This window comes from Lissotriton helveticus, chromosome 9 (assembly GCF_964261635.1).
Source record: "Lissotriton helveticus chromosome 9, aLisHel1.1, whole genome shotgun sequence".
NCBI classification, from domain to species: Eukaryota; Metazoa; Chordata; class Amphibia; order Caudata; family Salamandridae; genus Lissotriton; species Lissotriton helveticus.
Window position 1 is genome coordinate 596258748 of NC_136070.1, and position 266708 is coordinate 596525455.

At 45.5% G+C, this 266708-nt stretch overlaps 1 protein-coding gene across 2 annotated transcripts; it reads left to right on the forward strand.

The window, feature by feature from the left end:
- The first annotated feature begins 16433 nt into the window (after positions 1–16433).
- LOC144781642 (uncharacterized) lies at positions 16434–230055 on the forward strand. Of its 2 annotated transcripts, XM_078660598.1 has the most exons (13): positions 16434–16569; positions 70325–71288; positions 71743–71888; positions 114388–114543; positions 140287–140512; positions 159901–159955; positions 160544–160686; positions 164515–164618; positions 215699–215774; positions 215961–216049; positions 216549–216674; positions 217304–217410; positions 229653–230055. In XM_078660598.1, exons 2-13 carry the CDS (start codon positions 70370–70372, stop codon positions 229912–229914), a joined length of 2409 nt encoding a protein of 802 aa, XP_078516724.1. In that variant the 5' UTR covers positions 16434–16569; positions 70325–70369; the 3' UTR covers positions 229915–230055. The 2 variants fall into 2 exon arrangements, with proteins under 2 accessions (XP_078516724.1, XP_078516725.1); XM_078660599.1 differs by lacking the exon at positions 114388–114543 and having other exon boundaries at positions 16451–16569.
- Positions 230056–266708: the final 36653 nt, after the last annotated feature.

The following is a 266708-nucleotide window of genomic DNA, read 5'->3' on the forward strand; positions in this document are numbered from 1 at the left end:
AATCTGCTTGGCCCAGTTCAGCCAAATAGGTCGGCAGTTTGCGGTGTGATGTCCGGAAGATCTTCAGTGTGTTGGGAATCCGGTAAGCCATAGATCGCCTCATCATCGCTCAGGAGGGGTGCCGGGCTGGTGTTCGGGGCAGGGGACTGAGCCGGAGAACTGCTGATTTCTGCTACTCTGCGGAGAGCATCTTGTTGTTCCTGTAGCATCACATTTGTGGATGGAGAGTGATCTGGCGACTCCCGAGCGTGGGGAGGTGTGGGAGCTCTGCGTCGGCGGTGTCTCCGTGGTCCGCGCACAAGTTCCGTGGTAGTAGTCCCCTGTGCCCGCCTAGGTATGTCAGGCATGTTCTCATCAAGCCTCGTCAGGGTTCATGAAGAAGTGTGTCCTATCTTTAGCCACTACCCATAGCTTGGCGGGGAAGAGCAATGAGTATTTAAGACCGGCTTGTCGCAGTCGTCTTTTCACTGCCAGGAAGGAGTGCCTTTGTCTTTGCACTTGCACAGTGTAGTCTGGAAAGAACATCACTGTGGCATTGTCAATCCGGATCTCGCCCAGCTTCCTGGCTTCCCGCAAGATCGCATTGCGGTCTCTGTAGTTTAGGACCCGTAGGATGAAAGGCCTGGGGTTGGAGCCAGCGGAGAGGGGTTTCGTGGGCACTCGGTGGGCACGCTCCACCACGAAGTGGGGCGACAGCGTGTTGACTGGCAGTAGGTCTCTTAGCCAGTCTTCCACTCTCTGCGTGGGGTCCATCCCTTCGCATTTTTCCGGAATGCCCACCAGGCGGATATTTTTCCTCCGTGCCCGCCCTTCTGCGTCCTCAGCGCGGTCCTCCAAGAATTCTACCCGGTTAAGGAGGTCTTGTATGTGTTTGTCCGACTGGGTCACTTTTGGTTCTAGTGTTGCCATCGTGCTCTCCAGAGTTGTGGTGCGATCTTGCAGCTTTTTGTGGTCAGCTCTGAGGTGGGTTAGGTCTATTGCCACGCTGTCAATCCTGGTTTCCAGGGAGGTGCGTGTCTGTTGAAGGGATTCCTCCATCCTTTCCATGGCTGCCAGGACAGAGTCTAATTTCGACGCCACGTGGTCAGCATCCATCTTGGATGTCGCTTTCGCCGCCTTCCCTTTCACCGATGCACTCCCCGTTCCGGTACGTGTCATCACCCCTCCGGACATGGGGCAGGTGGTGTGTGCAGGTAATTACAGTATCAAGGTCTGTGTCTTTCCGAGAAAGCACAGGGGAGCAGGCGAACTGTAGGATCACGTCTGTGGTGTGTCAGGCGGTACGAAATGTCAGTGCGCCATGTGGCACCCGCGGTACCGTTCTCCCAGTACTGCGGCTCCGGCCTGGGGTACTCCGCCTCCGTCCCCCGTGAGGTTGGTCCCACCGTTCGTGGCGTTTCCTCTGCTCTCAGCCTTCACCTTCAGGGGGTCGCAAGGTATCGCCCCGCGTCGGAGGGAGGTCTTCCCACCTGCGGCGTGTGTCAGAGCAGTCCCTACTGTGAGTTTTGGTGTGATGCAAGGGTAGGATTTGCTCCAGTAAGTCTCAGGCCCCCTCCGGGGGGGGGGTCCCTCATTCAAATATCCGGATGCCACCTTGGCGCACTCCTGGGCGGCATGCGATTGGTGTCTGTCCGCCGCAGCGCCAGCCGTGCCAGTCAGTAAAAGGGTAGTGCCACTCGGGTATGAGGTGGGCGCGCTCCGCTAGCCCCCGTGGTCCCTCCGACACCCTCAGTTCCCACGAGGTAGCCCCGCGACGTATGTGGCAATCAGGTGCGCAGGCCAGGCGATGCAGTGGCCCGCAAGATGCAGCAGGCTGTGGCGTTAGTCCTACTTAGGGGGCAGGGGGTCCCAAACCATCCCCGATGGTATTCCAGGTCCCGCTGGGGCTGTCGTCACTGCCAAGGCTTCTCCCGGGGTAGCGCTGTTGCAGGCGTGTGGAGGTGTGGACGGCCACAGTGTCTCTGTGGTCGTCTAGGTCCCGCAGGCCTTGGTCCGCGGCCCCCGGTGCGTAGCTCCCTCTATGGGGGGGGGGATGTCTCTGGGCCCAACAACTCACTGTGCCATCGCGGGGTCCCCCAGGTTCCAGCGTCTCCATGGGCAGGCCACGCCTCCCGGCTCAGGTCTCCGGCTGGCGATGTCAGCGGGAGACAGCGTGCAGTGGGGGAGGGGGGAAGGAAGAAGGCACCGTTCGCTCCCTGGCATCGCTGCACCGCTCCTGTGTCCCGGCTTGGGTAGTGTCTCTGTGGGTTAGGTGCTCGCCCTCTCGCCTTCGTGTCTCTCCAGGCCCGCTCCCGTCGCTCCCGATCGACACTGGATCTCGGCCGCCTCCGGCCCGTCGTCGCTCCCACCGGCGCTCTCCAGGGCCAGGGACACAGTCACGTCAGCCAGGGCAGCAGGTAGGGCCGATTCAGGCTCCTCTGGGGGCGATCCAGTCGCCACCGCCGATCTCCGCCAGTCCCAGAGGTATCTCGTGTAGGCCACGGTGCGAGGCCTGGCAGCCCACCATAAGCCTCGGCATCGCGTGGTCGTGTCCCCCAGCAGCGCCGCAGTCAGGCCGGCCTCAATGTCGCCGCAGGCCCCGGTGCGGGGCTCCGCGACCGATCGTCGCGAGAATCGGCCTGTGTGTGGGCAAGGGTTGCGGGTAGGTCCGCCAGCAGTTTCGGGCCGAAGAGGATGTTTGTAATCGGAGAAATGACCCGGGGTAGGGGAGCTCAGGCAGGAGCTCTACCCAGGCACGTCTTTCTCCATTGCGTGTTAAGCCACGCCCCCTTTATTACAAAGGCTATTGACGTTCCAAGTCAATACCGTGAGGGGCAAATCCTCTAGCTGTCCGGATTGGGTCATCTCAAGTGTGGTCCTAATGTGGTCTATGTGCCTAATAAGTGGAATTTGTCCTTGTGTCCTTCCACTGTCAACAAGGCGAACAATAATAAGAATTGCAAAACTTAACATTTCTCCCCTCCAACCTAAACTACCCCCCCAGTATTTCCTCATTTGCCTGAACCACATTCTCTTCATGCAAGCCTTGCATGAAGAGAATGTGAGAGGTCTGTAGCCCACCACCCGCCGTAGCTCAGGAACTGCAAATAACTTCTAGTAAACCAAACTGATACCTAAAGAAAATGAAGAACATACTCCCAAAGTTAATACTGAGAGTCTCTTGATGGGGGGGGGGTGAAAATCAGGTAATTTCCCACAGCTCTGCCATGGCTCGACATCTCAGTTCAACTGCCCTGGCCATTTTGTACCATATTCATGCCTGGTTCCGGGGATTTCTTTCCCATAGAGTCTTTTTCCATATTTGCAATTTCCACCATCAGTCAGTGGCCTCCATCAATCTGATGACTCATTCCTCTCTGACAAGTCAGATGTAACGCCCCTCTGTGTCCTGTTTGTGCTTAGTCTTTTTCGGTATCCAATTCATTTAACCCTCATTGTCTGATGAGAGTACTGATCTTTGTCCTTGAGTTGACAGAGGTGTCCTGCTGTGTCTTGTGCCCATGGCGCCATTTTGTCATCTCCCCTCCAGTCTTTGGTGGCGCGGTGGCTCACGTGTCCCCCTCTTTTCACCCTCCAGCACGTGCACTCCTTCAGCCAGGCCCAGGCCTCTTCAGGTGACTGAAAGAGGAGTGCCCTAACATCGCAGAGGACCTTGAGCTTTGCCGGGAATAATAACACATATTGTAGTTAGAGAGCCCACAGCTTCTTTTTGACAGGGTCACAGGTGCCCCTCTGCCTCTGAACCTCATGGGAAAAGTCTGGTGACACCATCATTTTGGAACGTTTGTGGCGGATTTCTCCCATACAGCGCACTTCCCTCAGTATCATGTGTCTATCTTGAAAATTCAGAAAGTGGGCGATCACCGGCCGTCGAGGTGTCCCTGGAGGAGGTTTTGCGCTCAGCGCTCTGTGGGCTCTCTCTATGACAAAGCAGGATGACAGTTGTTCTAGGAGGAGTGGAGCTCTCAGCTATCCATTCAGAAAGGCACCATCTTAGATACTTTGACCTCCCTCCGGAAAGCCCAAAAAGCTCAAATTGTTTCTCCTCACACGTTTTTCCGCATCATCCACTCTCCAGACCATTTCCTTTATTGTGGTGCTGAACTCTATCACTTTTCTGAGCAGGGCGACTTCAGAGCACACTTCCCCAAATCTCCCTTCCAGGGCCACCATTGAAGATAGGATTGTCAGCATGTGTTGTCCGGCATACTGGGTGCACAGTCCTCAGGCCCCCCTGTTAGGCCAATACCATTGTAAAGCGGTCAATTTTCCCGTGTTTGGAAGGGGTTTGGGATCTTTATCCTTGGCTATGTTTTGGGCAATGTGGATGCTGAGCAAGAAAGGGAAGAAGAAGAGGGGTGAGGTAAGGGGGAGATTGTAGCACAACAAAGATCCCCCGATGTGGGTCACTGCCTCAGGGACGGAGCACTGTGAGGATTGCTGCCTCAGAGCACCGGCGAGCCTGCCGTCGTGCAGGTAGGGTTATCGTCGGTGGTGCCACCAGCTCCCTGCCTCTGGTTTTTAGAGTTTTTTTGTTGGATTCCATTGACCATGTTTCTGCAGAGGAATCACCAGGAGGTCGTTTGCCATGGGTGTACCAAGATTTTGCTCCTAGGGGCCTCACAATCCCCCACTCACCTCCTCATCCTCAAATGGCAGCACCAACTCGCTGCTGCACGGCTCGAAGTTCAGTCTGGAACCAAGCACCACTCCAGGCCAGTAGGTATGTGTGGAAAGTAGGATCTGTTTTCATGATCACCTCACTTTTTTCTCGTGTCATATTGTTTTACTGACTAGTCTGACTGAGATCCTGCTAATCAGGACCCCAGTCTCTGTGCTTCTTCCCTAAATTGGACATGGTGAGTACCTAGGTACACCCCAGATTGGCTACTGATGTAACCTTGTAAGTCCCTCGTACATGGTACCAAGGTACCCAGGGCATAGGTACACCTGGGGTACCCCATGGGCTACAAATGTATTATCTCACCCATGAGAGGCCACTCAAATTGTGACTACAGGCCTACCATTGCAGCATGTGTAAGCTGGTGTTAGCATCACTTACGACAGATATGTTTCCCTATATCTGAGGTCACTACACTTAAAACCTATAAGTTACCCCTAAGGCAGGCCTTTTAATCCTGAAGGCATGGTGCTCAGGTATAAGTGTGAGGGTGCCCCTGCATGAGCAAGACACCCCTACAACCTTCGGAGTCCATTCTCCCGGGTTGTAAGTCCATTAGCCATTACGATACATAGAGTGGCCATGCATCATTACACAATGGCTATCTCTAAACTGGCTGTAACAAACTCAGCCGTGTTTGGTATCAAACATGTTGGAATCATACTTAGAAAACGGTGTTGGAGGTATGCTTCCATGCACTATAAAGCTCCTCCGGGAGGCCCTCAGTGCTTCCTGCACCAGTCTTCTAGACCCGGAATGCAAACTACTGCTGCTGACCAGAGACACGATTCTGCCCTCCTGCTGCTAAGCCAAGTTTGAGTAGGGGATTGCAGGACAATAGGTTTCCTGTCAAAGGGAGGTGTGACCACCTCACAGACAGGATTTAGTGTTTTGGGACAGGGAGGGGGCGCTTGCCAGTGCCACTTGACTGCTTCTAAGGTCATATTTGGTGCTCTCCTTGCATACTCCAGTTGAAACTAGTTCAGCGAGCTGTTGGGTCCCGCTCTGGCATGAAACAGGACAAAGGACATGGGAGTATCCTCCCCACTGTCCAGCACCTCCTCTGAAAGCTACCCCTGAATCGTCTCAACCCTTTCTTTAGGGTACTTAAAGGCTTACTTGTGGGTGGGTCCCTAGATACGTCCTGGGACAAGATTCTGATCTGAAACCGCTTCAACCGTCTGGGCACTTTGGACTTCACTTTGGGAACCTGAGACTGCAACTGGGAAGACTCCTGCTGCTACTGGTCTCGTCCTGATGCAGGTCTGCTGCTACGTCTGTGCCTCTGCTCCATACAGGTTCTTCAGAAAGCCTGTGGACATCCAAGATACCCAAAGGAATCTCCCTTGGAGTGACAGAGTCACTCCAGTGCATCTGCAGGCATGCAACAAAGCTGACCGGTCTGCTGATCCTGGGCTCCAACGGACTCCGAAAGTCTTAGCATCACAGGTAGTAGTTCTGCAACTCCCTTGAGGCCTGCACTGTCTTCTCACTGATTTTGAGGCCAGTATCCCAAGTCGGAACCGCTGGAACAAAACCCCTGTGCACCGTGTTGACTTGCAGTTGATAAGGCTTGTTGACTCTCTCCTCCAGAGATCTTTGGGCTCCAAGAAGCTCCTGCCTCAAGCATCTCCTGCAACCAAGATCTTTGCCTGCTCCGCATCCTTTGCACCATCGGCCTTCATCCTTTGGTGAGCTTCTTGAGGTCATCTTGTTACTCCTGTGCCTCCGGCCTGTGGGTCCTCTCGAGGGTCTTCTTTGGCTCCAGTGGGCTCCCCTGCTTGTTCGGGCCTAGTCTGACTTACCTGCTCGTGGTGAGTCACTTGGACCTTGCTGGTCCAGACACTGCACATTTTTCTATGACTACTTTGGTTGCTGTTGCCAAGGCTTGTTGGTACCCCTGCCGGACTCTGACCCCTTGGCTCTTGACATCCGACGTGGGACAGCTCGTGAACGACTCCTCGTCTTCCACAGTGTCGCCTGGTCCACACAGCTGCAACTTCAAGGACACCGTCAACACTCCAGCATCTCCGACATCGGTGGGCATTCGTCTTCCGTGCCTCCTGGTCACTCCTGAGTGGCATAGACTCTCTCCCCTCTGTTTGCAGGTATCTCTCATCTTGAATCCACCTTCTGGGACTGAGGACCGATTTGCGGGCGTCCCTACCTTGTTGCTGCAGACTCCTGTGCCGGACCCACGCCTCGCGGCCCCCGCTCCGCGGGAGCCGCTCGAGTGACACAGTCTGCCCTTCTGCGAGGATCCTGTCGGCCAGGGAGTGAGGCCTGTATTCATCTGAAGGCTTGCTGCGGGACTGCGAGGACCAGCGGGCAGTGCGCTAATCTGCCACAGCTGGTCCTCTTCCCGCCGCTTCCTCCCTGCCCTTGAAATTAGGGGCTGGACTTCGGCTCTGCGTGGCCCTTCTGGGACTGAGGACCGATTTGCGGGCGTCCCTACCTTGTTGCTGCAGACTCCTGTGCCGGACCCACGCCTCGCGGCCCCCGCTCCGCGGGTGCCGCTCGAGTGACACAGTCTGCCCTTCTGCGAGGATCCTGTCGGCCAGGGAGTGAGGCCAGTATTCATCTGAAGGCTTGCTGCGGGACTGCGAGGACCAGCGGGCAGTGCGCTAATCTGCCACAGCTGGTCCTCTTCCCGCCGCTTCCTCCCTGCCCTTGAAATTAGGGGCTGGACTTCGGCTCTGCGTGGCCCTTCTAGGGCGTGGCGTTACTAGGAAGCATTTATCACTGGACGACTACTCCCGGCCCGCGGGACGCGCGTGGACGCGCACGGGAGAAGACCGGGCCAAGAGCGGGCCCGTTTGTGCCCGTTCGTGAACGGCAGTGACCGGACCGGGCTACCCCCTTAAGTCCTCCTGTCGTCTAACATCGTTTGGACTATGGTCGGACGGGAAACCAGGAGTAAATCCCTGTTGGCCGGAGGACCTCATTCTGCTGCGGGAGGTATGGAGAAGTTTCTTACTAGGGCTAACAACATTATTGATAAAGAAATTGTCACCCTGGAGAAACGGCTATCCAAAGAACTAATGACTCTTAAACGTTCTAGTATGGGCTCCCTAGCTAACGCTAAAACACCAGAAAGACTAACTGACTGTTCGCCTGCGGAGGATGCCCTACTCTTACCTTCTGAGTCAGTCCCCCCGCTAAGAGTAGATTCTGTTGCTATACCAAATACCTCTATTATTGTAGCTGATTCTAGCCTTGTATCTGTTTGTGATAATGTTTCCCTTTCCTCTGTAATTGATGAAAGCACTACCCGCCTTACCACTCAGGGGGAGAAAGAAGGTGCTATTAGGAAACGGAAAAGACAATATAACAGAAAGGGTAAAAACACTGGGAAGGCCTCTAAAACAGCTAAATTAGATGGAGAATCTATATTGTTGAAAACTAACCATGAAGGGTGTCCCCCCAGTAATGATATCTCTATGGATAAAATTGCTACCCTACTCAAATCAATTATCTTTCCACTGGAGGCTAAGTTAGACAGGCTGGATTTCAGAATGTTAAATATAGAGAAATCGACTGCTATTCTTCTAGCCAACTCCACCAAGCCTAATAGTCCCTGTCCTCCTAGTATGCCCATTCCCCAAGTTATTCATCCAACTACTGTGTCCCAAACCCCTGTCTCAATGGCCGTAAGTTCCCAACCTGTTCCCCAAGTTTCTAATACAGTTAACCCAGCTGCCCCACAGCATATTTTAGGCCCCCAACCAGGTTTGCACATCCCACCTAGACTTATGTCCAATGAAACCCAAGGGCCCTCATCTATGGATTCTAAAACCCCAAGAACTAGACGGCCTGATCTCCCACCGGAAGCCAACCGGTTTATGGTAATCCTGGCAGGAGCACCTCCATTAGAAAGGGGTGAAACTGAAACTTTTAGTTCCCTCAAAAACCAAGTTATTAAATGGCTCAATTGGAACCGACCATTACCGGCACACCTGCATAATGAAGTCATTATGGTGAGGAGGGTACCATGGATTGGTAAGACTCCAAAATCCATTAATGGAGACTGTATCACCGTCAGCTTTAGAGATCCCCGTACTGTGTCCCACATATGTGCGGGTTCTAACAGGTCATCAGATTCAACCATCCAGACTCTCCCGGTTTCTTTCTTTTTTCCACCTAATAATCCCACGTATTACGATGGAAGTAATGATTGGACTAGGGTCGAACGTAGGGGCAGGTCAAGATCATATCATCCAAGACCCCCCAGATTGTACCAATTTCAGACTCCGCAGAACACCTTCTGGAATTATAACCGATATAGCTGTCTAGATGGGCTTGAAGGAGTCGACTGACTACCTAGAGCGTATACCACTGCCCCCCTCCCTTTCAAACAGGCTAACTTGTTTGATAACGGGGATACTGCGGAACATATTACTTTGCCGGTAGTGGGAGGCAAGACAACTCCTGATTTATCCGATCTGACTCCCCTAATTCCAGCTAAACTAATTGATGCCCATCCCTCACCGCTAGTCGGGGTTACTGTTGATAGGGGGTGTATAAGTACATTGCCTTCCCCTAAGTTAATTCCTTTAGAAATGATGCCTACTCCTAGTGACCAAGGTTATTCCATGGCAAGCTGGAATATAGCCGGGTGGCGCCAGAGAGCTTCAGCTCTGGGGTGGAGGGAACTTATTCTTGGGTTTGATATTTTATGTTTACAGGAAACATGGTCTACTACAGACATTCATTTTGATGGTTTTGTTTCTTTTAATTGTTATGCTCAAGAATCTGTTATGGGGAGGGCAAAAGGGGGCTTGCTTGTTCTAATATCGTAGATTTTCCGCTAACTGTAAAATCCTGCTCCACTGTTGGTTCACATTCACAAATTTTGGAATTGCAAGCTAAAAAGGGTAGGAACACTTTATTGATTAATCATTACAATAATACCTTTGATCCTACCAGCACCCTAGTTGTGGATGAATTGGAAGCCACCCTGAACAAAATTTGTAATAAATCTCACAAATCTTATGACATCATATGGGGGGGTGATTTTAATATCAGAACGTGCCCGCACTCTCACACCCCAGTTTGTGGGTTTGATGGGGTTTCGGGGGAGAACTTAGCACACTTTCAACACTCCCCATACAGGGCCTCCCTTAACAGTCTTCTGTTACAATTTGATTTAGTTATCCACCAACCAGCTCTTGATAAGATGGGCAATATTGTCCCAACTTTTAAAGGGAGGGATACAGAGTCTGTTATTGATCACTTGGTGATCTCAACCCCTATGGTGCCGCTTTGTACAGTGCCAATTATCAAGGACTACTGTTTGAGCGACCACAATGCTCTAACTATGTCCATCCTTACATGGGGCCCCAGAAACACGCCTACAGGTAGGGTCGTTGATGATATTATACCTAGTAGGCCTAATGGAACACGGATAAAGTGGTGTACGGAGAAATCAGAGAAATTACATAGTACAGCCGTGGTAGCCGGTTCCAGACAGATACTTCGCTGTTTGGAAATCAATGTTCCCCCTGTGGGTATTATAGCGGATTTCGAGGAACTTGGTATTATTATTAGTAAAGTCTTTACTAATAATAAGATTAATATCAGACGGGATAATGTCGGCTGGTTTGACCAAGCCTGCACAATGGCGCTAAAAACCCTCAAGAAGGCGTTGTCCAATCTCCCAAGAGACAGGGAAGTGGTCAAAATTTTGAGGTCCAATTACAATATAGAATTAAAACGCAGGAAAAACGAACTTCGAGAAAAAGCCTGGGACAATTTGGATAGTGCCGCAGCTCTCCGGGACTGTAAATTGTTTTGGAATACAATTAACGCCCCATTCCTCCAGAAAGAAGACTTCCCAGTACTCACCGCTCTAGTAAGCGAAGATAGTTGGGTCCGATACTTTACCGGAATTTTTGATCCCCATGGGGAGTCTTATGATAACACTTGTATTAATCCTTTTTTGACACCGCAGCCTTTGGGAATTACCATCTGAGAAGTAGTCATGGCAATTAATTCCAGTAAAGGTGGTAAAGCTCCAGGACCCGATGGGGTCCCGATAGATCTCTACAAACATGATCTGGCCCTCTGGAGCCCATTATTGACCCAGGTCTTTAATGCTGCCGCTGATTTCTCTACCCCGGCAACCTGGAGTGAATCAATCATTATTCCCATTTATAAGAAGGGAGATAGAGGTGAGGCTAAAAACTACCGCCCTATCTCCCTCTTAGATTCCTCCCTCAAAATCATGAGCCGGGTTCTACTGTTACGCCTGGAGGAGTGGGCGGCTGACAATAACATTCTGGCACAATCCCAATATGGTTTTAGAAAGGGCCTGGGCACAATTGACCAGTGCATTAACCTTAACCTTTTAATAGGGAAATATACCAAGGTTAAATCTGGTTCCTTGTTCCTTTGTTTTGCAGACCTCTCTAGTGCCTTTGACCTGGTGAACCATTCCCTGTTGTGGACAACCCTTCTCGACATGGGTGCACCCTCAGCTATCATCCACTTCTTAGCTAGGTTATATTCCAATCTTTCAGCCCAGATCAGATATGGCCCAGCAGGAGAGTGCACCAAAAAGATTATGGTCAAATCAGGTATTAGGCAGGGGTGCGTTCTGGCTCCTTTGCTTTTTTCTCTTTTTATCAATTCTATGGAACAGGAACTAAAACACATCCAAGCAGATGTACCGCAAGCAGGAGGTCTACCTATTCCAGTGTTGTTATATGCGGACGACACTGTTTTACTATCCAGAACCCCAATCGGCCTCCAGAGGTTGATGAACTGTTTTTATGATTTCATACAGGGTAAGAAACTTAAAGTTAACAACTCTAAAACATTCATAATGGTTTGCGGCAAAAAGGTAAACCATCTCAAGCCTTTTTATTTTAAAGAAAACCGAATTGAGGTTGTGGATAATTTTTGTTATCTGGGCATTACTTTTAATAATCGGGGTTCATGGACCCCCGAACAAATTAACATAAAAGCTAGGATGGGGAAGGCTTCCCTAGGTGTTTTCCGTTTTGCCAATAAACTGGGCAGTCGACGGATCCCAGCAATGCTAAATATTTATAGACACAGATGCACATCAATAGCGCTCTACGGTTCAGGGGTATGGTGGCACTGGCCTAGCAGAGAACTGCAAACTATGGAAAACCTGTTTTTGAAACGGTTACTTTGTTTACCTCCATCGGCATCTACCTACCTGGTTCATGAGGAACTAAGGTTGGATTATATAGCCGACTTAATCGAACTGAGACCTCTCCTTGCATGGAGATCTATATGGTTGAAGGACGAAACAAGTTTTACTAAGGGTATTATCAAGGATTGTCTGCATTTGGAAAAATTCCATAATATACCCTGGATAAAGTATGTGACTACTACTTATAAAGAACTCTTTGATTTGGATGTATGTAATGACCCCGCAATTGTAACTACTTTATCCAAAAAGGAGGTGAAAGAAGAATTTTTGAGGGCAAAATTTGATAAACGTAAAGTTGACACAAGCCATTACTCAACTCATGCTTTCTATTCCTCCAATGTAAATGAGGGTTCAGGGCTACCTACTTATCTTAAAATAATCTGCAGACAATCCCACCAATTTGTCTTATCCAGATTTAGACTAGGTATCGTCCACAATCTTGTGGCCTTTCCAAAGATGAAAAATTATTCTACCTCTGCATGTCCATGTGATGGATTAACCAAACAAAGTACCTTGCATTTTATGTTAATTTGTCCCCTGTATAAATCCCTACGTATTTTTTACTTGAAACCGTTATTTAAAAAATATTCTGTGTCTTCTACATCAAATGCCATGAAACTTTTATTTTCACTTGCTAGTCCGGATCTGTGTTTTTTTATCGCAACCTTTATTCTGAAATCTGTTGCTGCAAGAAAAAGTATGGTTTTTTAGTTACTATTTCTTTTTCTATTGGTTGGCAGTTGTGTGTCCCGACACCAAACCACGATATGATATGTATTTTCCCTGTGTAATGTCATATGATTGTTTTAACCTGTGTACTTTTATGATGTTTTTTTTAAACTATCGAATAAAGTTTATAAATGAATGAATCCACCTTTGGGTTCCACCAGACTCTTTTGCCTCCTTCGCCAGTGGCATCTTCACTAAAGTCCTCCATTGTGGTCTACAGCGGTTTCTGACGTCACTTCGCACCTATGCACCCTGCTACCCTGGTGTAGGTATTCTGGTTCCCGGGGTATCCACGGGTGGGTTGACTCTCTAACCTTCCATCTTCCACAGGGTTTCTTCAGGGTCCGCTGGGAAGGTTCCTTTTTCTTTAAAACTGCAACTGCGACTTACCTATGGACTTAAATTAAGCATGCGTTTTGTTCCCACTCTGCACACAACTACCGTGAGGTTCCTAGATAAACACCTTGTGTCCCCGGCTTTTCTACGTCTCCTGGGTCCATTCTCGACTTAGGTCGTGGTTCGCATCCCAATATTTTAGTATATTGGTTGGTCTCCTCCGGAGACCACTGTGTATTTGTGCTACTTACGTGTTCTATTCACAAAGTATTTGTGTGTATTGTGTTTATATCTCCATGTGTTAGTGAGTGTCTGTAATAAATACACATGTGTGGTTCTTTTTTTTTTCACTTAACCTATACCATAAGATTAAGTACTGGTAAAACAAGCTGCTTTCCATTCCTCCAGGACTGAACCCGAAGGCTGCTCTCCACAGCTACCACTTAGAGAGCTTTTCAAGGTGTTTAAGGCCACTAAAACCACCATACCCCGAATGCTTTTTTGGTAACAACGCCCCATACCACTCTTTCACTTTAATGGCGACTGCGTCTCTTTCTTTAGACACAGCTCGTCTAAAGGCGTGGCCTCTATTCATGTGCAAGCTCGGCATGGGGCTCGTACATGTGAGATGTATTGCATTGCTCATGCTTGTTTACTTAGGACACCTGCTCTGTGTCTCCTCGATGCTTCGGGCACGGTTCTCAAGGTCGGATGGCAGGGAGATGACAGGATTCAATCAGGGTTACAAACGAACTGGCAGAGCTTGTAGAAAACGCAGTCAGTTGGCCGTCTTGCTGGCCACATCCCCTTTCCTTGTGTTGAAAGTGTTGTGTTGAACACGTGGCTAGAGTCCATTGAAACAAAAGGCCACTCACATCATAACAAGGTGGTTGCTGTAATATATTCTTTTGGTGATGCTCCTCTGTTTCATTGATTGAGACTGTTGGTAAACTTTGCATTAAAACTGAAGATAACTTTAGTCCCCTGATTTGAATGGTGAAGCCCCAGATTTACCATTGCATCTCCCAACGTTGAAGAAAACCTAGCGCCTAGTGCAAGCTTGATAAAAACATTCGAGGTCATACCCAAGTCCCAGAAGGTGCTAGCATCCTTCAGCTTTTTGATATGTGTTATAGTTTGTGTTTTTTTCCTTATCTGTGTATAACAGCACTGTTCATCTTTAAAGTTAAGAGCACTAGTCGGGCATTGAGTTGATTTTAATTTGCTGTGTCCTGCTGCACATGTATTTCTCTCCCCTAACACATCATAGAATACCCCTTGACTGCTTCACTTCCCTATACCTTGCAAGTCAAGAACCTAAATGGACTAAAATAGTTATCTAATTGGAGGGTAATAGTAAGGATGGTCCTGATAAAATCAGTGGCAAACAGCAGAACACACAGAAGATACTACCACATAACTATCGATAACCACAGGAACCTAACAAGAGTAAGAAGCAGGGCCTTTGACGAACATTTGTGAATAACTACAAACCTGAGAGCAAAACTTCATGGCATCCATACCTACTTAGGAGCTCACACTGTATGGCGTGTGATCGACCTCTATTAGGAGAGCACTAGACCTCAAAGATGCTGGGCAGGACTGGATGGTATTGTAAATTAATTCATATAGCACTTTATATACATGACCAAGTACCAGTGCTGGGCTGGGGTAGGAGATGGGCCGTTGCACCAAAATAAAAGTGTCCCCCATTAGTGAATCAGAGAGCCAAAAATGTGGCCCACGTTTGCAAATAAGGGCTGTTTTGAACTGGTAAAGACACGCTATAGGTGTTTAGCAATGTATGGGCGACTACATGCGTTTGGGTTTGCAGTCGTCAATGTTTATGGTAATATCAGGGAAATCAATACTCAAAACCGGCCCACCAGACCATTAAAAAGGCCCACAAACAGCCAAAAAACGGCCCACACGCTGACCTGTCAGACAGGACTCTCGGTACTGCCAGATTGCCCCACAGTCTAGTCTCACCTTGCCAGGTACTAAAGCACATTAGCAAATGGGCAACCTCAATACACCATGAGGGTTGTCTTGGTTGGAAGAGTGTTGCTTTGCAGTTTGGCATTTGTGGGAAGAGTTTGGTATTGTGATAGAGTGACCAGAGTCCACTACTCTTCCCCTATCCTCATTGTGGTACTGGCAGTATGGGGTAAACGGCTGACTTCTCCAGTGGTGATAAATAATAGGTTGCAGTGAATTCGATTCCACTCGCCAAAGAAAATACCACCTTTGTGCCTTATCGGGGACTGTCCCATTTGGCCAAACGCCCCAATACATACCTCTCTATCCATCCATTAGATCCGTTCATTAAAATAGCCAAATGTATGTGCAAATAATGTCATTCCATACTGATACGGATCGTGACAGGCAGTCCACTGAGCGCAGGGTGTGGCCTTTCAGGAGTGTTTTCCATTCGGCCATTTTGAGGCACCAGCTGCATTGATGTGCCGTGTTGTCCTGGGGGGTGAGCAGTGCTTAGTTAGAGCCGGTGTAGGGCACCGGCATTCGCTATTGGGCAAAGGCACTTATTTTTCTGCATCAGAGATTTACAGAGAGCAAGAGAAGGAAAAACACACACAGCAGAAAGATGGAGGACGAGGAAGACGGGAAAACCGTCATAATGGGGGAAAGCAGGGAGCTGCAAGAGTAAAGAATAAAGGGAGGTGGAGTGTATGGCAGTGAATTAAAGAGGCATGAGGTACATTTAAGGTTATGCAGCCTTGGTGCACCAACAGATAATTACACCAGCCGCACACCTCTCAGCAGAGCTTTGGGCACCAGCCCTCATTCTTTTACAAATTAAGCACTGTAGTGTCTGAAGCATAGATGTGAAAAGACCTGGCTTTCAAAGTCTTGTGCAATTCCTTATTCCTCTTCACCGACAGAGTATTCAGTAATTATTTAACTTCTCACTTAAAACACCCATTTTGGGGTGGCAATATGCAAACCAGTAGGAGGAATTTTGAGAGGAACTTACACATGGAGGATGTCAGAGCAATAAACCGTACACTCCTTCAGTGCCCCTTTTAGAGAAAAATCAATCCATGATTTGAATTTTCAACAAACTGGATGGCCCAGACTTGGCCATGTTAACATATGAAGAGACCATTTTAACACTTTTGTGCTGTCTTGCATGTGAGCAGTTACACACGCAAGCTGCCTTGCCCACCACTTTAAAGTTATCTGTGCACCTGTGGCATCAATGATGGCTGCGCAACCAAGGCCACAGCGCAGCTCGTCGGAACCTAACCACTAGAGCACCGGGGAGTAGCTCAAAGCAGACAACGATACGACATGCCCCATCTCTGAAGCGAAAGGAAATTGTGAGCCCTCATCTACCACTCATAACTGCCGCAGCTTGGCGATTGAGCCCAGGTGTGGTGGTGTCAAATCGCCACTTCAAGGAGCGCACAAGTTCTCTTTGAAAAACACAAACACACCTCCCCTTCCGTGCATTGTGGGCCGAGGCGCCGACATGTAGCTCTGAGTAATTTCAGAGAAGGAGAGGCGGGAGCCCAGTCATCTCGCCCATCTCTGTCGCCTGTTGGGTGTCACTTTATGGTTATAGGCACGACACAGCGAGTGTGGTGTGCAGAGGACTCCTGGACCACTATATGCAGCGCAGGTAGGCAAAGCACCTATGTAGAAGAGGCTTAAATTAAGCAAATGCTGTGGGGAAAGTATTTTGTAGCTGACTGACGTAGGGCATTCAGATAGATGGAGCAGTGTGGCTGGGACAGGTTGTGCAACTGGAACAGGGTGGATGTGGCAGGTTCCAAAATTAAAGCTAGGGTTCTGGGACAGGTTCTGTATCAGGAACTGGGTGAATGGACTATTTTCTACAGCCAGAGCGAGGTATAGATTCTATAACTGGAGGATGGTGGGCTGGACTTGTTTTACTACTCGAAAAAGGTTGGTGCGACAGTTTTTACAACTGGAACACAGTGGGTGCAACAAGTTCTATGACTAGAGCAATGTGGTTGGAGCTAGTTCTATAGCTGTAACAGGGTGAATATGGCAGGTTATTTAACTGGAGCAAAATGAGTGAAAAAGTCTGATGGGATAGTTTTTAAATAGGAAAACTGGTACAGTTGTTATTACTGTACTAGCAGAGCTGGAACAGATCCAGGCCAGAGAAGAGGGGTTTGGACAGCTTCTATTGCTTAAATAGGATTGTTACAGGGCAAAAGTGGACCACGTTCTGTAATGAGCATGGTGGTTGGGTCAATTTTGACAACTGGACAAAGCATCTGGATGTGAGGTAACCAGAGCCGGGAGTTTATGTACATTTTCCCAGCAGAGTAGAGAGGGTTTGAAACTTTATTCATGTTATACATTTGGATTAAAGCAGCTGGGCTTGATCCCATCCTGATTAGGGCTGATGGGATATGTTCTAAAACAAATGTTTTCTTGTTATTAATGAGTGGTCTTCAGCTTCCAAAATTGGCTCAGTGTGGGTCACCGGATTCCAGTAATGATTCAGTGGGCGTCCACAGAAGTCAAAGGTTAAGTACCACAGACTTAGAGTGATTCAGGAAATTTTAATTTGTTTGCCAAAAACTAGGTTGGAGCAAAATCTTAGAGGAGGAAGCAGCCATGGAGGTGTCCTACTGATAGAGGCGATCTTCATGGATTGTCAATTTGGTTAGATGTGAGGGGGTAGCTTTTATTGGACACAGATAAAGGGGAAGCTTCACTATTTAGTGATTTTGGATGTATAGGCAGCGGGAAACATCCTTTACAACGCAACTTTTACCACGCAGTGCCTTTACGACGCAACTTTTACAACGCAAACCATTACAACGCATTGCGCTGGGGGGCGCTCTAGGATAGGGAATAGGTTTAATTTACTATCCAACACCTTCCCTACTATCCACGGGGACTGGAGTTGGAATAGTAAATTAAACTATTCACTATCCAGCGCCCCAAAGCAATATGCGTTGTAAAGGCATGCGTTGTAAAAACAGCGTTGTAAAGGCATGCGATGTAAAAGCATGCGTTGTAATGTCATACATCCATTGGCAGCACTAGACGCTGTTGATCTCAATATTTTGATGCATTGTTTCCAGCAGGTTGTGGAGGCCTCCAAGCATACCCTGTATTGGTTTTGTTTATGTCAGTATGTGGTAGTGCTTAATTTGTGTAATATATATAGATATATGATATATATATATATATATATATATATATATATATATATATATATATATGTAGAACACACCCGATGTGTTCTACATATATTTACCCGTGAACAAGAAGTTCTACTTCGAAAAGCATAGGGTTTGTTCGTGTGCCTAATAAAATACAACATTAAGCACTATTTGGGCCCCGGTACTGTTTTTTTGTGAAAAAACACGATGATATACCAGGAGAGGTATAATATATATATATATGTATATATATATATATAAACAAACAATTGTCCTGTCGCAACGGGAGCTCTGTTTCGATGGGTGCACGCGAAGAGACCAGGGCAGTGTCTCTGATTAATTTTATACAAAAAGAATCTCGCGGCACACTTCTTGGGTGATCGCAGTTATTTATTCAAACGTGGCACAACACCTACGCGTTTCGAACCGTAGTTCCTGGTCACGGTAGTGATTGTGATTAGTCCCTTTTCACTTGTATTTATAACATTACATGTACCATTGGTTTGCTGGGGCATGCTGGTATTTGTAGTTAAAGACAATTTCACTTTGCATTACTTCATGCACTTTAATGCTTTCTACGCACAACAAAGGGGAGGATGTTAGTTACTGCATGTGGAAGCGTGCCTATTTTTACAGGGTCTCTCGCTTCCAAAACGCTCGTGGAGTTCACGTGCGTGTTAAATCCTGCCTACTGTGTACCTGTAGGCTGAATTTAATGCGTAACTTTAGACTTAATGTCTGGTACAATTCCGGGCTGAGTGCCCTACGTCCCCGTTGTTGTCCTGTGTCAAGCATTATGAATTAAATTATATTAGTGAATTACCATCTTTGAAATATACAAAATATTCGGTCTGTCACTACCATTAACTGATTATTATTGTTCATGGATTTAGAGAGTCTGATTATTATAGATGGACATGAAGTTCTTCATCGCCGTTGAGACCAGCCGGCTGCTTGGTTTTAAACCTGATTATTAATTTTGATTCGAGACGTCTCAATGTTTGCTTTCGGTTCCCACCTCTTTCATGTTGTGGAACGCTTGCCAGTCCAAAGAATTTCACATCAAGCCATGTTTTTGATTCGTGGCTGGCCATGTGTTTTGCTATTGCATAGGCAAAGTCTCTGTTTTGAATAGCACGGATGTGTTGCAGTATTCTGGTTTTTAATGGACATGTCGTGCTACCTATGTATGCTTTGCCACAGAAACATTGTATCATATACACCACATACGACGACTCACAGGTAATGCTGGTCCTAATGATAAAGGTTTTTCCTTCTGGATCTCTTAAGTTCTTAGTGTTCTTTCCTATCTTGCAAGCCTTGCAATTTGGACATTTACTGGATCCTTTTTTCCTTTGGTCTAGCCAAGATTCTGGTTTGTTCATTATAAAATGACTCTGTGTTAATTGATCAGCAAGGTTGGGAGCTCTTTTGTATGCTATCAAGGGATGATCTCCAATGGTCATTCCGATGTCAGGATCTTTGCGCAGAACATGCCAATATTTCATCAATATTTTTTGTATTTTAGAGCTCTCCTTGCTATATGTTATTATCAGCCGTGGCTGATCCTCCTTTTGTGCTGCTTGTTGTTGATCAATGTTTGTCGATTGATTTCTTTGTTGATCTTTATTCACAAGGGTATCTGCTCTGGTTTTGGTACGTGCTCTTGTTTCACATCTTTCCAGATCTGTTTTTTTGTATCCTCTTTGTAAGAATCGTTCCTTTGTTTCTTTGAATTTCTTCTTCATTTCGTGGTCCTCCGAGCAATTCCTTCTCATCCTTAAAAGTTCTCCATACGGAATGCTCTTTTTTAACTGATGTGGGTGGAAGCTCAAGCCATGTAAGAGACTGTTTGTTGCAGTTTTCTTTCTATGAACATATATATATACACACACACACACACACACATATATATATATATATATATATATATATATATATATATATATATATATATATATATATATGTATATATATATATATATATATATATATATATATATATATGTATGATCTATATGTATATATTTATTTATTTATTTAAAGGGATGGTATTGTTAGGTGAAAATGTAAGTTAAAACATACCGTTTTAAACGAAACCACTGAAATTCACCAGTTATAGTAATCGCAAGTAACTATAACTCGTGCCCTAAGGTAGCTATAACTCGCTCTCCCACCATACAGTTTTGTCAGCAATAATTTCACTGCAAATGTTGCGTTCATATTATCAATAATGTCATGTAACACTTGAGATAACAATAACTGGTGAATTTTCAAGGGACAATAAACTTGCAGATGATTTTAAGGCATGAGGGGCAGTGTTCTCCGGACTGTTAGACCCCCACCCAGATGCATTACACCCCGAGCCGGATTGTGGTATAGAGTTGGGGAACACACATTGCCCAACGGCAGATGGGACTAATGTAAGCATCATATGTAAAAAATGTTATGTAGAATGTATCCGTATCATGCCCATGGTACTGTATACGACGCAACAGATGCTGTTTATTAATACAAGAAGACGGGGGAACACACCTCTGGGATAGGGATGTGAGATCTCCTCTGTCTTTGTAATTCGGTACATAATTCTGTATACTTATATAAGTATGACATTATTGATTTAATGTTTGGTACAAATACCAATAAAAACCTAAACCCCACGAAAAAAAGTATACATTTTCAGTGGTTTTGTTAGTATAAAACAGTAAGTTTTACCTGATATTTTCACCTAACTATAATGTCCATTTTTGTCAGCGAATTCCTAGTTTTTTGGTGTAAAACACCCCTCCCATGCCATACACGGCCAAAGCCTGTGCGCTGTGTTAATTTGGGTGCAGGACCTGGTCTGTGGCTAGCCCCATCATCCATCTCACAGGCAGTCATCCCCAAGCTCAGACACCTTTTGTCCGTTTCAGGGTAGTGTTGTACGCAGTACCTGGCAACAACGAACCGCAAGGATCACGGGGTAACCCAGGTCCACCATGGCCTAACTCGCTCCACTGCCAGCACCCCTCCTGGGTGCCAGCATGAGCCGGCAACTTTTTATATTTTTATTTGTTTAGTTTGGGAGGGTGGCCCCCTCCCCAAGCCATTACAGACCCAGAGGATGGCATTCCAGGGGCCTATTTCTTGTTAAGGGGAGGAGGGGTGCACGGTCTCTGCCAGAGCCACAACAGGCCCCAGGGATCCCATAATCCGGGGCTTTCTTATTTATTAAAAGGAGCGGTTGCGCAGGCCCCTCGTTGAGCCAGCAGTGGCCTCGGGAACCCCATCCCCCAGGGCCTTTCTTTTTTGAAAGGCAAGGTGCAAGCAGCCCCCTGCCCCAAGCTAGTAGTGGCCCTGGGGACCTCATCTCCTGGGGCCTGAGGTGGGTCTCCTGGCACCCACCTAGGGAACCCATAAAACAGTATGATGGGGGCCGTGTGGGAAGCACCAGGTTCCAACAGCCCTGCCAGCTCCCCATAAGCACTCATCCTGGGTGCTTCAGAAGCCAGTATTACTCCCACAAGGCAGGAGCAGCAATTTTTTCATGCGCCCACTGGCCAGGAGCAATCTGAGTTTTCCTGCTGCAAGAGCGCGGGCATGAAAACATGTCTGCTCACATCTGGGGTTGGATTTTTAACGCTACTGCCAGGTGGGAGCAGGAATGTGTTTCCTTGCCCGCGATCTCGCGTGCGGGGAAACTCCGATTGCTCCTGCCCGGCAGGAGCATGAAAAAACTGCTGCTCCTGTCCCCCCCCCCCCCTGTCATATGGAAGCAATGTTCTCACAGGCAGGGAAAAAACTGTGTCCTGGGGTGGGCTCACTGGGACACAGTCAGTAAGCGGGCCCCAGGAGATGGAATCTTCAGGTGACTATTGAGGCTTGGGAAGGAGGGCCATGTGCCCCCTCCACTTTATTTTTAAATTGGCTCCGAGGGATGGGGTCCTTGTTGCGTTTTCAGGCTCCGGCCTGGCTTAGTAACCACTCCACTTTAATTGACATCTATCTTGAAGGATGGAGTCCCCAGAGCCTTCGTGAGGCCCCCTCCTTTAAATATGTTTTTCAGATGTCACCAGGCCACGCCTCACCCTGGGAGTGGGGGTATTGTTTTTCAATAGTTTTTCTTTTTGCAATTTTGCCACGGATTCCAGTATCCTCTGTGAATTTGAGACAATTTTTTTTTTTAAATAAAGGTTTTGACCTCTAATACCCCTCCCCCCACACCCCTAACAGGCCTAAGGGATCAGGGGATCCAAACCCTACCCCATTATACCTTTAAAAAAAACTTGTTTCGAGTCCTAAGAGATCTGTCTGGTAGCAAATCCCCAAATATGCATATATTTTTTTTGTAGCATCAATTGCTCAGAAGCTACTGAGCGAATTTACACAAAATCACAAAAAGCAGACTTTCTGAAGCCAACATCTGGCTTTCTGACGAATTTGGTGTAAATCCGTCAGCAATTTTTGTGGCATCACTGTTCATTTTTCCTATGGAAAAATGAATGGGGAAGACACGTTTTGGGACCCCCTTTTCTTCGGCCCCAACTTGACGGATCACCATAAATCTTTCAAGTAAGGAGCTGAGGCACATGAGACTTTTTTCTGGAAAGTTTTGTGAACGTTCTTAAAATGTCACCAAACTTATAAGGAGAACAAAAAAAATTTTCCTATGGAAACACGATCCTAACAACACCTACTCAACTATATGTATGAATATGAAATAAGTGACTCAAACAGATGGATTCACCTAAGAACAAAAATATGTTTTCACTACAACGTTTCACCTTCTGCCTTCCTCAGGAAGTACAAGATGGTTTGCTCAGTGGCTGCACAGATGACACTGCTGAAATTAAAAAAATCACTTCTATCTTGGATATTTAATTTCTTTGTGACTCATTGTATCCTTTGGGATCCAGATTTTTGCCCTGGTAGCTGTTGTTTTCTTGTGATCCTTCACCTTGTAGTATTATGTTTGTGTATGTGTGTGTGTTAATATATATATATATATGTATATATATATATATATATATCGGCAAACAATCATCCAACGCATATGGAAGAGCCGACAGATGCAACGGACTTCAGTAGTAAGCTGTCCAAAAATGTTGAAGTTTATTTTGTGCTCATGCTGCCCATGACGCATTTCGGCCAAACAATGGCCCTGATCACATGATCACATTGCGTCTTTTGCGATTATTTAAGACCAACAGTTGCCTCACATGGTCATTGACGTCATCATGAAAAAGGAAAACATACTATGTGGCGATATACACAATGTACATAAATCAAGTTGATTTGTAAACAAATAATTTGTACAGTTGATAATGTAGGTGATTTTAAAAACACATAGCATAGATGTCACACTGGAATACCACATTATTTTGAGTATAATGGAAGATGTGGGGGTACCTTTCACAGGGGATTATGCACACCACAAATGAGAGGAGTTCCCACAGTTATTCATAACGCCAGACCACATAAATCAATTATAGTCTATATAGGCAAAAAACAGTCCTGTTACAATTAATTTGGATGTGCAAATGCACAGAAAATACAGTACTAAATATGTAATTGTGTGCAAATCCACTAGTATTCCCAAAATCCTTTGTGACTAACATCAGCATCCTATATATGTGCAAATACGCAAATTGATACAGTACTATGGTATTTTGTATTTATGTGCAAAAATGCTTTCAACAATACAGCTGTGCAAATGCGCTAATACTACAGTACTCAGTATTACATAGTGTACAAGTTCTAAAAAATGGCTGTGCAAATACGCAAACATTACAGTACTTTATTGTTTAGTGCAAACATATTTTGATGAAAATGGACACTATGCAAAAAAAGTAGTTGTACCCCTAAAAATTATTGATACATCACATATAAGAAGCCAAAAGTCACAGAATAATGCTAAAAAAACAGAACAAACCAATTACGACCTACAACTAGGGAAATGGGAACCCATGTGAGTGTACTTCTAGTATAGTTATTTTAAATCTCCTAACATTCAAATATTGATCGATACTCAAGTTGTGTTTTTAAGGAATAAAATCACCTAAAAACCACCATATTCATAAGGGGTTTAATTAGGACCGTATATAAATATATCTTCCCAATCCTCATTCATGATTAATAAAAACCACCAGTGAATACTGGTGAGATGAAATAAGTGAGATCAACAAAAATCTTACACCCTACTGTGAAAATAAAAATGAATTAAATCTATACCTTGAACTGTTAGTGAAACTTATTTGTACCTAAAAAGAGTAAAAACATCTCACGCCTCTTCATAATGATGCAGGTGACAAATAACTCTAGGTCACTCCTGTGACCCTTAGCCGAAAATAGGCCCAGTATTCTGCTCTAACAGCTTATCATAAATAAGAGAGACATTAAAGGTAATTTTATAGGTCCTCCCCTGTGTTATGGCCTGAGGGGGCCTTAGTGTCCAGAAACATGATATATTTGGATTCTAGTTTACGTAACTGCTTCTCCCGATTCCCTCCTCTGGGGTTGGCCTGCACAGAGCAATGACATAGTATTGTAGACAGTTTAGAATGTTGTCATGTACAGATTTAAAGTGTCTGGCTCATGTATATATATATATATATATATATATATATATATATATATATATATATATATATATATATATATATATATATATATATATAGATATATATAGATATATATATATATATGTCAAAACACCTCCGGGTTAGCGAAAGTAATGGGCGCACTCGTGCTGTCTCTCCACAATGATTTTATTGTATTATTTCAGCATGGAAACAAAAATTAAATGATCAACGCGTTTCAGTGCTGCTGGCACCTTGCTCACGATCACCTTATTTACATTTTTTCATCGCTTTTAAATTAACCAATGACGATGGATGTTACCTCACATCCTGTGTTACTCTAGGCATTGTGGTATTTGTAGTTTTTAAAGAGTTTTTAATAAAAAGAGTCTGTAAGGTGAAGTTAGACCACTGGTTGCATCAGTATTCACTTCGTCACATTTTCATATATCCATTGCATCATGAATAATTTATTTGATTGTTTTTCGTTTTTAGGTGTTTTATTTTGTCCGTTTTTCCGCCCCTCTAGTGGGGATATTTATCAACCAGATTGGACATGTCAATTTTTATTGCCCAAACCAATTATTGTGTCCCCCTGGTGGGATTTGTCATGTTAATCTTTGCTGCTTATAAGGATGCTCTACACATCCTTGTCCTTCTGTCTTTATCCTTCACCTGCTCATTCTAATTGAATCTTATAAGAGGTGGATGTACAACTCCTCTGATTGGTTCAGGCCATGCGGGTGCAAGGTTCTAAAGTTCAGAATGTGGCGCGATTCTTTTTTGCGCATGGTTTTCTCACGATCTCCACCACGTATGTTCTTCGGTATGGTTTCTATTCCGAAGAATCTTAGTTTTAGCCAATCCGCATTGTGCTTCAGTTCCATGTGTTTAGCCACCGCATTTGTTCTATCCTTGTGTGTCGTTGCTCTCGCATGTTCCATTATTCTTTTCTTCAGTTCGCCCTTGGTGCTTCCCACATACATCAAAGGGCATGGACATACGACACCATAAATTGTAAATTCTGTCGTGCAGGTTATTAGTTGTTGTATCCGCCATTGTTTGTTGTGTGGTAATGATATTTCTTTGGTAGGTTTGGCGATTTGGCACATTTTACAATTGTAACATTTGACAAAACCCGTGGTTTTCAACCACTCTTTCTTTTTGGTCGTGATGCAGTGGCTATGGATCAGCTGATCTTTCAAGTTTGGTGCTCTTCTATAGGTAACCACTGGATGTGAGCCGACTATTTTACCTACAGTGTCATCCAAATGGAGTATTTTCCAATTCTTTCTCATTATTTTTACAAGTTCATTGCTGTTTTCGGAAAAATCCATAATGAGCCGGATTGGTTCACGTGTAGTTTTCTCTTTTTCTTCAATTGGTTTTGTCAGACACTCCTGTCTTGTTTTTTCATTTGCCTTATGCCAACACTTTTCAATATTTCCCAGATTATATTTCCGGTTTTTGAATCTTTGTTTGGCCTTGGTGCTGTGCTCCAGCCATTCCGTGTCTTCACTACATATCCTTCTGATTCGGAGGAACTCCCCGTATGGTATACTTGATATGAGAGAAGCTTGGTGACAGCTGGTTGCTTCCAGTGTTGAATTAGTGGCCGTTGCCTTTCTGTGAAGTGTCGTTTGGATGTGATTCTCCTTGATATAGATCCGAGTATCCAGAAAGATGATCTCAGTGTTACTGATTTCATAAGTAAATGTTAGTCCGGCCGTGCTGGCATTGATGATGTTAAAATATTCCTGGAAATCATCCTTCGTTCCGTCCCAGACAATCAGCAGATCGTCTATAAATCTGATCCAACACATGATCTTTCCTGTGAATTTGTCATGTTCTGCTGCCCAAGCTATCTCCTTTTCCCAATACCCCATCGTGAGACAGGCGTAATTGGGACTGAATGAAAAACCCATCGCGGTTCCATTGCGTTGTCTGTATAGTTCTTCCCCGAATAAGAAGATATTTTGGGTGAGGCATAGTTCCATCATGTCTGACAACATTTGGTTATGGTTTTTAAACCGAATATCTCTCTGCTGTAGGAAATAATTGCATGCTTTCAGGCCCAAGTTGTTCTGGATGTTTGTATACAATGATACAACATCCATGGAAATTAGTTGATAATTTTCATGCCATGGGATGTTTTCCAGTCGTCTCAACAGGTCGTTGGTATCCTGGATATATGAACTGAGTTGTATTACATGTGGTTTGAGAAAATGATCGATATAATTCGAGATTGGTTCCAGCAAAGAGCCCTTTGCAGATAATATTGGTCTGCCTGGTGGTTTGTTGCGATCTTTGTGCACCTTAGGCAGGAAGTATATTGTGGCTGTGATTGGGTGACTCGTTGTTAGGTATTTTTCTTCATCACTGTCAATGAGGTTATTCAATTTCCATTGTCTTAGTTTTTCATCCAGCTTGATCTTGATTTCCGGAGTTGGATTTGTTCTTAATCTTTCATAATATTTGATATCCTTCAATTGACGGTGAGCCTCGATAATATATGCGCTCTTGTCCCAAATCACAATGTTTCCGCCCTTGTCGGCCATCTTTATTTCAATTTGATCATCTTTACAAAGGTTTTCTAACCCCTTTCGTTCTTCTGGGGTCAGATTGTCCTGATAATTAGTTCCTTTGATTTTGTTTAAGTCTTGGATTACTGCTTCCTGGAAGGCATCCACCTTGTTACCAGGTGGTAATTGTGGATAAAATTTCGACTTGGGCTTTAGTTTGCTGATGCCTGCTCCCTTCTGGGTAATTACTTGACTCACTGTTATTTCATCCTCATCCGGAGTGTCAAGATTCAGGAGGGTTGTAAAGGCTTCCGCCTCTCTGACGCATAAGTCAGGAGTTTCTTGGCTTATCATTGGTGTACTGCTGATATTTTTGCGTTTGTTTTCCTCAAAGAATTTTGCTAGTTTGATTTTTCTCACGTAGAGATATAGATCAATACTTGCTTGGACGATGTTCATTTTCTTTTTAGGACAAAAGTTAATTCCTCGTTTGAGAAGCTTCATTTCTGCTTCAGTGATTGTTCTTTTTGAGAGATTTATGATTTGTAGTTCTTCCATTACTTCCCCCTCTTCTGGCGCATGCTCCTCGTTTCCACACCTATTTTTTCGGTTGGTTGTTCTGTTCCGGTTGCCCCTTCTTGTCTTCTTCTGTTTGTTGTCCAGCGACGACCTCTTCCTCTTCCTCTTTGTTGATTTTGCGCGCCCCGGCTCTGTTCCCATTGCCTTTGCTGCAGCACGAGGCGCATATCCCCTAAAAAAGGCATCCTTTCTTTATTCATTGATGCTTCAGGTTGTTCCTCATTTCCCTCAGTTGATACCAATGAACAGGAGGATGAGGCACTGCTGGAAAGGTTTGCGCTGCGTTTTTGTGGGGAAAGTTGTTTGAAAAAATCATATTTTCTGGAGAATGTGAATATGCATCCCTCCTCGTAATCCACAGTGTCCCTGATGAACTTGTTGTGTTTACGCTCTCGCACAGTTTCCTCATGTTTCGCAATTTGACTTTCCAGTTCCTCCTTGAACTTCGTCATTTCACTATTTAATTTCAAAGAGGCAATCTCCTTCTCCATTTCTTTGAGTTCCTCTTGTATTTTATTTAAGCTAATTTCAATGTGTTTCACTAAAATTGCTACTAAGCCCAGAGATGAGTGAAGGATGAATTCACCCCATTCCTCCAAATGCCTATCCCCCAGGAAAGAACAGGCTCTGGCACGCTCTGTGTCACAATACCGTTGTGTATTGCCGCAACAACAGACTCACAGGTAACTCGTTTCGGCTGAGAACAGCATTTTCCAACATATGAATATAATATAATATAGCTTCCTTGTTTTGATTCCACCTCATACCTCTTTCATTCAACACCCTACAGTTTCTCTTAATTTCACCTATAATTCCTTTTCATCCCTTCTCTTTTTCTTTGATCACTGGTTCCTATCTTTCTTGCCCTCTTTCTTTCTCCCTCTCCTGCCTTTCTCTCTCTGTCTTGCTCTGGGTAAAAGTCTGATTTTGAAAAGTAAATCCTGATAACGAAGAATGAGTGCTGGGGCTCACCACCTGTACACATCAAGCACTAATTTGTGGTTACTCACAACCATTTTCATGATCACATGGTTTACTCCTGTCAAGAACATGGGGTGGTAGCATCCCCAAAATGGATGGGGTTGTGGGGTAGTTTGTTTTTTGCCAAAATAATAAGTTTCCAGTTGAGGGAAACACCAATCCCCAGGTCACTTTTGCTGAGAATTTACGTAAATTTGCATGAATGTACATCATGTATACGTGCACCTGTATAAAGGTTTATGTGAATGTTAGTACTCTTGGAAGCTGAGACAGTCAGAGCTTTCCTGAAGTAGGCCTGAAATTGATTGGAAATTCCAAAAAATGTGGGAATCAACTGTATACATAGGAAGAATGTTTGGCTATTCTTTTTTTTGTTTACTACAAGTTGTAGTGTGAAACCCATAGCACTCCCAGACCTCCCCATGCCCGGCGAATTCACCGGTATTACAGATTCCTATCTCATGCATAGCTGCTTGAGTCAGTGAAGCTGCTTCAGCGATTTGTGTGTATTAAGAAGGTCGCTGCTTTAATTGATAACGTTGAGGAGGTTAACGTGCCTGCTGTGGAGTTCTTTATTGCTGCCACCAACAGTAGGGTCTAATTCCAGTAAAATAGCTCTATGAATTATTGCAGTTTCTGCAGAGATCTGTGCTCAACTGCAGTTAAGGTTTCAATTGCAGTAACCTAGCTGAGGGGGATAAAACACTGGATATAGAGGTAAACCTTTAATTTACAGATCTCACCAGCTCAGCAACAAGAACTCAGCCTTTTATCCTTTTGTTCAGGAACGCCCCACAACTGGGTATTAGTAATGTAAGTGCCATGAGACAATGGAGTTTGTGGTGTGCGCTATATAAATAGCGAACGTTATTTCTGCTGTAAAGTCCCAGCGACTTCCTGAGTGACAAAATAGCGGGAGAGACTGACAGATTATGACAATGGCGAGTGAAGGTGGCTAACAAAAGCAGAAATTGGGTTTTGGTTTCATTGTTTTTATGAAAAAAAATTCCGCTGCTGCTGTCACTCAGATTATCCATAAATAACCAGGAACACCTTTCAGAAGTCCTTAGGGTGGGTCTCTGGGAGATAAGTTGTTATAGCCATGGTGGGAGTGTGTTGTGATTGTGAGCTGTCCCTTCTGTTCTTGATAGTAGACCTGATGGAAAAAACCTGTCTTGATGGACTGCTGCCAGGAGTCTATGGCCTTGTTGCTACACCTGCTGGCCATTGTTATGTTACCCTGTGCTATGTTACAGTATTTGTTGGTCATTGATATTGTTAATTAAAGTGCAGCACCAACCATATGGGCATAGGAGAATCAGCCAACTGAGATTCTTTATGTTAAGGAAAGAAGGCTTGCGACAGAGCTTTTTACAGGGCCTTTTTAATGGTGAATCGATATGCATGGACCAGGGGGTGTGATGTAGGCTGTCACAAGGAAGTAGTTTGCCCCAGGCCTTAATCTTTTCAGGGCCCTGCCCTTCCACTGCTAAATGTATTTATATATCTCAAAAAGAGGCATTGTTTGATTTTTGTTCTATACTCAGATAATGTCAAACACTCCGAGGTGACACCATAGGCGTGAGATGCCTCGATATGTATAAAAAGGACATTGTTTTTTATTTGGGATGAGGCATTCATGCTACCAGAAAGTCAGAGGGAGTCCCACAAGACATTTGTGACCCGGGACCTATAAAAGCTTCTGTTTTGCTTGGAGAGGTAAAGTACACTCAGGAGTTTCAGACCAAAGAAACAACAGTGATCGCCCTCCTGCAAACCCTAAACATCTTAGTCACTAAAAGAGCCAAGCCGCTGCCAAGCCTCTGTCTTGAACCCAGCTATATCAGCAGATGTGTGTTGTTATCATACACGAAGAACCAATTCTGTAATTATATGAAACTCTCACCAAAAATATAGGTATGAGAAAGTAGTGGCGAGAGCAATGATCCCTCTCATTCCACCCACCTCAGAGCAGATTCCGCCTAACCATATATAATGTACGCCAATTGTAACCCCAACGGCGTTATAACATGACCAGTATTGCCTTCTTTCTTTCTGTACTTACTATGCTAAAAAACTTTTCCTAATAAAATCATTTGAAATTTTAAAAAAATGTTAAAAAGAGGTGGACAAAACCACATCATGGGCAGTCCTGTGATGCAGCAGTAGTGGTTGATTGAGGGTGTTGAGGCTATAGAAAGGCCTACGACAACAAGTGCCCCCAACACCCCTGTCCATTCTGACTTTGCAAAGAGCTGCAAGCACTACAAGTTCTATATTCAGGCTCTGGCTGTTATCGAAGATAGATTCTTCACTTCAGAGTAGCCTACAGCGGACAGATAATCGTGATTGTGTGTCAGAGTATCATATACACAAATATCATACAAATATCTTATTATAAATATCATTTACAAAAATATTGTCCGATTGGGTGTATATTTGCTATTATCTCCAATTGGGCAATATTTTTGTAAACAATATTTAGGACAGTTATATTAATTTCAAGATTATATTCTGACTATGATATTCTGGTACCATACCATAGCAGCAGATCTAAAGGCTACATCAACAAATGGTGGCTCCGAGATGAGATCCCTGTAAGATAAGATGTATTAACAATTTCTATTATCAGAGAGCCATAAAGCTAAGGTTTGTAGTACTTAAAGTGGAACGTTTGCAATTTCTCTTTTTTCTCCAGTTTGTATCTCTTCCCTGAGTGACTTTACAACTTGTAAATTTGCAATTTTTTCTGTTTGTATCTCTTCTGTAACTCATGTAATCCAAAGTCCTTATTTAATGTGACTGGTTCTTTTGTAAAGCGCTCTGACACCTTCGGGTAATGTTCACGCTCTATAAAATCACATTAAATAAATAAATAAATAAGAATCCTGGGATGAAAATCTAGTTCAGAAATGCAGCAAATTCGAACACCAGACTTTGAAAGAATGATGGCAAAATGGTCAATCGTAGATTCCACTATGAACCTATGGGGTAAATCACTTCTAATAGAACATCGTGGATCAGCACCGTCTTCCTATGTTTTTGTTTGGATATTAGAACATTTATAGTTAAAGAGCTGGGCCAGGTTGTCACAGAGGCTTGGGAGACTGGGATGACCACCCTTTTTGCAACAGGCGAATTAATGTGATTCATGATGTTAACAAGTTGTTTTGATTGACAAATACACTTCTTGTAATAAACTGTGTCCTTCTTTTATTCAGAGGAGTATAGCTATATTTTATTTTGTGCCTCAAACATCTGGGTGGGCCACTTTCCACCAAAAACAGCCCTGCATAACAGTATTGTGTATTGCATATTTAGTTTAGTTTCTCATTGGGAGTGACTTTATAATTACAAAAAGAGATTCAAAATGTTTTGAAATTCGTCTAAATTCTGCACTCTTAAAATAGCAGCTATCTTTGGAACACTGAGAGATAAATATAAGTTGTCATAAAAATTTGAACGATCAATTGCCATGACGAATATTAAATCAATATTCCACCTCATCTGAAATATTTTAAAATATGTCTGGCTTTTGTTGCCTTCTGACTATAAAACAAAATGTTATCCTCCAGCTCATGCGGAGCTTGACCAGACTGAGAAACAGTGTCACCTCTTCAATTAATGAATACAGCAATCAACCAGCGAATTCTGACAAGTTAGCTTTAGCAGTATCTGGAGATAAGGGTGCATTCCTTATGCAGCTTTATTAGTAACTTTTGATTTGTTTGAGCTAGAACACCTTTGTAATGCATATGTTGGATTATCTCTAGCAAATGCAACAAACTTGCAAATATGCAGAAAACTCTAAGGCCATAACATTCCATAATTACAGTTGTCCTGAATTAAAACACATAAAGCATAGCAGAAATAATGCCCCATGCAAAAGAGTTTTCATCATAAATAGTATGTTGATCCTTGCCACAAAGACAATTTCCCCATACACTGATCAAAGTATGTACTGGTTCCTTAATCCAATCTCTCATTCAAGTACCAAAACAAGTTTGAAGTTGGTTAGAAGATAGGTCAGTGAAATTTCCAATTTTAGTGTTGTGCAAACTTAATGAAACTTCACATGGCATTTTCATCTACAGGAGATTAGTTTGTACAGAAAAGGACTTGCTGAGAGACATTTTCTGTTGAACCTGTCTCCTGATGGCTTCTTGCATGCTTTGCTTACGCTAGGTTAGCCCTTGCAAAAAAGTCACACAAGATACCAGCAAACCATTTACTCTTTAAAAGAATAATTTCTCATTATTTCATGATATTTTCATTAACGTGTGTGGAAAAAAATATGAAATTTCGCACACCCTCTATTTTGAAGTGAATGTATTAAATATTAAGGGTGTGTTTCTATAGTGCTCTGAAAGTTCTCCTGTTTGTTATAAAAACAGGCCTTAAATCTGATGTGGGTGGCAGTTTGATCTACATTTCTCTGAATTTAAGCCCAGCTGGCATATCATCAATATAGGAGATACCCCTGTACACGAGTCTGGGTTTGTGAGAATCATTTCTTAGCTGTTGCACACATTTATTTTGTGCTCTTCTAATTCTCTTCCTCTACACTTGCCAGGAGGTTTGTGGTGTATGCTACCATAGGCATCAGGCAAATAAATAGTCATATCCCTGCACTTCCTTGAAATATTTTATTAGATTATTGTTGAAATGATTTAATTACATCTGTAAAATGTCTTTATTGTATTTGCAAGATTAGGTTGACACCAAAGAATGAATGTAATACATTCCTTGTAATATCCGGTATTGAAAACTTATTAGGGCTTATACACAAAAAAAAGTCAGAAAAGTGCGGGGGGAGACCTCCACCTCCACCTGAACGTACTTTCCCGAATATTTACTTTTCACCAACAGTCTCAGGAGAGGAGTGCACCTGTAAAGCTGCGCCTGTCGTAAGTTTCCAGGCATACTCCTGGGAAGGTCAGTATACTTTTTCAGCAGGATCCTTTTCCAGTTGTGCATAGTACTTTACAGTGGAGAAGTCCACACAGGGAGATAGGATCTCATGTGCAAACACACACTTATTTCCTGCTCAGAGGTGATCTGTTCCTTGTCTCACTCGAAAGGGGTGTAACACCAGCCCTTGACTAAAATAATATGTTCAATGCCTGTTTGACACTAATAATAATATGCTCCATAAATTTAGAGTAGTACCTGGCACCTGTGTGATGTCCATTCAAAATATTGATACGATGTTTTGGGCTAAACATACCCGGCGGTATTATCCATTCTGCTTCTAAGATTTGGGGCCACCCCTCTTCCCTGATTATCACTTAATTTCGAAATGCCCCAGTCTGAATGACTACGGTCTTGGATTTCCTATATTTAATTTATTTGTTTGCTCACCGGAACCTATGATTATTTATGTATGTGACATTTAAGTCTGTATCATTTCTCGAGCGGCCAACTTCACATGTGTTTTCATATACTCATTTTCTAATTATACCCTTCTTTGGTGGTGCTTTTTTATATCTTACAAAACTCCTATTTAGGATTTATATCACAAGTGACCGGAGATTTACAGATTCATTAGAATTCTTCTTTACTAAAGTTATGAATACATTTCGATTTAAAGTCACAGACTTTGCCACTGCTAGGTCATCTACTTAATCATATTTCTACTAGGGTAATATATTTTGGTATTTCAAAAATTATTTTCTTATTTTTAAATTTTAGTTAAACACAAATGGGTCTTTTTCTTTTCTTTTCTATACTCTTTCATTACGCTGCACTTTAGCACAGCCTTAATTAACTACAAATTGACGTGGGATTCTAGCACCATTTAGATTTATTATTCTGAACATATAGTTATTGTTGGTATACTTGCTTTTATTTTTTCATTTAGCCTTGAAAAAGCCCTTGGCTTGCACACCTATATAGGCCGAAAGACGTGTTTCCAATTCTGAAGACATCTTTTTTGGTTAATACCTTCTTCTGATATACAAAAAATAGAAGAAATATATAGCATTATATTGTGAAAGCAATCGTAATGGAATCTATTTATTTCTAACTGCACCTTATTATACTGGAATCTCTGCTGTGTTTAATTTATTTGGAGTAACTTTGTGAATCTGTGATAGGGCACACTTATTGACATTTAAAATACATTTGCCACTCTTTCCAGGGTGGACTAGAGAAGAATCTGAGTTTAGGAATGTCGACAAACATCCATGTTTGTGGGCTTTCCAGACTTCAAAGGGTAACCATGGCTTGGAGCGCCCACTTTACACCCCTTGAGAGGGGTTTACAAGCGTGGAGATCTACACCTGTGGCAGAGCCATTGTGAATGGGTTTTTGTCTACTACGTATTTCCTTATGAATTCCTGGTAGGCGTAAGAAAGGAAAATTCAGTTATAGACGTATGTTTACAATCAAATGTACTTTTGGGAATTGGCCCCTTGGTATTACGTGTCGCAGGTGATTCTTTTGAAACCAAAGCCATTAGGCCACGGGCTCTGCCCCCATTAGGCACTGTTCCCTTTAACAGGCAGGCTCTGGCCCGCTTGGGGGAGGGGTAAATGTAGTCTACTCCCTCTTTGAAGGTGTTGGGGTGGGCGGAGGCCCTGTCTGGGCTGAGCCACATCCTCTGGGCTCTGGACGTGGACAGTTGTGTACTCACACTGAATGTTGCTGCTTGAAGGAGAGTGAGTGAAGGTTGGGTAATAAGATTCTAGACGGCATAGCCTGATTGGGGGAGAAATGTATGCTCCCCCATGCTGCGGCAGGGGTTTGGTAGGGACAAGGCTGTGCTCCAGCCTACAGCCACTGCCTCTGTCCATGCAGAAATTACCCTGGATATTTATCTGCACCCAATAAAAGTGGGCATTGTATCTCCAGGCCCAGAAATACTGTGAGTGGTCAGGCCTAGAAAAATCATAACAATGTTACCAGACCTGCATGTCTAGTGACTTAAATAATCTACTCGACCTAACTGTAATGCTCTTGATCCATAAATGGTTTCAAATTATGTGATCCTGGGCAAATATTTGAATTCACTGAGCCGCCCTTTTCTTCATTATCACATTTGAGATCACCTTCAAATATGTGAGTTCAGCATGCCTGCTGTATAAAAAAAACTCTTTAGTGTGATTTAATAAAATTAACTTTTTCTCTATATATAATACAAATCTAGCCAAATACAGGATACTCATGACCTCTGACTTGTCTCTTAGTTCATTAACAGCATTGTCATCAGGGCAGGAGCAGGATTGTTTCTCAAATCATGTTTAAAAACTATCACTTTTAATAAATATATAACTAAAGCATGAAGTGGTAGCACACTGTCAATTGCAGTTAACACATTTCTCATTGAAATCCACAGAAGTTTCCACTGACATGCGGTGTTACTGATAAAACTATATGGTGTACAAACAATGTTTGGAAATTGAGTTTCTGCAAATATTTGCATTTGCACATCATCAAGTAAAGTTTTCTGATTTGTTTTGTTCCTATTTAAAAAAAAATTGCATCACACTTCTGAATTATAGAAAAAAATGCTTTTGTAATTCCTGACATATTTTGAAATATTTGTACTATTCATTTAGAAGCTATTTAAATGTTTTTTGTTAAAAACAAAATTGACTTCCTACAGCCTTTTGTTTCACAGCGATTGTCAGACAGCTCTTTACAAAATCCTCTTACTATAGTAAGGGAAAGAAAAGTAAACCCCAATTTACAGAATAAGCATCAATTAGTGCAGTTATGGGTCGTAAAACCCTTCAAAGGAATAGCGACTCTGTCAATCCGAAAATGGAAGGACGGCGGATGCCTTACAATGGTAAACCTTTATAGTAATGGGCAGCTTCGATGAAGAGAGGAAGCTGGGACCACCTTTGACCTGGAAACTGGGCAGTTTGTCCAATATGGGAAGATATCGGCCGTTGCCCAAGAGTTATGGTGCTCATTTCCAGAGGAGCCTCCCAGTACAGCGGTGCAAACTGTAATGTTATATATGTCAGGGGGACGACAACTAATTTCCCACATTTATAGTGCACTTCGCAATGATCTCTCCACCTGAGTCCTCCTGGTGCAGAGAAGATGGAAGGAGGTGCTAGAAGAGCCCATATCAAGCCGGGAATGGGCGAAGATACATGAAGGAGTACGGAGGGTGAGCTCTAACGCGCAATTTAAGTTAATACAATACAAAATTGTGCACCAAGTATATCTAACACTGCAGACCCTAAATAAAATATACACTGGACTCTCAGACACATGCCCTAGTTGCGGTGAACCAGAAGCTCACCTTATACATATGATGTAGGCATGCTGTACATTAACCCAATACTGGGAGGGTATACTAGAAAGACTACATGTAGCCACGGGTTTGACAATTTCTAAGAAAATACGAGTTGTGCTGTTGGGCTTACTGCCCATTCCTAAGAAGAAAAAAATTAAGCAGGAGGTTTGTGATCCTAGGATTGGTATTGGCGAAAAGACGAGTGGCAATCTCGTGGTTGAGTCCAGTCCCACCCACCGCTCATGGACAGATGGCTGAGAGATATGGGTGAATGGGCAGAACAAATCCGTATGAACCAGGCTAGGGATGATGAAAAACCCGATGACGATGTACAAGCATGGCCAGCTATGATTGCGGATTTATGAGATCCACAAGCCTCAGATGCAGGGGAGGATGAAGGTAGCAAAGGGAATGCTAGTTGATTTCTGATGGGGAAAGATCAGTGGAAACAATGTCAGGGGCAATATTTTACTGCTGAGTTTTTTTGCCCCTATGTCACGAACACAGACTATCGAGACCACGACACGGACATGGTGGAAGGGAGGAGAGGAGTCATCACTGTTATGATTGGCATGGAACTTATAGTATAAATATGAAAGTGCAGATGGCAATATTAATAAATGTAGTAACATACTTAGGCAGACAGCAAATGTGTCAAGATAAAAACAAGATTTAAAGGCATCTTTATTGATCTTTCACTTCCTGAATGAACAGTACACATGTTCCTTTCTAGCTTAAGTACACTCACCAGAACTGAGCAGTAAGTCTTAACAATAGCTCCACCCGATAAAATCTGACTCTTCATAGAGAGTGGGCGAGTACAATTTAAGGCTTGGTGGTATTTGCAGACCTAGTAATCCTTGCACAGAAACAACAGGCTACTTGGAATGACTAGGGGTGGCATCCTCTCTCAGAGTTAAATCGCTGGGTTGAATACCGACATTCATAATAAAGACCTTAGTTTCTAATATATGCATGATTAACCTATGCAGAATCAGAAAATGTCTTTATTGGCTACACTTCTGTAGCATAAAAGCACAAATAAAACGACAATACGTTCGGTAATCATCTCAACAATATGAGTTAAAAAGGGAGACCATTTCAGCTAAGAGCATCAATAGAATAAAATTCACTAAAGTGCAGTGCAATACAATTTCATTTGAAATACAGTGCCTTCATACCAGCTATCAACTTATTTCACATCATCATACGTTAAAAAAACACGTTGAAACGTAATGGATTAACCTAGGCAAACAAACAGGTAATATTGGTACCTAACATAAACAATTGTGATATAATTACAGGCAATAAATAACGCACCTACTAAGCAGGAAATTATAGTAAATACTAAGCAGGAAATTATAGTTAATCCAATAACGCAAACACACGCAAAATGCAATAGAGATGGGAGCCACTGAGTGGAAAGAATAAGACCAAGATTAAGGTGGTCTCCGTTTCTTACAAATTTTGCCTGATGAAGAAATGTGTTTTAGAATGAGGTGTTTTCTTAAATCTTTTCTTTTTATCAGAAATGTATCAATTTATAGGTGTATGTATATAGTATAATATTATTGTATATGTATGCATTTATGAGTCTCTCTGACTGTTGAATAAACATTAATTCAATTGAATTGAACACCAAAATTGAATAGAAGGAGATGAAGAGGAAGTGGAATACATCTGGATAACGCTGGAGAGGTTAATGAGCTAAATCCGTTGAACATAGTCCACTGGGAAAAGTAGACCACTAGATGTTTAAATGTGAACATTTGCACAAAATACATAATTTTCACGTCAGCTCAGCTGTAGAGTATCAACATAAGTATGTGGTTTGGAGGTATTGGAGCGGGAATCTAAAAGTTTAATAGGCAGATAAGTGGTAGGTGGAAATGAAAGACAATATAATTAGATATTAAAGCATGCACCCAGGTAACAATTGAGGTTGTATTATAGTTTTGAAAACCAGTAAACCTAGATTTACCCAGACAATTAACATGTAGGGTGTCATTTAAGCTACAGGGGAAAAGCGCCCCGAGGCACGCTAGGGCAGGATTGGCTATGGCCCTACAGTTCCATGTAAAGGACAATCCACCATATTCAGAGCAGTGAAGTTTGGCTGAGTCTTAGACAGGTTTTGAGGCGCCCGCTCTGCAAAGGTCTTTGTTTTCCGAAAGCAAACTATTTCAATATTTGAGCATTTGATTGGTGTATACTTGTTTTTGTATTTTTGTGTATTGTTTTGAGGTCCAAAACATAGAAATTGCTTGTGCTGGGGCTCGAAGTGTTGGTCCCCGGATTCTAGTAATGATTTTATGGGTGGGGGGGGGTCCACAGACCTTAAAAGTTTAACAACCGCTATTCTGAAGCATGTCTTTAACATGAAATGGACTTATTTTGCTTATCCATACCGTGTTTGCTGCATGAAATTGGGGAAGGGGATTGGCTACCCTCAGCTAATTCAGCCATTCTTACCAAGAGGGCTCCCTTGAAGTTGATCAGAAATATGCAGCTGAAGTCCACCACAGTACCATTTTGCCATGTAGACGAGGGGATGGCAGGTCACAGATACTGCCATAAGTCCTCAGTGTAGATCTTCCAGGATAGTAGTATGTAACCTGTGGTGCATGCCAATTTTATTGCAACGGTAACACAGACAAAGCTGATCCAATTAATTGTATTGATTGTGATCACATTAAATTTCTCTCATGCAAGAGAATTGTTATGTGTCAACACCTGTATTTGAAGTAGCATTAAGAATCACTGTAATGTAATAAGGGTAAAGGCCACTTAAGGTAACCAGGCAAGGGCAGTTTATTAGAAGCTTTCATCATTATGCTGGTAAGTTAGCTCACTGTACCGAGTGCCTGTCTAACAGCCTGCAGGTCACTAGTTTGAATCCCAGCATAACTGACTTAGCCTTTCATCCTTCTCAAGGCGCTAAATTGAATATCATAGAGTTGGGTAGTAATGCCACTTGTTCAGGCGCCCAGAGACCACTCAGTTCGACATATAAGCATCAGTATTTTTCACCATGTTAAAGGACATACCACAAATAAATTAGACATTTGTATTGGACTAATGAGGCAAAGCTTCTGATTTTCTAAAAATCTTGCAACAATTTCAAAGGCCACTTCTTTGTTTAGGGTCTTACATAAAAACCCTTTTTGCATGAAATCTCCTACATTCGCACTTGTATCTGACCTTGTTTCTATCAGCGGCTCCAAGATCAGGATGAGCCTGAATTACAACAAGGGGAACACAAATTCCCCAACATCAATCTGTTTGTGATTCTAGAGAGTGCAAGGTCTGCATCCCCAAGCAGAAAGAGATTCATGAAATCCAAGACTTTAGACTTCTACATGTTGGAAAGCCTTGTTTATATTAAGAGAGACAGCTGTGGAAGGTTTCTGAAATATATTGATTTTGTGTATTGCCAGATGGTTACCAATCCTTAAACGAATCCTGCCTGATTCATTTGAATCTGTAATTGATTACTTTCCCTTTGCCAGTAGTGAATAAATGATCAGGAGTAGTAGAATTTGTGTTAATGATTGAGATAGTTCTTAAGCTTCTACATCTTAGTGGAGAGAAATCACTGTACTTTTCACCAGTGCCTGCAATGTCTTGTCTTCACAATCGTTCCTATTTATTTGACATTTTTTAAAGCGTTGACCAGACGCTGAGGTGTCAGAGCACCTTTCAGGCGTTATTATTGAAGGAGGGGTTCAATATGAATATTTGCAGTGTAAATAATGAAGAAGCGCATGATAATATATTTACACATAGAGAGGCTGATTCATAAAGGCATTTATGAGAATGGGATGTAATACTGCAGGAGAACTCTAATACGTAGTCTTAAGTACTTTTGGGATTCAGCCCCAAAACGTCCAACTTCCTATTAGTAAAAGTGCAAAAAAGGCACAGTTCTTTTTATTTATACTAACTGTATATGCATTTTCTCTGAACATTCCAATTTTAGATGTTATGGGGCTAGTTGACAAAGGTATTTGAGAGTGCATAAAAGACCTTCAGGGTGTACTACTTTTTTTACTCCAAATTAGCTTTGTGAATACGTCCAAAAATGTGTAGATTTGATGTATTCATGAAGAGCCATAGGGCAGGGAGAGAGAGGGAGGAGGTGGACACTATTTTAAAGAGTAGTAGTAAAGCATTTTGTTGTTTAGAAAAGACGAGTGAGTACTAGGTGAACACAATTTGCAGCATACTTTACAAAGTGTGGAAGGACTAAGCTAGAAGGTAGAATGGAGGTAGGGGTACCAACAAACATCACTAAACTGATATATGTTTTAAATTGGTAACATCCCTGTTCAAGGATATGTATCTGAACGTAAGTTAGAATTTATAATTGAGACAATAAAATCACCCCTTCTGTTACCTTTACTTGCTACTTGCTCCTCTAAGATCTAATGTGTTTTGGTTATTTAAATAACTTTTTCGGAATCTTTTTTTTTGCATTCTTAATTATAAAGATGTATTTAGGATAACTGGAATAAAGCGATTTAGAAGCTGTGACATTTAATGCAGAATTATTGCTTTAACATATTTGCCATATAATCTACCATCTGCTGCATAATTTTTTGATTTCAATAATTGTTTCTAGCTCAAATGTATCAAAAGTTACAAAACAAAGTGGTTTTGTGCAGTAGCTGGGCCTTTACAAACGTTAACTGGTCATCTCTCAGTTGCTGATTGCTGTAGTTAGCTGTTAAATTGGTACTAATGAGGTACTACTACCTTTGCACAGATACTATTAATGTGTGATAAAATTACAGTATTGCAAAAATAATACTGCCATACATAGTGGCGCATTATGCGGGCTAATGTGCCCTTTCCCCCCTGCATACTTTAATCACCATGCCACATAATTTGGTCCTCCATTGATACATTATTTCTGTGCCTCTGGATATAATTAGAGTGTATATATATATATATATATATATATATGTCCCCATGATGCCCAAAGCTTCAAGGACGCTACTCCACAGAAGACGGTTTACAGAAGACGGTTTAACCAAACCTTATATTTCAAACAGATGCTGACATCTCCAATTAATCCCATTCCCAACGCGTTTCGAAGCAAACATGCTCCTTCATCATAGGGGGAAGACTGGCAAAACCGGAAAGCACACAACTAGAATTTCCGTTATTTGCAAGTGCTCCCAGGTGAGCAGCATGCCGGTAGTTGTAGTGTCCATTGAATCCCCACAGTGGGGTCTGTAATTTTGTCACGTAAATTCATGCTTCAATTTCGTTACAATATTTAAACCCTCCAGTGGGCTTCAGAAATTCAGCATCGGTTTCACATTCGAAGTCCTCTGTGCTGCCATTCAGCTCGGGAATTTTCCCAAACACGCAGGCCTGTATCATTGTCTGTACAGGTGGTGCAATCCTCACACGGTTAGGCTGCCGTGTTTAAACATGTCCCCATGATGCCCAAAGCTTCAAGGACGCTACTCCACAGAAGACGGTTTAACCAAACCTTATATTTCAAACAGATGCTGACATCTCCAATTAATCCCATTCCCAACGCGTTTCGAAGCAAACGTGCTCCTTCATCATGGGGGGAAGACTGGCAAAACCGGAAAGCACACAACTAGAATTTCCGCTATTTGCAAGTGCTCCCAGGTGAGCATATATATCAGCAAGGTCCAGAAACCACTACTAGGATTTCCAAAGATGAATCGCACACCACAGCTTCAATTCCCAGAATTTATTTGGAAACATGTTTCTCCCCTCAGGGGCTTCATCATGGCCTGATTACCAATATATGTATATAAAAGTGTGTGTGTGTGTGTGTGTGTGTATATATATATATATATATATATATATATATATATATATATATATATTCTTTTAAGAAAAAATCTATTCTCTGCAGACTGTGAGTAAAAGATGTATGACTACAGGTATGTATAGCTTATAAACGAATGAAATGAGAACATTGTTTTTGTGTTTGTGTAGTAGACACAGAGTGCCCAGCTGAGAGAGGTAAATATACAGGAAGAAGTTTCCTCACAAGTAGATTTACGCCAAATCCTGAGTGCAAATCTATTCCTAGATGCAATTCAGCAACTCCGGGTGGAAATGTATGCTCAGGAGTTTGTGTCCGTGCCCTATTACATGAGGGAGTGGAACCATGTACACTCACAATGTGACTTGGCCTAGGCAAAATATGCATAATTTGTTTTACTGGAATTTTTAACATTAGAAACTATGCAAAGTTATGTGTTATTACGTGAGATGCCGGATTCTGCATTTTGCATACTTGTTGGTTCAAAATTAACCCTCGCCCATTTTCGCCCCCCAAAAATGTGAAAATCAACAGCCACTCGCTTTCGGTTTATTTGCATTCTTCCCGTGCTCGTGCAATAGGATTTTTACTCAATGGCGTTATCTCATTAACAATTGTAACACAAAATGCTGTAGAAGATTATATTCTGTTATGATGTGTCTGAATGTGTGTAGGGGGCGTGGCTTGGACGCCGATCGGGATGGCGGCGTGAGCTCGTAGCTCCGCGCAGGATCCCGCTATTTCTCCTGTTTTCAGAACCCTAGGCGACCCGGAGACGATCCTCCTGCCCTCTGAAGTGCGAGGGGACAGCTGGGTGCACTTGGTGAACTGCTGGGGGACTGCCGCCCCCGAGGAGACCGTGTCGAAGCAACGGCTGAGGTGTTGCCGAGGGTGCGAAGAAAATGGCGGCGGGGAGATTGGAAGGCCCCGGACTTCGGCCCTGAGCCGAGCTGTCGCCGACTGGCGAGGGATCCTGCCGGGAGATCCTGCATTCCGCTGACTGGGGCGCTAGGGTCGGCGGGGCTGTGCTCTGCGGCCACGGTATGCAACCTTGGCTCGTCCGGAGCTTGGGGACCCTAGCTGGACACCGCCCTGGGACTTCTCCTCTCCCCTCAGGCTCCCGAGGGGAGCGGCCGAGTGGAGTGTGCATCGCAGGCCGTGGCTTTTGTGCCTGTGAGTGTCGGTGGAGACATTGCATTGCCGGCGACCGGCGCTGCCCACGGGCGCTGACGATAACCGAGCTCTTGGACTTGTGACGCAGCACTCTGGAATGGCGGCGACGAGTGGGTCGATGGCCGAGGGACGCACTGAGGGGGACTCGGCGATTTCCACCCAGCTGGGCGAGAGTCCCTCCCCGGAGCTCGATCGAGACCTACGGCTGAACCAGCGACTAGATGCCATACTTGATGCGATCGCCTCGACTAAGGACGTGTTGCACCAAGACATCGCCCAAGTGGCCGTGGGTCTGGGGCTGCTGCGCGCAGATCATGCGAAGCTAGCGGACAAGGTTAAGGACCATGACCAACTATTGCTGGACCTGAAACCATCGGTGGTGGCCGCGGAACATAAGATCACTGATATGTTGGCCCGGTTGGACTCGTTGGAACGGAGGGCAGAGGATGCAGAAGGCCGCAATAGGCGGAACAACGTGCGGGTCGTAGGCCTTCCGGAACGGATTGAGGGGGAGGATGCAGTGGCCTATATGGAGAACTGGTTCCGCACTGTGGTGGCGCCGGAGGGGCTCACTCCTTTCTTTACGCTGGAGAGGGCCCACCGGGTACCTGCTCGCCCGCCGGGGCTTGGTCGCCCCCCCCGCCCGATGGTGGTGAGACTCCTCCATTACAAGGACCGGGATCTTCTCATTCAGCGGGCCAGGATGTCGGGCCCCTATGACGTGGAGAATAGTAGGGTTACGATCTTCCCGGACTACACCCAAGCGGTCCAGAAAAACCGGGCATCGTTCCTGGCAGTGAAAAAGGAGCTCAGGGAGGAAAGCATTCAGTACTCCTTGCTCTACCCGGCTAAGTTGCGGATCATGTTGGATGGGACTACGCACTTTTTCCAGACTCCGGACGAGGTTTGGCACTGGCTGGAGTTGTACAGAGCGGGTACGGATAGATCGCATAAAAGCAGGCGAGATGAACCCAAGCAGCCCCGGGTGAGGCAATCGCAACGCATCCGATCCCGCAACAGGCGCCAGCGGGAGAGGCGGGAGGCTCAAATGGCGGCGGAAAAGAGGGATGCACTCGCAGCGACGGCGGCCATTACAGGGTCGCAACAGAACAGTGAACGTGCGGAGACTGACTCGGGAGGAGAAGGCGGCAGGTCGGGAGAGGAACTCTCGGAAGCGGACAGTTCGAAGGGGCCGGAGGTGACCCCACAGACCTCGGATGGTATCTTTTGTGGCTGACATTGGATTGGATTAAGCTAGATCGGGACTTCATGGTGGGGTGGTATCCTGTTGATAGGGGCCGGGATGCCGGGAGGGGGAGATCTGTGCTTCAGGAGGGATGGAGGCGCGGGGCGTGGGCTCCGTTCGCTGGGGTCGGCGGTGACTCACCCCCCTTGGGCCCTTAAGGCCGCCTGTGGTGGAGACCACAGGGTAAGTGTGTGAGGAGTTGTTTCAAGGTTTGGATGGGGGCGGACATTGGGTTCGTGTGCTCTGTCCTGGGGAGAGGGGTTTGGGAAGTTTTTCTGTTTTGGGTGTGTTCGGGGAGGGGCAACTGCACTGGGGGGGTTATAAACATTCGTTATTTGATTCGGACTGTACGAAGTTGGAATGGGGACATTACCTAATCTGAAATGCCTAACGTGGAATGTCCGGGGGCTGCGAACTATGGTGAAACGTCATAAAGTCCACGCATATCTTGTACGCAGGGGGGTTCAGATTGCTATGCTTCAGGAGACTCATCTCACTAAGAAGGAATGTACTGCCTTGCAGAAAAGGTGGCGGGGCCAGGTGTTTGGCACCACCTACTCAGCGTATGCCAGGGGGGTGCTGATCTGGGTGAGGGCGGGGATACCCTTTCAATTGCTGAATCAAGTCGTGGATCCGGATGGCCGGTTTGTGGCGGTGGAGGGGAAGTTATATGGACGGGATGTGGTTTTCTGCTGTGTGTATGCACCAAACACTGATCAGGCTCGATACCTTGATAGCCTCTCAGGGGCGTTAGCCTCCTTCCTGGCGGGCCCGATAGTGCTAGGGGGGGACTTTAACTCGATTACAGATGTGGCTCTGGATAGGTCCCATCCCCCTCTGGTGGACTCCCCGGTGCGCAGGCTGACCGCGCACAGGAAGGACTGGCAGGATAGGTGGGGGCTGCTGGATGTCTGGAGGGAGCGGCACAGGGAGGCCAGGGATTACTCCTTTTACTCTGCACTTCATGACCTGCATGTCAGGATTGATTCGGTGCTCTGCGGTGGATCCCTAGCTCCGTTGGTCTCCCATGCGGAGTACTTGGCTAGGACTATCTCAGATCATAATCCCCTATTGGTGCACATTCAGTGGCAGAGGGAGCGCTCAGTTATTCCAACGTGGCGGCTTCGGCCGGAGACACTTGAGGATCCTGTCTTCCAAGACATGGTTCGGCAAGGCATTGATAGCTATTTCGGAGTGAATGCGGGCTCGGCCACGAGTAGGTCCATTGAATGGGATGCAATGAAAGTGGTGGTGAGAGGAGTGTGTCTGGGCAGGTTCTCGAATGCTCGCACGGCTGTGTTGAATGACCTTGTGACAGCGGAAGATAGGTTGAGGGACTTGGAGCGCCGCAGGCCGGCTAGACCGGACTTACAAGCCCAGCTATTAGAAGCGAAGGAGGTGGTCGCCACTGAGACGGAACGTTTGCGATGCTATGACTACAAGCAGTATATCATCAGGGCGCATGCGGAAAGGGACAAGGTGGGTACCCTCTTGGCCAGACTGGCCAACCCGGTACTTGGGGGCTCCCCGATCCTCTGCATTCGCACTGCGCAGGGTGAGATGGTGTACACCCAGGCAGCGATATTGGAGTGCTTTAGGGGGTACTATGAGGAACTGTACCGGAGTCAGCTGGAGGTGGGGGTCCAGGATATTGTGGAATACTTGGGGGAGCGGCAGATCCCGGTCCTTGCTGAGGAGGACGCGAAGGAACTGGGCGGCCCGGTAACGCTCACGGAAATACGAGCGGCCATAAAGCATATGGCCCGCAACAAAACGCCCGGGGTGGACGGCCTACCGATTGAATTTTATCAGCTGTATGCGGATAGTTTGACACCCAGGTTGCTGACGGTGTATGCTGAAGCTTTCGAGGCTGGGGCACTGCCCGGATCTATGCAGGAGGCCTTGATTGTGCCGCTCCTGAAGCCTGGCCGGGATGCAGCAGACGTGCGGTCTTACCGCCCACTGTCCATGCTGACGGTGGATTATAAGATTCTGAGCCGGATACTGGCCACCAGGCTGGCCCCGTATATGACGGGCCTGGTACATAGGGACCAGGCCGGGTTCATACCCACGAGGAGCACGGCGCTGAATGTTCGCCGACTGGTGGGGATAATGGACGCCATCTTGGATGGGGAGGGTGCCCCGGCGGTCCTGTCTGTGGACATCGAGAAAGCCTTTGATAGCTTGGAATGGCCGTTCCTAGACGGAGTTTTGGAGAGGTTTGGAATGGGCGAGGGGTTCCGCAGATGGACAAGGGTCTTGTATGCATCGGCGACGGCGAGAGTACGTTTGGGCGGCCTGGTGTCTGCGGCGTACCCGGTGGGCAGGGGCACGCGGCAGGGGTGCTCTCTGTCTCCCCTGTTGTTTGCTCTGGCAATGGAACCTTTAGCGGTCCATGCGAGGTCGGGTGTCGAGTACATGGGGATAGCCGGGGGCGAGCAGTGGCATTATATATCGCTTTATGCGGATGACTTGCTCCTGTACCTGGCTGACACCTCCCGGGCGTTGGCCGGTGCTATGGAGCTGCTGTCGGAGTTCGGCCGGCTGTCGGGTCTTAAGGTCAATTGGGCGAAGACTTGCGTGTTCCCCCTGCGAGCGGGATCACCTGCTCCTGAAGGCGACTTGGCCGTGGTGTGGGAACCATCTTGTTTCACCTATCTGGGTGTTCGCATTTACCACGCTACCGCGGACCTATTGGAGGGTAACATTGGTCGCTGTATCCGGGCACTGCGGGGCAGCCTGTCTTTCTGGTCGACCCTCCCGCTGACGGTTCTGGGCAGAATTGCCCTTTTGAAGATGGTGGCACTCCCCCGCTTTCTCTATTATTTCCGGACGCTGCCCATATGGATTCCCCAAGGGATCTTCAGAGACCTGAGGTCGATGATTATTGGCTTTCTGTGGGGGCATGGTCGCCGTAGAGTGGCCCTGAACACGCTCCTCCGCCCTAAGATGGAAGGAGGTATGGCTGTGCCTGACTTCGAGCTGTATTATCTAGCGGCACAGCTGCAGGTTCTTACGCAGAATGTGGCTAGGGTGTTCAGGGGTCCGGAGGTGGACCGGGATCGAGGGATACGACGCCATGTGTTATCCTATATTATCATGCAGCAGAGGCTTGAGTTGCGGGCCCTCACCGTGGAGGAAAGGACGCTCCGCTTGTGTTGGCAGAGGAGCCTTCGGAGAGCGAGGGCTTCGCGGCCTTATGCACCGGAGATTCCGATCGGCATGCTGACGGCCTTGCCGCACGGGGGTGATTGGTCCCCGTTGCTGGCTTGGGAAGAGATGGGATTACAGGTGGTTGGCGATTTGTACATAGATGGGGCGTTAGCACCGTTTGAGGTACTCCGGGATCAGTTTGGGCTGCCTGACGGGGGGTTCCTCCTACACGCGGCGGTGGTGGCTGCCGTACAGAAGCACTGGAAAGGGGGGCTCGTAGAACCAACGACGACTATGGCGTGCCAATATGTGGTGATGGCAGCTGGTACGGTTAAAGCTGTGACGTGCCTCCATAATAGGATGCTGCATGAGGGTCTGGAGCCACTCCTAGGGCTCAAGACTAAATGGGAGGAGAGCGTGGGCCGCCCCATACCGGATACGGCATGGGGACACATCCTGCGGCGTACGTGGAAGGGCACGAGAAATGCGCGCTTTCAACAAGTACATTTCTATGTGCTTCATAGGGCCTATTTAACCCCGGAGAAATTGCAGAGGTACTTCCGGGTGCCGGATGCCCGCTGCCCACGGTGTTCGTCTTTGGGTGCGGACATGGATCATTTGTTTTGGGGTTGCCCGCAATTGGGGACCTACTGGGCAGAGGTAGGGGAACTCCTGAATGCAGTGTCTGCCAGGGAGGTGGACTTCGATATGGCGGCGTGCCTGTTGCTCTGGTTCCCGCACACCAAACGCACCAAGGTGACGAGCAAATTTATTGACCTGGGTTTGATATTGGCGCAGAGGGAGATATCGTGGCACTGGAAGTCCAGGGGGGGGCCCTCGCTGCGTAGGTGGAAGAATGAACTGCTGCGGTGGTCTGCTTGCGAGAGTGTGCTCCGGATGAAACAGGCTGTTAAGTTGGGGAATGAGAGGGTTTTGGACGCGGCGCGTGCATGGGAGCAGGTGGTGCAGGCCTTGCGTGACTCGATGGTGGATGACGGGGATGGGGAGAACTGAGCCGGTGGACACCGCGGGGCACACACGGAAGAGTTAATTTCCGCGCTGTGGTGGATCCATCTAATTCGACAGGGCGAGGGGTACTCCTTGCAGTTGCCAGGGGGGGGGGGCTTTGGGGGGGACTGGTTTATGGGACTTAGGGTGGGACGGAAGCCATTAGGGGGTGGCTCACCTGGGTGCCTAGGCTCTATTAGGGAGGCTGCGTGATGTGGAAGTAGGGGAGGGCTGGGGGAGCGTCTAGGCGGGTTGGGACGGGGGCGCTTAGGGGTGGCCCCGAAGCGCGGGATGTCACTGTATTAGTTTTGGGATGGCTGACGGAGATTTTGTTGTGGGGGGGGGGGTAAAAGCAGATACGTACGATGACTTTTCGACCATGGTCCCTGTGGGACTTGCACTGTGATTTTCTCCTATTGCTTGGAACAACATGCCGCCCGGCCCCTGGGATGCGGGCTGAATGGCTGTGTACAGTTTGGATTTATTATTGGACGGTGGGGTGTCACGAGGGCACTGGTTGATTGTTTGTCTCCTGTGGTTTCTAACTCTGCAATAAAAATATGTTTAAAAAAAAAAAAAAAAAAAATGTGTCTGAATGTGTGTAGAATAATGTTAGATGTGCGAGTGGTCATTTTCTTTTTATAATTCATTAACAATTTACATATGTGAAATATTCTGTGTATGTGCACCTGTTTCGTTCACATTTTCAATATACGGACTGGTTAAATGTCTGCAATGTATACGGTTATATGACCATTTTAACGTAATGTAATTTACTTTTCAATTAGATTTTTTTTTTAATTTGTAAAAAGTGAGTATGTAATAGCATGTTATATAACCATGACCATTTTTTAACCTTACTTTTTTGTTTCTTATATTATACTTTTATTGTACTACTTCTATTTTTTAACAGCGTTATAGTGTAATTGGTATGGGTATAGTTATGCGCAATGTGTAAATTGACTCGACTGTTTTTTTTCTTTTTTATATGCTTTGTTTTGTGTTTGTGGTGTTAATCCCAGCCCCCACTGATTTTTTTTTATTCCCTTGCAGTACCTATATGTGGCCATGCGCAATGTGTGACTTACTTGAAGGCGTGGCTGGGCTAGATTTGAGCATGTTTGGGCTGTAGTACTTCTGGAGTAGATATGGGTGTATCTTTAGTAAAGTGCGGCTGATTTAGCCTTTTGTTGGTGTGTTTTTGCATGCCCCTTCCTGCACCCCTCTTTCATTTTCAGTTTCCTCCTCTCGCTTTGTAGTAGGTTATTCTCCACCTTTCAGCCACACCCACATTTTCTCCTACGGCGTAGAACTGCATGTTAAGGCTTATACACACCTATCGCAGAGAACTCCGCACATTGAAGATTGGTTAGGCGTAGAGGGAGATTCCTGCTCATACCTTTGTGAATGTAATTTATGAGTATGTGAAGTAGTACATACTTAAAGAAAGTAATTTACTTCGATGAGTTGTCACAGATGTCACTGTATATGTACAACTTAATTTAACAAGATTTTGGTCGGCAGTGTTCTGGTCACAACATTTTTGTAGGGCAATCTATAGTCCATGATATTTGTGCTATATACCAGTGGTGAAGTTGTTGACTTTGGAACGAGGATATCGGAGTTCCACTTTGGGTTTCCGTGACTTAACCACACTTAGTGATCCTGTGCAAATTACTGTTTCTCTGTTGCTGTTTACCTTTTGCCTAAATTGAGAGATTGGACATCATTTAGTGGTCTCCAGGAGTCACAGCCGCAATCCCTGGCACGGCCTTTGCTTTCCTTGGTCTAAGAAGTGGCAAAATCATGCCAAGAACAGAATTTAAACAGCGTTCTAATGAGCACTGTTTAAGTTCTGCAGCTTCTGCTGGATCTCAGTACATTCCTTTTTCAGTTCTGTAAAATACATAAATTGAGTAGTGCAATGCCTACTATTTTGGTTAACAAAATAAAGACAAAGGTAAAAAAAGAAATACACCTTGCAGCAACTTTTTGCCACGTTTAATATTTTGAATTCTTGAGAACTTGAAAAATTACTGAGGCTTCTCTAAGAAGATTCAATCCACTATCACTTTATCTCATCTTATTGTAATTGCAATTCTATAGCGCTTACTGCCCCTGACGATGGGTCGAAGCACTTTTTCGGCGAGTAGCAGGCTTCGCCGGAACCCAAAGAGGATTAGTGGTGAATTAGTATAGGAAAATATAAAAATTAATTTGAGTGGTGGACATGTAAGTTTGTTATTTGGATTAAAAAATGATGGTGGAGGGATAGAAGAGGAAAAGGTTTGCATCTATACAGTGCTTGCTACCCCTGATGAGGTACTTTAGCGCTTTTCTGCGGGCAGGACACTACTATGGAATCCAAACAGGATTAGTGGGGAATTAGTATATGGAAATATGAAATTAATTTGAGCGATGGACATGTTAGTTGGATTCAAAAGGATAGTGGAGGAACAGAAGAGGGAAGGGTCTAGAAAGTGCTTTCTTCGGAGGTAATAGTAGTAGGAGGACGTTTGGGTGCATAAAGGGGAGCTGGAGCGGGAAGAGTCAGAGGGAAGGGTTTAGAAAGGCTTGTTTGGGAGACATTGGATAGTAAAAGAGGTATGAGATGATGCAAGGAGGGGTAGAGGAGGTAAGAGTCTAGAAAGGGTTATTTTTGATTATCATAGTAGTAGATTGGGTTTGGGATGAGTCAGAGAGTGGAGGTAGAGGATATATAGAGAGAGGTATAGGGTGAGAAATAGGGTGGTGCATTGGGGAGAGTAGTAGGATGTGGATTCGGATGAGTCAAATAGTGGAGGTTGAGGATATATTTAGAGAGTTATAGGGTGAGATATAGGGTAGTGCATTGGAGATGCTGAATTAAAAGTAAAGTAATAAATATAAAGATACATAAGTACATGGAAGGTATATATGTATAAGGAAACTAATATATGTAGATTTAAGTTCTATTTAATAAACTCAGACTTTCAAGTGTTGCTGTACTTTAAGCTAATTTATTTGTTTTTATAGTTTTTTCTGTAGTTCAGTAGTGAAGCAATTGTAGATAAATATTTATGATAAAGATTTACTTATTTATGCAGTGACCTATATACACGTTAAACATAGAATAATATAACCATAATTAATATGTACATTTGTTAAGCAGAAATAACGAATATCTATATATTTATAAACATAATTATTATACAAGTTTATACAAAGCAATACACATATGCGGGTAGACATATATAGTCCAAAAAAGTGGTTACATACACAGGGATATGCTGTATATTTATGTTTGAGTAATTGTAATTGCATTTATATAGCGCTCACTACCCCATACGAGGCGTCTAGGAACTTTTTCGGTGAGTAGCACGTTACTCTGGAACCCATAAAGGATTAGTGTTGAATTAGTATAGTGAAATATGAAAGTAATTAAAGTGGTAGATAGGTTAGTCAGCTATTTCAATTTAAAAGGATAACGGAGGGATAGAGAGGGAAAAAGGTTTGCATTTATATAACGCCTGATGGGGTGTTGAAGCACTTTTTTGGCGAGTAGCACACTACTCCTGAACCCATAAAGGATTAGTGGTGAATTAGTATAGTGAAATATGAAAGTAATTTCAGTGGTGGATATTAGTCAGTCATTTGGATTGAGAAGGATAGCCGAGGGATAGAAGAGGGAGAAAGGTTTGCATTTATATAGTGCTTGTTACCCCTGATAGGGTGTTGAAGTGCTTTTTTGGCGAGTAGCACACTACTCTGGAACCCATAAAGGATTAGTGTTGAATTAGTAGGGTGAAACATGCAAGTAATTTGAGTGGTGCATATGGTAGTCAGTTATTTGGATTGAGAAGGGTAGGGGAGGGATAGAAGGGGGGAAAAGGTTTGCATTTATATAGCACTTGTTACCCCTGATGGGGTGTTGGAGCGCTTTTATGGGGAGTAGCATGCTACTCCAGAACCCATATAGGATTAGTGTTGAAAATTAGTATAGTGAAATATGAAAGTAATTTGAATGGTGGATATGTTTTTCAGTTATTTGGATAGAGAAGGGTAGCGGCGAGATAGAAGAGGGAAAAGGTTTGTATTTATATGGTGCTTGCTACCCCTGATGAGGTGTTGAAGCTCCTTTTCTGCGAGTAGCACACTACCCTGGAACCCATAAAGGATGTGTGGTTAATTAGTATAGTGAAATATGAAATTTTAGAAGTGGACAGTACGATGGTTATGTGGGCAAGAGCCAACTCTTGAGTAGTCTTCTGAAGGAAAGGTAGTTATCTGTGGATTTTATGTTTGGGTGTAAAGAGTTCCATAGTTTGGCTGCTTGAACAGAGAAGGATGTGCTACTTATGTTTTTTTTCTTGTATGGAGGGATTTTGAGGCGAGGTGCCAATGTAGAGCGAAGGTTCCTTTGTTGAATGTATTTGGTGAATTTATTCCTGATGAAGAGCGGTCCTGTTCCATGTATCGCTTTGTGTGTGATACAAAGCAGCTTGAATGTGGATCTTCTGGCAACTAACAACCAATGTAGGGCCTTCAAGGCATGGTAGATGTTTGCTTGTGGCTTTATATGTAGGAGTAGTTTGGCAGCAGACTTCCGAATCCTTTGTAGTCTCTTCATAGTTGTTAAAGATGATCCATAGTAGAGGCTATTGGCGTAATCGAGTTTAGACAGAAGTAGAGAGATAGTAGCCTGAACCTTGTGTGGAAATCCCAGGTGGGGGAAGATGCACCACAGAGTTTTTATAGTAACAATCTTGCTGGTATGTTAATTGCTTCTTGCATGAGTACCAATGGACGACAACTTAGAACAACTTTCTTTCTACATCACAAATTAGAGAGAATCCAGAACCAGAAAGCAGCTGCCAGACAGTTTCTTAACCCACCAATGTAGACTCTTATGTAGCCTGTACCAGTGGCAAACCATCTTACATTTAAACCAGTGTCCATCACACTTCAAGATATTTACGGCACTGGACCACTTCCCCTTCAACATAAAATCCACTTTTGGTATGTACTAGGATAGCTCAGGTTTGGCTATCCCTCTCTTCTAAATGTATACAATTGGCCACTACAACTACTTTGTTTAGACGGCTAAGCACTAGATTACGATGTCTTCTTGAACCAGGGGAATTCACAATAATCACTGTGAACTTCAAAGAGCACTAGAAACCCAGCATGTCTCATCCATAAACTGCAAGTTATAGAGCGTTAAAAAACAAAACTTGCCACCAAATCCTCAATTCCATAATATCTACACAACACATCTTGCTATGCATAGCTGTTTGTTCAGCGTGCCATGACATCGCTAAGCCTCCAGCACCTCACCCAACAGCGTATGTAGGCTAAACTGCAACCGTGCACTCAAAAGACCACAAAAATCCAATTTGCTTTGTTGCTTCATTGTGGATAAGAATTGCTGTATAATTTTCTACAGTTACAACACAGTCGTAACAACTCTATAGCGAAGACCTTACATGAATGATCAGTAGGAAGGAAGTAGAGCTATGTTTCAGGTTTGAGATACACCCCATCTGACAGGCAGTTAGTAGGTCACCCATCCCTCCCAAGGTTGTGCAGCTTCTTGTGGCTTCCGCTCTTCTTTCTGCGGGTATTACTTGACCAAGGGTTACACAATAACAGCAGTGAAGTGTGCGTAGGTCATGCAGGTGTCAGTCTGGGTACCCTCAAGGAGACAGTTGTAGGGACGGCAGTGCCAGGATACCCTCGCAGGTGATAGTGCCCTTTACAAATACAAATAACATGCTAGACAGAGGTTGTAGGAAACGATGAGGAGATATGAAGTGCATCGCAGACAAAGGTTGAGAAACTGCTGAGGACAGCTCATAGGAAGCTCAAAGGAGACGGATGAACAGGAAGTGCGCGAGAGAGAGAAGAGCCGTGAGCTGCTGAGGAGAGGAAGGGCTAAGGGCTGCTAAAGATAGTGAGAGACAGAGGGGCAATATGAGCCTCTGAGGAAGGGTAAAGGAAATGCAGAGGAGAGAAAGGTGCAGGGACAGGGGCCCTCCAAAAAATGGGCCCTCAGTGACTTTTCCTCTGAGGGAGATCCTGGCCGGAAGGTCTCACAATAGTGGGCTACATCAAGAGGAACTACTGTGGGGGAAGACTAGGGTGGGGGTGACAAGCTGCACCTGCTTGTCAGACTTGGTGATAAGCAGGCAGCCGAAGCGCTGACAGGATGTGGGTGCAGCTAGTGGTTATCAGGGCTGCGCTAGTGAACCGCAGTGAGCACGCAAGGTACTAAAACCTTTACTGATGGAGCGGGCAGCCAATATGTTCATGACTCACTGCCAGATAAAAGATACGAGGTATGTTACTACAATTGCACCCTATTCCACTGATGTCCTATGTGAAGGCAGCTACTGAGGAAGCAGCCAATGTCCTCATGCAAGGGTAATGTAGTTAGAGAATTCATGCCACACACAGTGTTGTCTAATTGTCATTAAACCGCAAAACCCAAGTAAAAGCAGTTATATGTATGCAGTAAGATAAAATGTAATTGTGCCTGTAAGTCCTGTGACAGCAAATGGCTTCTGGCAGTATCCGTGATGGGTATTAATATTTACCATTGAGGCCCCAGGTCCTAAAACTCCAAGTGGAAGCCAAGACATTCATTTTCTACACTTCACTCTTTAGAAGTAATGGGTCGAGCAATAAAGGTGTACTCCATGAACCTGTTGCTTGCCTTGTGGCAAATGAAAATAAGCAGTCTTTTTCTACAGACTTAGGGGGTCATATAAGGTACACCTGGCCAGCTGTCTAATTGCTGTGGTGTCGGAAGGACCATCTCCTCTGGCCCAGCCGGTGAGAGCTTGCCATATTTTAAGATCCCCATTGGTAAGGTGGTAGTGATTTGATTAAACTTATTCCACTACAGTGTTTAATTTGAGCTGATGGTTTCCAGTGGGAAACAACCTTTACAACGCAACTTTTACAACGCACTACCATTACAACACATTCATTATAACGCAACATCCCTTACAACGCATGCCATTACAATGCAACCATTACCACGCATGGCACTACAACACATACAATTACAACTCATGTCATTACAACGCATACCATTACAACGCATACCATTACAACGCATAGTACCCTTACACTATCCAACACTTACCCTACTGTTACACCCCCTGGAGTTAGAATAGTAATTTTTACCCCTGCACTATCCAACACTTACCCTACTGTTGCACCCCCTGGAGTTAGAATAGTAATTTTTATCCCTACACTATCCAACTCTTACCCTACTGTTGCACCCCCCTGGAGTTAGAATAGTACTTTTTACCCCTACACTATCCAATACTTACCATACATGCAAGGTCGTTTTTAAAAATTAGTTGTAATGGCATGCGTTGTAATGGAATGCGTTGTAATGGATGTTGCGTTGTAAAAAATGCGTTGTGAAGGTATGCGTTGTAAAAGTATGCGTTGTAACGTCATACATCCGTTTCCAGTGGCCTTCCAGCACTTATTTTTGGGGACCAGTGCTTACTTTTTCTGCATCAAACATTTAGCAAGAGAGGGAAAAACATACAAAGTTCAATAATGGGGAAAGATGGAAAAACCACCACAAAGGGAGAAAGCAGTAGCATGCATGGGTGAGATAAATGGACAAGGAGTGTCTAGTAGTGAATTAAAGAGGCATGAGCTGGAAATAAGACTACAAAGCCGCAGGATTCAACCTGCCGACATTTAATAGCACCGGTCACAGGCTTCTGAGAAGAGCTTTGGGCACCAGCACTCATTCTTTTACAAATTAAACACTGCTATGCAGGAGGTGCTTCAAGATTGACAGCATTACCAGCCGGATGTATGACTTTACAACGCATGCTATTACAACGCATGCCTTTACGACGCAAGTTTTACAACGCAACATTTACAACGACTTGCGTTGGGGGGTGCTGGATAGTGAATAGTTTAATTTACTATTCCAACTCCAGTCCCCGTGGATAGTAGGGAAGGTGTTGGAAACTATTCCCTATCCTAGAGCGCCCCCCAGCACAAGCCGTTGTAAAAGTTGCGGTGTAATGGTTGCGTTGAAAAGGTACTTTGTTGTAAAAGTTGCGTTGTAAAGGATGTTCCCCTTACCAGCCAGTCCACCATGACACGGACTGAGGACGCAGGGTGAACAGGATATCCTCTATTTATGGCGTATATCCTGTTACAGCCCAACTCTAAATGACCCCTGTAGTCTCCATCGGCAAATCAAGTGAAGTATTACCACTGGCTGGATATGGCCAGTAATTATCCTGCTTCCGAGGCACTGCTTGGAAAGATCCCGATTTATTTTCAAAGTTTAAACGCTTCTCCAGTCAGGGAAGAGTTCAACTTGTCAAAGTTCCTGGGCAGTCAGAGAGAGGGTTGGCAAAAACTGGTGAATTAACTCTGATAAAATACAAATTATGTCCATCAAGTTCAGCTTGTTGCTAGATAACGCCCAGCGCAACAAAAGTAGAGAAGGTGTGCTCATCGACAGTAGCAGGTAGAAACAGACAGGAAGGGAAGCATTTGTATATCTCCCTTAACAAAAGGGATCTGAGAGCGAGAGAGCCCCTGAAACAGCAGCATGCAGTATGCCATGTTCACCAGCAAGGAGCCACCGTTTTGTGGACTGAACAACATTGATCCTGCTTACAATCTCATAGCAACAGTACATGTTTAATATGCGGCATATCCGGAGCGCACTGTGAGAACAACTTGGGGAAAGGTAAGGACCCTACTTAGGAGGGCTTCGACAGATTTGAAAAGAGAGGGTTACCTCTCCACCCAGTTTACAGATATAGAAATGTTATCCACTAAACCATTGTCCGCTAACACCACCAGCCTTTTCCTAGCTTTCTATGAGGAGACAGATGGCATCCTCATCTGTGGGTTACGGTACACTTTGGGTGCAATCAATTGCCAGACGAGCTTATGGCATTTGCTAACAAACATCAGCAAGAATCAAGGGCCACCTCCAGGACGTGCACAGACTGACAAATCCACTGGTGAAAAACAAAGGACACTCCAGGCAAAGCAGAACAGAGACTGGGTGCCACAGCTTTCCCGGCTACAAAGTGACATGTTAACATAGGCTCAATGAGTTTGTTGTTGTCCTTGAGCCAAAAACATGTCAAGTAGAAAATGCTGCATATTGCTGGCTAATTAGAGGTCTACAATGTTGGATAGTCTCTACCGGGGCCCACGGTAATGCAAACTTTAGAGTGATGACAGTTTCCAGGTGAGAACGGCCACCTTTACAGAGCCAATGGATGATTCTGTAGGTGTGGGCCTTTTCCCAGCAACCTGAGAGTGCAAATACTTTTATTGGCATAGAGATGGTGTAAAAACTCAAAAAATTTGAATGGAGCACTTTTGTACGAACACAAGCTTGTTAATATGAACATCTACAAGGCCCCACTTGCCGCCATCATCTGTCAACATTTACATGGGCCCGCTTGCAGCTATCGTCAGAAGCCACAGACTCAATATCGTCTCCTACGCCGACGACACCCAATTGATTCTCTCCCTCACAGACGACCCCACAGCCGCCAAGAGTAACTTCCACAACAGGATGAAGGCAGTTGCCCCATGGATGGACAGCGGCCTCAAGCTCAAATCAGTCAAGACCAAAGTCCTCATCCTAGGTTCCACCCCCTCCGCCTTGGATGATTCCTGGTGGCCCGCAGGGCTCATAACTCCTCACACACAAAGACCATGCACGAAACCTCTGCATCATTCTGCACTCCTCACTTTCAGTGAACCATCAAATAAATGGCATCTCACCTTCCTTCTTCCACACGCTCCGCCTGCTTCGGAAGATTTTTATGTGGATCCCCACCGAGTTTAGGAAAATGGTCAACCAAGTGTTTGCAGCAGCAGACGCGACTACAGCAATGTATTCTATGCGGGCACTACCCAATAAGTCCTTAAGAAACTGCAGAACATCCAGAACCCGCCAGACTCATCCTGAACATCTTCCACAGCAGCCACATCACCGGTCACCTGAGAGACCTGCACTGGCTCCTGATCAACAAAAGAATCATCTTCAAGCTCCTCATGCACGCCTACAAAGCCCTCCACTACGCCGGACCTGCATACCTCAACCACCCTCTCTCCTACACACCCACCAGACCTCTCTGCTCCGCCCAACTTGCCCTAACCACCATCCCACAGATTCCCAAGACTATGGCTGGAGGAAGATCCTTCTCCTACCTGGCTGCGAAGACTTGGAACTTCCTACCTTTACATCTCAGGCAATCACCATCGCTGCCTCAATTCAGGAATGACTTCAAGAACTGGCTCTGCGACTGAACCGCAGATCTCTCCACAAATCCCTCCCCCCACCCCCAGCGCATTGAGACCCGAACAGGTGAGAAGTCACACTTTACAAGAAACCTGATTGATTTAACATCAGCAAGTGTGTGTGACCAGTAGCAGTCCTAATACAAATATAGTTCCTTCTAATGGAAACATATGGTCTATACAATATATTGCACACCGTTTCTATGACAAAACAGTACATGGTTCGGTGTGCCCATTTATGCGTTGCTGTAATCTCCAAAAAAGAAGCTATCGTTTTAAACACCTTTGTATAGTGACCTAACAAATGGCCAAGATGGCAGCCTGCTGTTGTGAGAAGTTATCAGTTGTTCTATCACAACTTTTACAGACTCTCTGTTCAATCACGCATAACTCTTCACTTTTGTTAGCATTGTGTGTCATAGTGGGCAGTGTAACGTCATGTTTAAAGGGAAGTGGGCACTTGTAATGTGCATCGCCTCCGTTGGACATCGATAATGAACGTGTCGACACCATTTTGGGGTCAACCGCACTGGTCACTGGGCAACAACCAAGGTGGTTGAGGCCTTTTAACACAGATATCCTGGGGAGCGTCCTACTCTGGCTAATGAAAATTGAGCACCAGGTACACACTTTCAGCACTTGAGTTTCAGGGTACCGAGGAGAACAGTCCAAGGGTAGTGTGGGGGTAGACACAAAGAACTCGCCAATCAAGACAAAAGAACTTAATACACTGGCGTAACGAAAAGTGAGGGGCCTCCCTGCACGGTACTTAGGGGGGGCCCCCTCCGGGCTCAATCAGGAGCTCTCCCGGCCAGAGTTTAGTGCCGAAGGGGCCCCTTGGAGCTAGGGGCCCCCTCGCACCGCGTGGGCTGCGGGGGCCTGTGTTACGCCCCTGACTTAATAATCACTGCCTATCTGGATGTTTTAGTGTAATAAGGAAAAGTACTTTAATATACCAAGTACTTGATAACATGCAGATTATGTGAGGGAACGTAGGGTTCTAATGAGGTGTTACAGGTAAGGCAATAGTGCTCTATGAATGGAAATTACAGGTGCAAGCAGGTTACTGTCACGCTTCTCTTTATCAGCACAGAGCATCTGGTTCATAGGGGGAAGGCTGAGAGACCAGAGTGTCAGCCCTTTCATGTCCCTCCTGGTTGAAGGGGACCAAGGGCAGTAGTCACATTTGTGACCTTTGGTGGTATAGCTGGTTCTCATATAAGAAGAAGTTATTCTCCAATAAAAAATGTGTCAAATTTCATAACATTCTTGTATGATGTAAGTAACTTGATGATTTCAACAAAAGACAAATCCTCATGTCTCTAGTCTTTCATCTTGTTTCATATTATTGTTCATACTTGATACATACATTGTGGCTAAATACTGTAGCCTGATTAAGCAAATCTTTAGTATCTCTACTGTATGATGGCAAGGTGTTAACAGTTGGTGACATGGATATCTATGTACTCAGACATTCTCTCTCTGTGATAGCCAATCCCTGAAATTATTGATCTCCCACAGAAAATAGATAGCTGCTGTTTGTGATGTGCAGACATCAAGATATCCATATTCTTCTTCTGTCAGTAATTTCATGTAATGCATTTAAAAATTTTCTCTAAGGAGCCTTTTTGAATCATGTAAGCTACTTGCTTCCACGCAGCTATAATCCTCAGCTATACCCAAATCGCATTCCTAATAATTCCGTACAATACCATTACAGCCTTTAAAGACTTGTCTGATATTTATGGACGTATCACCCTTCAAGACATCAATTGCATCTATTTTATCTTTAATTCCATTTTGTACATCTCTGTTTTCAGAAAATGAATCAAGGTCTTTAGGTACGAAATTATGATAGACACCAATCAAAAAATCTCTGTTCATATTAGGCATACATTTTGATTACGATTTGAGACCACTTTCATCAAGTGCTACCTCCGTAATTCCCAACTGTTTTGCAAAATCCTCTATATTCATGTTGAAAGAAATTGGGTTCCTGGTTGAGGGGGGTTGAAACCCTTTTCACGTAGCGACCACAATTCTTCTCAGGGTGAAGTCACAAACAAACCCTAAATTCACCTGTGGTCAACCCTCAGGTAGCTTTGCACAAAGCCGCCAGGCTTAACTCAGAGGCAATATGTAAAATATGTGTGCAACACTTCAAACTGAGAAAAAACATCACAAAAGAATCCCTCACCAGTTTAGAAAAACAGAGTAATTTTTAAGAAATAAAACAAGACCGTAACTACAAAAATCCAATCAGTAGAACTGGGAATATGCAGGTTTAAAGATTTCAGTGAAATTAGCACCAGATATCACAAAGCACCAACTATGTGGATATCTGGTCACTGACTGCGATGGAGTGTGTATCAGCAGCAGGGACCCAGTTAGGTCCGCTGAACAAAGTACCTGAAATCCTAGTTTGCACAGCGTTGCAAGGATCCATGTCAAAGATCCATCGCGCAGCCGAAGCAATGAATCTGTACCGAGATGCGACTAGGCCACGGTGCAAGGTCCTGCTTAGTCGACACAGGCTTGCGATGCAAAGTCCAGCATTGAGGAGGCATTGCGCAGTTGGGGAGATTCGTCGGTTCCAAGGAGCTGTGATGCGGAGTCCAGGGTCATCATCAAGGCTGCTGTTGATGAGGGATGTGAGGGCCTGCACAGAGGGTACGTCGCAAAGTGGAGGTTAAGATGAGGCAACAGAATGCGATGCAGTGCGGGGCTTTGTGAAAGTTCCAACCCATGCAGCAGCGGCGATGATTTTGCTTGGGGTTGCGCCACACACCAGAGGAGATGCAGCAGTTCCGCTGGATTCACAGAGGCTGGCAAAGCACCTTAGGCCCACTTCCAAGAGTCCAGGACTGGGATGGCAGGCACACAGATGACAGAGTCCAGGTGCTGGGTTCAAGGTGGCAGGAGCCTTCTGTCCCTTAGGCTGTAGTAAGGAGGTCATCCAACTAGCCCTTGGAGTTATTTTGGGGTCCTGCGGTTCAACTGGTGCATGGCCAGTCCTTCTCATCTAGGCAAGAGGACTGAAGGCAGCAGGTCAACACAGTAGGGAAGCAATACCTTCAGAGCAGCAATCGAGCAGTGTGGCAAGGCTTTCAGCAGTACATCAGCCCTTCCTGGCAGAGTATCCACAGGTCCAGAGGTGTACTGAAGAATTGGTGTCTGAGGTCAAATATTTATATCCAGTTGTATCTTTGAATTGGGGGGAAAGCCTTCTCTGTCCTAGCTGCAGACTAATTACAGGGAGTATGCAGCCCTTTGGGTAGAGCTAGCACACAGCCTATACAAGTGTAAGCAGAGATGTACCCAGCTCTGCCCTCCCACCCTTCCAGTGATGTCCCATACAGGCACGCCTAAGCTCTATTTTTTGTGTGGCTGTATAGGAGGAACACAGAGCCCTACTGGCAGCTATACCTAGTCATGTGACCCAGAGACAGGCTGCAGGCACTAAATGGCTGAGGCAGGGAAATGCCAACTTTCTAAAAGTGGCATTGTAATTTAAAATCATACTTTACCATGCAAGAGGATTTTTCATTACAATTCCAAAGACACCAAACACGAACTGGTGACTTGATCCAATTGGGAATAGCTTATTAAATGTAATAGGGTAACTCCAATGTTATCCTAGGGGAGAGGCAGGCCTTGCAGTAGCAAAGAATAAGAGTTTATCACTACCAGGGCATGTAAACCTAGCACATACATGTCCACATTTTAAATACACTGCACCCTGACCTCTGGGCTGTCCAGGGCCTACCCTAGGGGTGACTTATTTGTATTAAAAAGGAAGGGTTGGGCCAGGCAAAAGTCTTATTTCATCAATCACAAGTTAGTAACAGTAATGTCAGCAACCCATTTGCTTACCTGGGATGTGGTTTTCCAACCTCTGTCTTGTGTCATGCTTTACCAGAAGAAATCCAAAATGGCTCTCGTAGGTCTCATAACTACACACTTGCATGCCACACAGATTCATCATACTCGTCACCTGATGCTCCTTTCACAAATGCCATACACACTGGATGCCAGCAAAGGCCCTAGGCTTGCACTACGTGCTAGACCTATGTGCACATTCATGATTGTCACTGGTGCTGGGCACTACAAATAAAACTAATACCATGGATACTTGCAAGTGGATATGTCAGCAAAGGGGTGCACGTTTGCAAATGTATGCCCTGGACATTCTTGCCCAACACTGGCCATTTTACATGATTCATAGAGCTCAACTCTGTTGGTCTACCTGCATACTTCTAATTAGATCTATCTGTAATTACTGCCTCTTTTGCTCTGCCTGGCTTTACCGCAGTCATTTACTCTTTACTCTTCTCTTTGTCTCAGTTTCTCAGTCTCCCACTCTACTCTCGCTGTCTCTTCTCATAGCCTCTGTTTCTTCCCTCTATTTTCTAAGTCTCTCTCTCTCTAGCTTCCGTTTTCATTTGGTTGCATTTTTCCCCATCTACCACCCCTGCCACATCCTTGGTTACTTTTCTCTTCTCTTCTTCATTCATTGAGCAACAGGTTACTTTTTTCATTCACCAGGTTGATGGAAGAGGTGAGTGGGCATCACGAAGCCCTGGCACAGTCATCTGCATGTCTAGTTCATGTGCCTATACATAGGAGTCTCCCTTTGGGGAGAATAAGACAGAACAGACCGGCCGTTCACCAAGTGACAATCATTTAGGGTCAAATCATGTGTAACATTATTTTACTTAAAAATTACACCTTCTTTAGAATTGTTCATCCTATCTTGTCAATACATTTTAATGAAAAGTTTGAGTTGGACCAGCATTTCATCATCATGAAGCTTGCAAACTCTGGTATGTATAGATGTAACAGCCCCAAACAATCCTGGCATTGGATATTAAGTGGCACATACAATGATCTAGTTTTGCTAGGAAAACTTCCACAACTTTTTACTAAACAAACAAAAATTACAGGCTTTGGATGTGGTTGTTTTTCAAGTTTTTGTTTTATTTCCCAGGTGCGGCTCATGTCTGCCCCTCATTCACCCACTCCAGACATGTCAAGACGTGTATGTCTTTGTATGTCATTTGGCGAGTGAAGAGTTTGAATACAAAATCTGGCACTGCAATGGGAGTTATCATAATGTGGGCCAGGTTGTCATTTGTCACTTCTTCAGTTGGACGTCGTATACATTCAGTACTTAATTTGAGCCGTGGTTGAAGGTGAGCCCACCAGCACTCATTTTTGGGGATCAGCACTTATTTTCCTCAAAAGAGTTTGATCCAGAACAAGAGAGAGAAAAACACAAAAGGGGAAAGGATACGGAAGAGAAAGATGGAAAAACAGTAACAAAGGGAGAAAACAGAGAAGAAAGAGAACCTGCTAGAGTGAGATAAACTTGCAGGTAGTGTCTGGCAATGGAAGAAAGAGGCATGAGTTGGAATTAAGTGTATGCAGCTTGGTGAATTCCACCCCAAACTTCAATAGTTCCCGCTGCAGGCATCTGTACTGGTGTGTCCTGTGTTTGTGTGTACGAGGCCCCAAGTGGTCCTCAGCAGACTCTTTACAAGTATTACGTGATCTGGTGGGTGTAGCTGGGTCCGGTTAATCAAATTCTTGACGCAGTGCGTTTAGTTATCAGTTGCGTGCTGGAGAACAAAGACGAAAAGAACAATTGATGGACGGAATGCCCAAGGACAGAGATCTGGGTCTAAATCCATCATTGTTTTGCTCACCACGCCGCCCGTTTGAACCCAGCCATATGCAAATCAGTCTTGTCCCTGCTCCCCATGGGAATAGTCCAGCCCAAACTGCGAGGTCAGGTCCTGCCTGGACTGGTAACAAGCATCCTGGGATCTGTTTCGGGGCACAGTCATTAATCCTGCCAAAATTCAACTGGTAAGGCCAAAGAAGAGATACTGTGCCACAGCATAACACAGAGCAAACACAAATACAAAGCAGAAACACTAAAGACATTGACAACCAGGTACGAAAAAAAGCTAAAGACAGCAAAAGTCAGGTGCAGGAAAGCACTAAAGGCAAATACATCCTGGCACAGAGAAATGCTAAATGCAGTGTCATCCAGGTGCAAGAAAATGCTAAAGACAGAGACAGCCAGGTACAGAAAGTTCAACTGTACTGTCCGGAGTGAACAGGAAAAGCACCACTCCACCTCTAATTGAGACTTGGCCGGGGGCCGGTGTGCTCAAAGTAGCACGTGGCATCTTCAAAAACCCAAGCATAAACACAGGGGTTGTGCTTATGAAGCTGTTGGTTCCCAAAGAAGCGAATACAGAGGCAGCTGGTGACTCTTAGCACAAATCGCAAAGTCTTCAAGCTTTGAAGCTGTCCTATGGCTGTTGAAAAAAGCACCAAATATGGCGCTGCCGTGTTCCTGAAAAAACCACCTCCATTCAATACCGCCAAAAAGCATGATATTGGCCCCAGATGGACTGTCTCGATCTAAATGTTCGATGACTTCATAGATCCTATAGAAGAAGCAGATGGCAAAAAGATCATCAAATACTTAAAGAACCTTGCAGGTGACGGGATAGAAGAAGTGATAAAGGAGATATCTCAAACTGATGAAATATACCGTCAAATCAAAAAGACGTTGGAAGCCAAGTTCAATCCAATGGCGAATGTCGACTATGAAAGGTACTTCTTCAGCCAAACAAGACAGCAACCTGGTGAGACGATGGATGAGTTTGTTAAGAGACTTGATTCGCTCATAAAGCACTGCAAGTTCAGTGAACTCAATGTTGAAGAAGCCATGTGTCTTTGAATTATCAATGGTTGCCTCTCTGATTCATTCCAATGGCGCATGCTGAGAGAAGCACTCAGTTTGGAGCAAGTACTCATGGCTTCAAGAGCAGAGGAGCATGCTGATCGACAGGCTGCTGATATGGAAGCTGGAATAACCCAAAATTAGTAAGTCGCAGTAGTGATAAAGAAGCTGTGCAGCAAATGCAGGGTTCCCTCTGAAGAGGGCATCCCTTTGACTTTGGTCCTTCCTCTGCAATCCTGTGTATTCTCTTCAGCTCGGAGCACCGGTGAATGACCCACTTTTGCAATGAAAGTTCCTCCTACCTACTCCAACCTCATTGACTCACCAGGCAAAAATGCTTTGTTGTATCTCCAACCGCCCACTTCAAATGCTGTGTTACCCTCTTGCAATGTGTTTATGTGATGGGATATGACGGAATGCAAAGAGCAATGGCGGCATTCATCTAAGTGTTAGTTTTCTGGACTGCCGGTCACTGAAGGCAAAACCATGACTACGCATATGCTGAGTGCACTCTCAGACCATGAGGACACAGCTGGCAGGCACATGCCTGGGTTGGCCTTTTGCAGGCCTGGCTCGCGCTGTGTGAACCCAGCATTCATTGCATGAAGTGATGTAGGATTTAACACAGATTTAACTCGGATTATACACATCAGATTGCTAGGATTTTGCCCAGCTACTGATTATTGTGAATAACATGCATGAGGACTAATGAAGATTGTCCACCTATACTGAGTATTTGTTGTTTTGCTGCCAGGAGATGGCCACATAAGCAGCACCCCATTAATTGAATCTTGTTTGAGGCTTTCCTGTGGCTCCATCTAGGGTGGAGGAGGTCCTTGGAATTTATTTACGTTTTGGCTGTCTGCAGTTATATATAGACCAGTTATAAAGAAGACCCGCCGTGATGTATACATATTAGCGCATAAACTTGGGGTCTAAATATCAACGCTATTCTGCTCAGTCCATGTCCTTTGTCACGTCACTCTCAAATTCAAAGGGCACTATTCTGCTCAATCCACGTCCTTAGTCACGTCACTCTAAAAATTCGAAGTCAATGTCAATGAATATAAAGGGTGTTTGTTGAACTTATTGTACATGAAAAGGATGGACATTTGTCTTGATGAATTGTTATATTATTTTGTATAAAACACTGTTGCACTTTATGTCACGTAGTTCACCAAGTCACATATTTAATTGTTTTTTTTTTTATATATGACAGCCATATACAAAAGAAAAGATGTGATACAAAAGAAATGTTTACTCAAAAAATATGAAATTGAATATACAAATAGAGGGGCAGATTAGGATGGCGGACGGACCTGCGTCCGTCCGCCACCCCAGAGTTGGAGGGACCGTCCGCAGGGGCAGCGGCGGTCCCTCCATGCAAATTACGATGTGACCACCACCCTGGCGGTCACATCCTGTATGAATAACATTGCGGCGGGTGCTGCTTCAAGCAGCACCCACCGCAATGTCAAAAATGCATGTATTACATTTACATGCACAAAGCGGCAGGCACCGCGCGGTGCCTGCCGCTTTGTGCATGTAAATGTTGGGGGGTACCATAGGTACCCCCCATGTGCACCCCCCACCCCGACACCCTGGGGGCCCGCAACGGGCCCCCAAAAGCCAAAGTCCACATGCTTTTCCACGGCGGAAAAGCCGCCGCGGAAAAGCATGTGTCTGTGCAATTCCTAATTTGGCTGACGGTGTCTTGCAGACACCGTCACCAAATAGCCCTCCCCACCTCGCGGATCAGCGGCGGACGGACCTGCCGTCTGCCGCTGGACCAACCGCACTCCCACCGCCATCCTAATCTGGCGGTGGGTCTTCTATTTCACTGCGGCGGATAATCCGCATACTCCGGGCCGGCGGTGGCTTCCGCCGGCCCGGAGTATGCGGATTATCCGCAATCATAATGAGGCCCATAATCTTGTGTGGTGTGTTGACTCACATTTAATGTCAAATTAAGTACCAAGTATTGATTACTTTAAATATATTATTGTGATGTGATTTTGTTAGATCAATTCGTGTTTTACTAAGCAAGTGGATCACCCAACAGAACAAATTGTAGGTCATACTTTTTCAGGAGACAGGCAGAGCATGGATGCTTCTTTCTCACTCAAGAGCACCAGAACAATCGTTTGACCTTCCATTTTACAAGGATGGTCTGTCAGCTACCTCAAGATGGAGTCCTGACCCCAGGCCATCCTGTGAACAACTGATGATTTTAGGTTTTCCTAAGTACTTGACTAATGGAATTAAACATATGGTCAGTGCCCTGGGAGGGATCAGGTTTGGAGCTTTCCTCCCAGGGGCCGAGTCACACCATCAGCAGTAGAACTCTGCGGTTCTCCCAACCACAGGCTCTGGCACAATCAATCTGGCCTCATATAACAAAGTTCAGCTTTACCATAGAGATAACACTGGAGCAATCTGTTTTAGCTCTGTATTAGTAGAACCTGAGGAATTGACCTGGTTCAGCTACCTTTTGGGGTCAATACGTATCCTGTAAATGTGTGTATGTAGTAAAAAACGAATATTAACTGAAAGTTCTAGAACACACTTGTGAAGGCAGTAGTTATACCAGACTTCATAATTGATTACTGTTGCATTTCTACATCTATAAGGGAATCTCAAGTCATTTTAAAAATTTGGCAATATCATCTCTGGATTATACATTTCAGAAATGGATGTAAAGAATGGTTTGGAAAGAAGTGGAAGCAATACATTAACTGGTAACTGCAGAATTCCTAGATAATTTTTTAATTCAGGTGTGGAAATATCATGTTGGACTGGGATTTGACAACCTATTTCATCATAGATCAATTGTATAGGATGATTTGCCAAAGAAGTAGCCTCATTCCTGGGCCATTGCTATTCTACAGTGTTTACCTAAATCTGATATTTTGAAAGCGATATAGTGGGTTTTGCATGATATCTTTAGGAATGCTGGAGTGCTATATTTTTCACTGATATTCAAAGCAAAATACCTCTGACACCATAGATCTAAATCTTCTTCTGCACCAGTTGGATTTTTATTTATCCCTGGGTTGGAACTGAATACAAAAGACGTTTTTTGTTTTACACCAAGGCGTGTTGTCCCTATGCAGGACTTGCTAGACAATTAACCTCTTGCCTTATTTTGTATATAAGGTATATACAGGAAAACATACTCAAAACATATAAACCATATTTACAATGGACTCACATTTGTACAATTTACATTAGACAAACAACTGCAATTTGCAAACATAAAACAAAATGATGCTACCAAGCACCAACAACTCTGCGATTCTACAAGCAAATGATAGTCCTACTCCTTTCATAGATAGCAGTACGGGGACTCTTATCCTTGATGTCCTCGCAGTACAGTAGTTTTTTTGTGCCAGTGGGAGGTCGCCCCAATGTAAAGAACCCAGTCTAGGGCCGTACACTGTGGGCTCTATAGTGTCCAAGTTCGGGACAATGGTTTGTACTAGGTTCTGTAGGATGGGCTCTCAAAAAAATATGACCAACGCGTTTCGACCTTCTAATTGGTGCTTCTTATAACAAAGGTCTTCATCAGGGTAAGTCTTTATCAAGGAGGACTTGTGGTACCTGTGTGATTTAAGATGGGAACTAGTGAGAATCTATTACTATGGGTGATATTTACAGGTAAGCATGAAACATCAACGAGAACATTATATACCAGATCTGATCTTTGGGAGATTTTGAACTTCTTTTAGTACAGAATCTGAAGGGTGCCTAGGCTGGGAAAAATAGGGCTTGGATGCATGTAAGATTTACCCTAGCGTTATTAATCCCAGTTGCATACTGTATCACCCTCCTAATGTAAACAATATTATAATTTACTTTGCTCTGATTTCTTTCTGCTTTATTCCTCTTTCAGAAATGCTTAGGGAGATTTAGGAGACACTGCTTGGATCAACTCAGTATGTATGGGGAGCAGGGTGGAATGATGCATCAGGGATCGACAAATCCCATCCACAAGACCTTTCAGACCGATTTCCCGAATGGTGCTCCAGAAAGCTCCTCCTCGGATATGGGAAGGTATGCCGCACTATCCAGCAATAATGTGACACACAGCTGTGGAGAATGTTGTAATACTTCTAGGCCTAGCTGGTGCCGGCTGCGGATGGAACTCCAGAACCAACAGAATGAGATAGCTGCAGACCAGAGCTTCACTGGCCAGAATTGCACATATAGATTCACCCCTATTCAAAATAAGAGTGATAGTTCTTCAGGGTTAAGTCCCAAAAAAAACAGCCTGGACTCTTTCTCTGAGGCCTTTCCCAACAGGATTTCTGGTGGGCACAGCCAAGAGGAGCAATGCTGGGATGCTCAGAACTGTCAAATCCAATTAGTCTGTTCCCAGAGGATGATGCCAGCTGTTGAAATGGTGCAGGAAAAGCAGGTGGCAATGTATGGGGGAAGGACTGAGCTGCACGCCACCCACACAGGAACTTGGGAGCAGCACCAGCAGTCTCCATATTTTGATGACACAAGTCAGGATCCACAACATGGACTTCCATCATCATCAGACACTCAAGAAATTGTTCAGCAACAGAGAGCCCACCAGAGGCTTAATTTTCAGCACTGTCAGTCTTCACTACACATGACACAGGAAACTCCAGACAACATTCAAATGCCATATACCAGTCTTCCTACCAATAGTGCCTTTAGGAATGGAAATGCTGCAGAGCAGGATCTGGGTACCATTCTGTTGTTGAGAAGTGCTGGACTCATGGAGGAACCAGCACAATGCTTTTACCAGGATTTCCAGCGGTTCACACATCCTGCACAGGGCTTGAGCCCAGAAGCGAATGCAGAGCAGGATGAATACCTTGGGAAGGGTGAGTTTTGCTTTACTTTCATGCCCCACATCACTGTCACTCATGAGACTGGGATGAATCAAGTGATAAATCAGGTATCAAATAAGTAAAACAATAGATAGCAAGGTCAGGGAACCCAGAAGTGAATATAAGGAAACTCAGACATCATAAAATGAGTGAGGTCCACATCCCTAGCGGTCTTGAGTTAGAGATCAGGATTCCTGGGAGTCAGGGAGACCAAAATAAGTTAGAGGTAAGGGAATGATCAGCAAGGATCGATATGCTGAAGCAAGATGAAGAAACTGAGGCCATAAGATGCGCATTAGTGTCAGGAGACTTTGAGGTAATGAGTGAGATGGTGATTTTATCAGACCTCGAGGTCATAGTGAAGACCTGCCAATTTCTATGTTTTTTCTGCTGTAGAGCCTAAAATTATTAGGCTCTAAATCAACACCTTTGTCCTTCCTGATTTCAGATTCACTGGCCCTGGATACTGTGAGTGATGCCTCACTTGACTCAGCATTCAGACGATCGCTAAAAATTGGGCTTGGGTTGATGAACAATGTTCAGAAGTCTTCTGAAGAGGGATGGACAGGAACCAATGGTGTTCTCTGGCACAGGGTGAGTGACCATTACAGTATCACCTTCATTTTATCTATGGTTGTTCTCCCCAGTGCATCTTCCTTTTAGAAAATACAGCCTTCTGTCAGCACCCATCGACTTTCCCCGGCAGCCACCACCAGCCCCAGCATTTAAAGTCTTACCTCAGTGACTGTGGTCTCCAATAATCACTAACAACCAATCCTTCTCTGAGGCAGTACCCATGGTAAATATCTGGCAACCACAGCCTCACTCCCATCAGCCTCCTTCCCTCTTGTGAGAATATCTCCCTTTTTCAGCATCCATATCTGCTGCTTGCTGCCTGCCTATCTCCTGCTATCTCAGCCTCCTCCCCCTAAGTCTAATTCCCTTATCTGCTCTGTGGCACCCTCCACAGTCCGGGTACATGAAGATGATCATGCCACAAATAGAGATTGGTATTACATGTCTTTATTCCTCAGTGGGTAATCGTTAACTGAACATTCTACATAAGGAATTCCATCACTCACACCCGCACACTTACATCACTGTGATACAGAGTCAGTAGGGAAACAAAGGGATCCATCATCTCTAACTCACAAGACACTACATGACCCCTTTTGTTAAATAAAAAGTACCAATAATACATATATACATTATGACTCTTCAATAAGTCCTTTTGGTGCTCAAATCAATCGCCCAGATCTGGTTATGTGAGGCTGCAGAGATATCAGAGAAGTGCCCATGACTAGTATTGTGACAAAGACATTGGTATAGTCATTGACCTCTCTTGATTCACAGGTGGATAAGTCTCACTCCTGACATCTGGAGTTGGCGAAGGTCAAGGCAGGTGCTTGTAATGTGAGGAGTCTCACGTAATGGACTTTCTAGGAAGGTGAGCAGTCATAGTGTGTCCTTATCTAGTCACAACCCTCAGTGGGTCAGCATCAAAAGGAGCATCAGACTTGCATTTCCGTTTCTGCCTGACGATAACTTGGTCTCCTCTGTTCAACACAGCGCGCCAAGTACAGCTGCGTCTGTCCACATAGGTCTTCAATTTGCTTTTGTGAGATGTATCAGTGGTTCAAAGTTTATCAATGTCAATAAATCTCTCAGTGGTCCATTGTGGCAATTTGTTCCTATGTCCCTCCAAAATATTAAGGTGGCAGGGCTCTCACCCGTGATAGGATGGGGAGTTGACCTGTATGTACAAAGCCAAGATTGAAGAACTGATTTGAGTTCAAGCTTTTCCAGCGCAACTCGCTGAGTGGTCTTCTTGAGGGTGCCTATAAATCTCTCAACCACACTATTCCCCTGTTGACAGTGGGGTGTGCTTTTCTGATGCTTGGCATTTAAATATGTGAGAAAATCTATAAATTCTCAACCACTGAAAGGCAGCCCATTGTCAGATTTCACATTTGAAGGAACACCCCATGTTGAAAACAACGTTCTAGTCTCTCAATGACTGTCATGAGTAGTTGACATCAGATGTTCTATCAGGGGAAAACTGGAAAAATTCATCAACAATTATTAGTAAATGATGTCCATTGTCAAAGTGTCCAAAGAAATCAATTGCAATCTTCTCTCATGCATGCTTTGGGAGATCAGGCATGTTTAACAGATGTGGGGTCGTCTTAGATGACAAAGAGTTGCACCGTACTCTTGATAGTGTCTTCATCATCCATGCATTGATATCTTTCCGTAAAGCCTTGCCTGTGGCCTGGACAGACCACATAGCTGTATTCTTCGAGCTAACTATCCCAGGAGAGATTTCTAAAACACACAATACCAATAACTTTACTACAAGTCGCCCATGGCACAAGATTAACACCCTGGAATTAGACCAGGCCCTATGCTCCTTTACTCCCTGTCTAAATACTGTCTAAAAATTGTACGGAGGAGTCAGACTTTAGACATAATCTGGTAGATATGTCATCTAGATTTCTTAAGAGGGGTTATGATCAAAGAGTGATTAAGAAAGCTGTAACCAGAGCGAATAGTCTTAGGCGTACAGATACATTGAAAATTGAGACATCTGATACCAAGAAACGACAAGAGGGTACAGTGCATATGATTACTAACTATAGCTCTGATAGTGGTAAACTGTACTCAGTTTTGAATAGACATTGGCACTTGTTAAGAACAGCTTCTTTGAAGAAAAATGTGCCTTACATGAAACACAGTCAGGTTTTAGGGCCGGTTTTAGCACCGAGACGGCCCTCATTGAGGTTGCTGAGTCGATCAGGTGGTCCTTAGATTCAGGAGCATCAGCTATGCTGGTGCTCCTGGATCTATCAGCTGCATTTGATACGGTGGATCACGGCAGATTGCTGTTACGGCTGAAGGACATAGGCCTGGAAGACAAGGCACTGAGCTGGCTCCACTCTTACCTCACAGATCGGTCCCAGAAAGTGGCGCTGGGTACCTTCTCCTCTAAGCCAAAACGCCTCTGGTGTGGTGTCCCGCAGGGGTCGGCACTCAGCCCGCTGCTGTTTAATGTCTATTTGGCCCCACTTTTTACTTTGATTGCCAAATGGGGGGTCAGGGCAATTTCGTATGCAGATGATACGCAATTAGTCTTCCCCTATGTAGAGGCGTCGGAGGCAGCTTTTAGCAAAATTAGGGGCTGTCTTCGAGATGTGGCTAGCTGGATGAATGCAAACAAATTAAAATTGAATGCTAGCAAAACGGAGGTGCTATTTGTTGGAAAAAATACACATCCCCCCCGACCTGTGGTGGCCTCCTGAAATGGGTCCAGCACCATCTCCCGGAACCTATGCAAAGAATTTGGGAGTAAGGTGGGACGAGAATCTCTCTTTTTCCCCTCACATACAGCAGGTTACCACCGGATGTCTGCACAAACTCAGAAACCTCCGAAAATTTCTGTCTTTTCTACCAGTTGAGTGTCGCAAAATGGTAGTTCATGCGACAGTTACATCCCGACTAGACTACGCAAACGGCCTCTACCTTGGTCTGCCCAAATATCTGGTGCAACGCCTGCAGATCGTGCAGAATGCGGCTGCGAGACTGATAAAACACATTCCCTTCAGGCATCATGTCTCTCCGCATCTGCACGAGCTACATTGGCTCCCAGTGGCGAGCAGAATAAAATTCAAAGTTCTCACCCTGGCGTTCAGAGCACTAAAAGGGACCTGTCCTAACTATTTAAAACTCAGACTTCCCCGTTACCATCAGGAGCGACAGCTGCGATCTAACTCTCTGCTTCAGTTAATTGTCCCACGAGTTAGAAAAGCTAGACTTGGGGGCAGGTCCTTCTCTGCTGGCACGGCGAAACTCTGGAACACCTTGCCCTCTGCCATCCAATCTGCTACGACAGAAGCTAGCTTTAAGAAGCTCCTAAAGACCTGGCTCTTTATGCACAAAACCTAAGAATTTCTTCATGGCTCTTGCTTACTGCTGAAGTACTCTTTTAGCGCCGGGACACCTCGTCGAGAGGTAGCTGTTCGCGCTTTACAAGCATCAGTATTATTATTATTATTATTAAGAACAGATAATGATTTACTGCCGTTTATTACCAAGAAACCGGGTTTGACATTCAGGAGGGGTATGACATTGGCTAACATAGTCAGCCCTAGCTACCCGGAACAACAATAACAAGTGACGTGGTTGCCGAATAAATTGAAAGGCTTCTACAAGTGTGGGAGGTGTAGCTCTTGTAGATGGTCAATGAACAAAGTTACTGTCTTTAATTACAATGATACTGGCACACACACTATTAATATGTTTATTAATTGTGATGCGGCAAACGTAATTTATGTGATAGTGTGTTCCTGCGGAATGATTTATGTAGGAAGCACTATCAGGAGGTTGAAAGAGAGAATGATGGAACACTTCAGAGCCCTCAAAAATGGGGATACACGGTACCCTATTGCGTGCCATGCAGTATGAAACCATGAGAACATGAAAGATCATGTTTTCAGCTTCCATGGTATTGAACATGTGAAGAATGATCCCAGGGGTGGGACTAGACAACTGAAATTGAGGAGACGGGAAGTTCTTTGGCTCATGAAACTCAGGGCTGTGGAGCAGGGTATGAACACTGACAATGAATAACAATACTACCTGGGGCAGGACTCGGTATTTAATGTGATTGTACTATTTCTCATATATATAATGAACATATACTGGCTTTTTGATAATTATTGTATTTATGAGTGTATGTCATCTATGAAATACCTTGGAATGGATCAGCAACTCGATGATATATCATGTACAGTAATATTGGGAATTTGTTTATGTACATTGTTACTTTATAGAAGATTTGATATTGGACATTAATTACGAGTTGTACATGTTAGAACTAGGACTGTATATAAGTAAGGAAATGACTTATTGTAACTAATGGTTGTAACTGGTTTTCGTAACAATGTGTATAGATAGATGGTTAATATTTTCTCTCTCTTGGTCTGATACCTTTTACTCACTCTACCTTTCTTGTGCAATTCTCTGTTCTTCATCTACTGTATTTACAACATTATTTCTAATAATCTCCTTATACCTGATTTAATATGTGATTTTTTTACTTAGTTTTTTTAACTCCGCCGGATTTAACCAGGTTACTACTTCAGTGCCATGGTGTTACTTAGACAATACAGATGACTATGTGACAACGGTTTTGTACTCAAGGATGGTTGTGTAATTATTTGGCGACTCCCATACTAGCGCAATTTGACGGTACTGGCGTTTTCTCTGCGGGGATGGGTGCGTGCATTATGAATTACTTGGTGACTTTAGGACAATTACGATGGCTCGCAATTGCGAAAAACTGTTTCGTTTTTTGTACTTGTAGTCCTTTTACGATTATGCATATGTTTACACGGTAGCTGTACGTACTACAGGACGTGAGTTTAATAAGGCATCGCAATACTACGCGTATTTACTTTCATCTATTTAGATTATAAATCTTGGCTTTTCTTTGTTAATATAATTGATATAAGCATTATTGTTGGTTGTATTTAGGTGAGTTCGCTATACCGTATCAGAATAATAGGCATTACTTTGTTGAATAGAGCAACTGTATGGTTGACTAGCTTAAGATGGCGCTTATGGATGAACAGTACTTAAGACCTATCTAAGATGGCGCCCAAGTAGCACGCGACGTTACTTGCGGGAGAGTTGCCGTTTCCTTTTGGTGAGTTACCGATGTCGGGAGTGACGATCCTGAGGTTGGGGGTTGACTGTATGAATAGAATATACTTACTTTAATGTTTAACTTACAGAATTCGTACACGTGGATGATTATTGTGGATACTAGCGTTATTCATGAAATTTGGAGTCCTCGAGACATGGACTATCTTGAGGTGAGATGGGAGTGCTAAGTTGGGCAAACACGCTAGTACACGTTTGGTGGCAGCGTGTAGTGTTTTTAATTACTGTGTTATTGATCCAATATAGGAATTGTGAATTACTTGTGGGTGAGACTTGTAATATCCGTATTTGCAAGTTTGTTCAGACAATGAACGATATCCTGACATGAGATTGGGATATTAAACTGGTTATTAGCTTGGTGGGAATTGGTTAGTGGATAAGATAGTATTGAAATTTACGCACACACTGGATGGAATGTTAGCATGATGTTGTGGTGAATTATACTTAATTACATTTAGTTGAATGTTTTAAGTCTGGTATAATGATTGGATTAGTAATTTAGAGAAATGACTGTTTTCGTTATAAGAACTGGAAGATTGACTTGGAATATCCAAACTTAATTGATGGTTATTAATGAGGAATATTTCACTGACAATTAAGTGGAATATAAGGTTGGTAGACTTTGTGGAACTGTAACTGTAATTCGTATATATTTTTAGAGCACATACTTTGGGTGATGAGTTTTCTTGGAACTTGGTTCTTTCCCTAAAATTTCCTATCTGACACGGGTTGTGGCTATGGGTGTGGAACTTTATTAATATCTTTAGTATTTTAATTGGAGAAGTTGAGGACTATTCTGCTCCAGTTAAACATCCTAGCTATACACTTATATATTGTTATTTGGGTTGCAGCCCTGAAGAAGTCGACTGCTATATTTAGCAAGACGAAACACGTGTTGGCTGTTATTTGGAGCTGTTTTGCGTTGGATTGTGGAACATTAACTTGTAAATAAACCTATTTGGAAGATTACATATCGGAATGCTCTAACTGAACCACCACATATATGAAGACGGATTAGAGTGGACACTCGTCAAAGACTTTTAGTGTGCTCGGAAGGGCTCTTTTTATTGCTTTTTTCACCAAGTGGATTATTGGGGCTGTGGTAACAGGCCTCGCATTATCCTCCTGGAGCACCACATTGTATTGTTACTTTAAATTTTTACTTTCCCAGGATTAGCTGAGCGCCCTAGTTCCTTACTGGTTTCCATACAGTAGACCATCACTACTTAACCCCTTCCACGCTCATGACGAGCTGGGCTCGTCATGAGGTAGCCTCCTCGCACGCTCATGACGAGCCCAGCTCGTCATGTAACATGCGTTTTTAAAAAACTCAGCGTGCGAGCGGAAATCCGCCGCACGCATGCGGTTAAAATACCCAAATTTACCTCGGTGTCCAAAGGGATCCGAGAGCTGCATTGGTTGCCGGTCCAGGCAAGGGTTCAATCTAAGTCCTTGTGCATTGTTCACAAGGCCCTTTATGGGACAGGACCTGCCTATTTCAATAATCAATTAGCACTTCCCACAACGCAACCTCAGATCATCGACTGCCGCCTTGTTGGTCATCCCCAGGGCGAAGACCGTAAAATGGGGTGGAAGAAGCTTCTTTCATCTGGCCCCCAAACTTTGGAACACTCTGCCTTTTCCCCTAAGATGCCAAACCAACAGACAATTGTTCGGAAAGGAGCAGAGAACATGGTTGTTCATGCCCAACTTCTAACCTCTGTTGACTTCTGCTCAGGTTATGACTGCTCCAGCGCTAAGACGCCTCAGCACACATGCGCTTTACAGAACCTTTATTTCATTTAATTTAATTTCACAAATGACATACCTTTATCTCCTTTTCAACTCTTTCCTCAAGGCAAGGGAACCATGCTCACTCCCATAAAGCTTGTTTCGTAGCAACAACTCCAAGGTGTCCCTCATGGTCCAGTTCAATAACTTGTTGTCTCAGACTCTTGGGTATCACAATTCTTGACCCTTGTAAGATAATGCTTAATGGGGTAAATGAAAGCTCTTTTTCCACTTTTTTAAATTTCTGGTGTTCAAGTTCATCATGCAGAGGTCAAGTATGTTTTCACCACAATTGGTGCATAATAATGTCTTTCAGTATTAGCAAATCCTTGTCAGTACTCGTGGCAGCAATGATTGGTTCTACTGATATGGCAGCAGGGGTACTGGATTTTGCAATGAGGGTAAAATAAGCAGCAGCTGCTTTACAAATACAGGGTTTTGATCTTTTCCTGGACAATGCATAATCGTATAATCATACCCTTTTAGTCGCAAACCTCACCTCTCAATGCGAGGGGGCATCTTGGCTCTAGGATTGCCGAAAATGGTGAGCAATGCTTGGGGGTCAGTTACAATTGTTACATGTTTTCCATACAAGAACACATGGAAATGTTCACAACCCTACACTGCAACCAGGTTTCTTTTTCAGGTAGTGAATAGGCACGTTCTGTCATTGACAAACTTCGGCTAGCATAAGCTACAATGTGTCCTGAGGCATTGGGATGTCCAGTGTGCTGGGCAAGGATGGCACCCAACCCCACTGGGCTTGCATCAACAGCAACCTCCGTCTGAAATTTTGGATCAAAGTATGCCATTTCAGTTGCGTTCTCAATTGCATGCTTGATTTTCTTGAAGCTTTGTTCACATTCACTGGACTACTCTAATGGGACATATTTTATTTCATTAAAGTCTTTCAATGGGGCACCTACAGTAGCAAAATCATATATATACCTTGACTAGTAACTGGCCATACCAATGAAGAATCGCTGCATCCATCGACAGGATCTTCGACAGAGAAGCAGTGCCCAGATACGACTAGGGGTGACAGTGCTGCGCTTTACAAATGCTGATTGATTGAGCATAGTTGCATCTTGTGGGGGAGAGGTGGCTGAAAAGTCCTGTACTTTATTTGGATTGGGAGTCAGATCCCCTTCAGAAAATATATGACCAAAGAACTTGAGTTTGATATTATGAAACTTACACTTTTCTGCATTTAAAGACCTGCATCAGCAAGTGTACGACACACTTGTGTAAGATCTTTATCATTTCCTTTTCAAAAAGCTTTATTTGGCTTTTGCAGCCATAAAAGCAATGTGCAAATCAGCAAACACAATTAAATATAGAAATCACGGGTATAAAAGACAATAAATCATTAAAATGAAACTACGTCGCATCCCCATGAATACAAATACAAGTGATAAATTGGTTCAAAAGCAGCAGGTTAAAAAAGATAAAATAATTTGAGCATGTGCACATTACAACATTATGAAAAAATCAATATTTTTTGTTCAAATACTCTGAGCAATTAGGCAAGCCCTCAGAATACATACCCAGCCTAAAAATGTTGCCATAGCTAGGGCAATAGGTAATGATGTATCGGTACGCAGGATGCCTTCAGCTTCCGCAGCCACCCTTGTGCCCAGGAGCCTGCAGATTGGTAACAGCCAGGCCCAGCGAGGAGCTACATAGGCATCACAAACAAAAAGAATATGAGCCGTAGACTTGTTAAAAGATCTACATCCCGGACACCTAGTAGAAGGTTGGGCTGACCATTTAATGGTAAACAATCTCACCGGGAGCGTTCCCACCCTGAACGAAAAATACAATTTGCGGTCCATGGGTTTAGTAATCGCATCCCAGTAAGATTCCATCCTCGGGGCAACTTTATGGTCCAAAAAAAGGCTGGTAAGGGAAGTCGACGCTTGTTGTGTTGCGTTTCATTCCTGAAACCATTCCAAGTATTTATTCTTTAGCACACCTTTTGATGGGAAGTTGGAGTTTACAGGATAAATCCACAGCGAGATCAAACCTAGCTCTAGGAAGTTTCGAACTACCCATAACCATTTCATACGATGTAATGTATCACCCCTGAATATTTCTAAGAAGCCCTGCGCATAGCTTGCAAGCTCGGGTGTAGACCCTAGTCTCCTCCAATAGAGAAGGGGACGCAATTTAGCTATTGCTGCAATAGGTTTCTTACCCAGATTAATTAACAACGGGCACATAGGGGTACTCTGGGGTAGTCTAGTGATATTTCTTCTTATTATTATTATGCTGTTTTGTTACGCGCTCAATTACTGCCGGAGTATCCTGGCGCGAAGATGAGAGAGAAGAAACAGAATAAAAACAAAACTATAAGACAAAGGCAGCTAAAAGGCCAACCTGAACAAATGTGTTTTCAACGCTTTTTTAAATGAGCCGAAGTTCAAGGTAGCTCGCAGGAATAATGGAAGATCATTCCAGGCCGCAGTGGCCTTCACCGCCACTGATTGCCCTCCCAACCGGAAACGCCGGAAACGTGGGACCTGCAGCAGATGTTGAGCAGCCGAGCGCAAAGGTCTGTTGGGAGAGTAACGACTAAATCGTTTAATCAAATATGCAGGACCTTGTCCATTTATGGCCTATTGAGCCAATGTAAGAATTTTAAAAATATTGGCATAGTCGTGACGCGAGAGAATTAAAGCTTTCGCTACTGACTCTCTTGCTGAGGAAGGAAGATAAGGAAAAAACTTCCAAAGCGCTTTAAGGGTCCCAAAGCAGCCCCCGTCAGTTTCTTAATGTGCGCCTCGAACCGGAAGTCTTCTCCGAACCAGACCCCAAGTTCTTAGCGAGGACATTGACTGAACAGGGCATCGGAAAGCCAACTGGCCAAAGTAATTCTCTAAAACTAGGGGGAAAATGACCATACAGCAAAATTTCCGTCTTGTCCTCATTACACTTCAATTGTGAGGAAGCTAACCAATTGCAAACCGAGGATAGACAGGACTGAATCAGCCCTGTGTCCAAGACATCGCTGGGCCACGTAAATAACAGCTGCGTGTCATCCGCATAGGCAATAATTTTGGCCCCCAGTTGTTTGGCCAGCTTTATCAGGGTGGTCAGATAAACATTAAAAAGCAAAGGGCTCAGTGTGGAGCCCTGCGGGACCCCTGTCGAAAGAGGCTTAGCCATAGATGAAAAGGGGGGAAGCCAGACCTGCTGGGATCTGGACGAGAGGAAAGAGCTCAGCCAGTCCAAAGCTAAGCCTGTGACACCAATATCAGCCAGCCGAGCGAGAAGGCGCTGGTGTGGCACCGTGTCAAACGCGGCAGAGAGGTCCAATAAAATTAGAGCCGCTCTGCCGCCACTGTCCAGACACTCCCTAACCGCTTCAGAGATCTCCACCAATGCTGACTCCGTGCTGTGAGCACGGAACCCCGATTGTGCCGGGTGGAGAGCCCCAGACGATTCAACAAACTCGTTCAGCTGCCGGAATGCCATTTTTTCACCAATTTTAGCCATAGTCGGGAGCAGGGAAATTGGCCGATAATTGGCCAGCACAGCAGGATCAGCACCCGCCTTTTTAAGCAAAGGCAGCAGCTTAGCCTGTTTCCAAACTGCAGGCACTATGGCCAACTTGAATGAGAGGCCAACGATGTGCGCAACTTCCTGCACCACCACTTCAGCTATACCGGCAAGCACTCGCGCCGGACAGGGGTCAGTTGGAGACCCTGATTTCAAGGATTTAATCACGGCCAGAGTGTCAGCTGCTGAAGGAGGCACAAACTCCACCATCCTGGACAAGGATGACCCTGAGAGAGGGGAGAGGTCAGGAATACCATCCAAGATGTTACTGGTGCTAAAACTGGACTGAATAGCAGCAATTTTTTGCTCAAAGAACAAGGAAAGATTCTCACACCACGCCCCTGAGGCCGGGACCATCCGTAGCTCTGCACAGGGGGAGAGAAAGCTTTTAACAATCGCAAAGATCTCGCGGCTGCTTTTGTTGGCCTTATCGATCCGGCTAGCAAAGTATTCGCCTTTAGCTGTTTTAATGCAGGCGTAGTACTTCCTCTGAGCCCCACGCAGAGCTGCCTTAGCCAGGGGGCAGTAGAATTGACGCCAGGCCCGTTCTAGCTTTTTGCAGGCCAGCTTATGTGTGCGCAACTCGGGGGAAAACCAAGGTTTAGAAGGGGTAGAGCGAACTCTACCAGTACTACCACCTTTGGATGAATAGGCCACACCCGCTGCAACCCATTCATTGAAAGTCAGCACCGCCTTGACAAGCTCATCGCACAGCACAGGCCTACTCTCATTCAGGGCAGCAGCCAGAGTGCACATATTAATTTTTTGGGCGCACACAGTTTTAACAGCTGTAGTGGTAATTTTCTGGGCTGACCACGCAAATCTGACCAGCCGATGATCCGACCACGTGAGGGCTTGCGGGGTTCCACCCTAAGGGGAAAATTCGAACAGATCACATCAAGAGTATGACCCGGCGAGAGTGGGTTGGTGGCAGCTCCCATGCTGACCCGCTTTGCTTTGTGGCCATATTCCTGCAAATTTTTAAATTTTAACTTGCTGATTGACCTATGTTATACTTTTGAATCGCTCTGCATTATTTTGCACATTTTAAGACTCGCCTCTCGAGTCTGTGTATTTTCTGCTGCTGTCATTTTAAAACCTGATTTAAACATTTGGGGGGTGCTACGACCTACCTGATCTCTTCTGTAGTGTGAGGTGAGCCTTGCCTGCCCCATTCCACTGCGGCTGCTGTGCCGTTTGTGTGGAGGGCGGGCAGCCATCTTCCTAGTAGTCCTGCACCCCGGCTGAACCTGTGGCAGCGGTCTAGCTGGGGGAGGGAGGTGCGTCTATAAAAACAGCTGTGGGCAGAGATCTTTGCGGCGAGAGTGGGTTGGTGGCAGCTCCCATGCTGACCCGCTTTGCTTTGTGGCCATATTCCTGCAAATTTTAAAATTTTAACTTGCTGATTGACCTATGTGATACTTTTGAATCGCTCTGCATTATTTTGCACATTTTAAGACTCGCCTCTCGAGTCCGTGTATTTTCTGCTGCTGTCATTTTAAAACCCGATTTAAACATTTGGGGGGTGCTAACGACCTACCTGATCTCTTCTGTAGGGTGAGGTGAGCCTTCCCTGCCCCGTTCCACCGCGGCTGCTATGCCGTTTGTGTGGAGGGCGTGCGGCCATCTTCCTAGTAGTCCTGCACCCTGGCTGAACCTGTGGCAGCGGTCTAGCTGGGGGAGGGAGGTGCTTCTATAAAAACAACATGCACTTTCTGACGCGCAGCGGTCGCGCGTGGCGGGCGCGCCTTAGGCGCGCCGAAGGTAAGCCAAAGGTCAGCCCGTCTGCGCCCGTCTGCGCCTCGGCCGTGGCGGACGCAGGACTCGCTGACCTACAGTCGCAAGTTCCCAATAAGGTTGTTATTTCCTACACATGTGAGCAGTTGTGCTCTCTGCGTCCTTTGAGCTGTTTTGGCTCAGGACGGGATGTGGGGAATTCTAACATGGTCAACCCTTGTTCTGCTTGTGGCTTCAGTTGTGCTGCCACATTGACTGATCAATCTCCTCCGTTGAGTGTCTCTCATTCCATTTCGGCGGCTCTGGTTAATGCTCGGTCGCTGAGCAAGCACGCTGCGGACATATTTGAACTTCTTGCAGAGGGCTCTCTGGACATTCTGTTTGTGACTGAAACCTGGCTTAACAGCGCCAGTGCACCGGATGTCGAGTTGGCCATCCCCAGAGGCTATAAAATATACAGAAGAGATAGAGTACTGGGAAGGGGAGGGGGTCTGGCAATTATTCTGAAAGATTCTTGGGCTCTTCAAGTTGATCCCCCGGACGAGTTAGGAGTTACCTGTTTTCAAAAGTAGTAAGAGCTATAAGGTTCTCGCATCCCCAAACTTCCGTACCATATAGTGCTGAACTAACAGCTTTCAAGTTATAAATTTCAAGGGCTGGGCTAATAGGTTTAAAATAAGAAAGATTATTCTCCTGACAGAGAGCCCCCAAAATCTGTCTACGTTTGAGCGATGCTAAATCAATTTGACGATCCCACTTCATACTTCCTTGAAAGTTCACTCCTAAATAAGTGAACTCATTTACTAATTCTAATGGACCATCCTTCATAAAAAAGACCTAAGATTTGCCTTACGGGCATTGAATGCCATTAGCTTCGTCTTAGACACGTTGACCTCCAAGCCCCTCTGGCAGCAAAAATCCTCAAAGATCTTTAATGCCTTCTGAAGCCTACTAGGGGTCTTGAATAGGATCAACGTGTCGTCGGCAAACATCAGAATTGGTACTTTTTCTCCGGCAAGTGAAGGGGCGTCAGTTGGTATTGCACTCATACAATCAGCTATCCCGTTGATATATAACGAAAATAGCGTAGGGGCCATCACACATCTTTGTCTCACACCACGTTCCACCGGGAACAGTTCAGTAACTTCCCCCTGTCCCCCCATCTAATTTGGGCATTATTGTCTTCGTGGAGCCTTCTGATCAAAGTTAAAAGTTCCAGGGGAAGCCCAAGTTGTTTCAAAACTAGCCATAATTTCCAGCAGGGAACTAGATAAAATGCCACCCTAAGATCTACGAAGGCGGCATAAAGAATACCCTTGCCTATAGTCACTATCTTCCAGTAGATTAAAGTGAATCTGAAAACCTGGTCGATGGTGCTTATTGAGGCACAGAATCCAGCTTGCAATGGAGAAAGGACTCCGAACTCCTCTATCCACCCCTGCAATCTATTTAACACCATTCTACCAATTATTTTCTGGAAGCAGTCGATTAAGCTAATAGGTCTATAGTTCCCCGGGCATGCTTTGTCACCTTTTTTGTAGACCTGGATAATTTCCGCGCTTTTCCAAGACACGGGAATTGGCTCTCTTTGTGCAATTGCATTAGAAAGCAAGAGGATATATCGACTCCAACTAGATTTATCATGTAGAAAGATGTCGTCCGGGATGCCATCGGGCCCTGGTGCTTTCCCCGGTAAAATTGAGTTCAAAGCTGACTCAACTTCCCTCTTGGTAAAGGTTTCTCCCGAGTACATCACACTTGTGTGTACGATTTCCCCCACTACTGGGGTAGAAGCATATTGGGGCTTAAAATGATTAATCCAGGCAGATACAGAGACATGATTTTGGGGGCGCTCAGCTTGGCCCCCAATAGACCATTTATAAATGTGCCAAAACTGCTTAGGATTTTTTGAGGCACATTCGTCCCTCAAATCCTGCTACCTTTTAACATCCCAGGCTTTCTTGGCCTTTACTTGCTTAACCTTATGAAGTGTTCTCATCTCACGGACCTTTGTTGGGTCACTCCGTCTTACGGCTCTCCCAAGAGCCAGGCGTGCCTCCCAGCATTCGTTGTTCTACCATCGTCCCTCTTTCTGGGCTGATACCTTGGGCTTCTTTCCCTGCTTCTCAAAGTATGAACGCAAAAGATTAAAAAAGGAGGTATGGGTGCTCACTATTCTACCTTGATCTCCTTTCTGATAAACACAAGTCTCAAGTTCTTTAGTGGCGAAATCCAGGCTCTGTGCTATATCGGCTAGCAAGGTTGGAGCTTCTTTTACCTGTACCCATTTGAGTCTCCTTAGATCGTTCGAGGGAACAACTTCGCCAAGGTAGTTCCTATCAACTAAATGAGAATCTATAATATGATAACTCAAATGCAGAGAACAACAAAGTGGATTATGGTCACTTTCAAGCCTAACTGTGACCTTCATGTTCTCCACCAAATGCCACAGGCTCAGACTTACCAGAACATAATCAATTCTGCTTGCATGAAGCCCATTGTTAAAAGTGTTAGCTCCTAACCTGTCTGAATTAGTGCGCCCATTCAGAGCTCTTAGGCCCTGTTCCATACAGATACTATTTAATTGGATAGCCACATCAGTCCACTTTCTGATAGGCTACAACTCCAGCGGTGGCATCCCCCATTTACTATCATCAACCTCAATCCAGTGGCCACCTTCTTCAGTAAGGGGTTTAAATGATGTATTAAAATCACCCATTATTATTACCTTAGAAACGTCGGGTAGAATGTCAAGGAGCTCTTCAAGAGCCGCTAAAAGTCCTGATCGTTTGCCCTTTGTGCCCCTGACGTAGATGTTAAATAACACGATTGATAGGTGATCATTGGTGATTAATTTAATCGCTTGAATGTCCTTATTCTGAGTTGAAAAAACCTGGATATTAACTTTAAGCTCTTGACGAACCCAGATCGTTAGCCCCCCCAAGGGCCTACCTTTCTCACCCCTTACAGATGCTATGGAGAAGTTCAAATACCCATCGCAGAACAGGGGTGTTTCCGCCCAGGTCTCTTGGAAAGCATAAATGTCATGTGCCTTTAAAAAGGTGTTCCATTCAGGTGAGCGTAACTTTGAACTAAGGCCTGCAATATTCCAGCTCAGGATGTTACATACTATAGGTAGATTCTCAACCATCTGAGTAGTGTCTTGTGGGTATGTGCCTTGTGGGTATGAACCACTGCTGCAATTAGATTTAATAGATACCCCCCTGAAGATATTACTTGCAGGATGAATAGGAACAGAGGTCTGGGGTATGGGATGTTTCATAGTTGGTTTAACATCTAAACTTATCCCCCCCATCATCTCCTCGTGTCAAAGCCACATTATGGGTAGTAGTTAATAGCCTCTCCTTTGGTCCCTCCCCAGGGGATACAATAAGAACGCCTTTTTGAGCCCCCAGCAGATCGATGGGATTTATTCAATTGTTGGTCTCTAGGCTTGAGGAGCCCTGCAAACTCCTAAGTCCCTGACAGACCTCAAAGTCATATACAATAAGAGAGCACCTAAACTGTATTCTGGAGTTCTCCGGGCCACTAGTGCGGAACTCCAGTGTATAAAGATTCTTGACAAAATCAACACTCTTCATAGTAAGTTCGATACTATCAAATGGTTGATTATGAAGAGAAATCCTACGTGCAGCTAGGATGTCCTTCCTAATCACCGATCAACAACCTCTCACGTATCTGATCCAGTGAATAGCTTTGTTTGTAAAATGAATCGCCCTTCTCACTGCCACTATTTGGGGTTTAGTTTAGTTTAACCATATAGATTCTAGGGACCTTAGGTGTATTCAATTTATACCCTCTAGTTGGCCCCAAACCCGGTACAGGAGGCCCTAGGCCCTCTTGTGCATGAGCATTGGCCCTAGTCGGTAAATGGGTACTGCAATTTGTACCATGCGGGGGGGCCAGGTTCAATGGCGACTGCATTCGGGGATGCATACCTTGCTGGTTGTGCTTTCAAGTTAATAGGGCATCTTTTATCTGGGTAATTTATACCATTACATCTTGGGCCTCCTACGACTTCACTGTATCGGAAACTTGGGTTTGGCCGATGGCCCGACAGAACTTTAGATAAAGGTCCTAAGGGGGGTTCCAACTTCTTACCAGCCTGTTGGTTGGGCTGCTCTTGCCGAACTGCCCCTGATGTTAAGGATCTCACCAATGTAAGTATCTCGTTTAGGGAGCCCTTTATCGACTTTACTTCATCTCTCAGTGTGGAAACTTCCAGTGTTAGTTTTTCTAAGGACTGCTCTTGCAAACCAGCAATGGGGTTATACTCACAAGGAAAGCTAACAGTTTGTGTCTGGGCTTGTACGCACCTTGGTGCATTTTCCTTTACCCTGTTTAGTATTTGTACATCACCGAGTGGTTGGAACCTGTTAGTGCAGATAACAATCGGATCAATGTGAACAGCATGATCTACATTTGCAGATGCCAAATCACCCCCAGAATCAATACCACATTCAAGAGAAGCGTTTTCCGCCTGGGTCTCGCTGATTGAATTAGGTAACTGGCTCTTACTAGCTTTGCAGAACATGTCTGTGATAGCTAACTGTACACAGTTTACCTGAATCTTCTCTTTCTGGTGAGGTTTGGGGTTAATATTTACAGGTTTAAGGGGGGCTGATTGAAGGATATTCTCGCACTCACGAAGCAGTGTGTCTATCCGATCCATGACACAGTTATTAGCGATAACCTTCCGTGCCTTTTTAGCCTTTTTCCTGATATTATGCTTAGGCCCTCCCTCAATTCCCTCCCAACTCTCTTCCAGAGCCTTCCGCTTCCCCATTGCCCTATGTCAATCTTAGTACTATTACTACTCTATATGCACACAAGTAATATCCCGGACCCATTCTGCACACAAGGCCTAAATAAAAAAAGAAAAAGGACTCAAAGATACAACTAGTATGCTAGGGAAGCAGAGTACAATAATAGTCCAAAGGTCCAAGGCAAACAAATGTAGGGCCCACAGAATAACATGCGACAGTACCTTAAGGTGGACCAACTTCTGATGTAGTCAAAGGCACAGCCGAAGTAGCCAAGAGGGGAGGCCCAGCCCTGCCTCTTCCTGGCTAAGACGGGCGCGGACGGGCCCACCCTTGGCCCACGCGCGTCCCGCGCTGCGGGAGGGCCGCGCGTCCTTTCAGGGCCTCCGGCGCCCTCTGCTGACGCTAGTAGCTGGCGACCAGCAGGGCCCCCTGGGACATGGAGTCCTTGAGGGGGCTAGTTGATCCCGGCGGCCGGCTCCGTTCACGGCATTATGGGCAACAGGGGTCCAAAGGAACAATGCAAGGCAGGTAATTGAATTATGTATGGCCGTTTCCCTCACAGTAGAGACAAAGTGGCGTTGCTAAGATCTGTATCATGTTCCTTTCATGTGGCCCCAAAAACTAGTATGTCATCATTGTAATTTAATGTATTTGTGACTGGCCATATTGTGTGACGAATGACATGATGAAAAATATCTGCAGCAGAAGACACTTGGAAACGTAGCCTTTTATATCAAAACAAACCAACATGAGTCAGAAAGGTATTAATGTACCTGCAGTTCTCTTCCAGTTCAAGATGGTGATACCTTATGTTTAAAGCAAGGCGGGAAAAGACTTTTGCTTCATTCAGCTGCATAATCATGTCAGCAATGTGCGGACCTGGATGTCGTTCTCTGTCAATCGCCTTGTTCGCAGCACATATCAACAAAAATACGCGCAGCTCCAGCACTATCCTTTTTAGGCACTACCACTATGGGTGATATCCATGGTGTCGAACCAATGGATCGCTCAATGATGTTGTGCTTTAATGGTGTCTAAAGTTCTTTCTCAACAGCCTCTTGTAAATGAAATACAATTTGACGATGCATTTGAGCAATAGTGTGGATGTCCTCATTTATATAAAGTTGCACTTTCATGGTTTTAAGTCTTCCTAGAGCATGAAACAAAGATGGAAACTGACTTACTATCTCATGATAGGCACTGACATTGTAGTTTACAGAAATCAGCCTCATGTCAGCAGCAGTACTGAAACTGAATAAACATGAGCTAGATGAAGTTCTTGGCAAGACATACATAGGCACCTGTACTTTCATTTGTTTTTTATGCTTCAGAGTTGCTGTGAATGAACCAGCCCATGTATGGTTTCCTACTGAGTTAAATAGGGCACTGTAGACCATTCATTTTACTTTTCCACTGGCATAATGTTTATTGACGCGCCACTGTCTATGATAAAAGGTTTGGAGCACCCATTCAATTTCAGTGTGATCTTGGGACAGTGTCCAAATGAATTCCGTACTTCCAGTGGTTCACCTAGTTTTGACTGGCATTCCTCCATGCAAGAAGTGAATCCTATATGTGCATGTCATCCACATTGACATCGCACGCCCAACTTCTTCACTGTCGCTTGCAATGGCGAACTTATAGATGAAGAATTTGATGGCAATTTGACATTTACATTGTTCAATTTCTACTTGCCTGAACTGATGTTGTGGCCTGGCCTTGTGGGAGAATATATAACAGAAAAGGGAACCCTGAACCTAATAAAAGGATACGGGGGAACAACCCTCCAGGGAGTTCAATAGTAATCAGAACATGAGCGGGAAGTTCCCATTACTTTGCAGGACCAATTAGTTAAAAAAATGCAATTGCCCACAGTGACGCTATCTGGTATCAAATCATTTTATTTTCATACATTTCTTAGTAGGAAAGGCTTCATTTCTTCAACAAGTTCATTGACATATAAAAAATTCATCCGATATTAGCCCAGAACAACAGAAAATAGTAAAACATATGCAAAAACCATTCATACTCTCAGGCATTCATGCATCCAGCCATCACCACATACATAAAAAGGAAAAACTGCAAACACATTTAAGACCAACAGACAGAGAAAAGCGCCGACGCGCGTTTCGGAAAAAGTGCCACCATAGAGGATTCCTTCATCAGGGCGCAAAGAAAGTTTTTACAGTTCCATTTCAACTTTTCTGGGCAACAAACTGCAAATCGTAGCGTTTCTGTGGGCAAAAGGAGCGAAAATATTATAATTCCACAAATGAAAGGGGAAGGGGAACTGGTCAAATAGTGGCTGACAAGGAACACATACTGTCATTTACACATTTAAAATATATATACAAACACATCAATTTCTAGTAGATAATAAATTATCTACTAGAAATTGATGTGTTTGCAATTGCATTTTTTGAACTAATTGGTCCTGCAAAGTAATGGGAACTTCCCGCTCATGTTCTGATTACTACTGGCCTTGTGGGAGTACGTAGAGCATTGTCTGCATTCTTCTGGCATCCATATTATTTTCTCGACATGACACACTTGATCTTGCCTCCATTTTGCAGATCATTACAAAATGGCTGTCACTGCTCGTTGCACTTTCAGTACCTGATTGTCACTGCTTGTAGCATTTCTTGATGTCAGAAATGTCTTTGCTTTTAGGGCATCCTTGCACTCTGCTATCACAGCCTTTACTGCTCTCTGTACCTGGTTTTGCGTTGTGGCACAGTACCTCTTGTCTCGACTTTACCAGCAAATTTCTAGTCGATGACATATAAAGTTTCTGTAAGGCCTTCACTTTCTTCACAGGCCTGGCACTGGCTGGAGTGGTGCTTTGACTCCATATACGCTAACTGCCGAATGTCACTTCTACTGAGGCACATGTGGCACGCACAAGCAGTTTGCTGGACTATGGCAAACTCCCAGGAGAGCACTCTCAGTTCTTCAGGTCATGAGGTCTATGTAATGCCATCCTCATCTCCAGTTGTAGCATCATCTCCAGCCCCGGTACATGCAAATGATCACGGCACACATGGAGATTGGTATTGCACGTCTTTATTCTTCAGCGTGTAACTGTTAACTGAACATTCAGCAAAATGAATTCCATCACCCACACCCACGCACTTACGTCACTGATGTACTGAGTCCATCAAGAACCAAAAAGGTCTGACATCTCTAACTCACAAGACACTACATGATCCTCAGTTGCACATCAATTGTATCTCTGTGCACTGGATTCAAGCTGGACTTCACAGATCAAGTCTAACAAGGCTGAAACTGGTCTGGTGTTGCTTAAATTCTTTCTAGTGGAGACCTGGACTGGCAGTTTCAAGCTGAACTATTGGAGGAGCCAAGTCTGATTTGCATATGGCTGGTCTCACTCTGGCATGGCATAGTGACCACAAAACAATAGAATGGAATGTGGCATGAGTAGTTATCAGTGGCTGACATTAATTCAAGCATTCCACCTATCAATGTTTTGCTTTTCTAAACTTGTCTTGTCTGCCTCCCTCACTTCTGCTGTAGTTTAATTCCCTTACTCTCAGGTCAGCCTCCCTTAGTCTCCAGTCAGCCCCTTTAAACAGCTGTAATTGTTTGTCTCCCCTGTGTGAGGATTAAAACTCGGCCTTCAGCAGACAGAGGCTTAGCAAGTGCAAGGCCAGTTCTGTCATCAAATCCAGATGAAGTAATCTGACTCAAAAGAGAGGAAGATGGCTCAAAAATAATCTTTTGTGCTACTTTTTAGAGTTCATCAATGGCAAATAACCTGTACTGGGAAAGTGTAGAGGTCAGTTAAAGTACAAGTGCAGTTCAATAAAACAACAATAAAAATCAAGGTACAAAAGGGTTAAAGAACACAACTTTGACCTGAAGTAACAGTCCACATTTTAACCAAACATATGCAGAGATGGTAAATCTAAGCCTAACCAATAATTTACTCTGGGAGGAGCATCAAAGTAAAAGTCAAGTTATTGAGAAGGGATCAGGGCTTACGGCGAGCCCCAGGTGTAATCAATCAATCAATCAGGAGTTTGTTAAAGCGCGACTACTCACCCGTAAGGGTCTCAAGGCGCTAGGGGTGGGGGGGAGTTGGGGGGGTGCAGGTTCCATTCCATCAAGGAGGGGGTCTGTCGAAGAGCCAGGTTTTGAGGTTTCTTGCGAAGATGGGGAGCGATGTTGTCTGTCTGAGGTGGAGCGGAAGGGCGTTCCATGCTTTGGCCGCGAGGAAGGAGAAGGAGCGGCCTCCCGATCTGGTCTTTCTGGTGCGGGGGACCACAGCGTAGGAAAGCTGGGCTGATCGTAGGGTCCTTTGGGGTGCGTGGAATTTGAGTCGGCTGTTCAGGTATGCTGGTCCGGTGCCGTGGAGGGCCTTGTGTGCGTGGGTGAGCATCTTAAAGGTGATTCTCGCCTCGACGGGGAGCCAGTGGAGTGTGCGCAGGTGCTGGGAGATGTGGCATTGTTTTGGCAGGTTGAGGACCAGTCTTGCGGCGGCGTTCTGGATGTTCTGTAGCTTGCGGATGAGGTTTTTGTTTATTCCGGCGTAGAGTGCGTTGCCGTAGTCGAGTCTGCTGGTGACCAGGGCGTGAGTGACTGTCTTTCGGTGTTCGAGGGGGATCCATTTGAAGGTCTTACGAAGGAGGCGGAGGGTGTGGAAGCAGGAAGATGAGACAGAGTTGATCTGGCGGTCAATTTTGAGGTCGGAGTCCAGGATGATTCCCAGGTTGCGTGCGTGGTCTGTGGGGGTTGGCGGGTTTCCGAGGGCGGTGGGCCACCAGGTGTCACTCCAGGCGTCGGGGTTTGGGCCCATGATGAGTACTTCTGTTTTGTTGGTGTTTAGTTGTAGGCAGCTGTTTTTCATCCATTTGGCGACGGCTTCCATGCCTTCTCGAAAGTTGCATCTGGCGGTGTTGGGCTCGTTGGATAGGGAGAGGATGAGCCGGGTGTCGTCTGCATATGACACGATGTTGAGTCCGTAGGTTCTGACGATGGAGGCAAGTGGAGCCATGTAGACGTTGAAGAGCGTCGGGCTGAGGGAGGAGCCCTGGGGGACTCCGCAGGTGATAGGTGTGGGGTCCGAGAGGAAAGGGGGGAGTCTGACCCGCTGCGTCCTGCTGGAGAGGAAGGAGCAGATCCAGTCGAGGGCCTTGTCCTGGATTCCTGCATCGTAGAGTCTGCGTATTAGGGTGCGGTGGGAGACTGTGTCGAACGCCGCTGATAGGTCGAGGAGGATGAGGGCTACTGTTTCTCCTTTGTCCAGTAAGGTGCGGATGTCGTCTGTTGCGGCGAGGAGGGCGGTTTCCGTACTGTGGTTTTTTCTGAAGCCGGATTGGGAGGAGTCGAGGATGTTGTGTTCTTCAATGAACGTGGCGAGTTGGCTGTTGATGGCTTTCTCGATGACTTTTGCTGGGAACGGAAGCAGGGAGATGGGTCTGTAGTTTTTGAGGTCGGTGGGGTCCGCTGAGGGTTTCTTTAGGAGGGGGTTGACCTCGGCGTGTTTCCAGTCGTCGGGGAATGAGGCGGTCGCCAGGGAGCGGTTGATGGTTTGGCGGAGCATGGGTGCGATGGTGTTGGCGGCTCTGTTGAAGATGTGGTGGGGGCAGGGGTCCGTGGGGGCCCCTGAGTGGATTGACTTCATTGTCTTCAGTGTGTCTTCGGTGGTGAGGGCTGTCCAGTCATCAATCGCTGGTTTCCGGGTGTCGGGGGTGGTTGGTGAGGGTTCAGTGTGTTGGTTGTCTTCGTCGAAGTTGTCGTAGATGCTCTTGATTTTGTGGTGGAAAAAGATGCTGAGTTTGTCGCAGAGGTCTTGTGAGGGAGGGATGTCGGTAGACTCGCTGGTGGGTTGGGCGAACTCCTTGATGATGCTGAAGAGTTCCTTGCTGTTGTGTGCGTGGGTGGAGATTCTGTCTTCAATCGCTTTTTTCCTCGTTTCTCTGATGAGTTGATGGTGGGCGTTGGTGGCGGCTCTGAAGTTGTTGTGGGCTTCTGTGGATTTGGTGTTTCTCCAGGCCTTTTCGAGGCGGCGGCATGTGCGCCTGGACTCTCGAAGTTCGGTGGTAAACCATCTGGCTTTCTTGGCACGGGTATTGTTGTTTTTCTTGAGGGGGGCTATGGTGTTGGTGCTGTCCGAGATCCATCTATGCAGGGTTCGGGCTGCGGTGTTGGGGTCGTCGTTTTCCATGATGGTTGGGGTGGAGTTGTTGAGTGAGGAGGTGAGCTGGTCATCTGTGATTTTGGTCCAGTTTCTTTGTGGAAGCAGGTGCTGGTGTCTGTGGATGGTGGGTGTTCTGAAGGTGAAGTGGACGCAACGATGGTCGGTCCATGGGAGTTCGGTGGTGTGGCTGAAGGTGATGGAGTTTCCTGTAGTGAAGAGGGGGTCGAGGGTGTGTCCTGCTGAGTGCGTGGGCTCGGTCACGATCTGGCGGAGTCCAATGTTGTGGAGGTTGTCCAGGAGGGATGTGGTGTTGGGGTCCAGTTGATTGTCGAGGTGGAAGTTGAGGTCTCCCAGCAGGGTGTAGTTGGTGGATGCGATGGCCTGCGGGGAGATAATGTCCGTGATGGAGTTGGCGAAGGGTCCGCGGGGTCCAGGGGGTCGGTAGATGAGGGTTCCTCGGAGGGCTGCGGTGAGGCTGGCCAGTATCTTGAAGTGAAGGTGTTCCATCAGTTCTGTGGACTCGTCAGGGAGTGTGCTCAGGCGGAGGCTGGATTTGTGGACGATGGCGATTCCTCCTCCTGGGTGGATGGGGCGGTCCTTCCTGGAGATCTTGTATCCTTGGGGGATGGCGATGGCGATGTCCGGTCCCAAGGTGGTGTTGGTCCAGGTTTCGGTGAAGAATGCTACGTCTGGGGTTGTGCTGTCGAGGAGGTCCCAGATTTCTGTGGCGTGTTTGTGGAGGGTTTGGACGTTGAGGAGGATGCATTGCAGGGTCTTCGGTTCGGTTGTGTTCTTGTGGGCGGGTTGTGCTGGATCCGTGTTCTTGGCGGTGCTGCAGGTGTGCCAGCAGCGGTGACAGCTGAAGGGTCCATGGGTGTCGGCTGGTGATGCTAGCTTGTAGTTGTTGTTGCAGCCTGGGTTGAGTGCGTGGAGTGCTGCTGGGTCGTAGCGTTGGCGGGGCGGAGGTCCAGGGTTCCTGGTGCTGGTCGCGGACGGGTCGCAGACGGGCGCAGACGTACTTGCCTTTGACGCGCCTTCGGTGCACCAGCGGCGCGCCCGCAGTGGCCGCCATTAAGTAGGGGTCGGGGAGGGCTGGACAGCTGGGAGGCGGGAGCGGGGAGGGGAGCTGGATTGGGCCGGTCGTGCTGGGGGGGGGAGGGGCCGCGGGGGCAGCAGGGGCGGGGAAAGATAAAGGGAGGAAAGAAGGGATAAAGAAAAAAGGGAAAATAAGCAGAAATAAGGCACAAAAGAGCAGAGATGCAGAAAAGAGCAGAAAGGTGAAAGATAGAAAGGGTAAAAAAACTAGTGAAAACGAGTGAAGGAGCAGAGGGAGAGAAAGGGAAAATGGGCAGAAATAAGGCACAAAAGAGCAGAGGTGCAGAAAGGTGAAAGATAGAAAGGGGAAAAAAACGAGTGAAAACGAGTGAAGGAGCAGAGGGAGAGAAAGGGAAATGGGCAGAAATAAGGCGCAAAAGAGCAGAGGTGCAGAAAGGTGAAAGATAGAAAGGGGAGAAAAACGAGTGAAGGAGCAGAAAGAAAGAAAGGAGACAGAGGTCCACTGGACCACCAGGGATGAGGCGCAGGGAAACCTGCGGGTGGAGGAGGGCCTCGATCACCAACACTCAAGAGTGCAGGGGCAGGGGCACCTCACTTAATGGTGGAGCTGCGAGGGTGGGAGAGCAATTTCACTGACAATGAGTCAGTGGTCTTGACACCAGCAGTTTTGTTTTCTATAATAATTAAATCAATCATTCAAATGTAGGGCAGGGATCCATGAGTGGGTTTGGCCAGCTGTGTTTCTCAGCTGCTTCATCTCTAGTTCTTTACAGACAGCCTGATTATGAGTTTGGTGGTGTGGGAGCGAGCCACCATGCCACCGCCCCGCTACGTTCCTACGATGGTGCCTATTAAAAAGGCATCACAATGGGAGCGGCAAAGTCTGTTCCTGCACCGTATGGACATGTGCCCCTCTGCATGCATCCCATGGCCCTAAGGCTTTGTTTCCCCACGGCAACAGTTTTCATTACGACCTCACCGCCATGAAAACTGTGGCGAAGAGGAACCTCCAAATATGCTTGGCGGTGCTGCAGTGGTACTGCCAAGCATATTGGAGCCTATGACTGCCGCACCACCGCCAGGGATCGTGTATCTCTGGTGTTTGCGTCGGTCCTATAGAGGACCTACCTCCGTAGTTGTAATACAGCATTCTGACCGCCGGGGCAGTGGTTCCCGACCATCACCGCACCTCCACTGCGAGTTTTGCCTTAAAAACTCAGAATTAGGCCCACAGTCTTCTAGAATTAAATTTCACCTTATAGGGCTAAAAGCTACATTGTTTCACTTATTCTTCACTGCACAACTTGACTTCTAGGACTTTCAAAAACGTCTTAGGACTTTAGAGTTTATTACTTTAAAAAAGGAGCTTTGCACAAAACACAATCAGAGTGAAGCTTTTCCTCCCTGTGGGATATTTCTACTGTGATCACATAAACGGAGAAAGCTGAAAAGCTAAAATAGGAAAGGGGCTGCAGGCTCCTTTCGCAAAGCTATCAAACGAGCACAAAAGGTCTCAACAAAGAAGTAATTCCCAGTGATGTACCCTGGCATATGGTCCTTTTTCCTAGTGCTCTAGTAAGTGTTCCAGGTCAGAAGAGCCAGACCAGGAAAGCTTGTATCAGCAGAAATCCAGTTTATCTTCAGATAGAATTTATCTCAGGTTCTTTGGTCAGAAGGCACAGTATATGCATACTGACTTTATTTTTTGCATGGGCACTTCCAATATGAACAAGCATTGGAAATGCAATAGGTCTCGCATTAGGAAAGTTTGAACAATTGGTATTGTAAATGATACTTTTTTTTATTTATGTGTTGGTTTTGAAAATAGCAAAAGTAATATCTTTGTCAGTTACAATGTCAATAGTTTGAACTTTCGCAAATGTGACACCTATAGCATTTGTAATGCAATGTGTGTTGTCTTTACGTGACTTAGATGTATTGATATTGCAAATAACAATGGCTTTTAATTTTGTAAATAATTAATACTTAAATAACATTTATTGTAATTTATAATGGCAATAGCTTAAACGTTTGTAAATTAATTTTGTGAAGATTATGTTCAGTGTATTTTATTGTGACGAAAATCCAAGAACATTGCATTTGCACCTGGTGGTGGATGTGGTGGTGGTGGGTGTGGTGGATGTGGTGGTGGTGGGTGTGGTGAATGTGGTGGTGGATGTGGTGGTGGATGCGGTGGTGGTGCATGTGGTGGATGTGGTGGTGGTGGATGTGGTGGTGGATGTGGCGGTGGATGTCATGGTGGATGTGGAGGTGATGGTGGATGTGGTGGATGTGGTGGTGGATGCGGTGGTGGTGGTGGATGCGGTGGATGTGGTGGTGGATGTGGTGGTGGTGCATGTGGTGGATGTGGTGGTGGATGTCATGGTGGATGTGGAGGTGATGGTGGATGTGGTGGATGCGGTGGATGTGGTGGCGGTGGATGTGGTGGTGGATGCAGTGGTGGTGGTGGATGTGGTGGTGGTGGATGGGGTGGTGGATGTGGCGGTGGATGTCATGGTGGATGTGGAGGTGATGGTGGATGTGGTGGTGGATGTGGTGGTGGATGTGGTGGTGATGTTGGATGTGGTGGTGGATGTGGTGGTGGATGTGGTGGTGGATGCGGTGGTGGATGCGGTGGATGTGGTTGTGGTGGATGCGGTGGTGGTGGTGGATGCGGTGGATGTGGTGGTGGATGTGGTGGTGGATGTGGTGGTGATGGTGGATGTGGTGGTGTTCAGTGGGAATTTGCCGGACAATTTACATTAAGATGTTTTATACTTCATGGACATTTTCAGGGTTGTCTTTGCTTTGTTGTGAAAACTAAAGGGCAGACTCTAAAAGTATCCGATTGCAGGCGAGGAGCCCTTAACGCTGGGGGCCAGGAGCCCCTCCGGGTTCTCATAATAATCAGCCACGGATCAAAGCAGCGCCTGGGCGGAAAACAAAGAGAACCCCGTGGAGACCTCCAAGCGCCTTTGATTTCAAGCAATGCCTGCTGCAGGGGTGGGCCCGTTGCGAACAGCATGGCGGAATTAATTCAATTCAATGGTGTGGCCAACAGTGATGGGGAGGGGCAGGGAGGGAAGGGGGCGAAGGGGGCAAGGGTAAATATGGACATGGAGGGGGTCGGATGAGGGAAAGAAGAGAGGATATTGAAGGCAGGGACGAATGACGTGTTTAGAAGAGAGAGGAAACGAGAAGGGAGGGCTGAAGTGAGGGGGAGGAGGAAGGGGATGAAAGAATGCTGAAAGGCGGAGTAGGAGTAGAGGTTACGAAAAGAATGAAGGAAAAGAGGTCAAGCAAAGGCATGAAGCAACTGAAGGACAGAGGGAAGGCAGAGAAGGGGGGGGAGGAGAAATGCGACAAATGTTTTGGGTAAAAAAAAAAAGAGAGACGGAGGGAAGGCAGGGGAGGGGGGAGAAGAAATGCGACAAATGTTTTTTTTTTTTTTTCAAAACCGTATTTATTAAAAGTTCAAGCAGATCAAGTGTACAGCACCCCAAGAGCAGGGGAACACGACAAGATGCAAAGTACAGTAGAAAATACGTATGGCTCAAACTTTCGATTAACCCCTACCCGCCCCTGTAACCCCCCCCACAATCCCAACAGTACCAACTACCCACCCCTTATCCCACCCTAACCCGATGCACGTGATCACAATTAGCTGCAGAAGACAAGAGAAAACACGCCAGGTGTCTTGGAGCTATCTTGGCCCCGAGGCATTCAGTCATCAGGCAGACCATCATCCGTTACAGTGGGAGGATCTAATGTCAGGTCTCTGTAGTCTGCCCACCGCTTCCAGATCTTGTAATGTTTCCGAGGGCAGCCCCTGGCCTCAAATACCGGCTTTTCCAGCCCCATGAGGAAGTCTAAGCCCGCCTTCCAGGCGCCAAGTGGGGGGGCACGGTCACTCTTCCAGGCCCTCGCCAGGTCTCTCTTGGCCACAACAAGGCCCAACAGAAGGAGATGGCGCTTATAGACGTTACCACCCACTTGTTCGAGGACATGAAGAAGACCCAACCTAGGTGTACGAGGTAGCTCCCACCCCAGCACCTCCGACAGGCAGTCCCACACCCCACCCCAGAACCGGACCAGGCCCACACACGACCACACAGTATGCACCAATGTGCCCCTCTCTGCCCCACAGCGCAGGCAATCCGGGGAAGCAATAAGGCCCGCCCTCCACAGTCTCTCCCTGGTGTAATAGGCCCGATGTAGGTATTTAAATTGTATGAATCTCAACCGCACTGCAATAGCCGCACCCCGGGGGGATTCCAGCGCCTCTCTCCAATCATCCTCATCCAGCGGTCCAACATCCACCTCCCAGGCGGCCTTCAACGACACCAGAGAAGAGGAGCAGTGAGTGACCAGCGATTGGTAGATTTTCGAGACTTTTTTATCCCCAAGGTCACCCATGAACAGCTTAGCCTCGACGGGCCTGAAGTCTGGAAGCTGGTCCAGCTCCACTAGGCTCGGCGCCAGCGCATGACGAAGCTGTAGGTACTTAAAAAACTGGGTCTTGGGCATCGCAAACTCACCGCTGAGCACTTCAAAGGACTTAAGGGTAGTTCCGGTAAGTACGTGACCAAGCGACGAGATCCCTATGGAGTCCCAGCCACCAAACCCTTGCAAAGAAGCCAGCGCCGGGAGCCGCCCGTTATGCCACAGCGGAGTTTCGGCCGTCAGCCGTCCCCACCAACCCATTCGACGTAGTGCCTGCCTCCAAATCAGGAAGACCACTTGTGTCGCATGCGGCAGCGACTTCCGCCGCCCCGCTGAATACAAGAGGGTATGGAGCGTGGCATCACCCATCAGAAAATGTTCCAGGGCATACGCTGGGTCATCGCGGCCACCGTACCACCACTCATTCAAGACCAGCAAATGAGAGGCTTGATAATAGGACAATATGTCAGACGTCGCGAGGCCTCCACAGTACGTGGACAAAAAGCAGGTCCGCAGTGCCACCCTAGAAGCACCCCCGGCCCACAAAAACCGGCCTAATAGGGAGTTCACACGCCGGAACCACTGTGGGTCCACTCTGTATGGATGGTTCTGTAATTGGTACAGTAGTCTAGGGAGGGCCACCATCTTAAAAATAGCAGATCTGCCATAGATATTCAGAGGCATGCGTGACCATGTCTTAACGTCGGATTGAACCCTGTCCCACACCGGTTGTATGTTACGCTCCCAGGCAACAGCGGCAGACTCCGACAGGAAGACACCGAGATACTTCAGGCCACCAACCGCCACCTGCAGTTCCACCGCCCAAGGAGACACTTCGCGTCGGCCCCCCAGCATCCAGAGGGTCGATTTGCGAGGGTTAAGGTACAGTCCCGAGACCTCCCCAAACACACGCATTATCTCCAAGATACGCGGACCCGAACGATCCAGGTCTGTCAAAAAGAAGAGAACATCATCCGCATACAGTGCGATCCTATCCGTGAGGCTCGCACTCCACACAAAGCCACGAAGCTGTGCATCAATGCGCACCCAGGCCGCCAGCGGCTCCATGACTAGCGCAAAGAGATATGGGGACAGGGGGCACCCCTGCCGGGTCCCCCTAGCAATCGGGAATTTCTCCGAAATGGCGCCCGAGACACGCACCGAGGCTGTGATGTCGGTGTACAGCAGTCGGACATACGAGACAAAGACTGGGCCTAAGTTGAGACGCGGCAACAGAGCAAAGAGGTATGCCCAACTGACAGAATCAAACGCTCTGTCGATGTCCGCCAGTAAGAGCGCCGCCCGCTCCCCAGTCGCCCCTATCGCACCAATCGCCACCTGTGCCCGTCTGATGTTGTGCCTTGTCGCCCTGCCCGGCATAAAGCCCGCTTGATCCGGGTGGACCAGGTCCGTCACATACGGGAGAAGGCGATTCGCCAACGCCTTAGCCAATAATTTGGCCTCAAAATTAATAAGAGAAATCGGGCGATACGACTCGTGTCTGTCAGGGGGCCTGCCCGGTTTCAGGAACACCACTATTTCAGCCTGACGCCAGTCGGCCGGCAAGCAACCAACCTCTCGCGCCGCCTCCAAAGCCCTCCGATAGTGTGGTCCCAGCTGCAAATGAAATTTCTTGAAAAATTCACTAGGGAAGCCACTCGGTCCCGGCGCCTTGCCCGTGTTAAGCTGTCCCAGCGCGTCGCCCAGTTCCTCCGCCGACAGGGGAAGGTCAAGGGCTGTCCTAGCCTCCTCCGACAACGCCCGGGGGGGCAGGTCAGCTATGAATTTGTCAATCGCCTCCGGTGGGAGACAATCACGCGAAGCGTACTGTACCCTATAATAGTCGGCAAAACTCGCCGCAAGCGCAGCAGGGTCCGTCAGAGCAATCCCCTCCCTGTCCGTAAGTCCCGGCAGAGAGATCGGTTGTAGAGTTCGCTGACACAGGCGGTGGAGCATAGTGCACGATTTGTCACCCCACTGGTACACCCGACTGCGCGTGGCCAGCCAGGCCTGACGAGCCTCGTCCAGCAGGATCGAAGCATAGGAACGCTGCGCCTGAAGAAGTAGCCGAAGCGCCACATCCCCTGCATTGTCACCACACTGTCCTTCCAAAGTTCTCACCGCCGCCGCAGCCGCCACAGTGGCCTCCCGACGCCCCCGACGGGCAGCAGCACACCAGGCGATGTCCACACCCCGCAGCGTGGGTTTCATGGCCTCCCAGACCGTCACACTGTCCATGCCGTCGGTCAAATTCTCCCGCCAATATTGGGCTATCGCACCGCGCAAGTGGGTCGTATATTCTGCCCGCTGGAGATGCCACGAGGACATCCGCCAACGGAACGGCTGACGGGGTTTACACAGTGCAATCTGCACTGCGACCGGGGAATGATCTGACAATCCACGAGGCTGGATCACGGCCTGCTGCACCCTATCGAGGAAGGCCCCTGGTACAAACACACAGTCTATCCGGGAAAAGGAGCCATGCACCGCCGACACAAACGTGTACTCACGCGTCCTGGCATGCAGATGTCGCCATGCATCCACCCAACCGAGCCCATCACTCATAGCTCTCAGACGCGTAGGGGCAGGCGCCCCCGCGGCCACTTGCAGTCTTCGCCTGTCCAGAGTCAAATCCATTACATCATTCCAGTCACCCCCTATGACAGCTAGGCAGTCCGGAATATCGGCCCACAATTCAAACAGGCGCTCCGCTAGAGACCACTGCAGGGGAGGGGGAGCATACACACTGCCGAACACCACAGGTTCCACTCCAATCATGCCCTTGACAAACACAAACCGACCCTGGGGATCAAGCCAATGGCGCTCGTGAACATAAGATAAGCGTCGATGGATAAGGACAGCCGCCCCTCTCGACCCCCTGGTAAAACCTGCATGGAACACCTGGGTATAACCAAAACGTTGTAGACTCAGCACCTTCGTTCCTAACATGTGTGTTTCTTGCAGCAACATGACATCTGCCGAGTCCCTCTTACCCCAGCGCAGCACTGCCCCCCTTTTAATTTTGTCCAGCATGCCCCTGACATTCCAGCTGAGAATCCTCATGGAGCCACTAACAGGCGCCGCTCCTGAAGAATCACCCATAGTCTCGGTGGGAGAGCATCTGGAAATCCCCGGACCCAGCCCAAGCACCCAGTAGTACAAAAACCACAGCAGCAAAGATCACGTGCATCCCCAACCAACCACCCCGCATCCCCCCCCACCCGAACACCCACACAACATCCTCAACAACCAAACCCCTGCCTATCCCCCCTCCCCCACCCCTATACCTCAGGAAACAGTGAAGTACCTGTCGCGGCATAAAGAGCCCCGGGCCCAAAACAGAGCGCCCAAAGGCTCCCAGGCCAATGGATCCCCTCACACACCCCAACTATCAGTACCTCCCCTAGGGGCCCCCCTCGAACATGGGAGGAATGGGCCGCCCATGGGTCAGCACCCCGAACCCCGTTACGCACATGTGGTCCACCGCATAAGCGCAGCGGGACAGAACAACCTTAAACAACACGCCCACCCCCGTGAGACCAGCCACGGCCCAGGCCACCCTACACCACACACCAGCCCATCAACCAGTAGTGTCACCCCTACGGCCACCAGCCCAGGCTAGAAACGAAGGACATGCATGAGACAGGAGAGGGCCCTACAACCCTCAGGACCCAGTCCCAGACTGAGCAGTGTCTGACTGTGCACCATCCAGTAGGCCACCCCCGGATCGGGAGCGTCGTCGCGACCTAGACTTCTGGCGTCTCCTGCTCCCGTTGGAAGATTCGCCCCTCTCCGGTGATGACCCACGCGATGCTCCGGAGTTCAGGCCCGGCTGGGCATTCGGACGGATCCTGACAGTCTCATCTGTCCATTGAAAAACCGCCTCCGGAGTGTCAAAGAAGTGGGCCTTGGAATGAAACACAACACGCAGACGTGCAGGGTACAACAGCGAATACTGAATTTTCAGTCCACGCAACTTGGCTTTCGCATCCTGGAAGGATCGGCGCTGCTGCTGCACCAGCCTGGTATAGTCCGGAAAGATCATTATCCTGTGACCCTCAAACGATAAGTCCTCCTTTGCCCTTGCTTCCCTAAGGATCACATCCCGGTCATGAAAATTGAGGATCTTAGCGATGACCGGACGCGGTCGCTCCCCCGCCGGTGGCTTCTGCGCCAAGGCTCTATGGGCACGCTCCACCACAAAGCAGCGTGATAAAGCGTCCGGGGGAAGCCAGCTCTCCAACCAGTGCGCCAAGAATGAATCCATGGCCCCCTTCTCACAATCCTCCGGAAAGCCCACAAAGCGCAGATTATTCCTTCGCGCCCTCCCCTCCGCATCCTCGACACGGAGCGCCAGCCCTTTTTGGATCCTGGCCATGTCTTCCACCTTCTTTTTCAGGGCCACCACATCGTCCTCCACTCCAGTAATCCGAGTCTCGGTTTCGGTGATGCGGGCCACAGCATTGCGGAGATCCTGGCGCAGCAGCATGACATCGGCGCCAACAGCCCCAATCTTGGCATCAAGCATGTCTCTGGACTGCGTAATGGCGGCCATCAGGGCTGCATTATCAGGACCTGCGCCCTGGCCCCCACCGGAAGCCCCGGATCCTCCACTGGGCCCCGTGAATTTATCAATTGTCCCTTGCTTGGCGGACCCAGTGCCGCCCCCTCCTCTCGTCATGGTTAGCGGCAAGGAAAATGGCCACACTGCCCCAGTGGTGGGCCCCTCGTTGACAGCAATGCAGTAGGTATGGCCACCCAGGGGGGCCAGGGAAACTCCGTCGGGGATCAGATGCCGTCTCCAGTGAGCACCCCCAGCACACCAACACCGCAGCCCAGCTCCAGGCGGCAAACCCCAGCGGGAATGCCTGGCAGGATAGTCACGGCACTAGGGAAGGGCCTCCAGGATCTCAGACTGGACCTTACCCAGAACCCACGAGCCGGGACGCGCAGAGGAAGGTCTCAGGAATCGGGGACGTCCAGCCCCGACGACCGCCCGGCCACTCCACACCCCACCCGAGTCACAAAGCAGCGGCCAATGCAGAGCAGACACTCCGGACCACCGGAGGAGAGGAGGAGGGGGGGGGGGGCACTCACAGTCCGTCTCAGGCTACCTGTAGGAGACCTCCACGGACATCCGGGCAGCAGGCTTGTCCCTCCAGGCACCATCCAAGTCCGACGCGGCGTGTAGAGCACTAGGACTCCCTCTGCTCCGGGCCCACTTCACAGTCCAGGAGCCAGGGAAGGCACCACCCGGCCAAGGCCCACCAAATTCGAGGCCCCGGCGTCCCCAGGGCCAGGCAGGCAGCAAGGACACTCCAGCGCCCCAGAAACCGAGGTAGGATCCAGCGGGGACTCCCTCCGTCGTCTCACCGGCCCCAATCAGTCCAGGGAGCAGGGCCGAGGAGTCGCGCCTCAGAGCGCACGCTATGTGGAGATTACCAGGCCACCGGGCAACGGGGCGCGATCCACGACCAAGGCCCTCAGGGTCCCTCCAGATGATGCCAGCGGTCGCCGCTCACAACAGGTGCCGTACCGATCCCAGGAGCCAGCCTCCACGGCCCCCAGTCACGCAGACACAGACCGGCCCGGGGTCGCAAAACTCGAGGCCCCGGTCCCTCGGGGTCCACACAGGCCGCGGCGCCCCCAGACCGCCCCAGGAGCACCCCAGGGGCAGCCTCCGAAGACTCAGGCACTCCCAGCGGTCCCCGTGGGCTCCGGCGCCGATGCTGCTGGGTGAGGGTTCCCCCGACCGGCTCAACCACTGGCCGACGGTCTCGGGTCTCGAAAATCGAGGCCCCGGCTCCACTCGTGGGCAGTAGGCCGCGCCGCGTCGCCAGCAAGTGCGGGTCGCCGGAGCAGCCGATGAAGCGGGGCGGCACACCGGACAGGTCACGGTGCCACCCGGAACACTGCTAGCTCAGGTAGAGCAGTTTGCGGGGCTCGGGGGCCAGGATAATAGTCGGATAACGTGTGGGCCGGCGGGAGCTCCTCTAAGCTGCGACCGCCATCGACGCCCTCCAAGCCGACAAATGTTTTTTTTTGTTGTACTTTATATTTGCCTGGCTATATACATATATTCAAGCATGTACTCCATTAGGTAGGCATGGCTGTGGAGAGGTCAGTAGCACGTCAGGCATCGGCAAACCTTTTGGTCAGATTGGGAAATTAAAACAAGTTAAAACGGTGAGCCACCGTTCTGAAAGTAAATGCGCACATGGTGTACTGCAAATGAAAACAAGCAGCTCATTAGGAGTGGTGGGGGCGGGCACAGAGAGACGTGACACGGCGGGGAGGGGGCGGAGCGGGTAAAAAAATTTGCCTGGCTATATACATATATTCAAGAATGTACTCCATTAGGTAGGCATGGCTGTGGAGAGGTCAGTAGCACGTCAGGCATCGGCAAACCTTTTGGTCAGATTGGGAAATTAAAACAAGTTAAAACGGTGAGCCACCGTTATGAAAGTAAATGCGCACATGGTGTACTGCAAATGAAAACAAGCAGCTCATTAGGAGTGGTGGGGGCGGGCACAGAGAGACAAGGGGGGAGTGGATGCTGGAGGGGGAGGTGTGCTGGGAGAGAGAGTGGCGCTCTTCTGCCCCTACTTTCAAAGCTGCCATGACGATGCGACACGGCGGGCAGGGGAGGGGGCGGAGCAGTAGCACGTCAGGCATCGGCAAACCTTTTGGTCAGATTGGGAAATTAAAACAAGTTAAAACGGTGAGCCACCGTTATGAAAGTAAATGCGCACATGGTGTACTGCAAATGAAAACAAGCAGCTCATTAGGAGTGGTGGGGGCGGGCACAGAGAGACAAGGGGGGAGTGGATGCTGGAGGGGGAGGTGTGCTGGGAGAGAGAGTGGCGCTCTTCTGCCCCTACTTTCAAAGCTGCCATGACGATGCGACACGGCGGGCAGGGGAGGGGGCGGAGCAGTAGCACGTCAGGCATCGGCAAACCTTTTGGTCAGATTGGGAAATTAAAACAAGTTAAAACGGTGAGTCACCGTTATGAAAGTAAATGCGCACATGGTGTACTGCAAATGAAAACAAGCAGCTCATTAGGAGTCGTGGGGACGGGCACAGAGAGACAAGGGGGGAGTGGATGCTGGAGGGGGAGGTGTGCTGGGAGAGAGAGTGGCGCTCTTCTGCCCCTACTTTCAAAGCTGCCATGACGATGCGACACGGCGGGCAGGGGAGGGGGCGGAGCGGGTAAAACAATAAATAAACACGACGGCTGGACGAGAGAGAAGGGGTGGGGGGAGGAGAAATGCGACACGGCGGGCAGGAGAGGAGGGGGCAGAGCTGGGGGAGGCTGTGAGATGTGCACGCGCTTTTAAGCTCTAAGCGCATGCGCATTGAGCTTAAAAGTCACGGGCACTGCAAGGAATCGCCACGATTCCTTGCAAGTTAGTTAAAGAGTGGTTAAGCCCCCATAGTCTCGCAAGCTCGATGCGCATGCGCATCGACAGGCGAGACCTAAAAAGTAGTGTCTTGGTGCACAATGTTCCAAGAATTCACGAGTATAGGTTTTCCTTACCAAGGAAGACAGCTTGTAGTTGTCGTAGCCAAGTGGTGCAAGGCTTTCTCCGTTCAAAACAAGATCAGATTTCCTCATCGAAAACAAGCCTTAAATAGTAAGGCGTGAAGACACATTTTTTAGGGATGCTTTCCACTCCTAGTCCCATGCAGTATACAAGAAAGGAAGTGCTGGGTGGGCAGGAGTGTATGAATGACCAATAAACCAGTTCTACTTTTCTCATCCCACCCTGATTGGAGGCTCATCTTCCATTCTGTTAAGGTAGACCCAACATTCCTATTGTGTCCATCTCTTTTCGCACCTCCAGTCTTTGGAAGAAAGACAGTCTGAGACGTGGGATGATTATATCAGTGGGGAGATGAAGCACCTTGAGCAAGTACTGCAGCGAAGATGCTATGCTCAGACAGAATGTCGGGGACTTCTTAATCTAAGTCAAACTGAGCTCTTCTCATCTTCCTGGTGGCAGGCATAGATAAGAGGCCTGCTGTTTGAGTTGATTCTTTTTTTTTTTTTTTTTTTTAAAGAAACTTTATTTGTTACCTCAAGGAAATACACATATGGGCCTACAACCACCCCGGCCGGCCGCTAATCAATTCGTAAGTACAGCAAAGCAATGTAGAGGAATACAGCAACCCGAAAATCGGGATCTAACAATTGTCCAGGATATAACTTGTATTCAAGCGTACAATACAAGATTCAGGAGTCGATAAGGTTCATTTTACAATAAAGAAAAATTCAAAATCAATGCCACACGGTCATACAAGGTCCTACAATAGCAAGCATAAAGCAGGCAATCCGCAAATAGTGCAAATACGTTTGAAGTATTGGGGGTAAGGCATACAAGTCAGGATAAACGTAAAAAACAAACACGATACGTAACAAAGTTGTACCCCACCCCTCAAAACGAAACATACTGAAGGAAACATGAAAAACGGCGACACCAAAAGGAAAGACAAACAAAGGGCCATAGAAACAAAGAAAGGACAAATTAACAAACCCCTTCCCCCTACCCCCCACCCTGCATCCCTGCAGAAGGCTACGGCCTATCCCCCCCCTCCAGCAGCATGCCTGTCGCCCTAAATAAGAGACCCGAAATATAGAAAAAGAGAAAAAGAAGAAAAAGAGGAGAAATGTGGGGAAGGGCCATCGATCTGGCCACCCGCCCCCCCCCCCCACCACCGCGCGCAGTAAACATCCTAAAAGCAAGATCAGAATAGCCATGGAAAACAATAATCACCGATAGCACAATCAATAACATCCCCGTTGAGTGTCCCCCTAATCATCGGCAGCCAACAATGAGTTCCATTATGTCCTTGACGGTTTCACTCCTGGCCTTTTCTATCAGTAGTACCAACATACATCCACTTATCAATCGACATACAGAGCAGCGTGGAGGGTTCAAGAGATCCTGGCGGACCGGGCAGTGTTGTTACTCCATGGGACCTCAGCCCCCAAAACCCAGCCGAATATGTATAGCGGAAATCCAACTGTTCCTGTAGCAATCCCGAAAACACCCTCCAGTCCGAACACAGTCTCGCCAGCCAGGGAAAGAGAGTCACACCATCCGACAAGTGCTGAAACTCCGCCGAGGCAGCCCGAACCACAGAACGACGTTGTTTACCCAGCCGCCGAGCAGACAAGGGCCCGAAGAGGCACCCGCATGTACAACAGATCTGTCCAAAGCGATCTCATGAGCCGGGTATTCCAGCGTCTCCACGAACCGAGGCATAGCTGGAAAACTCATCACTGACGCAGAGGCGGGCACATCGGCGCTTCCTTGAGATCGAACTATGTCCGTGTGGAACGGCGGTACAACAATGGCGGCCATCCTTCTTCCCAGATCTCGGGCGTCCAGGATCAGGGTCATATGCAGGGTTGTTAGCGCAGCCAATATATCTCTGGACGTGGGCTTCATCTCGTGTCGCCAGACCTCAGGACTCTCTCTCACAGTGGCTTCTCTGTCTGGATGTGGTCTGCGCAAGAGGGTGCCATCCGCCATCTTAGCTGATCCGGCCTCGCCCATCTTCATCTCACCTCGGGACCGGCCCCACTCCGGGGCGCAACTGGATTCACCACGGGGACCCCGAAGGTAAGGGTAGGCTTCTCAATGAAGGGTCACCAAAGGGCTAAACAAAATCTCCACCGCTCCCCGTGAGCCGCCCATCAAGTCCGGGAGAAGTCATTAATCATGCCCGGACACAACACTGGAAAGGGGCCCAAGTATCGCGCACTCCCCTCGACCCTGCTTTACCGCACACCTCACAAGGCACTCCGCTAGACGCATTGGGTCGGCACTGTCGCCAGCGGGCCATCAGACCATCGGTGTCCTCCGGCCGACTCCCCACCTCCACCAGAGGCCGCTGTTGTTGCAGTCGCGGCCGGCTGCTCTCCTCACTCGACACCCCGGTCCCAGCTCCGTGAAGGCCGCAAAACAATCGGGGACATTTCCACGGGTCTGCCGCACGTAGAAGCCTCAGGAGCAAACGGTAAGTGAAAGTTATCCTTCGCCTACTTAAATATGTCGTTACAACTCAGGATATTTGCCAGGATGTATGTGCGGGGTGAGAAGGCTCACAGAGCCGAGCGTCTAAGCAGCCATCTCGGTCGCCAGCATGGATCCTCCCCGAGTTGATCTTTTTTGATGAGGTGTGTAATGATATAGGTTTCTGGTCTTGCTAGCACTCTGCCCTTAAAGCGGTGTTTGCCATGGCAGGCACATGATCAGCTGGGCCTTTACTTTTATGGTGTGTAATGCAGATTGTGAAAAGAAAAGGGGCCCCTGCCTAAAAGGATAAACCCTAGCAAGGAAACTAAACTTGTTTAGAAAGTAAGAAATTGGCACCGGGTTATGTGCATATATTTACATGACACTAGTGAACGCTAACAATAATAAAGTCAATGCCTAATTAAATTTTGTATGAAAATATTTTTCTTTTATTTTATTATTATTATAAACTTTTATCGGGAATTAATTCTGTATTATTTGGAACAATTTATTTTGTTTCAGTTATCAATTGTTTCAAATATCCGATAAAAGTTTATAATAATAATAAAATAAAAGAAAAATATTTTCATACAAAATTTAATTAGGCATTGACTTTATTATTGTTAGCGTTCACTAGTGTCATGTAAATATATGCACATAACCCGGTGCCAATTTCTTACTTTCTAAACAAGTGTAATGCAGATTTCCAGCACACATGCCAGTTTATTGCTTTCGCACCTCTGGTCCTTCAGTGGCGTCATTTTATCTGTGGTTGGGTGCAGATGTTCGAGCCATAGGGCCCGGAAAATGTGTCCAGATGGGTGCAGCAAATTCATTTCTTTGGGGAATTAAAATGGCTGCAGCTGCATCTTGTTGAAACTTGAATTCTGTTCCTCAGAAATTAATAATGGATGGTGATATCAACTATCTTGTAATATTTGCACAGTTAGCATATTCAACTCGTGTGGTTCTTAAGTAAGCAGGTGCTTGTTATTGGATCCCAGTCTTGGCCATGATGTAGATGTGTACTAAGCACATCTTTGTTGTCCAGATCTTGCAGTGGCCTTTCTCTTGACCACAATCTTTGTAAAAGTGATGCTTTTTTTCTAGGTCAAAGGCTGAACTGTCCCAACTGGTCTCATCGAGTGGTTTATAGACAGATCACCTCTCTGTTCCATTTAGAATTTGGTGAATCAGAACCCGACACAAACCAACCCAGTTGAAATGACTTGGCAGGGAGATGAGAGGGTTCAGCACCACAGACGTACAGAGGTCGGCAGAGCTGGCGATCTCAGTACCTATGCTCTCTAATCATGGTAACCTACGTTCTGGGCAGCAGATATGCTGGGGGCCCCAATATGGGGTATTCCCCCTCACTCGTTTATACCTCATAGGTGCGTTACACATTCACCCTCACACTAGGGGGGACTGACGAGTTCCACTCATGACCGATAAACAAGTTTACCATGGAAGGTCAGTAGACATACTTCCTAACTGGGGTGCAGGTAAAAAGGCCTGTAACCCACGATTTCATCAGGAGCTGCCACCAATTTTTAATCATGCCTTGCAAAGGTATAGTAGTCACCAATGCAAAAAGGAGTGCCACTTTGGGTGAACCCCATTTCCATCCAGATTGAGTACTCTGCTGTTAGGAGTCCCAGTTTTTCAAATAATTAAGTGCATGTGTCAGTGGACTCAAGATATGAGTCTTCAGGGCAGAAAACACATTGTGTATGTAAGAAAATTATGAAATCACGGAAATAGCTGTACAGTGCAAGTGTGCCGAGGACCATTTGTCCTACATGCTCTCATCCTGATCGAAAAAAAGAAGTACACATAACCATTACCACTCAAAGTCTAGATCAAGGCAGTTGTGCTTGTCTTTGAGTTCATAACCAGTGAGTCAGACCCCAGGCAAAGCTTGAATTCTGTCAAAGCTGATTTCAGTGCAATAAGCTACACAGGACTAGGTGGTCAGGAATTAGTTAGAGCCACAAAAGCAGTAGCGGCCAGTCCCCTGCCAAAGCGGCGAGGCGGGCCAGAGGAGGGAGGTTGGGGGACAAAAAAAATAGGAGAGTAAAGAAAATAACTTACCTTGATCGCCACCGTCGCATCGCGCTCTTCTTTCTTCTGGGCACATGCTTCCAGGCTGCACTGCAGCCAATCCTGATGCTGCATGAAAGCAGTGTCAGGATTGGCCTGAGCGCTGGCAACATGCGCTCCCATGCAGACTGGGAGCCTGTGCCTGCTCTAGAGCTTCACTGCGCATGAGAGTTTGGCTGAACTGAGATTGCTAACCAAACCCTCATGCGCAGTGAATAGGGCACTCCCCCACCAGCAGTGTCATCCCCCTGGAACCTCCCCCAAGACTCGTCAAAGTCCTGGGGGCGGGTCCAGAGGGATTCAAATAAAAGGATAATAAAACGAGTTTAAAACCCTTTTTATTATCCTTTTATTTGACGGTGGTGGAGGGGGGGTGGCGCTCCTCCGCCTTAATGGAGGGGCCGCCCCTGCAGAAAAGGGAAAAAGTTTTGGGATAGGAAGGACTGTGCTTAAAGATAAATTTTTAAACACAATCAGCTCCTCTCCCAGCCCCCACCTCCTGTCGAACTTTTCCCCGTTTTCTCAGATTTTCACGTTCTAATGGCTACCTCATTCGATTTAGTCAGCCACCCTCCTTTCTTCTCTCAGCCTTCCTCCCATTCAGCTTCGGATCTTGTCTAACCTTCACTTCCTGCTTAGGTCTGTCAACTGGCTGGTAAAAAAAGTGGGAAAATCAATGAAATTCATTATTTTTTCCTTTTTGAAATACAAAGCGAAAACAACAAAGACATGAATAAATCACTTAAAAATATTTGAAAACTGACCAAATTATTTCTAAATGATTAATAAAGCAAACAGAGGTATACCTTCCATGTTACAAAAGAATGCTGAGAATTATACACACATTTTGATTCACATTCCAACGTGTGGTCCCTGCAGATCAGCAAAACTAAATCAAATGGCTGGTGTTTACTTATATGAGAAAAGTGGCGCCCTATTCCCACATCATGTATGTGTCCACCCTTAGAGTTAACTCCTGTCCAGTATTTCACCAGCCTGGCTGATATTTTCATGTAAAGTTCTCTAAAAATATTGGGAAAATCAGCCAAAGCCTGTATTTTATTTCATTTGAAAATAAAAACTTTGAAGAACAAATCACTTGAAATGTATACTATAACTATTTAAACTATCTGTACATTATTATCAAAGCGAATTTGGGTGAAATTGCCATGTTAATAGCCACTAGAAAGGATTTTATGCTACACCTGATTCGAATTGACCAGTATTTTCATCTGAGTGTCAGTGTCCTCTTGCCAACTCCTCCACTTCTGCTTCCATTCCTCTTGTCAGCCGCACCCACACCTCCTTTGGGGGAAGGACCTGCTTGCTTCTGTGTTTGTGGAAATGGCCACTTTATTGGAAGCAAGCAGAGAGATCTTGTTAATATTACCAACAGCTTAGATGTTCACTCTAAACTTCCAAACATATGATCTCATAATAACTCTGTAACCCCTGCCACACACCCTTAGTCATTACCCACCCTTCCATCTCTCTCTTTTCCAGCAATATAATGCTATCACCTTAAACACATTTTAACAATGATAATATTAACAGATGTCCCATCTGGCGTATTTACAGTGCCATTGACATCCTTGCACTCTGAATACAAAGGACAAGACATAACCCACTTTTTGACTGATGTGCCGCATCCGCATACCCTTTTGTGGGTCTAGGAGGAAAGGGTGTAAACCACTTTGGTCTTGGGTTGTAGGACGTACAGAACTTATTCAAGATCCCAAATATCCTACCAGCAACTTTTGTGAAGTCATCAGGCCACAAGGAGAAGGAATTGGGCGAGGGTATCTACCGCCCAAAGACGGTGCCTAACCAGATGCTGCAACGTGCTGCAAGATCTTCAGAGACGCAGGTGAGTGTGTATCCCACCAGGTGGCTTGGGGAAGAAGACCCTGTATTTGTAGCATAGGTAATTAAGGCAGAAAGCCAAACTATAAATTGGCAGCTATGAAACACTTAGACCTCAGGACATTAACTGGGTAAGGGGACAAGAGAAACTGTGAAGCTGAGGGTCAGGCACCCTTTTTACTACCCAACCTAATGGGCACCCTAATTGTGTGCCATCCAAGGGATACCCCTAGACCCGTCCCACTGTTAGGATAAACACCTGTGTGAATCTGCCAGGGATACCCCAGAAACAGATCAGTCTGGAGATACCTTCAGACCTGTCCCACAAAGGCCCTAACCCAAGAAAACCTCACAGACCTGTTCCATGTTAGTGATACCACAGATGGGCTTCCATCTAAGGCAAACTGCAGTGTTTGCATTTCAGCCAGGATATTACCAGACTTTTCCCTATTGCTTATGTGTTTCACCCCGTGACTGTATCAAGACCAGTGTCATCATGAGAAGTTTCCCAGACTGATCCCACTCCAGGGACACCCTATAGCCCCAGGCCCGGAGCACCTCAGTGATGAAAACGTTGTCCGTCTAATACTATAGCCTTGCTTTTTGATGTCTGTTATATTTTTAATATGGTCGGCTTAATTCTTCCTTTATGTTGTTTAACATTAGTGGATAAAAACTAGGAATCCCTCAACTTAAAGATATGTCTTTGATAAAACCATATGATGTTATTGTGAACAACACAATGGCTCTCAGTTGTATTAAATGTTCTGATTTTCAAGCCATTAAATGAGAACTTCAAACTTGTACACACTATCACATCTCAGGGAATTTAGTTGGGTTTCATGTGATTCTCTAAAAATCACCAAGCTCCAAAACCATTGCTACAGGTAAGTATAATTTTATTTTAAGTCATGAATATCTGTGTTCAAGTATTTTGTAAAATGCTAACATGTCTCCTTTCGGCCATTTGAGAGCGATTTGAGACACTGTGAGCATGCAGAAATGAGCATTGTGCACCACATAATCTCTTCTTGCTGTGGTGAGCTCCACAGCGCAGAATTGCATTTGTAGACCAAGGACACTCTAAGATGAGAGTAAACATCTTTTTAATGCAAATGCCCTACCTTGAGTCTTGTCAGCACTGGAGAGCTGCTAGCAGCCTTCGGAATGACGGAAGTCTTTGTGGGTAATAAGTCCAAATGAGACCACAATTGGCCTTCTATGAAAGTTATTTGCATGAGACAATCCTTTCCTCCTAACTCGTGCTTCTCTTCACACAGCCGCCATTCCCAGCTCCTGTCATGTCAGATGCTGAGGCACCCATTTGCTCTCTGAAATGGCGACAAATGCTGGATGGTCATGACAGCAACCTTCAATGCAGTGCTTGCCTTTATGAAGAATTGGTTGTTTAATTCAGTGTTCGTTTAACTCTAAAAGAATTTAATTTAGAGGCTCCGCGCCATTTTGAATGGCTTTAGACAGCTATGCTGAACATAGTGAGCAATGTGCATTGAGTTCTTTAAGGTGCAGCTCACTTCTGAGGAGCTCCCATCAACCTTGCAAGGATCCCGAAGAAGTAAATGTCCAAGAACGGACAGGCTCTATGTGCAAATTTGTAAATGAGGGCATGGACTGACTCTCACGAGTCAAATATCTGTAATGATAATTAATATACCACTTTTACAATGATTTATTACAGCCCCTGTCTCCGCCAAAAAGGAAAAACATAATGAGAATTCTATCCAAGGTTAATCCTCACACCTCTCTAATTTCAAGGGTCATAATTGTTCCCTGACCTTTTGGATTTGGGGAATCCACTGTCTGCGTTCAGTGCTTGCCCTTGTACATCAATCTCCTGGGTAAGTATTTCCCATATAGGAATTTACTAGTCAAAAGCCTGTATTTTATTTTCCTTTTATATAACATCCGCAGACCTCTGCGTTATCTATTTCTCCATTCTAATGTGGATTTATGCTTCCCATTACAACCCAATTCATTGTCATTTCCTTTTCACTTAGAGTCTAGAGTATTTCTACCTTTTCAATTTTAGCTTTTATCTTCGTCACCCAGCCACCCCCAATTGAGCTGGGTCTCTCTTCGGTTTTCATAGCAGTGCTAATCCTCGTCACCCTGTCAGACATGAACAGAAGAGATCAAATACCTTACTGATGAAATTTCTATGGATATTTATTGAAAACAAACTCACAGAAAATATTTCATTTTGAACAAACATCATTCAATAATTCCAAACCTGAAAGCTGTATGTTGTAAGTAGACCGCAGACACTTCTTGAGTTGTACACACCAATTTATTCAGGAGAACAGCGGCGAGTAACCTAACGCCTGCTGACCAAACTCTAACTGACTCCAATAGAACATAGGCCGTAGAGTCAGAGTGATAAGCATTCTGGAATGTATGGAAAGGACATAGAGTAACAAGGATCATAGAGAATGACAATACATATGATTTACAAAGCATCTTCCTCCTTTACAAAGAGAAACATAAGGAACATTAAGATAAAATAATAAAAGAATAACATTACATAAACAGATTAATTGCAACAATAATCATTAAGATAAACAGGTGGTCTACGATACCGTGCTATCCTGGCATTACCAGGCAATGAACAATTTTGAGAAACAGAAGAGTCAGTAATAACACTAGGGGCATTTGAACAGCATGAATCAGTAGCATCAACTCCACCATCACATCTTCTGTTAACTTGAGAAGAAGGTAAAGTGGAATCTTCTGTAGAAGAAAACATATAGGCACTATTCGGACTGTTACAAAACAAACCAGATGGATTCTGCAAAACACTGTCACTAAAAGACGACCCCTTTTTTTGATACAAAGCAACTCTTCTAATATTCAATTTCTCACCATTGGTAAGAACAAAATAGTGGGGAAATACTTCTCTGACACAATAAGGACCTCTAAATTTGGATAAACCTTTGGAGATCCTACCCGGTTTTACTTTGACATAGTCTCCTTTCGAAATATTTGAGGTAATGTCTTTTACTGTGTTATGGGTATTCAACAGAATATCTTTAGTAACTAATTCCTTCAACCATGAAGGAGTGAGTTTAGTACTTGGAAGTCTACCACGCATGATTTCAAAAGGTGACTTAACTTTTGAATCTTGAACAGTTGTACGGTATGCACAGACCATCTCTTGAGCATGAATAAATTGTAAACAACAAATAAAATACAAGAGAAAAAAATAAAAACAGGAAATAAAAAAATCAATTTGACAGATCATCACAAACAAAATCTTTTAACCATTTGGGTTTAGTGTGAGAGAGCGCACAGAGCGGTCAACTTGAGTATCATCATCTGAATTATTGGTATTCAAAGTAACATCAGTATTAACCACTTTACCAGATGTCCCAGCCCCAATACTAGTATCAACCATCCTGCTCTTCATAAAGGAAGATTCAACAGCAGGATATTCGCCAGTGTCAACACTTGAGGGTTCTTCTGCAGAACATCCAATATTATTAGAACCATCATGAAATTCTAAACATCTTGTGTTATCATTTTTTATAAGATCATCAATGATAAAATGTTGAGATGCTTTCCTAGATAACCCAGAACTCTAATTTTTTATACAAATGAATATCACTTTTAAGTATTGCAATACGTTTTAAATTCCAAACTTTTCCATCACTTAATTGTACAGCATTTCGAAAAATCTTGGTTACTTTCAAAGGTTCAGAAAATTGGCTTTCTCCTTTTTTAACCTACACTAATGTCACAGAACTTAACATTATGTTTCAAATCATATGCTTCTTTGCTCTTAAGTTGTTTATTTTCAATCCTAGTTCTCAAAACATCCATTGGTATGCTAGGTCTATGATTGTTAGCCATCCATTCTGGAGTGCATTTTGTGCGGACTGCTCTCCCTCTCATAACTTCAAAAGGTGATGTCCCTAAAACATCATGTGGTGAAGTTCTATACATCCAAACGGTCTTGAACAACTGCAATTCCAAATCGCAATTATTACTAATGGCAGATTGTATGGCATTCTTTAAGACTCTATTGAAACGCTCAATCATGCCATTACCACTTGGATTGTAAAGGGACGTAGTACAGTGCCTTATTCCAACCTTGTCATAAAAATCCTTAGCAATTTTTGATGTGAATTGGACACCATTGTCACTTACTAACAGGGCAGGTAATCCCTCACCAACAAAAACACAATCCAAAAATGTAATTACCACTTCAGAGCTGACTTTCTCAACAATTTATAGAACAGGCCACCTAGAGAAAAGATCAATTGCAGCTAAAACATATTTATTTTGAGAACCAATGGGTCCCATTATGTCAATTGCCACAGTATGCCAAGGAGATTTAGGGATAATTGGTTCAGCAATGGGGGTTTGAGAGTCACAAGAGCTTTGTCTGAATTAGCACACCAAACGCAATTTCTAATGATCCTCTCAATAAATATATCCATTCCTGGCCACCAATACCATTGTTTTATTCTTTGCTTTGTCTTAACTATTCCACCATGACCTTCATGACACATTTTTACAATGACATCTTGAACGTTAGTGGGAGGAATGACTTTATCACTTCGCATGATATTAACATTTAATGTAGAAAGTTCATTACGAAAGTCCCACAAATGCTTAAAGTCATCAGGCAAACTGCATTTAGAAGGCCAACCATTTGTGATAAAATAAAATGATTTTATCAAGACAGTGTCCTTCATACAAGACTTTTCCCACTCACTTTTATCAATCCTGGTTAACCCATGGTCATGTACTAATGTGACTTGAATGTTCTCCCATTCATGATCAGAACTGTCAGATAAATTAATTGGCATGCGCGATAAAATATCAGCTACAACGTTCTCCTTCCCTGGTACATAGACTATTTTATAAATATAATATAGTAACCTCAAAGACATTCTTGCAATCCTGGGGGACGCATTAAATAAACCTTCAGTAGTCAATAGCCTAACTAAAGGTTTATGATCAGTCCTAAGAATGCATGGTTTTCCCCATACATACACCCTGAAATGCTCAAGAGACCTAATACAAGCAAATGATTCTTTCTCTATCACCGATAATTTTTCCTCAGTAGGTGACAAGGCACGGGAGGCATAAGCAATAATGACTTCTTTACCAACTTGGGAAAGTACACCTCCTAACCCTTTATTACTAGCATCTACTGTAATGAAATTTTCAAGATCCGGATCAAACGCACTTAAGGCAGGTGCCTTGGCAATTTCCCTCTTAATGTTTTCGAACTCTTCATTGCATTCAACAGACCAGAAAAACTTGGATTTGGTTTTTAGTAATTGGCGAATGTTAAAAATTTTGCTTGAAAAATTTCTCGCAAATTTCAAGTAGAACTCAACCAAACCAACAAAGAATCGTACTTCATCTTTGTTTTTTGGACGAGGAGCATTCAACACTAAATCAACAAGAGCAGGTTTGGTAGAAATCCCCTCCCCGCTGATGACATGTCCTAGATATGTGATAGACTTCACTGCAAATTTGCACTTAGTGTGTTCTATAGTTAACCCTTTCTGTTCTAAAATACCCAAAACCTCTTTCAGGATGACATCATATTCATGATTTTCCTTTCCAAAAACAAGGATATCGTCCTGAAAACATCTTACATTATCACATTTCTTGAAAACTTGGTGCATCAATCTTTGAAAAATTGCAGCTGCAGACACAAGGCCAAATGGTAACCGCTTGTATTGAAAACAACCTGAAGGAGTAATGAATGCTGTCAAAGGGTTGCTCTCATCAGTGAGAGGAATCTGATGATATGCAGTGGTTAGGTCTATAGTAGAGAACCAATTAGCATCTTTAATTAAGCTCAACATTTCTGAAATTGTCGGCAATGGAAATTTGACAACCACAATGTTATTATTCAAAGGTCTTAAATCGATGCACAACCTCGACTTACCATTGCTACGGTGTGCAACGACAATCGGAGAAATCCATTGTGATGATTCAATTGGTTCGATTATATCAGCTTTGACAAGTTTCTCAAGTTCAAGGTCTACTTCTTTTCTCAACACAATGGGTACATTCCTAACTTTATGGATTTTCGGACAAGCATCATGTTTTAACACAATGTGATGTTTAAAATCATTAAACTTACCAATTCCTTTACTGAAGACCTTGGGAAACAAATATGAAATCTCCTTACAAAAATCAGTATTATCATCAATGAGCATCACAGGATCTTCACTATTGGGGTGAAGTATTATTCCAAGATTGCCCTGATCTCTCCACCCCAAAACTGAGGTACCTTTTTTAGACACATACACCTTCCCAAACGATTCTCTTCCTTTGAATCTAAATAAGAGAGACCTGAAATCAACCATATCTATTTTTCCCCCTGAAAATCCTTCTGGTCGGATATCAGGAGGAGATAACTCATTGCCTAATTTCTTAACAAACTTACTGTTCCAAACCTCTACATTTACGATTGTGTACGGGGATACGGAATCAGCATATATTTGAATATTAACACCACCTATAGATATGTTGTAACTAGACCGCAGACACTTCTTGAGTTGTATACACCAATTAATTCATGAGAACAGCGACAAGTAACGCAACGCCTGCTGACCAAACTCTAACTGACTCCAATAGAACATAGGCTGTAGAGTCAGAGTGATAAGCATTCTGGAATGTGTGGAAAGGACATAGAGTAACAAGGATCATAGAGAATGACAATACATATGATTTATAACACTGTACGTACGAGACAAAATATATTTAAAACACAACTTGCTAAAGTACCAGCTAAATAGCTAGGAAATACTACACTGTACCATTTATCAATTAACATTTGTAAAGAAAACACATATTTTATTATCCATCATTTAAACCTCTTGGGTTAATTAATCACGTTTTTAAAGTGTTATATCCAACGTGATTCCGATTGTGCCAATATTCTGTGGACAGCACTACATGTAACTGGTACTTGCAAAAGTCAGCCAGTTTTATAAACTAGATCTGATGTATATTATGTCTTGCCTTAAGGAAATGTCTATTAGTGGAGGATGGGGTTCATATTTTTGGTGCTTGTTCATCCCAGAGTAAAACCGTTTTTGTAAAACACATACCATGTTGCACTTAGCTGAAAACTAACCTTCTTGTACAAAACTGCATTTATTTTCTGTGCATCTCAGTCCAGATTTACTTTGTGTGCACACTGTTTGTGTCTGGAAATATTTATTTTAATTAAGAAACAGACTGTAGAACAATGTTGTACATTACATGTTCCTTACCAGAAACCAGAAGCCATGGCACCAGATCTTAAAAAAGATACAAAGGGATTGAGGTTTTTCAAAACACCGAAGGGCTGAAGGGAAACTCTGTGCTCCAGTTTGACTGCCAGGAAGGGCTGCCTGGAACCTGATTCAAAGAAAAAAGGTGACCGACTGCTCAGGAAGGCCATTGGAGTTACCGTTGCACGAAGGAGATGCTGCTCAGAAGGAGCTGAGGCGGGAAGAGTCAGACATCGAATGCACACTAGGGAAGTGTTAGATTTGGGGGTCTCTAGTTGGCAGAGGTAGGTACATTTGACCAAATAGGGACCCTGGCATCTAGTCAGGGTAAGGTTACACTCCTAAAATAAACCCAGCTCACCCCCTTGGTAGCTTGGCACGAGCAGACAGGCTTATCTCAGACGCAGTATGTAAAGCATTTGTGAACACATACAGTAATCCAGTGACAACACTGCAGATGGACACCACACCAGTTGTAGTATAAAAATAAGATTTTATATAGACTTAACACAAGACCACAAACAACAAAAATCCACAATACGGGACTTTAAAAATGGTAGAAATAGCTTAGTTCTCTTTAGATGTAAAATGCGACACTTTGAGTTCAATGTACCTTAGGATGCGTAACGCTATAAAATGAAAGTGTTGCAGCAGGGAACGTGATACGTCGGTTCCTTACACGCAAAAGCGGTGAGGCATCGGGTCCCTAGTGATGCGTAGGGGATGCGTCGGTTCTTCTCAGATTGGGGAGGTGATGCGCCGGTTTCTTACTGGCCTTCCGTGGCGATGCGACCAGCAGCGCCGTGATGCGATGAAGATCTGGCGCAAAGAAATAAAAATGGCGTCTTCTCCTTGATGCGACACGATGCGTGCATGCCCGACGGCCGTGTGGCGATTCAACGATTCTTCTGAGGCGCGACAGGCCCTGCGACACGCTTCTCCGGTGATGTGACTGCATCTGATGCGACGGCGACACTCTTCTCCGATGATGCGAGACGCTTCGGTGATGCAATGCGACAGCTGCAACGGCGACACCCTTCTTCAGTGATGTGACGACAGTGGCTGCGGCGGCGACACGCTTCCCGATGATGCTACGGCATCTGATGCGATGGCGATACTCTTCTCCGGCTATGCGAGGCGCTTCTGCGAGGCAAAGCGACAGCCGCAGCGGCAACATCCTTCTTTAGTGATGCGACGACAGCGGCTGCAGCTGCAACACCCTTCTTCGTGATTCGCGTTTCCAGCTCCTTGCGACACACAGTCCCTCAGAAAGCACAACACAATTGCAGGCACTTCCAAAGAACTCTTGGGGAGCTGGTGGGTGAAGTCTGTTGTCCCTGAGACTTCAGCAGGAGGCAAGCTCAATCCCAAGCCCTTGGAGATCCTTCACAAGTTGAATAAAAGTAGCACAAAGTCCTTTCTCCTTTCTTTTCAAGTCAGTCAACCACTGCAGGCCAATCCCCTAGACAGCACTCAGCTTAGGGATAGTCTCTTCCTCAGTTCCTCTGGTTCCTCTCCTCAGCAAACGTTTCTTCTTTTTTCCCAAAAGTGATCTAAAGTTCTCGGGTCTGGGTCCCATATTTCTACTAGCAAATCCTTTGTCCTCTGAAGGCAGAGGGTCCTGTACCCAGTCCAAACCAATTTTGTGCAGTCCTGGAGCACTTAATTGACAAGACTCCTTCTTTCCTTTGACAGTGTGGGCCAGGGACATCAGACGCACCACAGGAGGTGGAGCCAGCATTGTGGAAGGCAGGCACAGCCCTATTCAGGTCCCAGGTGCAACTCCTCCCACCCTTCTACATGCAGATAGGTCTATTCCGCCATGTGCTGACTCACCCTATCTCTTGGAACCCCCCAGCCTCTATCACTCAAACTCCAGACAATACACAACCAAGCAGAGGCAGGCTTGGACAGTTAGGCAAGAAAATACCTATTTTCTAAAAGTGGTATTTTCAAACACAGAATGTTAAACCAACTTCACTACAAGATGTATTTTATCATTCGGAGTTCAGACATACTAAACTATAATTTCTACCTAGTTCCCTGAGTCAGTTAGGATTACAAGGTGTAATAATCAAACTGCCCATTCTGGCCTATGGGGAACAGGTAGCCTTGCAATAGTGAAAAACGAAAATGGCTGTAATTCATGATTAGGACATGCCACACACACCAGGGCATGTCCTACCTTTTACCTACAATGCACCCTGACATTGGGCCTACCATAGGGGTGACTAATACGCAGAAAAGGGAAGGTTTAGGGACTGGCAAGTGGGTACACTTGCCCAGTCAGCATGGCAATACCAGACTACACACAGGCTCTGCAATGGCAGACCTGAGACACACTTTTACAGGCTTCTTCTGTGGTTGGCACAATCCGTGCTGCAAGCCCACCAGCAGCATTTGGTTTACAAGCCCAGGGAACACTCAGTGCACTGTACTAGGGTCTGAAAAGTGAACCAAACCAGCCAATCATGGAGTCACTAATCCATACACCAATTTACACTTTAGCGCTGATCAGCAGTGGTAAAGTGCCCAGAGTCATAACACAGCCAACAACAGGTCAGAAAAAATACAGGAGGAAGGCAAAAAGGTCAGGGATGACCCTGCAAAAAGGGCCAAGTCCAACAGGAAGGACCGGCACCGCTCAGTGAAGGTGAAGCCTGAAAGAGTCTTTGCAGTGTGACTGTAGATACTAAGGAACTCAAGTCTGTCTGAGTTTCATTGTGTCACCTTAGTGCCACGAGGTGCTAAAAAATCTGACTGCAGTCCATGGTCCTCGGAGATGATAAGCCGTAGAACAACCGCATTGATGGCGAGACCAGCATCAGGATCTAAGTACTCAGTATTCACAAGGGATGGGCAGCTGGCTTGTTTGGGTGGTGAGGTTTGCCTCTGGGTCCATGGAAGATGACAAGCAGCAAGCACAGCAACTGCTCTGCAGTCTCCTCAACTGGTTCTGCTACTGTCTCCACTCACCGGTTTCACCATGGTGGCATCATAGACACTTCTTGTGAACCAGTGGCAGAGCTAAGATGTAGTCCCTGCAATCTGTGCTCCAAGGAATCTGTGACACACTCCACGTCAAGCTGTGGAGCCTGGCTGAAGTGCCAGAAAAAAGCAGGCGCAGGTTGCTGAACTTACCAAAGGGAACTCGATAGGAACGAACAAAGTCCACATTAATGAGGAGGGGAGAATGGCCAGAACTGATTCATGAATGAGCTAGTCAACATCGAGGGACTTCCAGAATCCCACATTTTTACCTGACGGGAATTCTATAGACAAAATGGGAAATGTGACACAAAGATTATCTTATGAAGGTCTCCCTTGGGAGCAGCTTAGCAGGTCTTCCTCAGAATTTGCTGATGAATATTAGCAATGACCCTTTTAATTTGCTACTTTCTAAAAATGATATACACTATTATTTTGAGTGTGATTTAAGTCAAGTACTTTTTCGTTTTTAAAGACTAAGCAGTGACTGGACATTGAGCTATTGAGTTCTATTAGTTGGTTAATTGTGTTCTGATTCTTTGACCCCACACATCTTCCCTGGGTAAGCCTTGGACTGCTACCATGAGGGTCTAGTGCCCAAAGGGTGTACTTGATGACCAGTAGTGAGAAGTAAGAAGAAGTTAGGATGTTTCCTAACTGCTAGAGCGGTCAACCTCGAATCTGGGGAACAGGGTTCGAGTGTCGGCAGGGACGCTCAATATCCTGTGATTCTGGGCACATCAAATAATCTGCCTGTGCCTAACAAAATAAATGTGTCCATCTGTAACGCAACAGGCTCTCATATGTATCTGGCTGATGTTTTGGCCACCAAGAAAGAAGTCTTCCACAGATGAAGCTTTATGTCATGTGAAGCATTTGGCTCAAAAGGTTTATGAAGGAGCTTGACCAGAGGCAGGGACCAAAGTAACAGAGTGGCAGTGAAACTAAATTCATGCACACCCAAGTATTGGCTCCTTACATAGTAAACCTACATTGAGCAAACTTTGTATAGAGGTGCCCTACCAAATATGGTAATTATTAAATTATTAATATTCACTCGTAAGCTTCCAGGAAAACTTTTAATACGCAATAAATAAAAAACAGCAGCATACACAATTGGGTGTTAAATAGCCCTTGTAGGTTTGTAATTGATAACAGACAAATTTTCTTTTGCTCTCATGCAGTTCTTTAATTTCTTTCGTAAATGGCGTGGTTGGTTTTCAAAGCAATAACACATAGTAGACACATGTTTCACTTCACACGTTGGACTTCTTCAAGACTGATAGTCTAACAGTCAATTTTATTGGCTGTAAGAGAGTGGCTTTATATATCGTCTTTTTAAGTACGAATATGGATCAAACCTCACTCCATTCACATTCAAGAGGTTATGAAGGTTTTGCTGGTTGCCTGTGTGGTGCAAAGCTAGGAAGGCATTGTGTTGATTTATTTACCATTAGAGAAGTCTATGGATGCAACGCAAAATGGCACAGCGCCCCGCGAGTGCCCATGCAACTCTTGGTAAATTCGCAACTAAGAATTTGCATTCTAGTGTGGATCGTTTTTAGTAACTGGCTCTAATTTAGGCAAATTCCTCTTGACATTGCCATCCAAGCCATTTTATGTTCAGACATTTTACCCAATGAATCTTCCACTGTTCATATGTTTGGATCCAAGTTATATAGAGGAGCACGCGGCTCAACGTGTAATGGTCCACATTGACTGCTGTTTCAAAGGCCAGTAGTTAAATTAATTCTGAGAGCAATGGTGCAGGAAAAGCAGTGTAAGGTTTTGGAGCGGATGATACCGTTGTTTGGTGGCGGCTGGTGCAACATTGTTTTAGGAAAGATGATAAGCTTGAGCAGATTGTTGGTTTCAGTTGTGTTTGGCAACAACAGATCATTTTGGCCTTTCGCTAAGTGAAGAATAACACAATGTGACTCTCTTCCCCACAAACATGGTCGCTGAGACAATCAATGTAAGTCCTCCACATTTATGAAAGCCATAACCAAAGCTCTGAAATTCCTCCTAGCTTTACAAGCCAGGTGTACCCTCCCCTGCATCTGTAAGACAGAGCCAGACTACTGGACATTTATTCCACCAGGCATTTCCCCGGGTGGCTGGAGCAAAAGGAGGCCAGGTCTGTTGGTAACCTTATTGCTTTTTCCAGCTCTCCAAGGTTAAGTATACCAGATGCACAGGGCATTTATGATAGGAAAATGGCAAACATGGATCTCCTAAGTACCACACCAAGATAAAGTTGGGGTTTTCTGTAACACTCATTTATCTTTGTTGTAGAGAAAAGTTCAACGTAGCTCGAATGTAGTGCCACGTAAATCCTTTGTGCCAAATGCACTGAAAACCTAACCGTTTCCCAAATATCCCAAGCCTTCTAGTATGGTATGCTTTAATTCTTATAACATTTTGATAAACATTACTGGCTTAATATGCTTATAATGCATCATAAAGCATTATTTACCCCACAATAAAAGTTTCTTGCAAGAGGACACCCAAACCACCATGTAAAGTAATGGTCAAATTCTACCAAATTTTGGGAAATGCTGTTGTCCTAACTTGCATAAAAGTCCACTATTTACTACTATATTTGCCAAATATTTCACATGCATGGTAAATAGAGCTATAGAAAATAAAAAATAAAACAATAACAAAAATGTATTGTTTATATGGCCTTAATACCCCAGTTATGTCATTTCTAATCCCTATAAGTAACAGGGGTCATTATTACCTAATGTAATGGTACTCAGCTTATCGACCTAGGACAGATGAAACCCTGGGTCGAACCGGTTGAGATTCCCACAGGTCATCTGCTGGTGACTCATAGATGTCAGTACTGAGCTCTCAACTCACTGAGTCATCTTGGCCACTTTAAAACATTCAGGAATCTCCAGCAGCTAGCTGTCTGTGTGGGGGTCTAAGATAAATTGTGGTTTGGGTTGTAAATGGGACCTTTTTATGATTTATACTTACCCTCCTTTGTTTGCTGATGTTTTTATCATAAAGAAAGGAATTACATAGTATCTCTTCAGAAACAACGTGACGATATTCAGGCATATATCAAGCAGAACTTTTAGAAAACAAATTATTAAATAAGAATACTGGTAAAGGAAACAGTGAAGACATCAAATGTACCTTGCCTATGGTGCTAAAATACCTAGAGTTGGCCCTGCTGGCATATCACATTGTTTTGTTCCCTGTCCAGCAGAGAAAGATAGACATTGCTTAGATTGGGAGTCCTTTCGTCCTGCGATTTATGATTGCATCAAAAAATAATTTGTCAGCAAAGAAAAAGTGGTGTGAAAAAGATCATCTGCCTCTTACATATTTGAAGATATTGTAATTTGTCATGCGTGTTAATGCCTTCACCACATTTGTTTTTGTTAATCTACTGTATTAATTTCCTTCCCGATTTCCTTTTTTTTTACATATAACTAGAAAACATAATGTCATTATTTACATTAACGTATTGCCCATTTCAAATCATCCGTTTCATTGTAAGATCATGGTATCAATTATCAATTTGATATATATATATATATTACCTACTGGCGACAGCCAGTAGGTATATATAGTTAGGATTGTTTTCCATAGGGAAATTGCAACATTCTATTGGGAATAACTTTGGCGCCGGTTGAGGAATCTTCCTGAAATTTTCCTTAACTTTGCCTCGCGGCGCTTCGGTCCTTCCCTGAAAGTTTGGGGGGATTCGTCAAGCGGGGGCTGAGATAAAAGGGGGGTCCCAAAACGTGTTTTCCCCATGTTAATTTCCATAGGGCGGTTGGACTCACTTTTAGCCCGAACGGCTGAATGGTTTTCCACCAAACTTGGCAAAATTGTAGGGACTGGTAGCCCGATGTGCCTTTGCTATGTCTCAAGATATGTGCTCCAGTGGTTATTACGAAAATTAACTTTGAAAAATATATATATTGGGCTATATATATGTTAGAGCCCAAATGTAGCCCAATGTAGCCCAATGTAGCCCAATGTAGACCAAAGATGGCCACCAGAGACAACAAAAAAACAAATGTAGCCCAAATGTCAGCCAGATGTAGCCCAACTATAGCCCAATGACAGAATGTCACAGAGTGTTCTAAAGAACAACTAGAGCGCTAACAGTCTTACTTATGACAAAAGTATGGCACACCTGAAGTCATCTTGATTGGAATAAAGTGTTAACACTTAAAACATTTAATTTGCAAAGGAACAAAATGAGGGGGTTCATTTTGCCATAGAAATTATGATTAGTGCTGAAGAAAGAAAAATTAGGGCACATTTTGAGTGACTTCTCAAATCCTCTTATATTTCATTAAAAAAATTCTGATATGCAGTCTCCCAAGATGGCCACCAGAGACAAAAGAGCCTGTGCTTAAAAACTCTGTTAGCAAAGCAGGCATTTGAGATTTAAAAAACGTTTTAATATATAAAAACGTTATCCGCTAATAGAATTAGCATTTAAAAAACCTTGGGAATTCAATGAAAAAAACATAGGTTTCAGGCCTTATATAGTTAGGAATTAGCATTTAAAAAACCTTGCGAATTCACTGAAAAAACCATAGGTTTCAGGCCTTATATAGTTAGGAATTAGCATTTAAAAAACCTTTGAAATTCACTGAAAAAACCATAGGTTTCAGGCCTTATATAGTTAGGAATTAGCATTTAAAAAAACCTTGCAAATTCACTGAAAAAACCATAGGTTTCAGGCCTTATATAGTTAGGAATTAGCATTTAAAAAACCTTTGAAATTCACAGAAAAAAACATAGGTTTCAGGAGTTATATTTGAGATGTCATCAGTGATGTCACTGACCATGTCATGAATGATCTAATATGTGACATCATCAGCAGTGGATTGCAGGTGCGCGAAATATAGTTAGTACAACTAACTATATAGGAGCAATTTCAATGGTTTTGTATGAGTAAAATGTCCAGCTAACTATAACACCACTAAAACTTATAGCTTTTTGAGTGAATTTCAAAGGTGTTTTAAAAGCTAATTCCTAACTATATAACTCCTGAAACCTATGGTTTTTTCAGTGAATATATATATATATATATATATATATATATATATATATATATATATATATATATATATATATATATATATATTCACGCTCCGTTTGCCCAGCAAATTGAGTTGCACTCAGACACAGGTGAAAGGTGGCAAACCTTTATTTCCAGTATGAGCTGACAGCTGCCTGCTGTTTCCAAATCCAGTCTCTCCCATACGTTATGCCTGACGCGTTTCTGGAAGATACGACTTCCTTCATCAGAGGCCATTACAGGATCAATGTGTGCTTTAGGACTCTGTTCCTCTTTATCCAATGCGACTTTACACGCCCCCAGATGGGCGGGTTCCTTAACCAGCAAAGCACTGTGGAATACAGAGTCCTGGCATTTCACGCACTCTTTCTGGAGAAAACAGTTCGCGCCCTCAGATGGGCCCCCAACCAACAGTGCCAGCTCTCATCCCTAGCCGGTGTCCCACGATGCGATTCGGCAACTTCCTAGTCGCGTAGCCCCCACGGTGTGTTTGGGTGGTGCAACTCGGCGACTTGGGCAGCCGCCTAGTATTCACGCTCCGTTTGCCCAGCAAATTGAGTTCCACTCAGACACAGGTGAAAGGTGGCAAACCTTTATTTCCAGTATGAGCTGACAGCTGCCTGCTGTTTCCAAATCCAGTCTCTCCCATACGTTATGCCTGACGCGTTTCTGGAAGATACGACTTCCTTCATCAGAGGCCATTACAGGATCGATGTGTGCTTTAGGACTCTGTTCCTCTTTATCCAATGCGACTTTACACGCCCCCAGATGGGCGGGTTCCTTAACCAGCAAAGCATTGTGGAATACAGAGTCCTGGCATTTCACGCACTCTTTCTGGAGAAAACAGTTCGCGCCCTCAGATGGGCCCCCAACCAACAGTGCCAGCTCTCATCCCCAGCCGGTGTCCCACGATGCGATTCGGCAACTTCCTAGTCGCGTAGCCCCCACGGTGTGTTGGGGTGGTGCAACTCGGCGACTTGGGCAGCCGCCTAGTATTCACGCTCCGTTTGCCCAGCATATCTGTGCACTTTGCTCTCTATGTGGGTCGTGTCAACCAGGGCTTAGTAGGAGGAAACATAATAGAAGGCACAAATGTTAAATGAAAAGTAAATGCAAGTTTAACAAATCTATATGAAACGCATTGTTTTGGTAGGAAATCTTGGGTGGCTAATGAAGTACTTTCTAAATGCTTTGTGTCAAAATGTAGGGTCACTTACATGAGTTCTGATTGGTGCACTGGGAAAATAGTGAAATGTATATTTACAGTGCTCTGACATCCCTGCCTGCTAGAAACAGCGCTGTAAATATGTATGCTATTTTTCAAAAAAATTCACACAGTATAAAATATGCTTTTGTAGTTAAAAAAAATGTATTACAGGACAGGCTATACAGAGCATGGGATAAACTTGTGCAAAATGTACAAAAATGAATGTCATATCAAATAGTGTTCGTATAGCGCGACTTATCACCCCAGGGGTATCCAGGTGCTGTGCTGCAGGTCTCAGTCTAAGAGCCAGGTCTTGAGTTTCTCCCTGAAGTGGTTGAGCAAGGGTGAGGTGCGGCGGTGGAGAGGGAGTTTGTTCCAGGCTTTAGCAGCAAGCTGAGAGAAGGAGCGTCCTCCGGTGTGGCTGAGGCTGATTCGTGCCTTCTGTACGAGGGCGAGGTGAGTGGATCGTACTTATTCCAGGCTCCCCAAATTTTACTCCACTTTTTAGGGCATACCCGACTACTGAACACCGTCCTTTCGGCTATCATGGCCGCATCCATGTCCCTTCCCCATGCCGCAAGAGATGGCACCTCCGCCCCTCCCCATTTTTGAGCAATGTTCATTTTCGCGGTCATAATTCCCAGCGTGGCCCAACTTTGACCAGAACGCGTGAGGTCATTTGGTTCCCATATATTTAATAAACATCATCTAGGCTCCGGCACAAGTGACAGCCCCTCTGATTGCGATATCGTTCTCATCACTTGTGTCCAATATTCCAGTATTCTAGGACAGTCCCATATGATGTGAAAAAAGGTGCCCTCATCCCCGCACCCACGCAGACAGAAGGGGTGCGCTATTTTGCCCATCTTGTGTAGGGTGTGTCTGGTGTAGTATGACCGGTGTAGGATTTGGAGCTGCACTAGCCTGAGGCGTGAGGGTATGCCCACCTCTCTTGGGGAAGCCAATGCTTCCTGCCAATCAGAGTCATCGAAATCACCTATGTCTTGGGACCATTTGTCTCTCAGGGGTCCCATCATGTCGGGCAGGTTGTTAACTAATTTGCAGTACGTGAGTGAGGTGGCCTTCTTTTGCATGTAATCAGTCAGCAACCTATCCTCCATAGGGGATGCCTCCAGGACTTCGGAACCGGGTGGCAGTGCTATCATCAGGGCATGTGTTATCTGCGTGTATCGAAACAGTTCCGAGGGTGCCAATTCGTATTGTTGTTGAAGACGCTCAAAGGAGACTATTTGGCTACCATGCCACATGTCACCCACCGTCGATATTCCGATATCATCCCATTTGTCAAAGCCCTTACTGTTTCTGAATCTGCCTAGTCTTTTCGTGTCCCACAGCGGAGTAAGTTGGGTCAACACCCCCTGCCATCCCAGTTTGGCCTGGGCGGCATGCCATAGAACAATTGTATGGGGAAGTGGCCCAATCATTGCGGAGGTCAGTTTCCTGTCATAAAGGGGAGAAAGCATACCTTTCGTGCCTAGCAGTGTTCTGTCTGCCTTGAATGCTGGGTCTGACTGTGGGACGTGCAACCATTGACTAATCACCTTCAGTTGCACCGCCCAGTAATAAAGTTGTATATTTGGAAGCGCTATTCCTCCATCATACCAGCCGCGTACCAACTTGGATTGCGCAATGCGTGCCGGTTTGTTACCCCACAGAAGGCTGTAGACCTGCGCCGAGATAGCCTTAAAGTAATTTGGCAACATCGGGTATGGCGTATTCTCTAAGACATATAAGAAGCGGGGCAAGGCCATCATTTTGAAAAGCGCTGCTTTTCCCAACAAAGTCAGCGGCAGTGTCCCCCAATGTCGTACATCTCTTTTGAGACGGTCCAGCGGTGGCTGCAGATTCTTGTTAAACAATTCCCCAGAGTCGGTGGTGACGTAGATACCCAAGTATTAAAATGCACTTCCCGCAATCTGGAGTGGACAGCTCTCAGGAAGAAGTGGCGGGGGTCCGTGCATTACATACAATATTGATTTGGACCAATTTATGGTGTATCCAGACGCCCTACCGTAAATCGTACAGATGTTTAGAAGGGTCAATATGGAGCGCATAGGAGAAGTCAGATATAACAGGATATCGTCGGCATACAAGGAGACTCGATCTTCCCAACTGTCTATCCATTTGAGTCCCCGTATCGTTGGCTCCCATCGAATCCACGCTGCAAGAGGTTCTAGTACCAGAGCAAAAACCAGCAGCGATAGGGGACAGCCCTGGCGCGTGCCCCTCGCCAGAGGAAAGTCGTCAGAAATGTGACCATTAGCAGTGACGTGAGCCATTGGTTTGGTATACAAAAGTCGAACCCATGCATAGAAATTTGGCCCAAAACCCAGGTGATGGAGCACTGCGAACAGGAAGGGCCATTTGACCATGTCAAATGCCATTTGTGCATCCAGGTAGAGCACCACCGCCGGTTCCTGTACATAAACCGCGCGAGCAAGCGCTCCATGTAGCCTCCTCAGGTTGAGGGCTGTGTTCCTGCCTGGCATGAAGCCTGATTGGTCTGGGTGTATGAGCGCTGATAAATGAGGTGTGAGCCTATTTGCCAATAGTTTTGCAAGGATTTTAGCCTCCGCATTTATCAAAGAGATAGTTCGGTACGAGGTGCATTTATCCGCAAGCTTCCCTGGTTTCAGTATAGCCACTATAGTGGCCGTGCTCTGGTCCGGTGGGAGTTCTCCTACTTTCAAACTGTCAGTGAACATATTTAACAAATGAGGTGCGATGGATTCTGCCATCCTCTTGGAAAGTTCGACAGGTATGCCGTTTGGTCCTACAGCTTTACCCGACTGCACCGCTCCGATGGCTAGCTGCAGCTCATCTGCTGAGAGATCAGCCTCTAGCTCCCGTGCTGCTTCAGGGGTTAGTTTGGGCATGGCAAGGTCTTTTACATAGGTCAACGCCTCCTCTACTGACATCTCAGAGTCTGACAAGTAGATTGTCTGGAAGTGCCACGCCAGTGTGCGCACTATTATCCGTGGGTCGGTTGTTGCCTTTCTCTCCTCCGAGCAAATTTGCGCTATCCATCTATCAACTTTGTCCCTTCTATCTAACCATGCCAGTAATTTCCCTGTTTTATCGCCGAAGTCATATACCTTGTGTCGAGTGGCCTCCAACTGCTGTTTGGTCAACTCTGTAAGGCGTTCTTTATGTTGCCGCTGCTTGAGGTGTAGGTTGCGGGATGTGTCAGGGGTTGGGCCATTGGCGTGTTGGGTCTCCGCGGTGTGTAATTCGAACTCCAGATTTTGCAGCTCCAGCTGCCCCTCCCGTTTATGTGCTGTAATGGAAGCAATGGCCTGTCCCCTGAGGACTGTTTTAAACGCCTCCCAGAGGATGGTCGGAGAGGCAACCGATCCTGCATTTTCCCGAAAGTTATGGCCCGTTACTTTTTCGAGCGCCCTCCTAATCTTGGGAACTTGCAAATAGCTGGGGCGCATTGGGTAGATACGGCATCGTTTCTGTTGGTAGTGGGTGTATCTGAGAAGCAATGGGGAATGGTCCGAGATGCCTTGGGCCGGATCTCTATACTGTCTATATTTTTAAGGCTGCCCGCTGATCCCAGGAAATAATCTATTCTCGTTAGGCTATTGTGTACCCCTGAGTGGTATGTGAATTGGCGCTCTGTTGGTTGGTGCCGCCTCCACACTCCCCAGTGCGTCCATAAAACTCCCCAAACGCGACACTCCCGAGGTACCCGCCCTCAAAGGATACCTATCCAGAGTTTTGTTCATAATAGCGTTAAAGTCCCCCCCCCCCCCCCAATGAGTAGCTCTCCCTCCGGTAGGCCAAGTAGAAATTCACTGAGTTCCGGGAGGGCCACTGCGTGCAGTGCAGGGGGGATGTAGACGGACACTATGGCTGCAAACCTCCCCGAGCCACCAGTTTTAGAGATGCGTCTCCTGCAATATAACCACCGCCGCTCGCCCCTCTTGATGCAGAACCGGGCCCCGTTTTATTTTATCTCCTAGGCCTCGCACATTCCACGAAAGTAAGGAAAGAGGCGGCACTGGGGTTAAGGGGCCTGCTGCAGACTCAAGCTGTGCTGCGCCGTTCATTTCCATGTCCGACGGGGCCCGTGAAGTATGTGACTGATACACAGATAAAATTTGTGTGCTTCACAGTGTGTGCTAGTACTGCATAACTGTAGGCCTGGTTTTTCAGTGTGGGGGTGTGTCTGAGCTCCGGCAGCCACAAGGAGTGATTCCAGAGGGCAGTGTGTCTATCGAAGATCAGGATTTCCGTCTTGTCTGTGGTCAGTTTGAGGCAGTTGTCTCTCATCCATGTTGCGATGTTCTTCATGCAGTTGTGTAAGTTGGTCTTTGTCTGGGTGGGGTTAACTGAGAGAGTGAGGACAAGCTGGGTGTCTTTGGAGTTGGAGATGAAGTTGATGTTGTGTGAACTGACGATGTCTGTGAGTAGTGTAATGTAGATGTTTAAAAGAGTGGGGCTGACGGATGAGCCATGGGGTACTCTGCAGATGGTGTGCTTGGGGTGTGAGGTAAAGGGGCTGGGAGACGGACTCTCTGGGTGTATCCTGTGAGGAAGGGTGCCTTCCATCTGAGTGCATCGTCTGTGATTCCAATCTGGCGAAGTCCCTGGATAAGTGTGGGGTGGGAAGCGCTGTTGAAGGCTGCAGAGAGCTTTAGGTGGATAAGAGCAGCCATTTTGTCGAGTAGGGCTTGGATGTCATCTGTTGCTGCGATGAGGGCTTTCTCTGTGCTGTGGTTATCTCTGAAGCCGGATTGGGATGGGTCCATCAGCTTGTTTTTTCCCAAATGATCGGTGAGTTGGAGGTTGACGGTCTTCTCCAGGACTTCGGCGGGGAACGAAAGAAGGGAGATGGTACTGTAGTTCTGGAGACCTCTGGAGTCTGCTGACTATCTTTTGAGGAGGGGCCTGATCTCCACCTGTTTCCATGAGTCAAGAAAGGTGGATGTAGTTATGGATGCCTTGAGGATGGTGGTGAGCTGGTGGCTGATCTCGTTGCTTCCGAGGTTGAACAGCCGATGGGGATGTATTTCATCAGGGTGGTGGTAGTTGGTGTGCTGAGTTGTTCCCAAGTGGTGGGTTGGTGGTTGTGGTCGATGGATTGCTGAGGATGTCGGAGGGTTGGTGTTCGAAGTTTGGGTAGATGGTTGCTAACTTGTTGTGGAAGTGGTCAGCGAGGGAGTCGCAGAGTTTTGTGATGGAGGGATTGTGTTTAATCACTGACTGTGCTATCAAAAGTTATATTTTCAGTAATAATATTGTACATAGGCAAACCTTTTGTTAGAGATTTCCGTTAACAATACTCATTCCAGAACTGGTAATGCCCTAACACTAATAATAATAATAATAATAAAGCAATTTATAACGCGCAACTTTACCCAACGGGTGTCAAGGCGCCTAACCAAACATTAAACCAAATAGAAGAATCAGAAAGACATGCTACTGATAGGCCTCAATGAAAAGCCGCGTTTTTAATGCTTTCTTAAAGAGGGCCAGAGAAGGTTGTGCTTTTAACTCGGGGGGAGTTCATTCCACAGTTTGGGGGCCATAGAGGAGAAGGCCCTTCCACCCCATCTGACTCCATTTGTTTGAGGAACAGCTAGGAGATTCTTAGAGGCAGAACGAAGGCTTCTGCTAGGGATGTAGGGGACCAGGAGGGAGCCAATGGCTTCTGAACCTACACTTGCTAGGGCACTGAAGACCAAGCATAGAATTTTGAAAGTGGTCCTAAGATGGATCGGGAGCCAATGCAGACTCTTCCTAGCAAGAGTAGCAGAGGAGGTATTAGAGACACCCAGAACAAATTTGGCAGCCGCATTCTGGACGGTCTGTAGGCGAAGAATCAGGCTCTTGTTGATTCCCGCGTACAGTGTATTGCAGTAATCTAACCGTGATGCCAAAAGGGCCACCACGGTCTGTTTACGAGCTTGGGGGGAAAGATAATGGGCTATTTTTCTAAGAGTCTTGATGACTCCCCAACAGGTGGATCCAGTCTGGTTAACCTGCTGCGTCATGTCCAGTGAAGTGTCAAAAATCACTCCCAGATTACGGGCTGATTTAACAGGCATAGGACATGTTCCCAAGGAGGGGGGCCACCAATCACTGGACCATATGTTTTGTTCTTTACCGAAGATCAAGACCTCGGTTTTCTCTCCATTCAGCTTCAGTGAATTTAGAATCATCCATTCGGAAACTGCCTGCATGCAGTTCCTGAAGCTGAAAGCGGAGGTACTCACCGAGTGGGAGAGGGACACCATGATCTGCGTGTCATCGGCGTATGACACCACCTCCATCCCGTGCGATCTTACTAACCTGGCAAGTGGGGCCACATAGATGTTAAAAAGGGTCGGACTCAAGGCCGACCCCTGTGGGACCCCACATTGCACAGGCTTAGCAGGGGAGAGGAACTCTCCAAGCTTGACCCACTGCTCTCTATGGCTAAGAAAAGAGGACAGGAGGCTCAGTGCTGGGCCCTCCACACCTATCTCCTTCAACCGAGCTGTTAAAGTCAAAGGAGACTACTTCTCAAAAAGAATAACTCTTAGTCACGATGAAGCTTTAGATGAAGCCATCAATAAAAGCCTATACTGGGAGAGCGTCCAGAAGCATAAACACTACTGCATAAGTCTGCATTTGCACCATTGAGCACCACAGAACAGAGGGTGCAGCTGCCAAGCATGCCACATCTCTCTCCACCCGACAACACTCCCACTTCTACTTTGTGTGGCATGTCTCTGTGCAGTCAGGAAACAGACAGATTAGTTTGATGACCGTGTGTCTGCCCTGATCTGGTCAGAATTTAAGGTGCTAGAGCAAATGAAGATTGTGCTACCTCAACCTGCTAAAACAAATAAAATGAGTGCAGCAAAGGTTTGATTAGATATCAAATGCTCCAAATAAACATAATAGTTTGCCTTGACACTGTGGGCTCTCTGGGCATGCACTAAAATTTAGACCCCCCCCGCCCCCCCAAATTATTGCAGCTGCAATTTGCTAACTTTGAAAAATAAATGAATCTAAAGAAAACTGTGGATTCTTGGTTTCCAGTTGAATCACACAAACAAAATACCAATGACTGGCAACATTACATACAGGTATACCACAAAAATGCCCTGTGTGTCCCTAATAGATAAGTAATCTAGACATACATAAAAAGATCTGCTTTCTGCTTCTTATGGGCCTCACATTGAACGCTATGACTCTGCCCCCTGCTTTGTGTGCACCACCTAGATTTGTCCCTAGTATATGGAATGATAAAGGATTCAGCAAAGAACTACCATGTTGTGGTATCAATGACCACAAGATAACAGAACTGTTGTAGAAAACTTAAGCTTTCTAAAAAGCAATTGTGCCTGAATTTTACATCAGGGAGGGGGATGGTAAATTGCATGCTTTACTCCACCGGTACATAGTGAGAGCAACTCTTTGTGTGATACATACAAACATATTGAAAGCAGACATATGGTTATGCGGCATGTGTTTGTGCTGGCAGAAATTCAAATAGAACATATGTAAAAATGATGTAGAGGTGTAGTAAAGAGTGTAAATCTAAGATTGTGGTAGGAAATATATGAGTAAAACATGACTCACAAGGGGAGACAGCTCCCAGTGACCCAATCCTTCTGTTCATGATGTCATTAGTGTGGGCTACGCCCCCGAAACAAATACTCCTGGCTATGGGCCTGACCCCGAACCAGCATATTGGCGCTGTCACACTAAAAGGGGCAAGGAAGCATTTTATTTTCTTATTTATCTATTCATGCTATGGCCCTGATTACAAGTTGGGCGGTTAACTCCGTTCCATACGTAAACCCCTGTTTACACACAGGATGGAATTGTGAGTTTGGTTTTAAGTGAATGCATCCGAAAATTATCGGATGTTTTAAATAACCCAACATTGGTTCAATTTCAGCAGGTCAAACCTGTCGAAATTCAACAGGTAAAATATTTACATGCAGTGTGTTAAACACCAAAACGTGCATGTTATTCCCCAATAACTCGTAATAGGTGCTATTTATCACACCTGATAAATAACGAACCCCAGGGTATTGTTATTTACCAGATAAATATCACCTTGTTAAGTTATTTTATCGACACCCGAAGAGGTATCTTGGCACTGGTGTGCAAATATAGGTAGAGTCAGTTTATCAGAAGAGCCATGTCTTAAGAAGCTTTTTAAGGCAGGCAAAGTCAGAGCAAGGCCAAATGTACAAAGGCCGTCTATTCCAATGGTGGGGACCAAGATAGGAAAAAGATCAACCACCATATTAGACTGCGTGTATGTGCTAAGGGCAAAGTAAGAGTTGAATTTTCGATCTAAGGCCCATATGTATCAAGCCGTTTCCTCACTAGAAACCAGTGAAGTGTTGTTAGAGTGGGCTCCGATGGAGAGCGGGGAAGAAGTTCACAAACCAGAAGTTCAGCCGTATTCTGAACCACTTGTAACTTGAATAGTAGCAATTCATTTACTGCTACCAGAAGGGCATTGCCATAGTCCAAGTGACTCACAATAAGTGCCTGAGTGAGAGTTCTTCTAGTGTGTAGCCGTAGCCACTGGAAAACCTTTGTGAGTGTGCGCATGATTCCAAAGCAGGCACCGCGGTTGGAACCCACCTACTCTCTTGTAAAATGTTTGCTGGGTCATTATTGATGATCTGGACGTTGTCAACATCATTGTACATCATTTTTTGTTTGATGCATGGTCTGTCGCACTGACCAGCGTACCGGACAGATTGAGGAACCAGAGCTTGAAAGTTTGAAGAACAGAGAAGGAACCAGAGTAGGAAGAGGGTAAGTCCAGAATGGGATGCTATGAGAAAGAGTAATAACACAAGGTGAGTTCGGACAAAAAATGAGTAGTTTGGGGAGGAGGTGGGTGACAACAAATGAGTGTGGAGCAGGATTCTGAAGGGTAAGTATTATGCCAGCATAATGTGGGGAAGGGAAGAGTTCTATTCAAGTGTGTCAAATGAGAATGGACCCTGCATGAATAAGGGTGTTCTGTGACTAAATCAGTGAAACAGATGGTGCTTTGGGTAGGTGGTGAGGCATAATGGAGACGTTGAGGCAGATGGCATGTTGAACTGACCATAAACCTTAAGATCTGTGAACCAAGATAGCCCAGCTGTCTGAAGCCCACACCTTTAACATTGGTGAGCCTATAATATCTGGATATCATAATGGTTACAAAACGTTTTATCATGCCTGTCTGTTTCTCTACCCTAGGCCAGTCCATGCTCCTTGTCATCCTACTACACAGGTGTCCCCTTCACCAGCTGTTTACGCCTCACCAGGTTCCAAGCAGACTGCTCCAGGAGGGTCTGGAGGTACACCCCATGCCCAATGTTGAACCCGCTGCGAAGAGGGACCGGCCTCTTTGCTAACCTCCTCAGTGACCTCTGGGACTGCAGCTCGGCCACCTCTCCCCATGAGGAAAACATGCACCTTGCAAGTAAGTCATTCTAGTGACATTACGTCGCAGGCAGACCGCACAGTCTTCTGAAGAGCAGTGACACGTAGAATCCTACCAACACCTTTAGTTGGTGTTTTGAGGAACATAAATGTGCTAGGTAGAAACGCTGGCGATTACAGATTTTTTTCACAATTTAGGGCCATATGTATCATCAACCTGATTTGCGATTCTGAAATAGCGATTTTTTAGAAATCGCTATTTCAGAATCGCAAATAGGGATGTATGTACAAATTCGCAATTTTTTTGCGAATTCTTACTATTCCTTAATTGCAATTAGCAAATTGCGAATCGCAATTAAGGAATACTTTCCCATTAATTTCTATGGGCCAGGAGGCCCATAGGAATGAATGGGAAGTTATTCTCAATTTGCGATTCGCAATTTGAGAATCGTAAATTGAGAATAATTTCAAAGGTGCAGGGGTGTCCGAAGGACACCCTGTTGCACCCCTGAAATAGGCATGGGTGCACATGTGGCGCACATACATGCCCTAAGGGCATGTATGTGCTTCACATGGCACTTAGAAAAACGGAAAAATTTGCATTTTTCAAGGAATTCGGTAATTTGCGATTCCTTAAGGACAATTTGCATTTTTTTTGCTTCATACATTGCATTTAAGGAATCGCTAAATTTGCGATTCCTTAATTGCAATTGCAAAATAAGGAATCTCAAATTTTGCGATTCCTTGTTTTGCACCAGATTTTCCTTAATACATACTATTTGGCAAATTCGCATTCGTAAACGCTGAAATTCTGCGAATTTCGGCGTTTGCAAATGCGAATTTGCTTGATACATATGGCCCTTAGTAACTTGTAGGGACTTGGGGCCAGATGCATCAATACACCGTTTTGCAATTCACTTATTGCGAATCATTGCAATTCGCAATTAGGAAATCACATAACGGCATGCATGAAAGTGTTTTGAACACTTTCTGCATTTGCTAGGGGATTGCCAGGGACCTACCTCATGAATATTAATGAGGTAGGTCGCAATTTGTGACCCCCCTATGAATCGCAAAAATCACAGGGATGGTGTCCTGCTAGGGTCTGCAGACCATCATGTTCATGAGCGCCGAAGGTGCGCCAAAGGTAAGCCCGTCTGCGCCCGTCCGCGCCTGGACCACGCCCAGTGCCAGGACCCCTGTCCCCCGCAGTCACCAGCCCTCCCGCCGGACCTACGCCGCCACCGACCTCTACGCTCTCAACACCGGCAGACTCCCGGGCTGCTACCGAGCCACCCCGAGACGCACCCACGGACCCTTCTGCTGCAACGCCTGCAAGTTCACCTGCATCCGGACCTGCACCACTCCAGCAGTGCCCAAGACCTCGACGAGCATCAGCAACAGCCACCTGAAGTGCATCCTGCTCAACACCCGCTCCGTCCACAGACACGCCGTCGAGCTCTGGAACCTGCTCGACACCACAACCCCAGACGTCGCCTTCCTCACGGAAACCTGGATGAACGCCTCCTCAGCGCCCGACATCGCCATCCCGGACCGCTACAAGATCATCCGGAGAGACCGCATCAACCAGACAGGAGGAGGCATCGCCATCATCCACAGTAACTCCATCCGCATCACGACCAACACGGACGACACCCTCGCACCCGCCGAGCACCTGCACTTCCAGATCCACATCAACCCCAGGACCACCCTCAGAGGCACCCTCATCTACAGACCCCCGGGACCACGCACACAATTCAGCGAGGACATCGCCGACTTCGTCAGCCCGCATGCCCTCCCCTCCGCTGACTACATCCTCCTCGGGGACCTCAACTTCCACCTGGAGAACAACAACGACCGCAACACCACCACCCTGCTGGACAACCTCGCCAACCTCGGACTCAAGCAACTGGTGACCACCCCCACCCACTACGCCGGACACACTCTCGACCCCATCTTCTCCTCCAGCAAGGACATCGCCTTCAGCCACGCCACCGGACTCCACTGGATGGACCACAGCTGCGTCCACTTCAGCTTCAAAAGGACCACGATCCACCATCACCAGCAACAGGTTGCACGCAGAAGCTGGAACAAGATCACAGCCGATCAACTCGCAACTTCCCTGAGCAAGAACCCACCCACCAGCGCAGCCAACCCCAGCCAAGCGGCCACCAACCTCACGATATGGATCAGCGACTGCGCAGACGACCTCGCCCCTCTGAGGACCCCGCCTAACAGACCCGGCAGCAAGAAAGCCCCATGGTTCACTGACGAACTCAAGAACTCGAAGAAGAACTGCAGAGCCCTTGAGAAAGCCTGGCGCAGAGACCCAACACCGGACAACATGACTACCCTCAAGCTCGCCACCCGAAAACACCACCAACTGATCCATGCCACCAAGAAAACTGCATTCAAGGAACGACTGGACAACAACGCACACAACAGCAAGGAACTCTTCAACATCGTCAAAGAGCTCTCCAACCCCAACGCCGGAAACAACGACATCACCCCTTCGCAAGACCTCTGCAACTCCCTCGCCTCCTACTTCCACGACAAGATCACGGACATACACAACAGCTTCAGCACTCAACCGACGCACGCCATGACCGAACCACCGCCCCCCACCACCACCCTCCGCGCCTGGACCCCGATCAGCACCGAAGACACCATCCGCACGATGAACACCATCCACTCCGGATCTCCGACTGACCCTTGCCCTCACCACGTCTTCAACAAGGCCGACGCTGTCATCGCACCCCACCTGCGGGACATCATCAACACCTCCTTCGACACCGCTACCTTCCCGGAGAGCTGGAAGCACGCCGAACTCAGCGCCCTACTAAAGAAGCCATCAGCCGACCCCTCCGACCTCAAGAACTACCGACCCATCTCGCTGCTCCCGTTCCCCGCAAAAGTTATCGAGAAGACCGTCAACAAGCAGCTGGCCGCCTTCCTCGAGACAAATGGATCCCTCGACCTCTCGCAGTCTGGCTTCAGGGCCAACCACAGCACCGAGACCGCCCTGATCGCAGCCACCGATGACATCCGAGCTCTGCTCGACAACGGAGAAACAGCGGCCCTCATCCTCCTAGACCTCTCCGCGGCCTTCGACACCGTCTGCCACCGTACCCTAGTACAGCGCCTCAGCAACGTCGGAATCCGGGAGAAGGCGCTGCAGTGGACCATCTCCTTCCTCGCCGGAAGGACACAGAGAGTCCGCCTCCCCCCGTTCAGATCAGAATCCACCGAAGTCATCTGCGGCGTCCCTCAAGGCTCCTCGCTCAGCCCAACCCTCTTCAACATCTACATGAGTCCACTCGCAGCCATCGCACGACAGCACAACCTCAACATCATCTCCTACGCCGACGACACCCAGCTGATCCTCTCCCTCACCAACGACTCCGCCACCGCCAGAGCCAACCTACACGAAGGGATGAAGGAGGTAGCCGAATGGATGAAGAACAGTCGCCTGAAACTGAACTCGGACAAGACGGAAGTCCTCATCCTGGGATCCTCACCCTCCGCCTGGGACGACTCCTGGTGGCCCCCCGCCCTGGGCAGCGCACCCAAACCAACAGACCACGCACGCAACCTGGGCTTCATCCTGGACTCATCCCTCTCCATGACCAGACAAGTCAACGCCGTCTCCTCGTCGTGCTTCAACATCCTACGCATGCTACGCAAGATCTTCCGGTGGATCCCCACCGAGACCAGGAAGACGGTCACCCAGGCCCTCGTCACCAGCCGACTGGACTACGGCAACGCCCTCTACGCCGGAACCACCGCCAAACTCCAGAAGAGACTCCAGCGGATCCAGAACGCCTCAGCAAGGCTCATCCTGGACATCCCCCGCCGCAACCACATCTCCGGACACCTGCGAGACCTGCACTGGCTCCCGGTCAACAAGAGAATCACCTTCCGTCTCCTCACCCACGCACACAAATCCCTGCACAACCAAGGACCAGGATACCTCAACAGCCGCCTCAATTTCTACGCTCCCAAACGCCAGCTTCGATCGACCGGCCACGCCCTCGCCGCCGTTCCCCGCATCCGAAGAGTCACCACCGGGGGAAGGTCCTTCTCCTACCTCGCCGCCAAGACCTGGAACTCCCTCCCGACCCACCTCCGCCTGACCCAGGACCACCTCGCCTTCAGGAAGCAGCTCAAGACCTGGCTGTTCGAGCAGTAGCGGACCCCCCTCCCCAAGCGCCTTGAGACCCTCTGGGTGAGTAGCACGCTATACAAATGCTTTGATTGATTGATTGATTGATTGATTGATTGATGATTGCTTTTAAATAAAGCAATCTTTTTTTGTAAAGCAGCCCGTTTTTCTCAAAGGAAAACGGGATGTTTTACAAAAATAAAAATGAAAAGTTTTCCTTTCTGGTTTTTTTTTAAGAGCAAGCAGTGGTCCGTGGGACCACTGCTTGCTCTTAAAAAATGCCTTTACAAACATTCACAAAGGGGAATGGGTTACCACCTACTTGAAGCAGGTGGTAAAATGCGAATGTTTTGTGACCTCATTTCGGTCACAAAACATTCGCACATAATAATGCGATTTGGTATTAGGAAGGGACGCCCTAAACACGCCCCATCCGAATAATGCATCACAAACCCATTTTACTATTTGGTAACAGGTTACCGGATTGCAAAATAGGGTTTGCTGCATCTGAAAAGCATTTTTTTTGCGTTCGCAAATGGGGCGATTCTGTGAATCAGCTTATTTGCGAAGACAAAAATGCTTGATACATGTGCCCCATGGTGTTCGTGGTTTAGGACAGATTTTGGCATAGTAGGGTATGCACTCAGAAGTTGGTTTCTTGCGTTGGTTGGGAGTATGTGTTATGAAGTTTGCATCTCGTTGTGGTTAGCTGTTTGCACCCTTTTGTTAGTGTAGTTCAGGCCATCTCCTAGTAATGATAGAAATCTTACAGGCACATGCATCAATATTGCATTTTGCGATTCCTTAATTGCAAAAAATAAGGAATCGCAATTAAGGAATTGCAAAATGCAATGCGTCAAGAAATCGCTAAATAAATTGCGATTTCTTAATATTCCTTAATTGCGACTTGCAAATTGCGAGTCGCAATTAAGGAATACCTCCCCATTCATTCCTATGGGCCTAGAGGCCCATAGGAATGAATGGGAAGACATTCTCAATTTGCGATTAGCAATTAGCGAATCGCAAATTGAGACTGCGATTTCAAGGGTGCAAGGGTGTCCAAAGGACACCCTGTTGCACCCCTGAAATCAATCTGTGCACATATGTTGTGCACACACATGCCCGTAGGGCATTTGTGTGCACAACATGAAACTTTGAAAAATGCACAAAAGTGAATTTTTCAAGGTTTTCGCAAATTATCATGAGGTTCAACCTCATGATAATTTGCTCCCCTTAATTGCGAAATTGCAATTTTTTCAAGTTTCATGCATTGCATTTAAGGAATCGCAAAATGCGATTCCTTACATGCAATTGCAATTTGAGAATTCGCAAATATTTGCGAATTCTTAAATTGCGAGGGCCTTGACCCTTCATGCATTGCAAAAGCAGATTTTGCAATCGCAAACGGCAGATTTTTGCGATTCGCACCGTTTGCGATCGCAAAATCCTTTGATGCATGTGCCTATTAGTTCTTCATCCTCTTCTATCATATGCATCGGATATCTGAAATCATTGAACAATACGGGAGCAGGTTGGTTAGACCTTTCAACTTTATAACTTACTAGCTGATATTCAGGATTAAGGATCATGAAAAAGTATTGTTAATCTTTATATGTTAAAATGCTAATAGAGTTCAAATATACCTGACACATTAATGCATTTACTCTCGTATGTTTAAATGAACAGAAACATGATTTGAGGTTTTTTTGTATTCTTCAATAAAAGTTAGGACTGTTAAAGAAGGATTTGCACCGTTTACATGTGAAAGTTTTATAAATGATATTGATGTGTCAAATGTTTTATTATGATGTACTGATGTTTGAATTGTTGATCTTTATTTGGGCATACGTGTCTTCATAAGCTTATTTTATACTTACAAAAATATTATTTACAAACCATTCCCTTCAGTCCTGCACATGAATAGTTTTCAAAGCATGATCTAAAGGTTAAGTGGAGTCAGAATGAAGTTCGGCAATTGTTCTACCCGCCCTTTAGTATGGCCTGCTGGAACTGGGCAGCTGTCCGGCAATGATAATCAACACTTAGGTCAAGATTTACTAATACTTTGTGCTGGGTTTGCATCACAAATAAATGCCACACTTTCTAAAGCAAATCATGACTTGCGTTAGAAATTTGCCCAAAGTAACAAAAATAGCACTAAGCGCTAGTTTGTGACAAGTGGTTTTATCATTTGTGGTACATGGGAGTTCTCAAACAACAACCAATGGGGTTTGACGCAAATCTACATCTATTAACATTGCTAGACTGGCATTTGTCCCAGAATTGTATACCTTCTCGAGGCAGGTGTGACAGTGGAGCAACTTTTAAATTCTTCATATTTTTCTAGCCTTGCAAGTAAGTTGCACAATAGAGCACATATACAAAATTGGAAAAGTATGAAAGCATAGTTTTTATACTAGAAGGTGCTCCTTCGGTACAAAACCTATACTTTACAGAACGCACACACACTTGCACCATGGTGCAAGGGTGTGTGCACTGGCACATGGTAGCCTAAAGGGCGCCAGCGCAGGGATAGAGGGAAACACCGCCATCTCCTAGTAGATATGGTGTTGTTCTGCTCTCCCTTTCACACAATTCAGCAGAGCAACTTTGCCCTCTAGTATTTATAGAAGGCTTTTGGCACAACTCAGGTGAACGTTTTATACATTTCATTGTTTGGAATAGATCAGGTAAAGACCCTAGGTGTCCCTTTGGCCATGAATTCATTAGTGCAAATCGCTGATGTTAGTTTTTTCCTTCATCACATAACACTTGAGAAGAAACAACCCAATCCAGTGGTCAGTGGAACCTTTATTCAACTTTGTGCCCTATGTAGTCTGATGTACAGCTCAAAGAGAACCAAAGAACCTTCAGTAGATCAGGAATATGGAGGTTCTCCTCAACCTTGAACGAGGGGTTCGACAAAGAGTTGCAGATATAAAATATCAAGATTTTAAAAACCATCTTAGACAAAAGGGAGATGTGTGTGTACTTCATGAAACCTCTAAAAGGATAATCGTTTGGGAAAGGAACGGGGCCCTGAACCTAGGATGAACGTACCCTGACAAGGAAAATACAACTTTGGGAAACAGCAAACCTCTACAAGGATATTCAGCCATCAACCACCAGCTAATCCAGAACGCTGATGCAACCACTACTAAACAGGTAATCTCAGGCCACAGCTTCAGAAGACTTATGAGCCGAGGCCTTAAGACACACAATCAAATGACAGACATGGTAATGATAAAGGACACATAAAACAAAGAGAAGGTTGTCTAATTGCCTATTGAAGAACTTCATTCAGCTAAGAAAAAGACTTCTGTCAAATGTCCATTATCAGCCACGTATGACCTACTGAGCTGAACTTGAAAGATGAAATGAAAACAACCAATAAACATTGTCAAGAATGGTGAGTGCCATTCATTTTCTTCTTCAGGGCTGTATAATGGAAGATTGTGCTTGACCACAGGTTCCCTAGTCCCTGCTTTCATCTACTGTGCATCCTACCATTTACCAGACTTGTTATTAGTCAATACTGTTGTTGTTGCTCCATAGTGGAATGTAAGGCTTAGTGCAACCTCCAACAGCTACCAGTATTGAAGCTACTACTAGGAGTTGCACAACTGCCACAAGACATTTTCGGCTTTTACTTGGTTTATTTTCATTTGGCTATATAATAAGAATCTGTAGAGGCAGAAAAGGGACTCTGCTCTTCACAAATATAGGACCACGTATTGGACAATTTGCCTCGTAGGATATACAGGAAACAACTGTGTAATTGGCCCCTGACAAAACATATAACTGAGCCGTTTGGCTGAGTGTTGACAGAAATGCATTTTTGATTTCCGCTTTGCTGAAAAGGGGACTGCCTCGCATTTAAAAAAAAAAATTTTTTTGCATCTGCCATTTTGGAGCTAATGATATGAATACAAGTCTAGAGGCATGAAAGGGCCGGGCCCATAGGTTGTAGACCTGTTCGAAAGTCACACTCCAATGGTTAATTTTCACAGCATGAAAGTGTAAATGGTAGAAAAGTCGTAAGAAAACTGTCATTTGGTCAATAACTCTCCTCAATACATAATAACCCACAGACAACTTCATAAGGTTAGTTAGTTTACTACAAAACCAAAAACAACTGGACTTAGAGACACCTTAACACGAGGGTCGAGAAGTACAAAGGAATTAGCATGAAACCAAATCTGTGCCTCCAGGTTAGATTGTGTAGCATAAACAACACTATTAATTCAAGAAGTAGAATAAAGAAAATCAGAAAGCATAACCCCTAATTTCCCTGCATCAAGGGTTGGTGAGTTAAAAACATTAAATCTAGCCCTACTCTAACAATAAGGTGAACAACCCTGCATAAGCATTCCCAAGGAATCAGATATAAGGTGTCAGTGTGAGGATTCTTCCTAAGAAGTCTCTCCACTATCAATGGGAGAGGAGCTGGCCTAACGGCTAGGGCGCTTGACCTCGGACCTGGGGAACTGGGTTCGAGTCTCGGTAACGATGCCAAAAACCTCCTGTGATTCTGGGCAAATCACTTAATCTCCCCGTGCCTAAAATGAATGCGTGTCCTCATGTAACGTAACTGGTGCTATGTAAAGCGCTCTGATACCCAATTCAGTTCGGGTCTAGTTCGTGCTATATAAAACTCCGTAAAATAAAAAATTATTAAAAATGGGTCAAGTAGCATAAAGCTACCATTGCAAAGAAAAAGCTTGTTCTAAGATGTGCCCTCTCTGAAGACAAGAAAGAAGTGGGTCTCTTTCCCTGGTTCCAACAATCAATTATCCACAGGGAGCACTCCCATGATGCACTTTGGTCACGCCATCCACACTGGGTACAGTCCTGGATGTACTTTTCTACGACTGTTTACCTTTCTCGCTACAATTTGTCCTTAGTTCCCAGACGTTCCCCTATGTGAATCGTAACGTCTTTCCTTTATCGACTCAAACCACACAATTGTAACTTCCCCTCCCCTTGCCCAGCTAGTAAAACAAAGACATTATTCTGCCTAAAAGAGCGCTTCTTCACCTGCAATACAGAAACTTTAGAGAGAACAGATTACACAGCACACATGAAATTTAACTAATAATTCTAAATTGAGAGTTGTCAGGGATCTGCATTTCAGGCCTACAATTTCAGTTAACATAAGAACGCACCATGTAAAGTTTACGAATTCACATAAACATTCATGCAATTTCAATTAATGCATTAACCTTCGTATGGAATGTCATAACTAATAAGCCACAGCGCGGAGATACCTCTTCTGGGGTGATTCCGGCACTTTATAAATCCCATACAAATACACATTTAATACACAAATAATTGCCAGTTGCACAACACAAGTTCTCCATGTTAACATTTTCTGCTGGTAGCATTCATTTTCTACATTAATTCTTCATATCACTGTCTATAGCCTAAAATACGTGACGTATCCAGGTTGACACATTTCACAATTCTAACATTTCACGTTAAAACAGTAAATGATTATGTGTGGGTGCGCTCTACACGTGATAATAATCTACCCCTGCAAATGAAATGAGATTTCCACTCCATAAGGCACTCACCCCCTGTTCCAGTACAGTGGCTCATTGGGTAAATTATAAGGACAATTGCAAATATTAAAAAATATTGTGCCTAGAAATCATAAAACTAGATTGCACGTTTTCAAAGGTGTGAAAACCATTACCATCAAATAAATTAGCTAGAATCTCGATCTTGAGATATTGTCACTTTTTAGGGATCGCATTCATGTAAGAGAAGGGAACAAATGTATTGTTCCAAATAGGAGAACGTCCCGATATCTTCAGAGTGTTAAAGTTATTTTATGCCAGATACATTTTGGTGCTCTCACCCACTTTAAGGGTAACATTTGACATACATTGGACACTGAAAATTTTGTAGCTTATTGTTGTGACCTACAGCTCATAAGATACAATGAATGAAATGAGGAACAAGACAGTTTGGCAGACACAATCTTTTCATGAAGACAGTCAACAGTCTTATGCCATGAAGGCAGAACCTCGCCCTCTGCTATAGCAAGATTAATCACATCCAAAAGCAGAGAGAAAGTAACCTTGAAGAAGCTTTTTACAACTAATCTAAGATACCCTCTGTCCTGAGTGCTTTTCCATTTCGTAGGCCCTGAATAGTCACTGAAAGTTTAACATCTACCAGGCAAGTCCCACTAATAGGTCCTGATCTAGTGACGGTGGTATGCAACCTGCTAGATAATCTTCTGCTTCCCGCATAGTGACACTCAAATCCTGAGCCTGCAAGCTAGCATAATATTTTCATAAGAACTCCTCTATTTCACTATTTCGATATCTTCCGTGTGGAATAAACCTTTGGATCACTTTGGGCTAGGCTACCCAAAAGGTAGCAGCAGTCCGGAAACTAAGGAGATCCTCTTAGTGGCCTCAGGCCAGAAAAAAGAGAGTTTGGTTTCAGGATTACTGATACTCCTTTACTTTAACTTGCTTAAGGTAGGAATCAGTTTGTGTCTCGAAGCCGGGGCGTGATCTAAAATTAAGGGAAGCCATCTAGAACACTACCTTTGATACAACTATTGATACTTTTCATTAACGCTAAAAATCCTTTAGAATAAGAATTAGTTAAAGTTAATATGCATGTTTCACAAATTGGTGATAAGGTGCATTCCGATAACCCGGCGTAGAAACATTTGCCAAATTGGTTGGAACGGTGTTGCAGGTATACAACTGGTACACACCACTGCAAAACACTGTTTTGATGGAGACCACACCTATGTTTTACATTGGTGCATATAATTGGCTGATATATTGAAGTGTAGTTAAATGTGAACTTTGTGCAAAGGAATCATTGTTTTGATAAAGTTGTACTGTTAATCAAGGTGCCATTCAACTGAAGGAGTGCACCTCGCCTTAAAGGTTGCCTACTTCAGTTTTGATAATGCACTCACCGTTGTGTGCCAAGATTGCATAGATGATTCTTTACTGTATCCTTTAGATATTTATAGTAACCTTTGACTATATCGCCCTTATCAAAGTTCATTTGCAAATCTCTTTCTGCTCTGGGCTTGCACTGGTTCCCAGCCTACTAATTTCTCAAGCGGAACCCATAGGATTGTTGCATTTGGAACTCATCCTGCCCGTGGGACGATCACAAGACTCAAACTGGACAGATGTCAGGTTTTCTGTCCAAATAACTAGAACCATGGACCCACAAAGAGCCTAAATAGATATTAACGGAGGCAATGCTTATGCACTATTGGAGGCAATAACCTCATTGTATACTATGCATGGCAGTTATCTTTTTACTCAAGAGCGATCTTTCAGAACCATCTGCTCTCTGGAGATTCATGCCTATACACAAGATCCGCATGTTGACTTGGGCGCTTGGAAAATCAATGAGGAGAAACTGGAAGGATTTTCAACTGCTAACATTCCTATGTGATGCACTATTGGAACAGCTATGGTTTTGCTATGTTGTCCAAGGAAACAGAGCGTTGCGACCTACATAGAACCTATTAAAAGTAAAATCAGGAGAAGGCATCATTTATTTTTACAAGGAGACTTTCACAGCTTTGCAGGCCCATGCAGGTTTTGATATCCACATACTGAAAAGGTAAGGAAAGTATGTTGGCCTGCTGCCTCGGGTATGTTCAAAATAGAGGCATCTCATAGACCTGCTTTAGGCCAGGACCCTGAACCTCAATTTGGACCAGGGAGGAGATAAAGAATCATCTTCCAGTTTCTCCTGAAATTCGGTCGATGTCATACTTACAGGTCAAAAAGGCGCCTGTGAAGTATGTAGTGGATCATTTCATCGAAGATTCCTGTGTCTGATCTTGGGCTAAAATTTAGATTAGGCACTGAAAAACCTCCCTCCTCCTATCACTACCCAACATAGTTTTCCAATCATGGAGGAAACAAAAGTAGCTACAGCTCTACGTCTGCCAGTAAAAAATGCTTATATTGCAGACAAACATAACCAAAGAGATGAATAAAAAAAAGCTATGTATCACTATAAATTGAGTAGAAGAATACAGCTTTAACATAAGATTTCAAGCACATCCATTAACAAGGCCAGGCAGAGCATATGTAATTCTTGGATCGCAGCAGCTGAACACTTTTGTAATAAAATTCCATTAGATTCCTCACACCACACAAAGTGCCATGAGCCCATAGAACCATACCTATGTACACCTATCCATACGAGGACATAAACATTGACCTTGGGAGCAACATAAGGAGATGCATGCAACTGGAGGAGATAGATTCATTTCCAGGGCCAGTGACACAAAAACCCAGCAGATCTTTTCCCTACTTACCTGTGCTTCTATTCAGTTTTCTTCTGTGTACTCTTTTGCTCCTTCCTGTCCAGGCCTCTGTAGATATAGGAAAAAGGGCGTTTCTTTAATCCTTGTTTCCACCTTTTCTGTTTCTTTTTCATGTTTGTACTATAAGATGTTTTTTTGGAAAGGAATTTTGGGGCATATTACCAACGATTAGCGATATTTATCGCTAACGATGCTTAGCAACAAATTTTTTAATGCTAAGCATCGCCGGGAATTATCGCAGAGATAACTTGCTATTAGCAAGGTTTATCTCAGAAGTGATAAACATCCTCACGCTAACTGCCAAATGAGAGATTATCGCTGGAAAACCAACGATAATCTCTCGAAGTTTGGCGTTATCTTGATGATAGGGGCTCACAAACTTAGCCATGATATCCACCTTCCATAGGATATCATGGCTAAGTCAGGAAAATACCAGGTGTAAAAAAAGCAGTGCTAACCTCGGTTAGCGCTGCTTTTTTTATCACTAACAGGGTTAGCGAAATCCTTGATAATAGGAGAAATGTCGCTTAACAACATTTCTCCTATTATTTTTCTCAGGAACGCCCCCTTTGCATCTCATTAGAGATGCAAGGGGAAGCGTGGAGAAAAAGGGTGCTAACATGCGAATTTGCATGTTAGCACCCTGTTGCTAATAGGGAGATGATTTTATCTCCGCTTTCTTGGCTTTTAAAGCCAAAAAAGCGGAGATAAATCCCTTGATAATATGCCCCTTTGTCTTTTTTGGAATTCTCTCAAATCGAGATTCGCCAGGCAGGGTTTGTCTGGTATCAAAGGCCAAATGGTTGGTTATGCATTTTCCATTCAGTGATGCAAGAAGGAATGAAGGCACTCATCTGAAAGGGGTCCTTTTGTAGTTGATTAGAAGTGTCCAAACAAGAAAGACAATACCTAAAATAATCTGAAGTGAAGGGGCAGGAGTGGAATTTGCAATCCTTAAAAATGGAAACTGACTACCAATACTGGAGAAATGGAGAAGGCCAAGAAAATGGAAGAGGATCTAGAGAATAAATTATTAAAGCATCTTGAAAAAAACTCTACGAAGACCAGGTACACAATCCTATCTACTTGGTTCAGTAAAAGGGGAATGATATGAGGGATATTGAAGAGAGGGCCTGGGTGTGGGAACCTCACATGTTCAGGACTGACTTTAACTGAAAGAGCTGTGCTCCTCCTCTGTGTTCCATCTACTGATATTGTATGTGTCATGTGTAAGACTGAAAGTTCTGGGGTGTAAAAATGCTTTGGGTTGATGGATAATAATGCTCTGCAATTAGTAAATTGGCTGGTGAGGTGTTTATGCCTGGAGTCTGTATCCCAAGTTGGTTAGGTGTTTATGCCTGGAGTTGGTATCTTAAGTCGGTGATGGAGTTTCTGTTAGTAAACTTGTATTTTGAGTGCTTATGTGTGTACAGTGCTAAAAAAGTAACATAGCAGTAGTTAGGCAATGATGTATTCTTTAATGGGTACAGTGGCAAAGTTTGGAATGTGCTTGTTTAGTTTGAATGTTGCAGAGATATGGTATGAGTGTTCTGAATTTGATATGTTGGTGTGTCAAGGCCTTTTATAAAATGCTGCTGGTATCTTGAGATGCTTTTGTGTCTGTTTTCTCTGGACATTGCTGGAAGGACTACATGTCCCAGTTGACTTAGAGGGTCATGGAGGCAGCTCCCTCATACTGCCACACCTGCTGCTGGTCATCGCGCTAAAATGCGCACACACTCTTTCCGCTGCGTAGGGTTTGCTCTGGACCTTTCTAGATGGACTACGTGTCCCAGTAGACTTATCTGGGACGGCTCCTCCGCTAAGGCAGAGGAGCATAGCCCCACTGCTCTTTGAGCAGGAAAAGTAAAATGATAATAACATAGTTATTATCATTTTATTTTACACAGGTTTGGGGCTGGGTTAGGGCAGGGCAGGGCAAGATGTACAGGGAGAGGAGTGGCTTGCACAATTGAAGTTTGCATAATTACTTGGCCGGCCGTCTTGGCCCGGCCAAACAGTCATGCGCACTTTTCATGATCCCCACCAGGCTGCATTACACAGCCTGGTGGGGAAAGTGCCCAGGCCCCCAGTCTCCATCTGAGCACCGATCCACGGTGCTCACACCAATCACAATGCTGCATTGCAGCATTGTGATTGGCTATGGGGATCCTGGGTGCTTCGTGGTTTAGGGACTCGCCGGAGAAGTAGAGGAGAGACGCCTCCAGCGGATAAAGTAAGTCTGTTTTTAAAATATATTTTTCCCCTCCACCCTCATTCCGTGTCAGCTGCTACTGTGACTCTGACGGTCGTGGAGGCAGCACACTCATCCTGCCCCTCCTGCAGGTGGTCATCGCGCTATAAAACACCCACATGCTCCCTACTTCGTGGGACATGACCGGGCAAAGCCTAGGCCAAGGGCGGGCCCGTCCTGCACCAGGAAGAGTCGGGGCGGGCCACCCCCCTGGGCTTGTTGATGTGACATCACAGGGCATTCTTGGTTAGTGTGGCTTGGGGCTGCCTGTTACGTACATGGATTTCCTCCATTGATGGTGTTTGTGCCTGTCCCCTTTTTTCTTTATTCTTTTTCACCTTCATTGACCCCTTCCTTGAGAGCAGGTGGACACTTGTGGCTCTTTCTTGTGGCGGCCCTTTTCTGACCGGCAGCACCCCTTGCATTACTCGCAGACTTTACCATTGAACAATTACATACTCATTGGCTGGGAAGAAAGTTGTATTTACAATACTGCAAAGGGCCGTGCGTTAGCGTGTTGTGTCTCTCTTGTATCTTTTTTACTCTACTTCCTCAAGATGTGGAAACGAAAAGCAGCTGCTTATGTCCCAAAGCCCCCCAGAGTCTCCCTAGGCTGGCTACCATTAAGGGATTTCTCTCTTGGGCAGGGAGTGTGGTATCTAAAGAAATTGAGCTAGTTGAGAGGTGGTTGTCCTTGACCAGAGAGCGCCCCAGCATCGACTGCGCTACGCATTTGCAGCCCTACAGAGATTCCCACTACATCCATTGATTCTTGCCTGTAGTACGCTCACGGGGACTTGATCAAGAAGTGTCACAGGAGGATTTCCCCTCGACACTATGGTGTGCTAATAGGAAGGATGGCGCCCAGGGGACAAACACTGATCTAACCCCCTCTATTAGCCCTATATGCAAGCACAGAGGGCACGTGGTTGCTCCTAAACAGAAAGCTGTTTTAGTCACTGTGTGGATCTGGATGGAGCCATCATCGTGTCCCCAATCTGTAGACCAGCCTGTTCATCCTCAGGTTGTCCACCCTGGGGACTTTAGCTGACTGGGAACATGAAGCTAGATTCAATCTCTGTACAGTTCGTATCAGTTGAAGCAAATATTTTGCAGATCCGGGTCAGCTGAAAGCCTTAGTTGCTTTACACAAGGAGTTGAGGCCTCCAGTTGAAGCGAGGTCTCTCACCACAGGCCCAGCATGGTTTCAATGTCCTGTAGCAAACCCAGAGGAGTTGGCCCTTCCACCACCGCGGCTACATAGGCTATCTCTTACTGCTCCACGCACAGACCCAAGTCCTACTACCTCCTCGATGGGTCTTTGCCCCCCTTTAGCAACCCATTCATCATCATCTTGGCCTGGGCTGGTAATTAACTTGCCCCGGAAGCAACCCTATATGTGGTAGTGTTAGGGAATGCTCCCCCACACAACAATTCTACACCAGAAACATTTGGGATATTAAAGAACAAGGTGGTGCGGTGCACTCGTAGAAGGCTAACTCTAACCTGGGCATGGAAACTTATGATTCAATTATCATGGTCAGGAGGGTGGGTTGGCTGGGACCGGATGTTAAGAGATGGGCAGATGATTGTGTGGCGGTTAATTTCAATAAACTGCTATAGCTGCGCGTATCCTGACCAGATTAGGCTCCATTAAATTACCCAAATTGCCTGACATCCTGTTGCTCCCTCTGGGTAACTCTATAAGCCGGAGATTGTATGCAAGTCCTCATGGATACACAGGGTGGAACGGCTTGTCATGAACGCTCTACTCCGATTCCACAGGTGTCTACACCCCTGACGCTGGGTAATAGATTTACACCCTTGAGCAGTCTCGAATCTTGGGATTGACTCAATGTACTAAAGATATCCCTGCTACCGACTGTGCCTTTGCTCCCGATTTGAATACTCCAACTAGCAACGGGAAGGCATTGAGGCTATTATCTTCGAACGTCACAGGTTTGTTGGCAAAGTTTAATGATAGCAAGTGGGTGCTGTTAAGACATATCATGTGATTTGTCTGCAGGAAGCTTGGGAAGACAGCAATCTTTTCTTCCTTGAAGGTTATAAAACTTATGTTTCCCCTGAAGTTGCGTCAGCATCTGGGAGGGCTAAAGAGGGTTTGGTTATTTTTGTGTCACTAGAGCCTTGTGACTACATTAAAGATCTTAAGTGGGGTTCACACCTGTTTCAGGCCCTTAAGCTGCATGTTCCTGGTTCCACACCTATCCTCTTGTTTAACAATTATAACGAAAAATCAGTATTATACGGGACACCTAACCTCCCCAGCTTCTGTTCTGCTATTAACTCCCTGGAGGGACATGGTGTGGGTCGGGAGAAGCTTGTTTTAGTAGGTGAATTTAACTGTCATCTATGTATTAGCTCTTGAGCCCCAGATAATGTTAACCCGAGATGCATGATTGCAGATGGACTCCATATGGCACACACATCAGAAAGTAGTGAGCTTAACACTTTTTTACACACTTATAACTTGATTTTTGCCCTAGAGAAGTTAGTAAATTCGAATAACCTCCCTTTTACCCCCACATTTAGAGTGAGGGGCTGTGCATCAATAATAGATTTTATTTTTGTTTCAACTTCTTTGTTCTTATTTATTTCAAGTTTTAATATAATTCACAGCCCTTTAAGTGACCACAACCCCTTGTCACTAGTTACTGGGGAGTAAGGGTGGGATTAAACCACTGGTAGTGACACAGGGCGAGCCTACCCTTTCAGATCAAGATAGACGCTTGACGTAGTCACTCGTAGATCCAAAGGAATTAAACCAGTCACTCTTTACCAAGTGTCGGTGGGAGATATCAACTTGTTTGGATACGAGTGCCTCGCGTGAGGCGATTCTGAGTGCATTTGTAGGTATTCGTCACTGCTCTGGGTCCCAGCAACAAAATCCAGATTAGATCATCCTAGATGGGTTGACCAAGATTACTCTAAGAGTCTTCACCTCTCGAAAGCTGCTCTTAAACAGTCTCCTAGAGAGAGGGAGCATGTTGCTCAGTGCCAGAAAGAATACTTAAAAGTTCCAAGTATATTTTACGCAAGTCAGCATGGGAGGCGCTTGGCCTAGCCAGCGAATAAAGAGATAGCACCCTCGATTGGCAGGTGATAAGCAAGCCTTGTTTTGCTGAGCCTTCGGGCCCACCTTATCTCACCATATTTCTGGGCAGCTGTTGGTGGATCATTTGAGGAGGATATACTTTGGACTCTGATGGTGTGGTGGGTAAGGGAGGCTTAAAGCTGGGGAGAGCTAATGTTGTTTTTACCCTTGACGTAATTGCTCAAGGCATTCAGGCTCTATCATGTAACACGGCTCCAGACCCTGATGACATATCTCCTGACCTATTTCGGGATAACATTATGGTCTGGGGCAGGTTTTGACCTTGGTTCTAAATGCCGGGGTGAGGGAGGGAGCCACACTTTCATGGTCCTCTGTTGTTATTGTTCCGATCTTTAAGAAGGGGTACAGGGATAACCCACAGTGCTACCGTCCTATGTTGCACATTGATGCAGTAGTGAAAGTTCTTGGGAGGATTCTTTTAGACAGTCTGTTGTTGTGGGTAGACGAAAATGAAATATTTACAGAGGTACAATATGGTTGCAGGCCAGGCAAATCAACTCCGACCAAAGCCTTAATCTATACTTAATTATAAACAAATACACTGTTGCCCAGCCTGGATCGCTTCATTTGGCGTTTATGGACCTCACATCCACATTCAAAAGGGTAAACTGCAAGAAGCTTTGGGATCTGCTCCACTATATGGGTGTGGACCCAGAAATTGTATCACTCCTATCAAACATACATGTTGACATCTCTGCCGCAGTGAGGTACTATGGGGTGTTATTTTATTTGCCTATCCCCATCTGTTTTCTATGGGGGTGCATAGCAGTCCCTATCAGTGGCCATGTGTGGTGCTTGACTTACTCCAAAGATGGGCTGGAGTACATTTGAGCTTGTTAATCCCTTGCCTGCCGGGCTGATTCCCCCGCTGTGCTGGGGGAGGGGGGCGTACATAGCGCCCCTGTGCTTGAGCCACGGTTGTCGTGTGCTCATGACGAGCTGAGCTCTTCATGGCCCCCCTTTCTGTAGAATGCTCACATAGCAGGGGAATTAGCCCAGCGTGTGAGCGTTCTAACGGTCATGACGAGCTGAGCTCGTCATGAGCATGGGAGGGGGTTAAACCTTTAAGTATATAGTTATGTTACGAGTGTAAGTTGTTAGTAGCAATAGTTCTTTTGTAGGTATGTGTTTGTATTCACCTGTCCTTACATTTCCCTAAACCCCTCCCATTTAGTAGCAAATATTTCCCATTTTCCAGCTACTCTGCCTTGCCGCTTCCACATTTACTACAAAAATGTATACTTATGTGTGCGGAGATCTCTATCACCCTGGCAGAGATCCCTGAACGGAAAAGACAGGAGAGTACAGAAAAGCTAGGAGAAGATAGCAAAGGAATAAGTTGGGGGTCTCTGTAGATTTGTGAATAGCATTTTGCAGTATTACAAATTGCAGTTTGAGACTAGGCACCTATAAGTATAAGAAGCTTGGGAAGGCTTGTAGCTGTGTTAAATAAAAGACAAGCGAATATGCCTTGGAGTGTGCTGACATATTCTAAAATGCAACATGTTTGTGTTTATTGACCACCCACTCAATCTCTTTCTTTATCACAGGCTCCCATGGTATCCAACTTGAGGAAGCTGGGCACATTTATGGAGCTGCCTTACCGTAAGTCGCATGAACCTGGTCAGATCTCTCTTTGCAGCCAGCAAACCACTCCAATGGCCGGTGAAGTGCTGTGAGGTTAGACACATGCATCCCCCTGCGAGGCAACCTTTGCACTGGTTGGAGACAGTTGTGACCGGGTTGGAAAGAGGGGGAATAAAGGTGCTCTGGGGCATATTATCAAGAAAGGTGTTAAAATTATCGCCGTTTTAGCAGCAGGAAACTGCCGCTAACTCGACGATAATGGGCTTGATAATATGCCCTTGTAAATTCCCATAGAAGCCCATGTTCTGGTGAGAGCATGGGCTTCTATGGGTATTCACAAGGGCATATTATCAAGCCCAATATCGCCGCTTTAGCGACAGTTTCCTGCCGCTAAAGCGGCGATAATTTTAACTCCGTTCTTGATAATATGCCTCTACATTCTTAAACTTTACAATGCACGATCTTGAGTCAGTGTGAAACTAACATGTATCAGCACCAAATCCAAAATAGAGTGAATGATCGACCGACCATCCACACGATAACTCACATTGCCCAGGGTTTGCCCTTCCAGGACACCCACCTCTCAACGCATGTTTCTTTTGTCAGTCAGATAAATATTGGACCAGATTATCAAGCAGAGTTGCCCGAACTGAACAACCTCATTACCACCACCATGGAACCTCTGCCAGAGGAGCTCGTGTGGATGCCCTGGGAAGAACTGGAATGGGATGCAGACACCAAACAGAGTGGTAAGAGACCAACTTATCACACCAGCAGGAAAGCGTGGAACCTTGAGCTAAAAAAAAGGGGGTAGGTGGCCAAGTCTGGTGGTAACAGATGTAATGAAACACAGCCCTGCATTGTGGCGGTGGATGGGTAAAGAAATATGGATGGCAGTGGTGTAGCAAGGATTCCAGGACCCCTAGTGCATCTAGGAAAATCTGCTCCCTCCAGTTCCCTGGTTAAGTACTGAAATACAGCAAATATTGAGGTGCAGATGGACCAAAAGACTCTTGGGCCCCAGTAACACTAATGATGGATAGACCTCTAGTGATGGGTCCAGGAAGGCACCATGAATTTGTTCCTTGATCCCTCATTTATAGATACATTTTTACAGATACCTGTAGGCCAATGAGTTCTAACCCTGATGGGCTGTATCCTTGGTTATGTTAGCAGCATTTGTAGATTGCATCATCACCAATGGTGGGGTCTGTCTGAGGTGTGCATTGCTGCATGTCTCAAGGCCCTTTTACTCGCCAATGTGAACTGGAGCAGTTTTTGGATTCCTTTGCAGACTGGAGTTTAGAAGTCAGCAAATTATTGTGAATAGAATGAGGTGTTTGTGTACTGTATAATATAGTAGTTCCGGAAACTCAAGGGTCTGTACTGTGTAGCCTGCATGTAGTTCTCATTAGTTGCTAGAAAGAGATGCTGTTGGTTTGGTGGAGGACCCTCTGGATGTCTAGGCTCCACCTTAGTACACTTTGGGTGCTTCCTAAGAAGCATGTTAGTATCTGGTGAGGCGACAGGTGAGCCTTAGTGCACCTTAAGTGAATGCCATGCTTGAACTAGAAACTGGGGGTGCATTGGCCCCCAAGACAACCCATAACTTGAGCATCATTATTTTGGTGGAGCTGCTTTACTATATATAAACATGAGGTAGGAACTGGTGAATCACACCACCTTTTCAGTCCAGATTCCACTCCCTCACTTGGAGAGTCCTGCAAGGCTTTTCTTTGAACCCTACACTCTCAGTGGCCCTCTTACCCCCTCTCATCTGGTCTTTTGGACTTTCTTGTATGTTCTACGCTCATGCTATTCAGCTTAAGATGATGGATGAATTGCTGCTGGCAATCGTTCAGGCCACATTTCAGTTAGATTTTGTTGTCCATTGAGAAACTTCAGACAGTGCAACCATGTGCAAACCATGACAAAAGATGACACGCAGATTACTGTCAGGCTGGATATGGAAACCTTCTATCTTCTATCTTCCCAACTGCATTTTGACAGCTGCCTGCATTATGCCATAGATTAGATGACTTAATTAATTGAAACAAAATTCTGATAAAACGATGGTTCTTGTTGCGGAAAGCGTCCTGTTATTCTGCAGTTGGTGGTCATTCAAAACTGGACGACCTCCTTCTCCTGTGATCACAGCGCAGAACCTTCTCTTTTAATCAGTCTTTGAACTTTTTTCCCCTGATAACAAAATTACTTCAGTTTTTTTAGAATGCTTTAAAAAGGTTTACAATTTTTAACCTTTTTTTATCAGTTCGCAGTTAGCTAAGCAGTCAGTGACTCCTATATGGACTGCGGCACCTCGCTCTGTCCTGACCTTCCTGTATACCTCTTAAATGAAGCCATACAGACCTCAGCAGCATGCCTGTTCCTTGGTCATGTCTGCCTGTCAGATATCTATCTCTGGCCACTTTACCAAGCTCCAGTGTCTACCTGCGGCCAACCATTCACTGTTAAAATGTCTATGTGTGTTGTACAGTGCTGTTAATGGGTTGGGCCTTACTTTTCTACAGGAAATTATTCCATATATGTTACATCCAGATATCTCAGAGCGTCTGATGCTTGGCTCCTTATAGTTCCTAAAGCTGTTGCCAGACCCACTATGGTAGTCACGTCTTCTCTTTTTAGACTGTCAAAGGGTGGAATTCAATGTCGAGCTGAGCTTCATACCCATGCTAACAATCTTGACTGCTTGTATTCTGCAGGCAACTGAAAACTTGGTTGATTGCTCAATAGCTTGGTTTTCTTTAACGCAGAACAACCTTTATGGGGTTTTGCTTGCTATATAAATAGATAAGTTAGCAGTTAGCAGGGACAGCCGGAATCTTTGACTACTGTAGAAACTTGTTTTTCAGGCAGTAAGGAAAAAATTAGCTTCAGTTTTTCTTTTGCTAAAAAGTTGCTAATGTATAGATTTAGGGTGGCATCTGAGGTTTTCGACTTTATTCAGCATGTTAATTGGCTAGGTTGAAGTGTTTGGGCAGTGCACAGATGGGAGTTAAGGCCTGCCTTTCCGTCCAAATATAATAAGCTTCGTCTTTAGGGTATTTCATTAAAGTTACCTGATTAATATCCACTCTTGGATGTCCACTAACTGGTATTCAAGATCTTACCTAAGTCTGGGATCTGAGAAGACATAACATACACCTGTGTGTGGTTAAAATTGGTTTGAATGGACACCTGCCATTTCGTGTGAAGAGCCAAAAGGCGGCGCATACATTTTAAAAATACAATGGGAAACCTAGTTGAACCCGGAGTCAATCCACAAACTGAAACTACTGGTCTTAGATCTAAATAGCACAAGTTTATCCCGCTGAGCACGCTTACTTAGAAAGGGTTGAAACCACTAATAGTGCTGTCGGTGGCCTTTGAGGGAAAGCACTAGTAACCTACAATGTTCAGCTGTCTCAGGGGACACTGAGAAATCCAACATTCTGAAAAAGAGGCTGGTCATTGGTTGATAAATTCAAGGGTGTCATCACTGAAGCCTATAAGGGCTACCTTAGTCTATACTCATATTGTATTGTGCACAGTAATTGATGAATGTCTGGGAAAGAGGGCAATTGCTTGACAATGCATTTTTCCAGTATGTTAGACTCATGATAAGCAACAAATTGGACAGTGGACTAACTAGCCTTTTTGAACAGAGGAGTGACTAGATATTTTTGCAATGGGTCAGGCAAAGACACTGTTTGATGGAGAGGTTAACCATGTGATAAATGATCGGGATGATAAGCACACGGTGATGTTTCATTAGCCAAGAATGAGCTGGTTAAAAGTGTGAATCTGTAGGTTTCAGGTTAGGCAGGTTTCTTTGGTAGTAGCTTCTTGGAGAGTAAAAAATGGTCGGAAGCCTAGGGGCAGATCTTCCCAAGTCAAGGAACTTGCTTTGTGGAGCCATTACGGATTAGCAGTCACACCTATGGATCACTAAACTATATTGCTTATCTCTATAATTGAATGATTTAGTTTGGTGCATAATTCTTTAAAGGGACTATGCAAGGAGAACAATGACTGCTGCTAAGTGCAGTGGTTGCTAATTTGAAAGTGCCAACGCTGACCACTAGCCTTATTAAAGGCCTTCTTTGCTGTCAGGAAAGCTTTTTTTTTTTTTTAAAGGACTTCATAAAGCAGTGATATTCTGTTTAGATTAAATATAACGATGTGTGTGCCATTTGGACTCTAGTGTGCAATATTTTGTTTTATAACCCTTAGCTCAGCAGAGATCAGGGAAGCCTTCTGCGAGTTTTGAGAATGTTGGTCAAATATATTAACAAGGCTTTTATCCTGGAAGCAGAGATATCAAAGGTGTCTTCATAGTGTGGTCATTCGATGGCCTGTCCTAATCCTTGGTCCACAGAAAATCTTTGAGAGGAGAACATCACAGGTTCCAATCCTTTATTTATGGTAGCAAATGTCGAAATAGGAAGTGTAATCATAAGTTTTGAATCATGATGCTGAAGGCCATTCCTAAAAATTGAAGATTCCTCTCCTTGATTGATCTGGCCTCCATTATGCTGGCTGCCCAGGATGACCATGCACCCTTTTGTCTCTTTCAGTGGACACCCTGCTGAAAGCAGCATGCTCAAGTGTCTTCCCTAGAGGCGGAACCAACCAGGAGCTGGCTCTGCACCATCTTTCAGAAGCTGGTGGGGATATCCTGGTAAGTCTAGGGAACTCTATTGGAATGTGAAAATGGCGGCCATATCTTATAGGCTTGTAAAAAAGAGTGACTGCAATAGAGAGAAAAGAGCGGTGCAGAGAGGGAGAAATTACATGGTCAGTTATTGCGCTGAGCCTAGGGGATGTTTCCTAAAACTGAAAGCTTGCAGCTGGCTCAGGGCAAAATCAGACACCGGCCCGTAAAGCTCTAGCAGAGATTACATTTATTTATTTATTAAGGGATGTTACAAAACAACAATTCAGAACCTGTTGTTTGGAAACCCATGGAAAATTAAATAATATTTGCTGATGAATGAAACATCTATAAATTAAGTAGCAAACTGTAAAATTGGAAATTTTAAAACGTTCTGTAAATGTGAAGGAATTAGAAATTGGAGGTTAAAAATTAAGTTCATATCGTCAGATTGATTTGTGGAAATAGTGCATGTGTATCAAGCAAAACATAGCATGGGCGATGGGTGGCCTCAGTTGAATTTAGAAAAGTGACAAACTTCCCATGAAAATTAAAAAGTTGATTTTTTTATATGTTTGTTTGTGAATTAAATAGAATATTCCATCCTTCCTGTATTTGTTTGATGAATGTTTGTTTCTATATTTTTGTGTACTGTGTGTTGCAGTTCAAATCATGAAAGTTGCGTAGGCCAGGGTGCCAGGCTTCCAGTAATGACTCCTTGGGGGTTCCCGGATTCCAATAATGATTCAGTGGGGGTCCCCAGATTCCAGTAATGATTAAATGGGGGTCACCAGAAGTGAAAAGGTCAAGAACCACTGTTATGAAGTTCTATGTGGTTCCTTTTGAAAACTTCAGACACACAGTGTACTCACAGTGCACCAGGAAAAACTGCAAGAAGCCAGTGAGTTTAGGCTCTTTTATACTTTATGTTCCTGATATAAAAAACAAGAAAAGTCTCAAAAATAAACAATGCATTTCAAGTCAGAAGACTGTCATGTTTGAATAGAGAATGTCATTTATTTGTAAGAAACTCACTCCGAAAATCTACTCCCAGCACCATAACCGTGTTACTTACCGGTAAGATTCATTATGCCTAGTCCTCCTCATCACAATTCATGCATAGTGAGGTTCGCCTCATCCTGCAGACACATTTTTGTCTATCTGAGTTTGAACTAAAAATATTAAAAATCTGTAATAAATCACTGCTCCCTAACTTTGGTGTTCTCAGAAGGAATGTGATAAAATTAGGAAGATACCCCTGGAATCATCCTGTAATACAGATGAAGAGAAGAGATCCTATGTTCCCTCGCCCTCATGAAAAAAAAACTTGGTAGGGCAGGAAATTTAGGACTGTGATCGGGAAAGCTGGGACTCTGAGCAATGAAGCTTACTGATAAGTACCCGGGTAATTACCTCACAGCCCTGACAGTGAGGATATACCCAAACAACATGCAGGGATGACAAGTCAAAATATAAAAATAAAAAACAATGTATTAATGGAACACCAGTGTTCTATATTTAAACACAGGGGCCCTCATTGCAAGTGGCAGGGTAATCCTCTCAGTAACTTTGAGCCCTTCCGGAGTTAACGGTACTGGGGTCACTGGTAACTCTAGGGAGCCAGAGTTACTGGGGGATTATAATAGGGTGCCTTAGGGTCTCCTTAGAAATTAGGTTAAGGAAGTTAAGAATTGTAGTACAAAGAAAATCTCTGCATTTCTGGTTTAGATTAATAGATGAAGGAACAGGCCACTTATATAAGCATACGCATTTTGTAACGGTTCCCACTTAGTGTCCGGGCCGGCTTTAGGGCAGTGTGACTGGTACGGCCGCACTGGGCGCTGACCTGTGGAAGGGGCGCCAAACTCAGGGGGGCAGTGTGTTTACCAATAACTTATGATTGGGGAGATGAGAGGCACTGACGCCCGATGGTAGTGAGAGAATCCGAGGAGGCGGTCCTGGGGTGCCGAAAATGATTCTCGCACTGGGCACCACCAGCACTAAAGCCAGCCCTGCTTAGTGTCATACATGGAGTACAAGACCTAACAGAGCATTCTTGATGGTAGTTTTTTTAGTTAAGAAGTAAGAAGTTTGTGCCCTACAGTTTGTTTGTGTTTACTAAGAGATGTCAGCGTGTATTTGATGCTGTTCTTAGTATCAGCACTGGGTGCAATAGACACAGGTCATCATCCTACTTATTTCCAGATACAACCTGTAATTTCATCTCTCTTGATAATTTGAAAATGTGTTGCTTTGGGTCACCTTACTTTTGGTCAGTGGTCTGCCTTTATTCTAGATTCTTGGAGTTTGTCTATATTCCCTTTCCTTTTAATAGTGAGATCATTATTGTATTTAGTCTCTGAGATCGGGCCAAAACAAGATGTAAGTATTCCCAAAAAAAACAGCGGATTCTTAGTGTCCCCTATTTTAGCTGGAAACGAATTCCATAGTTAGTTTGGACTCAGAAGGATGTACACCAACAATTCTCTTCTCATATTTGGAGACTATTTAATGTGGGTTCACCTTGGAGAAGGATGTCCTCTTCTGGGAGCATTTCTTGACTTTATTTGTAAAAAGAATGGTCTAGACATGTTTATTGCCTACTATGTTCTGCACAGCAGTTTGAAGATAGATCTTCTAGCAACTGAGAGCCAATGCATAACCTTTAAAGCTTTTAAGGTGCAGATGTTGTTTTGCTGCAGTAATTTAAGTCTTCGGAATCATCTTATTGTAGATATTGATACTCCTTGATATAGGCCATCAGTATAGTCCTAAGCATGATAGAGAAAATGCGGTGGTTGCTCTCATTCGAAAGCATCAGTCTTACGACAATGAACTGTTCTGAAAACATTAGTTCAAAAGGATACGTGCACTTCTAATGGATTTACTCACTTCATTAGCTGAGAAAGGGAACTGAAAGAAAACAGGTAAGGCTAAATCTTCAGAATGGTCAAAATTTAAAGGGATATTACATAGAAATAAATACAAAATAGAAAAACCTCTTGTCAGGCCTTTCTGATTTAAAGAGTGGAAATAGCTCTACTCACAGCATTTATTACACAGCATGGATACACAAGAGAGAAAAGACTAACTTTCATTTAGATTGTGTTTTATTTATCAAAAAATAGTATTTCTCTATATTTTTGAATTTTTTGTATTTGTACACTTTCTTTATAAAAATGATTATTTCATTGGTACATACATAACATAAGGCATATTTACAGTGTTATTTCACGACAAAGAAGAACAGATTCATTTCCTTCTCTAAACATGAATTATTGTTTCAATAACCCCCAAAAAAACAAAAAGAAAAATTATTAACATTCTCTCATTCATACATTCTCACTTTTCATTCCTCTCAAACATTCACAAATAAATCACATCTGAATAGAAATCCTGTTACAATAGTTCTGTTTGTCTTATATCAGTGCATTCCTTAATTTAAACACAAACATCAATCCGTCATTTTAGTTCCGAATAATTGTTTTCTTGACGTGATTCTTAGGTGGTAGTCACAGATGTGTATTGCTGGCCTACGCACGTTTCGGTGAAAGCAAGATGTTATCATCTTTCTCAGGGCCAAGAAAGAACAATTTCAATCTTTAAAATAAACTGGGGATTCTCTGTATATGTCTTAAAAGGAGTGAGAGGCATATTTTCGTTTTCCAGAGGATGAAAAAGTCTGCAGTGATATTTCGAGACAATAGATTTAAATAAGGGATTTTGAATCTTCTCCAAAGTATTAGAAGCTTGCAATACTGAATAGAGGATGTTTCAATCTACATGGATAGTCCAGATATTAAAAGGAGTTGTAACTTCCAACTGTGACTTATGTACAACATCTGGATTTGGTATTGCTTAAAATCCTATAACGATATTCATCTTTACTTATTTGGCACGTTTCTGCAATTTTTATTAATGAACAACCAGTCCGATACACTTGGGTCCATTAGCGCTGTGATGACTGTTTTCATAGTGACAGACTATACGTCACCCTGCCCCGTATCAGGTAAGGGATCCTCGCAAGGATTGGAATCCCCAGAAAATAGCTTCTCTCATAGATGAGAAGCTGTGAATTTCTTCTGGGCCTATGGGTAGGAAGAGGAAATTCCATCAGGGGCAATGGGTTGTACAATGTTACAATGCAGGCATACACACTTTTTACAATGCATGCATTTACCAAGCATCAGCCTTTCTCACCCATACCTTTACCACACAGGTAATTTAAATAAGGTGACTGGGGAAAAAAGTATATATATATATATATATATATATATATATATATATATATATATATATATATATATATATATATATATATATATTCTCGCTCTCTTGCACCGAGTGGATGCACTCCCGGTCGGGTGCCTTCGTCGCGGCGGTGCAGCCGCGTCCACAATTCTCCCTCTCTCTCCGTATATTAGTACTGAAGATAGGCACTCACAACGGTCATTTTGGTTCATCCGCTTTTATTTTCAGCAACACACACCACGTTTCAGCATCAGCCTTCGTCAGGTGTTTTATTTGTGCACCAAAAAAGCCGACATTTAATGTATGTTTTAATCAGCAACCTTATTTGCAAGCACGTGGTTTACTTGGTCATAGAAATCAACAATGGACTAACAGATTGCCGCCATATTGAAGTGGTTACGATCTATATATACAGATAACACATTATTTCATATATTTACACAATTCATTTACAGTGGTCATATATACATATTTATATATACATATTTACACTATTTTCGGCGGATGCATGCCAAAGCATTCATTCTGCCCATTTGTAATTGACTTTTAGCCGTGTATCGGCTGGGGTGCCTCCAACTCTCGTCGTTAGCACCTACATCACTGTCTTACATTTCTAGTGACTATATCTCGCCGTATATCGGCTAATTACCATATGTGTGATCGTTAGGTGGTTGTTGTTTTATCTTTTTCTTAAAACCAAGTTTTTTGTGTTCCTTTCTTTTACTCTTTCCCTAGGACTGGAATTCATACTGGGCTATTCAAATCTAATCTATTTTCCTATGTATATTGCCAATTCTTCTCCACTGTTCATTCCTTTTGTATGTTTAGTTTCCAGGTCTATAATAAATCGCGACTCCAGCCTCCTCAACTTCTTAGTTCTGTCCCCTCCTCGTACATTGGGAGGCACCTGATCCAATCCAAAAGATCGCAATAGATCCCTATTGCCTTGATGATGTTCCGCGAAATGCCTAGCCACAGGACAACTGGCATCATTTTTGGCAATCGCTCTCATATGCTCTAAAATTCGAATTTTCACTGGATGGATGGTCCTCCCAATGTACTTTTGCCCACATGGGCATACCAGACAATATATTACATGTGAGGAGTTGCATGTTAGAAACTTATTAATGAGCCTCGGTGTTTTGTGTCCTGGTACATCATATGTGAGTGTCCTCCTACTCCCCAACACATGCCTTGCACTTTCCACAGGGGAAAAACCCTTGCATCTCTTTGAGAGTTCCCCCTGTCTTCGCAACTGGTTCCAAGTGACTATGTACTAGAGTATCTCTTAAAGACCGGGATTTTCTAAAAGTAATCAGTGGTTGTGCGGGTATGTCCTGACCTATCACACAGTGTGGAGAAGCGTGGCTCAGTAGTTAGAGGCGGCAGACCCGGAAGCTGAGATCGACCGTGGACCAGGGTTCGATTCCCCGCCTCGGCGGGTCTCGGGCTTAAAATTCCACGGACTCGACAATTCTCGCTCTGGTGCCTACTCAACTCACGGGGTCACACTCTGCAACTCTGGGCAATAGCTTGCTTAATCTCCACTACGGCCCCTCGCGGCGGGATGCCTGGCTTTCACCTTGTGGACACCCTGCCGGGGTTTCTCACAGGGGAATACCAGGACGGGTTCCCTAAGCAAGCGCCGGGACGCTTACGGGCAGCTGTGCGCTTTACAAGTCCAGCACATTTACATTTACATTTACTGTCAGTTTTTAAAATATGCCAATTGTTTCTGAGAATTTTTCTAAGGCAATTGGCATTATTGGAAAACGGTGTGATTAGAAATTTGATTTTGTCATCTTGTGTCACTTTCTTTGTTTTGGGTTTGAGCAGTTCCTTTCTGGGCATATTCTTTACTCTAGCCAGAGTTTCATCTAAAAGACTTGCTTCATAACCTCTTTTCTGAAACCTGAGCTGACTTCCTTCTACTGCACTCTCAAAGTCACTCTCTTTGGTGCTATTCCTCTTAATAGGTAAGAATTCCCCATAAGGGATACTTTTGATTAGTCGTGGAGGATGATTGCTACTGGCGTGCAAAATAGAATTGCCCGCCGTGGGTTTACGATACAGCGACATGTGTGGTTTTCCTTCGCTAATGTTGATGTGCAATTCTAAAACGTTTGCCGTTTGCCCACTGATTTCTCCTGTGAGTATATATATATAAATATATCAGCATACTCACCGTTCCTTTCATTCACACGATGCCGCAGGAAACAGAGGAGCCCCGACCACAGGTAGGTGCAAGAGTGATTTGTTTCTGCCTTAGTACACCATCAGCATGACGCGTTTCGAACCCATGGGATCTTGTTCACATGACGCGCTACATGGTGGTTGTTCGGATTTTGAAGGCCATTTTTTTGTTGTTTAAAGTGATATACACTATAAAGTGACCAAGTGCCTTGTAATACAATACCTTGCTTGATCATTGCAATTGTTGTACCGATACAATAAAGGTAAAAAAGATTAACAAGATTTAAAACAGATTAGTCATATGTACATACTAAATGGGTGATATATCTCATACAGTACAAAACTACCTTAAAAATCTTTAAAATCATTAACCTTTGATTCTCTAGTTGATGCATTTTTTACCAATTGAATTCATTGGAGTCCAGGTATAAATACCAGGGGGTGGGGTTGCCAACCTTTCTGTATAATGCATGACAAATCTTAAATACAGTACTGTGATAGTAAACTTGCAATTTGTAAAGTTTTGTAAACAAGGATACGTGCAAATGTTGCTTGAAAAAAGTGCTAAGTGCTAATATATCTAAAAAAAAACTATCACTATAAAATTACCATAAAACAACGTGTAAAATATTAAAGAGTATTAGGGCGGCGGTTGCTTTAAAAACAAGTGTTTATATAAATATATATATATATATATATATATATATATATATATATATATATATATATATATATATATATATATATATATATATATTTTATATCTTCTTTTGAGGGGACCTCCCAAACCCGCATTTTTAAAAATAAATGTATTTTGTTTTATTGGGGGAGACCCCTGTAACCTCCATTTTTTAATTACACTACCCATCTCAAAACCCTAAAACACCCTTACCACCATGTACCCCTACCCACCCCGTGCCCCCACCCACCCCTAAAACCCCCATACTACCATTACAATCCAATACCCCTAACCACCCATAAACATACCCTTACCACCTGATGCCCCTGCCTGCAGCCTACAGCGTTACCCCTAAAACCTACAAATACCCTTTCCACCCAATACCCTTACCCACCCTTAAGCCTAAAAGCACCCTTACAACGCAAAACTCTTACGAACCCCTAAATGCTAAAAAACAGGCTTACCATCCAATTCCCATACCCACCCCTAAAATCACCCTTAACACCCAATTCCCTTACCCACCCCTAAACCCTGAAAAACACTTTTACCACCCTATACCCTTACTCACTCCTAAACCCTATAAACACCCTTACCACCCAATTCCTTTACCTACGCAAACCCTAAAAATACCCTTACCATCCTATACCCCTACCCACCCCTAAACCCTAAAATACATTTGCCGCTTTATACACGTATCCACCCCTAAACCCTCAAAATACCCTTACAACCCTGTACCCTTATCCACCCCTGGACCGTAGATACTCTTACCATTCAGTACCCTTACCTTGCCCTAAAACCTAAAACTACCCTTACAACCCAAGACCCTTACTCATCCCTAAACCCAAAAAATATCTTTACAACCCAATACCCTTATCCACCTCTAAACCCTAAATCTACCCTTACCACCACATACCCCTAAACCCTTACATGTGTGTGTTTCTCTCTCTCTCTATATATATATATATATATATTCACTGAAAAAACCATAGGTTATAGACCATATATAGTTAGGAATTAGCATTTACAAAACCTTATTTTACTCACACAAAACCATTGAAATTCCATATATAGTTAGTTGCACTAACTATATATCGCGCACCCGCAATCCACTGCTGATGATGTCACATATTACATCATTCATGACATGGTCAGTGACATCACTGATGACATCACTGATGACATCTCAAATGACATCACTGATGACATCTCACTTGACATCAATGATCACATCACTGATGATATCATTCATGTGATAATACAATGCATCTCCTCACACTCTAATATAACCTCTATTACACCCAGTGTTAAATAGAGAGTATAATTTTTGAAACCATTGACACACCAATACTAGTTACTACATACGCACTCACTGATTCCTATGTCTACACACACATTCACTCATACAATCATTCATACATACAATCACTCATCTTTACAACACTATCATATGCACTCATACACCTATACAGACACTCACACTCTGCCACTCATCCATGGAGTTACTCACACACCTAGTCAGTCCTGAAAAGAATCAATCACACTTCCATTTTCTCATCTATACAGTTAAACACAGAACACCTTACATTTTTGAAACATATACTAACACATACTTACTCTCTTATAGAATCACTGATACAAGTACACATTGATCTGCACAGAGTCACACACCTCCCAGCCAGCCATACACACACTCAGTCTCCCATACAAATACTTGTGCAACCAATCAATAACCCATATAGCTACTTATATAGCTACTGATCAACACATGCAGCAGCTTGCACAACAACAGACATACTGATGCACACTTTCAGACAGTTTAGTCACTAACCCGTGCATTCAGTAAGACGCATTTAATCACTCACTCATACAGTCAATCACGCACCTACTAAAACCTTCATTCAGACACTTATACATCCACTCATTCTTCAATATGTAAAACATATTTAAACTTTACAGAAACACATAATCACTGGATGTTGTCATCAGTGATGTCATCAGTGATGTCACTGACCATGTCATGAATGATGTAATATGTGACATCATCAGCAGTGGATTGCGGGTGCGCGATATATAGTTAGTGCAACTAACTATATATGGAATTTCAATGGTTTTGTGTGAGTAAAATAAGGTTTTGTAAATGCTAATTCCTAACTATATATGGTCTATAACCTATGGTTTTTTCAGTGAATTTTCAAGGTTTTGTAAATGCTAATTCCTAACTATATATGGTCTATAACCTATGGTTTTTTCAGTGAATTTCATTGGTTTTTTAACAGCTAATATCTGTAGCTGTAAAATGTATTCTTCTTTAAATCCAAAAATATATTTTATATGTTTATGAATAATTTTTTTTTTAAATATTTTTTTTTCTTCGTTCCCGCTTCGCGAATCGGGAAGCTTCCCGTTAGCTGACCTTGATGCCGCGAAATAGACCGCGAGCCGGTAAACGTTTCTTTACCGCAACTGCCGCGTTACAAAACAACATCGTGACGCCTCCCGTCCGCATGACGTTTCACGTTGTCGCGTGATACGTCATATGACGTGCTACGTTAGCGAACTGGTACGCGAACCGAGTCGCAAAGCGCAGGTTTCTGGAAGCAAACCGGGAGGCCCTGCAAAGCGCTTAACGTAAACACAGCAGGTCATGTGACTTGGTAATAACACTTTTCATTGGTTCATTTCACTTTTGGTTTCCTAATGATGTAAGACTAGGTCATATAATCTAAAATGAACACTTTTCATTGGTTGAGAACTCTTGTTTTTCCCAAATGATGAAAATCCCTCCTTCTTTCCTCACTCTGACTTTCATCATTGTGAGAGAAAGACCCTTTGTGATCACTGAGCAATGGCTTCTTTAGTAGCTTCAGCTGGTGCTTCCCCACCACCTCCACCACATCCAAGGAAGAGTGGACCACCTGCTCAAGTTATAATTCAACAAGAAGAGGAAGAAGAGGAACAGGACGACGAGCACGAAGAGAGGCAGTTTTTGCCTGAGGAGCCCAGGACGTCTCACCGGAAAGAAAACTTCATTTGGCAATTTTTTAAAATTCCCAAAGGTGAGAAAAAAGTAAATGCAAGATACGTAACTTGCCTTATATGTCAAGATAGACTGTCCAGAGGAACCGAGAAAAAATACAGTTTCGGAAACTACACAATGCATCGCCATATGACTAGGTGGCATCCTAACAACTACAGTGCTGCACAGTTTCGGAACGACCTAGATAATCTCCCTATTATGGCCAGAAGATCTGTTGTACCGGAAGTAACGGGACCAGAGGGCAGGGAGATGGTGCCAAATATACAAATGAGATTTGGTGAAGTAAAACACACCTGCGTATTTTGCGATGGATTCATTTGCTACGGAGAAAGAAGCATCACTCTGATCAACAGAGCTATTGACTATCATATGCAAGTTTGTACGAAACGCCCAAAATAATAAATACTTTTTTTTTGTTTTGTTGCTCCTGTTGAGCCCTTTACAATGAATCGTTTTCATTGCCCCCTCCAAGAAAAACCCAAAAAAATATAAAACTGTTCAGAAAAATTCAAAAAAAGTAAAAAAATGTTCCGAAAAATAATAAAAAAAATTTAAAACAACAAAAACAATTAAAAAAAAAGTTCTTTTCAGAACTACCTCCCCGTTATTAAAAAATTGGTACAATATTTGGAACTGTGCCAACCTCTATTTCTCTTAGTTCGCTTCCCAGTTCGCTCGCCGGTACGCGAACCGGAAGCGAACCAAAAACAGTAAGTATAAGGGAAGGAAACAGACACTTATGTTAAAAGAAAGACAGCTATAGGGGAGTAAACTAGAGATACTATTACCCGTAATCCACTGCTGATGATGTCACATATTACATCATTCATGACATGCTCAGTGACATCATCAGCAGAGGATTGCGGGTTTTTTGACAACATGCCTTATCCACGGTTTAATAACGCTGCCTTTTGCTTTATATAAGTTTTCAAATTGTATGAAATATATACCAATAGGTCGTTATGAACCTTTAGGTAGTGCTTTTCTTCATGAGGTCTGGTCGCTTCCATACACATACAGATGTTTCAAAGATGATCAAGAAGTTTATCTGAATGGAGAGGAATGCACTGAGACGCCAGATCATTCACTAATGTGTAGGCACATACAGTTACACGGTTCATGCAACAAACACCGACCAAATATGGCTTGCGTGTTGCAAGGCACGCCAGTTCCTGCTATCATCCCCACGTTCAAGTTGTTGGAAAATGGTAGTTATTTGATGCTCAATAATGAAGATTGATCTGGGTTAATTAAAAGTATTCCTTTTATCGTAACAGTAAGTGAACGGGTTATTTGCTGCAGAAATGTTCTATTTCCTCCCACACATGAACATAGGGAGTTTTCAATCTCGCCACAAATACCAACCTTGGGAGCAGATTTCAACGGCATGGCAAGAATAAGAGCTCTTTTGTCTCAGAGAGAGGTGGCCTTGAGTTCGGCCCGTGAAACTTTCGTGCTTCACATAGCGAACACCCGTACAGAGGTGCAGACCCTTTTCAATTCAGATTTGCCTTTCCATTTCAGCAAGATGGTTCGGACTATCTCTAACGCATCCTCCACAAAGGCCCTGGCGCACTTTTTTAAAGTTGTTACCAGTGGTCTCGTGACTTCATTTGAGAAAATCTTTCGAGTCATCCCTACTTTCTTTCATTGTATTTTTTCCACTCTGCTTCGTGGATTGCCATTTTTACTTGCATTACCAGCGGACGCTCTTGTGCTTTTTTACATTTTTAAATATGGATGTCCCTCCTATGCAACCTCACGCCCTGCAGCTGCTGACACTGTTCCGCAATCGCATGCTAGAATATTATGGCACAATGCCGTTGGCGATATTAAGCACGGCATATGGATTATCTTTTCGATTCTCCTACTTCACCTGTGTCCAGCCTGTATTTCACTGCCTGACCTGTGATTTCGATTGGGCCATTGATTTGTGTCTCTGCGGACCGGTTTCTCCTGACGTCGACTTTAATCAGCTGATGACTCCTATCATTACTCACGAGTTGGTTTGTCCTGGCGAAAGGATTATGGCTGTGGCATTGATGCATGGACTAATTGGTCCCTGGAATTTACTGGCGGCAACACAGTCTTTCTTGGAACAGAGCTTTCTTGAAAACCCGCCGAGCTGTCCTCTGATGGTGATAGAGGATCCGGTGCTGGGAGAGCACGTATGTTCTTTTCCGCTTTTAAATTGGATGGCTGAACTGTTTTCGGATGAAGACGGTGACTTCCTATTGGAGGCTGTTGCAGCTTATTTTGCATACACAGTTATGTCATAGACCTTTTTCATGTTTGATATGCTGAGTACTAGCATTTCATTGACAATTCATTGACTTATTTGTCAAGTTTTTATTATTTACCTTGCCTATTGGCTTAAGACTCGATAAAGTACTTGGCTGTTTTATTTTTCTTTAGCATTAAATTTTCCTAGTTTTTAATGCTTTACCTTGCGGACCGTCCACATATAAACTTGCAATCTGCTCTCATGAGATGGCACTTCTATTATCTTATTCAGTTCGTTTCCGGATCATGGGGAGGTGTCATCTACGTCCTGGATATCTTTACACCGTGTTAAGTTAGCATGGGCTCATTACCGGTTTAAACGCCATTTTTCCTTTTTTGCAACTTCTGCACACGACACTTAGTTGTTGCTTTAGCTTTCAACCTAGTAGTTCATCGTGGTTTACATGAGAATAATATGTTATTGCTCTACTATCTGCTTTGCTTGTTAAACTATATCTGTACAGCGAGTGCTAAAGTTTCAAGAACAACACGATACAGAATTGTTATGAGGTCTGATCTCCACGACTTCATACTCATAACATAAGTGCAACTTCTGCCAATTCTGGGCATGAGGCGGGTTTTATATTGCTTTGCCGAACACACATACACAACACTTGATGCGGTTCACATGAAGAGAGAGCTGGTGTATGCTGATGTGATTCCTTCAAATCTAAGACACTAAAGTATGGGCACGCCCTAAACCAACACAAAGAGACCTTCTTAGCAAATAATATAATATGTGTATTAGGGAGGGTGAGATATAAGCAGCCGCGGGCCGTGGAGGGAGTTACGGTGAGGCAGGGAGGCGGGGAGGGGGAGAAGCAGGGTGGAGCCCTCTCCACCCTGCCCCTCCCCCTCCCCGCCTCCCTGCCCCACCGTAACTCCCTCCACGGCCCGCGGCTGCTTATAAGTGTTGCTAACTCTTATTCATTTACAGCATGTTAACATACTGTCACCATTCGCTTTTTATGTACTAGTAACTATGCTGGTAATTTTGCTACTGATAATATGTGTACTTGTATTATCTAAGATACTACGCCTGAGAAGACGGCATTAGTAAATAAACATTTCAAATACACATGTGTTCTTCTTAACTCCATGTTCTGGTTTCTAAGAAATATATAACGACCGACTGTTCATGAGTTCCACGTATCCTGAGGTACTATAAGTTCATATTCTGGATTGTCTAAACATTGAGAGTTTGTTATATCCAATGTGACACTGTACCTAGCTTGCTAAGGGGTTTTTGATTACTAAGGTGAGTTTTGGGACACCCTAATTCGCCGAGGTTCCAATCCTCTGTCCACAGTTCTGTGTGAGAACAGAAACCCTGCGACAGGGGCACCCCCGACCCTTGCTGGAGCTTCATCACACTTGCGATACAACTCCAGCAATGCGCCACCTTTACGGCACAGATACATCACGCATCTGTGCTGTTTTTGCCCCATGATGCGCCGCATTGTAAATGCAGCACACCATAGGTGACGGAACAGCGGCACAGAATGACTAACACATCCCTAGTGATGCGCCAGTCATCATAAATCTATCCCTATGCTTCTTATCTTGTTAGAGATGAACCGCCATATGTATCATCAAAGTTTTTTGCATTTCCTAAATAGCGAACTTTAAGGAATAAATAGCGATTCTTTACCATTCCTAGTTTGCGATGAGCTATTTGCTAATTACAAATTACCCATTCATTTCCTTCATTTCCATAGGACGGTTGGACTCACTTTTAGCTCGAACGGCTGAATGGATTTGCACGAAACTTGGCAAAATTGTAGGGACTGGTAGCCCGATGTGCCTTTGCTATGTCTCAAGATATATGCTCCAGTGGTTTTTACGAAAATTAACTTTGAAAAATATATATTGGGCTACATTGGCCTATATATATGTTGGAACCCAAATGTAGCCCAATGTAGCCCAATGAAGCCCAATGAAGCCCAATGTAGCCCAATGTAGCCCAAAGATGGCCGCCAGAGACGAAAAAAAACAAATGTAGCCCAAATATCAGCCAGATGTAGCCCAACTATAGCCCAGTGACAGAATGACCAATCAGCGTCGCAAACCTCCGTTACGCGAAGCGGAGCGCTGTTACAGATATATATCTTTTTTTGAACGTTAATTTCTCAAAATCCACTGGAGCACATATATTGAGACCTAGCAAAGGCACATCGGGCTACCAGTCCCTAATATTTTACCAAGTTTCGTGCAAATCCATTCAGCCGTTCGATTATTATTATTTTTTTTTTTTTGCCCCGCGGGGCCCTTTTAAAACCTCCACATCAAACCTAGGGGGTCAGCGAGGATCTACTATTCCCCCTTATGGTCATTTGCCCCTTCGCTTTCGCCTCCTCTTGTCTCTCGATCCTACCGAGAGACAAGATGGCGGCCGCTACGGACTGTTTGGAATGTTGACAGACGCCGGAGAACCAATCAGCTTCGCTTCACAAAGCTCCGTTGCGCGAAAAGTACGCGTCCTGGAGCGCTGCCCGGTCCGCTGTTACAGATATATATCTTTTTTTAAACGTTAATTTCTCAAAATCCACTGTAGCACATATATTGAGACCTACAAAAGGCACATCGGGCTACCAGTCCCTACAATTTTGCCAAGTTTCATGCAAATCCATTCAGCCGTTCGGGCTAAAAGTGAGGCCAACCGCCCTATGGAAAACTCAATGTTAAAAACACGTTTTGGGACCCCCCTTTTTTCTCGGCCCCCCCTTGACGAACCCCCCCCAAATTTTCAAGGGCTGCTCAGAAACAAAATGTGCCATTTTTCTGAAAATTTCAGCCAATTCCGTCCACAAACGCCAAAGTTATTAGACATAGAATTTTCAAAAATCCCATAGAGAAAAAATCCTAACTATATATACCTACTGGCGACCGCCAGTAGGTAATATATATTATATATATATATTGATTGATTGATTGATTTTAGCTTTTATATAGCGCATACTGTCACCCTACGGGCATCCTGGCGCTTAAAAACAGAGAGCAAGCCGTAACCAGAGTGGAGCAGGTCGCACAGAGTGGAGGAACACAGACTAGATCGTGGGTTAGAGCCAGGTCTTTAGATTCCTGCGGAATTCTAGCAGAGCTTGCTAATCTGAGGTTCTGAGGGAGCTTGTTCCATAGACACGCGCCAACCCTGCTAAAAGCCCTACCTCCAAGCCTAGCCCTCTTAAACCGAGGATTTGCCAGCAGGCCCGTACTAGAAGAACGAAGCTGCCTTGTTGGACGATACCATTCGAACCTTTCCTGCAGGGGAACCGGGCCAAGTTCGTGCACAGCGCGGAAGACCAAACACAGGGCTTTGAAGTGTACCCTTTCCCTGACAGGCAGCCAGTGGAGCTCCCGCAACGCCGCGGTAGAGGAGGAACTCCGTGGCCTGCCAAGAGCCAATTTAGCAGCTGCAGACTGGATTCTTTGCAAGCCTTGAAAGATGTAACCAGGGGCTCGCAAATAGAGGGCATTGCAATAGTCGAGCCTGCTGCCCACAATGCTGCTCACCACCAAGGTGCGATTCTCGGAAGGTATTAAAGGGAGTATTTTGCGCAGCATGCGGATCAGGGTAAAGCAAACACTCGCGGTTTTATTAGCCTGTGATTCCATCTGGAGATCAGCATCGAACAGTACCCCCAGGTTACGGACTTTCCTAACCGGGATGAGCAAATCATCCTCTGGTCGGAGTCTGAAATCACCCGGCAATGATTTAGATATCCTGCCTGCAGAGCAGAACATCACCTCCGTCTTTCCACTATTAAATTGTAGGGAGTTCCTTCGAAGCCAGTCCGAAGTCTGCCGCATATATTGCTGGAATACCTCCATCGATATTGCATGGTCCCCTTCCGAGGAAAAGGCCAGCTGTGTATCGTCGGCGTATTTGACTAAGCTGGCTCCGAAGGATTTTATGATGGAAAACAGGGGCTGCAAATAAACATTAAAAAGAATAGGGCTTATTGCAGAGCCCTGCGGCACCCCATGGGACGCGGCGGATTTAGCAGAGGAGAAACTTGCAAGGGTTACGACCTGCTGGCGACCCTCCAAATAGGACTGAAGCCAAAGCAGTGCTCGGCCTCTCACTATATATACTAGCAGCCCGTCCCGACGTTGTCCGCGTATGAATTGCTGCCGGCCAGTAATATATTGTTTTGTAGGATTTCGTTTTGATAGCATTTCTTATCTGTGACAGGCCTGTGAAACGCTCCGATTCACAGTGCACTGCTGATGCACTTAAGAGTGCGCGTTCAGTAGTGTGTGAACTCGAGTTTCCCTACTTTATTTTTCCTTGCAATATTATATAGCGCGAACTCGACAACATGGCATGAGCACAATTTACATTACAGAAGAACACATTAATTTGTGGTAGGCACGGGGAGACAAAGCGATTTGCCTGGAATCACAGGATGTTGAGCTGATGCCGAGATTCGAACGTAGCTCCCCAGCTCTAAAGTTCGCAATTCTAGAAATTGTGGCGGGAGGTGTGTCTAACAGTGTATGTCAGTGCTGGCCATCAATAAGAGAGACCTGTGCATTTTTCAAATTGGTGGTGAAAAAATATGAGTATGTTGCTTGAGATGTGGGCTGCCGTGCCACCAATGTACTTACTGGGGGAGGGTAAACACCCATTATTCAGCAACTTTCTTTCCACATACCATCACTCCGCATACTTTCATTACGAAAGTACCATGACTCCGCAATGCCATTATAACGCATGGCATTACATTTTATATGCTTTTAACACGCATACATTTACAACGAAATTCGTTGTAAATGCATGAATGGTAAAAGCATGTTTTTAAAAAATGTTTGGATAAGGTAAGTATGGGTATAGGGGTATATGTTTTGGGGTGTTTGGGTATTTTAAGGGTTCAGATATAGTTTGGGGTTATGTGGTACAGGGGTAGTTTTAGGGTTTAGGGATAGGTAGGGGTTTAGGGGGACAGGGGTCTTTTTAGGGTTCAGGGCTAGGTTTGGGTTTTGGGGTATAGGGGTATTTTTAGAGTTATGGGGTAGGTTTGGGTTTTGGGGTTCAGGGGTATTTTAAGGGTTCAGGGCTAGGTTTGGGTTTTGGGGTACAGGGGTATTTTTAGGGTTCAGGGCTAGGTTTGGGTTTTGGGGTACAGGGGTACTTTAGGGTTCAGGGGTAGGTTTGGGTTTTGGGGTACAGGGGTATTTTTAGGGTTCAGGGCTAGGTTTGGGGTTTTGGTTACAGGGGTATTTTTAGGGTTCAGGGGTTGGTTTGGGTTTTGAGGTACAGGGGTATTTATAGGGTTCAGGGATAGGTTTGGGTTTTGGGGTACAGGGTAAATTTATAGGGTTAAGATGGGTTAGTGTTTAAGGGTGTTGGGGTATTTTAAGGAGTAAGGGTGGGTTATGATTATGGGGTGCAGGGGTATTTAAAGGGATCAGGGTGGACACCCGGAGCTGGAATGTACAGAACCTGGGAAGAAAAAACAATGAAATATTGGGCACAACGCTCGTTTTTGTTTCCCGTAATCCCGCGCCCCGCACACGCCCACGCCCCAGCACACGATATGAGACATGGCATGAAGTGCGAACGTACCACACGCCCCCAGCGTACGCCCACAAGGGACTACTTTGCTGGCACGGTTCTTTTACCTTTTAAATGTATATGGTGGATATCTGCATAGCCTATGTCCTTCTGCTGCAACTGCCCTTTCCAACGCTGTATTGGGTGTTGTGATTGGTGCTGTGGTTCCTGAGATTACCCGCCTCAAAGGTTTGGGCTCTCTCTTTATTATATTAGTGTAGACACACAGACACACAGACACAGACACACACACACAGACACACAGACACAGACACACAGACAGACACACACACACACACACACACACACGACGAACTTCAGTTGATGAGAAATAAAACTCACTAGTGCCGTATATACTTACGTGGTAAATGCATGCGTGGTAAAAGCTGAGTGGTAATTGTCGTGTCTACTGGGTTGTTGGCTGTGGTGCTGGCGGGATTGTTAGCTGTGGCGCTGGTGGGGTTAGTTGTGGCACTGGTGGGGTTGTTAGCTGTGGTGCCAGAGGGGTTGTTAGCTGTGGCGAGTGCTGGTCCGGAGCTGAGGGGGAAGAGCCAACAGGAATGGTGATGGGAGGTGGAGTGGGTCGTGATGCCGATTCTGAAGTGGGGTGGCATCAGAGTTGAAGCCAGTGTTACAGCGGGCAGAGGGAGAAATGTAGCCTAAGAATGTGTTGGCAGTGCCCCTACGGCATACCCCATAGGACCCATGGTTCTTGAAGGTGCTCATGAGGGGACCAACGCCCTGCAAAAGATATCGAACTTTGCATTTAGGAACAGGGCAGGATTTCTTCCACGATCGAGAAATTTAGGGTATTGTTGAGTGGGCCGGCCTTGGTGTCGGCCATAAGGTGTAGCCGGTCCAGGATTGGCACCAAACCCTCTAGAGGAAGTTCAGTAAACTCTGGTTCCAAAGAGGAGTCTGGAGGAGTGCAGAGCAAATAAGTGACTTACCCTCGGAGGAGCAGCATCACTGTGTTGTCACTTCTTGTTATGTTGTCTCTGGTACAACTTTGATGAAGGCAGTGACTTTGGAGATCTCGACCTTGACTTTTGTTTTGCTCGTTTGTCATCCCCTGCCCGGCCATTGAATAGCTTGGCCTTCTGCTTCTGTATGGCCTTGGGGTGCATGCATCTGCAGGAGCTGCAAGCCTTGACGTCCGGGTTTGACCCCCAAGCACCAGATACATATCTCATGCAGGTCCATGATCGACATTTGTCCATCACAGTCCATACAAGATTTGAAACCTAATTGTTTGGCATGTGACATCCCTGTTCTGCACCTAATTAAAATTTTGATTTTGACAAAAAGCTTTGAAGGATTCCCTGAGGGGAGCAAAGCTGTGGATTTTAATCAGTGGTGTCTAAAAAAGGGCACTGACGTCAGGGTGCAAGTGGGGGCACTTTATGGCTCACTCATATGATGTCACTTCTGGAGCCGAAGTTGGACAGGTGCCCTCTACCGACTTGGGGCGCCATTGAAAAGTTTCTGGATTTAGTCTGACACCTGGGGTATTCAAAAGGTGAGAAATCTGAAGGGAGGACAATCCATCAGAATAACTCTTAACAGCTGAACCCAATCTCTTATCCGCTATAGCAACAGGAGAGTCATCTTCTGATATTGTAGTTCCCTGCAAAGACCCCTCTCACCAGCCTACCACCCACCCCAAGTTGTTTTTAAGGTAGTGGCACCCATGCATTTAAAGCAGCAGTGACATATTGGTGTATGAGCTGCTGCAGTGCCGTATTGGAAGGGAGATCTGTAAGCACTGCCATATCTTACTCTAATTGGTCTTGGGTTGCTTGCTCCAGTTTAGGAAAGACCTACCCTAGTATTTTAGGCTGTTCTGGTTCTACTGGGGCAGGGTCAATTCTGATTTGCATATGGCTGAGTCCAAACTGAAGCGAAATAACAATGGATTGGGATGGAGCCCGAGCAATTGCCAGTGGATGAGATTAATTCAAGCATTCCATTCATCACTTTTTGTATACTTCATATCTCACTCTAAGGCAGAGGATTATTTAGCCTCGAAAAAATGCTTTATTGTCTTCTTCCCATCCATTTTGTTACCCTCAAAATGTGTACTATTTTCAACAGCTTGCAATCATACAAACAAAAAAGCTTACCTCGTCTGTCACAGTTTCTATAATGACAAAGTATAGCAGGTGCCACAGCTCTCTCTATACCACTGTCGTCATAAGGGCAGGCATCAGCGACAGGCACAGTCAGCGACAGTCACATTTAAGCTAGAGGAGCCACAGGATTGTAAAACATGGCATCACCTCTGCTTAGGGGAGCAGTGAGTGCAGAAGCCTCCATTGCACTTCAGTACCGCATTGTAGTGTAGTTCCTATATTCCCAATAGGCTCTGCACATTGGAATAATATACACTATAGATTTGACATAGGACTGAGGTCAGTATGTCGCTATCGAGTATATTAAACTTAATTGTGTGTGCCAGCTAACTCAGAGGTCACTAGAAACTTTCTCGAATAAACAAGAAGGAATTAGTCCTGACAACCGCATAAACATGAAACTTTGTTTCCCCGAGAACCGGAGTCGTGGAAACAATACATAACTATTTCACTCAGTCAATCGTGCATGCTTCATTTCTACAGAGTTGCATAGAAATAGAGAGAAGGGTGTTTCAATAAAAGGGTTTATTGAACAGTCTTATTTCTCATGCAAGAGATATGAACTGCTACAATCGTTAGAATGCAAAGTATAATGCGTACAGCGTAAACAGTAATATAAAATAATACTGTAAGAGCATTATCTGTTGCTAAGACATATATAAAAATACATACATAAATAACACAGGCTAAAATACTCAACTGGTGCTTCTAAAATACGCCTACCCCAGTGTACTTAACCTAGGTCTAGTACGTGGGAAGAAGTAGGTGCTGTTTAGCTTAAGTTTAGTTTAGTTTTGCCAAGAATCTGCCAAAGGTTTCTCTAGGCTCTAGGTTCTAATCAGCTCAATACCTTAGAATGAGAGAGGTTGGTATCTCTTTCTCGGGACTCGATTTCCCAACACCCCGCAAGGGGAGTCATAAACACTGGAGCTGGATTCTCGGCAGGAGGATGACAGCTTCTGGCCAGTGCGTCAGCTGGAGAGTTGGCTTCCTTCGGCACTAGCTGCAGCGAGCTGCGTCGTGCAAGTAGGTAGTCGAACTGCACCGAACCACATCGTGCTTTGCCATAGCAAGTGAAGGTTTATTTATACCAGTGGCGGTGCGTCCATTGGGGGCGTTGGGGCATTGCCCCACTAGCCATGGACGACCGTCATGCTGCTCACGCTCGCATTTGATTTTAAAAATGATAATAATCTTGACTATGAAATCACACACTCACCTCTAGCTCAGAGAGAGCTCTACAGGTCCGAAACAAGCCCGACTGAATTTGACATCACATCGTGCCACGGTCGGAAGGTTGTGGGGGCGGGGCTGCGGCAGTGAGTGACAGCGCAGCAGAATGCAGAAATAGCGCCGCAGCTGCAGCAGTGTGCACATGTCAATTTGCGGGCTAGTCATTTTTAGAACTGTCCCTCCTCCTCCCTATTTGTGACTCAGAGACTGGCAGGGACCCGGGTCGCATTATGGGCAGGCAATAACCCTGCTCTTAGCCAATCCCGGCGCAGTAGTGTTGCTAATGCAGCATCAGGATTGGCTAAGAGTATGCTGCGCAGACTGCAGATAGTGCCGCCACCCGTGGGTGGTGGTGGCTGCTCAGTGCCGCACTGATGGCCAATCACACTGTGGCTTTTGCAAAGCCATGCAGTGGAGTGGCCATTTCCTCTACGCTGTTGGCACGTCACCGCGCCTGGCGCGCTAGTGCCTGTGCCACGACGAGTCAGGAGACAAGAGTGTCCTGTCGCGTAGACCTCATGCCTGGCTCGCTGTCTGTAGTACTAGTACACACTTCCAAGTTCGTTCAATGTAAGTTTTTTTTTACACAGTGGATCGGAGTGACTGTGTGTGAAACCAGGTGGCGTCTGCGTGGGGTGGGTGGCATGAATAATTGTAGTGTGTCTTGGGGGGGCAATTGTCTGGCGCATATAAGCCTGCCTGCCTCAGTTAGGCCTCGGAGTCGGAGGGAAGGGTTACGTGTGCACTATGCAGACAAAACACATTCTGTGTGTCTAATCTATTTCGAAGCTCCTTCGATATAGATTAGACACACAGAATTTGTTTTGTCTGCACAGTGTGCACTTAAGACTTAACCCTTCCCTCCGAGCCCGAGGCCTAACTGAGGCAGGCTGCAGGCAGGCTTATAATCGAAGCACTGTTGTTGTGACATCAGAGGGTTCTCGGGGTTCTCGGGGAAGTTTACAGAGTAGTAAATAAAAACTTTTTTAATACAGTGCCGGTACTCACATTCTGTATAAGATTTGTGTCACCCACATAGACGGTAGACCCCCTTCAAGATCCATCACTCTGCCTCTATACTGTGACCATGGCTGGTGCGCATTAAATAAATAGCCATTATCGTGTAACGGATACAGAAGAGATTCAGGCTAATAGATGTGCAGAGCACTCCCAAAATATTCAGGGTACAGTGGTGTGAGTCCGTGAGATGTTTCCAAACCTAAATCCTCTCCTTTGTTCCGCGCGCATCAAGGCAGCACTCCTGTGCACGTGAATGAAGGCCCTCACATGCCCGGCTCCCGCCTGCCTTCAAACTGTGATGTTTGATTGCAGGCTTGGCCTCGCGTGGTTGGCGGCAACCTCCCAACACGGCTGCGAGAACTCTCTGAAAGGCGAGCGCAAGAGGAAGGTGAGCGCTAACAGCCTGGGTGGGGCCTCATTCTTTCAGCAAATGTCTCTTCGTTTGAAGCCTTATTGAATTTGACTGACAGGCTTTCTTTTGCTGCAAATTGGTTGGTACTGATCAGGTACAATACAGAAATGGCGGAAGAGCGCCGCATAATTGTCTCTTGTGTGTTTCTGACTGACAATGTGCTTATGAAATGGAAACATGTATTCCTTGTGCACGTGTGAAAAGAGACTGCAAAATTAAGAATGATAATTGCGTATTTATGAAATCCTCGATTTCTGTCAGTGGCAAAAGTTATTTAAAAATTCTACCATGCTGTGTATATTTTTGCCGCCTCCAATGGACCCCGCATATCACATAAAAGAAGCGTATAGCTGCTGCCGTGCCGTATACATGTCTACCTATATCCGCGCGCTCATAGATCGGTGCTCAGTAGTCAGTAAGAATGAGTGCATGCGCCTGCGGCCTTGGAGAGGCTGGTCACGCGTGCAGTCCTGGAGCCCGTAGTGCCAGGGAGGAGGCGCTGCGAGCACACCTTACGCAGACAGGCATAGAGATCAAGAGCAACACCTCATGATTGCGTGTGTGCCAGACCAGAAGGAGCACCATCGAACGTAAATATGCAGCAGAAGAATGCATTGCATAGTGTTCGAGAAACTGGCATGACTCGTCCTTCTAGGTTCATCTAGGGCTCACGGCTCAAGCGTACCTCCCCGAACAAGCGCCCAACAAATGCCTCTGCAGCGCAAGGGGACCACCGACATTTAAGGTGATCCCTATTCAGGCCAATGCTGCCAATTAATATATGTGAGATATGGCAGTCTCGGAGGCCCGTTCCCTATCATTTCATATTATTGCCCCATTGTCTCTGAGGCAAATGGGAGTTTCATAATAGGGGTCACCAGTCGCCACGTATATCACTCTCTCCAGCCGATGCTTGACGGTGTATCTAAGTATAAGCAGCATAGTATAAAGAAAGACATAAAGAACACAGCGCTGCTGCCTGCTGTTGACTGTAGTAAGGGCAAATCCTCACAGCTCTCTTGTCTTAGCTGGGCCCCACTCCCCTGACCTGCTGACACAGGTGTAGTGTAGATGGGGGTGTGCTCGCTACTGTGAAGTATGACAATCATTTTACGCCTCACCACTTTCAAATGTCACCGTCCGTCACTGATTTATACCTTGAAGGTGTTTAGGAATGCTAGTATTGACGTAAGAGTCGGGCATATGAACGTCATGAATGAACCCCTAAGGAATAGATGTTGATGCATAATAATAGGTTTCTTGGAGAAATGAATATTCAAGCTAGGGGAAGTTTCTAACGGCTTAAGAGTCTGGTTTTCCAAGAACTCGTTGTGACGTAGATGAACGGATGTAAGGAGCCATGCCTGTATTTGGGTAGCATGGACTATGCCTAAATAAGGCCTGGATTTCTATGCCTTTATAAGGGCAATGTGAAATGTACCTATATAAGGGCATGAATCGGGAAATGCATACGGATTCTAAAGCGACATACAACAGCATAGCCCAAGCCCCCTCTCCAATTTCACTAGTTAAGCATTGCATCTCACCTAAAACACGTGGCCATTTTAAGACAGAGGAGGGCTGGAAGACTAAGCAGTGGGAACAAACTGCAACCATAAACTGCCTTGTTAGTGATGTCTTTCCCAGAGTTGGCTACTATGATAATCACAAGGTAGAAAATAAAAGCTTTCTTGAGAAATCCAGCAAGGAAAGGCATGGAGTCTGTCTCATGAGACGTTCTGGGGGTCCTGTTTTACCAGATTCCTTGTGATATGTTATGTTATGTTAAGCTATTTGTAAAGCGCAGCATATACCCGCATGTGTCTTGGCGCTGATCCTGTAAGCAACTGTGGGCGCAAAAAGGACCTACCAATTGAAGAGCCATGTCTTCAAAAGTTTCCTGAACTGAAGCAGGGAAGGAGCTGACCTACGATTCAGTGGAAGGAGATTCCAGAATGTAGCTGCTCTAACCACAAAGCTGCTACCACCTCTTTTAGATTTTTAAAATCTGATGGAATTTATTGTGAAGGAACTTACAGATCTTAGGTTTCTTGTAGGACTATACTATGATAAGGCTTTCTTCAGAAAGGAGGGTCCTGAGTCGTGGAGGGCTTTATATGTAAGACAGAGGGCCTTGACCTTAATACTGTTATTGACTCTCAGCCAATGTAGATCCTTAAGAGCAGAAGCAACAGAATGGTGCCTAGGCAAGTCCTGTAGGAGTCTGGCTGCAGAGTTTTGAAAGATCTGCATTTTGTTCAGGTGTTGAGCTTGTAGGCCAATGTTGAGGCCATTACAGTAGTCTAACTTGGACAGTACCAAAGTGGCAATGACTGATTTCCTGACTGATATGGGCTGGAAGATTAATATTTTTGTAAGTATTCTCAAGGTATTGTACAAGTAGATCACGGTGTTGATTTGATTGCCTAAGTGTAGGTGATCGTCAATCAAGATACCTAAACTCTTGGCTTTCCTGGTGGGAACATGAATGAGGCCCATCTCAGCTGGCTAGCAAGGAGCAGTCCATAGGAGAGGATTCCAATTAAAAAGTTTTTTATTGGTTGTTCAAGAGAAAATATACATAGGTACGGTAATAAACAGTAATAAAATAACATATCATAAGCAAATGAAAGTACAATTCCGATGACGGTTTACTCGCGGCGAAAGAATTAAAGAACAGGAGGGGGGGAATAAGTATGGTCATTGCAGATTAAAGGCATGTTTTAGGCAACATCTCTCAGGAACTGAGGTTACTATTGGGCACCTGAAGTTGCCACCCGTCATGTGTAAGAAGTAAGTAGCGCACTGGGTATAGTGAGTAAATAAGTAGGTGTATATGTAGGAGCTGCTGCGATCAAGGATGTGTATCTAAGGGCAGCGTGGTGGGGATACAGTTCAAGGTGGTTTGTGTGCACTGAAGTACTTGTCAAGAGTGGACCACATTTGTCTGTGAGGGGGGCGCCAGGGGGTATTTTGAAGGGAGATGTTGTCAGCCCCTTTCAAGTAGGTAATCCAGTTCATCCAACATTTAAAAGAGGCTTTTCTAGTGTCTTTCCAATTATTAAGAATGGTTTTTACGGCAGCAGTGAGGAGTAAGTCTAGAAGGGCCTTGTCGTTGTCCGTAAGGATAGGGTCTCTAAGAAATCCGAATACCAAGGTGGAGAGCTCTCTGGAGGGCGAGATGTGGAAAAGCTCGATTAGGAAGGCAAATATTTGATCCCAAAAGGGAATAACACAATAGCAATGTATTAAGAGATGTTCTAGGTCACCGTGCTTAGCGTTACAGTTCCAACAGATCGCGACGTCCCTTAACTTATGTGAGAAGAGGCGCGCTGGTGTCCAAAAAGCTTTGTGGAGAAGCCAAAACTTTGTCTGGGAAAGTGTAGGGCTAGTTTTGTGTCTCGTGGTTGATTCCCAGGTTTTGGACCAATCCAAGTCCGAGATCGGTACTGTGGAGTGTGAAACCCAGAACTGTGTAAGGTTTTTGTTGAGAGATGATTGTTGTGGGCGTAGTAACTTGTATATTCTGGAAACCTGATGACCCAGTTTATTCAGATTAATAAGGTACCTTGGTAGGGAAGGCGGTGTAGAAGATAGCTTGGCCTTAGTTATTGCTGACTTGATACTTAAAAAGTTATAAAATTCCAGAGGGTTCAGGTCGAATTTGGTTTGCAGTTCCTGGAAAGTGAGGGGGTGCCTCACACCAAGGAGCTGGTGAGGGAAGAATATGCCCTTATTGATCCATGTTTCATTGAGTAGTGGTTTCCCTTTGTATTGTAGTGTATTGTTGTACCAAAGTGATTCCCAGTACGAATGTCTCATCCTATGGTCTAGAGACTTATCAATTTTTAGGAGAGCCGTTTTTGTGTTTCGGAAGATGGAATGTGAGCAGGAGGCAGTAGTAGGGTTAGCCGTTAGGGCGGCCGCTGGGGTGAGATTTTTAAAGAGAGCTTTCTCTATGGTTAGCCAAACAGGAGAATATTCTATAGGGGGTGAGAGCCGATAGGAGCCTTGCTTAGCAAGGAAGGCGGTCTGGTATGATCTGAAGTCCGCTAAATTGGTTCCACCCAGAGATCTGTCAAGGCAGAGCTTTTTCAGACTAATTCGCGCCCTCTGACCCTTCCACAGAAATTTGTTCAGTAGGGCATCAAGTTTGTGGTGAAAATCTTGGGTAAGGGTGAGAGGGAGCATAGAAATAGGATAGTTAACTAGGGGGGGAGATCATCATTTTAATGGTCTCAATTCTTCCCCACCAGGTGATAAAGCGGGGGGACCAGTCGTCGAGTTGTGATATAATTTTGTCTAACGTAGGGACTCGTTGCGGTGAAGTGTCTCAATTAGAGTGGTGGCAAATTCAATGCCTAAATATTTAATGAAGCCGGTCTGCCATGATAAGCCCGAGTCACACAACATGTCTCTGGTGCCATAGACATTTAGGGGTTTAACCTCCGATTTATCCCTGTTTAATTTATAACCAGAGTGCGTAGAGTATTCTTCTATCGTGGACATAAGTGCTGTGATTGACGTCTCCGGTTTTTCTGTGACCACCAGGATATCGTCAGCGTAAGCCGCCAGTTTCACCTGTGAATTTCCGAATAAGACTCCCGTGATGGCTTCATTTAGTTTGATATCTGTTATTAAGGGTTCAAGGGCCAGTAGGAATAATGCTGGTGATAGGGGGCACCCCTGTCTTGTACCCTGTTCAAGTGGGATGGAATCAGAGAGGACTCCATTTATGGCAATCCTAGCGGAGGGAGCGGAGTATAAGGCCATTACCATGTCAATGAAGGGATCTCCCAGATTGAAGGCTGTCATGCAGTGTTTTAAGAAGGACCAGGACACCCTATCAAATGCTTTTTCCGCGTCGAGGGTGATGGCAACAGATGGAGCAGGGGTGATTTGGGCTTTTTCCAGGACATAGCATAGGAGCCTCATATTGTCATTGGACATACGATCCTTAAGGAAGCCAACCTGGGAGTTGCTGATAAGTTTGGGGAGAATGATGTTGAGTCTAGTGGCAAGAATTTTTGCGTAGATTTTGCAGTCCAGGTTTATGAGCGAGATGGGGTGGTAGTTTTTTGTTAAGAGAGGATCTTTACCATCCTTGGGAATAACAATAATGGTGGCTTCACTCATTGAGTCCGATACACTTCCTGTGGAGGCAATTGAGTTGAAGAGTTTCAATAGTATGGGGCTAAGCGATGTGTCAAATGTTTTGTAGAAGCCTGCCGAGAAGCCGTAGGGTCCCGGGGCTTTGTTGCATTGGAGGGTTTTGATAGCGGCGGAGATCTCTTTGGCAGTGAGGGGGGAGCCTAGTGAGGAGCACTCTTTTCCAGAGAGCTTAGGGAGGTTCAGAGAGTCTAAGTATTTAGTGCAGGCCTCCGAATCGCAAATTAACTTATTTTTGTAGAGGTCTTCATAAAAGGCCTGGAAGGATGCCAATATTTTATCGTGTTTGGTGTGAGTATTGTTAGCGGAGTCTTTAATCGCGGGGATGGTAAATTGTTTTTGCCTATGTTTGAGGTATGAAGTGAGTAGTTTCCCCGCTTTGTTACCGTCGCACAGCTTTAGTGCTTCAAATTTATTAATCCAAACACCAGCGCGCCTGCTCACAATCGTGTTGTATTCGTATTTCTTTTTGGTAAGTTGGTCTAGGAGGTGATTACTATTTAGACTAGCAGAGTGGGCGATTTCTAAGGCTTTAATATCCTTTTCGAGGTTCTCTAGATCCGCATTTAGTTTTTTATTGGTGCGTGCCCTGATGCCAATAATGACACCTCTGATTGTGGCCTTGAGAGCGTCCCAAACCACTGCAGAGTTTGAACCTGGGGAATCGTTTAGTGCGATATATTCTCTGATCGCATCCTCAATCTGGCGTTTATTCTCTTGGTCAGAAATAATTTCTTTGTTATAGCGCCAGAGTTTTGGTGGAAGAATAGAGTGGGAACCAGCAAGTTTAGTGGTAATGCAAGAGTGGTCAGAGACTAATTTGGGTGCAATGTCCGTTTCGTCTATAAGGTGGGTGAAGGAGCTTGAAATTAGGATATAGTCTATTCTAGAGTAAGAGTTGTGCGGCGCAGAGTAAAAGGTGAAATCCCTCCCGTCAGGGTTTTGGAGGCGCCAGGAGTCTTTGAGATGATATTTGGAGCACATGCGTTTAAGTGCATCGTGAGAGTGGGATGGTTGATAGGTGCATTTGGATTGTCTGTCTATGATGGGGTCTAGCGGGAGGTTGTAGTCGCCACCAACAATTAGAAGGTCATCTTGTGGTATAGATTCCATAGAGGTTGTGAGAGAGTCCCAGAAGTCTGGATCATCGGAGTTAGGGCCGTATATATTTACCACATGTTTCGGGTCTTCCCCTCTCAACAGATGTGTAATTACTACTCTACCTTCTGGGTCGCGAGAATGTGAGGTGACGGAAATGTTTGCTTTCCTTGAGATTAGGGTGATCACTCCTCTTTTTTTGTGATTAGCCGGGGAGCATAGAATGTGTGATGCCCAGTTAAGGTTTAAGAAATCTAGATCTTTCTCTGAGAGCTTGGTTTCTTGAAGTAGAATAATATCTCCTTTGGACTTTAGGAGGTATTCAAAGACCTTTCTTCGTTTCACGGGATGGTTGAGGCCTTTGACATTAAGGGAAACAATATTAAGGTTATCAACTAATGATTTGGTCTGGGCCATCTAGCCAGGTAGGGTCGCTGAAATTGAGCCCACCGTGGCAGTGTGAGGACTAGTTGAAGCCTAAATACCATACTCAATGTACCTGGTGTAGAAGGGTGAATGGGAGTATCTGCAATGACAAAGAAGCATGAGTAAAATAAAAGGGAGCAGTAAATAAACATAAGGAAAACAACCATTGAAACAAATACCCACAGACCCGCACCCCTCCCCTCAACCCCTTCTCCCACTACCCTCCCCCGTCCCTCCCCCCTCCCCCCTCCCCTTCTGAGAAATCAAACGTAGGAGCTGCGGCTGCAGAACTGTCTAGAGGCAGCACAGGAGTGATAGAATGCATATTAAAACTACAGGAGTAATCTAAACAGAAATACAGTTTCAACTTCGAGGCAATGGTAACATACGCCAATGGCAGGATTAAGCCTTAGGCAACATTCACTAATATATGAATAAGGCAAAAGCTGACCTCCTTAAAGGAGGGGTATAAACACAAAAGGAACAGCCTTCAATCAAATATCTAAAGGACAAACTTGAGTGGAGATTGGACTATACGTCAATATGTCATGAGTATTACCCGGTCACAGGACACGCAAGGTAAACCATGAGGCCTAAGCACTGACGGTGTGGACCAAAAGGAGGCTTTGGTCATAACTAGATGATAACATGAATCAATATTAGCAAAATCCAAAGCTAACAACGATACCAGTACGAAGTTCATCATCGGGTCAAGCGACAGCGGAGTCCTGGATTTCCGTTTTCCTATTGTTGGAGGAACTGCTGGATAGGTCCATGTCATGTGATGGGGAGCCCTCTAGATGTTTCTCGAGCTCTCGAGGAGAAGAGAAGATGTGAGATCTGCCATTCTCGATGATTTTGAACTTCGAGGGGCCTGCGAACGAGAATTGGATACCTTTCGCCCTTAGCTTGTCTCTCAGAAGAACGAAACCTTTCCTCGTTTCAACCGTTTCTCTGGAGTAGTCTTGGGTAAATATTATGCGTTGACCTTCCCACTTGACTTGATGATTCTTTCTGGCAAATTGTAGGATGGCTTCCACATGTTGGTATCTTAGAGGTTTACAGATCAGAGGGCGAGGGCCTTTACTTCCTTTGATATTAAAGGTGGGAATTCTATGGGCTCTGTCGAGTTCTAGGCCATGTTGGAAGGTAATCCCAGTGATCATCGGTATCCATGCTTCGAGGAAGGCAACACACGAGCCTGCGTCCTTCTCGGAATTCTCTGGGACGCCAAAGATGCGTATGTTCCCTCTCCTATTGCGGTCTTCCAGTTCGGCGTTTTGTTTTATGATGGCATCAGTCGTGGATTGGAGATGCTGTATGATCTTAGAGGATTGAATGGTTCTGTCCTCCACGTCACTTATGCGTTGCTCTGCTTCTTTGATGCTTCTGTTCATAGAGCTCATGTCCGCACGGATCGCTGTTAGTTCAAGTTGCATAGTGTCTGTGTTGCATTTGGTCGACTTGGCTAGGTCATGAACCTCTGCAAGTTTTTTCAAGATCATGTCCATAGTGCTTGACAGGTCCGCTCTGGCTTTGATTGGCGATTCTGATAGAGCCGGTTCCGGGCGCACCTTCTTATTGTTGGTTCTGCTTTCCCTATCCGTCATGGTAAGGAGAGTAAGAGATCTTGCGGTAAGTTTACACTTGAGCTGTGTTGTTGAGTGTTAAGATGGGCTGGAGCCAGCGGATTGCCGTGAGATAAACACCTTTTGCTGACGGGTAAACTTGGCAGCCTGGTTCTCGTGAGGCTGGCTAGGTTGTGGAAACTCTGGGTTTAGGGTATTGCACAAGGTCGCTTCTCGGGCCAAGTGTAAGTCTCGCCGAGTGATTACGGCGGAAGCGCAGAGTCGGGCAAGCAATGGCAGTCAATGTCCTAAGAGACCAAGGGCACCAGTCTCAAAGGCGTCTAAGCGGCGTACTTCAAGGCCATAGCTGAGCTGAGGACACCGACATCACTGGTTCCTGGGTAGGTTCATAAGTCTTCTCTCCCCTGGATAATAGGTTGAGGGATGGAAAATGGGCCCTGCTATGTCCCGCTGAGACAGCTGCTATGGACCACCATCCATTGAGGGCATAGGAGGTGGGGTAGAAGTGCGGAAACCACCACTTATGCTGATAGATTATGGCTCGACCTGGGTCGGGTGAGGGAAAAAGCGCTGTTGGTGAACTGCTCCATAGGAAGTGTCGCTGGGTTTAGCCAAAAGGAAGAAGGAGATGTGGCCCGCTACCTGTCGCCATCTTGAAAGGGCGCATGGGGTGTCACCCGGCAAGTTTTTACTGCAGCTAAGACGCCCCCATATACTTGAGGAGGCTGAGAGTAGGCTGAGATTAGGCACTTATGGCAGGCTGTCCAGGCTGTTCGCATGCAGGGAGCGCGGTAAAGGTTGCACAGCTAGGGACACGCCACCATCATGGGATTGCAGAACGCTACAGAGCTCACCCGTTTCGCTGGGTAGATAGGAGTCCGTTCAACAGGTGCGGGCTGTACGAGGAAGAATTGCGCAGTTTTTTGCTCCACATTAGCGTTGGTGCGGGATGAGAGGTGAGAATAGCGTGAATGCTGGCTTGTGTCGCTATCCTACAAGGCTGGCATCCGCCATTTTGAAGTCAGGCAACCCAGGATGCAGGCGATTGCGTCAAGGCATTCTCCATGGGGCACCCACCTTACAGAGTTCCAGGGTGAGGTAGGGATGCATCAGCAAACAAACCAGGGTGGTAGAGGTGGCTATAGACACTCCAGGAAGCAGTGGCGGCCCGGGGGAGACTTCTTATGGGAGCTCACGCCATTCCGCCATTTTGAGCTGAGGCTCCTGGGCTCATGAGCCGCTGGAGACGATTGCTGATATACAGTCCCGCTGGAGGTGTTAGACAGGGAAACTTGGTGGCATTGTGTGCCGCCAGGGAAAGGTTGAATTGAAGCCTGGTGTTCTGGCCTCAAATGTCGAGATGAAACTCCTGCTAGCCGACTGAGTCGCTCTCCTTTCTGCCCGCGACGCCTTCAGGCAGCCATCACCGCTGCCATCCAAGCCACGCCCCCCATAGGAGAGGATTATTGCCGAATAAAATCACCCCGGTTTTTCCAGCATTGAGCTTAAGGCTGTTTTTGTTCAGCCAGCCATAAATAGATTTCATGCGACCATGGATGCGAAGATGCATATGGTTAACATCGTTGGAGGCTGCTAACACAATTTACGTATCATCCGCATAGGAGGTGAGGGAAAACCCGAAGGATTCAACCAAAGGAGCCAGATCAGTGACGTAAATATTAAAAAGAGTAGGGCTGAGAGAGGATCTCTGCAGAACCCTGCAGGGCAAAAGGAATGAGCTTGAGGAGAGGAACTATGTTAGGTTATGTTATATATCATTTTAATTGAGGCTTGTATAGGCAAAATATGTCTCTAGGACGAGAAGAATCTTACTCTAAGGACTGGGTCAAGAAAGCAGGACAAGGATGTAATGCGGCAAGAACATGAAGATGTTCTATCTCTTGATGCAGAGAAAAATTTGGGGAGGGGAAATCTAAGATATAAAAATTGGAGTTGGCAAGTGATTCTTAAAGCAAAAGTCTAGACTAAATTTGTAGCCAAAGGAAGTGTGTTGACTCTAACCAGATGGGTTTCTCTCTGCAGCTGGTAGCAAAAAAGTAGCATTATACACAACATGAGGCTTAGCTGGAAGGTAGTTTTGATAGTGAAAATGAATAAAAAGAGCAATGAGGAGACTGCAACGTCAGTGCAATCTATTGGTGTTATAACAAAGTAGATCCTAAATTGAATCCAAATCCTTTACAGACTATCTTTTAAATTCAATTGCTCCAAGTTGAATTCCAAACTCAGATCATATGTTGAAACATGGAATCAAATTAAGGCTTCTTGCAAACCGCAGCAGTTTGTTAAAATTAGAAGCATAAATCACACCTCCATTACAAACAAAAAAGAGGTCTGACCAGAAATACCACATTCTTCTCCCAACAGTCTGCCTCTGAAAGAAGCGAACACCAGAGACCGGCATTTACTGAAACCCTTCTTCAAAATATATTTGAGACTAAGAGTTTGAAATGGGGACAACATTGTCCTCTTTACATAACTGTTTAACTAAGAATAACCCATTACTAAAGCAAGGTTTCCAACATCAAATTTTACCATTAGCCTGCAAACAGGGGTTTCATCAGAAGGATGACTCTGCATCAAATAACAGTGAGAACATTGTACAACTCTGTTCAACCACCATAAGAGGGATATAGTCAAATTCTGAACTCCTGGAAGATTCTGGTTATTCATTGTGGATAGCGACTGTATTTTCAAGAACAGCAGGAAAATATGTTCATTAATTAACATCCAAGTAGGTTTGCCACTATTGGTCAATAACTACTGCGAGAGATGAATCATCAAAAGGCAGACCACTATATCTAAATCAGGAAACCGAAACCCTCAAAATTTCAGATACCCTTCCCCAAAAAGGTAGTATGGGTTTCCAATACCCCATAAAAATCATGAAAACTTTATAAGCAGAAGAGAGATCTCTGGATGTCGTTACAGTGTCCTTTCTGCGGTTCTCAATTAAAGTCTTTTTTTAAAACATCTAAGGATCACAAGATGTCTGTGTAGTAAACAAGACCATGCTGGTATGTTGTAATCCAAGTAGGTTTATTAAGGTAAGTAAACAGGTAGCATAAATCCTTATAAGCAGGTGTTTAGGTGCTGTAGGGCAGCCCCGCCAGGGGCAGCCTGCTAGCTGCTCAGCCCCTCTCACTAACTGTCATCACTCAACCAGTCACCCAAGCATTCCACTCATGGACCATACAACAACATTCCATACAGAACACACACACACAGGCTGAGCAGCTAGGACATGGTAACATAGGGCATGAATCATAGCGCAGAAATACTACATATCTCTTCCCTAATAAACAGAAGAATACCAAAAACAAAACATTAAAACATGAGCATGAAAGGAGAACTATAAACAAGAAATTACAGCAAACATTAACAGTCCACAACCCAAAGATGAAGGAAACACAGCCCCCATCATAAAGTGGAAATGAAGTATTAAAATAAGAGTCATTAGCCAAGACCCAGAGATGATGGGAACACCTCATCACAAGAGGGTAAGGAACTAAAGACAAGAAGGAAAGATGGATACAGAATACCCATCCACCTCCTCTAGTAAGGAAAAATAAACATAAAGATGTAAGTTTTCCATGTAAGGAGACAAGTCATGTTGACTAAAGGGACTGAAACCCAATATCCTGCCCCCAACTTAACCAAGGGACAACAAAGTTACATATATGCTCTCCACGAAAGGAGACGTGTGTAATAAAGGGACTGAAACCCAATGTCCTTCCCCCACCATTGACAAGGGACAACCTGTAAAAAACGTATAAGCTCTCCGTGTGAGGAGACAAGTCATGTGGACGAAAGGGACTGAAACCCAATGTCCTGCCCACACCCTTAACACAGGACAACCTGTAAAAAACGTATATGCTCTCCGTGTGAGGAGGAAAGTCAAGTGGACTAAAGGGACTGAACCCAATGTCCTGCCCCCACTATTAACAAGGGACAACTTGTAAAAAATGCGTATGCTCTCCGTGTGAGGAGGCACCCAAGGATAAAAACCTACAACAACAAAAAAAACTTGCAGCACAAGGTGTCTTACGCACACAGGGGACACCCACCAGTAACAAACAAAAAACGTGCGGCACAAAGTGTCTTATGCACACAGGGAACCCAACCCTTCACCAAAATTGATTGTGCGGCACAAGGTGTCTTATGCACGCAAGGTAAGTGTCTCCTTGCAACAAGTAAAAAAAAAGAAACTACCGTCAGTGTCAACCCTCATGTAAGGCTTGCTACGCCCATCCAACACATAAACATGGGCAGAGTGAAATTCATTAGTAAAATACTAAACAGATACTATTTAAATCTGCAACCATTTTCTAAAACTATGTAAAATAACAAACATAGCAGTTATGCTAACATTAAACTACTACATAGTCGAGTAACCATTAGTTTAAGGTGTTGCCAGAAGATGGCAAGTACACCACTCAATGTGTGTAGCAAAAGCACAGCAGTCTCTTGGACGAAATGTCATGCAAATAAAATGGGCATACGCTACAACCCATTACCAAAAATGCTGGGTGTTGATAGGATCGGTTCAAATAATATCAATGTTCAAAAACTGGCTTCCTCATAAGACGCATCGATAGTGTTGGCATGCCGAACCAGAAGTTAATTCACAACTGTGTACAAAGTACCTCAATGTAAATCGACATTCCTGTAACTTCTCGCCGCTCCAATAACAATTCAAGAAGAAAAGAAATGAAATGAAGAATGATCTCCACATAAAGTTCCCGGACAGCATCAACATCAACAAAAATTAAAGGACGTGGTTGGCAGAATGAACCCTGCATGATCCAATCGAAAGATGGCTTCACGCAGTGGTCACGCCGCGCCGGATGGCTCCCGGCGTCACCGTGCTTCCAAACGTCGATGACAGCAGAAAGTCAAGTGAAGAAACGCACGTCACAAAGCATCCAAATGGAAGCATCACAGGACCACTGGGCTAAGGTAAGAGTGCATGCCCTCAGTGTGGGTGCGCTGACTAACACACGCCTGCATGTTAAACTTACAATTAGCAGTTGAACTGGCGCTGTTGAAAGATGGCTCAGTTGTCGCAAATTATAATAGACGATAAATGTCTCACATGTAATCGTAACACTGACGTTGGTAAAGAAACACCAGTATGTGCATGGGCCCACAGCTACATTGACAGTTGCAGTCTCCGATGTGAAAACTTGTGATACACACACAAAATATGCCAACTTGGAAGTCCCGTAAATGAAAGCACACACAACACAGACGCGAGTGAGGCTCTCTGTTTCCTGCCTCCAACACTGTAAAATACATCCTCTCTAAAGCTCACAAGGGCAGGTTGGCATTTTTGTAGAAATGTCTATATGAAACAAAGTAAAGCACATTATGCACAGCATAACACACCAAACAAATGTCCCTGCGCAACCTTCATTTGAGACAAGTGAGCCACATACAAGTCAAAAGATGATGCTTACTTCTCTTGATTGCGCACATACTGTCAATATACGCCAAGTGAACACAATACAACACGCTTGGGCAGGGCTGCCCGATGTAAATGGACACTGGTGGGGCTGCAAGGCATGCTGTTCCAGTTTCCTTTGATTCCTTTGTGGCTTCATTTGTTTCCGTGTTGCCTCCTCTGACTCAGACTTTATTTGTATTTTTCCTTGGGGTTTCTGATCTAGTGCATCTTGACTCTTTCTCATCTCCAGGTAGCCTCAGACCAACTTAACATGTGGGAAGGTCTCCAACTCGTTGCCAAAATTAATGTAGTAAACAAGACGACGCTAGTATGTTGTAATCCAAGTAGGTTTATTAAGGTAAGTAAACAGGTAGCATAAATCCTTATAAGCAGGTGTTTAGGTGCTGTAGGGCAGCCCCACCAGGAGCAGCCTGCTAGCTACTCAGCCCCTCTCACCAACTGTCATCATTCATCTAGTCACCTAAGCATTCCACTCATCGACCATTCACCAACATTCCATACAAAACACACACACACAGGCTGAGCAGCTAGGACATGGTAACATAGAGCATGAATCAATCTGTTTGCTGAAATAACTCTAACTACATGGGAAGCCAATAAAGCAAACTGTTTTTATAGAACCTAGGGCCTTGTTTATTTTTTTTTCAATACCACAAAGCTAAATTACTTTGCTCACAGCTTACTAATGATTCAACAATTTGTTATCTTCCAGATCAAATCTCCTGAATACCCTTTAAAAAAGCTTCACATGAATTGTGTTTACATAAGGTTATGTCCACTCAAGGTCGAACAAGAGACATTCTTGCTTGTCAGTCTCAACTTTAATGATTGTACTAACAGCAGGTTCTGGAGCTTGCCTCACAACCAAGCATTTCTAAATCTGGCTTGTGTGCTTCCTCTTTAGAATTGTGAGAGGTAGGACAAGGAAGAAAAAAATATTGTGCCACTCATTCGGCAGTAACTCGTTTGCTTTGCAACTGTTTCAAATCTTTTCTTTTCCCTACTATCCATCAGTGACGGTTGGTGAACTTTGAAACTGGTGGGGGCTTAAATACATGTCTCAAATTGTATCAAGTAAGCAAGAGACGCAAGCAAGCTCAATTTCCTCCTGGAGCATGTGACAGAATTTTTGAGTGCCCACATCCCACAAACATTGGTTAACATTCCAGAGATTTTGAGAGGGCATTAATGACATATTCCAATTATAAGCCATAAGCAAATGGATAATGTGCGTATTGGTCCTTTTGTTTGCCCTGACCCTGTGCAGCCACAGTTCAAAATTATGACAGTCCTGTGGGCAGGAAATTGTGCACTTTAAAGCTTCACAGTGAATATTGTGAGAGTAGTAGTGCATCCCATAAAAATGCTCCGCATATGGCCATTTTAAACACATTAAAAATGACTAGTTCCGTAGAATGTCTCCCCCACTGAAAGGACCTGGGGCCTTATTTATGAAGGCCTTGCGCCGCCGGTGCGTCACTTTTAACATGGGAAAAAGTGACGCACCGGCGGCGCAAGGCCTTCATAAATAAGGCCCCTGGTATCCACCCAGCACATTGTCTATTTTAATAAAAGCTACTATTAAATAACAAAACATTTTGTCAATTTCAGCAGTGGGTTCTGAAAGTACAATGTGCATGCAGATAGTATTTGAGAGTCCTGTCGGATCCTAATCCAAGCCCGACCTCTAAAGCAAATGCCCCAGTCACAGTACCTAGAGAGGCGTAGAAAGGAAAATGTCAGAAGTCTTAATATTCCAATTGCATCTTGTGGTTACAGGTTACTAAACTAAATATTGGCATGAACATAAATTAAGCTAGTAGGAAACGGTCTCATGGGATGGTTAAAGTTAGGATTTTACTTATATATACCAAATTTTCGCCTACTGATAAACTGTTGTGCATGCTCAAAGCTAAAGGATGAGTTTTATGGACCTATTAGTAAAAATGTAGTTGCGATGCTTCTATCCCCTCATGTCTGCTCCTATGCTCCCCTCCATGTGAAAGCCCTACTTGTATTGTTGCTGCTGGAGTCCAAAATGCCTTCATATTTTGATGCTACCCCGTTATGGTCAGCGAAGGAAGGGCAGCATGGCCTGGTTTTTTCCACGGCAGATCACAGCTGACGCTGTCAAGCCGGTCTGTTTCTCCTCCCCTTTCTCACATAGAACTTTAGAATCTGCCTCTGTTGATTAGGTATAGATACGAGGACGCCCGACGTCCATGGCCTCAGAAGATAAACAGTGGTTGCCAGCAACTTTGCTCTTATGTAACGAGTGCAACATTACTCCCTTTGCTTTAGCAAAAAGATGTTTTTTTTGGGGAGGCACTGCTACTTGCCTGTTCATTATTTGAAGGGTGGAGCCCTTTATAGTGAGCCGCCTCTGCAATCCATTACTCCGAGAACAACAGTTGCCCTTCTTCCAGCAGTATGCTGAACTTCAGGGTTAAATTCATCTAACATATTCTGAATATAAGGTGCTTCTCTACCTCTGGCATGAAAAATTATTGTCAGTGTAATATTGTTGGATATGCCCCCCCACACCTTTTAAAAGAACAAGCAGTATGCTGTGATCGAGCATCGTACTGTTCGAGATATTCCGCTTTATTGGACAAGCCTCATACTCAACAAGTGTGCTCCTTTTTTGTTATATTATGTTAAATTAACTTATAGAGCGCAACATTTTTCAGAGCGTGTCTTGGCACTGATAGCTCAGCATAGGGAGGGTGAGTGGTGGAAGGAACAGTTCTCTTCCAGGGGATCCTCATCAAAGTCATAAGCATTAGAATATTCCCGCCCATGCGCGGGACCCCGGAAACAATATATTATATGTGCCCCACATATATATAGACATATATATATAAATATATATATATATATAAAAATAAGCAATTGCAGCCAAATAAAACAATAGAGCTGGAATATGCCGTGAAGAATTTCCACAATACAGTGTATTTTGCATTAGAAACATGAGAAACAACACCAATGCTTGTTTAGAAACTGTTTTAATGCTTAGAAAACATTAGAAATTCTCATAACACACTGTAAGCATATACAGCTCCCAGGCTGCATTGCAAAATCCCAGTCTAAAAAGACTGAAAAGCTAACCTGTAGCTGAATGTACTAAAACTGACGCTGTGCCTTTAAGGCACCTCAGCCCCTAGCTTCCCATCATGCCTCAGGGGTTACAGTTAGGTCAGTTGTTCTTTCCGGCTCCTTCAGGAAGGACCCTGGATACACAGCTCCACACTTTTCTGCCTTTTTCAGTCAGAAAATCTTCTAGAGAACAATTTTTTGATTTACTTTGACTTTTAACATCAGGGTCAAGTAAATAGCTGCTTAGCAGTCGATTTTTTGAGAGGTTTTCCTGTCAGGATGCCCTCATTATTTGATGATAGCCCTGCTTGTGGCCACAAGAAGGCAAGAACAGACTCTCATGAGGTCTGTATTTTATGTTTGCCAGAGGATCATGATCCTAAAGACTGTTCACATTGTAAAAATCTGTCTGACAGGACTCTTAAAGACAGAGAGAGGAACAGGCTCTTTGGTCTGGCCCAGAGATCCATGAGAGGAAGATCTACAGAAAGGAAGAGTTCAAAGAGACCCAGAACTCCCTCCAAAGGCAAGTCAGAACGTCCATCAACCTCAGCGCCGGGCTCGGCGCTGAAAAAACGACATCTGATGGACAGTTCGAGAGAAAAAGCTCCGTCGACGTCGGGACCGGCGTCGATGAGGGAGTCGTCGTCGAAGAGTTCACCGACGACGAAGAAAGATCCGCCGTCGTCAACTAGGCGACGATCGGCGTCGAGAGAAGCCACGAGATCGCCGTCGACGAGAAGATCGGCGTCAAGATTTAAATCACCTCCGCCGTCGTCAACCAGGCGACGATCGGCGTCGAGGCACAGATCACACCCGCTGTCGTCTCAACGTCGACAGGCTTCTAAGAGTGTGACACCTCCGCCGACGTCTCCACGGAGGCGCTCGGCGTCGACGAGTAGGAACCCCCTCGGACGCTCGCCGTCGAGGAAGGGATCGTCATCGACGGCACGTCGGCGCTCGACGTCGCATGTCAGGTCAACGTCGAGGGCATCGTCGACGACAGGACAACGTCGATTGACTTCTCCGTCGCCGACATACCAAGGTCGGTCGACGTCGAGACCTCCGTCGACGGCAGGGCAACGCCGTTCGACGTCGAGACCTCCGTCGACGGCAGGGCAACGCCGTTCGACGTCGAAACCTCCGTCGACGGCAGAACGACGCCGTTCGACGTCGAGGGAGAAGACTCCGTCGTCGGCTCGTCACCGCCGATCGACGTCGATGGGCCGCAGGTCAACGTCGAAGCATTCAACGTCGAAGGTGATCACTCCGTCGACTCCGCAGAGGCGTTCGACGTCGAGGGAAAGGCTTTTGAGGCGTCCTCCAACACCGGTGAGACGGAGATCTCCTTCAGTGCCTTCAACAGTCCTAGTGACACAATCTGCTTCGCTCCATTCCTCCTTAAGTGCCTCTGGTTCATCGAGGTCCTCTTCTAGGAGTAGGAGTCCTGTGCAAAAGAGTCCCCAGCGGCGGCACATCACACAGGCAAGACTCTCGCCAAGATGGTATGGTCCGTTGAGTAAATGGAAGGATTCTGGAGCAACGGAGAGACTACAAAGGTACTTGAGTCCAGTCCACAGGTCCCCTCTTCAGCAGCTGTCAGAAGAGGTAGATGGACAGAGTCCTGCCATTCATCGATCACGCTCACGAGAGAGAAGAGCGGACAGATCGCATACCCCCAGGGTCTCCCGATCGCCAAGGGAACAACCCAGATCTCGAACACCGAGAAAGGAGGTACGGACTGAGAGATCGAGACGTTCTCCTCGAAGGGAGGAACGACCTAGGACACCAGTGAGGAAGGGGAATTCTCACCACAGGAGAAGAAGAACTCCATCATCCTCATCTTCTTCTTCATCTAGATCTTCTAAAGGGGATTACTCTCCAACGCTGGCAGACAGCCCTCGATCAAGAGCTTCCCCGCTTGACGACGTCAACACGTATCTGGACGTCTTGCAAAGGGGTGCTCACAAACTTAATATAGAGATGGCTACTCCAGAGGTGTCCACTACTGTGATTTTTGAGACCCTTCATCACAAATCATATACACGGCCTTTGCTCCCATTGGTTCCCGGGATAATGGACCCAATCAAAGAGGTTTTCCTCACGCCAGCAACGATCAGGGCAGTACCGGCACGTATCCAAAAGAAATATAGGCCGGCCGACTCAGATCCTATCTTTGTTAAAGGAGAGCCTGCGGCGGACTCAGTTATAGTAGCCTCAGCTAAGAAGAATCACACAGTCGCTCCTTCTTCGTCAGTTCCTCCTGACAAAGACAGGAAGACGCAAGATTCTTGGGGACGCAAGGTATGCAGCACAGCAGCTTCATCCCTGAAAGTCTCTAGTGCATCAGCCCTTCTGGGAAGGTACGATAGAGCCCTATGGGACTCCATGGAACGATTCAAAGGGAAATTGCCCAAGGAAGACCAGAAGGACTTTGAGGAGACAGTGACGGAGGGCTGTTTGGTGGCAAACCAAATGATTAGTTCATCAGCAGATAACGCCCTTCTAGCAGGACATAACTACTCACATGGAATATGTGCGAGGAGGTCCTCTTGGCTGCGTTTAACTGGACTCAAACCAGATGCCCAGCAGCGCATCCTCAATCTACCTTTTTCCGGATCTTCACTCTTCGGGGAGCATGCCGATCAGGAAATGGCCCGTATGAAGACTGAGTTAGACACAGTAAAGGCAGTGGGTCTGGAAAAACAGAAAGCGCCGTTCAAACGACGCTTCAAGACCAACAAGAACCGGGGAGGCCAACAGAGGGTTCAAACCCCTCAATGGTCCCAAAACAAGCCACAAGGAAAGCCGCAATACAGAGGAGGAAGGTCGAGCAGAGGCAGAGGCGGACATAATCAGTCCTCTACCACGCCTAGAGGAGGCAAGGCCTGAGCAGTGGCTTCCTCTGTCGCCGTTACCCACTCCAGTGGGAGGAAGTGCTGCACAACACATGGCAGAGTGGGTCAGCATCACAAAAGATCGGTGGGTGCTGAATATACTGCGCAATGGATATGCACTACGTTTCCGGAAGAAACCACAACCGATTCCTCCAAAAAAGTCTCGCTCGTACCAACTAGAGCTCCTCAAAAGGGAAGTGAGCGTCCTCTTAAAGAAAAACGCAATCGAAGAGGTACCCCTTTCCCAAAGGGGGAAAGGAGTGTACTCAAGATATTTCCTTGTCCCCAAAAGAGATCAAGAAGGCAAATTCAGACCGATTTTGGATCTTCGACTCCTCAACAAAGGGGTGGTCAAAGAGAAGTTTCGCATGTTGGCACTCCACCAAATATGTCCTCATCTACAAATCGGAGATTGGATGTGTTCGGTGGATTTACAAGACGCGTACTTCCACATTCCTATTACACCAGGTCATCGAAAGTACTTGAGGTTCCTGGTAGGGACCAAGCATTACCAGTTCAAAGTGCTTCCTTTCGGGCTCAAATCCGCACCAAGGGTCTTCACCAAGTGCATGGCAGTGGTAGCGGCGTGTCTACACAAAAAAGGTCTCTTTGTGTACCCATATCTAGACGACTGGCTCCTGAAGAGTCCGTCCCCTCGTCAAGCCACCAAAGACTGTCACCTGTGTCTCCAACAACTACACAGGCTCGGCCTCCACGTGAACACAGAAAAATCAGTCCTGCAGCCCACGCAAACTATCCACTATCTGGGTGCAGTTCTAGACACAAAGTTAGGAAGAGCGTTTCCTTCGCAGGAGAGACTGTCTTCCATGGGGCAAAAATGCAAAAAGTTACTTCAGTTTCCTCGTCCAAAGGTGCGAGAAGTAGCGTCTCTTTTGGGCTCCATGGCGTCCTGCATCTTCCTAATACCGAACGCCAGGTTGAGGATGCGGCCTCTACAAGAGTCTGTGGAGGATCAGTGGGACCAAGCGACTGGAGATTGGGAGGACCGAATCATCCTGTCTCAATCAGCACTGACCTCAATAAAGTGGTGGACTCGCCCTCGGAATGTCCTGCAGGGAGTCCCTTTTCAGCAACCTCTTCCTTCGCTGTCTGTGGTAACGGACGCATCTCTAGAAGGCTGGGGTGCTCACATGGGTCATCTTCAGATTCAGGGTCGCTGGTCGACCAACCTTCAGACATACCACATCAATATGCTGGAGCTTCGAGCAGTTCATCTGGCGCTCAAAGCGTTCTTTCCAGCAATATCAACGGACAAAATCCTGGTTCAGACGGACAACACTACAACTATGTTCTATCTGAACAAGCAGGGAGGAACTCGATCTCGCCCTCTGTCTCTGGAGGCCCAGACAATATGGCACTGGCTTCTGGCTCGGGGACTGTCGGTGGTGGCAGTGCACCTTCCAGGCGAGCTAAACACAAAAGCGGACGCACTCAGCAGGCACTTCGAAGATCAGCCAGACTGGGTGCTACACGACGAAGTAGTCGAAGAACTCTTCCGTTGCTGGGGTCGTCCAGACATAGACTTATTTGCGGACGACGAAAACGCCAAATGCCACGCCTTCGCGTCCAGGTTCCACCGGCCAGGGACGCAAGGGAACGCTCTCCTGCTGGAGTGGGCAGGAATGTTCGCTTATGCTTTTCCCCCTCTGGCACTGATTCCGAAGGTGGTGGCCAAGTTCATCAGATCGAGCATGGACATGATCCTAATTGCTCCAGATTGGCCGCGACAATGGTGGTATCCAGACCTGTTACATCTGTCGCTGTGTCCACACAGACGTCTTCCGTGCAGGCCAGACCTGCTGAGCAAGATGAACGGGAGGATCCTGCATCCCAACCTCCCGTCGCTGAACCTGACTGCATGGCTCCTGAGGTCTTGCAATATGGACACTTAAATCTGCCTCCGGAATGTATGAATATTTTAAGAGAGGCAAAGAGACCTTCCACAAGGGCGTCTTATGCGTTCAAGTGGAAACGATTTTTCATTTGGTGTAAGGACCATGGCTTTGATCCCACCAAAGGACAAGAAGAGGTAGTTCTTCCATACCTCCTATACTTAGCGGCATCAGGGTTGAAATACGCTTCTATTAGGGTTCATCTATCCGCCATAGTAGCGTACAGAAAATCACCTGCACAAACATCGTTTTTTCAAGTCCCAGTGGTGAAAGATTTCCTTCAGGGATTAAAGAAGGTCTATCCCCCTGTGAGAAATCCTTCTCCTCCCTGGGAGTTGAACCTGGTTCTCTCCAGACTGATGTCTACACCGTTTGAGCCTATACACAAGGCCTCCTTGCAGCATCTCACTTGGAAGGCGGCCTTCTTGGTGGCAATAACCTCTGCGCGCAGGGTTAGCGAGATACAAGCACTCTGCACCAGGGAACCTTACACTGTGTTTCACCACAACAGAGTAGTAATGAGGGCTCACCCATCTTTTCTTCCAAAGGTGGTATCGGATTTTCATATAAATCAAACGATTACCCTTCCTTCGTTCTTTCCTAACCCATCGACCCCAGCTGAGAGGTCGTTGCACTCGTTAGATCTTAAACGGGTGCTAAAGTTTTACCTAGAAAAAACTAAGGACACCAGAAAGACAGACCAACTCTTTGTCAATTATGGTGCTATGAGGACCGGGTTTGCAGCAGCCAAAAGATCCATCTCCAGATGGATTGTCTCTTGTATCAAACTAGCATACCAGCTGGCTGGCAAACCTTTGTTGCAATCACCCAAAGCTCATTCCACTAGAGGGAAAGCAGCCACAATAGCTTTTTTGCATGACATTCCTATGTCAGAAATATGCAAGGCTGCGACATGGAAATCAGTCCATACCTTTACAAGGCATTATTGCCTAGAGTCTGATTCCAGAGCGGATTCTCAAGTAGGGCAAGCCTCCTTGAGAAACCTATTTGGGTAGAATAAGGCCTATTTTTGGGCCTACGGATATGAATGTTATCTGTTGATTCCTTTGCCCGCAGGGATGAGGTGAGGCTCACTACTCTATTCTAATGCTTATGACTATTGATGAGGATCCCCTGGAAGAGAAGGATTAGTTACTTACCTGTAATCCTAGTTCTCTTCCAGGGGTATCCTCATCAAAGTCATAAGCAACCCTCCCGCCTCCCCGGGCAAAGGACTTTGTTTATTACATAGGAGATGGTTTTTAACCTGTTATTACCATGGTTTGGTTTTCAGTCTCCGAAAAGAACAACTGACCTAACTGTAACCCCTGAGGCATGATGGGAAGCTAGGGGCTGAGGTGCCTTAAAGGCACAGCGTCAGTTTTAGTACATTCAGCTACAGGTTAGCTTTTCAGTCTTTTTAGACTGGGATTTTGCAATGCAGCCTGGGAGCTGTATATGCTTACAGTGTGTTATGAGAATTTCTAATGTTTTCTAAGCATTAAAACAGTTTCTAAACAAGCATTGGTGTTGTTTCTCATGTTTCTAATGCAAAATACACTGTATTGTGGAAATTCTTCACGGCATATTCCAGCTCTATTGTTTTATTTGGCTGCAATTGCTTATTTTTATATATATATATATTTATATATATATGTCTATATATATGTGGGGCACATATAATATATTGTTTCCGGGGTCCCGCGCATGGGCGGGAATATTCTAATGCTTATGACTTTGATGAGGATACCCCTGGAAGAGAACTAGGATTACAGGTAAGTAACTAATCCTTACCTGTTGAATAGCTGAGTTTTAAGAAGTTTTCTAAAGGCCAGCAGAGATGATGAGGATCTGATTTGAAGGGGCAGAGTATTCCAAGGCCTAGTGGCTCCTGCAAGGAAGCTGCTACCTCCCCATTTGGTTTTCTTAAATCTAGATGGTGTGACTGAGTAGGTGCCCGGAGATCTGAGATTCCTGTTTGGTATATATCAGGAGATGGTATTTCTTAAACATTCTGGACCCATGCCATGTAGGACCTTAAAGGAGAGACAAAGGGTTTTAAATTTGATACAATTACTGACAGTGAGCCTGTGTGGTTCTTTGATGGCTAAGGATACAGACTGATGTTTTGGAAGATCAAGAAGTACTCTGGCCGCTGAGTTCTGCAGGGCCTGCAATTTATTGAGGTATTGTTTCTGCAGATTGATATATAAGCCGTTGCAGCAATCTACTTTAGATAAAATGAGAGAGGATATGACTGTTTTTCTGGCGCTAACCGGTATGCCGAGGAGGATCTTTCTAATAGTTCTTAAAGTATTATAAGAAGTGGATATGATCGAGTTAACCTGTTTAAGTTTGTTATCAAGAATCACTCCCAAGCTTTTGACCTTGGTAGTTGGAATAGGAGGTGAGCCCATCTCCAATGGCCAGCAGTCGGGAGTCAAAAGTGAGGGTTGTTACCAAAGAATGTTACCAGTGTCTTATCAGAATTTAATTTAAGGTAATGCATATCCATCCAGGTGCCGATTTCTTTCATAGTTGTGAAGCTGTATGCTCTTATTATTGGTCTTGTTTGCCACCGAGACCACAATTTGTGCGTCGTCTACGTAGGAAGTAAGTGAAAGACCAAAAGATTGAATCAGCGGGGCAAGCTCAGCCACGTATAACTTGAATAGAGAGGGACTGAGCAAGGACCCCTGCGGTACCCCGCTTGGTAGTGAAAATGTTTTCAACTCAAATTGTGTAGTACCACAGTATTTTCCCTATTATTTAGAAATGATCTAAGTAGGTCTACGGCTGTACATTTATACCCATGGTCTCTAGGTGATGGCATAATGTTGGATGATCCACAGTGTCAAAGGCAGCGGATAGGTCCAACAGGATCACAGCTGCGTTTCCTCCTTCATCAAGGATAGTTTTAAGTTCATCTGTGGCTTTGATAAACCCCGTCTCGGTGCTATTATCCGATCTAAAGCCAAATTGAGTTGGGTCTAACAAATTGTGGGGCATATTACCAAGCAATAGCGATAATTATCGCTATCGCTTGGTTAGAGAGAAAATTTTACCGCTAAGCTGCGGCGATTTTTACCGCAGATAAACCTTGGTATTACCAAGGTTTATCGCAAATGCGATAAAAAACGGCCGCAATGCATGAATATCGCTAAAAAGTCCGCGATATTCATGCATTATCGAGCTAATGCTCTTAGCCATGTTATCCACCTCCCATTGGATAACATGGCTAAGAACTGCTCAAGGGCAGGTGTTAGCTTTTGGAGATATTCGTGCTTAGCGCGAATATCTCCAAAAGTTGGTAATAGGAGATAGCGATGTTAGCGACTGTTTCCAGTCGCTAACATCTTGGCACACCCACTTTGCATGTCATTAGTGATATATATCACTGACATGCAAAGTGGGGCCCAAGATGGTCGCTATCTCCTACTAGCTGTCGCTAACTGGTGTTAGCGACAGCTAGGTAATAGAGAGATAATTTTATCTCTGCTTTCTTGGCTTTTAAAGCCAAAAAAGCGGAGATAAACACCCTTGATAATATGCCCCTGTGTTCCTTAATGAATTGGGTAAATTGGGAATTTATAATGTTTTCAATGACCTTCGTCGAGAAAGGAAGTCTGGAAATAGGTCGATTGCTAGAAGGAATGTCTGGATCGAGGTTAGGCTTTTTTAGAAGAGGAAGAATGGATGCCTTCTTCCAAGCTGACAGAAAAATGCTTGATAGAAACATAGAATTAAAAATGTTGGTTAGGCATTTCGCTACAGGCTCATGAATTTCTTTGAGCACTGAAGAGGGACACGGGTCATTCGGGGATACCGACTTAGTGGACTGAATAAGAGTTCTACTTGAGTTGGAAAACCAGTGCTCCCAGCACAAAGAGATGTTGCATGCCCTTTTGTTTTTGTTTGCTCCTGTTCTTTGTCTATTCCTCTAACTGCATCTGCTTTAATTATGTGTATTAGCTGTCTCCAAAGTCTGAGGATTAATTTTTCTTTCATTTCTGAGGCTTCCTCGATTGTGGCTACTAATGACAATTTATACTTAGATGTTGGTTTATCTTTCATTGCTACTTTGATATTGACATCCTTGGTGTAAAAACGTCTGAATGTTCTCCTTTCCCCCTACTTATTATTTTTCTTTTCTATTAATCACTCAGTGGCCATGCCCATACTTTTACATTGTCCTTGGCAGTGGTCACGGCATACTCCATCTTGTGGGGTGGTAGATGGCCCTGTCTTCCTAGACCGTCCGTGCCAAGTTGCCTGACCTTAATGCGTTTTTGCAGCCATGCGCATATGGAGTCAGTCTCTACCACTTTATTGCAGACACTGGCCATTCTTCTGTTCCAGGATTTGCCCTGATGCACCTTTTAAGTATCCTTGAAACTGGACAGAAGTGGCTACAAAAATATTATCTACTAAGGCTGCTGTGAGAATGCTTCTAAGCTTCAGTAATGATAACGCATTAGAGCCAGTACATCTCACTGAAAATGTATGCACCTGTGACCTCAAAGACATGCTCAAATACAGTTCTTCATGCAGATGAGCTACCTTTGAAAGGAGGTGTGAGGCTACACATAGATAAAACAGTGCAGCAAGGGAATCTGCGTCTCTACCAAATTCTCTTCAGTGTGGTTCCAAGGTCAACCATGCTCTCAAGAAGCTACAAGAGGCAGACACCACTGAAAAGCCATGAGATGAGCACCACATTAAGCTCACCTATCTGTGACATTATGGCGCAACACAATGTTCTCCAAACTGGATCTCAAGGCAGGTTCCCACGTGCTGTCACCTTGTGGGTACCCAAGATACAGAAGCATGTACCCTACACACGTGAAGCTGGGAGGTTTAAAAGGACTGAGCTTGTGGGTTTCACTTACTGCAGATATTAGATTACATTTTCTTCGAGATAGCTTGTGTAGGTGGGAGCGATCATCATGATCAAAGGCATCCTCATGCATGTTATGTCAGAGACAAGACTATGAACGGCTGACAGCTGCGAAGGAGAAATTACCCCCTTTGCTAGAATTATTTGGACAAGTGTTCCCAACGGACTGTGTCATGCAACCCCCCCAAAGGGAGGTGAACACAATAAAAATATCAGAGCGCCTCCTTGACTTGAGATTTTTTACCAATTGAACCATCAACTCTGGCGTCATTAACAGCACTGTTGCAGGATCTCTTGCTGTACTCCGAGAGACAAGGGGAGCAACTACAAAAGTACTTCTGGCTAATACTACCATTGTCTACTTAGACCACGGTCAAAATTGGAACTTGTGATTGGTACTAGTCCCTGTGAACGAGGAGCTGAAGTACTCCCAGAAGACCAGGGCAGAGAGCCCTGATTGCGTATTTTAGACGCAGTGGTGTAACAACAGCCCCCGCAGACCCCGTGATGCAGGGGGACCCCCGAGCTTCAGGGGTTCCCCTCCGGCACTGTGCACGGGGGCCAGAGAGCTTCTGACTAAGTCTGGAGCATGAGGGGACTCCTCCATGCACCTTGCAGGGCGACCCCCTCAAGTTTCGTTACGCCACTGGTTAGTATAATCCTTACACTGAAGGAGCAGCAGCACTTGGTAATGATAATGGAAGTAAGTGGCAGACTTGGAGATAGTTGTCCATATGAACACAGATTATTGACATCTGTCTAGATTCAACACTTATCACAAGCCACCGATTTCACTGTTCCAAGGATCAGCTCCTCGTAAACGATATTCAAAGTGGATCATCTAGCTACGGAAACACCAGCTCGAGGGTGAAGGCAGACCCTGAACTGACAATGCTGCTTTTTACTGCAAGCCAGCAACACCAGAAGGGAAAGCTGCACCCAATGAGACAAAGTGCACATAAGGTTAGTGATTGAAAGTTCCAAGGCTAAATCTTTGATGTAAGATGAAGTGATTCAGACAGCATTTCAAGATGAGCGCCTCCAAATTGTGAAGGCTGCCTCCAAATCGAGCTGGAGAAACATTGTACCAAACAACTGCCACTGTGAAGCAGAAAGCAATAAAAACTCACAAAGGCTGAGGAACATTAGGCAAGCCATATGTTGACCTGCAGTGGTGTACCAGGGAAGTAAGCTAATGAAGGTTCCAGTGTTCAGGCAGGCACTGTGCACAGGGATCTGACCTCTTGATTTAGATATGCTGGCTGTTGTGCATGCTGTGCCATCATCTGCGCTTCAACCTCTACATACAGAAGAACTCATTGTATATAGGATTTCAATGCGTAAAGAGAGTCAGAGATAGGTTGGCGACACTCAAGAGATTTAATGATGATACAATGACATACCTTCTCTAACCATACAAACCAAGATTAGGCCACGTCTACTTCGGTCAGTGAAAGAAAATGTAAGGGATGCCCATACTCTGAAAAACTACAAATGGAAACAGTGAACAATGCAAGTGTTGGTAATATGGCATTACATACACTATTATAGACACTCAGGTGCTGAGTAGCAGTGGACACACTTGAACTGATATGTTGGGGAGAGATCAGGGAGTAGAAAAAGTTAAATCCAGGCTGTCTTATTATAGTTCCATTTGATTGCAGAAACAAACGGGGTAAAGGGAGGTTTGGTATTGGGCCATGTCAGTGAGTAGGTTCTCTATCTCTTTTGTCTTAGGCAGCTCTGGAAAGGCTACTGCTGAAGGACCCCCGGTGGCCTACATCCCACCCCTTGGCAGACTACCATTACACAGGTGAGGTATACCCGCTTTCATGGGTCTGTGGCACACATTGCCTACGCGTCAGCCGTCTCACCGCTCACTCACACGTATGAATACATCACTGCCCAGCACTCTTGCAGCCTTCCTCACATACCGGACTACAGTTACAGGCTTTGCTCAACTGGATTCAACACTGACTTCTGTTTTGTCCCATCTCAGGCAGCGATGTTTGGAATCCCCATGAGCGCCGTCTTTTCAATCAAGCCTTTGCGCTGCACAAGAAAGACTTCCACAGCATTCAAATGATGGTGAGATCAGGCTTCATCCTATTTTCCAAGCAATGTTCTGCCCTACCCTTCTGTCCATCAATTGTTCTTTTTTTGCATTTGTTACCCCAAGTAGGACGGGTATGCCCAGGTGTGGATCCCATGCTCTCCATGCCACAGAAGTCAAGCTAGCCTGGCTGATGAGGGCTGATGCCCCGGAACCGGTCCCAGTATGCTTGTTTCCAGTCCAGGGAGAACCTGGCCTGGGAGTTCGGGCAGGACGGTCCCCATGGGGAACAGGCTCAAGACTGATTTGCAAATGGCTGGGTATAAACTGGAATGGCATGGCGAGCAACAAAACGATGGATTTAGGCCCAAATCTCTGTACTAGGTTGAATGTTTGTCATTGATCAGCATACTGTCCATCAACTGTTCCTTTTACATGCACCTTAAGAACAATACAGCACACACCCTGGACAAAGAACATAGCACATGACCTCTACCTTTTGAGACACTCAAGCTTTTCTCTTTCTGTCAAAAGGTGAGGACCAGGGGGACGCTGCAGTGTGTAGAGTATTATTACTTGCACAAAAAGATGATGCAGCTACAGCGAAAGCGGAGTGCCCACTGTGGAGAAGGAAGCATCAACCAGGGAGGGCACATAAAAGTGAGTACCAGGGACCAGAACTCAGCATCAGTATGTTCAAGCGCTTGAGTGTCTCCTATCAGGTGCAAATATACAAGCCTGCCCCAATTTACAGCCAAACAAAAGCGTACATCAGTTGTTGACTTACAGAGTGCAGATGCATTACACTACGCCACCTGCCACAACTGAATGGGAATTACTACTACTTGGGACAGCTGTATTAAAATAACTGTGGGCATGCAGTCATGCAAGAATGTATGCCCATTTTCTCCCACTTTCCAATCACTAAAACTCAAAAGCAACTTCCTTTCCCCCCTACTGCAACCACAAAAGTCACCCAACCTGATTGCAAGCCCATGAGAGCCCACACCTCCTCAGGCACAGTACCCTGGGGCAGTAAATGTGGTTCTGATGTAACAACAGGGGTCATAGCAACCCCACCGCTATAACACAGATAGAATAGGTTTTGCTCCTCTCTGAGCGATGGTCCTCTACTGAGAGGGGTATAGTGCGAGGGGATTATGGCACAGCCCCCAGCCTCGGATGGGAAGGCAATGCATTCTCCTGGGGAAAGGAAGCTGACAGTCACAGGGTGTGATGATGTGATTGGTCTCCTCTTGAAAGGGCTTATTGATTTCTTCTTCCTTTAGATGCCTTCCTGCCCCCCGCACAAAAATCCTCACCACAGAGGCGAGATGATTCATGCTTCATCCTGTGCCTCTGCAATCGGATGTTTCCCCTGCAAACAATGTGGCAAGTAAGTGCTCCCCTCTTCATATAAGGCAGTGCTTCCCAAACGTTTTGCAACCACGACCCAGTTTTTGAACGACATTTCACGACACACCTCCTTCGATGTACACAGAAGAAGAAACTCTAGCAGGATAAATTCCATGAATTGTCAAGAGGCAGACTTTTCACCTCTGGCAGAATAAAATAGCCTAGTATCATTAATCATGTTAATAGATATAGTGTAAATCTCTTAACTGTTTAGAGGCATTACTGTCCAAAAAGTCAAGGGGTCAACAGTGACCGCACAATTAATTTCTTGTTTTGGCTTTTAATTGTTTTTTGTCAAAAAATGTGTATGACATTCTTACAAAAATAATAATAGTGAGTTACATAAGCTGTTAAGAATACTACAATCAATCAATCATACAAAGTAATAAGAAAGTAAGGGAAATCAATAACAAGCGTAATGTCAAATAGGTGAACACGAGTAACCGCAGTGACGGATAACTTTTGTTAAGGCAATGACAATAGATAAATACCGTCTTCAGGTAAGAACGTCAAATCAAAATCGACCATCTAATACAGGGTTCTCCAAACCGGTCCTGGAGGGCCGGATCCATGCCATATTTTTAAAATAACTACATGTATCTAAATGGGGATATGCACAAAATCTGGCATGGATCCAGCCCTCCAGGACCGGTTTGGAGACCCCTGATCTAATACATGGCTTGATTAATTGCCTCAAACAATAACTTTATGCTCTAGGACCAGATGGGTTACATATATATCTCTTTCTTTTTGAAGAAGTGACTTTGATCCTGGATAGTAGGGGGTTGACGAGTTTCGGCCTTTCAATTATGGCCTCCTCAGGATATTGTGGGACCAGAATCACCCAAACTCAAACTGGTTTTCACAGGGATGTGGAGAGTTCTGAAGGAAACAACAAATTTAGTTTCAACAGCTGGTAAAGGCTGGTCGCTGGGGGATCTTAAAGCCCAGGTGCAGAATGAACAATACGTTCTCCCGTTGAAGCACCGCCAGTGCCAATGTCTTTGAATGCAAACTCCCGTATTCCTGGTCTAATTTTACTCACAAAACATGCATCAATTCTTCATGGTGTTCCTGCTGTCAATGATCGTCAAACTAGATCTTATCCTGTAATTTATTCAGTATAAGGATACAGGTATGGGCTGCTTCACTCAAGTAGGCGAAAAAGTATCCAAGATTCTCCTATTCAGCATCCTTCAATGGGCATGAGGCGGTGGCGATTTTTTTATGTTTTCACGCATTTGTACACGTCACGACCTTGACCAGGCCCTTCGAAATCAGGCTGTGGCCAAGATATTGGTCTGCCCATAAAAGTGGCAGCTGTTGAACTGCACTAGAGTCAGAACACTTTCCTGAATGGAGTGCTGGCCTGCGATATCCGTTCACTGAAATCATAAGGCTTCTGAAAAATCTTGGGGCTGATACCAGTGATTTTAGCAAATTTGAAGAAAAAAACTTATGCCGCAGTATAAAGGGTAAGGCCTCATATCAATGTTAATGTTAAAATAAGGGCCATTGGTGCATTTAGGAATAAATATATATATATCAGTTTTATGTAGTGCAAACGCGACCCAAGAGCATGGCAGTGCTTTACCTCAGTACCAAATTGCATTATTCAAGGTCAGAATGATTTTATTTTTAAGAATGATTAAGTAATTTGTCTCAGATCAAAATAAGTTGAGCCAATGCCAGGACTCGAACCTGGTTCCCAGTTCAGCAGCTCTGGCTGTTAGGCCACATCCATATTTTTCAATTTATAAATGAAAGTCATACACAAGTGCCTTGGTTATGTATGCTCATGTTCAGTAGCACATTCTTTTGTTGAAATGGCTCTGTGAAATAAAAAAAACTGTAGCAACAAATACTGGAAGGTTTACCCGTAGTCTTGATTGGGAATACTTGCAAAGATTTGTTTTAAAACTGGACTTAAGGATGGAGTTAAACACCTTTGCCTTAGGTGCACAAACAGGGCTTATAATTTTAAATATTACTTAAATATAGGCCAGAATTTTCGTGACCCACCAAAAAGCGGCTCACAACTCACAATTTGGGAAACGCTGATATAAGGGTTGGATGGCAATGGGCTGTTGTGGGTTTGGACCCCAACCAAGGTGTCTATGCGTAACTGATAAGATGCGTGTACAAGATGAGCCTGGTTTGTTCAGTGCTGATAAGAGTTTACAAATATTGTGGAAGGCGTGTTAAATGAGGTGCTTACGCAAGGTACAGTAGTGCTGTGCGATGCTATGCAGGGCATGAGTATGTTGTGGGGGCACAACCCATCTTTTTAACCAGAAAGGATTGTAACTTGTAAATGGTAAAGATCTCAGTTGAAAATAAAATGTCTCTGCCCAAGAAAAAACATGGCACAGCCCCATGACTTGCATTGCCTCTTTCTACAGGGCATGACGTAAAGACTCTGCTCTCCACAGTGGTCTGTGCAGCTCAGGCAAACGCAAGAGCTGCAGGGAGGCCATTTGGAATGGCCAGATATGGAATCAACTCCATTGTTAAAGATATCTTAGGGAGTTTACACGTCATTGGAGGTATGGTTATCCATCCTTCCTCCTAGAATGGAAGAAGGCTAATAGGGGTGCATGTTGGCCATTGCAGCGGAGCCTCGACTGTCTTTTGTACACTTTCTGTTTGTAAACTCCCTAGACTAAGCAAGAACATGTCATCATGTCCTTTGATTCAGAAAAGGGGGTGGTGATGGACAGAGCATCTGAGTTAAACAGAACACTCATACCCAGTCAAAAGATCAGGGCTTGATCCATCACCGTTTTTTAGCTCACTGCACCATCCCAGCTCAGAACCTGGCTATATGCAAATTAGTCTGACCCTGGCCCAGTGCATCATGGGAACAGGGCAGACCAAACTACCAAGCCAATTCTTTACTGGAAAGGAAACAAGCTTCCGGAGACCGGTTTCTGGCATTACAGCCGTCTTCGGCCCGGCTTGCTTGAATCCTGATGGTGCAGTGAGCAAGGGACTCACATCTGAGCATACCCTGCCACTCCTATAGTGGCCAAAACGATTCAGAAAAGGGGGTGGTGATTGACAGAGCATCTGAGTTAAACAGAACACTCATACCCAGTCAAAAGATCAGGGCTTGATCCATCACCGTTTTTTAGCTCACTGCACCATCCCAGCTCAGAACCTGGCTATATGCAAATTAGTCTGACCCTGGCCCAGTGCATCATGGGAACAGGGCAGACCAAACTACCAAGCCAATTCTTTACTGGAAAGGAAACAAGCTTCCGGGGACCGGTTTCTGGCATTACAGCCGTCTTTGGCCCGGCTTGCTTGAATCCTGATGGTGCAGTGAGCAAGGGACTCACATCTGAGCATACCCTGCCACTCCTATAGTGGCCAAATCGATTCAGAAAAGGGGGTGGTGATGGACAGAGCATCTGAGTTAAACAGAACACTCATACCCAGTCAAAAGATCAGGGATTGATCCATCACCGTTTTTTAGCTCACTGCACCATCCCAGCTCAGAACCTGGCTATATGCAAATTAGTCTGACCCTGGCCCAGTGCATCATGGGAACAGGGCAGACCAAACTACCAAGCCAATTCTTTACTGGAAAGGAAACAAGCTTCCGGGGACCGGTTTCTGGCATTACAGCCGTCTTCGGCCCGGCTTGCTTGAATCCTGATGGTGCAGTGAGCAAGGGACTCACATCTGAGCATACCCTGCCACTCCTATAGTGGCCAAAACGATTCAGAAAAGGGGGTGGTGATGGACAGAGCATCTAAGTTAAACAGAACACTCATACCCAGTCAAAAGATCAGGGCTTGATCCATCACCGTTTTTTAGCTCACTGCACCATCCCAGCTCAGAACCTGGCTATATGCAAATTAGTCTGACCCTGGCCCAGTGCATCATGGGAACAGGGCAGACCAAACTACCAAGCCAATTCTTTACTGGAAAGGAAACAAGCTTCCGGGGACCGGTTTCTGGCATTACAGCCGTCTTCGGCCCGGCTTGCTTGAATCCTGATGGTGCATTGAGCAAGGGACTCACATCTGAGCATACCCTGCCACTCCTATAGTGGCCAAAACGATTCAGAAAAGGGGGTGGTGATGGACAGAGCATCTGAGTTAAACAGAACACTCATACCCAGTCAAAAGATCAGGGCTTGATCCATCACCGTTTTTTAGCTCACTGCACCATCCCAGCTCAGAACCTGGCTATATGCAAATTAGTCTGACCCTGGCCCAGTGCATCATGGGAACAGGGCAGACCAAACTACCAAGCCAATTCTTTACTGGAAAGGAAACAAGCTTCCGGGGACCGGTTTCTGGCATTACAACCGTCTTCGGCCCGGCTTGCTTGAATCCTGATGGTGCAGTGAGCAAGGGACTCACATCTGAGCATACCCTGCCACTCCTATAGTGGCCAAAACGATTCAGAAAAGGGGGTGGTGATGGACAGAGCATCTGAGTTAAACAGAAAACTCATACCCAGTCAAAAGATCAGGGCTTGATCCATCACCGTTTTTTAGCTCACTGCACCATCCCAGCTCAGAACCTGGCTATATGCAAATTAGTCTGACCCTGGCCCAGTGCATCATGGGAACAGGGCAGACCAAAATACCAAGCCAATTCTTTACTGGAAAGGAAACAAGCTTCCGGGGACCGGTTTCTGGCATTACAGCCGTCTTCGGCCCGGCTTGCTTGAATCCTGATGGTGCAGTGAGCAAGGGACTCACATCTGAGCATACCCTGCCACTCCTATAGTGGCCAAAACGATTCAGAAAAGGGGGTGGTGATGGACAGAGCATCTGAGTTAAACAGAACACTCATACCCAGTCAAAAGATCAGGGCTTGATCCATCACCGTTTTTTAGCTCACTGCACCATCCCAGCTCAGACATGAGTCCCTTGCTCACTGCTCCATCAGGATTCAAGCAAGCCGGGCCGACGACGCCTGGAATGGCAGAAACCGGTCCCCGGAAGCTTGTCTCCTTTCTGGTGAAGAATTGGCTTGGTAGTTTGGTCTGCCCTGTTCCCATGATGCACTGGGCCAGGGACAGACTAATTTGCATACAGCCAGGTTCTGAGCTGGGATGGGGCAGTGAGCTAAATAACGGTGATGGATCAAGCCCTGATCTTTGGACTGGGTAAGAGTGGTCTGCTTAATTCAGACACTCTGTTCATCACCACCCCCTTTTCTGAATCATTTTGTCCACCATAAGCGTGGAAGGGTATACTCAGACATGAGTCCCTTGCTCACTGCTCCATCAGGATTCAAGCAAGCCGGGCCGACGACGCCTGGAATGGCAGAAACCGGTCCCCGGAAGCTTGTCTCCTTTCTGGTGAAGAATTGGCTTGGTAGTTTGGTCTGCCCTGTTCCCATGATGCACTGGGCCAGGGACAGACTAATTTGCATATAGCCAGGTTCTGAGCTGGGATGGGGCAGTGAGCTAAATAACGGTGATGGATCAAGCCCTGATCTTTGGACTGGGTAAGAGTGGTCTGCTTAATTCAGACACTCTGTTCATCACCACCCCCTTTTCTGAATCATTTTGTCCACCATAAGCGTGGAAGGGTATACTCAGACATGAGTCCCATGCTCACTGCTCCATCAGGATTCAAGCAAGCCGGGCCGACGACGCCTGGAATGGCAGAAACCGGTCCCCGGAAGCTTGTCTCCTTTCTGGTGAAGAATTGGCTTGGTAGTTTGGTCTGCCCTGTTCCCATGATGCACTGGGCCAGGGACAGATTAATTTGCATATAGCCAGGTTCTGAGCTGGGATGGGGCAGTGAGCTAAATAACGGTGATGGATCAAGCCCTGATCTTTGGACTGTGTAAGAGTGGTCTGCTTAATTCAGATACTCTGTTCATCACCACCCCCTTTTCTGAATCATTTTGTCAACCATAAGCGTGGAAGGGTATACTCAGACATGAGTCCCTTGCTCACTGCTCCATCAGGATTCAAGCAAGCCGGGCCGACGACGCCTGGAATGACAGAAACCGGTCCCCGGAAGCTTGTCTCCTTTCTGGTGAAGAATTGGCTTGATAGTTTGGTCTGCCCTGTTCCCATGATGCACTGGGCCAGGGACAGACTAATTTGCATATAGCCAGGTTCTGAGCTGGGATGGGGCAGTGAGCTAAATAACGGTGATGGATCAAGCCCTGATCTTTGGACTGGGTAAGAGTGGTCTGCTTAATTCAGACACTCTGTTCATCACCACCCCCTTTTCTGAATCATTTTGTCCACCATAAGCGTGGAAGGGTATACTCAGACATGAGTCCCTTGCTCACTGCTCCATCAGGATTCAAGCAAGCCGGGCCGACGACGCCTGGAATGGCAGAAACCGGTCCCCAGAAGCTTGTCTCCTTTCTGGTGAAGAATTGGCTTGGTAGTATGGTCTGCCCTGTTCCCATGATGCACTGGGCCAGGGACAGAGTAATTTGCATATAGCCAGGTTCTGAGCTGGGATGGGGCAGTGAGCTAAATAACGGTGATGGATCAAGCCCTGATCTTTGGACTGGGTAAGAGTGGTCTGCTTAATTCAGACACTCTGTTCATCACCACCCCCTTTTCTGAATCATTTTGTCCACCATAAGCGTGGAAGGGTATACTCAGACATGAGTCCCTTGCTCACTGCTCCATCAGGATTCAAGCAAGCCGGGCCGACGACGCCTGGAATGGCAGAAACCGGTCCCCAGAAGCTTGTCTCCTTTCTGGTGAAGAATTGGCTTGGTAGTTTGGTCTGCCCTGTTCCCATGATGCACTGGGCCAGGGACAGACTAATTTGCATATAGCCAGGTTCTGAGCTGGGATGGGGCAGTGAGCTAAATAACGGTGATGGATCAAGCCCTGATCTTTGGACTGGGTAAGAGTGGTCTGCTTAATTCAGACACTCTGTTCATCACCACCCCCTTTTCTGAATCATTTTGTCCACCATAAGCGTGGAAGGGTATACTCAGACATGAGTCCCTTGCTCACTGCTCCATCAGGATTCAAGCAAGCCGGGCCGACGACGCCTGGAATGGCAGAAACCGGTCCCCGGAAGCTTGTCTCCTTTCTGGTGAAGAATTGGCTTGGTAGTATGGTCTGCCCTGTTCCCATGATGCACTGGGCCAGGGACAGAGTAATTTGCATATAGCCAGGTTCTGAGCTGGGATGGGGCAGTGAGCTAAATAACGGTGATGGATCAAGCCCTGATCTTTGGACTGGGTAAGAGTGGTCTGCTTAATTCAGACACTCTGTTCATCACCACCCCCTTTTCTGAATCATTTTGTCCACCATAAGCGTGGAAGGGTATACTCAGACATGAGTCCCTTGCTCACTGCTCCGTCAGGATTCAAGCAAGCCGGGCCGACGACGCCTGGAATGGCAGAAACCGGTCCCCGGAAGCTTGTCTCCTTTCTGGTGAAGAATTGGCTTGGTGGTTTGGTCTGCCCTGTTCCCATGATGCACTGGGCCAGGGACAGACTAATTTGCATATAGCCAGGTTCTGAGCTGGGATGGGGCAGTGAGCTAAATAACGGTGATGGATCAAGCCCTGATCTTTGGACTGGGTAAGAGTGGTCTGCTTAATTCAGACACTCTGTTCATCACCACCCCCTTTTCTGAATCATTTTGTCCACCATAAGTGTGGAAGGGTATACTCAGACATGAGTCCCTTGCTCACTGCTCCATCAGGATTCAAGCAAGCCGGGCCGACGACGCCTGGAATGGCAGAAACCGGTCCCCGGAAGATTGTCTCCTTTCTGGTGAAGAATTGGCTTGGTAGTTTGGTCTGCCCTGTTCCCATGATGCACTGGGCCAGGGACAGACTAATTTGCATATAGCCAGGTTCTGAGCTGGGATGGGGCAGTGAGCTAAATAACGGTGATGGATCAAGCCCTGATCTTTGGACTGGGTAAGAGTGGTCTGCTTAATTCAGACACTCTGTTCATCACCACCCCCTTTTCTGAATCATTTTGTCCACCATAAGCGTGGAAGGGTATACTCAGACATGAGTCCCTTGCTCACTGCTCCATCAGGATTCAAGCAAGCCGGGCCGACGACGCCTGGAATGGCAGAAACCGGTCCCCGGAAGCTTGTCTCCTTTCTGGTGAAGAATTTGCTTGGTAGTTTGGTTTGCCCTGTTCCCATGATGCACTGGGCCAGGGACAGACTAATTTGCATATAGCCAGGTTCTGAGCTGGGATGGGGCAGTGAGCTAAATAACGGTGATGGATCAAGCCCTGATCTTTGGACTGGGTAAGAGTGGTCTGCTTAATTCAGACACTCTGTTCATCACCACCCCCTTTTCTGAATCATTTTGTCCACCATAAGCGTGGAAGGGTATACTCAGACATGAGTCCCTTGCTCACTGCTCCATCAGGATTCAAGCAAGCCGGGCCGACGACGCCTGGAATGGCAGAAACCGGTCCCCGGAAGCTTGTCTCCTTTCTGGTGAAGAATTGGCTTGGTAGTTTGGTCTGCCCTGTTCCCATGATGCACTGGGCCAGGGACAGACTCATTTGCATATAGCCAGGTTCTGAGCTGGGATGGGGCAGTGAGCTAAATAACGGTGATGGATCAAGCCCTGATCTTTGGACTGGGTAAGAGTAGTCTGCTTAATTCAGACACTCTGTTCATCACCACCCCCTTTTCTGAATCATTTTGTCCACCATAAGCGTGGAAGGGTATACTCAGACATGAGTCCCTTGCTCACTGCTCCATCAGGATTCAAGCAAGCCGGGCCGAAGACGCCTGGAATGGCAGAAACCAGTCCCCGGAAGCTTGTCTCCTTTCTGGTGAAGAATTGGCTTGGTAGTTTGGTCTGCCCTGTTCCCATGATGCACTGGGCCAGGGACAGACTAATTTGCATATAGCCAGGTTCTGAGCTGGGATGGGGCAGTGAGCTAAATAACGGTGATGGATCAAGCCCTGATCTTTGGACTGGGTAAGAGTGGTCTGCTTAATTCAGACACTCTGTTCATCACCACCCCCCTTTTCTGAATCATTTTGTCCACCATAAGCGTGGAAGGGTATACTCAGACATGAGTCCCTTGCTCACTGCTCCATCAGGATTCAAGCAAGCCGGGCCGACGACGCCTGGAATGGCAGAAACCGGTCCCCGGAAGCTTGTCTCCTTTCTGGTGAAGAATTGGCTTGGTAGTTTGGTCTGCCCTGTTCCCATGATGCACTAAACCAGGGACAGACTAATTTGCATATAGCCAGGTTCTGAGCTGGGATGGGGCAGTGAGCTAAATAACGGTGATGGATCAAGCCCTGATCTTTGGACTGGGTAAGAGTGGTCTGCTTAATTCAGACACTCTGTTCATCACCACCCACTTTTCTGAATCATTTTGTCCACCATAAGCGTGGAAGGGTATACTCAGACATGAGTCCCTTGCTCACTGCTCCATCAGGATTCAAGCAAGCCGGGCCGACGACGCCTGGAATGGCAGAAACCGGTCCCCGGAAGCTTGTCTCCTTTCTGGTGAAGAATTGGCTTGGTAGTTTGGTCTGCCCTGTTCCCATGATGCACTGGGCCAGGGACAGACTAATTTGCATATAGCCAGGTTCTGAGCTGGGATGGGGCTGTGAGCTAAATAGCGGTGATGGATCAAGCCCTGATCTTTGGACTGGGTAAGAGTGGTCTGCTTAATTCAGACACTCTGTTCATCACCACCCCCTTTTCTGAATCATCATGTCCTTTGGGCAGCTAAGTTCTGCGAGAGAAGCAGCCACAGGTTACTCACCTTACCTATTTTGGGACCAGTCTTGTAATTTACAGCTCAGAGGATCAGCCATTTCTCAACTACAGTCTGCTAACTTTCACTATGCCAGTGGTATCCATACACCGCTGAGGTCAGTAACTATTTTATTTGTTATCAGGGCTCACTTTCACTTCTTTAAATGTAAACTATGTCACAGAGGTGGTGATATAGCTTTTCTTTGGAACTATCGTTCCCTACCTTCCTTCACTTACCATGCAAGGGATAATCCAGAAAGTGGTGCTTCTTATTTGATTCAGTAAGGTGCTGACTGACAAGATGAGTGCTCAAAAATAAAAAATAAAAACACACTCCTTAATTACCACGGGGAAGAGTGCTGAATAACTCAGTAAAACCATAAAACCATTTTAGTACTGAATCACCATCCATCTAAAGGCAGATGGACAATAATCACGGATTGTCATTGCTCACAACTGGTGGATATGAAACATAAGTGCAATTCATGCCCATGTGTAATCACAAAAAACACAGTTGATGGACAGAATGTAGAACAATGTCATACATTCACCCCAGTACAAGGATCTGGGCCTAAATCCATCGTTTTTTTGCACTCCACACCACCCTGGGTTAGACACTGGCTATATGCAAATCAGCTCTGACCCTGTGCCTCATGGGAACAGTCCAGTCCGAACTACCAAGCCATGTCCTTCCCAGACCGGAATCAAGCATCCAAGGACCGGTTTCTGGCTATCAGCCTTCATCAGCCTGGATAGCTTGACTCCAGTGGTGTGGAGAGCCTGGGACTCACGTCTGAGCATACCCAGCCCACTCGGGGTGAAAATTGCAAAAAACACAGTTGATGGACAGAATGTAGAACAATGTCATACATTCACCCCAGTACAAGGATCTGGGCATAAATCCATCGTTTTTTTGCACTCCACACCACCCTGGGTTAGACACTGGCTATATGCAAATCAGCTCTGACCCTGTGCCTCATGGGAACAGTCCAGTCCGAACTACCAAGCCATGTCCTTCCCTGACCGGAATCAAGCATCCAAGGACCGGTTTCTGGCTATCAGCCTTCATCAGCCTGGATAGCTTGACTCCAGTGGTGTGGAGAGCCTGGGACTCACGTCTGAGCATACCCGGCCCACTCGGGGTGAAAATTGCAAAAAACACAGTTGATGGACAGAATGTAGAACAATGTCATACATTCACCCCAGTACAAGGATCTGGGCCTAAATCCATCGTTTTTTTTGCACTCCACACCACCCTGGGTTAGACAGTGGCTATATGCAAATCAGCTCTGACCCTGTGCCTCCTGGGAACAATCCAGTCCGAACTACCAAGCCATGTCCTTCCCAGACCGGAATCAAGCATCCAAGGACCAGTTGTGAATGGAAGTGGACACAGGCCAAATTAAATATAGCGGATTTCCTGTGGCCTACCTGATTGCAATGCAATTGCGAGCATGAATTCAGTTTTCGTTAGGTACAGCTTTAAGAAGTTGTTTGCCATTCAATGATCAAAGCCCAAAATGCAGTTTCAAAGGTTTACACCACTGGAGTGGGCCCTGTGGTTTCAACTCCATCTTGTGACCTTGTTTGTACCTTCAGATGCTTGTGTTGGGCACGGATTCGTCAGGTCTGCAGACAAATCTCTGGGAAGGAATGTTCATAAGAAACTTTGAAATCCTAACCCGATAAAACTCACTGAATGAACTAATCTAGAAATGTATAGTTTACAACAATGATGAACAGATAAAATACACAAAGTAACCGATAAGTTTATAATGGAAATAAAGAATGGGATTTAAACTTAAACACAAACTTGAAGAACACCCTACAAACTAGTGTTGTTTTCCATCCCCATAGAAACACCAGGGCTAAATTCTATTCCATCTACTTTATTAGCCCTGCTTTATAGGGGCATCCTCTCCTACGATTGGCTCCCCCTATTCCTACCTACTCCAGTATCTCAGCTTTCCTTACCGTCTGGTTAGCCATACATGCTTCACCCACCCTTACTCACCTCAGAGAAATCTGTTCAAACCAATTACTAAGAGGGTCGTCCCTAAAATCAGAATGATTAGCTAAAATCCCATTGCAGAATCCAACAGCAGTCCATTCTGCACACCCTTTGCTCCTCAATCTTCAGCAAGAAAACACCAGTTGAAAAGACTACCTCAAGGCATGAAATTATGGTAATTGTCTGGAAATGAAAAACTTTTGAAAAATCCATTACATTCTTCTGTGGAGGATAAAAACTGCATTCCATTAATGTGCTTCACTTAATATTATATAGTTACATTTTTTTTAAATACTGTTTCAGATTTTGATAGTCGTTGATGCTTTGGACAAAACAGCATTGCTCAACGAGGAAATTATGTTCCATCAGTATTTTATGTAGGTTTGTCTTCCCCTATTTTTGTAGTTTGAACCTTGTTTCCTTATATATTGAATGGAAGCAGCCGCCATAGGCTTTTGTTGTCTATAAAAACAAATTGCTATCCTAATGATTTCCTCTCTTGCAGAATGTTCTACAAGATCAAGAGCCGGAATGCCCACATGAAGATCCATCGGCCTCAGGAGGGCTGGCGGGGCAACACCCAGAGCCTGCATCCCACTGCCTGCCCACCGGAGCTGGCATTGCCAGGCGATGCTTACAGCCTGTGGAACAGTTTAGGAGGACAGTTTGCCTTTGAATCCCCTGCTGAGCCATTATCCGGGGCAGGTTTAATTCCACAATATACTGATGACACCAAATTGATATACAAGGGAAGATTATTTTCATAAAATGGTGAAGGATTGGCATTTCAACACTGAACGGGTGGCAGATCAGTCTCCCTGGGAATTTACCATCAGGCAGGTGCTGATGGACCAACCAGCTTTATACACCTGGTATAAGACAGGTGGTGATTCAGTCCCAACTTACAAAACCAGGCCAAAGCATGTGCTATCAACTGATAATCGGATGGATGACAACCCCGGCATTGGGCAGCAGGCTAGTACTAACAGACCAACACAGCCAGAGAATTGAGTACTGGGTGACTACTGGCATACTATCTCAGCGTGTGACTGCGGTACCACAAAGGCACTATGAAACCTCCTTAGAAATTTGGAACCATGCATTTACAGCAAGACATTTTATGCCTAGATATTTGGCACTAGGAGTGTGCTGATAGACTAATACAGTCTGGGAATCTTACCCTGACTGACAGGCCCACTTGGCCTTAGAATCTGATGCATAGTGGGTACCGACAGACAGGGGAAGAAACCTGGCCTCGTGCTGGTATTGAAAAACTAACTCCGACTTTGAAATTTCACATGATGTGATAATTTAAGGAAAAATCTTGCCTTGGCTCTAGATGGCCTGTGACAGACCAACCTGCCCGCCCAGCACTAATTAGGCAGAGACAGATGGACCAGGGACAGATATCTGGTACAAAGTTGGTGACAAACAAACAAGACCTCGATGTTTGGTTCTATCTGGGACTAGAAATTCAAAGCCGACCACATATTGGCAAACGAAACAGGTCTGAAAATCTGGCATACGGCAGGTGCTCACAGACTGACCCCTAACTGGGAATTTTGGCCTAGGGCAGGAACGGAGCACCCAACCTGAAAATACAGTCTTGAAATTTGGTTCTAGTTGTGTCTTCCCAAACTACGCTAGCCTGACATTGAGTGCAGAGAGAATGACCTTGTATTCTGGCCTCAAACAGGAGCTGACAGAACGACAACGAATAAAACAAGCACTGGCTTAGCCAATGTGTCTTGCTTATGCAAGAGCTATGGGCTTTGCCAATATGTTTTAGACATGTTGTACACCAGCGAAGCTGCTGTTAAGCATGGCTAAATGTTACTGAGGTAAAGCGCAGTGGTGCAGAGTCGAATTTAGTGGAGTAAAGTGGAGTGGAGAGGCGTAGAGGGTGTTGCACAGAGTTGCGTAGAGCGAAGTAGATTGTCGTGGAGTGGCATAGAGTGGAGCAGGGGCGGTGGGTGACATTTCAAAGTGGTGGGCGCAAAGTAATTTGCATACAGCATCGTAGCGAGCGAGCGCAGCGAGCGAGCCCGAACCCCCAAAGGGGGGTTTGGGGCGATTCCCCCCCCATGAAAATTTTGAAAAAAAAGAAGAAAAATCGTGCATTTTCAAGCAAATTTGAGAAAGCAGGAAGGTTAATAAAGCAATTGTGAAAGTGTAGTTATTACATTAATAGATGGCATAACATAGGTAGCTGCTTATTCAGTGTAACCACAGAGCTTCATACATTTCGTCCTATTACGCTCAGGTGCTGAATTCAGACTATAAGACTTTCATGAAAATCTCAGCTCTAAGAGTAGAAGAAGTTGCACAGCAGTTGGGAAACAGCCTTCACAAAGCATTGGGAAAATGAGAGGCAATTACTTGAAAGCAAACTGAAAGCAATGCATCAAGTAGTAACTTAAAGCAATGCATCCAGCAAAACAGTGCATGCAGTCAACCATACAAAGTAAACTAAAGCAAGTGTGAACCTGTGAACCTTCACTTTGAAAGCAGGGTGCTAGTCAACAGGCCAGTCACATACATTTAAACTGAAGAAGAGTACACCTCAGCATGCAGGCACCAACATAAAAGCACCAAGCAAGTCAAACAGTTTAATGAAAGAAAAATGAAAGCAATACACCCAGCAAACTAGACAGTGACTCAAAAAGTAAACTGAAGCAAGTGCACACTGAAAGGAATGTGCAGTTATAAGTCAGACATTCACATAAAAGCAACTTACCAAGACACCCAATCAATTACATGGGAAAAAACTTGAGCCAATGCACCCAGAAAACCAGACCAGCACACCAAAGCATCCCACCCCTGATAGGATGGCAGCTGTGCTCTTAGGGTCACCCCTCAGTTTTTTGGCAGGGTTGAGAACCCCCCAGTTTTATGCCCTGTGCGCCTGAAGGGGAGACAGGCAAAAGGGGTCATAATGGGACATCTGGCACAGCCACTTTGTAATCGAGGTCACCCACCCAGCTCAAGACTGAGTTACAGGCTGATCTTAAATCTTTAAACAACCACAAGGGTCGCCAGCTTGTTGGTTCTTGAGCCAAAGAGTCCTCAGCTCACTGGGAGTCTTTACATAGCGCCTGAGATGACATGACAATGTCCCTTAATCCGGAGCAACTGTGGGGACTGGTCTGGGTCTGACTTGGTACGAGCAGGATACAAAAAGTAATGGGTAGGTGGTATCCCACTTCAAGTGAAGGAGCTGTAAGGAACCTAAGCGCACTGGTGTTGATACCACTAACAGGGCAGCTCTGGCTTTCTCAGGGTGGGTATCAGCTGTGTGATGAAACCAGCATGTGAAGCAGTTACCTCAAACAAACTAAAACCAATGCACTCATCAAGACAAGGAGTTACATGAAGTCAAATAGAAAACCACCATCAAGCCAGGTAGTCACCTAAAGGCAAATTGAAGTGACTGCACACTATGGGAAGTGCACTTCACCAGCCAGCCAATTACACTAAAGGAAAATAAAAGCAATGCTCCCAGTCTGCTAATTAGCTTCCGCAACCCATGGAAAATCTGTTCATGGCAAATGAAGGATCCTGTTACTTTATATCCCAGTAAATGAAGCTTTCACCCCAGCAATACCCAGGAGAGGCTCCATTTCCTGCTAGTCCATATCTCATTTTCATGTTTTTTTTTTATTTCCCAGTGGGTGGGGTTGGGAATGGCGTAAAGTGGCTTTTACTTCAACTATATCACTTCTGTAAATACAACACAATTTCCAGTAAAACCAATAGCATTAACATCACAACAATATGGAGAGGAAAACAGATGATCAGTAACAGTAAACACATTGACTGATCAGGCAATGTGCCTTTACGGGCAGGGAATGAACCCTTGGTAATGTAACGTGTACTCTGTTTTCATGCTGGTTTCATACCCTTTCTGCTAGATACAGGAATCAGAGACTGGCTGATTGTATAGCAGTCGTGAACATGTAAATGACTCTACCATAACTCCACTGGATGGAAAACATGCTGATTTCTTAAATTGCTAGTCCCTCGCTGTTGATTGCTAGACTAGTGTGTTACATCTTCTAATTTGTGTGTATGCTTAGCCATGGACCAGAAAGGGATGACAGTTTGGAGCAATATGCACTTCAGTAAGAAGTTGAATATGAACAATATGAAAGTTATGTCAAGTATATCCTAAAAAAACATTACAGAATGGATCTGTGAAGGTGTCTCTAAATTCCCCTTTATGTATCCCTTGTCTTTTGACAATTAGATATGCGTTGTCAATCGCTGCATCATTCATACATCCAAAAGCATGTGGAGATCTAAATTCAAAGGTGAATTACCAAAATTAAATAATAGGACACTTGCTGTCATAGCCATCATCTTTTGCCCAATCTCCATTGCTCCATCCTCAGCAAGACCAATACGTCACTAATCAATTATGTAGGAATCACAACCTGTAGTAAATACAACATCTAACATGACAAAATTGATATAAATGATAAACCTGGCCGGTCTGCATGCCACATTGAAAGGTATGCTGTCATCAACTCACTTCATAAATCAAAGGCAGATACTGCCCTTAATATGCATCTCTGGGTATTCAAGAAACCTGCAATACAGCAGTGCCTGTAGTGAGGGAAATGTTTGTGTTTCATCACTATTCTGAGCATACACAGATCTAGACCCACCTCACACCACAAATTGGGCCCTCCTACCTCTTACCTCAGGTCACACACGCCCAACACCACGGCAGAGCATGCATCATGATCATAAAAGTATCATATATGGGCCCAGAGTTGCAGCACATTGAACTCGACACCACAATCATAGCACCATTTTCTGATTGAGTATTTCATATTGCTGGCATGGAAGAGTTAAAAACAAAATCTATTACGAGTCTGCTATGGAAATAGAAAGCCATGTTCCCTTGTTGTGTGTAAATGCGTCTGATTCCTCGCCCTCTTTATTTCCAAGAAGGCTCCTAATGTAGTCACACACCCACAAGGGCCATTAAGCTACAGTCTTTGTTTATTTACCATATGCTGCTAAGCGTAAATCTAAGGCCTCCTAAGCTTAATTAAGTTGTAATGTCTCAGACCTGGCATTCCAATTCTTTGTGGGAAAATGCCTAAGAGTTGGCCAGCAGAATAAACCGATAGGATATGATAAGAAGCATTCCAGGGTAAACAGTGTGTTTATGTTTCAAAAATATCATGCATTAACCACAGTTAAATCTAGAGACGGAAAGCTCTACATATTTCAAGGAGCGAGCCTGTGCAAAAGGGGTCTGTCTGTCTGATATCCGGTGGATCTTTGGCGGTGCAACCTAAACGCCGCACAGAAAAAAAAGAAGGGTGAAACACTGATACTTTGCGCGATCGTGCTCTACCCAGGAGACAAATGGATGAAATATATATGTAAGAAGGGCGTTTTAAAACATGTAACTTTTGAGTCGAAGCACTTTACAATGTTGAAAGATAGCAGCCCCTAAGGAATAATGACGACACACACACTAGAATAGTCATGCAGTTAGCCCTTTACAGTTTAGGCTTGGGCATTTGGGGAGCCTGAAGAGTCCAGTGACATAGGTTTACGTACGCAAATGTGTTTCTGTTGTGCAGACCTAGCTGGAAAGCATGGGAGTGTTGTAAAACATTCACCTTGAAATCAGATCTGCTCTGGCATATACTTTCTAGAAAAGAGGTGTGGTCACTGACACTGAATCCTGCTGGACTAGTGAGACATATGAGAGGGTAGGGGAAGAGGTCTCAGTACATTAACAGGGCTCTTGTGCTCTTGAGTAGATCAATATATGCTCAGAAAGAAGAGCTTCTGGTAAGCAAGCCATTCCAGACCGTACTGCCCTCATTAAAGATTCTACGGCTTCCTATCGAGGGCAGCTGTAAAGCATCAGGCCAGGGAAGACTTTTATTTGCTGGGGTAGTAATCTTATGCTATGAGGGAAGATACACTTGTGGGCAGCCTAGGAGAGGGCTCCATGGTTTTCACTGTGGAGTAGAGTTAAGCAGATTCTGATTTTTAATATAGGCTTCTACCTACAAGAAACCTTATCGTGTGTTTTATGCTGTGCTTTCAATGCCAAGAGCTATCAAGAACCATGGCCCCATCACTACCTTCTTGATGTCTTTCACGTGCCTATGGCCTTAGTAGAGCTTAAGGGCGGTCCGAGCTTGAGGGAGGAAGGGATGGAAGATGCAGGTGTGTGCGGAGTGGTTTTCTGTTCTGAAAAGCCTCATGGTCTGGCAGACTCCGAGGAAGCCCTAAGAGGGAGAAATGAGGGCCCACCTCATTCTGGGATAAGATTTGTGATAGTGCTGCAGAGGTGATTGGAGTGTAACACTTATAATCCCAGTGTGACCCTCTCAGAAAGAGCGGAGAAGACAGGCTGCCATTAAAAGGAACTCACTGATTGCTGGGAAACATCAAAAGTAAACAGCTACTTATTATACTAAACTGTTAAAGGGGTAAATGTATATTATGGGTGAGAAAAGAGCCTCAGACCCCAACGAGAATAAACTAAAGTCCTAATCATATTATGCAGCACAAAGGATGTAAAGTATTCACAAATACTGTCACTGATACCGTAAATGATACCCAGATTTTATCTGACAACTCAAAATGGCCTACTCACTCTTAGGTTAAGTGAGCATAAAATTCTCAACATTAAGAAAGGCAAGTAACAGATTTGATGCAACATTAGATTAACAACATGGTGCCTGGCTTTTAAAAAGCGTTTTCCCCGACACTGATATTACCCATGCCGTGACCGAAAGAAGGGCAGAATTTATTGTGCCTGGATTGGAAGCTACAATTTGGTAGAGAAGAGAGACAGCTGAAAAGTACAACGTGGGACAAATTAAAAGACCTGAACCAAAGTAAAAAGGTGGGAAGGAAGCCTCTCAGTATTACCTCCAAAACACAGTAGAAGCTAGCCCACAGCAGATGAAAGGGAACGGACTTCTGTGGGAAAAATGAATTAAGACTACAGTGGTACTAACTTTTTGACCGAGTCAGGGATGGGAGAGGAACATATTAAAAGTATTATAGCAACAGAAAATGTATCCCTAAAAGGTAGTGAAAATGCAAATTCAAACGCCAGTGTTAAACCAGAGCAAAAAATAAAGCAAGCTCGGCAGTGCATAAAATGGCTTAACAACCAAGAAAGGTGCAGTACTGCTGAGGTATGGAATGTAAAAGAAAAGCTGTTCATATGTGAACTTTAATTGCAGATTTCAGCCAAATCCTGCTGAATTGTAGTATAGTTAAAAATGTGGAACTGCAAATTTAGAGGATTTAAGTGAGCTTGTAGATGTTGAAGCCAGCCCCCCTGACCCTTGATGATGACACTTACCGGAGGCGAGCGCAGAGCCAGTCCCAGACCCCGAACCTTGAAGGGAGACATCGCTCCCGGGCCCGTGAGCTGCAGGCGCACTGGCATCCGTACCGGAGAGGTGTGGCTCACTGGTTAGAGGCGACAGACCTGTAAGCAGAGAACGGCCCGGGACCAGGGTTCAATTCCGGACGCGGCAGGGTCTTGGACCAGGGTCAATGGACTCGATAATTCTCGCCTCAGTGCCTACTCTAACCAGGGAACACACTCGGTAACTCTGGGCATTAAGCTTGCCTCATCTCTACAACGGCCCCCCACAGACGCCGGGGATGCTTGGTTTCACCCTGGAGATACCCAGAAAGGGACCATCTCACAGGGAAAACCAGGACGGGTTCCCCAGCGGTCTACAGCGCCAGGACACTCGAGTAGAGTAACAGTGCGCTTTACAAGTATCCCACATTTACATTTATTTACCCCGCCCACCCAGGCACCTACACGAATGCCGGGCCACCCCCACGCGCGGCATCCAATAGGATGCTGCGCCGGTGGACCAGCCAATCCTGGCGCTGCATGCAGCGCCAGGATTGGCTAGGAGAGCACATTTGCTGCTCGCCCTGTCGCCCTTTGGAAACCCGGGCTGTGGCAACAAACAAGCACCCCTGGGTCCCGATGGGGAACTTACAGTGCGCATGCTTGAGAAAGTTGTCAACTTTCCCAAGCATGCGCACTGTAAGTTCCCTAGCGGGACGGTCTGCTGCAGCCTGAGTGCAGCAGGCCACCCCCCCTACGCAATTCCCGCCGGCGGCTGATTGTTGCAATGCCATATTTAATTTAGAAGATACTAGGATAGGATTGCGGCCGGCGGGTGCGATGCGGGTCCATGGTGGCTGGTGGGGCTACGCCCCAATGGACGCACCGCGGCTGGAGTGTAGTAGTGTAGGAGAGTGGAATAACAGAGTATAGTGTTGTAGAGTCAAGTGGCATAAGGTAGTGGGGAGTGCTATAGAGTGGAATAGTGGAGTAGTTTGTCACAGAATAGAGTGGAGTAAAGTGGCAATGGGTGGCATTGTAGGAATTGCATAGAGCATCGCAGAGTGGAGTAGAGTGCAGTAGTGTTTAATGGAATAGGGTGTCAGAGTAGAGTATCAGAGTGGACTAGACTGAAGTGGCATACAGTGGTGCAGAGTAGATTGACATAGACTTCAGTGGCGTAGAGTGCATTGACATAGTGCAGTGACTGGATGGATTGCAGTGGCGTAAGGGGTGCAGAGTAAAGTGAAGTGGCATGGAGTAGAGTGCTGTACAGTGCAGTAGCGCAGAGTGGTGTAGAGTGATGTGGCGTTGAATGCAGTGGTGCAGAATAGATTAGGATGGCATAGAGTGATGCAGAATGTAGTGGCGTAGAGTTGAGTGGTGCAGAGTAAAGTGCATTAGCTTAGAGTGGTGCAGAGAGCAGTGGCATGGAGCACAGTGTTGCAGAGTAGAATAGAGTGGCATAGAGCGCAGTGATGTTGAGCGCAATGTTGTAGAGTAGCGGACTGTGCAGTGGTGTAGCATACAGTGCAGTGGTGCAGAGTAGAGTGGCTTTGAGTTCAGTGATGGAGAGTGCAGTGTTGCAGAGTAGAGTGGTGCATAGTGCAGTGGCCTAGAGTCAGTGGTGAAAAGAGCTGTGGCATTGAGTACAGTGGTGCTGAGTGGAATTGAGTGGCGTAGAGTACAGTGATAGAGTGCAATTGTGTAGAGTTGCGCTGAGTTCAGTGTCAGAGAGTGCAATCTTGAAGAGAAGAGTGGCATAGAGTGTATTGGTGTTGAGCACAGTGGCATAGAGTGGTGAAGAGTAAAATGACGTAGAATGAAATGGTGTAAAGTAAAGTGGCGTAGAGTGTTGCAGAGTCAAGTGTAGTGGTGTACAGTGGTGCAGAGTAGATTGGCATACAGTGTAATGGTTTTGAGTAACGTGGTGTAGACTGCATTGGCGTTGAGTGCAGTGGCGTATAATAAGAGTGGCGTAAGGGTAGATTGCAAAGGCACAGAATGGAATAGAGCGGCATAGAGAAGATTATTTCAAAGTAGAGTGCAGGGTCGTAGAGTGCAGTATTAGAGAGTAGATTAAAGTGAATTGGCGTAGGGTGCAAAGTAGATGGCTTAGAATGTATTGGTTTTGAGTAAAGTTGTGTTGAGTGCAATGGGGTAGAGTTTGGTGGTGTAGAGTGTCGTAGTGGGTAGTGGCGTGGAGTAGAGTGGCATAGAGTGCAGTGGCTTAGAGTAGATTGTTTCAGAGTGAAGTGGTGCAGGGTAGAGGGCAGTGGCATAGAATAGTGTTGTAGAGTGCAGTGTAGTAGAGTGGCCTAGATTGGAGTGGTTTAGAGTGTAGTGGCACATAGTGCAGTGGAGCATTGTAGAATGAGGTAGGGTGCACTGGCATAAAGAAGAGTGGTGCAGTGTAGAGATGCATAGAGTGCAGTGGTGCAGAGTAGATTAGACAGGCATAGAGCGCAATGGCGCAGAGTTTTGTTGAGAAGGGTGATGCAGAGTAGAATGCAATGGAGCAGAGCAGAGTGGTGCAGAGCAGAGTGGAAAAGAGTGCAGTGTTGCAGAGTAGTGTGTTGTAGAGTGCATTGGTGTAGAGTGCAGTGACGTAGAGTGGTGCAGAGTAAAGTGACAGAGTGAAATGGTGTAGAGTGTTGCAGAGTATAGTGGCATACAGTGCAGTGGAGCAGAGTAGATTGGCGTAGAGTGGTATAGAATAGAGTGGACTGGTGCCGAGAAGAGTGACGTAGAGTGGAGTGGTGCACAGTGCAGTGGCGTAGAGTAGATTGATTCAAAGTGGAGTGGTGCACAATAGAGTACAGTGGAGTGGCATAGAGTACCGATTACAGTGGTGTGGAGTGGATTGGCATAGAGTGGTACAGAGTAGAGAGCATTGGCATAGAGTGCAGTGTTGCAGAATACAGTGGCATGAAGTGGCGCAGAGTTGTGTAGTGGTGCAAAGTAGAGTAGTGTGGGGTAGAGTACAGTGACACAGTGTGGAGTTGGGAAATGTGGAATATGCATGGTGTGGTAGCGCACTGCTATTCCAGGCAACACATCTTCAATTGAAATGACCATTACATTTGCACAGACATACATTTGTACTGTTAAAAGAATACAGTGCACAAATGATAATGTGTGGAAATGTCAAACCTAGTGTTTTGATCGTATTAAAATATTTGTTTCCACCACACTTCAGAATTACCAAAAATGTGCTTCATTTGTGCTTTTCTAATTGTGATTTATTCTGAAATATCTACATAGTACATTTACATTTTGTTGGGTTCAAGAAACATAAATAACATTGTCCAGCCTTTCTTAAGCACACCCCCAGTAGCCAGGAGGACGGTCACGTAAATCCTCTCACTATGAAGTCAAAGAAAGAAAAGTAAAGACCAAGGTCCCCGGAAAACAGAGCCTGAAATTTTACCTGTTTTTGAATGCATTGCAAATGTGACAAGATAAGAACAAGATCTAAAGGCCTGCTTTCATAAATCCAGTTCTGGTGGAAGAATACAGAAAATAGGGGTTGGGCAACAGAAGGGAGGAACTTAAGCTGGGCAGCCTAAAACAAATAGAAAGCAAGCAAATGTGAGTTACAAACCACATAGCCAATGATAAGCAATGGGCCGAATACATTCCCTGGGGAGCTTTCTGAATGTCCCCAAGATGCTGTTAGCAAACCAGACAACTGCGCTGTCGGGTAGGCTTTGACCGAACCAGGAACAGAGAGAGAAGAAAGACTACGATTAGTATAGGGGAAAGCTACTCCCACCATCCATATTCTGACCCAGGAAAGGCTGTTCCCCATGTCCAACATCATGCTGAGTGTATTGCACCTTTTAAATTACATGGATCTGCCTTTAGTTTGGTTTTGGAAAACTGCAGGTAGACAGGCTAGGTCTGGCCACTTCATGAATACTACAATGTGTGAGAACACATTCCTACTAAGACGAATCTCGCTGGGACTTGACAATGAGAAACGTATGTCTGCTGGATACAGATTAGGGAGGAGCAGCTACATAGGCCTGGAGCATAAAACAGGTTGTGAAGTAGCAGGTTTGGCTGCCCGAGCTGCAGTCCGCACTTTAGCGTAAGTCTCACCTGGCCAAAGGAGGTGAAAGGATGCACAGACCCTTCTGTAAATGTGTACTCACTTCTAATCTACGTCACCAAGGAGAGGAAAGAGATTGCAGTGTGAAACTCCCTGCATACTGCCACGCCCCATCCACACGTGTACCTAGACTGTTTGTTCTTGGAGAACTAGGAGCAGAAGCAGTGGTGCCTGTATCAGGAAACTGGAGCAGTACCTCCTACATGGAAAACTTTCTCAGGCTAGAGATCACTTTTCCAATGTCAACAAACCTGTCGCTCATGTTACACAAAATCTTACATCAGAACTCGTATACTAGAACCATAGCTGAAGTTACACAGATTTTAGATGAATCCTTTAACACCAGATCTATTCCTCAGGCAGATCTTACATCAGACGTCAACTGCGGAGAGATCGGTCTAGTTACAGAGGTCCTTCAGGCTGAGAATGAGGTTCTAGACTTTCTAGAGTCCAGAGGTGTCAGGGAAACAACACCCAAAAGACCCCTGAGTTCCTTCCTGTCTCGGTGCACAAATAAACAGAGACACGGGATTCTCGATGGTGGCGTCAGAGACCAAGGTTTATTTACTGCAGGGATACAGAAGTCACAGGAACCACACAAAGGCAGATTCTAGGAGACTGTTCGACTTGTACAAAGTGGGTCGCTCCTTATATACATGGAAAATGACTTTAGGCAACATTGTTAAAATATCTTCCATGCCTAGCCCGGTATCCCAAACAGTACAATAAACATATATCAGCGATAATTATTTGCAAGCCCAGTATTCGATCAAGTCTTCATGTCAGTTTTCCATTCATAGATCGATCCGCCTCATCGTAAAAAATGTTTCCTCCCCATAGTAAAAGCCCAGAAGGAAAGGAGCAGGGCCAGGTGTAGAAGATAGAAAAGCAGGATAAGAGATGCTTGTGGGTCATAAAACGGGCACGGCTACTGTCTTCGGCCTCCTAATCGTGGTCAGGCCAACGAACACGAGAACCAGTATAACAGGACTGGCTTCAGGCAAGGGAGGCAGCTTCTGCCAAGTCACGCAGCATCAGCCTTCCTGAACTAAAGCCTACGTGTCCCTAACAAGGTGATTCAGCTGGGGTCAACGTTCGTCCATTGACTATGTGAGGGCAAGAGACAAAATGGACGCTGTATCTAAAATGGATGCCGTGTGTTTTCAACAGAATGCCCTATTTCTCAGTGTATCCGTGCTAGTAGCACAGCGAAAACACTGCCACATACACCATGGATCATTTACGGTTCACTGGTACCAAAATCGTGTCAGTACTACGATACCGAAAACACGGGTTCGGATCGCTACAGAACCTCAGACCGTCCTTTTGCCCTTACATAGGCAATAACTCACTCTATGTCAGAGTCTATCTCTATATTCATTAAGTCACTGATATGGTGCTGGAGCATCATTCTATCTCGTAACATCTCTCCCAAAACAGGCGGCCTTCTTACGCATGTTGCGGCACAGTGGCCACATAAGGCAGGACCACACTGAACAACGAGACAGCATGAGAATAGGAACACCAAAACAACACCAATGACCATCAGAACCTTCCATCCCCACGCAGATAACAGATTCCAAAGCCATCCCATCAGCGACCAATCACCTTTATCTACGTGAATAAAGTCAGCGATCTTGTATAACTTAGAAATGGCCTCGTACACTGTTGGAGCATTATTAGGAATAAAAACACAGCAACTCGATTGGATCATCTTACATACTCCACCTCGATCTGCAAGTATTACGTCAAGAACCATACGGTTCTGCAACGTCATGAGGCGATCCGCCTGGAGCTCAGCTGTCAGGTTACTAAGGGCACCGGCAGTTTCAGTGATAGTGGATTCAACTACCCGTGTTAGTTGACGCAAGTTCCTACTATTGGCCATGGGCCCCCAGAACGGAAGGAAACCCTTAAAAAATCTCCTGCTTCTTGGCCAGCAGTATCTTCTTTGTCGAAGACACCTCTCACAAATCTAGTCTTGTGATAATCCGGTGCAGCAGTGTATGTCGGAGGTAACAGTCGGGCAATATAACAGGAGCCTGAAAAGTCAGCCGGCAGCCATGTATATGCTCTGTCTTGGCAGACAAAATAGGTACCCTTAGCAGCTAAGAATGCTGGGGAAGACTGTGCTGGAAAAACGTACGTTTCAGTACAGTCACTCTTCCCTAACCGAGCTCTCGGGTTCCTCCCATTCCCTTGTAAACAGGCTTGACCTTGGTGGGGTACGACCCAAATCGGAGTCGAGCTCTTACGCTTGTTCTCACCCAAACTAATGCCATACTCCGTAGCATTCCAACCCATATAAACTCGCAATTCATCCTTGGGAATAAACGGAGTGTCATTGACATCACTAACCATGTCAGTAATTCCCTTTACCAAGGCTCTATTAGCAGAGTTATACCTAGTGGAACGCGGAGGTCGCGGGGGATAGGTCTCAAGAGCATAAACGAACATGGTCTGAAATGCCCAAAATGATCCATTATACCTAAAGGGCAGAACCAGATAGGGGATACCCTTGTCCATGGTATGTGGTATCAGACCGCACACCTAGCAGTTTGTTGTATTTACTACCAGTTGGTGTTGGTGCAAGAGCTGAATGAAAGTGTTATTTATAAACTCAGAGCGTCGAGCTTGCTCATGTGCAGGAAAAGGGTGGAAAGAATGAAGAGAAACAATAGTCGGAGAAACAGAAACATTTGGAGGTACTGTAGATGTAACTGGTGCAAAAATTAACTGGATACCGAAAACAATTCCGCCCACCAAAGTTATTAAAACAGTCAAACATGTCAGAGCACATTGCATTATGAAACATTTGCTATGCAGAATTTTGTACAAATTTGTCTTGCGAGTATTGATAGCGTCAACTCGTCGCAGTTCAGGAAGCTCCATCTTCTATAGCCGTTCGCAATCGGATGATTTGTACCTGTTAAAAATGCCTCTGTCTACCCTGGGAGTTCCCAAAATAAACAGAAGAAACCGACCTTGTGTCTGGTCCCCTGCAAGTTAAACTAGGCACACGTTACGACCCTACGGCAACCCAGATGGCAAGGTAAAAAAACAAAAAAATTCATGAGCAAAACTTCCTGACTGAAAAGAATATGGTAAGATCAATCAGTTTTCAAATAGACCAGTACTTATGCAATGTTATTGGTTCATAGAATGAGAACGCAAGTTGTAACGGAATTTTTCAGGTTGTGTCTGATCTCGAAACAACGGATTTGAAGATGCAGCAATGTTCAAATCCACAGGTGGCAAATGTTCACTTTGTACAGTGCTCTGTTCAGAGAAATAGTTCCTGGTGTGGTGTCAGAGTTCTGTGTTTCAGTTTGTCTGTCCGTTGTATACTCTGCATCGCTGAAAGGGACAAGCCTAGGAACAGGTTCGGTCTCGGAAACACCAATTCCCTGTCTAACCCAACTGTCATAGGGGAGTGGGAGAGGCACACGCTTCGTATGGGTAGCGTGCACCCAATTTTTCCTGCCGGCTAGGCGTACAGCAGTTTTTGTGGCCAGGAGCACTTGAAAAGGACCAACAAATCTTGGCTGAAGGTTTCGGGTTCGTCCAAAGTTCTTTACGAGAACAAAATCCCCGGGTTTCAGTGCGTGTCCTGGACCCTCTGGCGGCTTAGGCAAGGTTTCAAATACCTGTTGATGAATAAGACTCAATTTAGCAGTCAGGTCAAAAAGGTAATCAATCAACATTGGATATTCGATCCGATTGAATTCCTTGGGCCTCGGAACTCCCCAAACATTAGCAGGGCGACCAAACACAATCTCATATGGGCTAAGCCCTATTCGAGAGTGTACAGTCGCTCTGGTAGACAGTAAGGCCAAAGGCAGTGCATCTGGCCAAGATAAACCAGTGGAAGCTTGGATTTTAGCAAGTTTCAGCTTCAAGGTACCATTGTACCCCTCAACCAGACCTGCTGACTGTGGATGATTTGCACTGTGGAATTTTTGCTTAATTCCCAAACCTGCACACACACTTTGCATAACTTTCCCTACGAACTCACTTCCATTGTCCGACCATACAATCCGTGGCATGCCGTACCTAGGGAAATATTCTTTGAGGAGGATTTTGGCAGTGGACAGGGCAGTGTTATCCTTTAACGGATAAGCTTCAATCCATCTCGAAAACGCACAGACTACCACTAGGACATATTTGAGGTTGTTACACCTGTCCATGTGGATAAAATCTAACTGGATTACTTCAAAGGGACAAGAAGGGGGAGCAAAATGACCAGCTGGGGTTGGGGTTCCCTTGCCAGGATTATGCATCAGGCATACCATGCAATTTTTCACCACTCTCTCCGCACACTTAGCAATCCCATCATTCTTCCATACGGGAGCTAACATCTTACTGATACCTTTCGTACTGATGTGCGCTATTCCATGAGCCATCGTAACCACCGCAAGTACATACGCATCAGGCAACATCCATCGCTGATGCTCTGACAAATCAATCCAACATCCATTCGAATCCAATTTACCCATTTTCTCCTCCCATGCATTCCTCTCACTTTCAGTAGCTTCATTCAGGATTGCCTTTACACTTTCAATCGTATTCTCGCACATCCCTGATTCAGCAATCCACCTTGCAGACATTGCAACATACATTCGACTCATCATATTCTTGGCCGTCTCCTTAGCGACCTCATCTGCGAACGCATTCCCACGACCAACGTCATCCGTAACCTTTCGATGGGCACTGCATTTCACAATCGCAACTTCCTTTGGTAAGGTCAGAGATTCCAACAGGTCATTGACTAATTGTCCATGTTGGATCTTGGTCCCATGGGACGTAAGGAAACCTCTTTCCTTCCACAAACGACCGAAACTGTGTGCTACGCCGAAGGCATATTGACTATCAGTAAACACATTCACTCTCTTTCCCTCAGCTAAAACACACGCTCTCGTCAATGCAATTAATTCTGCAGCTTGGGCAGAATTCTAACTCACTCTTGTAGTCTCAACAATCGTGCTCAAAGTCGTAACTGCGTACGCACTAGTCACATCACCATTCTGGAGTTTCAAACAAGATCCGTCCACATACAAAATACCATCTGGATCTAGTAATGGAGTATCTTTTAAATCAATCCGTCCTTTTGTCTCTTCCTCAGTTCTGAAGCAACAATCATGGGGTTCCAAATCACTCGACTCCTGAGTAGTCGGCAACAGTGTTGCTGGATTCAATATGCTGCACCGCTTAATCTGAATGTGACTTGCCAAAAGCGTCAGCTCATAGCCTGATAGTCTAGCACTGGTGATGTGCTGAGTTTTCGTTCGATTCGTGAGTGTATCCACGGCATGTGGAACCATGACTACTAACATATTGTTCATGACCAATCCAGCAGACTGTCGAATGGACACTGCAGCTGCTGCTGTGGCTCTCAAACAACTTGGCAATGCTCTGGCTACCGGATCTAATGTCGATGAGAAATACGCACAAGGTCGTTGCTTGTCACCGAATTGTTGCGTCAAAACACTCAACGCGCAACCCTCTCTTTCGTGGACATATAGTGTAAACGGCTTACTGTAGTCAGGAGTACCCAACACAGGAGCTGATCACAACGCATCACGCAAATCGAGAAGCTCTGCTGACATTCATCAGACCATGGCAAAGGACTCGGAACACCTTTTCCAGTCAGAGCCACCAATGGTTTTGCCATAAGAGAAAAATTTGGGATCCATTGTCTGCAATATGACGTAATACCCAAAAACGCACGCACTTCTCTCTGTGTGCTTGGTACAGTCATCTGCGAAATTGCTTTAATTCTCTCTGGGGTCAACCTTCTTCCCTCTTTTGACAAAAGATGACCTAAATAGGTCACTTCTTGGCAACAATATTGTAGTTTAGAAAGTGACACCTTGTGATGCAAGTCTGATAAATGATGCAGCAAAGAAATTGTAGCTGTTTTGCACGTTTCCTCGTCATCAGCAGCCACTAAGAGATCGTCTACATATTGGATAAGAGCAGCACCAGGAGGAAGTAAAAAGGTATCTAAATGACTTTTTAATGCTTGGCTGTAAATCGAAGGGCTCTCACAATAGCCTTGTGGAGCGCGTTTGAATCTGAAGCTACGACCACCTAAGGAGAAACCAAAAATATCCCTACTGTCTTCGGCTATCGGAATGCTGAAGAAGGCATTCTTCAAGTCAATCGCTGAAAACCACGCAGCTGAAGCAGGAATTAATGTCAGTAATGCAGTGATATCCGGGACCACAGGAAATTGCGGAACCACAATTTTATTAACCTCTCTAAGGTCAATCACTAGTCTGTAGACTGGAGGTTTGGAAGGATCAGTGCGTTTTAAAATCGGCAAAACAGGACTGTTGCATACATTTCCTCTAGTCTCTTCTATCACATCTTTCTGTATCAAGTCCTGCACGATCAGTAAAAGCGCACATTTACCTTCATTTGAAATCCGATACTGTGGGATTCGTGGAAATCTAACATTCGCCTTCAAACTCACCACATAAGGAGGAATTTCCAAAAGACCTACATCGTTAGGACCAGTTGCCCAAAGAGTATCAGGGAGAGAACGCAGCTCCGGTAGGATCTTATCCATTGACAAATACATTGGAGAGATCACTCTCTTACCCAACGTGAGCTGTACTCCTGAAGGAGAGCAGTACAATGTCGCATGCAGGCGTTTTAACAGATCTAGACCAAGCAGATTCTCATTACAACCAGTCGTTAGAATAAGGGGTGCTTCTAGATGACATGGTCCAACAGAAATGGACAAAGGACCAGAGACAGGGTTGTGAACAGGGGCGCCTGAGAATCCTACCGAAATGTTGGTTAAGCCAGACAAAGGTGCGCCAGGGAGTTTCGCATGCATAATTGAACTTTTTGCCGCAACAGTATCCAACAGAAACGGTTCAATCACACCGGATGTAGCTACTGCGACATAAGGTCCACTCTGATCGACTGGAACTGATACTACTCCCTCTCTTTGCCTATGGCTGTCCTAGTACTCACTTTGCTGTACTTCTCCATTACCCTCATAATAATCTTCAACATGGTATTGTTGAGATCTACCCGATGGCACATTCTGCTGATCAAAATAATTAGAGGAACGATCAGTCTGTGGAGGCACAGCACCGCGTCCTCTGCCTCTAGGAGCTTGCATGAAACCACCACGGCCTCTCGGAGCGGGGACACCGCTAGTTTGTGGATGCAGAACTGGACACTCATTCTTATAATGACCCTCCTTTTTACAATAGGCACACTGATTCCATGCTAACTGTTGTCGTGGAATACCATAAACAAACCTTTGGGACATTCCTTGCTGGAACTGTGGCTGTTGCTGAAACTGGGGTCGCTGCTGTGAATCTGACTGATTCGAGCGAGGCGGATACGCCTGTTGCAAAAGAACTTTAGTTTTCAAGTCTTTCGTCTTCTTCTCTGACTTTTCCTTCTCTTCTTTTTCTCTATTTTCGTAATACTGAGCAGTTGCAAGTATCTGTGCTGTCGTCGATACCGCCCATGCACTCTCAGAATCCTTCAACTTATTACTTAATTCAGGCAATAAATTAAACACAAACTTGTCGACAAACAATCTCTGGCCTCCCTCAGTACTCATATCTTGACCACTGTGGTCTACGAAAGTCTCTTCAAATCTGGTGAAGAAATCAGAGACACTTTCATCCTTCTTTTGCTTGCATGCTGATAATTTATCCCAGTTGACACGTAACGCCGGCATCAGAGTTTTCATCAAATTGATTATTCTGCCAGGCAAAGCAGCGATCAGGGGCTCAGGTTTAGCACCACCAATTTGTTGTGCATCTGCCGCTACAATAGCTGGCCAATCACCTCCTAAGGCAACTTGATGATCCTCATGGCGAATTTTGGCCCAAATAGGCTGTGGCACTACATTGCCGAAAAGCATCTCAATATCTGCCAAATTCATGACACAAGCTTGAACTGTCTGGGTCAACTCTTTATAATAACCAGCAGGATTCTTGCGCGGGTCTGGCAATGTCTGTTTTACTGCTAAAACTTCAGCCCGTTTCCACGGAATGTGTATCCACACTCTCTGAAACTGTGCTGGAGCTGCTTGAATACCAAGATTTGCATTAGCTTGAACTGCTTCGCGCCATATCGGCGGGACTTCCCTCATCGGATACTGACCTCGCTTCTTCCTAGTAATCGGAGAACCAACTAGGTCCCTTGATAATCGAAGAGGAGAATCAGACCTGTATGCTAAAATCAGTTCTATCGCTTCCTTTACGTCCGGACCCACTATCATTCCTGCAGCGAATCTTTGCGGAGGCTAAAGCCCGTTATAGATCTGCGCTAAAAGAATTTCATAAATTGAAACGCACGACTATGAAAGAGTACTTTGCAGACAAAATTAAAAGTGCGGAAAATTCTACCAAGGCCCTCTTTAATATTGTTAAGGAATTCGCTAATCCCTCGGCACTAGAAACCCCAATTACTCCAACTCCTTCACTCAGTGAAGGACTATCTGATTTTTTCTATGAAAAGATTAATAACATCACCGTAAACTTCCAGCATATTTCCCACGCTATACCGCCAGCTCAGGCCAGTAACTGTGCGGCAGTGTTTACTTCATTTCAGCCACTCATGGAAGACCATGCTCTGTCTCTGTATCTGAAATGTAAATCTGGCTCTCCCTTGGACCCTGCCCCTGCCCTTGTCTTGAGTGACTTAGCACCAATACTGATCAAGCCCCTGTTAGATATTTTGAACTCCTCTCTGCAGTTGGGCCTTTTTCCCTCTTTATGGAAACAGGCGCTGTTGATACCTATTCTAAAAAAAACAGGCGCCGACCCACTTTGCTTCAACAACTACCGCCCCATTTCTCTGCTCCCCAAGCCCGCAAAAGTGCTGGAGAAAGCGGTACAGGAGCAGCTGTCTGAATATCTGGAAGTTAACCATCTCCTCCATGATACACAGTCAGGATTTAGGCCTGATTTCAGCACAGAATCAGCATTACTGGAAGTGTCTGAATCTATCCGCAAGTGTGTGGATAGGGGCGAGGAGGCCATGTTGGTCCTCCTCGACCTATCCGCAGCATTCAACACCATCTCACATGACACTCTACTGATTCATCTACAGGAGGTGGGCATAGGAGGAACTCCCCTGGCATGGGTGAAATCTTTCTTGTCTGACAGATTTCAACAGGTCTCCTTGGGACCTTTTGTCTCCTCCAAGAAACCATTGAGATGGGGGGTACCGCAGGGATCTGCCCTCAGCCCCCTTTTATTTAATGTATACCTGAGGCCATTGGCGGAGTTAGTTGAGGCATGGGGCGTCAGAGTGATCTCCTATGCTGATGATACTCAGCTTGTGTTCTCTTTTAGGGATCGCTCTGACAGCACCATGTCTCACTTCCGCCACTGCCTGGTTAACATCGCCTCATGGATGTCCACCAACAATTTAAAACTGAACACCGATAAAACTGAGGTGCTATTTTTTAATCAAAAATCTCCTATCCCCTCTAACATTTGGTGGCCCTCTCAACTCAATCCCCCCCCTGTACCTGTGCAATCTGCTCGTAACTTGGGTTTCCAATTTGACACAGCATTGTCCTGTAAAACCCAAATCACTAAGGTTTCATCAGCCTGTTTTGGTAAACTCCGAATGATTTAAAAAATCATTCCTTTCATACCTCTCGAGTCCCGTAGAGCAGTTGTACATGCTCTAATTACATCCCACCTGGATTACTCCAATAGCCTATATGTTGGTGCCCCTGCATATCTCATTAATCAGCTGCAACTTGTGCTGAATTCAGCAGCTCGGCTGATATGTAACATCCCCTATCGCCATTCGATCTCACCCTACTTAGCCAAACTACATTGGCTACCTGTGAGATATCGCATTCAGTTCAAGGCCCTAGTCCTTGCCTTTAGAGCTCTTAATGACCGTGGCCCGGCATTTTTAAGGCATAGAATCAGACGATCTCTTGCTACAAGGGATCTAAGATCCAACCATCTTGGACTCATGTTTTGCCCTCGCTTTTGTCTGACCCGAACTGGCGGTAGAGCATTCGTTGTGGCCACTTCTAGATTATGGAATGCTCTTCCAGTAGAACTCAGACTCCTCTCTTCTGAGGTTATTTTCCACAGGAAACTCAAAACCTGGTTTTTCTCTCAGATTTAGCCTGCAGGAACTTTCTGCTATACCCTTTGGGACTTCACATGCTGTCAGCGCCGGGACACCCCCGTTGGGGGTAGCTGTATGCGCTTTACAAATGACTAAATAATAAATATATATCAAATCAGCGGGAACTGAATCCAAGTAATCATCATCCCATTCCTCACGCAAAAGGGAACACATCACATCAAATACGTATCGCTGAGTTGGTTCATTCCATTGCATAAACGTATCCAACACCCTTTGTGCATCGTATTTCACAGTTTTTGAAACCCACCTAAGAGCTGTCGAATCTAATATTTCTCGTTCCTGGGGACCAGGAAGCTGACTACGTCTCTGTGTAGAGTCAGAAACGGGGGTCTTAATTAAAGACCTGTAAAAAGGGGTTAAAATATTAGTTACAGAGTCAGTTATTTTCCGACGAACAGAAAGCGGAGTCAGAATGTTTACAGAGGTCGGGGACAAGGAAGCTGGAGCAGATGAAATTGTAAAGGTAGGAGTAGTGGGCAAAGTAGTTTGCGAAACGACAGGCACAGGCGGAATAGGCAACCCAGGAAGAGGGGGTGCTGGAGGAACATTAACCACAGGAAGGACAGGAGCTTGGATCAAAAGGGGAGGAACAACTATTCCAGGCTGACCAACCGCCGGTTGTACAACAGGTGGCAACTGTGGTGCCGTAACACCCTGTGCATACGGTGGAGGCGATCTCAAAAGATAAGACAACAGGGGGTCCTTTTCGGGGTCCTCTGCTGGCTTAGCAGGACACGATGGCAAGGCAGGGTAGCACTTGTCAATCGCCAAATTATGCTCTCTATTCGCTACCTCTATTGCTTTTTCAGTCTCGTTGATATGCAACTGCCTAGCAGACCGCATCAAAGTCAAACCTTTCTCTTTCTGTTCCTTTTTAATTTTTCTTATTTCTCTCTGTCTGGCTTCCTTACGCCAAAAACGAAAAGAATCAAACATTGCCGGCCGGGCTTTCTTCTTAAATAATTTTACTTCCAGGTTATCTAGAATTTCAGTTTCGAAGCTACCATGTGGTGGCCAACTAAGGACACCATCTTTCCTGGTGTATCGGACCCACACTTCATTGTAAGTGATAGGACCCACACCATGTTTACAGTAGAGCTCATACGATGGAGTTCCAATCGGAGGAACCGGACACGAGTCCTCCAACCGGGAATCCCTGTTGCAACTTAACCAGGACAGGAAACAATTACTACGACTAGCCATTACAAACTAAGGACAAGATTCTAACCAAATGTGCAAAGAACTTAGGCCTACCAAGAGCATCCAAATGAACCAATACCAAAAACCAAAGATTATCTTTGACAAGAGCAACCAGTGATAATCTACAAACGCAACCAAGAGTATCCAAAACAAGCGTAACCAAGAGCAACCAAGAGCAACCAAACTGGGTGCGACCCACTTAATACTTAACTGAAATGTCGAAGACGTCACCAAGGAGAACCCGTCTACGTCTCGCCGTACTAAGGTCTGCACCTGAGGCCCAAGACAGGGCGACAGTCAGGGCAGCGGTCCTCTGTAGCCGTCTGGGAACGGGAACCCTCGTGGAAGAGATCGTCTGGCCACTTTTACGACATGCAGGGATCGATGAAGCGGGGTACCACCCTCCGGAATCTCCACACGAAGCTCCTCGAAATCTTCAGGCTTTGGACCGGTACCAGTTGACGTCGCCCCGCGTTGGGCGCCAAATGAGGTTCTAGACTTTCTAGAGTCCAGAGGTGTCAGGGAAACAACACCCAAAAGACCCCTGAGTTCCTTCCTGTCTCGGTGCACAAATAAACAGAGACACGGGCTTCTCGATGGTGGCGTCAGAGACCAAGGTTTATTTACTGCAGGGATACAGAAGTCACAGGAACCACACAAAGGCAGATTCTAGGAGACTGTTCGACTTGTACAAAGTGGGTCGCTCCTTATATACATGGAAAATGACTTTAGGCAACATTGTTAAAATATCTTCCATGCCTAGCCCGATATCCCAAACAGAACAATAAACATATATCAGCGATAATTATTTGCAAGCCCAGTATTCGATCAAGTCTTCATGTCAGTTTTCCATTCATAGATCGATCCGCCTCATCGTAAAAAATGTTTCCTCCCCATAGTAAAAGCCCAGAAGGAAAGGAGCAAGGCCAGGTGTAGAAGATAGAAAAGCAGGATAAGAGATGCTTGTGGGTCATAAAACGGGCACGGCTACTGTCTTCGGCCTCCTAATCGTGGTCAGGCCAACGAACACGAGAACCAGTATAACAGGACTGGCTTCAGGCAAGGGAGGCAGCTTCTGCCAAGTCACGCAGCATCAGCCTTCCTGAACTAAAGCCTACGTGTCCCTAACAAGGTGATTCAGCTGGGGTCAACGTTCGTCCATTGACTATGTGAGGGCAAGAGACAAAATAGACGCCGTATCTAAAATGGATGCCGTGTGTTTTCAACAGAATGCCCTATTTCTCAGTGTATCCGTGCTAGTAGCACAGCAAAAACACTGCCACATACACAATGGATCATTTACGGTTCACTGGTACCAAAATCGTGTCAGTACTACGATACCGAAAACACGGGTTCGGATCGCTACAGAACCTCAAGACTAGTACCGAGATTATGGCCAACCTGGGCTAAGACAAATAGCAGTCACCAGACAGAATATGCACAAAGGCATGCAGTTTTCAAAAGTGCAGCAAATACATGGTTAACACTCAGAGAAGCTATAGAGAAGAGTGGTCAGACATGAAATGGTCAAAGAACAATCCTTTGCCCAAGAGATGCAGAGTAGCCATGTCAACTTGCTGGTAGTAGCAGAATGAGCACAAGCAACAACCTGACACGTTAAGAAAGTTGACTTTGAAGAAATAAGAGAATTCTCTAAAAGACGACTAATACAAGAGTAGATGAAATCTATGGACGTCAATTCACCAAAATGCCTGGGGTAACGGAAGTGACATCACATGCTGGTTGGCCTTCATTGCCCCTCACACACATACACAATTACACATATACGCACACACACACATTTACACTTACTCACACTCTCATGTAAACACTAACCCTGGGTGTAGTTTGCGTACTGGCGCTACGCGTAGCTATGCGAAGGGCGCTACGTGAACTGCGTAGTGAGATAGGGAAAATGCTGATTGCACAGTGCCGGATGCTTGTCCGCACTGTGCAACCATTGCAAACGGCATCTTGCACAATGCAATCGGTCGTTTTCTGCCGCTCGAGAAAATTTGTACTCGAGCAGCATTTTTCCCAACGCAGACTGGTAGTTTCTCATCGCAACCGGCACGAGCATTCGCGACCACTCGCAATGAGAAAACTAACCTCGCCGGGAGGTTTATGTTCCACGTTCGCGATCGGCAACTTGATGTTGCTGATCACGAACGAGGAAAAAGTCTCGCCGGGATGTCATTTTGCTCGCTCGAGGTCGCCAACTTGACGTTGAGGACTGCGAGCAAGCAAAAAATGCCCGCGACGTGCAATTCATGCAGCGCGTCACTGCGCAAACTACGCAAGCTACGCGAGGTCCTACACCCAGGGTTAGTAAACACTCTCACCCGCAGACATGCACACAAAAAATATTTAAAATACGTTTGTTACTTACCTCAGCAGACAGGGAAGGTCTTATTACAGCTAATTGTACTACATTTTATATTACACTAATAGTGAATCATGTAATATTATTCACTACTAGTGTAATAAAAAATTGGGAGCAGACAGAGATTAGAGCCCCAACCGACATCCATTAAGACGAGCTGCCATTGTGTTCCTGGCACTGATTTTGCCTCTGAGGCCAGGGGTCGCAAAGACAGTGCCAGAGAACACAAAGGGCAAGACCTAAATAACGTCCATGATGAAATCTTAATCGTATGGAAATTGTACGGATGGAAGCTTCAAACATTTACGCTAGCCAGCTAACTAAAAAAGAGAGGAGGAAGTGTAATTAAGGTACGTAAGAGAGGGGGTACAAATTGTAACTTGAAACAATTAGCATTTCAGAGTTAAAGTGGACCACCCCATCAGGACAACCTGAAGGCACACATGGCGCACAATGTTACCAGTTTTTGGAACAAGTAGTAAACAACTATTAAAGGTAATGTTGAGAAATAAGAGCAGCAAATACAAGGAAAACAAATGTCAATCGTTGGGGGCAACAAGCTAGCTGCAGAAGAATGAATGGAAGAGAGGAGAAGGATTCTAGGCTACTTCCAATATAAAGAGTGCCTCAGACCCTCTCGAAATTAATCAGCGCTGCAAGCATACCACAAACAAGAAAAACATGGGTCTATCCCTCAAAATTCCTCATCCAGCACACCACCAAGCACTGCATCCTGTAACACGATAACCCACATCTAGATGGTCATCAGGCACGACATGGAAACCTTTCCCAAATAGGTTCCAACCTAAAACCCCACACAGTATAGGTGCCATCTGTGTGGGTTAGTGCTTCAGCAACCCACAAGAGGGTGGTACACGCTATACAAATGCTTCAATACAATGCCATGTTTGTGGTGAACACAGTAGGGCTAAAACATTCTAGGATCCACAGTCAATATCCCGCAATAAAGGGAAATCGTTACTGCACTAGGAAAAGACAATTGTCCTTTCACTCCACAGTGGGAGCAGATTGGCAATAAATTATATTATGAAATCAGTTTTTAATTAGTGAAATCTGTTAAAAAGGAAGATTAAATCAAGCATCTTGAAAGGAGTAGGTTGAAAGTTCCACAACAATGTGATGTCCGCAACAGAAAGTCACTCCACACATATCCAAGTTATTTTTTAGACTGGGTGACTGTGAGAAAGTGCCTCTTTGACATGGTTAGCCCCCTACTTTTTGCATGGAAAATAATGTGGATTTGATTAAAAGTGCACAGGGTCATGGCAACCCTATATCACAATTGGCACTTCAGACCTCCCTGAATGGTAAATGGTACCCTGGTACCTGCGGCATTGGGACTGAAGAAGGTCCCCTCACCGAGGCCATGCAAACTGCCAATTTAGCCCCTATGCCTTGGTGCAGAGAAAAACAACAAAGTCAACATGGATTCTGTCTGTGTGCTTATGCCAAGCAGCACTGCCTAAGGTATAGGTAAGTCACCCCTCTAGCAGGCCTTACAAGCCCTAAGGCAGGGTGCACTATCGAGAGATTAGATATGCCCATAGAATATTTAAGTCAATTCTTAATATTGTTAAGTGCCAGTGAAGCCATAGAGAGTGCATGGGCTGGGAAGTTGACAACTTGAGTTCCCCAGCACCATGATGGCTTTACTGAACCCAGGAGTTGTTGGTACCAAACAACTTCTCTCATTAAACCCACACTGATGCCAGAGTGGGATTTATTGAAACCTACCTCAGAGGTGCCAATGAAAACCTACCAACCCTGTTGTGTGCTCTGACTGGCTTTAGGCAGCCTGCCACCACCAGACTGGTTTCTGGACCGCTGGGTCAAGAGCCCTGGCTTTCTGAGGCCAGAAACAAGCACATCCTGTGCGGAGGTCTCACCTCCTACACCAGGAAGAGCACAGTGCTCGTGAGTAAAGCTTCAAAGGCCTTGCCGCCTTTGTAATGCAACCCCAACGTATTCTGCTAGCAGCAGATGGGAGCCTCCGGTTCAAACCCCCACTTTTGACAGGAGAACCAGCAGGAAAACTTAGTAAACCAACTTTAAAGAAAAAAGACTTCTGCCCTGCGGAACCGTGAAACCCCGCCGGACCCACCTCGGTACTCGACGCCCACAGCCCGAGATCAAGTGGCTACAGGTCCTGTGAAGGTTCCCCAGGGCTTCTGAGCAAGAGTCCACTGTGGGCTCACCCCTGCCGGACTCCACCTTGATGCCTGCAGCCTCAACTCGAAGACTTCCCCTGAGCCAACCTGCCCAGTAAGACTTTTCCGATGCCTAAGGACACTCCTGTTACCTAAGCCCTTGGACCTTGGAGATTGCAACCAATGGTGTCCCTACATCTCCTCCTAGTATCTCTACTTACCTGGGCAGCTTTAGGTTTTCTTCATCTGGCCTCCAGGCTGGAGCCTGCAGCCTTTCTTCAAGATCGATCTCCCCCATTGGTTTGCATTTGGCACCTCATGCTGTGTTGGCACTCTGCACCTGGCTGCCCCTGTACCACTTAGGGTGTAATTTTGGTGCTGCCTTGTGGCTACCACTGTACTTACCTTAACTCCCGGAGACTGGGTTACCAAACCGCTTTACTCACCTGTGAGCAGCATCTCGTCGATTACCACCTTTCTCAACTGGATAACATTGGTGCCAAATTCCGAATTTGAACCCTGCACCCAGCTGCCCCTGTGCCGCTGGAGGAGCAGATTTGCTACTTACCTGAACCTTGCCTGATGCCGATTCTTCATCCTGAAAACCAAGACTCTAAGTTGTATACTTACCTGCAAAACAGCATTCTTGTTCACCACTCATAGGTCCACTTTTTAATGTGAAAAGTATTTCTTATGAAAACGTACTTACCTTTTTTACGTAATTCTTGGTCTTAAAATAATTTTTTTATAAAATTGATGTGTATCTTCTTTTTGAGTCTCGTCATTTATTAGTCACTGTTTGCATAACAGGCCTAACACAGAGTGTAAGAAATGTAAGACTGCTCGGCCACACTACCACAAATAGAGCACTTTGGGTTTACATTGAGCCCTGCACACTTCTGGGGGAATCTCTGGACTCTTTACACAATATAACCACTTAGTGGTATATCACATAATGTGCCAGCTTCCTACATTGGTGGTACAACAGTGGTGTACAAGACCCGACATTTGTTGTACCACTTTATAAATAAGTGATTTCACAAAAGAAAATCCAAAATTGTCTTTAATCAAAATAGGTTTCCAATTTTCGATTTTTTTCTACATTTATTTAAACTAGCGTTAGGGCCTTGGTTAAGTCCCCCGCTGTTTAGAAATTAAAAGTCTGTAAAGTAGTTAGGTCCTTAGCATTTTTTGTAAGTTCCTAATAAGCTCCCAACTACTTTAAACGTGGTCCGAGAACCCATGGACCTCCAAGGAGTTCAACCTGGCCCACTATGCACATCTGAGAGTCCAACAACTCAAAGAACTGTGTACGGCATGGAAACTTGCCATGGGTCCTAAACCCACAAAAGCACATCTGCATCAGTCTCTGGCAGAGAATGACAAGGCCATGGCAAGCAAAACTTCCCCCAATGGGAAAGAGGATGATGAATCCTAAGAAGTAGAGGGTGATGTAGAATCCATCACTACCCCTCAGATAGAAACACCACTGGAAGTGACCTCAGCACTGTCCAGAGGAGGCAAGTACTGGAGATGCAGATCTTCAGAAACTGGCCCAGCGAACAGCCATAGAGGCTGAACTGCTGGCCGTAGGAAAAGAACGAGCTAAGATGGGCTTCGGACCCATCTCTGGTGGCAGCAAAACAATGAATAGGAAGCAAGTAGGCTTTTTTTTACACTAAAATCGCAAAAAGGGCTTGTCCCAAAACAGTTTGAGGGTGATGATTTCACAAAGTGGTTCACTGCTATTGAAAGAACCTGTCTTGGCAGAGAGGTCTACAGGAAGCTGTGCAATGCTATCCTGTGGGACATGTTCTTGGGAAAGTGGAGGGATAGACTCCCGGCACTCGATGAGAAAAAGCTAAATCCTATGACCTCGTGAAGGATACTCTAACTGAGGGCTTTGGATTCACTATTGAGGAGTACAGGATCAGATTGAGGGAGGCTTGAAAATCCCAGAGCCAAACCGGAGTAGATTTTGTAGACTACTCAGTGAAATCACTAGAAGGTTGGTTTGATGGTAACAATGTAGAGGACTTTGAAGGGCTTTATAATTTGATAATGATGGAGCATCTTTTAAGTAATTGTCAGCAAGAGAAACTACATCAATTCCTGGTAGACCTAGGTCCTCTTTCTCCTCAAGAGTTGGGGAAGAAGGCAGACCACTGGGTCAAGACAAGGGAGACCAAAACTATTGGGGGAGACCAAAAGACAGAGGCCAAAAAAGCACCCCCCCCCTCCCACCAAGGGAGAGGGTGACCCTAAAAACCAAGTCTTCTTCAGGCCCCAAAACATCTGCTCAGGAGGGTGGACCCAGAGACTCTTCAGAGCCAAAGGGTGGGTACCAGGGAAGGAACTGGGATCCCCAGAAGGCTTGGTGTCATGACTGTAGGTCATTGGGACACCAAACTGGAGACCATAGCTGTAAAAAAAAGAAAAATCCCTCTAGCCAATCTGCAGTACATGCAGTTGCTAATGTCCAGATGGGATCCCAGGTGTGGCCTGGCCATGTCACGGAGGCAACTCTAGATTTTGAGGGAGGGGTACATTTATCCTGTGCTGTCTGGCCCACCAATATGAAAACATAAAGGCAGCGCACCTTGATTAATGGTACCGGAGTAGAGGCCCTGAGAGATACTGGGGCTAGTGTTACCATGGTGGCAGAGCAACTGGTTCACTCAGAACAGTACCTGATTGGAATGACCTATTCAGTCAACAATGCTGACAATGTCACAAAGAGACATCCCATGGCTATGGTATCTTTTGACTGGGGTTGTTGGTCAGATAGTAGTGGCTGTGTTCTCATCCATTCCTGCAGACTGTCTATTTGGAAATGATCTGGAGACTAACCCATGGGCTGATGTTGAGCTGATGACCCATGCAGAAATGCTAGGGATCCCAGAATGGGGTCGTGTAAAAACAAGAGCGCAGAGCCCTGAGTGAAAAAGAGGCGCTGAATCCTGAAAAGGTGGACTAGCCTTCCAAAAGAAAAGGCAAGCTGACTCGGGGACCAGCTTCTACACCGATTTCAGATCAGAACCCCTCTTCTGAAGAAGAGAACCTATTAGCCCCAGAGGGAACTGAGCCGAAGGAGCTTGGGCCTTGCATGGCAGAGCTCTTAGAACCAGGGGGACCCTCTAGGGAGGAACTGTGCCAGGGACAAAAAACCTGTCCCGCTCTTGAAGGCCTGAGGAAACAGGTTGCTGCACAGAAACATGGTGATATCAGTGTAAACCACAGGGTCTATTGGGAGGATGGGCTCCTATACACTGAGGCCAGAGTCCCCAAACCTGCTTCAACCAGGATGTTTAAAGAGTTTCTACTCACTTTGGCACATGATGTCCCCTTAGCTGGGCACCTTGATCAGTATAAAACATGGAGTACATTAGCCAATCACTTCTAATGGCCAGGGATGTCTTAAAAGGTGAAGGACTTTTGTCAGTTCTGTGTCTTCGGCCAAGCCAGTGGTAAGGCAGGAGGCCACCTGAAGGCCCCCTTTATTCCACTACTAGTGGTTGGGGTGCCCTTTTATAGGGGTCAACATTGTTGGCCCTCTAGACCCTCAAACAGCCTCAGGGAATAGATATATTCTGGTGGTAGTGGATCATGCCACCAGGTATCCAGAGGCTATTCCTCTTAGGTCAACCACTGCCCCTGCAGTGGCCAAGAACCTGCTTTGTATCTTTACCATGTTTCTTTTCCCTAAGGAGGTAGTATCATGCAGAGGTACAAACACGTCTGCATCCTTAAAACACATATGGGAGAAATGTGGAGTGACTCACTAGTTCACTACCCCATACCACCCACGAACCAATGGCCTGGTTGAAAGATTTAACCAGACATTGAAAGGCATGATTGGTAGACTCCCTGAAAAACTCAGAAGGAGATGGGATGTCTTGCTTCCATGCATGCTTTTTGCCTACAGGGAAGTGCCACAGACGGGAGTGGAGTTCTACCCCATTTGAACATCTGTTGGGGTCCACTGAGCCTTGTGAGGGAAGAATCTTTCAGAGAACCAACACAAGACTTAGTAGATTATGTGCTTGGCCTTTGATCCAGGATGGATGAGTACATGGAAAAAGCAAGCTAACACCTTCAGACCAGCCAGGAGCTCTAGAATCAATGGCATGACCAAAAGGCTGCCATGGTTGCGTTTCAAGCAGGCAAAGGGTATTAGTATTGGAGTATGTGGCACTTAGGGCCCCCAAGTACAAGTGGACTAACCCTACCCTGTCCTTTGAAAATAAATTGGAAGGTCACCTATCTGCTGGACCTTGGTAGTTGCAAATATCCCAAAAGGGTTATACATGTCAACCGCCTGAAGCCCTACTATGACAGAGTTCATGTGACCATGCTCATGGTTACATATGAGACACAGGAAGCTGAGAGTGAACCTCTGCCTGATCTCTCCAGCAATCCAAAAGATGGGTCTGTTGATGGAGTGGTCTTGTCAGACACCCTCTCTGACCAACAGCAGGCTGCTGCTTGCAGGCAAGTTCTAAATCCGTATGCCAAGCTCTTCTCTCAGACCCCTGGTCAGACCAGCTGGTGTACCCATGATGTGGACACTGGTGACAGAATGCCTGTCAAAAAAAACTTTATAGGCAGTCTGATCATGTCAGAGAGAGCATCCAAGCTGAAGTCAGCAAGATGCTGGAATTGGGTGGCAATGAACCCTCAGAGAGGTCCTGCGACTGTCCAGTAGTGTTAGTCCCGTAGTCTCTCTCCAAGGGTGAAAAGGAAGAAATTATGTTTTGTGTGGATTATAGGGGTCTCGATTCTGTGACACAAACGGATGCACATCCAATTCCTAGAGCAGATGAGTTGATTGACAGGCTGGGGGCAACCAAGTATCTGAGTACCTTTGATCTCACATCTGGGCACTGGCACATAGATCTGACCCCCCTGGAGCAAAAGACAAATCTGCATTCTCCAATCCAAGTGGGCACTTCGGGATGCCCTTTGGATTAAAGAATGACCCTGCCACCTTGCAGAGGTTGGTGAATAAAGTCTTTGCTGGATTGGAATCCTTTAGTGCAGCTTATCTGGCTGACATTGCAGTCTGTAGCTCCACCAGCAGGATCACCACCTGATCCACTTTAGGAAGGTCCTTGAGGATCGTAAAAGTGAAGGCGTCACTATCAAGGCATGCAAGTGCCAGGTGGCAGGGAAATGATGTGTACTTGGGCCACCTGGTAGGTGGAGGCTAAGTCCAGCCACTCCCACCCAAGATCCAGACAATTCTAGACTAGGAAGCTCCAACAACTCAGACCTAAGTTAGGCCATTCCTTGGCTTGACTGGGTATTACAGGAGGTTTGTGAAAGATTATGGGTCCATGATTGCCCCCTCACAGAACCCACCTCCAAGAAGATGTCCAAGAATGTGAACTGGGCAGGGAGCTGTCAAAAAGCTTTTGACACTCTGAAGGATGCAATGTGCTCTGCCCCAGTCCTGAAAGCTACAGATTACTCTACGCAGTTCATTGTGTAGACAGATGCCTCCGAGCATGGCATAGGAGCAGTCCTAGCCCTAACAAATGATGAAGGACATGACCAAATAGATGCTTTCATAAGCAGGAGACTAAACCCCAGAGAGCAGTGTTGGCGTGGCATAGAGAGGGATGCCTTTGCTGTTGTCTGGTCCCAGAAGAAGTTGAGGCCATACCTGTTTGGCTCTCACTTCCTAGTTCAGACAGACCACAGTTATGGCTACAACAAAAGAAATATGAAAACCCCAAACTACTAAGTTGGTCTCTATCCTTACAGGGAATGGACTTTACAGTGGAACACAGACCTGGGACTGCACATGCAGATGGCCTTTCCAGGTTTGTACACTAGGAAGATGAAGACTCCAGGGGAAGGTTAGTTTCATCCCTGTTTATTTGGGGGTGTGGGGGGTTATGTGAGAGAGTGCCTCTTTTGACATGGTTGGACCCCACCTTTTGCCTGGAAAATGAAGTGATTTCAATTGAAAGTGCACAGGGTCCCTGCCAACCCGGTCCTCTGTGTCGGAGCTCCTTCCCTAAAAATATACCACAAATTGGCACTTCAGACCCCTGTGTAAGTCCCTAGTAAATGGGACTCTGATACATAGGGCATTGGAACTGGAGAGGGTCCCCTAGGGACCTCTAAGCAAGGCCATGCAAACTGCCACTGCAGCCTGCATGCCTTCGTGCAGAGAAAAACAACAAAGTCTACATGGACACTGCGTGCCCTGCCAAGCAGCACTGCCTAAGGTATAGGTGAGTAACTCCTCTAGCAGGCCTTACAAGCCCTAAGGCAGGGTGCTTCATAACTTGAGTTCCCCAGCACCATGAAGGCTTTACTTAACTCAGGAGTGTTTGGTACCAAACACCTCCTCTCAATAAACCCACAATGATGTCAGTGTGGAATTTATTGTAACTTATACCCAGAGGGAACCTCAGAGATGCCCCCTGAAAACCTGCCAACCCTGGCGTGGTCTCTGACTGGCTTTAGGCAGCCTGCCACCACCCGGCATGTTTCTGGACCCCTGGGTCGAGAGCCCCTGCTCTCTGAGGCCAGAAACCAAGCACATCCTGGGCAGAGGTGTCACACCTCATCCCCCCAGGATGAGCACAGTGCTAGAGAGGGAATCTTCAAAGGCCTTGCCGCCTTTGTAATGCAACCCCAGCCTCTGCTGCTAGCAGCAGATGGCAGCCCCCGATTCAAATCTCCATTATTGGCGGGAGAGCCAGCGGGAAAACTTAGTAAGAATAGAGAGTGTGCCATCCTTCGCCAATGCCACCCCTCAGGTGCAGGAGGCGAAGTGAAGCATATTTTCCAGTGCCCACCATCTTGAATTGGGTGGGACTTATCCAATTAGGGCTAGGCCTACGCCCCCCTCTCACAGGAGGGTGGCATAATAGTGGGTGTAGACACCCCAGGTAAAATACCATTGGTCCCTATCCGTCACTCCCCTGTAACGCTCCTAAATCTAGTATTTAGGTGGCACCCCCAGACCCTGAAATCAGATTCCTAGTGACCTAAGAAGAGCCAGACACTACAGCATCACACCAGTAGAGAACACAGCAGACACCAACTGACTTGGTCCCAGCCCTACCGGCCTGTCTGCAGCCCTCGATGATCCGGAGCTAAAAGAAGACACGTCCTGCAGGCCAGCAACCTCCAAAGCCTTGGGAAGACTGCCTGCCTTCAACAAAGATCAAGATCTCCGGTGGACAGCGGACTGTCCAGAAGAAATCAACTTTAAAGAACAAAGACCTCTCCCCTGAGGAACCACGAAACCACCGCCGGACCCACCTCTGCACCCGACATCCACAGCCAGAGTCCAAGCGGCTCACTAGTCCTGTAGAGGTTCTCCAGTGCTTCTGAGCAAGAGTCCACCATGGGCTGACCCCTGCTGGACTCCTCCTCGATTCCTGCTGCCTCAACTTGAAGACTCCCCCTGGCCGAAACCTGCCCGGTACGACGCCTAAGGACACCCCTAGGCCTTGGGGATCACAACCAACGGTGTCCCTATGTCCCCCAGCATCACTACTAACCTGGGCAGCTGTGGGTTTTCTTCGTTGGCTTCCAGGCATGAGCCTGCAGCCTTTCTTCAAGACCGATCTTCCCCATTGGTGTGTATTGGGCTCCCGACGCTGTGTTGGCACTCTGCACCCGGCCACGCCTGTGCAGATCAGGGGGTATTTTTGGTGCTGCCTTGTGCCCCTCCCCCTGTGCTTACCTTAACTCTTGGAGACTGGGTTACCAAACCGCTTTACTCACCTGTGAGCAGCATCTCTTCAATTACCCCCTTTTCTCTTTTGGCTATCATTTGCATCCAGATTCCAATTTTTAACCCTGTAACCAGCCGCCCCTGTTCCGTTGGAGGTGCAGATTTGCTACTTACCTGAACCTTGCTGGTGCTGATTCTTCATCATGAAAACCAAGACTAAGTTGTATACTTACTTGCAAAACCGCATTCTTGTTTTCCTCCCATAGGTTAACATTGCTGAACTTAAATTTGCAGTGTCCACTTTTTAAAGTTAAACTTTTCTTTAATAAAAAACATATTTAACTTTTTGTGTGTTTCTTGGTCTTAAAATACATTTTGAAAGAAGCTTATTTTTATAAAATTGATGTGATCTGTTTGAGTTGTGCGTCATTTAATTATCGCTGTGTGCATAACAAATGTCTTGCACTCCTCTGTGTTATGCCTAAGGCTGCTCGACCAGACTACCATAAATAGAGCACATGGGTTTACATTGAGCCCTGTACTCTTCTGGGAGAATCTCTGGACTCTTTACACAACATAACCACTTAGTGATATATCACATAAAGTAACAGCTTCCTACAGTGTCCAGCCAGATAAAGGCGAGAGATTGAATATGCAATACAGTTGCTACAATAGGCAAAGTAAGCAGACCAGATGGGCCCTGTACTATTTTTCATGTGTCACTAACTATGTATATGTCTTCAGAGTTTACAGCTTCACGAAGCAGAGATTTGCCTTAGCGTAGCAAGCTACATCCCCAGATAGCTGAGCATAGGCTACATAGCTATTAGAGGATCAGGGATCAAACAGCAGAGCTATCCTTCTCGTTGCACAATGCGTACAAGCTCTTATCTTGATCAGAAGAGGGTTATAAAGATTTTAAAAGCTCAAGACAGCAAGCACTCGGGTTAAACATGTATTAAAGGCTCCAATCTCCACGGGCCCTCATTTCTACTGAACCCTCTCCCATTACGCCTTGCCCCTCTCTACAGACGCATATCAGTGCGGGCCTTTAGGTTGTGCGAATAATGCAGTTGCACAGGGCCCACAACTTAGGGGGGGCCTGAAAATGTCGGAAGATTTCACAGAAATTTACCATCAACGTCAGAGTGACTGCCCCTCAGCGCGGGTGCTCTCGTCAGGAAGCGCTCTCAGCTGAAGAAGACCAGGTACAGTGAGCTTTGGAGGCAACAAAAGGACAATGGGGTGAAGATGCGGAAGGGAGTGTGTGCGCCGCAGCAGTAGGGGTGGGTGGAATTTGCGTAGTCACGCTACGCAAAGGTCCGCAAAACGGTAAAAAATCTCCACGAGCACGCAAAGTTCAGCGAGCACGCGAAATTGCTTGTTCCTCCCTTTCGCAATGCTTTTTTCCTGTTCGCGAACGCTGTTGGCGTGCTCGGGGGGAATTATCTGGCGAACGCGCATTTTGAAAGTGTGAACAAGCAAAAATTACCCAAATTCCGTGAGCGGAATGGAATTTACCGCCCAGGCCTACTCAGAAGCCCTGTAAACTGACGCGTCCCACAGAAAGCGGGAGGCTTTCATGGTATCTGTAAACACTGGCTATGCACTGCTAACTCAGAGACAGCAAAACAGTAGCAGGTAACATAAGGGCACAATGCCTTCATGGATTACTGTTGGAACATTCACCATGCGTACCGTCATGGTTGTAATCTGCTGCATAGCAGGAAGGGCGACAGTCACCCCTACATTGGCAGGTGCGAATTTTCAAACACGCACACCAGGGAAAAATCAGCCATGTGCGCTGTACATTGTGTATGGCGCCCTGCCACGGGGCAGAGCGATTTATGAACGTGTTTCTCAATTCATTCATATCCTGTACCATTTCCCCATTATCTGCAATGTGAGAAGTTCAAGCAACTTGTTTTAACATGAATCAGTGATGATGTAGATCTAGTTTTAACTTATAGCCTGGTGTGTCGCTCATTTTAAAGCGCAGGCTGCGAGTGGTCAGCTGTTTTGCACCTTGATTAGGCACTCAAGCTGTCGAATGTGGTGTGAATTTGCAGGACAGAGAGCAAGGAAACTTTCCATTTGTGAAGAAGTAGCATTGTATTTTACTCTATTACGGATGCACTTGTATAGTTACATTGTACTTGTTAACGAACAATCCACAAAAATATAAAGATTAGCCTTGAAAAACAATTTGACTTGTGTCATGGGGGACCCGTACAAGATACTCTGCAAAGGGCCCGAAATATCTTAAGGCCGGCACAGTCCATCTCTTCTCTCTACCAAGGCCTATGTTGCCTCACTTGCATCTTCCTCACTCACCATCTACTCTGCTCGCTCTGAACTGCTGCTTGTTTGGTTTACAAAGCGGTACAAAAGGGGGTGGTGATGGACGGAGCATCTGAACCAATCAAACACTGACACCCAGTCAACAGATCTGGGTTTAATCCATCACCGTTCTTTAGCCCAC

Excerpts from the sequence above, each read along its gene's own strand:
- LOC144781642 (XM_078660598.1), top strand. The coding sequence starts at position 70,370 with ATGTATGGGGAGCAGGGTGGAATGATGCATCAGGGATCGACAAATCCC. Across the intron at positions 160,687-164,514 it reads TGCAGACACCAAACAGAGTG|TGGACACCCTGCTGAAAGCA; the intron begins GTAAGAGACCAA and ends TGTCTCTTTCAG. Across the intron at positions 217,411-229,652 it reads CCCTGCAAACAATGTGGCAA|AATGTTCTACAAGATCAAGA; the intron begins GTAAGTGCTCCC and ends CCTCTCTTGCAG.